General features: G+C 41.5%; 2 protein-coding genes across 2 annotated transcripts; one reads left to right on the plus strand and one right to left on the minus strand.

Annotated features, from left to right (window-relative positions):
• Nucleotides 1–3,772: 3,772 nt before the first annotated feature.
• Nucleotides 3,773–88,545, plus strand: CDK17 (cyclin dependent kinase 17; the record flags this gene model as incomplete). Its single annotated transcript, XM_084255093.1, has 17 exons — nt 3,773–3,927; nt 52,664–52,810; nt 58,785–58,949; nt 61,816–61,949; nt 62,788–62,913; nt 71,528–71,584; nt 72,642–72,756; nt 73,726–73,820; nt 73,983–74,045; nt 76,128–76,251; nt 80,700–80,820; nt 82,934–83,031; nt 83,530–83,635; nt 85,590–85,632; nt 86,642–86,732; nt 87,904–87,981; nt 88,508–88,545. The coding sequence occupies exons 2-17, from the start codon at nt 52,693–52,695 to the stop codon at nt 88,543–88,545; spliced, it is 1,572 nt and encodes a 523-aa protein (XP_084111219.1). The 5' UTR covers nt 3,773–3,927; nt 52,664–52,692.
• Nucleotides 88,546–95,422: 6,877 nt separating this feature from the next.
• Nucleotides 95,423–157,456, minus strand: ELK3 (ETS transcription factor ELK3; the record flags this gene model as incomplete). The annotated part of the gene is made up of 5 exons (XM_084254957.1): nt 157,126–157,456; nt 129,792–130,000; nt 111,216–111,995; nt 100,991–101,113; nt 95,423–95,521 (listed from the first exon to the last, which is right to left on the minus strand). Exons 2-5 carry the CDS (start codon nt 129,996–129,998, stop codon nt 95,423–95,425), a joined length of 1,209 nt encoding a protein of 402 aa, XP_084111083.1. The 5' UTR covers nt 129,999–130,000; nt 157,126–157,456.
• Nucleotides 157,457–245,047: the final 87,591 nt, after the last annotated feature.

The raw sequence follows: 245,047 nt of genomic DNA on the forward strand, positions 1-245,047 counted from the left end.
TTTATTTATACGAGCACTGGGTACAGTCAGAAGCGCGGGAGGGTGAGAGAATTCACCAGAGCCAGAGCGGGGAACAGAACAGGCGGACTGACGAAATACACTGCTGAGGGGAGCAGAGGGCGTGACAGGAGAAGTCTGTTGCACCATGTGGGACCCTCTCCAGCGGCCTGGGATTGAACTGGTGCTGCAGAGGCTGCAGGCAGCTTCACAGCCCAGCGCTCAACCGCTGTGCCACCAGGGGAGGCCGTGTAACTGGAATCTTATACCCCTTTGAATAGCAACTCCCCCTTTCTCAGCCATTTTTCCCTTCTCTCCCTCTCCCAAAGTCCCCAACAATCATCCTTCTACTATCTGCTTCTGAGTTTGACTATTTGGTACACTTTACAAAATTGGAATCATGAAGCATTATATTTTTTCCTTCAGTAACTGGCTTATTTTATGTAGTATAATGTTCATAAGATCCATTCATGATGTTGGGCCACGCCTTTCGTTTTTGTAGCTGAATAATATTCCATTATATGTACATAACACATTTTCTTTTGTGTGAACTTTCTTGATTCAGTAATTTGCTAAGTGACATAAAGGAAGAACCACGGATTCTAGTCTCTGCTATTCATCAGAACTTTTCTAACCTCACCACCCAAAATGTCCCCACTTCTCCCCTCATCTTCTGTATCATTTCTTCATTGTAATTCTCATAAGTTATTTTATGAATTCCTTAAGTGATTTACACATTTATCTAATGATTTCCTAGCATTAGAAAACAGTTCTACAAGGGTAGTACCTTGTCTGTCTTGTTTACCTCTCTATCTGAAGTGCATGAAACAGTGTCGGCATATCATGTGTGGTCAGTAAATATTTGTGATGGAAAGAATAAATAGATCAATAAAGTCATCATTTAAATGCTAACTGTGAAGTCTTTACTATGATAATAAGATGTAGGAAGAGGTAAAGTGCTCTTTAGCAGTTTTAGATGAGGCAATTAGAACAATCTTCGTATTTCCAATGGAGTAATTCCATCTAATGATGTGAAGGGGGAATTACCCAATATGAAACCCAGGATGCCGTTTTGTAAAGTCATTTCTATTATTATTTTATTATTTACCAAAGGGCCAAAAAAAAAAAAAAAGCTAACAAATTTTTAAAAAATAAGGCAAGTATGTGAAAAATACTTGGTATATAAGTAGGCCTTGTTTAAGTACCATTTTTCTCTAACTTTAAAAAAACCTCTGAACATGATGCTATGTTTTGCTATTTATAAAGTTCTTTGACTTGGACAGATCTAGAAAGCATCATTAACAGTGCTTTTTTAAAAAGCATGCTTGTTCTAAGGAAAGCTTGTGTTATATATGCACATTCTTATATGATAAGCAAGTGTTAAATATGCATAGAGCATAAATGTTGCTAATTTATGGATCCTGGTAATTTTGGAGGCAGGGAAGAAGTCTGAGTGAAATGTGTGATTGTTGGGTATTACAGTAGATACTTTGCCCAACAAAATTAGACAAAGAAGTTAGCAGGCCTTACTTAAGGGGGAAAAGGATTCACCCTGGAATCCAAGGGTGTCCCAAAATCCTTAGGATGCAATGTGATTTGAAATTGCATTGAAGATTGATTAAGTCTATTTCCGGATATTAAAATGGAAAAACATTTATCTCTCACTTCACGAGGTCTTTTATGTGGGTTAATTTTTTTTTTCTTCTTTAGGTTGCCTCCATCCGGTCCCCATTCTCTTTCCAATCTTCTCAATGTCTCCCTCTATGGGTTTATGTTCGTTTTCACTTTATGCTTTTATCTTTAGTGAAAAAAAAGTGGGTCAGTATTACTTCAGTTTGTCTTTACTTTCATTCTGCTGTTCATTCCTGAGCTAGCTTTTAGTCTCTGGGAAAGAAGAAAGTAAAAGCTTTTACAGAAACTGGGCCAATCTCTCGGCGGCCCCTTCTTCCAGGAAAACAAAATCTAATGACAATTACATTGTGCAACAGTAGTTCCTCTCTGTTCTTGTAGCACCTTGAGTTTCCCTTCTCACAAAGCTCAGATTTTATCACAATTGCTTCCCGAATATCTTTCATCCCAGCTAGACTCTTAGTCCTTTGAGGACCTAGCATATTGCCAAAAATAAATAAAAAAATTTGGTAGTTACAATGAAAAAATGCTGCCTGCATGAAATGACCTCTACACTGGCACTGGCACCCCATCCCCCGGCCCCATACACGACAAAGGAGTAAAATTGCAATGATCGATATGTTTACGGGTGTGTGTGTGTGTGGGGGGGGTCCTTGCAGATCAACTCTGTAGCAAACCAGTAGGGAGGGAACCGTGGCATTGAAATCTTAATCACATCAATACCTGGTTAACTGAAGCAAGATTTTTGTTTTCTTGGAGGTGGGCAGAGGATGAAGGCGGATTATTCAGACACATTTCTCCCTAGCCCTGGGCCGGGTCCCGCCTACCCTCACTCGCACGGGGTCTCCTCACCCCTCCCACCCCGCCGCGGTCGCTGCAGAAACCGGGCAGCAGCCCAGACCCAGGCCCCGCGCTCCCGGCTGGGGGTTTCCCCGGGATACCCCGCCCCGCCCTCTTGGCCCCGCCCCCGGGCTCCTGACCCCGCCCCCGGGCTCCTGGCCCCGCCCCCGGCCGCGGCCGCCGCCGGCAGGGGTCGCGCTGCCCCCGGCGAGCCGCTCCGGCAGGGGTGGGGGAAGCTCGCGCTGCCGGTCGCCTTTCTTCGCCGCCGCTGGTGGGAGCGTTTCAATAAAAGTCTTTTCTCTCGCTCCTCTCCTCCGGGCGCGGGCGGAGGCGTCCACGCAGCCGCCGGGTGAGGACGCGCCGCACACGCAGCGAGCAGCGCGGCCGCCGCGGTCCGGCCCCGGCGAAGACGCGCCCGCGCCCGGCGGCCCCTCGGCCCGCGCCGCCGCCTCAGCCGCCGCTCGCCGCCCGCCCTGAGGGGACCGGGCCGCCCGCCCGCGGCGGGAGCCATGTTGAGCGGGGCGCTCGGCGACGCGTGAGGGACGCGCGGCGCCCGGCGGGCCCCGACGAGGGCGGAAGGCGGCCGCGCGGCGAGGCCTGCGCCTGGGAGGCGCCTCGGCGCCCGGCCCGGACCTGCATCCGGTCGCGCGGGCGGCGGAGCCACTTTCCTCGCGCGCCCGCCTCGCCCGGCGCTGCCCCCGCGCTTGCTGGTGAGTTGGCGGCCGCGCGGGGCTTTCCCGGCCGCCGCGGGCTGAGGGGCCGGGCGGGCGCTCGGGAAGGGGCGCCCCGGCGGGCGGGCGGGCGGCTCCGGCCGGGCCGGGAAGTTGAGGGCGCGGGGTGCGCGGGGCGCCTCCGGGCTGAGGCGGGTGCGGGCGCCTGACGGGCGCCCGGGTCTCCGGGGCGAGCCGGTCCCCCCGAGGCCGAGGCGGAGGCGGAGGAGGAGGAGGGGAGAGGCGGAAAGTCCCCCGAGACACAAAGGTCCCCTCGGCGGGGGTGGAGCTGCCGGCGCGGGCGGCGCAGCCCCGAGGGGCGCGGGGCCGGGCGGGGGGCGCGGAGCGGCGGCCGCGGCGCTCCCCGCTGCCTGGAGACCGGGGTGCGCGCGGGCGGGGGCGCCGCGCCGGCGGGAGGAGCCCGCGCGTGGGGAGCCGCGGAGACAAAGATCGGGATCGGGGCAGCCTCCCGCGGGCGGGGCGCACCCCGGAGTGCTGGTCGGGCGCGGAGGTGGGGGGGTGTGGGAAACCCGGGGCCCGGGGTGGGGGGGGGGAGGCCGTGGGGGGCCGCCGGGGCCGTCGGCCCCGCCGCAGTGGCTTTTCTCTGCGTTTGTGCGCCCGGCGCTTTTTTCCTCCCCAACTCGGCTGGATAGCTCCAGAGTCCCTCCCCCCATCACCCCCTCACTGCCACATTGACTCTCCTACGGGCGCCCCCTCTTTCTCCCCCGACTTTTCACCCACTCCTTTGCGGGTGAGCAGCCTGGTGCCTGCAGCGCAGGGTACGTTGGCTGATGACAGGATGCTGGTGCCGGTTCTGACCCTGAACTGCCTTGAACTCCTCTCTCCTCCACCCACCCTTTCCTTTCTGGGATCTTGCAGTGTCACATGGCCGCTAACAATTAGCTTTTCTTCTGCAGAAATGGCAAAAGCATCTAGTGACACGCCGTCGTGCTGCGCCTTTTATATTCATTTATTCGCCCAAGGCACGTCGTGGGTTATGGCTGATTACCTCTGTGCTAGCCAGATTCATTTTCCAGATGCCAAAGTGGCTGATTTGGGTTTGGGTCTTGGCTGTTTGTCGCGCCGGCCAAGTGTGTTCCTGGCATGTTCCTTCTGTCACTTAGGAAATGCTGGACGTGCAGGCGGACAATGCTGTCCTCAAACTTTGCTGGTTCTCTCTCGAGGCTTTGTGCAAGGATTCCCTTTCCAAGGGCTTGTGTGAGTCAGAGGAACACATCGGAGTTACTGTGTTTGGGATTTAGTTTGCTGTCCACTGGGCAGAAGAAAATGAATGGGCTTTTAAGACTTCTGATGTCTGGAGTGAAGGAAAGAAGCCGCCCATGAAGCAAGGAATCAGGTTGAAGCAGATGTTAAGGGAAATAAAAATTGCTAGCGGTCATACTGGCTTTTTGTGTTTTTGTGAGACTGGATAGTTGACTTATTTAATTAAAGAGTGGGATGTTGTTTTGTTAATGAAGTCATTTCACTCTTTGTAATCCTGACCGCTTGCTGCCATACAATGGGTCAGAACAAAAGGAAAATGTGACTTTTAAGGTTTTTTTTTTTTTTTTTTTTGGTGGTTATGAGAAAGAATCATAGAGTAGAACAAGTGTTATCCTTTTATCTGGTAAACTATCTCTTAGGCCAGAAACACTAACAGTTTGAATACTGGGCTTCCAAGAAAGAAACTGAGTCTTTGAATTTAAGCTGTTTAAAAATAACTCTGCAAATATAACCTAACTAATTTTTCACAGCAAAAGTAAAAACCCATTGAAATGAATGGAAAGAAAATAAAAATAAAGCTGGTTTGATGTGGAATCGTTACTCTTGATAGCATTGTAACAGCCTTTTGCTGCTTGCTGTCATTAAAGTGTTAACATTAAAATTTGTGAAAGGGAGATCAGTTTAGGGACCAGTCTGAATTGTGGGACTCCTTAACCCTCATCACTTTTAACACATAGTTCAGATATCCTGGTGATATTTACAGGTCAATCATTAACAGTCTTTTACATAAACTATTTATTGAAAGGCCATACGGAGGCTACCCTGGTTCTTTTTCCTGCGTATTTGCTAATAATAATTAGATAATAAAAATTTAATTCTCATTGGGAGAAAAACCTACCGAAAGGTAACAAAGATTTCTGGTTGGTGGGATTTTGGCTGTATTTTTCAAATTTCACATTACTTTTACTCTCAGAGAAAAGTATATGAAGAATTTGTCTTACTTATCCTAATTAGTTACTAAACATTGCTTCTATAAAATGTATATTTTATTGCCATCCTTGGATTTGGGCCCAAATTTAGACTGTTTGTTATTTGAAATAAAGGTATGGTCACCATCTGGTGTTTGACACAGATAGTTTTGTATTCCAGCTGTCTTGTCCTGTGCAAACTTGTCATTGGCTTTACAGAAAATAGGAAAATTTTATTTGCTGTCTATCACAGAATAGCTGTGTTGACTAAGCAGATTTTAATGTAGTTTTCCGATACTGGCTCATTCCTACAGTGATGGTGGAAAGAGATGGCGTGTAAAGTAATTTACTCTGTCAAGGCTTTAACCCCTTATATTTAGCAATGTTTCCCTCCTTTCTCTTCATTGGGGAAATGGTATTAACTAAATTAAAAAAATATATCACTATATTTAGCTGCAAGTATTTTACTGTGAACAGTGGAAGCTGTAATAACATTCAAAAGTGAAGACTATGGTGTTCCTTAATATTTTTTTAAAAATCTGTGAATACAAAATTTTTGTCCTGATAGTTTCTTTGTTGTTGTCTAACAGTGCTGAATATTTATGAGACGTCATACATTATACTCGATTCTTTATTACTGTTCTGTAGTCTTTATAAAAACTACAGCATCATCTCAGTGGCATTCTTTTATATAGATTTTGTACTTTAATGGTGGATAATTACCTAGTGAATTTACTGTTGTGTTGTTTAAAAAAGGGGGGCATTGTAGGTTAAACCTGCCTTATAGAAATATTCTTTATTTTATCAATTTTTAAAAATTGCCTCTTTTAAATACCTGTAAAAGTTCTTTGAATTTTGAATGTGATTTTTGCTTAAACTTTTAAAAGAAAGTTATTTATAAGCATGTTTTATAAACTGATAGAGCATTTTGTGTCTTAAATGCAAAAGATAAATAGCAAATATATGGCATTTAAAAATATGATATGCTTTATTGAGTATTTGTGAGGTTAAATTAAAAAAACTGCCTACAGTAGAAAACCTAGACTAGCTCACAGCATTCATCCTGTAATGTCAGAAATTTCAACTGTAGATTATCTATCAGACAGGATTTTCCCACTCTTTTTTAAAATTTCTGAGGTATTTACAATATTAAGCCAATGTCATTAGCAGATTCTTTGTCATTATTTTGCTTCCAGGCTTTTAAGGTGGTACTTACTTTGATAGCTTCCAATATTCACCTGGAATGAGAAATTGCCAAGGGCGAGAAAAATGTATTGACGTTATCTCAGTGTAGTTTACCTTTCCTCTTTCTGTTGTCCAACTTGGAGAATCAATAGACATCTACCAGGAAATCTAATAGGTGGGGTACTTTTATAAATAATATTATATTCTACAGTTACATGTGATACTGATACTGTATTTGAGGAGGTGGATTTATAGATCCATGGCATATTGACTGGAATTAAAATTATCCTGCTCTCCAAAGTTTCCTTTTAAATATGATAGAAATTAACTTTAGCTAATTGCTGCTTTTGCGAGGCAGTGTGCTAAGTGTTACTTTATTACATCATCCTAAAAGCCCATCATGCAGGGATTGTGCCCATTTTTCAAATGAGGCTTTGGGACAAGTGTTTGTTACTAGGGTCCTGCCTCTAAAGTGGAGGTGAGATTCCAGTTATGGCATTCACACCACTGACATACTGTCTTCTTGGAGATGTGATGTTGAAGTGTGTGTTAAGTGTCTACTGTAGAGAGATCTAAATTTTTATTTTTGTTTATTAATAAATTTTGATTTAAATTCCATTGCATTAGTTTTGCAACGTTAAAAAGAACTATATAAAAATATAAGAAAGGACAAATTTATAGCTTGATGAAATGAATGAAAATCTGGGTATTTTAAAGACATTAAAACATTTGTATATTTTTGATTATGGGTTTGTCAGAATTCTTTTGCATAAAGTAAAATGAACATGGGTTCTGAATAGCAAAATAGTGTATACTTCACCTTGTGATATAAGTGTGTATTTACTTTTATTTTTACTTATAGCTTTGCCTGTTAATATGGATTTTATGTGTTAAAAATTACTTCAGCATATATGCCATAAAAGGGAAGTAGCCCAGATGCAAGCCTTGTAGGTTGCTTTAGTATTGGGTGAAAATTTTGCCCTAAGGTGGATAAATTTTACATCTGTATCTATACATAATAGTTTTTGGTTTTGGTATTGCTTGTTTTCAGTAAGTGTAAATTTCCATCTTGTATCTATTGATATGTGACTCTCTACCGCTGAAAAATGGACATAGACCATTACCAAATATAATTTTGGTAATTATTTTTTATACTGAAAATAGATCTTTATGATAAAAATTGCAAATTAGTATTATTAATATGTTTTATCTCATTCACATTTAAAGGACAGAAAATCTTATTGTCTTGATTTGAGGTAGTCCATTAAAGTGAAAAACAATGAAAGCTTTGCTTTCTTTTGTTGCCTCAAAGTTAATTTTTAAAATTAACTTTTTAGTGGCTTATTCTTATTTCCTTTTATGTGTTTGTTAGTGTAAATTCTTTCAAGAGTATTCTAAATTTTGTATGGATATTTGTATGCAGTGGGAAAGAGGCCCTAGAATGATTTTTATTTCACTATATTCTAACTCACTATGGTCTCCTCAAATTATATTTTCAGTCCTGCTATTCTTAAAATAGATGATTAATATTTGTTATTAATGTATGTTAATGTTCAATAATATAAACAAAGGTTGATCACAATTGATTTTAATATTTGTGGAAAAAAATCAAGCAATAACACTGAAGCGCTTGTGGCTTCAAATTTAGAGTCATTATCTTAAATTAGTTAATATGTTTTAAAGTAAATTTTGAAATATAAGATAATTCCAGTTTTAAATTGCTAATTACTAACTTGTACTGCTACTTTTGGTGGGAAAGGAAGGTTTTTGTTGATTTTAAAGTAAATTTTGTATTTCCTTAAGGGACTTCAGTCCCTTGAACCCATCTTACTGAATTATTTCTAAAAAATGATCCTTTATTTATGCCTTTATTATACCTAACAATTTTGATTTGTTTTTCATTTTCATTCAGGTGTGTAATCAATAACTACTTTTAAAGTTTTAATGTCCTGGCCATATGTTGGTCATTGTACATGTTATAAACATGGAATTTAATGTGGTGGTATTACAATGTGAAATAACAGAAACATTATTTATCTGGAATGTTTCATCCTCCACCCTCTTCTCATATTGTACATGTTCCCTGGGCAGTCTCATCTATATTTAGTACTTTGTTCTTATCACCTATATGCTCGTAATCGCCACATCTTTATTTCTAACCCAGACCTCTTTTTCTGAGTTCCTTTTTAGCTACCTTCCAGATATAGCTTCTTAGTACTCACTTAACCTGAACTGAACTCTTCCATTATCCTTACCTCCATCCCCAGTCACAGTGAATGCACTACTGTCAGTCCAGTTACTTAAACCAAAACTTTGGCAACTTCTTCTGTTTTTCTGTTATACACCCCACTCTTTAGTCCAGTCAGCCACACAAAATCCTATTAATTTTATTTCCTGAATATCTTTATTTTTTTTAATTTATTTATTTATACAAGAACTGGGGTACAGGCCAGATGTGCAGGAGGGTGAGAGGATTCACCAGAGACAGCGGGGAACAGAATAGGCAGATTGACCGAAGTACACTGCCTAGGGGAGCAGCGGGCGAGGCAGGAGAGGTCTGCTGCGCCCTATGGGTTTCTCCCCAGCTTCGAGCTGGTGCTGCAGAGGCTGCAGACAACTTCACAGTGCTGTGCTCAAACCGCTGCACCACTGGGGAGACCCCAACCCTGAATATCTTTAGATTTATCTTTTTTTGTGACACTTTTATATGGCAGAGTTTTGGAATGCTTCATCTGATTTACTTTTTCCAGTTTTGACCAATTTTGATTTAATAATCATTCTTAATATGTGTTACTTCCTTTCCTTTCCTGTTTTCCTTTCCATTCCCTTTCCTTCCCACCCATCCATGCATCCATGTTTAAAGTGCCTACGCTACTCTGTGCCAATACCGTAGTAGGTGCTGGAATATGAAGATGAGGAAACTGGTTTGTTGATACAGGGCTGAGACACTTGGAGAAAAAACCTCTCATTTTTGAGGACTAATGTCACTTCCTCTGAAGTCATTGATACATTCCAGGAGAATTACAGAGATTCTGCTATTTATGCCTACTATAATACTTAATATATTGTATTATAATTAATTATTTACAAATTTGTTCCTGTTTGGCTGACTTTGTGCTCCAGAGGGACAATACTTTTTAAATTTGGTATTTCCTCCAAATTACATATTGTTTAATTGAATGAATGAATGAAGTGATAGGGTTAGGAGAAACCACTCCCAGTTAGCAAATTAGATTCATATGGCCTTGAAAGATTAGAATTAATTTTGATATAGTAAAAAATAAAAAGCCATCAAAAGGATCAGAGCACAAGTAGACTGAGAGTAATCTGGAAGAAGTTTGTAGGCTAAGTTGGAGGGGCAAAATTTAGCATTATTTGGCCTTTTTAATACATGTGAGTTATATTAACATGTTAGTGAAATTCCTGGAGAGCAAAGGGATATAGCCTGCATATATCATTATTTTTTAGACAAGTTGGAAATATAAAGCTATAATATTCATATGTAAATAATATACCTGTTTGTAAATGTTCAAAAACACAGTGGTCAATATCAAGAGTAAAATTTAATTGATTAAATTTCATTCTTAGCAAAATCCAGATCTTCAGCTGTGTAGTACTAAACTTAAATGCTTTTATTGAATTACAGAATTGTGCTCAGGTGGAATGACGCATTTAATATCATTACTGTTACCCTGATAGTTTATGTATACAGTTGACCAGGAGCTTTATTTTCATTGGGATTACTGTAATTAAATAAAAATTGCTTTATGGTCTACTTTCTAGATTAAAGATATTTTATTGAGGTTTCTTAAACTGAGTTTTAATTATGCCTGTTTTATAGTAGATGCATTATATAAACTAGATTTATTTTAGAATCAGATTATGGCTTGATGATGTCTTGTGAAGATTATTTGAGATATGACATTTCATAATGAATTTTTGCAATATGTGAGATTCGGTGCCTTTTCATCTTTCTCAACGTATAATATGGTCTTGAATATAAAAAAAATTTACATCCATTAAATTTTCAAGATAATGATTTATTTATGTACATTTAATCACTTTCAGGAACAGTGGAGTCAGCATTGCATTTTGCTCTATTTTTTTTTTTTTTTGCCCATAAGTTTGTAAGCACATGTGTGTTCTCTAAATAGTCTTATTATTTACATTTTTTGGAAAAAAATCTGCAACTCTTATTTTTATTAATAAAGTTTAGAAGGCTCTATCTTTTCATAAAGACTACTTCTTAGTAACTGCTAAAACCTATTAGAAACAAATAAAAGTTACAGTAAAGTAGCAGGTTAAAAAAATCAATATACAGGGCCTCTCCGGTGGCGCAGTGGTTGAGCGCTGGGTTGAGCCTCTGCAGCGCCGGTTCGATCCCCGACTGCTCCCCAGCCACCAGAGGAGGGTCCCACATGGTGCGCAGACCTCTCCTGCCGCCCGCTGCTCCCCTCAGCAGTGTACCTCGGTCCTTCTGCCTGCTCTGCTCCCCGCTCTGACTCTGGTGAATTCTCTCACCCTCCCGCGCTTCTGACTGTACCCAATGCTTGTATAAATAAATAAAAAATAAATCTTTAAAAAAAAATCAATATACAGAAATCCCTTGCATTCCTATATACAAATAAAGAATGAGATGAAGAAATTAAGAAAACAGTTCTATTTATAATTGCATCAAAAGAATCAAATACCATACCATACAGTTAAAGGTGTGAAATATCTATATAATGAAAATTATAAGATGTTGTTAAAAGATATAGAACAAAACACAAAGAGATGGAAAAATATTCCATGTTCATGAATAGGAAAAATTAATATAATAAAAAAATCACCATCTTACAAAAAGCTATACAGATTCAGTGTAATCCTTACCAAATTCCAATGATTTTTTTTTTTTTAAAGATTTTTTTTTTTTTTTTTAATAAGCACTGGGTACAGTCAGAAGTGCGGGAGGGTGAGAGAATTCACCAGAGCCAGAGCAGGGAACAGAACAGGCAGACGGACAAAATACACTGCTGAGAGTAGCATCGGGCGTGGCAGGAGAGGTCTGTGCACCATGTGGGACCCTCTCCGGCAGCTGGGGATCGAACTGGCACTGCAGAGGCTGCGGGCAGTTTCACAGCCCAGTGCTCAACCGCTGCGCCACCAGGGGAGGCCCTCCAATGATATTTTTAAGGAAATAGAAAAAAATAATAAAATGTACATGGCACCATAAAAGATGCTGAATAGCTCAAGCAATTTTGAGGGGGAAAAAGAAAAATTCGGCATCATATTATCTGATTTTAATTTATTTACAAAGCAACAGTAATCAAAACAGTATGCTATTGGAACAAAAACGTGTACACAGATGAATGGAACGGAATTTGGGAGCCCAGAAATAAATTCACACATAAATCGACATCTAATACATGGCAAAAGACCTATGACTACATGTTGGAGAAAGTAAAGTCTCTTCAACAAATGGAGTTGGGAAAACTGGATAGCCACATTTAAAAGAATGAAATTGGATCATACTCTATAAGAAAAATAAATTAAAAATAGATCAAAGGCTTGAATATAAAACCTGTAGCTATAAAATACATAGAAGGAATCATAGGTGATATGTTCATTGTTAGATCCTTGTGCACTCAACCCCACAGAAAGGTAAGGGAATGAAAGCAAAAATAAAAAATTGGGACTAAATCAGATTAAAAAGCTCTTGCAATGCAAAAAGAAAAATATCGCTAAGAGAGTAAACACACAGCCTACTAAGTGAGGGAAGATATTTTCACATCATATAACCCATAAGGGGTTACTGTTTAAGGTAGAAAAAGAATTCATGCAATTTAACAACAACCAAAAAACCCTTAAATGACTGAATCAAAAAATGGGCAGAAGATCTGAATAGACACTTTTCCAAAGAGAGTGTACAGATGGCCAACAGACGTGAAAAATGTTCATCATCACTTCTTACTAGGGAAATGCTAATCAAAACCACAGTGAGATATTATCTTACACCTGTGAGAATGGCTTATCTCAAAAAGACTGCTAACAACAGGATGGTGGGAATGTAAAAGTAGTGCAACCATTCTGGAGAGTGGTGGACCTTCCTCGGAATACTAAAAATTTTACTTCACCCAGCAATCCCATTTCTGGGATATGAAATCATAAACTCAAAGAATTATATGTACCACAGTGTTCTTTACAAAGTTACTTAAAATAGCAAGGAATCTGTGAACATACACACAAAATGGAATACTATTCAACTCTAAAGGATGAATATTTTCCATTTGCAGCAAAGATGGAGGGAGTTAAGGGGATTATGCAAAACAAAATAAGTCAGAAGGAAAAAGACAAAATAGTGAATAATTTCACCTATATGGCAATATAAGGAAATAAAGTAGAGGATTGGGCAAAACAGAATAAAAATTAACCATGGATGAAAGGGGAATAGTGGATGGTGGTGGATTTTTTTTTACTTTTGTTTTTTTTTCTTAAAAAATGTAGAAATAGGTGTCTGTCTTTAAAACTGGTGTCTTTTATAAAACTTGAACTCTGCTTGTTAGTACATGAATAAAAGCTGAATAGGATAGACTTCATTTACCCTTTTTCTTGGTTGTACTATGTAAAGAATAGCTTCATGAAAAATTATGTACTTTGTGATAGATTTTATCCTATCCATCAATTCATGCTGTCTCCAAAGGTAGACTTGATAGTTATCCCAAAGAGTGGGGAATTACATTTAGCTAGGGGTATTAGATTTCTCAGAGTAGGTGATACTAAAGTTAATTAGCTTTACAAATAAATAGATAAGAGGGAAGGGGGAAGCACTTCCTATGATTGAACGCTATATGCAAAGGAGGTGTGAAAAGGATTTTGCATTCTTTTTAAAAAATTGTTATAGTCTACCAGTCTATTATTTCTGTGTAGTAGAGCCAAAGGTTGCTTGTAGAGACAGTGGCAGAGATAAAGTCCAAGAAGGAGATATATCAGCAAGAAGTTGAATTTTTTATCTACTGAATTATTCACCCTTTTTTTTAGGTGAGTATCATGTTTTCTACAGTGAAGCCATTGGGAAAGTTTTGTGATCAGGTACAAATGAGTTACTTGGAATGTTGAAGAGACAACCTTTTGTTATATGTTGATATTTCAGAAGTGGTCTCAAAAGTTTTGCTTCCCTGCTTTGGGATTGCTAAAAAGATCTACTTACATCATTTTTTTCTGGTTTGATTCTCCTCCAAGACATGAAAATTATTTCATCTGTACGGAGTACTTGGAAATGCTTATTTAATTTGCAAAGTCTGCCATTTTTATTCTGCAATGAAGAGATGTTTACATATGTTAGAAATTGGTTTCACCATTTTACTTGGGAAATAAGAGATAAAAATAGTACATTTGTAACATATAGAAATAATAGATCCTCTCATTTAGCTATGTCAATCAAGAATGCACATATTGTCTCTACAAAAGATTTCGTAGTTCTTTACACTGCCCCATACAGCAGTATCCATTTAATAATATTCAGTTATGTAGTTTCTGAAAATAGGCTAATTTTAGTAGCTGCAGTGCATTTTGGTACTTTAAATTCAACTAAATTTGGCTTTAAACTACTTGCATTTTACTAAGTCTTGCAAAGAATTTTTGGTACATAATTTAAGCTGGAACTGCCTTGTCTCATAGTAGCTAATCTTCATTAATGATTATCATCCTCTCCCCTCCCCTGCCTTACTGTTTAAACTTCTCAAACCCTTCCACTTTTGTGGCATTTTAAATTCTTCTTAAACATTAACTTTAATTTTTTTTTAAAGATTTATTTTTTATTTATACAAGTGCTGGGGTACAGGCCAGATACACGGGAGGGTGAGAGGATTCACCGGAGACAGAGCGGGAAACAGAACAGGCAGACTGACGAAACATACTGCTGAGGGGAGCAGCCGGCGAGACAGGAGAGGTCTACCCCACCATGTGGGATTCTCGCTGGCCAGCAGGGATGGAACCTGCTGCTGCAGAGGCTGTGGACAGCTTCACAGTGCGGTGCTCAACTGCCTGCACCACCAGGGAGCCCCTAACTTTAATTTTTTAAAACAAGTATGACTAAAAAAATCAAAGGTATGTAGAGATTACACAGAAGCCTTATTTCTGCCTTTGCCCTTTTTTGTTTTCCCTCCCACATCTTTTATAGGTAAACATTTCTTTTAGTATCCTGTTTATCCTTCTAGTGTTTCTTTTTGTAAATAGAAACATATAAATGTTTAATTCAAACATTTTTCAATATCTAGATAAAAGTCTGTCATTTGTATTCGCTGAATACTTCTTCCTTGTATAGATATGTAATAGTCATTTGGTCTCATGTGGACACTTGAGTTGTTTTATTTCTTTTACTGTTACAATGGCAAATGAATAACATACATTTTTGTACTTGAACAAGAAAATATATGATTTAGATTGTAAAAACAAGGCTAATAAATGCCTCTCTACACACATATATTTCCTTGCTCCGGCTCCTGAGAGGGCCTAGAAGAAATAACACTCCAGTTGCAGTGAGCACACTGTGCCCAGGTCTTGGTTTCTAATACCATTCTCCCCACAAATGGAGCCGGGGCAGATTCCATGAGTGGGATAGGAAATAAGTACAAGATGAACCTGAAGCATCTTAAGGGTCATTGGAAAGGAAAGAAGTACTCAGGCAAAGACAATGAAGGAGGTTTGTTAAAGGGACATAAGAACTAACTCAAATAGCTCCCAATGTCCATTACAAGAATAATTTGAGCCATAAAATAATATTGGGTTATAATTCCAATATAAAATGATATCCTTAGATTCATACTGATATAAATAGATGGGAAAGACTAGACAAATCTCTTTTGCAGAAGAATTCCAAGTAATTTAAGTAGATAGTCAGCCGAAGAAGTAACATGTCTCTGCCACTTAAGGAATAGAGAAGTGGGTAATTGACATAGGACATAAAAGGATAATTGACTTTGGAGAAACCTGAGAAACGCTCGCTCAGATATGTCACCTAGGTTTAATACCATTGATATTACACTTTATATTTTTACATACATGTTTTTAGGTATATTTTGATATGACATACTATAAGTATACTATAAATATAAATGTATAGTACTAATACTATAGACTGAATGTATGTGTCCCCCAAAATTCATATGTTGAATCCTAATCCCCAATGTGATATTCGGAGGTTGAACCTTTGAGGGTACTTAATCATGAGAGAGGAGCCCTCATGAATGGGATTAATTCCCTTATTGGAATCTTCACTGAGCCCCTAGCTCTTGTCACCCTATGAGGACATAGCAAAAATATGGCTAAAGGAAATGGGCTCTCACAAGACTCTGCAACTGAAGACACCTTGCTCTATAACTTCCCAGCCTACAGAACAGTGAGAAATACTGTCTAAGGTGTTCTGATACAGTGGCCTGAACAGACTGAGTTAATAGTCATAAATCATGTTTGGTAATGTGTGGTAAGGATGGCATTTCTCTTGTATGGTCTTCCCCAAAAACCATAAACCCAGTCTAATCATGAGAAAAACATCAAAAAATATTATTGAGGGATAGTCTACAAAATCTCTGAATATTTCTCAAAACTCTCAGGTCATAATAAAACAGGGGGAGCCTGAGAAATAATCACATCCAAGAGTAGCATAAGATGACATGGTAATTACAATGTGATATGCCAGGTGGAATCCTGGAACAGTAAAAGGATATTAGGTGAAAGCCAACAAAATCAAAAGAATGGATTTTAGTTAATTATGAATGTGTCAGTTTTGGTTTGTTAATTAATTGTGGCAAATGTACCAAACTGATATAAGATCTTAAGAGCACAACCTAGGTGTGTCTTTGCAATTTTTTTTCTGTATATCTAAAAATAATTATAAAGTAAAACAATAAAAAAAATACATCTTTCTGTAAGTTGTTACATGTAGCCAATTGCCATTTTGTGGAACTGCCTGAATCTATAAGAGGCTTGTTTTCTCACAGTCAGTTTGATACATCACACTAGTGTTAATTCAGACTATTGTATTTCTCAGCATGAATGAAGTTGGGTGTTTTTTCATGTGCCAAAGACATTTTACCTTTTTTCCCCCCTCTGTGAATTTTTATGTTATTTAATTTTTTATTAGGTTATTAGTTATTGGTTTTGGGGGTTCTCTGTGGAGAGATTAACCCTTTGTTTGTAATGGGTTGCAAATATATACATCTAGATCCTTTAGTTCTCATGCCAGAATTTACCTTGTGTGGTAAATAAGTTTATGTTTCTGGATTTTGACACATAGTTATAAAAGATTATAAGGGAATTCATTCATATTTTCTTTCTATACTTGTTTACTTTTTTTCATTTACATCTTAAAATGGGAATCCTTTCATTCCTCCCAGTCATCAGGGAGGCATTTTCAGTGCTTAACCTTTTCTTTCTAGTTTCTCCTTTGTCAGCATTCCTTTGGCCTTATTGGTGCATTAAATGATTTATAGTAAAATAGATGGCTTGCTTATACATTTACTTTTGGTGAATAAGAAGTGTCAGCCTTCTGAAAAACATACTCAGCATTTCATTGTGTCATTAATATTACAGTAATAATCTCCTTTAAAATTTCTTTTCACTCTTACACTGTAGTATACTTAGTGTGTTTTTCTTCAACTAATTATTAGTGTGTGGAGTATTCATATGTTAATTCAGTTTTCCCTATCTCATTTCTCCTAAGATTCCTGCTTATTAGATTATTAAGCCTGTTTGATGTACCTTCCATCTTCCTTAGAAATCCTCACTAGTTTTATGGTCTCTGATATTAGTAATCTCTTTATTATTTAGAAATTTAATTAGTGGGCAAGTTTGGGCTGTTTTAACTCATTAAGACACTGTACCATTAGTGTCCACAGATGCTGTCTAAGGTAGGGTAACGATTTCTTATAGACTTTTCCTGTTTTCTGCACACTTCTTGTTGCAAAACTGGTATTACTGAAGTGAATTTTACAGGCATTTGGAAAACTCTCCGGCAGGACTTTGAAATGTTAAGTTCTGCAAAATACTAAAATGACCTGGTGAGTTTAGGGAGAGTACCACCTATATTGAATCGGTAGGAAGAAGAGGGTGTGTGTGTATAAGGGGGTGAAAAAGACAGCTAAGTTGGAGTGTAGAGCTAAAGTTGGGATATGTATTGAGGATTTGGAATGTTTAAGAGGGTATTTCAATGTAAGAGCTTGGTTAGAATTAGTAAGGATCGTGATAAAACAGTTTACAATTAATAAGTATAGCAAAGCAAGGGTTTTGAAGGAAGAGTCTTGGAAAATGAATAATCATTTGCTGCTATTTAATGAAAAGTTTAATAGTCTGATGTTGGTTTATATGGGATTTTGGGGAAGTTCCTGAAATGAACAATGAAGTTATTTGCAACTCTTATCTGCTTGAGCAAGTGTTTCCTGGAATAGTAAAGTCATTTTATTGAAAATAGCTAAATAGTGAAGTTAATATAGACAGTAACCTCTGGTTGTAGAAGATGGTTTCAGTTTTCAGTGCCCACTAAGAATGACAGTAAACTTCAAAATGTATTTATAAAAAATTTCAATTATTATGTCCATCTGCAAGGACAATACTTTCTCTTGGTTAGGATTTGTTGAGAATTAAGTGTATGGGACACCCAAGTAGGCACTCGGATTTATGAACTTATGGTTCAAAAAAGAGAAAAGAATGAGAGATAGAAATTGGGAGTTATCATTTTGTGTTACTAAATCCTAATTTGAATTAGGATTGAATTTGCCTAAGAAGAAAGCGTAGAATGAAAAAATATATACTTGGGATTTAAGAATTCTAGTGCTTAGTGAGACTTAGAGTGTTTATATTTGAATAAACCTGCAAAAGGAGTGGCCAAGAGAGTGCAAGAAAACGAGGTCTTTGTTATGAGATCTCTGGAGATACACCTGAAAAGTCATGGGATCAGAACACACAGACTTCGCATGCCTAGTCGAATGACACCGATTGGCCATGGTAAATTTTCACTCAGCAGCTCTCCTGTGTATGTGCAAGATACAGAATATTCACAGAAATATTCAGTCTGTCATGACATGGTTTATGTAAGAATTTCATAGTTGGAAATTCTGTTGCAGGGTGGTTATTTGAAATTAACAATATTTTCTTAGAAATGACATTACCAAATTGTTCCTATATTACCTCACAAAAGTTACTTATTTTGACTGTGATGGAAGAAAGGAGTGTGTAGTCTGTAGTTTTATATACAGTACAAATATTTGATATTCATAATTTGGGAGTGTGTAGTGGAGGAAGTAACATTTGTTGAATGCTTACTGTGTGCCTGGTGCCGAGGTACAGTACAGACATTCTAATCTAAATCTCACATCCTTTCGATACAATCATTAATTTGGTTCTCTACAAAGGAGACTATGGTTGACTTTCCCAGTGTCATACTTCTTACACTCCACAATGACTATTGTATTTGGGACTTGAACCCGTGTTAGACTTACTTTCAGTTTCTGGTATACCAAGTTTGCTTCCTGTGTGCTGTAAACACATCATCAATCAGTGCCAAAGTTGTATGTAATTAACTTTTCACCACAGGTGTTAATTAGATGTAATAATATGTTACCTCTCAGCTTTTGAGGAGCAAGACTGAACAGGTAGTAATACTGAAGCAAAAGAAGAGAGGTTATAGGCCCATATAGTCAATCTTTGATTAACTAAAATCTTTAATTAACAAGAATTTTTAATTCCATTTATGGGAGATATTCAGGTGTCATAGCAGTATCTTGTTTGTCAGAATTCTGGTTAATTCAGGTATTACTGTGTCAGTGTTTTTCTGTATCACAGGATACATTTTATAATTTCATTTTATGTTAATATAATTTAATGCTTTAGTTTTCCTGTTATTGATATGCTAAGGTTTCCTAAATAAGTAGAATTAATAGAATAGAAAATCCTAGAAATTAAAATGAAAAAAATTCAAAACATGAAAGTTGTGGTATTGAAGTTTATTAGGCTACATTTTTTCTGATTCCTTTGAAATCTTATACCTGGCTGTTTATTTTTTAAAAATATTTATTCATGTAAGAGCTGGGGCACAGGCCAGAGGTGTGGGGGGGTGAGAAGATTCACAGAGACAGAATGGGGAACAGAACAGGCAGATTGACTGAAGTACACTGCTGAGGGGAGCAGCAGGCGACTCAGGAGAAGTCTGCTGCACCATGTGTGTAGCTCCCTGGCCAGGGATCGAACTCGTGCTGCAGTTGCTGTGGATAGCTTCATTGGTTGCGTCTTAACCCCTTCCGCCACCAGGGAGGCCCACACCTGGCTATTTAAATGCCCTAGACCCTTAGATCTTACAAAGTAAATTAAGTTCACTTGTTAATTGGCTCATTGTTTTGTCCTCTCCCTCTTAGGATTTGGTATGTGAGCAATTTCTTTTCACTTAGCAAATGATCTGATAGAGGACTATTTATTTTTCTTTCTTTTCCAAAACCACAAGGGGGCTTTTCTTTCTTTCTTTCTTTTTTTTTTTTTTTAAAGATTTATTTATTTTTGTACAAGAGCTGGGGTACAGGCCAGAGGCTCAGGAGGGTGAGAGGATTCACCAGAGACAGAGCAGAGAGCAGAGGAGGCAGAAGGACTGAAGACACTGCTGAGGGGAGCAGCGGGTGAGGCAGCAGAGGTTTGCCCTGCCATGTGGGCATCTCCCTGGCAGGCCGGGAATCGAACCCGCGCTGCAGAGGCTGCAGACAGCTTCACAGCATGGTGCTCAACCCGCTGTGCCACCGGGGAGGCCCCCAAGGGGCCTTTTCTGAATGTGATTATGAATCTAAAATTTTGAGGTCATCTGGTATATGATTCAGCCCTAGGATGACCCTTTTCCTTCCCCAAGAAAACTACCAAGAGATCAGAGGGCTGACATTTTTACATGTTACCAAGTCTTCCAGTGTTGCCAAGGAAAGTTGGCCACTATCCAGTCTTATGAAAATTTTAATGAAGTGTTAGTTTTTATTATTTTGTCATACATTACAAAATAACAAACTAACACATTCAGTTTGTCCAGTTTAGATTATCTTTTGGAAAGAAAGGCTAGAAAATTGTGTACACACTTTGTTCCTTGTTTTTTTTTTTTAAGATTTATTTTATATTTTATTTATATAAGCACTGGGTACAGCCAGAAGCGTGGGAGGGTGAGAGAATTCACCAGAGCCAGAGCGGGGAGCAGAGCAGGCAGAAGGACCGAAGTACACTGCTGAGGGGAGCAGCGGGCGGCAGGAGAGGTCTGCGCGCCATGTGGGACTCTCCTCTGGTGGCCGGGGAGCAGCCGGGGATGGAACCGGCGCTGCAGAGGCCGCGGGCAGCTTCACAACCCATCGCTCAACCGCTGCGCCACCGGGGAGGCCCTGTTCCTTGTTTTTTTAAACATGAAATACAAATTTATATTTACCTTATGCCAAATGTACTTAATGAAACCTACATGAATTTTTAGGAAGTCAGAGATTTTGTGAGATTTGTATTTCAGAAACAAAGAGGAGCTAATTGAAGATTCATTTTTACATTATCTGTGAACATGACCCTTTAAATATTTAAATGTGTAATTTTACTTAATTCTTCCTATTAAAATGTGCTACCTGGGCCTCCCCGGTGGCGCAGTGGTTGAGCGCTGGGTTGCAAAGCTGCCCGCAGCCTCTGTGGCGCCGGTTCGATCCCCGGCTGCTCCCCGGCCACCGGAGGAGGGTCCCACATGGCGCGCAGACCTCTCCTGCCGCCTGCTGCTCCCCTCAGCAGTGTACTTCGGTCCTTCTGCCTGCTCTGCTCCCTGCTCTGGCTCTGGTGAATTCTTTCACCCTCCCACACTTCTGACTGTACCCAGTGCATGTATAAACAAAACAAACAAACAAACAAATAAATAAATAAAACATACCTCTATTTAAAAAAAAAAAATGTGCTTCCTAAAATTCTTTTTAATATTCTAACTATTGGAGTCAGGAAGTGGATAGCTGAGGTTCACATGATATCTTTACATCAGTGGGGTCGTCATGTGTCACCATGATACAAAGTCTGATCTTTTCAGTTTTTAGGTTGATCTTCCTGTCCAGTTTGAGATGATGTATTGTAGAATCTTTTTATTACTTCAGGATAAACTATAGTATTTATTTAGAAATATATATATAGAGAGAAATAAAAAAAGAGAAATAATCTTACTTGATATAACTCTGTTTTATGGATGTGAGTGATAAGATGGTAGTAGGGAGGGACATACATTAAAAACATTTCTGTCCTTAAGGAGCTTAAAATTTTTTGAAACCTATGGGCCTCCCCAGTGGCGCAGCGGTTGAGCGCTGGGTTGTGAAGCTGCCCGCAGCCTCTGCAGCGCCGGTTCGATCCCCGGCTGCTCCCCGGCCACCGGAAGAGGGTCCCACATGGCGCGCAGACCTCTCCTGCCGCCCGCTGCTCCCATCAGCAGTGTACTTCGGTCCTTCTGCCTGTTCTGCTCCCTGCTCTGGTGAATTCTCTCACCCTCCCGCGCTTCTGACTGTACCCAGTGCATGTACAAACAAACAAACAAACAAATAAATAAATAAATATACATGCCTCTTTAAAAAAAAAAAAATTTTTTTTGAAACCTAGGAACTTCTCATTTTTGTAGCCCACTTAAAAATCAATTTAGACCAAATTTTAGATTTGAGGATTGCTAAAGAATGACTTTAGAGCAGAGAATTTTCAACCTTTTTGGTCTCAAAACCTCTTAAAATTAATAAATGTTTACTTTAAATAACAAATATTAGTAGTTAACTTAGATATTTTAAGATGAAAAATATCTTGAAAAAACTCATGGGGAGAAGGGTAGCATTGTTTTGTATATATGCAGATCTTATTAGGAGATTTTAACATCTGCTTTTGAATTTCATTCTGTTGCAATGTTCTGCGCAATGTAGTCTCCGGAAAACTCCACTGAACACTCATGAGACAAAAGTAAAAAAGATAATTAACCTATTAGTAGTAGTATAAAAATAGTTTTGACCTCAGGACCTCTCTTTAAAGATTTCTTAGGCCTCACTTGGAGAACCTGTGCTTTAAGCAAAATGAAATTTGATCATAATACTGCCCTTCATCTTGCTCTTTTTGATATCTTAGGGGCTATTTCTATTAAACTGTAGTAACTCACTGATTCCATTTAATCTCAGAAAAGTTCGCTAACATTTTTTATTTCCTCCTTTGTAAAGTGGGTAGTGCAATGCCAACTCGGGCTGTCATAGGAATCATATATGATAACGTTGTACAGAGTTGCTAATAAAATCTCACTGTTAATAAGAGTTAGCCAAAACCACTACGTGAGGTCTGTTTCAGTTTTGTTGCATATATATTTTGGACTGTTTGATTAAGTTTACAAAAGATCCCATACTCAACAAGATTTGGTCTCTCTGGTTTATAAATTACTCTAGAGAGTGACTTTAAAAAAAAAAAAAAAAACTATCCTAATTTCTTTTCTTCTATCGGGCACTAACTGGGCCTGGTTAGAGCTAGTTCTTCACAAGGAAAAGGGATTTTAAAACACAAGATACAAAGCATCCTTCCTTCTCTGAAAGTGGTCATAACCTTGTGCTTACACTCCTTAGAAACAAGTAGGAAGATGCTATATAAAATGTGATGTTTGGAAACTATGAGAGCATGATGTAGGGGTACCCAGTTCTGTGTAGGTGGAGAAGTAGAAAAGAAAAAAACATCTAGTTTTTGCCTTTTTTCTCAGCCACTTACTTTCATAACGCCTAGGAGGAAGAAAAATTATTAAGCATCCAGCCAGTTCATATTCATTTAAAGAAGCTGTATGCTAAAGCTTATTTTGGGTGATAGTATGTAATAGTTAAGGGATGGCCAAATAAAGTCTGTACTACTGGGATTCCAAGTGCCTCTACTGTTTACTAGCTGTGATCTTGGGGGGAGTTTTTAAGCTCTTCAGTGACTTAAGTTTCTTTAGATATGTAAAATGTGGATAATTTTAATAATTTTGTAGCATTGCTGTGATGGTTAAAAGTTAATGCGAGTAAAGTACTGAAACAGATTGGCACATAATGCTAGTAACTACCTATTACTTAAAAAAGGAAAAAGACATTTTCTTGATAATATTAACTCTGGTAGTCTCAGAGATCTTTAAAAATGAGTGCTGGAAAATTATGTAATGCAAAAGGTTAATTATGTTTTTTAATTTCTTTGTTGTTGTAATTTCAAGTACATTTTATTATTTTGACTTGCACAAAAAAGATTGATAGAAGACTCACTAGATCTTCTGGCAATTGAAGTGAATTTTACCTAAAGATGCATTAATGATTTCTTATATTATTTCCCCCCTTGAGTTTATTATAGATATTTTTACATTGTGCTGCTGTGAAAGTTTTAAGAGAAAACTTAAATCTCATGTTTGAGAGAAAAGTTGTCCATTGATAGTACTAGGTAGTATTTTCTGTATATTTCTAATCACTTTTGAAGGATATGGTTGCTAGCTTATAAGAACAAAACTTGAAGATGGTTCATACTTTAATGTTGAGTATGATTTATTTGAACAAATCTTTCAAGTTGTCCTTGGTAAATTAAAATTTCGGTCAAGACCAGCATTAGGTTTTATAGAAAACTATAAATATGATTGTTGAGTTGTCTTTTGAACAAGCAATGAAAATCATTAAATGCTTTCTACTTACAGAAAGAATGGAAAAATAATACAAGCCTCTCTCTGTCCTTTTGTGTTACTAAGGATGTCAGAGAGATGGTAATGCCATTGAAATGTGTATGCAGAAAGTAAATGTAGAGTAGGGCCCCAGGAAAAGCCCTTATTGGCGTGATATGCTTAAAAAAAGAGACTTATTCTGACTGCTTCTAAATTTCCAGATGAAAAGTCAAATCTGTGTGTTAGCAGAAAGGTCTTTTCTCCTTGTTGAAGGACCCACATTTTTGGGACAGATTGGAACCACAAAGGAGGGTCTGGTTTGGATGCCTTGAGAAGCAGTTTTATGCTCCAGGCACTACTTTTTTAAATGAAATTGAATGATGATTCCCCCCCCCCCATCATTTAGGTAAAATTAGAATGAACTATATTCTGAAATTCAGTAATAATGAATTCATACCCATTTTACTGTCTTTTACTAATGCATTCTGGAGAGCCATGGTGAGTGCCATTAGGTTTCTTTCCTATTGAATGTTTGCATGCCTAATGAGTTGGCTTTTAATCAGATTTTCAGCCTGCTATTATGAAAGCAATCATATAAATGAACATGTACTCATTTGTGTAGGAGTTCACTGTAAATCTTTTCTCAAAGCATGGTTAAAAGAGAAGTCTGCTTTCCCTAGCATATAATAAATATTTATTTTTCATTTCTTTATAAAATAATTAGCAAGTCTTAGCTCTCATCCAAATATTTCTAATAGAACCTGTAAGAATGTAATGAGGAAAATTGCTCATAATGGTATTTAACCTGAATTTTAAAAAATCATCACATTCATAGATATACACAGAATAGTTATAATGCTGACTGGTTCTTCCCTTTTTTCTGTTTAAGAATGTTGTTTAAAATTGCACAGAAATCTTATGGTTCATTAGCACTCCATTTATAAAGGAAAGTTCAAATTATTCATCTACATTACAGTTAAGAAATTTATTTGAAGTTTAAAGTATTTTGAATGACATAGATGCTTGCGTGCTTGCCTAGACTTCTATGTATGGCAATTATGAGGGCAAGTGAGGATATATTAGAAGCACTGATTAGTCTGTGGCCTTCATTCCCTTTGTAAGGCTACTGATTGATGGCCATGGCATGTTTGATACTAACTGGTGGCTAATAGGTTTTTCTTTAGTTTGACCTTTGATTCATTTCCTACCAGTTATATACCAGCTTTATTTATTATAGTGATCACATAATTTAATTACTGCCCAAATAAATTATTTCTCTGCAATGCATAAGATTTGATATATCAAGTCAAGTTTTTCGGGTTGCTGAAAAAAGTTTTATGAAATTAGATGTGTGGAAGGATAACTAAAAACCTTCAAAGGTATACAAATCTGTAAAAGTTTGGCATGCATTTCAGTTCACTTTTGAAGATTTAACTAGAAATTGTAGAGTCTTTGTTAGTGCGGGGTAATGAAATTGGCCAGGCTTTTATGCCATTGGGCTCTGTGGCTATCACCTGCCACCTTGATCTTGTTAAGGTAGAGGGCTCATGGGTGTGGAGCACCCATGGGTGTGGGCCTGACTATGGACACCTGAGCATGGGTGTATGCGCATGTGTAAGTGTACACACCTGCGCCTAGAGGTCAGGGATATATATATATATATATGGGGGGGGGCAGCATTACTCAGAGAATGGCTACCAGAGCGCGAGCAATGGCTACAGGAGGAAGAGAGACCACGAGAGAAGGCCAGAGAAAAGATCATATAGAGATTGGCAGGGGGCTCAACTTGCTGTCTCCCTACTGGCTTGTTTCCCCTGCTTAACATTTGTAGGGTAAGTGAGGATTGCTCAAGCTTTTTTACTGCTGGCCTCTGTGGCTATCACCTGCGGCCTTGAATGCTGGAGGCACTTGGGAGTATGGGCTCAGGGTACGCATGCCTGATGGTGAATATCTGGAGTCTGGTGGTGGGCACACCTGAGCTCAGAGACTGAGTTTATAAGGGCTGCATCACAGAGAATGGGGGGTGGCAGAACAGCTATAGAGGAAGAGACCACCACACTACTCCAAAGAGAGTCTGTAGGGCAAATAATTGTCAGATTTTTCTACCCTCCTGCCATTAGGAATTAATAATGGATTCCAGTGGTCCTGAATGTATGCCTGATGGCAGCACCTGGAGTAGGGTGTGGGCATGCGTAGGTGGATTCACCTGGGCTGAGCCTGCGCATATAAGGGCGGCATCACAGGAAAGCCAGGAGAACAAGCAAGAGAGCAGAACCGCTAGCTAGCCACCCGCCCCAACCCCGCCCCGCCCCGCCTGGGGGTCCAGGACTCCTCCTTCACCCGTCTGCATAGGGTGCATTCTGAGCATTCCTATCACTACAGAGCCCAAAGAAAGAGTAAAGATTTGCTGGGGGCTGGCCTACCAGACCCCCCAGAAATCCCCCACCTTGCCAGCCCGAGGGCTTGCCCCACAACAGTTGGCATACAAAGAGCATTAAAAGCCTGAAAAAGCCACTGAGAGCTCCAGGACTCTCCTTTACTGTTTACGCGGATCCATAGAGAACCCGCAGTGTCTTTCTGCCACAACACTGTTAAAACCTGATGATGCCAAGGGCTCCAGAATTCTTCAATTCGCTAGAACTGGTGGTGAACCTCGCCGGCCTGGGATGGTTGCAAAATGGCGTGTGATTTTATGTAAGAATCATGGCCATTGCCTAACAGCAAGAGATTGGTAAGCACATTTGAAGTTATAAGTTAAAATGCTAACGTATATAGGCATAATTTTTTTTCCCTTTTGTGTTTTCCCCAATTATTGATTTGATTAGTTGACTTGTTTTAAGCTAGTTGAGTCATCAATTTTTATTTTTTGTGAATATAACTTCTTCCTCAGACATTTTTCTTGCATTCTAACTTGAAAGAAAGTAGTAGGCTGAAGCATTTTTTCAAACTTTAAAGTGGATTTTATAGTCAAACTGGAATAAGGTGGTTTCATAGTATCACTTAAAGCAATCATAAAACTTTGTATTCACGCCATTTTCTTTAAGAGGACTTTGTAGGGCCTCCCTGGTGCTGGCCAGGGAGTTGACCCACATGGCACAGCAGACCTCTCCTGTCTCACCTGCTGCTCCCCTCAGCAGTGTGTATATATATTTTATATATATATATATGTGAGTGTGTGTGTATATGTATATATATACACATATATATGTATGGGATCCATTTGGCTCCCTGCTGTCTGTGGTGAATCCACTCACCCCCTTCACCATTGGCCTACACCCCAGTTCTTGTATGCATAAATAGAGGACTTTATAGTTTCCTAGGTTTTAGGATTCTTTACACTCCTTTCTAGCCGTGTTTGCTCCCCCCATCTAACTTTTTTAGAGCAAATATCATAGTGGCTTCCTTTTAAATTTTCTCTTCCAAGAAATCAGCTGATGCTACTAAGGTCATATAATTTATTGAGCCAGTATAATGATTTTGTATAAAGTGTCAAAACATTTTCTAGTGAATATTCGACTAAAATGTTGAACACTTCATTTATAGCCTACTTGGACAATTAAAAGAATGTTTTCTATTTATTTTACTTGTTATCTTGGGGAGCTGAAAATATTGTTTAGGGATTGGTAGCAACAGGACTGGCCTTCACTTGAATCTTAGGAGGCACTATGCCCAGAGAAGCCCCAAAGCTGTTATGCTGGCTGCCTATTCTGGAACGCTAACTAGCCAGCTGCAGAGCACATTGATCTGATCATAATTGCTTTCATCCCGGAGCAGAGCAAGTTAACACAATTTAAATCAAGAGCCACATTAGAAGATTCTGACCTCAGGATAACCTCTCATTTCCTACCTTTGAAAGAGGGAACAATTCAGTCACTTCCTAACTTTCAGCCACAGAATCGCATGGGAACATAGAGCCACATCTGGAGCTTATGACCTCTTGACTATATACCTTGTACAGATAGATTCAGATGAGGACCTTTTTAGTTTTTCTTTGGAGTAAAAGAAATAAGTCCTATTAACCTAGTGTTCTTTGTTGAATAGAGGAATAATTCTGCCCTTCTCATTTTTTTTTTCCTGAATCTTCTAGATTATTCCTATAGATGAAATAGGCCTGGTAATGCATTTGTAAACTCACCCTTTGTCTGACAAATCACATCAGTGTGTGAGAACTCTCTTGTCTGTGTTAGATAGCAGGTCAGTGTTTCTTGGTATATACATTTTTATTTTTTTAATATTATTTTTTTTTTACATTTTTTGTTTTTGCACAAAGTATGCATTTTCATCTTGGTCATGCATTTTTAAGCCACTGCTTTTATATGCCATTTGTGAATGTCCAGCATTATGGCTACTTATATTCCTGGTAGTGTAAAGCTAATTGATTTATATATAAGTATCTATTGTAATGATGGGTTTTAGCCTTAGCCAAATATTTCAGACAAGCATGAATTACTATGAACTGATTTTTTTTTGGGGGGGGGGTGAAGGGAGGTATGAATAAGTTTATAATTCCACTTATTTTTCAGAGATAATTTTACTTCATGTCTGTTTATCTTGCAATATACTAGATATAACTTATCAGATATATATAATGGTGTTAGATAGTGGCACTAGTTTATTGTACTTAGAACAAAGAAACTTTTTCATATAGGGATATTTATTTCCTCTTTCGTAGGTCATACTCTCCATAAAAGTAATGAAAAAAATGGTTTGTTGTGTAGCAAGGGTAACATATGTGTTCATATAATAAATGGGTGTAGCCTATTTCTGATGGAATTCTGATGGAATGTCTAACACTTGACAATACTGTTTTCAGAAGTTTGTTAATAATTTTAAATAGCTTCATTTAAAAATAACACTGTCTAGTCTATGAAGGCTAGATAGGAGTGAAGGTTTGATGAAGCTTTTTGTCCTTCCCTTTGTCTGAAATTTCTCCTCAGTATTCAAATATGACAAGGAATAGTTGAAAGTTATTCCTGTTTGTGAAATTGAGTCTGGAGTTTGTCTTTATAATTCTGCCCAAGGAAGAGTGTTTACTGATCTCCTACAGTTACTATTTATAGTATATTCTGCTTTGTGTAAACTAGTTTTAAAAATATATAGAAGAATATCAGATATGATGTCTGCATCAGTAAATCATTTGTTAAGCAAGTTTTGATGGGATAATTGAAATTTGTTGACTTTCAGGTAATTTGATATTGCTAACATTGTTTTTAAAGCGTGGATTGTCTTTTGAAAAAGATTATCAGAAATGTTTTGCCTTATTTCACTGAATATCTAATTCTACAAAAATTAAAAGGAAAGGCAGTGTTTCTTTCAGTCTGCACATGAATCAACTTTGTGTAGGTTAATGGAAAGAACCCATAGTTTGAAATTTGACTTTTGTCAAGAATTTACTTAGCTTATTAATGCCGATGAGTTAAATTTTGAGCTTTTGTTCTGAAGATTAAATGAGATGATGAGTGTGAAAATTGTAAATTCCGTAGGACCAGATACATGGTGGTGTTAACAATAAGTTGATAAAAGAATTATCTTCTTTGTAGCAATTAATACACAGCTGATCTTTGAGGAAAAAAGCAATTTTATTTTTATTTAGCATTGAATGATATGAGGACAATTTTAAAACTCTTTAGTTTTATGGATAAAGACTAAACATTTAAATATATAGGCAGTTAGAGGGTTATTTAGTAGGAAAAAATAGTAGGTATGGTGTCTGAAAAAGACTTAATCATAACTAAGGGATGCTTTTGAAAGTTCAGCACCTTCCTTATATACATTGCTCCATTTTACATTTGTGAGGAGTCCTGGAACATTCTATAATAGCTTATCCATAGAAGGGACTGAAGATAGGGTCATATTCCCAGCCCTCTTCCTAAAAGGGAGGAGTGATTTAATAATTTTTAAAGCAATTTATGAGTTCATTTATGAAACATAGAGGAACTTGTTTTCCCCATTTTTGAGGAGTAAAGTAGAAGACTAAGCAAAGGGAAGTGATTTCCTGTATCTACTATCTTGATAGTACTCACTGAGAGAAAGTTGTTGCAAAGGATACCATTAAGGCACAGAAAGAAAATAAGCTGAAAAGAAATGTTATAGCTTTTTTTAAAAAGCAAAAGCAACCAGATGATTTAACATATATATAATTGGAGTCCTTGATTGCTATGGTCTGTATGTTTATGCCCCCCAAATTTCGTGTGTTGAAGTCCTATTAACCATTGTGATGATATTAGGTAGAGCCTTTGGCCTTAAGATGCTTAGGTCATAAAGGTATAACCCTTATGTATGGGATCACACCCCAGCCCCACCTAGAAAGCTCCCTGGTGCCATCCACCATGTAAGCATATGAATAATCTGTAACCCAGAAGTTCTCATTTGACCATGCTGGCACTTGATCTCTGACTTCCAGCCTTTAGAATTGTGCAAAATAAATTTGTTTTTCATAAGCTACCTAGTTTAGAGTAATCCTAAAAGACATTGATAAAATGGATAGGAAAAGGGGAGACACAAACAGTATTTGAAGAAATAATCACTGCTTTTCACAACTGTTAAGATACTAGCTACAGTCCAGGAAGCTCAGTGAACCCAAAACTGGATAAATAACAAAATCACACTTAACCTAATTTCTCTGAAAAATAAATTTTTTTTTTAAAGATTTATTTATTTATACAAGCTCTGGGTACAGTCAGAAGCACAGGAGGGTGAGAGAATTCACCAGAGCCGGAGCGGGGAACAGAACAGGCAGAAGGACCGAAGTACACTGCTGAGGGGAGCAGCGGGCAGCAGGAGAGGTCTGCGCGCCATGTGGGGACCCTCGCCTGGTGGCAGGGGATTGAACCCATGCTGCAGCCCAGCGCTCAAACACTGTGCCACCACGGGAGGCCCTAATTTCTTTGAAATTTTTTCATTGCACCACTAAGCAAAAAAATAACTTATTAAGTAGGTAGGTACAAAAACTTAATAGTAGCAGTTGGTACAGATGTTGCTGTATTTCTTCAGCACATAATTTGGGATTGTAAAAATCACATATACAGAGAAAAATCTTAGAAATAGTTGGAGGGAAGATATTATTTACAGGAAAATAGTAAGAACTTGAAAGTCAACTTTTTAACAGACTATGGAAGGAAAAACTGCCAACAACTAAGTCTATACTAAATACAGTGAAAATATTCTTCAGAAATTGAAATGAAATAAAGATATTACATATACAGCTGAGAGAAGTCAGCTGAATGTCTGCACTATAGGAAATCTGATTTCTTCAGAGTAAAGAAAAAAATTCTCAGATGGAAGCAGGACATAATGAAGAGCACTGGAAAGATTAAATATAGTGGGTAAGACTATAGTCAATGCTGAAACCATTAGTCCAATGTAGTAGTGTTATATTGAAAAACAATATAACATGTAGAAGTAATTGTAAGATAGCAGAAACAGGCGGTAAACAGAGTAAAACTGTAAGAATTGCTCATTTTGGGGGATATGTTAAAAGTACTAATTTAAGATAGAAAATAAAGATGCATTTTTGTATCTTTTACAGTAACTACTGAAAATGACATGAAAAGATAAGTCAATAGAATGCAGGAAATAGAATAATAAAAATGTGATGCAAAAGGAGGAAAGTATAAGCAAGGACGGAACAAGGAGACATGGGAAACAAACAGAAAAATGACAGATTTGCATACAACTGTATTACTAATTAAATGCAAATTACTGAATGCTCTCACTAGAAGACATCAACTTGAATAAGGAAAATAAGTAAAACTCAACTATATGGTGCTTACAAAGCATAAACAGTGGTTCAGAGTGAAAACATGGAAAACAATATACCATGCAGATTACCAAGAGAAGGTGCTCTGTAACTATACTAATGAGACACAATGTTTTTAATCCAAGAAACATTGCTGGAGATAGAAAGGGATGATGTTAAAGGGTCATCAGTAACAAGATGTAACAGTTCTAATTTGTATGTGCCTAATTACATAACTTCAAAATACATAAAGCAAAAATTGACTTAAAGGAAAATCAAACAAGTCTGCAATTATAGTTGTAGATTAATAGACTTTTCACAGATCTCTCTCAGAATAAGCTGACAGAAGTCAGTAAAAAAAAAAGTTGGCATAGAAAATCCTGAAGCCTCCATCAAAAAGTTATTACAAACAATAAATGAAAAGGCAAAGTGGCAAGTTTACAATATCATGGATTTTTTTTATATAAACGGGCAAAGATAACAAAAAAATTTAAGAAAATAATTAGCATTTACAATAGCACCCACAAGAATTAAATACCTTGGAATCACCCTAACAAAGGAGGTAAAAGACCTAATACAATAAAGGAAAAGTACAAGATGTTACTAAAGGACTTAGATAGCAGCAACATGAAGAGATGGAAGGATATCTCAGGCTCATGGATGAGGCAGAATCAGTATAATCAAAATGACTATCCTGCCTAAAATGATAAACAAATTTCACACAGTCCCTATCAAATTCCAGCAATGTTTTTCAAACTGAAAAACAAAAAGTCTTGAATTGCAAGGGCAAACCTGGGGGAAAAGGAGAGAAATGGAATATCATCTTACCTAACTTCAAACTCAGTTATAAAGCAGCAGAATAAGGTACTCACACAGAAATACTTATGAGGGTCAGTGGAACAAAATCCAAAGCTTAGAAATAAATTCATGCTCATACAGGTACTTAATCTGTGGTAAAGCAGGCATTCCAATAAAATGGGGAAAAAGAGTCTCTTTAATAAATGGTGCTGGGAAAATTGAAAAGTTGCACACACAAAAATGAAGATGGATTGTTCATGAACACCATACACACGCAAAAAAAATTCTTTCTATTCCTGCTTTATTTCTTTTGTAGTGGAGGAGCTATTGATCCACTGTGTATAACTGGAATCTGTTAACTGTTAGACTATATATATATAGACTATATTGAGATTTTAGGAAGAAAAGTAATTATTTCTTTGGAATTTCTTTTTAATTGCTTAGGAGATGTAGTTTGTTTTTTTAATCTTTTAGAATTTGATAGGGATTTTCTTAGCATTTGACCTTTTCTTTGCTATTTGTGTTTTCGTGTTAAATTTTTTGAAAATCGATTATATTGGCTCTTTCTAATCTTGAATTTTTTGTTTATCTCCAAATGCCCCAAAACATTGTAAAAATTGTATGTATCTGACTCTCCTGTTTTTATAAGTATGCTAGAAATTTCTACATACCTAAAATTAGGCATGGCCATATGACTTGATTTAGCCAGTTAAATGTGAGTAAAAGTAATATATGGTTTTCCTAGACAGAGGCTTTAGGAATTAGTCTACACTTTGCTACACTCTTGATCCCCTTCCTGTGGTGGCTGCTACTGCATCCTCGGTCCTAGAAGACTTGGAGCAGAGACCCGTACAGTTCTCAATGTCTATATAGCTTGAAAGAATGAACCCTTAGTTGTGTTGTTGGTATTTGTTACTGTAGTATAATCTAGTCAGTCTTGACTTTTGTAATTAGTGTTAATATGATTTTTTTTTTTGTAGGGACAGCATTTATTGAATGTTGTACATCAGGTAAAAGCAGTTGCTTTCCCAGGGTATATTTGTCTTTTGAAGTTGGTCCTAAGTGGTTGTTATAATCAATAAATCAATAGTCAGTGCAAGTTATGAGGGGAATCTCCTGTACCAATTAGTTTGGTGTCTTATTTGGGGATAGTGTAGTGACAGTATTAGATAATGTTTGTGGGCGAGGGACAGCAGGTCAAGCCAAAAATGAAGTGATGTCTTCCAAAAGAGACCAGATTTCATATCTGTTAGCATTAAATACAGGCTATTTGTTTCCAGGGGAAAATTAAATTTTTCTGACGAAACTTAATGTTGGAAACTCATTAAGTGGGTTAGTAGCCTGAGATTACACAGCTACTAAGTGGCAGGACTCAAAAAAAGAAAGCCCTTTTGACTCTAGCCCTGTGTTCTTTTTATTATTAAAAGATTTATTCTCTTAAAATTTTTAATCTCCTTTAATTATGTTGCTTTGTTTTCCCCTAAACTTGGTTTTTTCACCAATTTTCACAAAATTGTGTTAAACACAGTTCTGACTCATGACACATTGTCCTCACTGTTCTGTGCATGATCTGCTTCTCTAGTATGATGTATTTACATCAATAAAATAATTAGTATTTGTGATGCTGACATCTAAAACAAAATCAGAAATACATCTTTCTGTATGTTCTCCCTGCCACCACCTAAATGGTATCATACTGAACTTTGTATCTCAGTCTTTAGTATTATATAAGTTATATATATTTTTTATTTTATTATTTTATATAAAATGTTTTTTAATAAGAAGAATATTCTAAATGTTTTCTGAAATTGCTTTTTTTTAAATTTTTTTTTTAACAGAGGCATGTTTTATTTATTTATTTGTTCGTTTGTTTGTTTATACATACACTGGGTACAGTCAGAAGTGCGGGAGGGCGAGAGAATTCACCAGAGCCAGAGCAGGGAGCAGAGCAGGCAGAAGGACCTAAGTACACTGCTGAGGGGAGCAGCGGGCGGCAGGAGAGATCTGTGCACCATGCGGGACCCTCCTCCGGTGGCCGGGGAGCAGCCGGGGATTGAACCAGCGCGGCAGAGGCCGCGGGCAGCTTCGCAACCCAGCGCTTAACCGCTGCGCCACCGGGGAAGCCCTGAAATTGCTTTTTTGGTTAAACACCATGCCAATATTCTTGTTACAAGGTTGTAGTTCTTTCATTTTTACCATTGTATTACCCTCCATGCTACAAATTTAGCATATTTTATCCATTTTCCTATATATAAGTTTTGGTTTGTTTCCAGTATTATGTTATTACAGATAGCTATGTTGCTATTAGCAATTTGTTCGTACAATTTACGATCTTCCTGTAGTTGTGCTTTAAGAAAGGCAGTACATAGATGTAAACCCACAATTAGAGCTCTCGTCACTTAACTGAAATAGAGAATGAGAATTTGAATTGCCACCTTTGGCTTTGAATTGTAGTGGAGGAACTAACAATTTTTTTAGAGTACTAATTTTTTACTAGCCACCAGAGATGATGATTGATTTTTAAGTGTATGAGATAATTGACAGAGCAAGCAAATCTTTTAAAAATAACTTTCAGTAAACTGGTTTTGCAATTTAATTTAAAACTTTTTTTTAAAGAAAATTTCATTTACTTACAGAACAGCTAGAAACTAATGAAATCTTAATATTTCATGAAATAATGAAATGAATGAAACTAATGAAATCTTGATAGTTTAGATATCATTTTGTTTCCAAATCTTTGCTGCTTTTTAAGTGGGCATTTTCCTTGTATGTAACCATTTGTATATCAAAATGAGGCCCTACCTCAAGTGGTTACAATTGCCCTCTTGGTTCTGCTTTGAGTAAGACCATTATTATCAAAAGAATCAGATGACATTTCTAATAGATGACTTTCTGAATTCACTGAAACTGAACAGCTGTTTCAAACAAATGCCTTTCTGTTGGGATTTATCATCTGCAGATCAACTGATGATTATTCATGATGAAAGTATCTACACTGATTTTTTTTTAAAAAGATTTATTTATTTATTTATTTATGCAAGCGCTGGGTACAGTCAGAAGCGCAGGAGGGTGAGAGAATTCACCAGAGCCAGAGCAGGGAGCAGAGCAGGCAGAAAGACCGAAGTACACTGCTGAGGGGAGCAGCGGGCGGCAGGAGAGGTCTGCGTGCCATGTGGGACCCTCCTCCGGTGGCCGGGGAGCAGCCAGGGATCGAACTGGCACTGCAGAGGCTGCAGGCAGCTTTGCAATCCAGCGCTTAACCACTGCAACACGGGGAGGCCCTACACTGATTTTTAAAAAAGATTTTAATCATAGTTTTAATTTTAACTTAACTGCCCAACAATATATGCAAAAATACATGTTTGAGAAAATTAAACATGTAATTGTAAGATAAAATTAATTAAATTAAAACAACTTAGATGGAAAATATTTTGAGGGCCAGAAGGATTTGGGGGTTTATTTTTATTAATGAATTTATTGAGGAATCCAATGTTAATAGCCAGTAAAAGACTTCTCAGAGATTGTTTTTTTTTTCCTAAGTTGTTACTGAATTTGGGGTAATTAGTAGGGATATTACATCATGTACTTGTAGGGGTTCCAATATAATGAACTATGTTTTGCTCTTTACAGTGAACAATCAGCAATGTAAACAATACTGAATTGGGGTCTCTAAGAATTTTAAGACCTGATTTCTACTTTCAGAAACTTGGCCAAGCCATAACCATGAAATGAATTGATTAGTACTAACACATTGTCTTTAATATTCCTTCATCTGTCACAATTGTGTGTCTATCCACTCTTTTTGGAACTGCTTCGATGACTTTACCTTTATTCATTTACCTTCATTCATTCCTCACATTTCTGACCTTTCCTTTTATCATACATGTTCTTCCTGGTATCAGTCCATTTTATAAATGTAACTCTCAGAGTCATACTCTTTGCCTTTTATTCTGAGTTCCAGGTTCATTAAAATTTGGTCTGGTAGGTACAGTGTTGATTTCATTTGCCTCCTAAACTTGTTCTTCCTGTGTACTCAACAACTGGTAACTGTAATAATATGATTGCTACTAATAACTGACCATAACCTTACTGAATAATTAATGTTCAGTTTGCCAAGAGAGGTTAATTGGAATTAGTTTGGGAAACTAACTTAACAATTCTCATAGTGTGGTCCCATGATCCTGAAACTCTTTCAGTGAGTTTATAAGATCAAAACTTAATTTTCATTATAGTAAAATACTATTTGCCCTTTTTCTTTACCGTGGACATTAGCTCTGATGCGTAAAACTGCTAGCTCCCATTTCAAATCATAGTAGTGACATTCTTCCCCTGCATGCATTTATAAGGAAAGAATCATTTTCACATAAGGTTTTTAGTGAAGCAGTGAAATGTATTAATTTTCTTAAACCTGACCCTGGAGGTGTACATGTCTTTCTTAATATTCAGTGTGATTAATAGGCAGCACAAAACATTTGTGCCATACATTAGGATGATGTATAGCTAACATTCATTTTTTAAAATGGATTTCCATGACATAGTTGAAGGCTGGAGGGGTTGCTGAAATAGAATACTTGATCAGAAAGCAGCCTGATTTGGGTCAAAACTGTTAGAGCTTTAGTTGTTTTGTTCACCATTGGTATCAAATGTTTTGGCTGTGGGAATCGGGACTTTTCCCTCTTTGGGGCTTGGGTTCTGAGCACCTGTGAGGCTCGAAAATCTTTGCAAGCTTTACAGCCAAGCCAGTAGTAAAATTCTTGTTTCATAGCCCAGTTGCTGGGATTTTAAGCAACTGGGACATTTTCTTTTCTCTTTAACTCTGGCTTCCCTTGCCTCTGGAGAAAGCCTTCACCTTCTGCCCTGACACCTTCCTGTAGTGGACATGGCATTGTCTGGTGAAGGCCCTGTGCCCTTGGGGACAAAGTTTTCTTAGCTCTACTGCCTAGCCCTAAGCATGTTGCAGCCCAATCTTGCCATTTCCCTGTCATAGCTCCCATGCTTGGAAAGGGTCCTTGGGAAAGTGCAGATTTACTTTTTGAGTGAGGCTGCTCAAGATTTTAATGCCTTGCCAGCCTCCATACACCCCTTAAAAGTTGTTAAAAGTTGGGCTAGTTTCACAGCAGGTTTACTCCTCCTTTCACCGTGACCCCAGCCATGTTTTCATTCCTGAAAAGATCTGTTTCCTTTAGTATTAGGTTCATTTATGTTACTTTGCATTTCAATTCTTCGAGTGTAAAAAAATTACAATTTTATAGTCTCTCTAGCTTTTTCTTATTTTTAAGGTGGAAATAGCAAGAGCCTTGTGAGTTCATACATCCTAACTGTAAGCCATTGTCCTAATACTTATTTTGTTGTGTTCAAAACAATTGCTAAAGGTTGACTGCTCACATTGAAATAATTTTGTCAGTGCTTTTAATAAAATTCTATTAAAATGAGGTATTGGCCATACTGAATACTTGATGAAAATGGATATTAATGCTTGCTGACAAAGTTGTTAAAAATTGTTCTATTTTGGTAAAATATATAACAAGTTTAACATTGTAACCTTTTTGTCAGCAATTGAGTTGCCATTAAATACATATAACTGCCTCCACACTCTATTTCCAGAACTTTTTTTTTGTTTTGTTTTGTTTTGTTTTGGCGCAGTGTCAGCTTACGTCCTTTGTCCATCTTTTAAATGAGTGCTTTTTATTGGTGAGTTATAGGATCCTGTTCTTTATATATTTTGGATATTAAGCACTTATCAAGTATATGACTTGCAAATATTTTCTCCAATTCTGAGGCTTGGCTTTTTTCTCTCAATATTGTGCCTAGATTCACAAAAGTTTTAAATTTGATTGATGTCAAATTTGTCTTTTTTTATGTTTCCTGTGTCTTTGATGTCATATTAAGAAATCATTGCCCAATTCAGCATCATTATTTCCTTCATATTTTCTTTCAGGAATTTTACATTTTTGCTTTTTTAGGCCTTTGATCTATTTGGATTTAAATTCTGTATATGGCACACGTTAAGGTTCTAACTTCATTTTTTCATGTGAATATATCTAAATTTTGCAGCACCATTTGTTAAGGAAAAAAATAAACCATGATCTTCTCCCTATTGAATGATCTTGGCACCCTTTGTAAAAATTGAGTTAATAAGTTATTCCATTGGCTGTCTATCCTTCTGTCAGTACCACAATGTTTTAATTATTGTAGCTCTATAGAAAGTTTTGAAATCAAAAAGTGTCAGCTCTCCAACTTTGATGTTCTGTTTTAAGATTATTTGGGCTATTAATACCCCTTGTAATTCTATGTAAATTTTAGGATGTGGTTTTCTATTTCTGTTAAAAAATGGCATTGTGATTAGGATTGGATTGTCTCTATACATCACTTTGGGTGATTTTGTCTTTTTTTTTTTAAAGATTATTTATACAAGCACTGGGTACAGTCAGCACGGAGGGTGAGAGGATTCACCAGAGCCAGAGGGGGGAACAGAACAGGCAGATTGACGAAACACACTGCTGAGAGGAGCAGCGGGCGTGGCAGGAGAGGTCTGCGCGCCATGTGGGACACTTGCCGGTGGCCGGTGATCGAACTGGCGCTGCAGAGGCTGTGGGCAGCTTCGCAGCCCAGTGCTCAATCGCTGCGCCACCAGGGGAGGCCCAATTTTGTCATTTTAATATTGTCTTCCAGTACATGAATACAGGATGCTTTGCCTTTATTAAATACTTTATAATTTCTTTCACCAACATTTTGTAGTTTTCACTGTGGAAATCTGTGCTTCCTTGATTAAAGTTATTTCCAAGTATTGTATTGTTTTTGTTACTGTTTATTTCTGTTCCCTGTGTTTGTTGCAAATGTATGAAAATACAGTTGATTTTTGTGTTTTGTAGTTTGCAACTTTGCTCAATTCATTTATTAACTCACGATTTTATTTAGAATTTTACATATCATTTGTGAAGACATAGTTTTACTTCTCATTTTCAAGTTATGGTACCTTTTTTTTATTTTTTATTTTTTTATTTTATTTATTTATTTTTTTTTTATAGAGGCATGCTTTATTTATTTGTTTGCTGGTTTGTTTGTTTTGTTTATACATGCACTGGGTACAGTCAGAAGCGCGGGAGGGTGAGAGAATTCACCAGAGCCAGAGCGGGGAGCAGAGCAGGCAGAAGGACCGAAGTACACTGCTGAGGGGAGCAGCGGGAGGCAGGAGAGGTCTGCGCACCATGTGGGACCCTCCTCCGGTGGCCGGGGAGCAGCCGGGGATCGAACCGGCGCCGCAGAGGCCGCGGGCAGCTTCCCAACCCAGCGCTCAACCGCTGCGCCACCGGGGAGGCCCTGGTACCTTTTTTTTTAAATCTGCTTGCCTAATTGCTCTGACTAGAACATTCGGTGCCATATTGACTAGAAGTGGTGAAAGTGGTTGGATATCTTTGTCTTGTTCCTGATCTTAGGGGGGAAATTTCATCATTGAATATGATGTTAGCTATGGATTTTTCATGTATGGCCTTAATCATGTTGAGAATTCTCATTTTCCTAGTTTATTGAGTGTTTTTATCATGAAAGGGCATTGGATTTTGTTAAATTCTTTTTCTGCATCATTAGAAATGTTCAATTGGCTTTTTTCCTTTATTCTGTTAATATAGTGTTATGTTGATCTTTAATGTTGAACTTCCCTTGTTTAATCCTTTTAGTATGCTGGTAAATTTGGTTTGTTAGTGTCTTGTTGAGAATTTAACATCTATAGTCAAAGATATCATATTGGCCTGTTTCTTCTAGGTCAGGTCTACTAGTAATGATAATCCTCAGCTTTTTTTATTTTTGGGAAATGTCTTAATTTCTTCTTCCTTTTTGAAGGATTATTTTATTGGATATAGAATTCTTGATTGACAGATTTTTTTCTATACCCAGTGTATCTGATGAAACCTTAGCTATCAATCTTATTGATGGTCCGTTGTGTATGTCAAATTCTTTCTCTTGCTGCTTTCAGTATTCTTTCTTTTGATACTGAATATGTCTAAATATGTGTATCACCATTGAAATCTCTGATTTTATACTTCTCGGGACTTCTTGAGATTCTTGGATGTGTATATTCATTTTTTTAAAATCAGATTTCAGGTCTCCAGCTATTATTTCTTCAAATGTATTTTTGCCTCACTTCTGAGGATCCTGTGATGTCTGTGTGGGTTCCCATAGTGGGGTCCTATAAGTTCCTTTTACCCCCTGTCAGAATACATAATTTTACTTTATTCAGATTCACTGCTTCTGTTTTTCTTCCTACATAAATCACCTGTTAAAACCTTGTAGTGAATATTTCATTTCAGGCTGTGCTTTTTAACGCTATCATTTCTGTTTGCTTCCTTATTATAGTTTCTGTGTCTTTTTTTTTTTTAAAGATTTATTTATTTATGCACACAAGAACTGGGGTACAGTCCAGATGTGGGAGGGTGAGAGGATTCACCAGAGACAGTGGGGGACAGAACAGGCAGATTGACTGAAATACACTGCTGAGGGGAGCAGCGGGCAAGTCAGGAGAGTTCTGCTGTGCCATGTGGGTTGCTTCCTGGCCTGCAGGGGGAATCGAACCTCATGCTGCAGTGGCTGCAGAGAGCTTCATAGGTTGCGTCTTAACCCCTTGCACCACCAGGGAGGTTCCTCTGTATCTTTTTTGATATGTTCATTTATTTTATACGTTGTGCTTGGTTTTCTTAACCCTTTGAGCATATATAGGATAGTTGAATTAACATTAATACCAATTCCAATTTCTGAACTTCTTCAGGAATGGTTTTCTGAACTTCTGTGTGCTTTGTAATTTTTGGTTGCAACCTGGCTATTGTGACTGTTATAGTGACAACAATGGAAACCAGATTCTCCTACTCTTCAGGTGTTTCTTGGTTGGTGAAGGCCACTGTCACCTATTTGTGATTTTTTCCAAATTATTTTTACAAATATGTATTAGTGGTTGTGTGTGGTTGTGAAATGTCTATTCCATTTATTTTTGCCATCAGTTAGTGACATGATGAAGATTTTTGTTAACATTTGCCTCAGACAACAACAATAATTCATTAGATTTCTCTTTAGATATTCAAATAGATACTGGTGCAGGAATATCCCCTTCAACCTCAGAGGGCTTAAAGAAAGGCAAGTGTCTGCATCTGGACCAGTCTCTCAAGAGATCTGCCAGAATGATCAAAATGTGCAGCCCCCAATTTTTTGAGGACAGGGCTCCCTGCTGTTTGTCCTGGCACCAACCAGCTACTGTAAGAATATGGTTTTTCTCTCTTTTCCTGGGACAGGACTGAGGAATGGGCAGTGTTAACTGGTTTACACAAATGGTTCTATCAAGGTTAGCAGTTTCTTTCAGCAGGCCCTCTCCTGGTTGTTAAGAGTAGCAAATCAGTTTTCAGAGTTCCTAGATAGTTGATTCTGGTTGTTTTTCTACTTCACTGGTTGTTTTCTGGTGGAGGGACCAACCCCTATAACTTCCTTGTATGATATTTTGCTTCAAATGTCATAATACTCTTACTGTCATCCTAATGTGGTGATTATGAATAGTAGAAAATCCTTGGTAGTTTTTTTTTTTTTTCTGGTTTTATGTTGAGCATTCATTCATACTGTTAAAGGAGAAGAATCAGTCTAAGATGTGAATGCTTAAAGGATTAACTTATTTAAGTGTTGTGTGAAAACAAAAACTACAATCATGTTTGAAATTTTAATTCAATGCTCTGTCACTGTTTTTGTGCAGTAACTGTTTAATGCAAATAAGATTTATGTCTAGTGAAAAATCTTAGTTTTAAGTGTAAAGTTAGTTCTCATTAAGTATCGTTAGCTTGAGTGTCCTAGAGAGAATTAGATATTTGTTATTTATTGTGGGAAAAATAATAGAAAGTTTATTTAAGGCCACTTAATGAGTTCACTTCATTTACAATAAGTTTAAGCATAGTCTTTGCAGAAAATATTACGATGAAATAAAGTTGTCTTTATTGTGAAATCATATTGTTGTGGAGAGAGGATGTCCTGAATGAACTCCACAAACACAGGTTTTGTGGACTCCACCCCCACTCCAGACCAAAAAGAGCCAAGACACCACGGACTACAAATGTCATGATGTCATCACCTCTGAAGAGAGGATTGCTAGGAACTGAGGGTGAAGTTAAGCAGCCAGGCTTGGTATATAACCAGAAATGTGGCCCTTGGGGGCCCCCTGGTTTTTTGCTGGATTCCAGCATACTATTGGGGTTCTAGCTCAATGGAACTGGTAGGATGCATTCACCAGTATTTCTCTCGCCCCCCTTACCTTCCTCCTCCCTCTTCCTCCCTCCCTCCCTGAGTTATTCATTTCTTCATTCCCCCCCCCCTTTTTGTAAAGAAACCCTTTATTAACTTTTTTTGTGGTGCCTGCAGTTGAGTCTCGTAAGTCGCTTTTAAGTGTGCAGGTGAGGACCCACAGTCAGGCACCCATTTCACATTGGGGTAGTCCTGTAACAGTTTGGCGCCCAACGTAGTTGACCACGTTACAATATTACTCTACTTAAGTTCAGGAAGATTAGCAACAGCAGGGTTATGTGGACTACTACTAGTGTGCATTTCAGTCTTGGATTTTAATCTAAATTTTAAAATGCTCAATTTTTTTGGTATGTAAATTTTGCTTCTGTACCTAAAGAAGACCATTTAGGCATTTTAAAAACTGTTCAGACTTTTTGTCATTTTTTTCTGTAATTATTAATAAAAATTGTTTTTGAGATATTTCAAAGACATAAAGCAGAAAATTGCCATTTTAAGTCCTTTAATATTAAATTTGGATTGTAAGAAGATTTGTGTACTAAGAACTTATTGGGAAGTGCTAAAAAGGCCACCACATGACAACATTTTTATAGGTAAAGACTCAGAGGCTCTGGGTTGGGAATATTCTTAGTGTTAAGACTATTGTCTTTAAATAGTAATGTATATATGTATGTTTTTCCCATTCCCAGGTTAAAAAATTAGTTGGCATTCCAGAATCTGTGCACAAAGGAAGACAAAGGAAGCATGCTCTTAGTGTGAAGTTTCTTTAATAGATTTAGTGTGCATAGAGAGATGAGAAGCAAGGATATTTTTTAATAAAACTGAAAATTATCCATCCTTTCGTGGAGAAATGCTTAAACAGAATTGGACCAAAGCAGGGCGACTGAGGCCTGAAAGTTTGCCACAAGTCTAAGGCACAAGGAAGGGGCTACGCAGATGCCACATCTGAATAGTAGCTGCCATTGTCAGCTTCCCCACGTGTCTCTTCCAAGTATCTCCACATGTCTCTTCTCCATATATCTCCTTCCAACAGTACCAGTGTACAAGTTCAGACCTCAGACACAAGAGAGGCAGATCTGTTTACCATCCATGTTATATAGCAGCTGCTCAGCTCTACCCCGAGTTTCCAGCTCTCCTTCTCAGGAAGACCAGCATATGGCATATTGGGACATGTAGTCCAAGGTGACTGCATTTAAGAGGGGCTGGGAAAATGGCACGCCTCTTGGAAAATGTAACTATAACATGCTCAATAGCCATGTGTGGCAATAGGCTACAGTTTGGGAGAGCTCAACACTGTATTATGACAGGCACTAACTCTCTTTGTATTTGGTTTACATTATAGAATGTTGTGTGAATTAATCTAATTTTTTGGCTAATTTTTTGGTTTTATCCTTTTGTGTCATCTAAAACAATAGACAGTTTGGTCAAAAAACTTTCAAAAATGATGTGTAAGATGAAGTGGTGGTGCCTGAATAGTTGGACAGACATTAGTGACATCTGATTATTACAATGAAAAGTTCACATTAAAATAAGCAAAGGGAAAGGGGTATATAAGGTAGAGTCCAGGAGAAACCAGGTATGAATTTTTAGTTATATTCTGTAGTGAAGTTGCATGAATTTTGTTTCATTCTTCCAGTCATATTTGTTAATTGGAGTAAAAATCTCAATGATAGTTAGACAAAGGTTTATATGAAAATAAAAGATCCAAGCTCAGGAAGCAGTCTAACAAATTTTACTCTGTGAGAACTGTTCCAGCAATCACAGGTTTGCATTCCATTTATATAGGTAGGAACAGTGAGTCATTTAACATTAAAAGTAATTAATTTTAGAGGGGGGTGGAGCTTCTGGTTCTGAGTTGTTTTGACGTAAAGATAATTTTGATTCTGTGACTATGCAGAGGAAGGCAATGCCGGCATTTAATCTCTTCTGTACTAAAGAATGCACTGTAGAGATGCAAAGTCTGGGTACCTGTTGTTTAAATCTTCATTATCAACTCCTTCCTTGTTAGTGGGGGTTAGTGAAAAACTGGCTTCCTCCACAGGTAGTAGATTTTTCCTACCTATTTCACAGATTTCAGTCTATTCAAATGGTTTTGCACCCTCCTTTGCTAGAGCCAGGAAAGGTCATTCCCAAAACATTTTTACAGTATGTTCACACCTTATATGACAACACTGTACAAGGTGTTGCCAACCATGAAAGCTTATGAGTCTTGGTATCTAAGGCTTTTATTGGGGTCAGTTATATAGGCATGGAAGCCATGCCTCTACATGACTGCCTTTAACTACTCAGCTTCCCTTATTTCTCCCCCTCCCCCCAGATACCAAACTAATATAAAGTGTCTCAAAGCCCTAATCATGCAAATTTATGTGTTAACTAAATTATCTGGTAGGGCTCAATGTCTCAGGGATACAAAGAAACTTAAAAGGCAGGATATTCCCAGAGCCTCAAGGGTTACTTCCAGCAGTCTATCACAAGCAGGTCCTTTCTTTGGAATCTAGTCTGAGTCCCCCAAACTTGCAGAGATATGTATTAACCACACAGAATGGTGCTGAAGCCAAAGGATGGTGTCTCTAGTGTAGATTCTTACAGAAATAGATGAAGTTGGCAATTATACGATTAACCTTAAATACCTATTGAATAAAAGCATGGATTACTGTTAATGTTAGGGTAGAGCTATGTAAGGACCGACTATGATAGAAGTTAGTGTTTGGGGTAACCCTATAGTTACAGGTTTCTTAATTCGAATCAACTCTTTATAGAGAGTTTACTGATTGCTTCCTATAAATTCACCTTACTCGATGAAAAACATTTCGCTCCTAATTCACATCTAAACCTCCCTTTTTGCTATGATGGAGCAATTTGTATCAGACTATGGCTTCTGTTGAGAATTACTTGAAAAGCGAGGGAGAAAACATAAACTTGTAGAGCTTCTCAGTCAGTCAATACTGGGGGTGTAAGTGAGGGGAGAAAAAGATTCAGAGAAAATGGAGATAAACATAACATTCTGTGCTAGTTTCCCTCTAGAGGCATTTTCTATCTAAGTTCTTTTGCATAAGGATAAAAAATGAGCAAAATGCTACTGAGGAAGCTGCGTAGAATTTTCAATAGTTTTTGTGGTGGTGGTGGTCTAGGTTTGCAATTGGAATTCACCATAAGTGGAACAAACCATAGGTAGGCCAGTCTTTATAGTATCTGAAACAATTTTCAAACCAGCCCAGTCCCTGATTTTAAGTGAGAGGATCTGCTCCTAGAAAGAAATTAAATTCTCTCTAGGTAAACATAGCATCATTAGAACCTGCTACATGTTTCCATTCAAGCATTCACATACAATATAGAACATTCACTAAAAGATTACTAGAACCAACAGAGAAAAATTAACAATAGATAAAGGATATACAGGTTACCATAAACTGGAGTTCGAAATCCAAAGTTCTAAAACCATAAACAACCTGTTCATGAAAATAGATAACAAGGTGGAAAATTTCTGTTGAGAACTGGATCTGTGGGAAAGAATCAAATAGAAATTATAGAACTGAAAAATTTAGTAACTAAAATTAATAACAATAGATGTGTTTAACTGTAGATTGGACACAGCTGAAGAGAGGATTAGTTAACTGTGGAAGATGATTTAGTAGAAAATATTCCTCAATACAGCTTTGTGTTTTTGGTGTTATAACCAAACTAAGCTTAAAGAACAGGAATTTATTTTTTATTCATTTATTTTATATATTTTTTACATCATTTTTCATTTTTTGCACAGTGTATGCATTTTCATCTTGGTTATAGTCCCCAAGCAATTCCCACCCCCCTTGTTTGGATCCTACTCCCTTCTCCCCCCACCCCCTGTAGTGTGTCTCTGGTTTATAGTTGCTTGTTGATTTTGATTTTTACTTTATTATAATTAGTATTTTTCCAGGTCCCTTATTTAGGTTTTCTAAATTCCTGCTATGAATGAGACCATCCGGTGTTTCTCTTTTCCTTTCTGGCTTATTTCACTGAGCATGATCCCTTCCAGCGCCATCCATGTTGCTGCATGAGTTTATCTTTTTTGAATGCTGAGTAATATTCCATTGTGTATCTGTACCGCATCTTCTTGATCCAGTCATCTATTTTTGGACATTTGGGTTGTTTCCATAGCTTAGCTATTGTAAATAGTGCTGCTATAAACATAGGGGTGCAGGTGCCCTTTTGAATTAATGTTTCCGTGTCCTTTGGGTAAATACTTAGGAGTAGAATTGCTGGATCATATGGAAGCTCCATCTTTAGCAGAATGAGGAATCTCCATGCAGCTCTCTATAGTGGTTGGACTACTTTGCCCTCCCACCAGCAGTGCAGGACAGTACCTTTTTCTCCACATCCTCACCAACATTTGTTGTTGCTAGTTTTTTTAATATGCGCCATTCTCACTGGCATAAGATGGTATCTCATTGTAGTTTTGATTTGCATTTCCCTGATTACAAGTGATATTGAGCATTTTTTCATATGCCTGTTGGCCATTTGCATTTCCTCTTCAGAGAAGTTTCTTTTTAGCTCTTCTGCCAATTTTTTGTCTGGATTATTTACTTTGTTTTTGTTGAGTCTCTTCAGCTCTTTGTAGATTTTTGTGATCAGTCCTTTATCATTAGTGTTGTGTGCAAAAATTTTCTCCCAATCGGTGGGGTCTCTCTTTGTTTTGGTTACTGTCTCTTTTGCTGTACAGAATCTCTTTAATTTGATGTAGTCCCAGCTGTTTATCTTTGCCTTCACTATCACTGCTTTGGTCATTTGTCTTTAAAGATGTTACTGAGGTGTATGTCATGTAGTGTTTCGCTTATATTTCCTTCTATATATTTTATGGTTTCAGGTCTTATATTTAGTTCTTTAATCCATTTTGAGTTGGTTTTTGTGCATGGTGTGAGGTAGTAGTCAAGCTTCATTCTTTTGCCTGTAGCGACCCAGTTTTCCCAGCACCATTTATTGAACAAACTTTCTTTGCTCCATTGCATATTCTTTGCTCCTTTGTCAAAGATTAGTTGACCATAAATCTGGGGGTTTATTTCTGGATTTTCTGTTGGGTTCCATTGGCCCGTGTTTCCTTGTTCCAATACCATGCAGTTTTGGTTATTATTGTAGTATAGCTTCAAATCTGGGCGTGTGATGCCTCCATTCCCTTCTTTTTTTTTTTTTTTCAGGAAAGCTTTGGCTATTTGGGGTTTCTGGTGGCTCCATAGGAATTTCATCAATGTTTGTTATATTTCTCTGAAGAATGTCATTGGAATTTTTATTCAAATAGCATTGAATCTGTAAATTGCTTTTGGTAGGAATGCCATTTTAATAATGTTAATTCTTCCAATCCATGAGCAGGGGATGTCTTTCCATTTCTTTGTGTCTTCTTCTATTTCTTTTAACTGCTTTGTAGTTTTCTTTGTATAGCTCCTTTACCTTTACGTCTTTTGTTAGGTTTATTCCCAAGTATTTGATTTTTTGTTTGTTTGTTTCAATAATAAAAGGGATGGTTTTCTTGATTTATTCTTCAGATTTATTGTTTGTGTATAGGAAGGCTGCTGATTTTTGTATGTTGATTTTGTACCCTGCTACTTTATTAAATTGATTGATTAATTTGATTAGTTTTTCTGTGGAGTTTTTTGGGTTCTCTGTATATTATCGTATCATCTGCAAATAGTGATAGTTTGACTTATTCCTTCCCTTTTTGGATTCTTTGTATGTCTTTCTTTTGTCTTATTGCTTTGGGTAGGACTTCCCGTATTATATTGAAAAGCAGTGGTGAGAGTGGACATCCTCGTCTTGTTCCAGATCTTAATAGAAATGCTTTCAACTTTTCACTATTGAGAACGATGTTGGCTATGGGCTTGTCATATTTGGCCTTTATGATGTTGAGGTATGTTCCTAGTATCCCGAGAACTTCAAGGGCCTTTATCATAAATGGGCGTTGTACTTTGTCAAAAGCTTTCTCAGCATCTTTTGATATTATGATATGGTTTTTATATTTCTTTTTATGTTGGATGACGTTGATTGATTTTCGGATGTTGAACCATCCTCATGTCCCTGGAATAACTTCTACTTGGTTGTGGTGAATTACCTTATGGATACATTGTTGGATTCTGTTAGCTAAAATTTTATTGAGGATTTTTGCATTGGTGTTCATTAGAGAGACTGACCTGTAGTTTTCTTTTTTTGTGTTGTCCTTGATTGATTTTGGTATTAGTGTAATGTTAGCTTCATAGAGTGTGTTTGTTATTATCCCTCCCTTCTCAATTTTTTGAAAGAATTTGTGAAGGATATGCACTAGTTCATTTCTGAATGTTTTGTAGAATTCATTTGTAAATCCATCTGGTCCTGGGCTTTTGTTTTGGAGGAGGGTTTTGATTACCATTTCAATTTCACTGCTTGTAATTGGGCTGTTTAGTTGTTCTATTTCTTCTTTATCTAGATTTGGATGATTGTAAAGTTGTCCATCTCTTCTAGATTGTTGAACTTATTTGCATATAACTGTTAATAGTAGTTTCTCATTATTCTTTTGATTTCTGCTGTGTCTGTTGTGATTTCTCATCTTTCAATTGTGGTCTTTTTTTTATGCTTTCTTCCGTTTTTTCCTATGAGTCTGGCTAGGGATTTGTCTATTTTATTTATTTTTTTGAAGAATCAACTTTTGTTTTCATTGATCTTTTGGATTTTTTTTTTTTTTAGTTTCTATTTCATTTATTTCTGCTTTGATTTTTATTATTTCCTTTCTTCTACTGGTTTTAGGGTTTTTGTTGGTTCTTTTCTAGTTCTTTGAGATGTGAGATTAGGTTGTTTCTTTGAATTCTTTCTTGTTTCTTGATGTGAGCCTCTATTGCTATATATTTTTCTCTTTTAACTGCTTTTGCTGCATCCCATACATTTAGGAAATTGGTGTCCTCATTGTTCAACTCAAAGTATTTTTTAATTTCTTCTTTGATCTCCTCATTAGTCCAGTGGTCTTCCAGTAGTGTGGGTTTCAATTTCCATGAGGTAGGAGGGTTCCTTGCCTTCTTTTTATGGTTTGTTTCTAGTTTGATGCCTTCATGGTCAGAGGACATGTTTGGTATAATTTCAATCTTAGTGTATCTGTTGGTGTTTGTCTTGTATCCCACTGTGTGATTGATCCTGGAGAATGATCTGTGTGCAGTTCAGAAAAATGTGTACTCATATTTTTTTCTGTGTAGTGTTCTATAGATGTCTGTTAAGCCCAAGAGGTCTAGATCCTTATTTAGAGCGTTAGTGTCCTTAATTTTTTTTTTTGTCTCGTTCATCTATCCATTGTTGATGGTGATGTGTTGAAGTGTACCACTACATATGTATTTTCTCTGATGTCTGTTTTCAGAGATGATAATAGTTTTCTGAGATTTTGTTGCTCCTTCATTTGGTGATTATATGTTAATGAGTGTTATGTCTTCTTGATGTCTTCAAGAGTTATGTCCCCTTGATTATAAGGTAGTGGCCGTCTGGGTCTCTTTTTACCTTTTTGAGTTTAAAATCTATTTTTTTTGATATAAGTATAGGTCTTCCTGCTTTCTTTTTTGGTCCATTTGCTTGTGGGATTGTTTTCCATCATTTTACGTTCAGTCTGTTATCTTTTATAGTTAAATGTGTTTCCTAGAGACAACAAAAGGTTGGGTTTTGTTTCTTAATCCAGCCTGCGACTCTGTCTTTTTATTGAGGAGTTTAGTCCTTTTACATTTAGAGTTAATATTGCTACGTTAGCATCTGTATTTGCCATTTTGTTTGTCTTTTCCATGGTTTTATATTTTGTCTTGTTTTGTTCTTATCTCTCTGTATGTTCTGGTTTTAGGACTCCTTGTATTTTTTGGAGTGGGGGTTTAGTCATAATGAAATTCTGGAGTTTCTGTTTGTCTGGGAAGGTCCTTATTCTTTCTTCATAGAGGAATGAAAGCTTTGTGGGGTAAAGTATTCTTGGTTGGCATTTGTTGTCTTAGAGTTCGCTGACTATATCCCTCCACTCTCTCCTTGCACATAGTGTTTCTTTGGAGAAGTCTGATGTCAGTCCGGTGGTTTTCCTTTGTATGTTATCTGTTTCTTCTCTCTTGTCAGCTTTATTAATTTTTCCTTGTCTTGGATTCTTGGAAGCTTTACTCTTATAAGTCTTGCTGTATTTTTCCTTTCATCATGGAAGTTTGGTGGTGGTCTTGCTTCTTGTATGTCTATTTTCAGCTCCTTATTCATGCTTAGGAAGTTCTCTTCGATTATCTCCTTGAATATTTTCTCTGTTCCTATGTCTCCTCTCCTTCTGGGATCCCTATAACTCATATTTCCTTTACTCATGGAGACAGATAGTTCCCAAAGTCTTTCTTCATGCTTTTTCCTTTGTACTTCTTTTTTCTTTTCTGTTTTGGTTCTTTTTATTTCTGTGTCTTTGAGAGTACTTATTTGTTTTTCCATTTCATCTATTCTGCTTTCATTGCTTTTCCCAGAGTTCTTCAGCTCCTCCATTAATCCTTTGGTCTCCTGCATTTCTTTCACTTCCCTGTTTAGGGACTCAATCTCATTCTTCCGATAGTTCATTATTTTCCCCTTATTTTGACTTCTTTCAGTTTTTTAATCATGGCAATTTTAAATTCTCTATCGGGAAGGCTCAAAAGTTCTTCCAAGTCACTGTTGTTGCATTCTGGTGGTTGATTTTCTTTTTGTGGTATATCCTTTCCCTGAGGTCTTGCTTGCTTGTAGTTTTTCTTCGCCCTGCTGGTTGTTTTCTTATTTGTCCTGTGTGTTGGGACACTGTGTCACTGGTACTGGCCAGCATCTCTTTGGTGAGCTCCTTCTGGGATGTCGGAAGCTCTGACTGTGGGAACAGTCAGAGGTCGGACATGAAGCTCTCTGGCTTAAAGATGGCATGTCTGGGAGGCACTCCCCTGTGCCCTTGGTATGCCCCAGCGGGGTCTGGATCCCCCTCTGGGCTCCATCTGGTGGCCTGTTGCAGGGCCTGGCTTTTGTGGGGGTTTCAGCTCACCTCTGACTGTGGGGACAGCCCTTTCTCAGTTCCACACAGTTTTGGTGAGGTCTGGAGGTGAAGCTCCCTGTCTTAAATATGGCATGCCTGGTTTTTGATTACTCAGTGAGGATCATTCACCTCAAGTGATGGGGAGGGGAGCACTTCAAGCTGGGTGCTGGGTCTGCCCCATAGAACAGGAATTTCAAAGAAAATTTCCATTGGAGCTATTTAATAAAGTTTCAAACACCATTCTTTTATTCTCTCTTCCCCTTCACCTGTCTGGCCCCACTCCCCTGGTCGAATCTAAAGGTATCATTAGGTGGTTTCAGTGTGATGATAGATGTTTTTAATGAAACTTACAGATCAAAATAGTGTTGATATTTTCACTATATTTTGTCTTTTTAAAGTTTTTTTTGGTTTTTTTTGGAAAATTTTCAATTCTTAATTCAGTTGTATAAAGTCTCAATCTTTCATTCTGTAGAATTTCTGCTTTTCTGATGGTATTATATAAGTATAGCATTAATCTGAAAGAGTGGATCTTTTAAAGGACGGGGTGAGATTTTGTGGTATTTGGAGGAAGTTGAGAATTCCTCATTCTTATTTTAAAGATTCCTAGTAAACCCAGGGCAACATTTTTCTTGAGTGGTAATTCATAGCTTTAATTTTGTATTCATTGTGTTCTGTTTTTTTTTCCCCTAGGATTTTTCAAGTCACATTCAATTGATAGGATGAAAAAATTTAAGAGAAGGTTATCCCTCACGCTTCGAGGAAGCCAGACCATTGATGAATCATTGTCTGAATTGGCTGAACAAATGACTATTGAAGAAAACAGCAGCAAGGATAACGGTAAATATTTGGGGGATGGGCAAGGGAGGACAAATGCTTCCTCCTTTTAATTACTTCATAAATAGAATATAAGTTTACTTTCCCGGTTAGTTTGGAATAACATCCTTTTGCTTATTTCACCATCTGATTTCCTAGTTACCAGGAAACAGAAGGCATAATAACTTTTGCTTGATTTCTTACTGGACTGTAACTCTTACTCCACAGTGTTACTCTACCTGCTCTCTAACCCTGAGGAATTCTGTCCCATTTATCTTTCCATTTTTTTATTGGTTCTTAAATAATACCACCTTTTATACTATTATTCTAGTTGTTAAGTAACTATTTTTAAATTAATATTTAAATATTTTTGTTATTCTTATAACCTAAGTTATAGTAAGTTTGAAATTCTTGTTTTCGGCTTCATAATTTTATAGCATGTGTACTGATTGACAACCATGTAGATGACAAAGTTTGTTACATAAGGGAATTTTACTTTTTTTTTTATACTTACAGCAATATCTATCAGTGGTACTGAAAGATAGTAGTTAGGGGTATAATGCGTAATACATTGGACACTATGTAAAGTAGCAGTTTTTCACTATGTAAAGTAGTAGTTCACAGACCCGTAATAGAAAAGAAAAAGTTTTTTTTATATTAGATGAATGCAAACTCCAGATGAAATAAACAAAGCTACATATTCAAAACTGAAATAGCCCTACGGATGTCATGATACTAAAGGAAGGGGCTAACTGGATGGCTGCAGGTGTATCATCATGTGCAGACTGTGTGAGAAACCTTCCTTGCCTCTGCCTAATTCTGCTGTTAGAGATTTGTATCCGTGGGTGAAAGCATGAATATTCCACCCTTTCCAACTGAATGCAAATGTCCTTCTTGTAAGAGGGAAAGGAATAATCGCAATTTAAAAGTCATGCATTGGAGTTTGGGATACATTAACATTTATATATTTATTACTTTCCTGGCTTTATGTAAGTAATTTTTTTACATAATTATGTTACTTGGGCTTTGGTTTCTTTATCTCTTTTCCTCAGAAGAGTCTTAGTTACCCAAGGTTGACTGATTTGTTGTGAAAGGGGAGAGAGGACATAGATAAGTTGAGTTAAAAATTTAAAGTGATTTAGATATAATTTACTTATTTTATTTAGGAGGGAAACATTTTTGCCTTTGCATCAGATCTCAAAGATGGTTTTAGAATGTCTTTTATTCCTTTAGCTAGGAGTAAAATCCTTAAAATTCTCTCTCTGACCCCCTTTGAATTCTGGGTATTATTTAAATCCTGTGTATTGGCTCTTGTGATCAGAGAGTCTTGCCAGCATATTTGCCAGTGATGTTCAGGAGTAAAATAATCACAGTATACATGTTGCTGAATGGTTTCTGGGACGCATTCTTAAGGGGTATTTGGCTACAAGACAAACCTCTTCTTGTGAGTCAAAGAAATGTACATATTTTTTTGAGAACTCATTAATAGATTAATTCATATTTTCTGGAATATTTTGGTGTTATTTCTTAAAAACATGTTTAATTTATAACAAATGGGTAAATGTTAAAAATATTTTTTAAGTTGTACATCATTTGCTTTATTAAAATTTCTCATTAATAGGCACTGAGGAAGAGAAAACAGGAGCTCTATTGAATAGTTTCTTTTTAACATGAGATACTTGAGAAATAATACTTGCATATGTCATAATTGATTGACATTGATTCCTCTTATGTTGTAAAGATTGCTGGTAACATAGACTATCTGATTTATAATCTGCTTTTCTTTATCCCTTATGTGTAATAGCACATAGATTTTACCAGTGGCTTTGGCAAAGGTTCGATATCTTTTGAATATCCATTAGTGCCTGGTAGCTGGTCTCAACACATTTTTTCTCTAATGAGTTTATCATAGAGCATAAAAGCTCTTAAAATAGGTGATACACAAAGTCTACATCTGAGTATCCGTTAATGAATGAGATGTGATAGATTAGACACTTTTAAAATTGCCTTCTCACATACACCGTTACCAGTTTTTAAATCAGGTGGTCTTTGTCTAACAGCCATATAGTGGCAATGTTAGTGTAAGAAGGATGAAGAATTTAGTTTATAATTTCTCTAAATAAATTCAACTTAGTTTCTGTAAAGTTGAACTTACGATACGACCCAGCAATTCTATTCCTAGGAATTTCCTTTAAAGAATAGAAACAAGTATGCAAACAAAGTTTCATACGCGAATGTTTATATTCACAGCACTGTTTACAATGGCTCAAAGGTGGAAGCAGCCCAAAAGTCCATTAACAGATGAGTGCATTAGTCAACTGTGGCATATTCCAAGAGTGGAGTATTACTCAACCATAAAAAGGAATGGACTACTATATACTACAATGTGAATGAACCTCAAAAACTGAAAAAAGCCTGACCCAAAGTTTTCATATTTTATAATTAATTAGGTCAATTCATAGAAACCAAAAGCAGGTATTCAGAAAAGAGGATGATGGGGAATGACTGCTTGATGGGCGCAGGGTCTTCTTTGGAAATGATGACAGTATTTTGGCACCAGAGAGAAGTGATGGTTGCCCATCATTGTAAGAGGACAAAATGCCACTGATTTATACACTTTAAAATGGTTAATTATGTTATGCACATTGTATCTCAATACAAATGCTTAGATTATCTGAGAAATATTTTTTCTTGTAGATTCTCTGTTTGATAAAATCTTAGTGCTATTTTAGGAATATCGCAGTTATAATATTTCAGGGTTTTGTCTTTAATGTAGTTATTATTTTTTGTAATAAGAAAATTTACTGGAATAATTAAATTTTATTTAATTTTATAATTAATTTTAAATATGAGGAAAAGGTAGATCATAACTATACTATAGAAAGTCCGGAATAGGGCCTCCCCTGGTGGCGCAGTGGTTGAGCGCTGGGCTGCGAAGCTGCCCGCAGCCTCTGCAGCGCCAGTTTGATCCCCGGCTGCCAGGCAAGGGTCCCACATGGTGCGGCAGACCTTTCCTGTCTTGCCCGCTGCACCCCTCAGCAGTGTTTTTCGGTCTATCTACCTGTTCTGTTCCCCGCTCTGGCTCTGGTGAATTCTCTCACCCTCCCGCACTTCTGACTGTACCCAGTGCTTGTATAAATAAATCTTTAAAAAAAAAAAAAAAGGAAAGAAAGACAGTCCGGAATAATGTTTTGTTACAGTACTTGTGACTTACAGGTAAATTTAATGAAGTTCTTTTGACATAACTGAAATTTTTTTAAAAAAAAAAAGAACCGTCTTCATGTTCCCAAGGAGTGTAATTAAACGAATTTAACAGGATGTTAATTCTCATGATAATCACAAAGGCAAAGATTGAAGTAGCCTAGTTTTCTAGATACTCTAAAATCTGCTGCACTGGGACATGTCTTTTAGAGTCAGTAAGCCTGATTTTATGGATATTGGCAGCCTTTGCCTTACTTGCAGTCCTCTTCTTTTCACCTGTGGATTTGATACATGGTTAGCAGGGAAGGTTAGTTTTTGACAATAGTGGGTGATACATGGAGTTGAAAGTAGTGCGGACTCCTACACATTGCACAAGGTCTATGAGAAGGTGAAATTGAAAGCAGACTTCATTGGGTGCATGTAGGGTGTGGGATAGGATCAAGCTAATATACCTGATTAACAGGGTTAGGAACAGGAATGAGTAAGGCTGTGGAATAGAGCAAGAAATTTCATGTTTCTGATCATAATAGTTTACTTAATCAGAAGGTCTAGATAAATAAGATGCCAAATAAATTTCCCAATGGAATCAAAATTGCCATGTTACGGTATTAAAAACCATTTGTAAACTTTATTTGGAACAAATTCATAACATAAGAAAGATCACTGCAGTTTTTCATATAGATTTCTACTATCTGAAAAAATTGCAACAAAATGTATATAACCTATAATTTACTATTTTAAGCATTTGAAGTATATGCTTTTAGTGTCATTGAATATGCTCACTTTGTAGTTGGAGCATCACCATCATTCATCACCAGAGCTTTTTCATCATTCTAAATTGAAACTTTACACCTATTAAACAATAACTCCTAATTCTCCCTTCTCTATAGCCCTTGGTAACCACCATTCGTTCCATTGCCCCAAGGAGGGTCCCTTTCAGGAAGTTTGTGTTTTAACAAGTCCTTGTGAAGATTCTGAAACATGCTAAACTTTAAGGACCACTTCTCTACCAAGTCAAGTTGCCATGTGTTGACTTTTGCAGTAGCTTTTCCCTCTGTCCAGAATCTCTTCTAATATACCACACAACCATCTTCCCATGACTGACTCCTTTTTGCATTTAAATCTGTTAAAAAATATCTCTGCACAGAAAATTTTTCCTCGGTACCCAATGTAAAATAGTTCATCATTACAGAAAATGAAATATTATAACTTAGAATTTTTCTTGTTTGTTCTAGCATGTGTCCCACAGTGTTTCTAACTATTTAATTTAAACATTTGTATAGGATACCCTCTCACCATTCATTATTAAATCACTGATTATTTTATAAGACTTAAAATCCCCAGGTCCTTGATTAGCTAACTATTGCCAAAGACCATATATGTTCAGCGTACTTTGGGCAGGTATTTTCCACTACTAGTTAGGTACTGCCCCCCTACCCCAATCTGCTGCAGATTAGATGATTTGGGCCTAATGTGAGCCTCAAGGACTCTTGCCCCATCTTTTCTCTTTCCTTTTAGGCTGTCATCATCACTAGAGGCGCAGGCTACTTGGCCTTCTTGGCTCATTTTTCCTAAGCCCATACATTGGTTGTCTTCTGTAGATCTGAGCAACCCACTCTTGCCAACTTTTTTTGGTGTCTGGTAAATCTTTATAGGTAGGAAAATACCCTCATTAGGAGGTATACTTTTGATTATCCTGCTACCAAAGAAGGTTTGGCTCCTTTTGAGAGGAGAAGATACTCAAAGATACCCAATTTCTTTTAAAATTCCTTGACTACTACCAATATAAAATATAATTTTATTTTTTAAATTTTTTTAAAAAGATTTATTTATTTATACATGCATGAGCTGAGGTATAGGCCAGAGGTGTAGGGGATGAGAGCATTCGCCAGATAGAGAGTGGGAAACAGAACAGGCATATTGACCCAAGTACACTGCTGAGGGGAGCAGCGGGCGAGTCAGGAGAGGTCTGCTGCGCCATGTGGGTTACTCCCTGGCCTGCCGGGGATCGAACTCATCCTGCAGAGGCTGCGATCAGCTTCATAAGCTGAGTCTTAACTCCTTGCACCACCAGGGAGGCCCTAAAATACAATTTTAATACAGAGGACTAATTATGTGTCACAGAAAACTTCATCATGTCCTTAACCTGCTCTTTAGAAGTAGAAAGGAATCATAGGATTCCCTGTAAACATTACAAAACAGGATTTTCTTCATGTATAATTAAATGCCTTTTAAGTATTTTTAAAATGTTTCTGCTTGGATATAGATCTAGGATTATTTTTAAAACTATGAAAAATTTGGGGCAATAGATTCTAAAAATTCTATATTGATCTATACTGAAGTTCTGTTACTTATTCACTGACATATCTTTTTGAATGTTTACCAAATCGGAATGTAAGTTTCTTCGGACCAGGACTATGTCTTTTATATTCTACAGCATGCCTAGTCAGCACAGTTAATAAATGTAAGAGTAGTAGGGAAAAAATCAGGATATATTAAAATAAGCAAATAGATCAAAAATCTATGGGGTATTTTGTGATAGTAACCAATTTTGATTATGTAAGAAGTGGATAATTAGTTTCTAGACCAACTTCAAATATTAAAATGTTTTCTGTAATTTTTCATAAATTATTTTAATCCAATACTTTGCAGAGATAGTCAAAGAAATGATATTAAATGATATTAAATGTAGATCTCTATTGTAACCTTTTGTTTTGTTTCCTATTTCATTTTCTCAACCCTTTTCATGTGCTCCTGGATCTTGGGCTGTTAATGGAATGATTTTTGGATACCACAGAGCCTATTGTGAAGAATGGCAGGCCTCCAACCTCTCACAGTATGCATTCCTTCCTCCATCAGTACACAGGGTCCTTCAAGAAGCCCCCATTACGGAGACCACACAGCGTTATTGGAGGAAGCCTTGGCTCCTTCATGGCAATGCCCAGAAATGGAAGCAGATTAGGTAATTTAATTGCCTACTTTTTAAAACACTGTCTGATTATAGGTCATGTACATAGCTAAGTTTTAGTTACAAACAGCTAAAGAAGCAGATCTTTATTACCCAGTTTTTCTTATAATTCAGTTGCGGAAAGATAGAAGATTTTAGAGAGGTAGTGCAGTAGTGCTGACACTACAGAATAGTAACATTTGAAAACCTATTCAGCAAGAAAAAAACAAAACCGTTAAGAGATGGATGCAAGATTTGAAGATGAATGGCAGGTTGAAATGGTGCTTAATGTAGGGTCATACCTTTCTAACTCCAGATTATTACCAGATGCAATAATCCGTATGTATGATTATCACCTGAGTTATGTCACTGTCCTTTTAAATATCTAGGAAAACTATATATCTGCAAGGTTCTGTTTATTTCTGGCCTTTTTGGATGATACCTAATTTATCATGTTTTTGATTTTTAAAATCAATTTACGTATATTTTGTGGTCTCATGACTATTCAGATCATTGGCGTATTTGTTGAGCACTTCGTTGTACCTTCTTAAAATCCACCTTCCACTGTAATTTGAATAATGCTTTTGCACCCAACATATTTTTGGCAATGAAATTATATTTACTGAAGTTTTTGAGAGTTTTATTTTGTCGCTTGCTTTATCTGCTTACTCTTGCCATGATATAGTATCTCCTTGTGTGTCGTGTTAACTTTGGGGGAGTATGAGTTTATCTACAATGGGAACTAACCCTTTACTATTACTTAGGCTTTTAGAGTTATTTATTTCTAATGTACATATATAGTCAAAATATTATATAACGGTGTGCGCATTTCTTTCCAGCTTTGTGTTCAGTGATAACTTATTGGTAACTTGAAGTTAGTCATTGGAGCAAGCTCCTTAACCCACAGAAATTGGAAAGTGCTCAGATCAGGGCTTGATTTATTATTGTTGACTGCCTGGACCAGAGATTTTAGCAAACTTTTTCTAAGGACAGATAATACTACTTCAAGTTTTGTAGGCCACATAAGATTTATGTTGCATATTCTTCTAAAAATAACCCCATAAGATATAAAAACTGTTTTAAACTCAGGGACCATGCAAAAACAAATCACATTTGCAGACTCTTGGTATAAATTTAGGAAGTGACGTTGAAAATGTTAATTCAGATTAAATTTAAGTATATCAGTTCTGTAGCTGTCATATTGTGAGTGACCAAAAATTGATCCATTTGAGAAGTAAATTTTGTTCTAGCCCTCAAAAACTGTTACCTAATTCAGCAAAGAAATTGTTCGCAACCATGATAAATAAGTGAAGCGTTGACAGAAACCTTCATTCATTGTTTCACTTTTGTCTTATTAGCAAAAATGGAAGAACCAACATTCATGTTGGAACTACCCATATTTGTTAAGGGCATGAGAAATGTCTTGGTTGAATCATATGGTACTCAAATATTTTAGAGGTTTATATGCTCCTTTGTAGTCATTATGGACTAGAGCAGATTTCTTTTAAGTGTGCCCTTTACTGAAGATGTTACACTTTGAGATTCTCATGCCTTTCTACGAGAAGCTTTTGCAACTCGGACACTTGAGGCATCACTTTTTTTTTTTTTTTTGGTGAGGCTTCATCTTTTATTCCAGTGTGGCAGCTAAATTCAAGTACATTCTTACCCAGATCAGCAGTCCCTCCCCAAAAAGTGATAGTAAATGTTTATATGTTTATCAGCTTTGGATTTTAGTTTTCTCTTTGTCTTTGTTTCCTGGGTATTGTGCATACATTCTTGCAACCTCAGCTATAGATTTTAAAGTATTGTATTTTCAGAGGTAGAAGGAGCGTCAGATTTTGCTAGAATTGGAAAGCTTAGTTAAACAGAAAGCATATCTTTGACATTTTTACAGTGTGACAGAAAATAATAGCCTCTGATAGATACTATCAGATTAAGAATCAATCACTAATACATTGACTTTTGCTGCCAAGTTAATTTTTTGTTCAAATGGTAGTATAAAATTTCTTCAGAAATCTCTAAGTGTGTTCTTAAATTACATATTGATCTATTAAAAAACCATTACAGTTTGTAACTGATTGAGTCTATTTATATTTCATATAACATTTCATTTGGGAGAAAGGTCCAATTATCTAGTGCAGTCTTTGATTTTTAGTTACTATTCAGATCATTGGTGTATTTGTTGAGCACTTTGTTGGATCTACTTATAACCCACCTTCCAGTGTAATTTGAGTAAGTTTTTGCGCCCAACATATTTTTGGCAATCATAAACTTGTTTTTGTAGTTCTAGTACAAAATAAATATTCAATGAATAACTTGAACTGTTTTATATTTAACACTGGACTGGGGTTGGGAGAAGCTGTCTTACCAGGTTTTTTTTGTAAAGCTTTTAAAAACAATATTCAAAGAATTAGCTTATTTGGTTATAGACCCAATAGCACATTATTTAGTGAAAGGAATACTAAACTAAATAGAAGGCAAAAACCCAGGTTTCTATTTTAGCTCTGCCTGTAAACTGTGTGACCATTGGAAATCATTTAATCTTTCAAGGTCTTAGTTCCCAGCTCTGGAAAAGGAGAGAAATGGCTAAATGATCCTCTAGTGTTATTTCCAGTCTGTAATTTATTGTTCAACTCTTGATAATTACTTGATTGTTATTTTCATAGTCTGAGAGTATAAAAAGATTTCTTACTAATCTTCTAAGACCACTTTATGTTTTGATCCATTAACTGCATACTTACAACACCCAGAATGTAAAAACCTTTTTATGCTATGACTTACGTGTTTGTTGGCTATCTACCTATTACCTGTAGTGATAAAAGATTGTGTGATGTAGCTGAGTGTAAGTAGGGTAAGATAGATGTTTCATTTTCTTATACAGATATTGTTCATGAAAATTTAAAAATGGGATCAGATGGTGAGAGTGACCAAGCTTCTGGGACATCATCTGATGAAGTCCAGTCACCTACTGGTGTTTGTCTTAGAAATCGTATACATAGACGGATATCAATGGAGGTAACCATTTAAATATGAATATTCTGTGTGTCTGTATTTGTGCATATAAATGCACACACATGTAAAACAGTGCCTTTTTGAAAATTTTCACAAAGGCATAAGATACTTGTAAGAAAGTTGTTTTCTTCGCATTATTGAAGAGAAGTCTTGTGAATATTTCCTCTTTTCCAATTATTTGCTATCCTAAGGCAAATATACATTATATTTAACATTCTGCAAAACACTATGTGGGTTCTCTGTAAGTGAAATGTGAATTTTCAAAAATTCTGGAAATCTAGAATGATAAATTAGCAAAATTTTCTTTTTAGAAAATAAGATTATTTTAAGATTCCTCTGGATACTTTATTTTGTGAAAAATATATACTTTATATTGTAAATATGGGAACACTTCCTTTATAGTTCATCATACCTACTTATCTCTATAACACATTCAAGTTATGTCTTCATGTAGAAGAATGAACTTGTTTGATTTTCTTTGTCAGTGTTATGCATAACATCAAGGACACAGGTTAATTGTGAATGTCATTTTAGTGTATTCTATAGAATCAAAATTTTCAGGAAAAAACAATATATTTTGAAACAAGAGAATTCCATGTCTAATTTAAGATGAAATGTTGGTCATTTATGAAAAACTGCATTTTATACTTTTGCTTACAGTATATATTTTGTGGGCCATATATATAATCAAAATAGGTAACATTGCAACTGCAAAACAATTTTACAGTTACTTATCACTAAGAAATAATAAAGAACATGAATCCAAAATTTAAATACCCTTGTTTTTCTTTGTGGTTACCTACAAATACCTTTTTTCCTTTCTCTCTCTCTCTTTTTAAAGGATTTAAATAAGCGGTTATCACTGCCTGCAGATATCAGAATACCTGATGGATATCTTGAGAAGTTGCAGATAAACAGTCCACCATTTGATCAACCAATGAGCCGAAGGTCACGTCGAGCTTCCTTGGTAAATATTTAGTCTCTTATACTACACCATCAGATGTTTGTTTGATTTTCTAAGTGTAAATATTTTATAATTTTAAATTTAATTTTTGAATAAATTTTATTGCTTTGGCTTTTGTATTTTGTTTTCCATTCTTAAGAGTTTAAAGATGGCTATTGGACTAGGTCTTAAGCTATTTTATATTTTATTTTGGTAAACTATTAATATTTTTATTGCCATCTAGTCCCTGCTAGCTGTATAGACTATATTATTATATGCTAGATATACAGGAAGTACATAAATGATAATTGTATTCTCTATGAATAGAAGATTTTTTGCAGTTTTTAATACACTCTTTTTTGTAAAGTTAATATGCCAATATTCAGATTACTAAAAGGAAATTTGAAAAATCCCAGAAATCTCATCATGCTTCCTTCCAGTTTCCTTTCTGTCCCCCTCCCCCCTTTTTTAAACTACTGTAAACATTATCCCTGACTCTAAAGTCAAGGATTACTTTTATCCATGTTTCCCATTGTTTTGATTATGTTATTAGTACATTTTAGGATCCAGACTTTTTTTAAATCCTTATTTATGTACACTACTTTAAAAATGCTTTTGATAGTTGTTATTTTTACTTGAACTTTTAAACTTTATAATTATGAATCTATGAATTGTCTGACTACATTTTTATACAAGTTTATATATGTGTTATACAATGTGTATTCCAGTATATTGGAAATACGTAATGTGTATTCTTTTTGTGGTTGGCTTCTTTGTTTTGTGTTTTATCTAGACAGTTCATGAATTTTTAGTTATTTGCTTTTATTTTCACCTGGTATTTCATCATATGAGTACACTATACTTTATTCAGTTTTCTATTAACAGACATTTACATTTGGATTGTTAGTTTTGGGCCATTATCAAATAGTGCTTCTATCACCATTCCTGTACATGGGTTTTGGTTAGCATATGTAAGTATGTTGGGTACATATTAGGAATGGAATTATTGGGTCAGACTGTATGTATATGTTCTGCTTGCCTAGATACTGTCCAAAGAATTTCCAAAGTAGTTATATAGTTCGCCCTATCAATGTGTGAAAATTTTCCTCAACAATTTTTTATATTGTCTGCTCCCCCCCCTTTTAAAACCTTCACTCTTCTGGTGAATATGTAATACTATCTCATTATGATTTTATTTTGTATTTTCCTGATGACTAAGTTAAACACCTTTTTTTTAATGTTTATGGATCTTTTGCAAAAGTTAACTGTTCAAGTCTGTTGTCTCTTTTCCAGTTTTTTGATCCTTTTTATATTGTTTTAGGAATTCTTTATGCATTTTATATAAAAGTCCTTTGTTAGTTGAATGTTACAGATGCCTTCTCTTAGCATGCAGCAAGTGACCCAGCAGTGGTTACTGAAAGAACAGCTTTCCCTGTTGCAGGGTCACCTTTGACATAAAGTCAGGTGATTGCATCTGTGAGGATTTCTTTTAGATGACTGTCATCATAGTTGAGGTATGAATAAAGTGCTGTGGGAAAACAAGAGAGACAGCAAACAAAATGTCTTTGTATAACACAGGTTTACAGAGGAGATACAGCTTGAGCTGGCTCTAGAAAGTTGGGTAGGAATTTGTCAGGGGCATTTTAAGGAGAGGAAACATCATGAACTAAAACCCATAGGTATGAATATGGGCAAAATTATAGCTAATGTGAGGGGAGGATGTGGAACAATATTAAATAGAGCAGATCCAAACTGTAGAAAGCTTTGGATATTAGGCTAAGGAGTTGGGACTTCATCCCATGTAATGGAAGGACCTCAGCGATACTTAAACAAGAACTCACATGATCCCATTTTTTTTTCATAGCAGTAGTTTCAGAAAAAGTACAAATGATAAAGTAAAAGGAGAGAAAGTGTAGCGGCAAGAAGATGAAGTAGGAGTTTATTCAAAATTAGGGGTGATATGGCAGTCATGTGGAAATGGAAAGTAGAACACAGATTCCAGGTACTATGTAGAGCTGAAATAGGCAGTACCTGGCACCCAGTTGAACACTGTATCAGAAGAAGGAGCAATTGATAATTCCTGTGTCAGTAGCAGTTGTTGTATAACCTTTTTTGTTTTGTTTTGTTTTGTTTAAAGATTTATTCATACAAGAACTGGGGTACAGGCCAGAGGTCCGGGGGTTGGGAAGATTCACCAGAGACAGAGTGGGGAACAGAACAGGCAGACTGATTGAAATACACTGCTGAGGGGAGCAGCGGGCAAGTCAAGAGAGGTCTGCTGCACCATGTGTGGTGCAACCTGGCCGGCCAGCTGGGGAATCAAACTGCACTACTGCAGTGGCTGGTGATAGCTTGATAGCACTGTCTTTAACCCCTGTGCCACCAGGGAGGCCCTGCATCACCTTGTTACCTATGTATCCTACAGCATTTTTATCCACCAAAAACCTTGTGTTCTACTTGCATATTTTAAGTATTTTAAAGAATAAAGCTTATGCTGTATATAATACGAACACATTATTTGACATTCACCATACATAGTAAGGTAAAAGTATAATGTCAACTTGATTTTGGTATAGGTGTAGATCATAGTTTTGTATCACTGCTTAAGACACTTTTATTCAAATACCTTTGTCACTTGATTACCTAGTTGAAAGTGTTCTTTGGCTATTAGTTTTTGTCAAAGATTTATACTTAGTTTTGGAGTTTATTAAATGTTCAGATTTGGGCTAATAGTTTGATTTTATCATCCGTAGTTCTTAAAGCTTTGTCATTTAAGAATTTTTTTCAATCTACATAAATTTAAGGAAAACAGTGCCCTCTAATCAATGTTTAAGTAACAGGTTTTTATTATAATTGAGTGTTCCTATCCACCTTATTTTTTAAATCTGAAGTGATTTATAGATTTCAAATTATGCTAAATGTGTTTGGTTTTCTCACCATGCGTTCATGTGCCTTTCTAAAGCATGGTTTCTTTGGAATGTACTAGAAAATTATTCTTCAGTAACCTACAATAATGGACAGGAAGGGGAAGGGGATTTATGAAAAAGAGATGGGAAAAGAAAAAGTCTTCACATGTGTGAATGCTCATTTTCCATAGATAATATAGTCTTTTTCTAAAATTTATTTTTCAAGATAAAATCTTAGCCTTTCTAAAAGTATAAAGCTTTGCTTTCATCAACAATAATACGTACATAGTAGAAGTAACCTAAGTCCCTTGAGTACAAACTAAGAAACAAGTCAGAAAATTCATCTCTTGTAGAGAAAAACATACAGTTGAGTTGATTGATTCTTAATGATCGTCAACCTCAAATAGATCCTCAGTATTGCTTTATTGACTTAACAGTCTTTCTCTTGTTAACTGTTACTCTCTCGCTATAAGCAGGTGATCTCTTTCTACATAATAAAGAAGAAGGAAACCATTACCAGAAACTCTCATTTTCTAAATAGCAAATGTGCATATCTACCTATACCATTTCTCATTCCTTTCTTCCCTTTTAACTTTGAAGAATTGTCCTTCTTCCTTTCCCATCTCCTCAGGAGGCATAGAATACTTGTTATCCCTATGCACGCATATGTATTCAGTTGATTTTTAATATAAAGAAACTAAGTAGTTTTAGATATACAGAAAAAGTCAAAAGATAGCATACAGAACTCCTATATACCACAAACCCAATTAACTTTATAAACACTTTGCATTACTTTAGTACATTTGTCACAACTAAGTAACCAACATTGGTACATTACTGTTTACCAAATCCTACACTTCATTCACATTTCCCCAATTTTTCACTGATGTCCTTTTTTTGTCCCATCCAGGACACCACATTGCATTTATCATCATATTTCATGTTAAGGATATTGATTAACAAATTGATGAAGTGCTATTTAGCATTCACTTATGGTTGATAAAAAGTAGAAATTAACATAAACATAAGATTTGTGGGAAAGCCTGTATGCCACTAGATAAGATCATTTGAGCATTGCTGGTCTTACAGTGTTGATGACACACCCACAGGAAGTTTTGTGGGATTAAGTGTAACTTCGGTAGACTGAAAATCTGTAAGTGAAAATTTGTCTTCATTAGATTGATATTATAGGTTCCACACATTATAAGAATTACTTTTGCCTAAACATTAACTGTTGAATTCCTTATTCATAGCTTTACCAATACAGATTATTTATAGTCCTTTCCTGTTTCTAAGAGGTGAGAAAATAAGTATCAAATCCTAATGTATCTCAGAAATACTAATACATTGTGGGTTATAGAAGTGAGGTTCAAAACCACCCACAACTTAATTTACCTTTGATGTATTATGTACATGGTCAAAGTCATATCATGATGAGGGTAACAATTTTTTTTTGTTGTTTTGTTGTTTTTTGTTTTTTTGATGGTCTTTTTTAAAATTTTAACATTTATCCTTTTTTTACATTTTTAAGACAATATTTGCTTCCTCCCACCCCATAGAATTGAGTCCCCGTAGAATTTCCTTCCCCAAGGCACACATGCACCATCACCACAGTCCCCTGTGCTCCTCCCTCCTTCTCACCCCTCACCTTCCTCCTCCCCTGCAGTATATCTCTGTTTTTTGTACTGTTATTTTTTTTTTTTTTACACTGATGTCTTATTTGGTTCCCCTGTATTCCTGTTATAAGTGAATCCATCTGATATTTTTCTTTTTCTTTCTGGCTTATATCACTGGGCATAATTCCTTCTAGCTCCATCCACGTTGCTGTGAATGGCTTGAGTTTATCTTTTTTGATTGCTGAATAATATTCCATTGTGTATATATAGAGGGTAACAATTTTTGTAAGACTAAATGACCAAGTAAAATAATTTCTCTCTTTTCTGTCCCCCATATATCTAAGGATAGAATAAATTTCTGTCAGTAACAACAGTACAGTAATTCTCACAAGTAGGGAAATGGATGTTTGGGGGAAAAAAAATCTTCATTTGTTGCCAGTGTTATTTACATACATATTCATTTTTAGAATGACATCTATAGACTTTTGTATATACACCATTGGTTTGGAAGCTTATTTAGAACTGCATTGCCACCATGTTACTAGAGCTTTACAATTATGCCATGGTTATATTGCCAGAGCCAAAGTAATTAAGAAGTTTTCCATAATACTCAATACCCCTTAAGTTATACTGAATTATATGGAAGGATATTATAAATTATAATTGATTTTGTATTTCAAAAGAAATTTTCATGTGCATATGCTCTACGAAACCATCTGAACAGGAATTTGCTTGAGGCTGCCAAGAAGCCAAGTATTTTCTTGGAGGATTGATGTATCAGAAATAAATACTTTTGTTTGGAAAGCAAAATTAAGGGCATTTTACTGTTACATTAAAATATAAAACTTATTTATTCCCTTAGCAATCATTTCTATCTTTACAAATTTTTAAAATATTCTAAAATAATCTAGGGTGGAAATCAGTCTAAATTGTGACTCCGTTGAAGGCGGAATCTTATCTGTCTTTTCACTATTTCTCCAGTACCTAGCATTGTGCTTGATAAATGTTGAATAGATGAGCTTTGTCCTCTGACCTCTGAATAATTTCTGGAGGACAGCATGTCAACAAACTAGTCATTATATCTATTGTTAATCTCGTCATGTTCAAATAAAAGTACAAGTAAATTTTCTAAAGTTTTTCAAGATGCAGCAAGTAATATCTGAATGCAATTATTAAATCTTTAAGGTTAGAAATTATTAAAATGGGTGGGGGGTACACTTTATTCTTTTAATTGGGTTTTGACAGACAACTAGCGTAACTGTACTTACTCTGTCTGAATTCTCTGCCTGCATAGGTGGAATTCAGCAATGTTGTTTATTTTGTAGATTAAATATTCAAATTTAACTTCATAATATAGTACAGTATTTAATTTCTTTTCTAAAAGCAGAGTTCTAGCATATTTTAGTGTTCGCTGAATTTCAGTCTCTGAAGGGTGACCCATTATATTAATTTTATATGTACCTCTTACAGTTTACTCCTTACTTTATATGATATAGTAATCTCTGTAATATCTTTATTTTTACCATCTTGAACTTCTAGGCCACTCAAACACTCTTTAAAGCAAACCTCAGCATTTTTGTCATAATCTCCATTGAACCAAGTATGACATTTTAAGGGTATGCTAGAATTTATTCACTTAAAAAAATTTCCCACCCCCTGATAAGAAAAAGTTCCTAGGTCACGGTCATATTTTTTCTGTGTGCCTGTGGTTGGTAACAGGTGGTGACATTTTTCCTTCAGGGATATGCATTGTTTATTGTTAATGGTTTACATTTATTTCCATTATAGTTTTTTTTCCCTTCATAAAAGCTATGACATAGACTTAAAATTCATTGCAAAAAGTATAGTTCTATACTTTGAATTTGAAGCACCTCAATTTTAGAGATTGGTAGAAGAAAATAATTTATTATATCCTAATTTGTGTGACGTTCACATTAGTCAATAAATGGAGTAAATTAAGATCATATAAAAAGGAACTATTAAAAAGATTACAGAAGCCTAAAGATTATTCAGAAACAGGCTCTCATGTACCAAACAGTGAGTTTTGTTTGCCATGTTTCCCATATAAATTTAAAAACTCCATTTGCATTTGGAAAGTATTGTCTGTTATAATTTTACTTTATTATTCTGCAGTTATTGTTAATAGAAAGCATGAATTTAACATACTGAATCATATTTGAACAATACATGGGTGGATGGTGTGTGATGGTTCCAAAACCATTTTTTTTTTTTGAGATTTTTCATATATTTATTTTGCATAGAACTGGGGTTCACACCAGAGGTGCGGGGTAGGGGGTGAGAGGATTCACCAGAGACAGTGGGGAGCAGAAAGGTAGAGCCGCTGAAATACACTGCAAAGAGCAGTGGGAGAAACAGGAGAGGTCTGCTCTGCCATGTGGGTTAGCTCCCTGACTCAGGCTATTGTGGTGGCCTTCAAGGTGGTAGTGCCGACACTTAATCCCTAAGCCACTAGGGAGGCACCCCACCAAAACCAAATTTTTTTAATTGAAATTTATTTGGAAAGCACTGTATACAGAAAAAAGGGTCATAACAAGCGCAAAGAGAAGCAGTTTTTCAGTCATTTCAGTAATACCGCCTGGTGACTACTTTTTATTAGTTTGCCAGAATTTATCAGTGTTCTGTTCATGTTCAAAATTACATGTGGACATGTAATTTTCCTCATGACTTTTAACATGCCATGATAATATATCATTGTATCAAAAAGATAAAAATTCCTTGAGGGGCCTCTGCTACTTTGGACCACTCAACTTTAGGCAGTTTGCCCTCTAGTGCAAAGTGGTAGTGAATGGTAAGTCAAATTGGCCGATGTAATTTTTATTTTATTCAACACTTCCAGAAAAATTGCATATTTGAACCTCCAGAATTCGACTAAATTACAATATTTAATGATACAGCATAGTTTATATAACTTTGAGCTGGGATTGGATATAAAAAATATTATTTATTTCCTGGTTATTTATTTATGGACATTTGTACAATTTTGAGAAATTAATCTGTCCTGCCTTTTCCACTATCTGCAAGGTACTAGAGAGCAATTTTAAAAAATTCTTTTTCTCCTTTTATGTTTGTTAACTTTTTCTATTTCTACTCAATCCCTAAATTTCCATATATATATTTTTTTGTTCCTAAACCTTTTATGTTTTTATTTTTGTTTTTTTTTTTGTTTTGATTTTAGTATTTAAATGTTAGGTTTCTTTTACATATTTGGGTATAATGCCATCTACTTCATTTATTGACTCCATACAAAATAGGCAGATAAGCTTGAGGTTTGAAAGCATTGGTTCTGTGAACACACTTTTAAAGCCTTTTTTTTTTTTTCCTTTGAGTGGGGGGGGTTAGCCAAGGAGGTTGAAACATATTATTTCTCCTGTGTTAGCCTTTTCCTGATCCAGTAATAGAGTGTGACTTTCAGTTGTCTTTATTATTTTTTTAATTAGAAAGCCTGAAACAAATTTTTTTTTTTTTTAAGATTTATTTATTTATTTATTTATTTATACAAGCACTAGGTACAGTCAGAAGCGCGGGAGGGTGAAAGAATTCACCAGAGCCAGAGCAGGGAACAGAACAGGCATACCGACGAAACACACTGCTGACGGGAGCAGCAGGCATGGCAGGAGAGGTCTGCGCGCCAAGTGGGACCCTCGCAGGTGGCCGGGAATCGAACTGGTGCTGCAGAGGCTGCGGGCAGCTTCACAGCCCAGCGCTAAACCGCTGCGCCACCAGGGGAGGCCCACAAATATTTTACTTTTTGCATGCTTCTTAGGAAACTTCAAAATTAGTGAAGAAAAATTATTTTGCAATTTTGTTAAAAAGAAAATCATGTAGTTATCCTTTATAAAATTTTTTATAATCTTAAAATGTACTTCATGTCTTACAGTCGGTATTTTCATGTCAGTTTTAATAGTGAACTTTGGTGTTTTTGACCCTGTAAGTGTTCCAACATTGGTTATATATATTTTGAAAACTTGACAGATACAATTTAGTTATAATCAAGATTTCTCAATTCCAAGATCATCTTTAAAGCAGAAGAGTTTCAGAAATTGAGGGAAAAAATACATTTTTAAGAATAGTAAATTTATAATTTTTTATTTTCAGTCAGAAATTGGGTTTGGGAAAATGGAAACCTACATCAAATTGGAAAAGCTTGGAGAGGTAAGTAAATTATTTCAAAAATTTCTCTTGTTTATTATCTGAACTCTTCTGTTAGTCCAGTTTTTGCAAACCTGGAAAAAATAATGTAAACACTATTGTTCAAAGGATTATATCTTTTTCAGAAAAGGCAACCAATGTTAGAAGGAAATTAAAGCCTTCAGTGAGTAAAATTAGCCCATCTAGTTTAGCCCTCTTAAACTTAAGAGGAAGTAATTTTTTTATAACCTGATAAAAATCCTTTAATCCTTTGTGCTTTAGCACAAAATATTGTGCTTTCTTGGTACTAACAAATAGACATTTGTTAGTAGCCTCCTACACTCTCCTATCTGCTCTCATGGGAAATTGCATGAGTTCAAACCTGTGAAAAATCAAAGTACTGTCTTTGATCAAGATACATCTTGTTAAAGGTGAAGGTAATATTTGGCTAATAAGGCCTTGGTCTTCTTGAACTTGCTAATGGTACTGGCTGATTTTGATGTTATCTTACTTTCCAAGGTGAGAAAGGGCAAAAAAAAAGTAATAGAATTAGTTAATAGTGAAGCCTTAAGAGAGTTTCAGGACTGTCCTAATACTAAAAGAAGTAATCTCCTGTATACAGTGTTATGTCATATTTTTTAAAGGATAGTTAATGTTCAGAAATTCTGAACTTTGGAAACAACGTTTTTATAATTTAATAAGGTTATTTTTAAAATTTTAGTTAATGTGTTAGTTTCCTTAATCTCCACATACTGTTGCAGATAAAAATATCTTTGATCCTAATACTCCAATGTTAATCTGATACAAAGTATAAAAAGTAAATTAACTATTCTTCCCTATGTTTACATATTTTTGAGGCACTCTGTAGGGTTGGTTATAAATTATAAGAGTCTGGAAGCTATGCATATGGAACTGAAAGTCCTCTTGGCAGTAGGAAAACCAAGACTAATCATTGTGACATTTTCTTTACAAAATGGAATTTAATATGTGCTGAGATATTCAGGTAGGACTTTATTGTATAGATGGTATAAATAGAGACTCATGTTAACCTTTGATGTATTTTTCAAAATATATTTTATAGGGTACATATGCGACAGTATATAAAGGAAGAAGTAAGTTGACAGAGAATTTGGTGGCATTAAAAGAGATCCGGTTGGAACATGAAGAAGGTGCACCATGCACAGCTATAAGAGAAGGTATAATTTGATCTTTGTGAGCAAAATACATTGTGAAATTAAAGTAGAGCACTTTAAAACTAAAGCTGCATAATACCAGCTAATTTTTTGCAAGTAAAAAAGACCTCAGATATAAAAATATTAATTACTGGAAGATATATTTAGACCTCACAAAAGCTAACATCTAAAGTCAAAGTATTCAACAGAAATGAATTATTTTAATGTATAGCTTATTATGAAGTCACTAGAAAAAATTGCCATGGCTAAATATTCCATACCAGAAATGTTACATGGGTGCGTGGAGGGAAAGCAAACTGTAAATGAGTATGTAATACATATGTTTGTATCATGATACCATTTAAAAAAAAAAATAGCTTATCCAGAAAAATCATTTGAATAATTGATCAGCAGTTAGAAAGAGAAAAAATTCTTGTGTGTTCCCTCTAGATTAACCCTGAAAGTCTCAATAGGCTTAACATTTGAGAGGGGAAAAAAGATGATGATGATGATGATATGGAGAGTATTTTTGTAATATTGGGGACAATTCAGAACCATATAAGAAAAAAAATAATTTTATTAAAATTTCAATTATAAATCTCCTTGGTGCATTCCTGTTTTAAACTTAAGATGATCGTGAGGGTCCTCCCTGGTGGCATAGGGGTTAATAAGTCAGTGCTATCACTGCTATCACAACTATGGCCCGAATTCCATTTTGGCCAGGATGCTAACCCACATAAGGTGCAGCAGACCTTTCTTAGTGTATTTCAGGAGATCCCCCTGTTCTTCTATCTCTGGTGAATCCTCTCACCACCGCCTCCCCAACACACCTCTGGTCCACACCCCAGTTCTTCTATGCATAAATAAATAAATCTTTTTAAAAAATTAAACTTAAGATAGTCTTAAACTTAATTAGTTCATATATTAAACTTTAGATTTTATAAAGAGTGGCTGCCACAGACTAAATAATTGATTTTCTTTTCGCTTTTGCAGTTTCACTATTAAAGGATCTAAAACATGCAAATATAGTAACCTTGCATGACATTGTTCACACAGATAAATCTTTGACCCTGGTCTTTGAGTATCTGGTAAGTATTTAATAAGAATTCAGTATTTAATAAAACAGTGAATTGGATTTTTTAAACAACAGTAGGGACATTATTATTTTGTTAAATACTATTTAAGTAAATCATCAATACCTTCTGAAAACTACATATATATTACTTTGTAAAGTGCTGTATGATTTTCAGGATAAAGACCTAAAGCAGTACATGGATGACTGTGGAAACATCATGAGTATGCACAATGTAAAGGTAAGTTTTAGTGTGTCGTTTTCAGTTGTTTCGTGAAAAATGGAATTTGACTTTTAGAATATAATGTAGTATATACAGATCTTGACTCCCATACATCTGAGAGTTATAAAGTTCAATCTTCAACTGAAAAAAAAAAAAGCCAAACACTAAGCATAGATGAACTGTCTTGCATTATATTTACCAGCCTCAAAACTATTCTATTTCAGAATTTTCTCTTCAACATTTTCAGTAGTTTATTGTACTCAATATATTTACTTTCAAAATCCAAATGATTAAAATAAATAGAAATGATAATGTATTCTGCAAAAGGCATCCTTTAAATGGCAAACTCACCTACTATATTTAAAATGGTACTTAATTATAAAACAGTAAGTTTCAAGGTACTAATCTACTGAATAGCACCAGGAACATACAAGTATTGCAAAATCTGGTTGGAAATACCAATCTATACTGTCAGAAGGGAAAGTAAGATAATTATATTTACTTATGTACATATCTAAACATACAAGTAATGACAGAAAAGTTTGGCATCTTAATCAGTGCTAGATGAAACTGCAAAATAAAGTAAAATCAAATAAAAATGTTTGATATAGTTGAGTTCTTGCAGTAGGTTTCTTTTACCTGAGTGTTGTGCACAAATTTAGCAAACATGTATTTATTTAAACTTAGTCAACAGTTTGTGAGAAACTGTTCTGGAAATAGGCTTGCCCAGCTGTGTGTTTGAGGCAGTTCAATTGTGTAGATAGTGACTTTAAATTTTTTGAAAATAGTAGGTTTGGTGGATACAAAGGAGAGCTAGTTTCTTTTACTAAATAAAGGAAGCTTTAGAACATACGGATAATAGATAACTAAGAATTGGAGAATAAGGCTTTAAATTTATTTCCAAATTTTGAGAATTATTTTCATCGTTTTTTACATTTTGTTATGAAGTTTGTGAATCTTGTTTTTCATATATTTGTTTGCAGTTTTTCTTTTTTTTGCTTTTGTATTAACAATAATTTGGAAGGAAGACAAAGATCTTAAATTTCAAAATTTGACAAAGATTTGAGTTTATTATCTTTTATGCCAGGGCTACATGCTTGGCTTAAATTATAAAGTATTTTATTGTTTGTTTGTTTGTTTAAATAGCCCTTATATTTTTCAGACATAAAAAAGTAACCAGGAGTATGTGAAAATAGTAATTTTAGAGTTTTCAAATCATAAATAATTGTAGAAACCCTGCTGCTTAGAATTTCTTCAGGCCTATTATTTACCAGCTGTCTTGGCTTACTCTCAATTTCTCGTCTACAGGTAAATTGAGAGTACACTCTTGAATCCTCTGACTTGAGGCTCTTTTTGTTAACCCCAAAGAATCAAAGACCTTCAGTGTTCATCCCTTTCCACCAAAATTCACAATAAAAGTCTACCAGTAGCCTTCTTTCAAAGAGTCATTCAGAGCACTATAGTGCTAATTGTCTTTTATGAATCATGGCAGATTTTGAAGGCTGAGTAGGAGGTGCTGTAAGTAAAGTACCCAAGAAGTGGGTGATAGAAGCTGGTTTAGGTTATTTTTAAAAAGCACTTTACCAGAGCTATGCAGTACCATTCTCTTTGACACCTCAGAATTTTAATAAAACCGCCAAATCTGATGACTTATTTTCAAGTCTGTGTTCCAGGTCAGTTTTTTTTTTTTTTTTTTTTTTTTGCTTTGCTTTGTTTTGTTTTTTTGAGGGTAGAGGAGATTGGAAGGGTGAATAAAGGGTGGTTATTTATTTTGCCAAAATTTCCTAATCGGGCTGTAATCCTTAGTAGATCTGTAAGTTTATGAGGAAATTTTAAGTCATTTTCTGTAACAAATGAATTATTACTAATAAGGTAAAGTTTAATTTTATTTTCAAAGGTACTTGTTAGGCTAGGAAAAAACAAGTAGATGCCTTAAGTGGAATAATAAATTAAAAAAATTCAGAAAACTATGTAAGGAAAAGACTTTGTACTTAAAAATGTCGTTTTGGTTGGTTTTGGTTTTTTTTTTAACTGTTCTAAGTCATTTGCTTATGCCAAAGTATAGCTCATCTGTAAGACTAATTTTTTTTGTTTCTGTAGCTATTTTTATACCAAATTCTGCGTGGATTAGCATATTGCCACAGAAGAAAGGTGTTGCACCGAGACTTGAAACCACAGAACCTCCTCATTAATGAAAAAGGGGAATTAAAATTAGCAGATTTTGGTAAGGAATGTGTGAGATATTTATAAATAGTTCTGGTGGTTAAATTTAAAAGAACAGTCCTTGACACTGATTACTTTTATGTGCATTTGGAAATTTTCTCTGTGGCCCTCAGAATGAGATACTGACAAAATTTTGGTGGGTGCATTATGTTAGTGAATACTGAATGGTACCAGTTCTCAGACGTGGTCCATAAATTGTTAAGGTTCTGAAACCTTCTTGGGGGATTACCAAAGGTATAATATATTATCAAAATTAAGCCAGATGTTACAGGCACACATTAAAGGTACTGCCTTTCGGTTCCAGACCAGCCTAGCCTAATAAAAGCAAACTTCACAATAAAGTGAGTCTCAAAATATTTGGTTTTCCAGTGCACATGAAAATGTTTATACATAATGTAGTCTGTTAAATACGCAATAACATTATGTCCAAAAGAATACATTCATACCTTAATTAAAAAATATTAATGAAGAATGCTCATCAGGTGAGCCTTCAGTGAGTTGTAATCTTTTTGCTGGTGGAGGTCACACAGTACTATCGAAGATCTCCATTTGTAGATATAATAATATGAAAAACTGTGAAGTACCAAAATGTGACACAGAGATGTGACATGAGCATGTGCTATTAGTGAAAATGTTGCCGATAGGCCTGTTCAACACAAAGTTAACTCAAATCCTTACAAAAAACACGATATACGAAGTGCAGTATGATGAGATATGTCTTTATTTGCCTTTTTCATTGTGTTAGTATTTGCAGCTGAGGTTGATGGTTGGTGATATTAACAAATACGGTGGGTTTGGGGATTTTTTGTTATTTTGGATTTTTTTTTTTCTATGTTAAAGAAATTGACAAGCATTTGGATTATATGTATAGCTCAGGGAACTGGTATTTCCGTATGATCTATATGTGATATTACAGAATCATGCCTGGATAAAAGATCCACTTAGAGTACAAGTTAGACCTATGAATTTTAATATAACAAAAGTACAAAAAGTTCATTGATACAATTTCAGTTCCCACATAACCTTTTAGAAGCTAAACATTTTCCAGTGCTAGTGCAGTATCTGGGAAGAAAATGTACTGTCGTCAGAAAAGACTACTGTAATGCTCCTTTTTCCATCTTTGTGTGAGATCTGATTCTCTTCAAATACTTTAATCAAAGTAATATACAAGATTGAATGCAAAAGCAGATGTGAGACTCCAGTTCTCTTCTATTAAAACAGAACTTTGGGGCCTCCCTGGTGGCGCAGCGGTTGAGCGCTGCATTGCGAGGCTGCCCGCAGCCTCTGCAGCGCCGGTTCAATCCCCGGCTGCTCCCCGGCCACCGGAGGAGGGTCCCACATGGCGCAGACCTCTCCTGCCGCCCACTGCTCCCCTCAGCAGTGTACTTTGGTCCTTCTGCCTGATCTGCTCCCCGCTCTGGCTCTGGTGAATTCTCTCACCCTCCCGCGCTTCTGACTGTACCCAGTGCTTGTATAAATAAATAAATAAATAAATAAATCTTTTAAAAAAAAAAACAGAACTTTGAAGATTTACAAAAATGTAAAACAAGGCCCATCTAGTTTTTATTTTGTTATTCGTGTCTTAATAATGAATGAGTGGTGTTTTTAATGAAAAAGTTGTAAATTTTTTCAGTGTTTCTTATATGGCAAATATTAATAAATATGATATATGGAAATACCGGTTCTTTGGGTCTTCAGTAATTTTTAAAAGTATAGGGATCCCAAGACTAAAGAATGTAGATGGCTGTACTGAATGGGGATTCCCTTTATATGCCCGGCGCCATGATTTTGTACTCATTTATGTGGTTGATAATTAAGTAGCTGTTCATATATCTCTCTTTAGCTAATCCCATTTTAAGGGATTAGAAAGTAAAATGAAATTAAATGTTTCTTCTTGCTTCCAGGTTCTTTTTTTTACATTGAAGAAACTTTTTGTAGTAACTTTGATTTTTTTAAAAAAATTCTACTTTGTGAGAATTTGAATACTTTAATGGAATGTAGTATTAAAGCCATGTAATTTTCCATAATTAGCATTTTATCATTTTTCAGAAGTGATTATAATAGTTTTACTTTTGGGGGAATTTCATTAAATTTGATAAATGAGTGTTTCAAGTATTACTCTGTTAGTAACCTTGAAAATTCACTGTTAAGTGGTAAGTCTGTTCTACAAATTTCTTCATTGACATATTGCCCATTTATTTGAAGGGTATTGAAATAGGTTGCTATTTGTGTTTCTTTCCTTTAAAAGGAAATGGATAGATCACATGTGTTTAAACAAGAAATTACAAATTATTTGCATATACTAACATAGATTATACAGTCTGTTCTTGAGCATAGCTTATGCTGCTCAAATTTCCTTATAATATTCATTCTCTCCCTCCCCGTCCTCTTTCCCCATCTCCTTTCTTTCCCTTTCTCTCTTTTTTAGAGAAGCCCTGCTTAGCAATTAGAAATGCAAAAAGAATGGCAAAGGCTATTAAAAACATATTTGGGGGGGATAGTACGAATGTTTAAAATTTTGCTTCTGACCTTTTACAAGGCATGCCAAGTAAATTTTACCTTCCCACAGGCAAACAAGAAATTTGAAGTATCCCATGAGATAATACAGTCGACATTGTCTATCTTTTAATTATTTATTTTGATTATTGATTACATAGTAGCATTCGTAGAACTAACTGCAAGAAAGGGAGGGCTATATAACTAAGTGATACTATAAGTCACATGGTAAGTTGTTTTTGATCCCTATGAAAATTCTTCCCTTTTTCCAATGGTCCATGAAATTTAAGTTTAGGAAGTACTAATATATTCAATAGATAGATGTTTTCATTAATAATTGAAAATTTCTTGTATAAAAAAACCATATCATGTTTAATTTGGCTTGGAAAAAAATTGTTCATTTCATTTCCATGTCAATATTGAAATTCTAGTTGTAAACCAGAAGCCTGTTAGAATAAGCATCCTAGTTTAGAATCCTGACAGGTGCATGAGAGTAAGTTGCTTTGATGCTATCAGTGTAGGTTAGGGTAAACAAAATTGCAGCCCTGTACTTTGCCCCCATCTAACTGACTACTAATGTCAGCAGAAAGGCTCAGAAAGTTGTCCCCAAAATTCACAGGAACATGATTCGTTGAGCTTACTTTACCAAGATAGGATAGTAGAGTAAAACGTCAAACAAAAGTGTCAATATTGCTCCAGTTATCCCTTCATTGTACTGAGGGATAATAAATGCTGCCTAATTACTTTAAATTTCTTTCATTTGAATGACTTATTTAATGAACTCTGAGTTAGTCTTTTGTGATATTTTTCTTGATATTTGAACAGGTATGTAAAGTTATATATAACAGAAATCACAGCTCAAAATAAAGTGTATGTTAAAAGTAAATTTATATTTTTTAGATATCTTTTAAAGTTTCCACTTCCTGGGCCTCCCCAGTGGCGCAGCAGTTGAGCGCTGGGTTGCGAAGCTGCCCGCAGCCTCTGCAGCACCCGTTCAATCCTCAGATGCTGGCAAGGGTCCCACATGGCACGCAGACCTCTCCTGCCGCCCACTGCCCCCCTCAGCAGTGTACTTCGGTCCTTCTGCCTGTTATGTTCTCCGCTCTAGCTCTGGAGATTTCTCTCACCCTCCCGCGCTTCTGACTGTACTCAGTGCTTGTATAAATAAATAAATTAAAAAAAAAAAGTTTCCACTTCTGGTGATCAGTATTTGGAGACTTAAAGATAGTGAAAACCTCTCACGCCAGTGGCTCAAGAGAAGCTGTGAACAGTCACCATTATACCTGGAGTATCGGTGAATTCCATGTTAAATTGGCAAAGGAATGGCATATGTTTTACACTCTTTACACTAATTAATAATATTTAAAAGTGGTGAGGTCTATCTTATTTTAAAAATTATCCATAGAAGCAATGTAATTTATTCCAAGGATTAAATTGGAAAACTTCTTTAAATGGATTTCTGCAAGGAAATGTCAGAATTCAGTAGGGTCATGTTTTTTTGATAAAAATCGGTATAGCAAATGAATATTATAGTCAGGTTAAAGGTGACAAAAGTCTCTAGTTATAAGTAATAATATTGTTTATCTCAGTGCCATTGGCCTAATTTGCATCAATTTAAGTTCAGCAAGGAAGTAAATTTGATGCTATGATTCAGGAACATAAGGAAAATACCAAGTTTAGAATTACCCAGACAACTCTAGAAGGTACATTCACATGCTTAAAAGCAAGCTCAGTCTTTGATTGTGGAATTATTATTTCACTTAATTACATGAGGACTTGCCTGATCCATCCAATACCATGTGCACTTAAAAAAATTCATAGACGAATTTTGATAATCCAGGAACCTACAGAGTAGCCATCTCAGACATCCTTGTGACTTGTGGCCATGGTGAAGATATGGAGTGGGATAAGTCTTTACAGCTGTTTCTTAATTGTTTTCTCTCTCCTTTGTAGGACTAGCCAGAGCCAAGTCAGTTCCCACAAAGACCTATTCAAATGAAGTTGTCACACTGTGGTACCGGCCTCCTGATGTGCTTCTTGGTTCCTCAGAATACTCGACACAGATTGACATGTGGTAAATATATGCAGATGTTAGTGCCATTTATAGTTTTGAAAGAATGTAGCCATTAACCCATGGCATACTGATAGATATTTGACTTTTAAGGAGATATGTTTTAAAGATCCATAGTATAAGCAATGATTAAGAGTTCTGGCACATGAGAAAGATCATCCAGGTTTGAATACTAGTTCTGCACATCTTAACTATATAATAACATTATTTGCCTGTGCTTCACTTTCCTCATTTAAGGAAATAGGAATAGTAACAACTGCTTTAAAAAACTGTTTTATGGCTAATGTTAAGACTAACTGAACTAGTTAGAGTATTTGGTGTAAGTGATGTAAAATAAAATTGTTTCTGTCATTCAGTATTTGCAAAAACCCACTTGCTTTAAATTTATCTCAAAATAATAAACTGTTGTAGCACTCTTCCTCACCCCTTTAATCACCACACTCCTTTATTCAAACCTTTACTCCTTTCCCATTCATTGCCTATAGAATAGGTACAGTTCTTTATACTTAATAATGTCCACAAAACATGTCTAGATTACTTTGTCATTACATTTTAGACTCACCCTCTATGTAAGTGCTGGCCATTTGTTGCTAAGTGAACTACTCACTGTATCTCAAAAATAACCTGGACTTTTCCCAGCTTTGCTCCTGTGTTCATACCAGGCCATCTCTCTGGAATGCGCATTCTGCTTCTCTAACAAGGACCTGTGCTTGGGAACCTTCAAGTTACGATTTTCATAAATTCTTCCTGGATGCAACCTAGTCTCTGGTGGCAGTTCTTTCCTCTGAACTGCAATTGCATTTATTGCCTCTGCTCCTCATGGAGTGATAAGTCCTATATTTCTGTCTGTTGTCAATGATTGAATAATTATAATTTTATGTAACATTTTTTCTATTTTTAAATTGTGGTTAAGTGTATCACAAAAATTTTTTTTAACTAATTTAAAATGTACAGTTCTCTATCATTAAATACATTTACATTGTGATACAACCATCACCACATCCATTTTCAGAACTTTTTTTGTCTTGCAGAACTGAAACTTCATACCCAGTGAACAATTCCCCGTTTCCTTCTCTTTTTATCCCCTCATAAGTACCATCCTGCTTTCTGTCTCTCTGAATTTGACATTTTTAAGGGCCTCATATGAATGAATTCGTACAGTATTTGTCCTTTTGTGAGTGGCTTATTTCATGTAGCATAAATATCTTCAAGGATCATCCACATGGTAACATATACCAGAATTTCTACATTTTTAAGGTCAAATCAGTATGAAGGTCGAATGAGTAATCATCGTATATTTGTGCTACATTTTGTTTATTCATCCATTGATAGACACTTGTGGCTTCAACCTTTTGGCTGTTGTGAATATTGCTTTTATGTACACTGGTCTACAAATATTTGAGACACTGCTTTCAGTTCTTCTGGGTATATACTTAGGAATGAAATTGCTGAATCATTGGATAATTTTATGTTGTTGGATTTGGTGGGGAGGGTTTTTTTTTTTCTTTTTTTTTTTTTCTTCTTGAGGAACCACTGTATTGCTTTCCATAGTGACTCCATCATTTTATTTCCTATGTAACGTTTTAATATGTAAAATTAAAGTGCATATACTGTTGCCAGAATTTAAGTTCTTTAATAGACAATGTCCTAAGCTGAATGCATATTCACACAGATCCAGAAGACATTATCCATTCATTGAGCCTCCATTAATCTCTCTCCCTTAGTCTCTCTCTCTCTCTCTTCACCCTCCACCTGCATATTCTCTCTCTGCTTTCATTAAAACATTTTGAATCACTTGTTTTGCCCTATCCCTGCTACTCACACATAGTATTAAATGATTATTAGCTATTATTTTATTCTTGCAGAAGAGAGCTAGACATTTTAAGTTGGAAAAAATGCATCAATATATAGCAATGTAGATCTTTAGACAAATAAGAAAAATGTTAACAAGTTTAGTTAGATCTGAAACTATCTCTGTAGGAGGTTTGCAGGGTAGTACAAAATTCTCCACAGGGGCAATTATAAGTAATAAAGGATTCTTACTATTTGTGCTTCATAATATGTAAATAGATTGCTCATTGTTTTTTTGTTTGTCTTTGTTTAATGATATTTAAAGGGGTGTTGGTTGCATTTTCTTTGAAATGGCTTCTGGAAGACCTCTGTTTCCAGGATCGACTGTGGAAGATGAACTACACTTAATTTTTCGACTGCTAGGTAATAGAAAAAATCTTTTCCAGGGATTTGTCACCTATAGTTGATTAACTGGATAAGACAGAATCTTTGAAAAAATACATTTTAAAAACTTTGATACTGAAACGAATGTTAATAGCTGTTACTGTAAGAATTATAATTAGCATAATTATAATCCCCTCCATAACTTCTCTTTTTCATTTACCAAGTTCTATCTTTACAATAAAGATTTTATGGAAGAATAGAGAAGAGAAATATTATTTGAAAATTGACTTTTGTCTTGTATTAGGAAGTATTTCTCTTTTACATGTCAACAAGACACCATCATTTTCATGTCTTCCTTCATTGAAAAGTCCAAAAAACGATCTATGTTTACTATTTCTATCATTTTGGTTTCAGTTTAAATAGTCAAATCATTTACTAAATGTAAATTGTTCTTTAAGATGCTTTCTTAGTACTGCCTATTTGTATATTTTTTCATATATAAAATTTATATTTATAAATACATTTTTTTAAATTTAGGAACTCCATCTCAGGAAACTTGGCCAGGTGTTTCTTCAAATGATGAGTTCAAGAACTACAACTTTCCAAAATATAAACCACAGCCTCTAATTAACCATGCACCCAGGTATTTTTTTTTCTTTAAGTGAAAGGGGGGAAAACCCAGCTATGTTTTCAAGTCTCTTGAGCATTAGCCACAGTTAAGGATTCAGGATCTTAATTGAATTTCTTCTTTCATATGTCAGACTAATTTTATAATTCCGTGACCAAGAATTAAAGTAAGCGATCCAATTGGTTTTGTTTTCTATGGGTTTATTCAGTATTTACTAAGAAAAAAACTGAGAAAATGTCTAAAGTAAATGCCTGATTCTGATACAAGATGATCTCTGAGTATTTTGGCCAGTGACATCGTTTGTATTTGAAGAATATAAACCTTCCCACCTCTTATATTCTGAATGTTGGCCTTTCAATTAGTTTTTTTTTTTTTTTAAAGATTTATTTATTTATGCATACAAGAGCTGGAGTACAGGCTAGAGGTGTGGGCGTGGTGAGAGGATTCACCAGAGACAGAGTGGGGAACAGAACAGGCAGATTGACTGAAATACACTGCTGAGGGGAGCAGTGGGTGAGTCAAGAGAGATCTGCTGTGCCATGTGGGTTTCTCCCTGGATGGCCAGGGGATTGAACTTGTGCTGCAGTAGCTGTGGATAGCTTCATAGGTTGCGTCATAATCCCTTGCGCCACCAGGGAGGCCCTCAATTAAAGTTTCTTTTTCAGATCTCCTTTACAAATGCATCCATGTTCCCCATTAAAATTTGAGTCAGAATATTTTTATTTATGGACTATGTTACATTTTCAGTAAGTAATGTAGAATAATTAATTTAATTTTTTCATTCTTCACTTAAAAAGAGAAAAAAGGACACCAAGATACCAGCTAAGTCCAATGTCTGTTTTAATGAGAAGCCTTTTTACATTGCTCACAACACAGCACATGCACTCTAGTTATATTTATTCTCAAGATAACAATATTGAAAAAATTCATATACCAGAATTACTTTTCAAATATGTATGGGAATTTATGGTCTTACTGTTACTATAACAACTAATAACATTTTAAGTATACTTAAGAGGAATAATATTATGTGCTAGACTTTGTGTGTGTGTTTCTTCCAAGTTGCACAAATCCTATTTTTGTCACTTACATTTTGCTTGCCTAGTATAATGTCTATTATAGGAGGTTGAAACTCTTAAAGTGGATTCTCTGACCTTAGATCTAGCTTCACTGTGTCCAAGGAACTGTGGATATTTGTCAGAAAGTCAAACTACAAAGGATTAGAAGAGTGTGGGAAAAAAAATCTAAGCTGCAACATAGACCACTAAGAATACTCGGAGAGGGGCGGGGGTGAGGGAACGACACTTATTTATAATTGTTTTTTTCAAGTGAAGGGGGGTGTCCAAAAGAACCTGTGATTTTTGATCAAGAGATTGTCCCATGAAAATAACCCCTAAACCCTCCACTCTCTGTTGTATTCAGTGCTTCACTGTAATTATTTTTATCAGCTGTATCATTGGTTTTGAGGCCCTTTTTAATTAAGTTTTATGAAGTTGTTGAGGCATATTTAAATTGAACTTTATGACTCCAGTACTGAATGCTCAGCAAACTACCCTGTAAAAATTCCATAAATGACTCATTTCTGCCTTTATCTTGAACTACAGTGATACAATTTTGGGCTCATTTGTGTCTTTTCACCTATGTAGGAAAATGTTTTTTTACAAGCTGCCCTGATTATAGAAGTTACTTGGTTTTGAGGCAGAATGGTGATTCTGTAGTTTCAATAATCTAATTTTTTCTTGAATATTGAAAATTTGAATTGAAACCCACTTATTTATGGTTTCTTCTTAAAGTGTCAAGATAAGTCTTTTTTAGGGATAAAACATTTGAGTATTTGAAAACTACAAGAGTAGCTATTTTAGAGCACTTGAATTTAGCAAATTAAAACACTTAGAAAACAGTTTTATCTGAAAACTTGCTATCAGCTAAAACAAAAGAGTAAAAGCCTCTTGGTTTTTGTTGTTTCTAGGTTAGACTCTGAAGGAATTGAGTTGATAACAAAATTTCTTCAGGTAAGTTGCATCTTGTTTTATGATTGTTATATGGGCAATTAACTTCTAAGCCTATTTCATCTGTAGAGTAGGATTAATACCTCCCTCAAATATTTATGACAATTAAATATTATTTATAGTATAGCAGTATTTAGCATGCTCAAGACACATGCTTAAGTAAAACAGATATATAGATATTATATTTTTTCTCAATGGGTCTGGGTCTCTTATATGACCTAGAATAGTCTGAAGTAGTCAGCTGCTGGCTTTGATCAGCTGTGTTAAGACCACGTTCTTTGTAATTCATGTTCTCTTATCTTCTCTTTTCTTTTCCTTATATGTACCACCTTACAGGCTGCTGCATCTTCAAATACCATTCATACCTTCATTCAAAGTAGGAAGAAGAGAGAGAATAAGGGTTATATCAGCTACATTAGTCCTCTTGTATCTGGAAAGCAAGGCTTTTCCAGAAACAACTGCAAGGTCTCTTCCTAAGTCTCCTTGACCAGAACATTCATTGTAAGAGAGACTGGGAATTGGGGAGCAGAATTGTCATAATTAGCATAAACTTAGAAGAGTTAAGACTCATGGTCAGAGTTGGAAGTGTGGATACCTTGAACAATCTAGATTATCTCATTAAGGGAAATGGGTATTGAATAGGTAATTTAATAATGTCTGCCTTAAAGGTATTGGTTCTATTTCCTGTGATTCTTTGGTGTTCATGAAGAAAAATAATGCCAAAAGTCAAATATTTTCATTTTTCATCACTTCATAAAATATAGGGGTCTGAATTTTAAGTTAAAATCTAGCTTTATCTTGGAAATTTAGAACTGAGGTACAAGAATTACTATAACCTTAATAGCACCTCAAATTAGAGCATATCATAGTACTCCATATTGTTCTTATAAAACACCGTCATTTTATTAAGTGATCAAGATAAAAGTAGCTCTAAATGCTTGCTAATTTGCACACCCTACTTTTACACTATTTATAGAAAAAGTTAATGAAGCAGTTCTTTGCTTTTTTACAGTATGAATCTAAGAAAAGGGTTTCAGCAGAAGAGGCTATGAAACATGTGTACTTCCGAAGTCTGGGACCAAGAATACATGCTTTACCTGAAAGTAAGAGATTCTAAAGTGTTTTCTCACCCCACTGCCATACCATTTTTTTGTTTTTTTCATTTATCCAAGGTTGGAGATTGGGGTTAATTACAGGGTTAGAAATTGTTACTGGTTTTTAAGCCTAAAATTTTGTTCTTTTTTTATAATTAGGTCAGAATTTCTTAAAGGAAGGTATCTGTTTTATTTATCTATGCTTTATTTCTCTTAACCCCAAGTACATTGCCATTTCTCTATTAGAAATCAACAGTGCTTAGACATGGTTAATTAATCTTACTGGATTTAAGTTAGAAAATGCCTTCTGATGATAGCGATTGTCATGAGACCCCCACCTCGATTGCTTTGATTCAGAGTTGTTAAAAATGGCTTTCAGGCAAAGAATAATGAAGCACAAGCCTGGATAAGATTGTTTTCTTGTGAAAGTAGATTTCCTTGTCAAGACATAAAAATTATTTTCCTCTACTGTGATCACTCTGATTTACTATCCCTATGACAGTGGTGAACATACTGTCATCACTAGAATACCTGATTTCTCAGGCCTGAGGTAACTGCTTGATTTTACTCATAACTTTTTAATCACCCTAATATTTTTTCTTAAAATGTAGTGAGGATGGTGGGAATTAGGAAAATAGTTGGGAAACTGACCTGCCAAAAGCTTTCATTATTTCATTCTCATTTATTAAGTAATATTCATTCACTGAGGTTTGCTAATTATAAGTAAGAATCCTTAAGAATTTAGAACTCTCTGCATTTATTTTAATGAAGCTCTTTGGCAGAGATTACAAATGAAAAAGGTGAATTGAGTGTTTTTAAAGATGATATTTACACTTAATTGTTAATATCAAGTTTCATAGTTTGAGGTAAGTGGTTATGTTAAACCTTTGTTTTTCTCTAAAAAGCTGTAGTTTGAGGACTTCATGACTTTGTGACAAGACCTAGAAAGAGAAGTGTTTATTCTCAGGAGCATAGTCTCGGAGGCTCATTTAAAGCAAAGATGGAAGCAGAGATTATTTTGCTTAGTTGCCTTCTCAAAACATTGGGGCAAAGGGGGAAATATTTTAACAGAGCTATAACTTTGAAAATATAATATAAATGAAAACATTTCATCTATAGTTGGGGTCTGTTTGCTTTAATCATGTTAGTTCTTCACCTGATTTTTGTGTCTGCATTTTAGGTGTATCAATATTCAGTTTGAAAGAGATTCAGTTGCAAAAGGACCCAGGTTTTCGAAACTCTTCTTATCCAGAGACAGGTGTGTTTGTCATAAACCATTTCACGTGTCGATCATGAAATTTTGTGTGAACCAAGTTTTTGGTTTAAAATTGATCAGTAAAATTATCGATGTAAAAACCAATGTACAGTGCATTCCACCACTGTGTATGTTTAGCATGGCACGTACTCACTTTTCTGTATGATGTGGGCAGCTCAGTAATCTTCAGAGAGAAATCTGACTCAGTCAAGTCAGGGATCCTGAAAGCGGCAGATGGCACAAAGACCTTTTACAAGTGGCCTGGCTTGATCACTGCACACACCATCCTTGGTACCTGAGGCAGAAGACACATCTTGTACTTCCCTAGTCATCAGGTTCATCACTCCGAAGCATAGAAGCTGTAGACTGACCCCATCAACAAAAGGGTCGTTTAAGACAGTGCTGATCACTCTTACCGTGGAATATTAGCTTTTGCTGGTGGGAACATTAGCTTCCTAGAGTCACCAAATACTGTATGTGGGATAAAACTGAACCTTGAAATGCCTCATAAGATGACTTTATATTTTAGGACATGGGAAGAACAGAAGACAGAGCATGCTCTTTTAAGTCTGATAACATGGTTTCAAGCCCAGCCCCCAGCCTTTCTTATCAATCAAGGACTCAGATCTGAAGGCAATTATATCTTTTGGTGGACTTGGAATCTCCGTTTGTCTACACTGTCCTCTTCACAGTGGAGTCTTTTTATTTCAGACCTACAGATTGTTTTTATATTTGTTGTCACAGTGTGACAATTTTTTTGTACAGTTGATTTTAAGGTCTTTTCTGCCATTAGAGCCAGTAGGTTACAGCTGTTGATGTAACTGTAGCTGCAATTTTTGTGCAGGACTGAGAAACACAGCGCATTATTTATTGCGGAATCATTGCTGCTAAATAACTACTGTCTGTTTATTTAACACAACAGTTGAATGCCTGAAGATGTTGCAGTGGCTTTATTATATGTGAATGCATCTGTTTCTCCTCTCAAATTGTTTTACTGCTGCATTGTTGTTTGTTTTTAAAATTAAACTGCAATGTTTCCTGGAATGTAAATTTAGCTTTGCTTAACAGTAAAAAAGTGAGCCATCTTGAACACTCTAAGTTACTGCTCTGTAATTTTTTATTGAACATTGGCAAGTAGAATAGCTACGAAACTGATAAGCACATTATGTTTAGGAAAGCATGGGATGCAGAAGTTGATTCAAGCAAGTGAATACCTGCTATTTGGAGAATCTCACATTATATACCAGTAAATTAAAGCACCAAAATTATTTATTTTTAACCTTTCCTCATTTTAGAAATATTTACTGTGTATTATTGAATATTTGTATACTAATGCACTTAACCTATTTTACATTGTGCTTTAATTTAGTTAAAACTAAATCATAAGTTCAAACATGAGAAGTTCTGTTTTCATTTGTTTCAAATGCCATTCTTTTCATAGAAAGAATGATCCTTCATTGGGAGCAATTTATTTCATTTGGGGGCTGTGTGTGTGTATATATATATGTTTTAATATTCACTTGGAATCAGCTGAAAGCTGTAATATGTCTTTGAAATGAGCCATGATAAATATAAATGAAAGAAATGAGAACTTAGATGACTGTTTTAAAACATTGTGTAGGTATTATCTGTTTACCAGAGACAATAAATATTACAGTTTTAATTATGCATCTATTGAACATCATAAACACATCTTGGTGTTAGTAACAGTGTTTTAAGCATTTGTGTTCACTTTTAAGGACTATTTGTTTAGTGCAGCTTACAAACTACAAATCTTAATTGGTATATTTTGAAATGGTCATGTAAAATTTTTGACTTATATATCATGGAAATAGTCATAACTTAATTTTTTTCCTGACATTCACTGTAAAACATTCAGGGGTCCTACCATTTCTGTTCAGGAAATCTTGTAGTTTATTGTTATTTAACAGTATTAAGTGAATTTTTGTATATTACATTTTAACTTTATTTGTGAATAGTGATTGTGGCATGTTTGGGGTGTTATTTTAATATTTCATGATACTGAAATTTTAATTTTTTAAAAAAATTTCTGGAAGAAACAAGATTCATGTGTAATGGTGAATATTGGACCACTACTGCTTTTCACATTTGTAAATTGGTTTTATGTTAAACCCTGTAGCCTAACAAACTGCTGTTATTTCTAACTTACAAACATGTATTAATATTGTACTTTGAAGGTTATAAATATTATGTGGAAATCCCTCCATTTTGTTTTGAAATTTATAATAACACAATCTTCATGTTGTTAAAATCTGGTTTTGTTGAGTCACAGTTCTTTCTTGGGGGAGAAGGCAAGCAGAATGAGATCATTTGTGGGGGGGCATAATTCTTATGAGACTTATTAGCACTGAGATTGTGCTAATAGTGATACTTATATTTATGCTGATCATTTCATAATCTGTAATTTTATAGGCTAACACTAAATTATAAAGCATCAGATCTTTCACTTCATGAGTCATGTATTTGATTTGATATAGTTATCAATAAGTTTGATTCCTGCATAAAAAAGGTAAAGTAATACCTCTAGTTGTAACATAAATTCTTCCTGGTAAGCCCTAGGGAATTTTCTCATTATTATTATTAAGGAGTTTGGTATTTTTTGATACTTGAGCACCATTAAGATTATGAAAGCTTTACAGTAAAGAGAACTGACACTTGGAAAATTTGGACCCTGAATACTTTTGATTCATCCTAGACTGAAATTTCTTCAAGGTAAGAGAGGATGTCTTCTTTGTTTTCTTCTGAGTGATGATGTTAATACATATTAAGTTTATCACTAGATACATAGATGTGGCTGTGTTCCATTTGGTGCTTTATCACCTAGCTTTTCAAAGACTACTTGTTACCATGCAAATAATCTACCTTTGGAATCAAGACAATTCATGTTTGCTTTTACTATTTTTCTTAAATTGTAGTAAAATATATATAACATAAAATTTACTATACAATTCAGTAGTATTACATTCATAGTGGTATACACCAGTTACCATATTTGTTTCCAGAATTTTTCATCACTCCAAATTGAAACTACCCATTAGGAAATAACCCCCTTAATTTTCTCTTAATCCTACCTCCTCTGGTTTAAATTCTAATATATTTTTTCTCTCTATGAAGTTGCCTATTCTAGACAATTCACATAAGTGGAATCATACCATATCTGTCCTTTTGTGTCTGGCTATTTCACCTGACATGTTTATAAGTTCATCCATATTATCGCATATATTAGAATGTCATTTCTTTTGGTGGCTGAATAATAATGTATTAATATACAGTATTTTATTTATCTCTTGATGGATAGGTATGTTCTTCCCAGCTTTTGGTTATTTAAATAATGCTGCCATGAACATTGGTATACATGTATCTATTTTAGCCCTTGTTCTCAATTATTTGGCTTTACATATGTGGGATTGGAATTTGGGTCATTTAATAATTCTTAACTTTTTGAGGAACCACCACATTGTTCCTCAGTGGCCAAACCATTTACTTTCCTAACAGTAATATATCAGAATGCCAGTTTTTCTTCATCAACACTTGGTTTGTTGTTGGTGGTGAGTTTTTTTTTTTTTACATTCACTCTAAAACATTAAGCATTTTACAAACATTCAGTTATGACTGTATTTTTGTATTCTAACAGTTGTGAAGTGATACCTCATTGTGGTTTTTGCACTTCCGTAATGATGTGTTGAGCATCTTTTTATGTGTTATTGGAGATTTGTATATCTGGTTTGGAGAAATGTCTATTCATTTCCTTTGCCCATTTTTAATTGGTCCTCCAACTTTGTTATTGCGTTGTAGAAGTGCTTTATGTATTCTAGATAGTAGACCCTTATGAAGCAAAATTTGCAATTGTTTTCTTCCATTCTGTGGGTTGTCTTTTACTTTCTTGATGGTGTCCTTTTGATGGACTTCACTAAAATTAAAAACTTGTCCAATTTATTTGTTACCCTTGCTCTTGCAGCTTATTTAAGAAACTATGTCAGATCCAAAGTCAGGAATATTTTCTCTTTTTGTGTCTTTTTCCCACTGAATAGTCTTGGCAATCTTGTTGAAAATCAGTTGACTATAGATTTGAGGATTTATTTGAGGACTCTGTTGGTCTGTATCTCTATCATCCTACCCAGTGCCACAGTGTTTTGATTACTTGTAACATTGTAGTTCTTCAATTTTGGTTGTGATTTTCAAGATTGTTTTGGCTATTCAGGGTTTCTTGATAGTTTATTTGAATTTTATGATGGGGGAAATGCCATTGGAATTGTGTTAGGAATTGTGCTGTGTCTGTAGATCACTTTGAGGAGTATTGTGATGTTAACAATATTAAGCCTTCTAATCATGAATCAGGATATTTTTGACTTCTTAATTTCGTTAATTTTCAGTGTACTAGTCTTGTGCTTTATTAAATTTTTTCTAGATATTTTTCTCAATGTTATTGTAATTGCTTTCTGGGTTGGATTTTTTTCTGGATAGTTTTACTTCCTTTCTAATTTGGATGCTTTTTATTCCTTTTTCCTAACTGCTCTGGTTAAAGCTTTCAGTGCTAAGTTGAATAGAAGTGGCAAGCAGCAAACAGAGGGCATCCTTTTATTGTTCCTCATCTTAAAGGAATAGCTTTCAGTCTTGCACCACTGAGTATGATTGTAGCTGCAGCTAAAAGAATAAATGGTAAGTTGGTTTTACCCTTCTTCCTTATCCTCCACCATGTTAGTACAGAGCAATTGATAGAACTTAACATTTGAAACATAAGGGAACCATTTCCCCCCACCATTCAGTCTCAACATTTGTTTCCTTAAATGTTTTAAAGCATTACGTCTGTATGTTGTATGTATGTATTCATAGCATGTTTTAAAGTGTGCCATATTTATGGCTCGGTGACAAGACTAATTTTCTAACTTGTACCCATATGGAAAAGTGAAATTTAGATCCTCTCAAGTAAATGGAAGTAAACCAACTCACTTGCCTCTTCACACCTTTTATCACAAAGTATTTATTGAACAAAAATAATATAACAGTAAAAATGATACATACATGAAAGTGAATGAAGATTTACAGGCATAGAAAAGATGTGTACAAAAAAGGACAACATTTAGGTTATCATTCTATAAAACTTTAGCCATAGCAGTTTAACACTGATCAAGAAGACATATAAAAAGGAAAAGTTATTTTATCTGTTTTTTGAATCTTACTTTCTGACTAAAACATTTGTTAAACGGCCACACACACAGAATGAGGCACAGCTATAAGTGTTATATATCAAAACCTCCAGTTCTTTTTATATGTTACAGTGAGTGTTGTGATCCAGCAAAAACTTCTTCCAATTTTTATGGATCTAAAATGTGTTTAATCCATAACAATTGGAGGAAGGGACTCCAGAAATCAAATTTATGGTCATTTGAATATTTCCAATCAGCAATTATATTTAAAAATAACATTTTTTGGTTGAGAATTTTGCACATTGATTCCAACTTTAGTTTTTCTGTAAGAATCTTGCATTTGGTGTGTGTTCTTATCTAATTTTTTGTTTTCATGTTCTACATCTGTTTTTTCCTAGTAACACACAGTTTTGGCTACTAGTTACTTGTATCTAGGCTTGGGGATACAGACCCTTACTGAGCACCAATTACTATTCACCTTCAGTGAGCTATGTGGCCTTGAGGCAACTCCATATTTGCTGTGCAGTTTCTCTTGGAAACAGTCATGGGTCATTGTCAAAGGTTCCTTCTAGCTCTAACATCATATGTTTGGTAGATACCAGTTCCCTGGGCAAGCTTTTTTATTCAGTGAAGAATTAGCCTACGAGAGGGTGACAGTAGTGTCTGGATTTGGAATCAGCCTCAATTACTTTATAGTAAAATAAGAATATTAGAGTGTTTGGATTTTTTCCCCCCCAGATAAGGGCATACAGTCCCATGCAGAGATGTACAATTCCAGTGGAAAATCTCAAAACTTGGTAAGTATTATAATTGAATTTTAGTTTTTTGAAAGCTCGAGAAATGTTTGTTTTTAGAAGCTTAGTTTCTTACTCCCTTATCTGTGACACTTATCACCTGGCCGGAATCAGTTATTCACATTTCAAATTGATTTCTGTTACTGATAGCTAAGGATACCCTAATCTTGACTTGGGCACTTTCGAGTTCTCTTATGGTACCACAGAATTTTTTTACTTAATGTACAGGATGATGCCTTGCAGTGGTGCCAGCTGATTTGTTGAAGAACAGGAAGTGTTTCTATTATCACTGCTCTAAACTACACTGCACAGAAGAATTTACTGCTGAGTGTTCCAAATTGTTACATAATCAGTTCACTTCCACACTGATTTAATATTTTATATTTTACCAGATTTGCTTCATTCTCATTATAAATTTAGTGATACGTCAAGCAGTATATCCTACCTTCCATTTTCCACAAGCAAGGCTATACCTATACATATGAGGAAACCTGGTATTACAAAATTGTTTCTTTGCTGTTTGTATACATCACCAATCTCTGAGCCTCTTCCATAGTATTCATTTTTTTAAATGTTAATTATAGTGCCAGAGGTTTAGAGAAACCCTAACTCATAATGATACAGTAAATGTGTGATTCTCAGAGAACAAGGGCTAATTTTTTGAAATAAGGATATGCTAAGTAGAGTGTATTCCAGGGGCATGGATAAATGTTACATAGCATTTTCCCATCTCAAGTTTTTATGTGGGAAATGTCTAAATGATTATAAAGAGCTAAAAGTCTAGCCTTTCAAAGTTCGTTGTTTTTTTTTTTAAATTACTTTAGAACATTTTCTTTTGAATGTTTATTGTCTAAATATAGTTTAGTTTCTTATAAAAACATTAGTTGGACATTACATTTGCTGAATTTCAGTTTCAAAAGAGGTTCTAAGGCAATTCTTATACAATTGAAAGCAAAAAAGAAAAATATGACTATGCTTTCATATTGCCTACTTGTGAAAAATAATGAAATTCTACTAGAGAGCTGTTTGATACTAATTTTTATCTTTCAAACACTTTCTCTTAATACTAAAAATATATAAATCATTTACATAAAACTAAATGCAAAGGAAGGCACAGCTGGTTATAGTGTATACAAGCACAATTCAGCATATGCAGAATTAAAGAGAAAAAGCTTCACAGCCTTATTAGTTACTGAAAACCATTAAGAAAATTTCTTCACTGTCAACAGTGTTCAACACATAAGAGCTAAAAGGATATAAAAAAAAACATTAAAATTCACGTAATGCAAAACAGATTTTCATATATACTTGAATATAAAAAAAGTTTTAAAAATGCTAACAAATCTAGACCATCCATGTTATGAAAAGTGCAAACCAAATTAATAGAGGGTTTCACAATGTCCTTCTTATGACATGGGAACTAGCCCATGGGGACAAATTTGTTTCTTCAGTTAATGAGTCTTTAATTTTGGCCAGATGTTATCAGGACTTCTGAGAGCTTGAAGAGAGCAGTACTGGAGAAGCAGCTCTGTCCAGACTGGGGATTGGCACTGGCATGTGACCATTAAGCAGTGTCGGGAACTGTAGGGAACAAAAATATAATTATTGTAAATGCATTGGGAAGACTAATAAAGACTATTTTTTACATTCCTACCCATAGTAGATACTTTTTTTTTTTAATCACCCCTATGATCAGTTGCAGTTATTTTATAGAATTGGAAGAGGACAATGAGATCAACAATTACATACATAGAGCAAACAGGATAGTGTCTCTATTTTATATGCCCAGACTATTGGTAAAAAAACAAGTACTTTATAGAAAAGGTTCCAAGCTATTAGAATGTTCACTTGCTTTAGTTTTTCATATTTTTTATAATTTAAATTTTGATAACCAGACAACTGTTTACATGTGATTCTAATCATTTGTAACATTATTTTGAAATTGGGCAGGAGGTTTACAGAGTACTGCAAAGACACTTCTCAGTAACTTAAAAATGAGACATCTTTGGGGGCTGAAAAAGTATTCTTTGTAATTAAAATTATAAGTAATATCAAACAAGAATAAAATTAATTTCTGTATTACTGGTAACTAAGATGTTAAATAGGGTAGATGCATATTCTTTGATATATTTTATATTACTCCCAAATGAACAGAAAAATAAAGACTACCTTTTAAAACATGATTGTTCACAACTAGATTTTCATTGTCTGGAATGAAATGTGTTAAAATGACTTTAACACTGAATACCAAACTACAGAGACTGTCACATGTTAGAAGTACAATAAATATTTGTAGAGCGAGTAAATATATTTGCAATTTTCATGTTATTTCAGTACCTGTTACTTGTCTAGTGTCTTACAGTTTATTAATGGCTGTCACTTCATTTGGTATCAAGAGCCTGTCAAGTTTGATTATCCCCCACTTTAATAAATGAGAAGAGTCCAAATAAGTCCTGATGGACTAAAGGTCATAGCTAATAAGCAGTAAATACAAGTTTTAAACTTTCTGACTAAAAGATAAAGAAAAAAGAAAAAGATATTATACTTCCTAAACCAAACAGCCCAACTTACTTTGGCAAGTATTTGTGCAGAGATGGTGAGTGAGTGCAGGCAGGGGGTATGAGTTCTCTGAATATGGAGCTAGAAGGGATAATGCTAAATGAAATAGGTGGATGGTGTCACTAGTAGGTGGAATATAGAATAAGACTCAGATAAAGATCAGTATTAAAAGCCAACCCTTGAAAGCTGACGCATCCAAAAGGAGGGAGCAGTAAGAACAAGGAAGGACTATGGGTGATTTGGTGGTGGGTGCACTATGGTGGCAACACCTGATGGTGATATCCAAATATCTCAACTAAACATTTAAAAATTATGTGGTAGTGGGTAAATTCTGCAGATCCTAGGCTTCAATTTCCTTGTTTTAAAATGAAACTATTGGAATGTTAATTAAGAAATCACAAAAAAATTACTTAGAATATCTGCCAAGAGTAGGCTTCAATATTGACTATGACTAGCTTCCAGCCCTCTTAGCGCTTAATCTTTGCTTTCTCCTAACTTTTACTGCCTACCTAGTCTTTAAACCCAACTAAAAAAACCTGCCTCCCCCGTGGCGCAGCGGGTTGAGCACAGCGCTGGGAAGCTGTCCGTAGCCTCTGCAGCGCTGGTTCGATTCCCAGCCAGCCAGGGAGATCCCCACATGGCGCGGCAGGCCTCGCCAGCTGCTCCCCTCAGCATGGGCCTCCCAGGTGGCTCAGTGGGTAGAGCGCCGTGCGGTGAAGCTGTCCGCTGCCTCTGCTGCGCGGGTTCTATTCCCCGGCCGGCCAGTTTGATTGCCGGCCAGGGAGATACCCACATGGCGCGCAGACACCCCCGCAACACCCGCTGCTGCTCCCCCCAGCAGTGTGGCGCGGCAGGCCTCTCCTGCCTCAGCCTGCTTGCTCCCCTTGGCTCCCCTTGGCATGGGCCATCCTGGTGATTCTTGGATGGCCAGGGAGTATACCCACATACTCTTCAAGATCCTTGGCTGCCTTTCCAACCTGGTCTCCTATCACCCAGTTCCTTCCTGAACAGACTATACTCATATCTGAATTATGTAGAGAGTGCTTTCAGTTGTCTGCTGAAATTCTGCCCTTTCTTCCTTCCTACCTCAGCTTAGAGGCCACTTCTTCCTTTGTCCGGTCCTCAGCTGGAAAGAGCTACTTGTGTTGTGTTCTTTAGCACTCTTCACACATCTGTTACTCACGTGTTGAATACAAGCCTTACAAATATTGCTGTTTGGACTAGATGTGTTGAATTAAAAATTACAGAAGACACCTGTACCTAAAGTTGATCAAAATCTGTTTTAAAAGCGGAACAGATTTCTAGACAAGATCAAAATGCAAAATTGTCCAGTGAACCTCTCACTTTGTTAATCAAGATTGTACATTTTTTTTAATATTTTATCTAATTCTTACATCATTTTTCATTTTTGTTATAGTCCCCATACAATTACACCCCCCCCTTATTTTGACCCTAATCCTTCCTCCCCCCCCCCAACCACAGTCTGTCTCTGGTCCATAGTTGCTTGTTGATTTTTACTTTGTATTAGTCTTTTTCCTGGTCCCTTATTTAGGTTTTCTACATTCCTGCTATGAGTGAGACCATCCAGTATTTTTTCAAGAGTAACTTAATGTCTTTGGTATCTCTTTATGGAAACATCTCTTACAAAGCATACCTCTTCCAAAAAGACTACTATCTGGACCTCCAGTTAGCACATGGTACTTACACAAAAAAAGCTACTATCTTCTCTTATTCCCTCAAATTCTTCAATATCTACTGTAATGATATATAATTATATCAGGATTCCCGTGAAAGGCTGTCAACTGTGACTAAGGCTTCTGATCTACTCTTCCAAGCACAACACAAAACTTGTAGCATCATTTAAACTTACTGCCCAAGTCTGTTTATTTCTTCCTCCAACACATTTTAAAAGGAAACAATGTTCATTAGCTTAAAAGGGACACTGTTGATAGTAATCTGAATTTAGAAAATCCATCATTTGAAATGTCTAATTTCAAAAATCATAAAGCATTATTCCTTTTACCATTTTCAGAATTGCTAATTGCAACTTTTACCTCATTCTACTCTTACCATAGGCAGAGCAATAATATTCTAAAGGGTACATTTGTTTCTTTATACTCTTTTTGTGATTGGAATTCACGAGACTAAAGCCATGCAACCTGTCAGTCATCCAAATACAGTTGTATTTTGAACAGCTCCAGGAGAGAGGTTCAGTTTGTAAAATTATAATTCTGAGCAAGTAGCCTTTAGACTGTAGTGAGCTCATCTGCAAAATTCTAAATGTAGATTATATACTAGTGGTCTGCAGCGGGTCCCAGCAGGAACAGCATTACTAAGAACGTGAAAGAATGTTATTACCAGACCCTGAGTCAAACTCTAAAGATAGAGCCCAGTAATCTGTATGTCCACATACCCTCCGGGTGACTCTGTTGCACACCTAGAGAACCACTGCTCAACAGTAGTGACTGAAAAGCATACTCCCAATCCCTAAAGCTCCTGTTAATCCTGATAATATGTAGAATCACTGGACATGAAGCATTATTACTGTTTGGGAATAATGGGCTGGGAAGGGTTAGTATCTAAGGCAAAGAACTTCCAGTCAGCTCTCTATGTCCTCCTTGGACGTCACCCTGCTCTAAACCAATCAGGTGGCAGAATTCCCAGTAACAAGAGGAAGTGAGAGGTGACTCATTATTCACAAGTATTGGCTGGGCTCTACAGAGGTCCTTAAATTCCAAGATTAGAGCAGTATTACAGTCCCTACTGCCATGGAGCTTACTGTGTGTGTGTGCACCATACAACTTTTCCTCTTTTACTTGGGAGCTCTAATACACTGTTGCAAACTGGAGACCCAAGAAATAGGGTATTTTAGCTCTCCACCAGAGGTCTACTAATCTGAAACTTTACTATTTTCTTTGCTTACTGTTTTTATGCTTTTTGTTAAAATGGCTAAGAATCAACACATTAACTTCTGCATAACCATACTCAATTTCTTGTGGTAGGAAGAGAGCCAGGGAAGAGAAACCTAATGATTCCAGGGGTATATCATGACATCCTACCTCAAAGCTACTAGGAAAGCAGAGAAGCCAGATTGTAATCAAAACCTCTTTAGCTCTACCCTTCTTAAAACAAGGCTGTAAATACCACAGCTCCTTGCACAGAATACTCAGGAAATGTTAACCACGACAAGCAAAATGACCAACTCAGAAAAGTGATCCTTTTAACACTCGCTTTCTTAGTCAGATCCTGATGAATTCTTAGTCATCCAGTCACTGAATCAGTCAGTGATAATTACTGGGCAGCACTTGTGCAGCATGCAGTGTGCTAGATGCCAGGGGCACACCAGAAAGCAAGATGCATGTATGGTCGCTGAGGACCCACAGTCCATGGGGGGATCGCCAGGTAAACAGGCAACTATAATACAACACGGTACGTGCTCGATTCAGCAAAAGAATTACAGGTGGGTGAGCCACACTGGGTGAGCGGCATGGGGTCCAGGATCGATGAGGCCAGATTTAAGAAGGAAGTTTAGCTACCTTTGCTTCATTTCTGTCCCTGGATCCTTTCTAACCTACACTCCCATATTCAAATAGTAACATCTTGTTGGTGAGTAACATTTGGGTCTCAGAGGAAATACTGATTTCCACATGATAGCAAGTGATGCTACTACAAGATTCTATCGTGAATGAATAATGTGCCCCCCTAGTATGTGTAGTTTTGCAAGATAAAGCAGCTAAGACTTCGTTTTTTAGCCAAATGCCTTGGATGCGCCTTTTAAATGACAAGATAGATAATTCCATATGATTTAACAAACAATGCTGATAATTTTCCTATTACAATATGGAGGGAATTTTCGCTTGTTTTTCTATTTCAAGTGATGTTGCTGTTGACTAATAAATTTCTATTTAAAGCCTTTTTATGATCTTTCATAAAATGAGAGTTTAGTTTTTCCATAATGTCCAGTTTCCAAATATCCAGAAATATCAAGAATTGTTTCATTTATGCATATCTGACCTGAGTGTGTTTCTGCCTCAATGAAAATGTTTGCTTTGAAGGCTGCCTTCTGCATCCCCACTAAATGAACTCCCTTTGTAAACTTTACATTTTAACCAAATGGTAGGATAGAATTCACCATTACCTTTGGCAGGGTTTATAGGGGACACAACCCTTAGAAGTTCAATCTTTAAAAGTTCATTTCCAGGACCTCCGTGCTGGTGCAGGGGTTAAAGCATCAGCACCCTCAATGTATCGCCAGACGTTGCAGCGTAAGTTCGATTCCCGGGCAGGGAGCTGACCCACATGGCACAGCAGACCTCTCATGTCTCGCCTGCTGCTCCCCTCAGCAGTGTATGTCAGTAGATCTGACTGTTCTGATCCCCACTCTGTCTCTGGTGAATCCTCTCACCCATTGCACCTCTGGCCTATACCCAGTTTTTGTATGCATAAATAAATCTTAAAACAATAAATAAAAGTTCATTTCCAAATACTTACCTGGAACAGCGTGTTGGGCCCTTGCAGCCTGGCAGGACTCAGTGGAGCAACTGGACTTAGGCTGCTCCAGAAATGTATGCTGGACAACAGTGGACTCGGGGTCAGAAGCAATCCATTTGGTGTCTGGGAAGGAAAGCAAAGAGACAGTTTGGCTGTAGATAGCACTTCCATGATTAGAGTGGCTGGGGGGATAGCCAAGAAACAAGTCCCACCAGCTTAGGAAATTCCGATGACTGTTTCTGCAAAGCTGCAGTTTAATTTTCTTCAATGTAATTGTATTAGTAATTTCATAAAGGGGGAAGGTATGGACAAATTATCTTCCTAAACATTCAAATGGAAAACTTCAGCAATTTTTATCCAGATGGCTTCTTTAATTGGCTCACCCTCCCACAATAAATTGATTTAGTGTTTAAGCCAAGCAGGATCCATGAAGGGCTTTATTTTCCCTGTTTATTTTCTTATTTTTCTATAGTGGATATTCATTATTCTATTCTTTCTCCTCTCTTGTCTCTCATCTCTCTCATCTCTCTCTCACACACACACTTTTTTAAAGGGCTACTAAAGCTTTACTTTCCCTATCAACAGCCCTTTAATACTTTAAGATCTGTTGAAATACCCTGTAGCAGTTTCTTTAAAGGTTCTCAACTGGGTTTTCCACATTTCACTCCGGATGTGGGGCTGATGAGGATTCATCTCCCTGGCAATGGTTTGGAGGAGGGGATAAAATCCTTTCTTGTCAGATTGGGTGTGAAGCCAAAACTCTGAGTTTCCCGGGAGAGTGCCAAGGACTGCATTTGCTTGCACACACACAGCAGGAGTCCTGGCCTGTCAGCCAGCCAGAGGGCAGAAGACGCAACCTGTCCCAGCTGGCAAATTTGCAGGCTCGGCTCTCACTGGAGGCAAACTCCCAGGGTGGTTTTGCACCTTTGGTCACTAGAAAGAGCCCCTCAGTGATTCTGTGATGTCAATAAAGGCACTTTATGTAAGAAGAACCACAGCAAAGGTGCCAGCATTGTAGATTGCATCATGCTGGATGCTAAACGTGTTTTTTTCTAGAATGGAGGCCTTAGTGGCTTCGTTAATTATAGAGATTATGTGGCTTTCACCTAAGTTGAAAGGTCTGTTCTGTTCAGTCGAGAGGAGACAAATACCCAGAGGTACTCAAAACTGAAGCTGATGAAAAATAAACCAATTTATACTAAATTACTCGAGTCTTTGGTTCCATAGCATTTCCTACATATTGAGTGATTTAGGAGGTTACCAGGATAAATACATGTTTTGAATAAGCTTCTCTCTTGTTCTAATCCAAGGCAGTTTAACAAATGTGCCAGGCCATCTGGCCTAATGGTTAAGACCTAACCATCCAGTATGCACCTTGCTCTGGGTTCCAACCTCAGAACCACTACTGACCAGCAAGGTAATCTCGAACAAGCAACTGGACCTCTCTATGCCTCAGTTTCCTAGTTGTAAAATGGGGATATACGAAGACCTACACTCCAGGAGTATCAGGAAGATTAAATACAATGATCTATGCAGAAATGTGTGCCTGGCTGAAAGCAAAAACTCAACAAATATTAAATGCTGTTATCATTAGTAATTACTAACATTAAGTACACGGAGGCTTACGAAATGCATGCCTTCTATTCAAAATTCCCTGTATATAGGAAAGAACTTAATGTTCTGAAACATCCATCTAGTCAGTTGGCACCTGACGGTTCCTTAGTTGTGTTCAGTTCAAGTCCACAAGCTCAGGTGAAAGAACTAATATTTGCATATCACGCTGGAGCCCAGTTCCAACCACTGTATCCACAGTAGCATTTAATGGCCAGTGTGTTCAGGGCTGCTTTTACCATCAACGAAGGTCTCAAAAGCTCTAGACAGTTCTAAACTATAATACATAGCTGTCTTTCTCCCATGGCCATAAATACACACCTATCCTTTATAATCCTCTAAGCCATTTATAAGTTATGGAATTTTCATAGTTTAAAGTTTGTTCACATGTTTGGATTTGAGATGTTTACACATTTGTGTCTGAGGGCAACAGGATGTACTCAGAATACAGTAGCCTCCTGTTTCTCATGTCTAATGTGTTTGAAATGTCTTCTGTAATATATGCAAATAAATATTGTGAAATGACTTCATCTGCTCCTTCCCCTCCCAGCGTTGTACTCCCTGGAGGTCGGTGGCCTTCAAGAAAAAACTAGGGTTGCTCTTTTAAGAAAGTTTCTTTAGAGCCTACCCTGGGCTATCTGTGGTACAGTGCGACCTTTCACAGCCTCTCCACGTGCTCCCTGAATCAGGCAGGGTGGGCTGAGCTGAGGGCCAGGGCTAAAGAAAGAAGTGACAAGTAAAATATGTGCATCCTCGTCTTTTCCCCCAGAGGATATCTCAGCAAATGGGCCATTCTGGATGGCATAGATGCCAATGCCATCAGCTGCTGGGGAAGCAGACGTACTAGGGCTCAAGGGCACTGGGTATTTATTGTCAAGAGGAAAGACCCTTGCATCTTGTTTCCATCCTCCCTGCTCAATTCTCCCACTTGCTACCGAGTCTCCTATAAAGCCACATCACAACTAAACGGGATAAGCTGGTTCCGACACGCCCTCTGACCTCTGGTACCTCTGCCTCCCTCTGCTCATCAAAATTCCTCCTCCTCAAGACTTTCCTGATCTCCCCTCAACCAGATGGCACTTTTCTTTTTTCTGAATCCTTGTAACACTTAGAACCACATTTTAAATTCACATTTAACATGTTCTGCTTTATATTATGGTAATTTGCATATTTTGATGATACCCCTCTCTGTAGCTGTAAGGTCTTGTCTTTATTCCATGAGTAGTACCCAGCTCCTGAATACCTGACGAGCTGAAGTGACAAGCAACTCCAGGTGCACCCCTTGCTGATCCCTTTTTACTTGGAATGGTCACAGGTTCAAACTTGAACTCAGCACCTTTCTTACCAAACCTGGTGTTTCTGATGAGTCCTCCCGCTCCGTCAGCACCACTCCCGCTGAGCCACACTGCATGCAGCTCTGTGACAATCCAGCACCCCAGTCACCCAGATGAAAATGCCTTTCCCTTGTCAGCCCCTCCAAACAGGGCTTGAGGAACCTTCCTTGAACTGATTCTAACCACTTCATTTCCATTCCTGATGCATGCAAGGCCACCTCACAGGTGGCACCCTACCACCTACGCCAGCCCACCTGCCTGTGTGCCTGCCCTCCCATCTCTTTGGTGCGCTTCCACCAAATCAATCCCTCTAAGATACTACATCCATTCAAAAATGCTCACAGTTTCTAGGGGAAGAAAGCACAACCTCCTTAGCCACAATTGTGGGTTTCCCTATAACCGGATTCGTATGCTCCCTACTTTCCCGATGTGAACCCTCCTGCTCTGCTTGCGGTGTCCAGAGCACCATGGAATTCCAAGCCACCGTTCATCAGCACTCATTCCAGAACTTTCCACAGTTCCCATCCATCTCCATAACTTGCACCACCCTTGACTCCCACACTTTTATCTCCAGCCCCAAACGCTCTTAGCTCCAGCTGCAGCTAGGTTATTTCCTCTTGAATGTCCTTCGGGCACCTCAAACTCACAGCCTTTCCCCATGAGCTCATTCTTCCTCCCGTGTGCCTCATACGCAACTTCTGGCTGACCCCAACCGCCTCCACACCCAGTTAGTCAGCAAGGCTTGTCGGTGCCATTCCCTACACCTCACACCCTCTGGCTCCATCCCACCATCCCAGCCTTAGATCCTCATTGTCTTTCACCTGGAATATGATGAGCGGATCCTGAGCCCACCTGCCCCTGCCCCGGTCTGCATCAGGAGGATTTCCAGACGGCAAGTGGACGAAGCCACTCGCGCCCCACCTCCCACCTCGCTCACTGTTGGACTTTACCTGCCGCTTTACTGCAACACTTCTTCCCTGAATATGCTGAGCTGTTTCACACCTCAATGCCTTGGCGCAGGCTAGTCCTCTGCCTATAAAGCCCTCTTCGCCCATCTGCCAGATATATCACTACTGAGCTGTCAGCCCTGGAGCCAGGTGTGAGCACGCCTGGGAAGCCCTGTCAACGCCCGCCCCCACGGGCAACAGTAGCACCTTCCTCCTCAGAATTTCTTTTGTACCTAAGTGTTTCCTGTGGACTGTACCTGGGACACTATCATAACCAACCGGCGCGATGAGCACCTATCGGGGACTATGTAATTCGTGTTTGTACCCCCAGTCCTGGGCTTGCACATGAGAGGTTCTCAGTTCATTTTGTTAACGCCAACTAAGTAATTTTATCCACTTTCTTAAGGTGCTCTCTGCACTGTGCATTTCACTGTTGCCACACATTACTCTGCGTGTGTGTGTGTGTGTGTGTGTGTGTCTGCCTAGCTGTCAAGGCTAAGTCCTAAAATCCTCAACGTAGGCACTTGTACTTCTCTCCTTTCTATGTTGCAAGTAATGTTCAGGAATTATTTTTTGATAAAGTCTCATAGGAATTTTGTTTCTTTTAACTTACAACTTCAGCAAATGTAATTTTCCCATCAAATCAAGTTCAATTCCTCAGCCAGTGTTCAGGATCCCCCCATACGTTCACGTGGCCCTCGAGACTAGCTCTCTTGCTTTTACCTACTGGACTATCTGTGAATCACCTGTGACCTTGATGGAGAGCATGGGCTGTCCATCCTGCTCGCCTGTGAACCCCCGGTGCCCTGCCAGCAGTCGGTGTTCAGCAAGTGCCTCCCAGATGAATGAATGAAGCAGTAACCACTCATTACTTGACGGCTAAAGACACTGCAAATACAAGGAGTATTTGCAGATTCATTTGCCGATGTGAGATACCGCCAAGTCATTCAGGATTTAGAAAACGAAGGCTAGAGAGTCAGATTGTCAATTTAGCAAGTCGTACCAACAAACATCTCTCTTTCTCCCATCTTAACCTCTCATGGATGCCAATCCTCTACAACAATGCCATCTGGGGATTTAAATATCCTCAAATAAAAGTTGACAGTGAATCTCTGGAAACACCGCAAGTGTCCTGAATTCAAATAAAAATGTATAATTCAAATAAAAATGCAAAAGAACGTCTGGAAAAGAATCATACAGAGATATCAGTTCTGCCTATGCTGACCTTAAGGGGGACAACGTGGAAAACTCCACGTGTCAGGCACAGGTATAAGGGCCTCCTGGCAAGCCTGTAGGTGGGCAAGGCAGGGGGTCAGGCAGGGGGCACGGCAGGTAACCAGCCTTCTGGCCCCCCACAAATATTTACACTCCCCCCCCCTTCTCATGTGGTCTCGCCTCTTCAATAGTCACTCATCCTCCTGGAGTCTCCAGTCTGAGTGACAATAGCCCTGCCCTCCAGGCCCAGGCGTCCACACCTCGGCACACACGCCTGCTCCCATGCTCCCAAGGGCCTTCTGCATCAACACGATCAAGGTCACAGGTGATAGCCACAGAGGCTATTGGTCAAAGAGTCTGATTAATTCATGGATGGGAGGTGGGGTTACAAGAAGCAGGAGGGGGGCAGAACCATGAAGACGGGGACAGAGAAGGGAAAGCAGGGAGAGAGCCCCAGAGTGGAACAACGAAGGGCACAACCCCACAGTGTGTTTATCCCCGAGAACCAAGTACTGGGAAAAGCAAGATTCAGCCCTGGAGTCCAACAAAGCCAGCCCAGTGGCATCTTCCATTGCAAAGAGCTGAAAGGACAGCCCCTCCCCCACAGGCCAGGCAGCTGCAGGCTGAGCTGGGAGAGTGTTAGAGTCGATGAAGGAAAAAATGTTTTCCTCTGTGGTAATGGCAGAAGACAGCAAGCCAAGAAGCTAGAACTGGGAAAGGATGCAGTGACCCCACCTGCTCCCTACCATATGCATCTCTTTCACCCCAAATTGCCATCTTAGGATTTTGGCTGCAAGTTGCTATACCCATCAGTATATGAAAGTAGGAGGTTTTAGCATTTCAGCCCCCAGCAGGCTGTCTCCACTCAATTGGTGTGAATCCAGGGCTGCTAACACAACCGCCCCGGGGCCTGCATGCTCAGACTGTGAGGCCTCGCCAGGCCCCAGAGCCTGCACCTATCTGGGGTCAGCATCTTAAGCATCACACGTGAGATTAACAGACCCTGACATAAACGAAGGGAAATGCAACGTGCCAGCCTCCGATTCTGAATTAACTTTATGTGGTTAAGAGATGAGGCGAGAGACTGAATGGACATGGCACATGGCACGAAGGGGGGCAGGTGATGCCAAGGTGCGGGAGATACAGAGAATCAGCCATTCCCGCTGGCACCATTCAAGCTCCCCTGGCGCCTGGCTGGAAACCAGGAGGGTTTCACATCCTGGCTCCTCCCCCGTCGTAATTTCTGCAGCCAGCACCATCAGAGACAACATCCTTGCTCTGCTGGCAACATCCAAGATGACCTCAGTGTCCGTGCTCCAACTGTATCCCTCCTTGGTACCCAGCTGGCTTCTGTTTTCTCATTTTTAGCTGGAGGCTCCTTGGGTGGAGCCTCACATCTGTCTACATCAGTAATCCTGGCTTCTTCAAATCTTATAGATAGGGGTGATCTCAACAGCACTTGGTCTAGGCCCCAGCGGATGTACCACCACGTTCTTTTTTTGGGGAGCAGAGGCTATGGTGTTGGGTGGCAGTGTGCCGTGATTTTTCACGTGCATCATGTTGTAGATTGAAACTCAGGCCTCCATGAGGTATTGTTTTTTTAATGAGGCCCCTAGGGGGGACTGTCACCACCTGACCACCATCGAGCCCTTAACCCCACCCTCCCCGCCATGCTTCTAGCTGAAAACTGGGAGTTATTCATAGAATCAATCAAAAAAACCAAAAAACAAAATGCTTGGCAATTGCCTTTTCAGGGTATCAAGTTATTAGAGTGCGCTTTTTGTCTCTTCTAAAGCTAACCATTAAGGAAGGTTTCTAGGAGGTCCCCATAGGTAACCAAATGTTTGTGTGCAAAAATCACATCCCACAAAGGAAAGCAGAGATTCTAGGGCAGAACATGCTACCATCAGAAGGAAACCCACGAGCTGCGGGAGTTAGACGGCACAGCTGTCTGTGGGAGAAAGGCCCTGAGCACCTTCAGGTGGAGAGAAGCCTCCAGAGTTGACCTGGCAGCTAACAAGCAAAGTGGCCCTCAGCAGGATGGCCGGCGGCTGAGAGAGCTGACGCTGGTTCTGACTAACCTTTGGAGGGAGAACCATGGGCTGGCGGGTTGGGTCCTGGAGCACCTGAAGCAGCTCCTGAGGGAGGGACTCTCTGAAAATAAATGCTACGTTGATGCCAGGCCTACCCCGGATGCTCAGCAGCAACTGGCTTGTAAAGATAAAATCACCTGTCTATGCTGTTGATGAGTCCTGCCCTTTCTCTGCTCTCTCTGATTTCTCCATTGCAGCTGCTCCCCCTCTGTCAGCTGCCCTCAGCAGCTCCCTCGCTCGGGGTGCAGGGCTCACACCTAGAAGCTAAGGGAATTTCACCTCTTAAGATTCCGCATCTCCCACAGCCCGCCAGTGACTCCTTAGCTCTGAACCGGATCACGCATTACCTACCTCATTCCTGCCGTACTTACTCGTACCTCCTGCCCGCCTCACCTTGACCGGAAGGCCCTCTCAGCTCTAGCCCCCACTCCCAAGCTTCAGTCTGGAGTCCAGCCCCGCCCTCTGCTGCCCTCCCTCTGGAAGCCCAGGTCCCATCTCTTCTGCTTCCTGAAACTCACTCACACAGCAAGGCCCTGCCCCCACAGCTTGGCCAATGGCCAGTCTCATCTGCCTGGGGCACAGGTTCTCTGTCAATCATCAGGCTTTCCCCTCCCTGGTTTCAGGCCCTTGGAGCAAGTTCTGTTTCTGGTCCTGAGCTTTGTATCCATTTGTTTGCTCCACCCTCTATTGCTATCTCATGTTGAGTCAGTCACACCATCCTCAGCCCCACTGGACGCTACCACCTGAGCTGATGGCCTCAGAGATGCCAACAGAGCTGGCACCTGTTCAGTGCCGCTGGCACAGGAGCAGAGAGAGAACAGAGACTGAAACCAGAGTCGGCCTGGCCTGGCTTTAGTCCTCTCTAGGCCACACAGTGTGAACTCACAGGAGGAATGCTCAGAATGTCCACCCAGGCCCCGATTCTGTCCCTGAGCCACTTCCTGCACAGTCCTTAGTCACTGCACAGGTCTGCCTGCCTAGAAAATGCCCATTGAAGAGCACACATGCCCCCTCTGACCATACCTGAGTGCCTGACCCTTCCTACCGTGGGGGCGTGTCCTCACCTGCCAGCCCACAAACTTGAAGGTATGAAATCCCTGGGCCACAGTCAATTCAGGAGACGCCACAGCCAAGAGCTGCTCTTAGCTGCTTTGCAGAGTCCATGGGCTGTTCTGCTCGTGGGTAACTAGGTGTGTTCCCAGCGGAATGCCAGGAGAGTTTTCTAAAGAGTGCGGATGCTGCAGGCAGACTAACTGGGTTCAGATTCACTTCTACCACCTGGGGTGAGTTACTTTACCTCTGGGCTTCATTAACCTCAGCTGGGAAAGTGGGACAATCGCAGCATCTACCTCACGGGCCTGCCACGCAAAGTAGCTGAAGCAAAGCACACGAGGTGCTCGTCAGGACCGGGCCTGGCAGGCAGGACGTGCTGCTGACAAGGATGACGCCGCACCTGTAGCAGCAATGAGTAAAGGTGCAGGGAGAGAGAGATCCCCCAACCAAAGGTGGCCGGCACTCGGCCGCCATTTCATCCTCACTGTGATGCATTTCACCAGCAGGAATCAGGCTGGGAAGCAAGTGCCACAGTCACCGCCTCCAAGCAGCGCAGCCGGGAGCTGAATCCAGGTCTGTGACCCCAAAGCCAACACAGCCAAGCGCGTCTGATTTTCCAGGGGAAGCAGGACAGGGCTGTCCAGCCTCTGCTCTGCCTTTGCCCTGCAAGTACCTACTGGACCAGAAAGAGCATCTGAATATGGCATTTAAAGGGAAGGGCGGGGCCTCCCAGGTGGCACAGCGGGTTGAGCGCAGTGCTGTGAGGCTGACCGCAGCCTCTGCAGCGCGGGTTCAATTCCAGGTCAGCCAGGGAGAGTCCCACATGGTGCAGCAGACCTCTCCTGCCTCACCCGCTGCTCCCCTCAGCAGTGTATTTCAGTCATTCTGCCTGTTCTGCTCCCTGCTCTGTTTCTGGTGAATATTCTCACCCTCCCAAGCTTTTGGCCTGTACCCCAGTTCTTGTATAAATAAATAAATCTTAAAATAAATAAATAAATGAAGGGAAGAGCAGCCTCTCATTGGCACTAGCATACCAAAGACTTTCTTGTCCTGTGAGTTTGCTCTTCTCCCGACCCCCTCACCCGGGACGTGGCCCTGGTTTTCCCCAGAGTTAACTGCTGGGAGTGAAGAATCTTTCTGTTTTGTGACTTATTAGATGTTTCTGTTACTGTTCTGTTACTGTCTTATCAGAGACTGTGGACAACACAGCCCCACACTGACACTACGGTGGCCGATCAGCTAACTATTTTCTGGTTAACAGAAAATAAATGGCTATTTATCAAGCTCCTCGCACACCCACCCCCACCCTCACCCCCGAGAGAGGATGCTGCCTTAAAAATTCCATGAAGATGGGCCTCCCTGATGGCACAAGGGTTTAAGACACAACCTGTGAAGCTGTCTGCAACCTCTGCAGCATGAGTTCGATCCCAGCCAGCCAGGGAGCTACCCACATGGCGCAGCAGACCTCTCTTGACTCTCCCCCTGCTCCCCTCAGCAGTGTACTTTGGTCAATCTGCCTGTTCTGTTCCCCACTCTGTCTCTGGTGAATCCCCTCACCCCCCACACCTCTGGCCTGTACCCCAGCTCTTGTGTGCATAAATGAGTAAATCTTTAAAAAAAAATTCCATGAAGCCCAATAAATGCCTTCGGGAATGCCATTCACCTGCACGACTTTCCCAAGGAAATTACGACCAGACCTGCTTTGCTGGCCAGTGTGCGTGGTCCATCACTTCAGGCCACTCGAAGCAACAGACCAAGCAAGCACCCCACAGCCTCCAAGACCCCGAGTCTTTTCTCTTGTGGGCACCTTGCTCTGGGCATGGAAAGTGATTTCTCTTCACAGTTACACATGACTTGGGCACACAGGCCCTAGGGTTATCTTTTAAAGGGCAGAAGCCAGTTGCTTGGCTGCTCCTCCCGTCCCCCGAGCCACGGAGTCTGGGTGCAGCCGGGTGACAGGGAGAGCTCTTACCTGTGCGGTGAAGAAGGCTGGGGTGAGGGATCCCGAGGGCAGGGCCGGGCTGTTGAGAGCGATGGAGCCGATGTCAGTGCTGGAGAGCACTAGAGGAGGTGCGGAGATTTCCAAGCCTTTGGGTTTTTTGGCCTTTGGGGGGAGAGATGGAGACCTGGTCTTGGAGCCCGACGAGAGGTTCAAAGGCTCCAGGGGATCCGAGTCACGGCAGGCGGCCTCCAAGAAGAGGCTTCTGTGTTCAGAAGGGAGGGGTGAGTTGGGGGACAGGGACGGGGACCGGGACGAGGAGGGCGAGGCAGAGGAAATGCTGGCAGCATTTGGCAGCATTAAAGAGGAGATCTTGGCTGAGACGGACGAGGCCAGGAAGGCCTCCGACGTGGAGGGCAGCGACACCACGGGCCTGCTGATGTGCTTGCTGGTTTTATTGGTCACAAACCTGATGACAGTCCTGACTTCTTCCACGGGGGGGCTCTCCTCCGGCGGCTCCTCCAGCTTCTCCGTCTTGATTGCCTTGAAGGGTTCTGGTGGGTTCTGCAGGGAATTGATGGTGAAGGACGAGTACAGGCCTGAATGGATGTATTCGTTGCGGCTGGTGCTTTTGAGGGCAGGCAAGCCGTGTCTGTGTGCCTCGCGGGCCTCGGGGGGCACCTTGCAGTCGCTGTCCTGCAGCAAAAGGCTCTCCCGGCTGATCTCCACGGAGTGAGGGTCCATTTTCAGTATCTCTGGGAAAGAGACAAACTTGTACACAAACTTCTGCCCAATCACCTTCTTGATGATGTTCTGTGAATACAAAAGGAGATTGGGAAAAGGTTGGCGGAGCAGGAAAACCATGGAAGAGGTTCGTTATCATTGGGAATTTGGCCAGCAGAAGCTTACACAGCTCAGCTAAGAAGCAGGGCCTCCCCGGTGGCACAGCGGTTGAGCGCTGGGCTGCGAAGCTGCCTGCAGCCTCTGCAGCGCCGGTTCGATCCCCGGCTACCGGTGCGCAGACCTCTCCTGCCGCCCACTGCTCCCCTCAGCAGTGTACTTTGTTCGTTCTGCTCCCAGCTCTGGCTCTGGTGAATTCTCTCACCCTCCCGCGCTTATGACTGTACTCAGTGCTTGTATAAATGAATAAATAAATTAAAAAAAAAAAAGAAGCAGCAGCAGCAGTGGAAAGAGGACAAGCTGGAGGCAAAAGAATTTCATTTGCTTTCCTGCCCTGCCAATTACTCGTGTGATTGATGGTCATTTTCAGTTTCCTCATCTACAAAGTAAGAATGATTATACCTAATAATATCAAAACAGTTGCCATTTCTTAAGCAGTTACTACATAGCTGCTGTTGTTAGTGCGTTATCTCCAATCCCCTGCCCAGCAACCCTAAGTGGAGGATATGACTCCCATTTCAAAACTTAGGAAAATAAGCTTAGAGCGCTTAACTCACACAACCACATGGCAGGCAAGTGGTAGAGGCAGCATTTTCTTAATCATAATACAGTATTGTCTTACCCACCTCTGGGACTTGTAAGAATTCAATGAAATAATAATGGGAACGCATTCTGTAAACTGGAGAGCATTATAGCAACGTTGCTATTATCACCAAACACCACGGTGTTTTCTTAAATCATGTAGCCATTTTTCCCTTTTTAATTTTCTGCCAAGAAAGCCACTGGAGGGAACGCAAACTGTCTGCTTGGCTATTTACAGCAGCCATACAATCTTTTAAGTGGCTAGTCCAACTTCTGACTCTTCAGTTTATGGCTCCAGTCCTCAAACATTAGGATGTAAATGAAAACCAATAATCACTGCATACATTTTCATACTCCTCTGGGAAAATGGCCCTTATAGTATAGACCTACCAGTTCTTGAGGTCTGTTATTAAATTGGGACATTGGCAAATTTCTATAAAATGCTTGCAAGGTGTGAGCTACTCGGGGGAAGCAAAAATGGTCTCCCTCAAGCACAAAGAACCAGCAGCACCATCCTGAGAAAAAAGACAGAATGATTCCTTACAAACTGTTCCTCCGAAAACCTGGATACCAATGAGGGTAAAAAAAAAAATTGGAGGCAGAAGAACTTTAGAAGTAGCTCCTATAGGGTGGCTTCTCTGAAGGGGGTGTTGTGCACAATCACCTCATTTGATCTCACACGTACCCTCCTGCAGGGTGGAAGGCATCATTCTTAAGTCATAAACAAGCTCAGATGGGGAGTGAGTCACCCAAGAACCACCAAGATCTACTTCTGAGGCTTAAGTCTTTTTACTTTTCTTTACCAACCTGGAAGGAGAGAATTAACCTCTTAGAGATGACCTTTGTTTCAGTTTTGACAGATACTTGACATGTAACATCAAGTTAGTTTCAGATGGACACACCATAAGCTACACGTTTATACTGTGGACTCTTTGCCAGAGTAAGTCTAGCTGCTATCTATCCCGACCATTACTACTGCATCTTTTCCTGATGATGAGCACTTTTAAGATGAATTCTCTGAGCAACTTTCAAATATAAAATAAAGATGAAATTATTGACGTTAATGTTCCCCTTGTGACCATAATTTGGTTTATAAATAGAAGCATATTATGTTTTTGCCTCCCTTCTTATTACACTAGGACATGCTGATTTACCCTTTTCCTCCTTAAACGAATCCTCAAATCCCAGAGGTGAATTTATCTAGCTTTTGGGAGGGAAAAGCTCATTTACCATGCCAAGGAGACTTTCAAGGAGGAATTCCTTGGGGCAAGCATCTAAGGGAGGGACACAAAGGTCCCCGTTCAACACAGGAAATCCCAATAACGCAATCCTGGCAAAACACGGCTCAGCTCCGGCATCCAGGAGGCTCCGACCTCGACATGTTGGATTCAAAGATAAACAGTTTAACAGCCCACAACCTGGAGCGCAGGGCTGCAATTTAACCCACTGAATTCTAATTACGCCATCTGACCTCATTCTCACACTCAACATCAGTAGAGCTGAAAGCCACTTGACAAACCTTCAGAAAATTTGGGGGCATCCTTAGTTCCACCAGGGCTTAATTGGCCGCATCTATGCCAGCAGCCCCACCAGGGCTGGGGTAACAGCACAGCTGGGAGAAAGCAGCTCCCAGCAGGGAAGGGGCCACGGGATCACCCACCCAGAGTCAGCACCTAGAAAAAGAAAGCTCGTTTGCCTGGTCTACTAAAATTCTATGGTATTTTCATTTCCCGCTCATATTTTCCTCCCCGGGGGACACTTTATTTCATCCTTAATCAGTCTGGACATTCAAGTAAACTGCATGAATTATCAGATCTTAAAATATCACAGAATTGAAAAGAGAAATTGGAGTGAATCATTTCTTCTGGCAGGTTTTAAAAACTTTTTTAAAGAAAAAGAACCAACATTTATTTTATAATGGGTATTCAGAACACAACGTCTGAGCAAGGAGGACAACAAGAAAGTCAACAAGAAATCTGGGCCTATTATATAAATTTAAAAGTCACTCATCAAAAAAAAAAAAAAAGGAGAGGAATCATTTTCAGATAGAGAGCTGGGCCTTGATGTGTTCAAAAGAATACAAAGAATGATACCTATGACCAGCAACTGGCAAAGGGATAAACAAAACATGACGTATTCTTATGATAGAATATTATACAGTCATAAAAAGGAATGATGTGGTGAGGCATGCTACAGCACAGATGTGCCTTGAAGGCAACATGCCAAGTACAAGAAGCCAGACACAAAAGGCCGCTAGGTGTATGACTGATTCTATTTCTATAAAATGTCCAGAATAGACAGTTCTAGAGAGACAACATAATCATTTCCTAGGGCTTGGGAGATGATGGGAAAATTAAGGGGTGACAGCTAAACAGTAATGGGTTTTTGGTGGGGTAATGAAAATGTTCTAAAATTTATTGAAGTGATGGAGACATCTCTCTGGAAACATAGTCAAAGCCACTGGACTGGATACCTCAAAATGGGGCAGGACTGTGGCAACTTGGGCAAAGGAACTTTCCTGACTCCCCAGTACCTCTAGTAAGGATCCTCTGAATCTCCCTCAGTTTCTCCACCCCAACAGGATGGAAAACACTGAACGAGCTGGTCATTCCCTTCAGTGCTGTCTCTTGCCCTAACAGGTTCCAGACTAGCTAATAAAAAATAGATGTCCATGGGTGTGTATACACATAGCCAACGCTGCCTTCCCATTCCATCAAGGAGGAAGAAGCGGCCAGTTAAACACTCCCATGTGGTAGATAAATTAGAAATACATCTATTACCTATTGGGATTTCTTTTTGAAATTACATACGGTGTTAAGTAATGAAGAGATGTGTGTGAAACTGAACTTTCCTTCTTGATTTTGATGTTATTAAGGATAATATTAAGTAAAATATTAATTCAAAGGCTTGTTGATTGAATGACTAACTGTAAAGAAAATTGACCCAGGAAGGAAGCCAGAAGCTCAACCCCCCTGAGACACAAGTTTCTGTGGTCGATCCTCAGACTGGCTAAAGCTCCATGGGAATGCGTCCCACATGTACACCCGCATGTGCTTGATTGCTGGCGTTTTGAAACTATAAAGTCCCAGACAGACACTGGGGGCCATGTGCAAACCCCTTCGGCCCACACCTCCTGGGAGCACTTACTGGCACTTTCACTTACCCATGTACCTGGCAGATAACTGCTGCTGCACTGGGCGCAGCCAAGCACCCCGATTTTGGCCTAAGGTCATGCATCAGGCATTCCTGAGCTCAGACTTCTGACCCCATCTTTCCTTTCTCTCCAGTGCTCCCCTCACCCCAGAATCCTTTATGGGTTCCCCATCATTTTGGTTCCCTTGATCCTGCACCATTTGAGGGTTGCCAGGAACAGCAGGATGCCTGTTCTGATTTTACTACTTTCCCATCTTGTTCTTAAAACTGAGAAATGTCAGCCAATCACCAGGCAAGCAGGAAAGGGTGTGTAGAAGATTCTTCCTTACCAACAGCCTCGTCTTACCCAGCACTGGCAGCAGGGCTGGTACAGAGGGCAGAGAGGAGGACCCTCACATGATACCGCCCGACCGTCCCAAGGACTGACAGACACGGGGTTCCAGGAGTGGCCAGGAACAGCCCGACTTCTCACAGGCCCCGTGCCTCAGTTTCCTCACCTATCAAATGGGGCTTGATCTACCACCCACCTTCAATGATGGGATTGAAGGGCATAAGCCATAGAAAGATTAGCAGAACCCCCTATACAGCCACGTGAGGCGCCCACAAGACTAGCATTAGTGTTATTATTATTTTTACACTCCTGTTTAAACCCAACCAAATGTGAAAACCACCTTCTCTCAGCTTCAATGATAACCGAATAGGCAGAATTAAGCCTCTTCAAAGGCTGTGCATATTCGCCTTGCTTTTTCCACAGCGCTGGGTGACGCGATGGCAGACAGAGTTACATCTGGTTTACATATCTCCGCCAGGCGGGAGAAACATGCTGTTTAACTTAGCTGTGTTCAGACAAGAAGTACATGCACAGCTCACAGTTTGTCATGCCTCACGTGGCCAGCACCTGACATCCAGTGTGAAGAGAACCCCACACACGCCTGCTAATTCAGGGGGACGGACAGGGCCGGCCCTGGGGGGAGCAGCTGTGAGCCCCCACAGAATCCCAGTGTCCTGCTGAGAAGCCATGCGGCCTGTCCAGCCAGACGAGTGCAGCAGACACTAAGCAGATACTGGTCTCCAGTGTTTTCTGACGCATTTCAGAGCAGGAAACGTGTTGCCCAGACATTAGGGAGCAGCCCGGCTCTGCAGAGTCTGCTCCAGCCCCCAGAGGAGGGCCTCACAGGCTGCTGGCCCTGGGGTGGAGGGTCTGGGGTGGACGTGCATCTTGCACCCCACTGAAAGGAAGCAGATGCGGGCACAGCCTTTCCTAGGGTCTGGACTGCGTACACACACAGCCACCTCACAAGATGGATACTGTGACCCCATTTTCGAGATGAAAAAATTGAGGCTCTTGGAGGACAGTGAAGTTCTGTTCAAGACAACCCTTGAACATTTCCCCATGTCTTTAAAGATGGGAGTGTCTCTATTAGCGAGAAAACATGGAAATATACACTACCTGAAAACAAGGGTGTATGGGCTGAATCTATTTGTTTAAATAAATAATTGTACATATTGATAGTAAACAAGGGGATAGTAAATACAGCGTCATCTCAAAAGACGTGTGATAAAACATCATGGCGGTAGGATCACCAGGGATGTGCAGTGTTTCTTTTGGGCCATCTGCATGTGCCCATTTAGAAAACACATCTCTGATGCAGAGTCCTTACTGGAGACTATTTTGCGTTAGAGAAGAGAAGCAGGCTCTGGAAAGCTGGCTAGGCCCGGATCGCACAGACTGTCACTGGGGGAGCTGAAGTCTGAACCCGATTCCATCTAGAGCCAAGGCCGAAGCCCTTTCGGTCCCGACACCACACCCGCTCCCACAAAGCAGCTGCTGTTGGCTCACAGGCTGCTGCTTGACTTAGTCGGCCCGGACCATGGGCTCTGCATTCCAGAGTAATGGCGGGTTGACGCGGCGAGCCTGGGACAGCCAGCCTCGCTCAGGAAGCACAGTTCTTGCTCAAGTATTTCTAGCTCCTCGCGAGGACCGTCGGTCTTGTCCGTAGCCTGTTTTTCAACTAGAAATAGAACTACTCTTGCCACCCACAGGATACAGAAGGCGCCGGCTTTGACTGGACACCCTCCTTGAGGCACCAGGTGGGGTGAGGGGTTGCACCAGCAGATTAGACATCACAAGCGCACCTCTCAGGGGTGAGCTCTAGGAGATGAGCCTGACAGGAAAGCAGAGGAAGCTAAGGTCCAAAGACACTGCCTGGCCATGGTCCCCCACTGAGGCCCGCGACTCCCCGGGTCCTAGGTGGGAGCAGAGTCACTCCCCTCAGGGCACAGGCACCAGCCTGGATGCGCCAGTGGAACCAGTGTGGGGTGAACCGACCTGAGTTCAAATCCCAGCTTCTCTACTGCCTTTGACCTTGGGAAAGATACTGAACCTCTGTCAACCTCAGTTGTTTTACCTCTAAAGACGAAAAATAGGGGCCTCCCTGGTGGCGCAAGGGGTTAAGCACTGCACTATGAAGAAATCCGCAGCCTCTGTAGCACGAGTTCGATCCCCAGCAGGCCAGGGAGCAACCCGCATGGCACGCAGACCTCTCCTGCCACCCGCTGCTCCCCTCAGCAGTGTACTTCATCATTCTGCCTGTTCTGTTCCCCGCTCTGTCTCTGGTGAATCCTCTCACCCCCCTGCATCTCTGGCCTGTACCCCAGCTCTTGTATGCATAAATAAATAAATCTTAAAAAAAAAGAAGAAAAGAAGACGATGACTAAAATATCTCCCAGGGCAGTTGTTTCTAACAGACCAGCGCAGGACAGTGCTCCATTCATTCGTGTCATCAAACTCAACCTCTCTCCCATGGAATTTCACTCAGCAGGTAATGACCTAAAGGTACCGCATCCTGGTTTTATCAGGCGTCTCTTCATGTCATTCTGCCTTCAGGGGATCTAAAACCCTTACCTCAGTTGACAGAGGGCTGACGCATTATCTCGTGAAGTTTCCTAACACTTTGGTATTTTCTTACCAATGAGGAACCTGAGGCTGTGGCTGAGCTCACAGGCCGGTAGGTAGCAGAGGCCAGTCTCCAGGCCACTGGCTTCCCCGCCAACGCCCTTTCGGGTTCCCGACCACAGTCTGACTCACTCTTTCCTGACACAACCTGACTGTCCTCCCTCCAAAGTTAGAACAAGCAAGTATTCACTGTAGGAGTCACACTCAAAGTTCCTTCTCGAGCAAACATTCTCTAACAAACATTCCCCATGCTTTCGCAGGGAAGGCTCCCTGCAGGAGCCGGGGGGCAGAAGAGAAAATGCTTGGACTCCTCAGCCCCTGCCCTCAAAGCAGCTCACTGAGGCCTGGGTAGGCAGGGGCGGCCCTGCCTCCTGACCCCGGGGGCACAGTCCTGGGGGCTGCTGGTAGCCGGCACTGCCTGGATCTGTAGTGGGCAGGCTCACCTCACACCACCAGTGCTGGAGCAGCTGTGAAGGGAACCCCCAGACCCATCCCCTGAGCTGCTTCTCATGGGGGCAGTCTCCCCTGGGTCACTGGGTTCAGTGATGTCCCCCCCTCCACACATTCACATCCACCCAGAACCTCAGAATGTGCCCTTCTTTGGAAATTGGGTCTTTTACATGTGATCAGTTAAGGATGTGGCAAGTCAGGGTGAACACGGGATTCAATGACTGGCCTCTCAGGAGAAGAGCGACCAGAGACACACGAGGAAGAAGGCCCGGTGGAGACAGACAGGCAGCAGCTGCCAGGAGAAAGACAAGGAATCTCCCCCCCGGAGCCTTCCAAGGGAACACGGCCGACACCATGATTTCAGGCTTCTGGCCTTCAGAACTTTGAGGATACTTTGTTCTGAGTCACCAAGCTTGTGGTCATTTGCCCCTGCAGCCCTAGGACACAGTCACCCCTTCTCTGTCGGGCGGGGTGCAGAGGATGGCCTTGCCTGGGGGCGCCCAGTCCATCTTCAGGCTCTGCCACTACTTGGGCACAGAGGTCAGGGGGCGGGGGGGGGGGGGGCAAAGGCTGGGTCGTCCTTTGTCCGAAGCTCAAAGCTGGCGCCTGCACGCTCACGTACACTCCCACTCACACCCCACTTCCAGCTTCTAAGAAGAATGCGCTGCCAATAAAGGGCTGCAGCTCTGCCTGGGAATTGGCCAGCACGGGGGAGGTTTCCTTGTGGTTTGGGTTGCGCTTCCTTTATTCTCTGGCACTGGGGAGCTGCAGCGTGTACGGGCTCTCCAAATTTGGCCAGGCTGAAAAGGGAGCACTCCCAGCCGCGGCGGCCGGCGTCACAGTGCCTGGCGGGCTCCCACCCAGAGGCTCAGCCTGGACACGAGGCTCTGGGCCGCTCTCCCAGCTCCCTCCGGACTGAACACTCAGGGTGTCTGCATTAGAGACCTCTGAGGTGTTGGCCAAACTCAGCGTGCTCCACTAGCATAAGCCTTCTTGCCCTGCTTGCCCTGCCAGATGGGGTGGCTGCTGACAGTGACCGCGGGTGTTGGGTGGCCACCCCCAGCAGGTGGCACAGGAGTCAGGAGCCGCAGGCAGTCAGGGAGCGCAAGACCTGCATTTGGCATCGAGTTCCTTGAAAATCAACATCCTCTCTCAAGAAGCAGGAGGGGTGGGTAGGTGGGGCAGGAAGGTTTCTTAGGTCCTTTCCAGCGCTGACATGGTGACACATGGTGACAAGATGACACTGCCTTCTGTGCATGGAGAAACATGCTTGCCTGTTTGCTCATCCGTCCTCCTCCATCCCACATCCGTTGGCACCACTGCCCCCAGGGGCCGCAGAGAAGCTGTGCAGGGTAAGGAGCAGCAGCACCCCTCAGTGAGGTGGGCACAGGATGGAGGAAGGAGAGGACACAGGAGAAGATCACCCAGCAAGGTGCCAGCTGGAGGTGTGAGGCAGAGACTGAGCTGGAGGGGCAGGCAGGAGGGAGTGCCCAGGGGACAAGGAGGCCTGAGGAGAGGCTGAGGAAGGCCGGCAGCTGGCAGATGGTGCAAGGAGGCAGTGGGGTGGCCAGATGGTGAAGTTCTGGAGTCTTTCCTGTAGGCCAAGGGGTGCCGAGCTCTGCACTGGCTTTCTTTGGGAAGCCTTATCTGGACACAGAAAGTGTGGGCTGTTCTGAGGCTGCCAGAACCACCCACCCCCTCACCTTTTCAGCTGACTCAGGGAATGCTGCTTGCATTTTCCATTGTTGTCACAAACAACAAAGTTGGGGGAGCTGATGCCGCCTTCTCTGCCTGCCTGGAGGGTATAATCAGTGACATCAGCAGCGTGTGATCTAGGTTTGGGCTCAGAGGGCTCCCCATGGTGTGCCCTGCCAAAATCACAGTCCTGGGCACAGGCTCCAGCCCTGGTCCCAGCTCTGCTGCTCACAGCTGCTTCTCTTGGACCTGTCATGAGCCTCTCTCAGGCTCAGTCTCCTCGCCTCTAAAATGGGCCCAATTCCGAGCAGGACAACAGGTGTTTCTCATGTAAGAAAAGTCGATAAACGTAAAAACATCCAGCTCAGTGCCTGGCTCAAGAGCAATGCTCCCTGCGCGTGAGTGTCCCCTCCCCAGGGTGGGAGCTGAGAGAACGGTTGTTGGTGCACAGGCAGGGGGTGGGGGGCAGGCCGAGCAGAGGAGCAGCTGGGCCGGTGGGTGGGTGGTGGGTGGTGGGTGGTGTGATGTGAATGCCGGGGTTTTGTCAGTTTGTCTACACAAACACTGAGTCCTGTGCAGCTAGCGACCCAGAAGCAGGAACACCACGCAGGCACAGTGGTGTGGGCTTGGACAACAGCCTAGCATCAGCGGATCTGGCCCGGCTGCCGGCGTGTTGGCAGCAAAGCACCCGGCACAGCAGCCTCATCAACAGCACTGAAGGTGCTCCCAAGACTCCGGATGTCTCTTAGCAACTGTCCTATTTGGGGGAACGCTGAGTGCCACAGGGAAGCTGGCATGGAAGCATTTGCAAGACAGACTGCACCCCCACCAACATGCAGGGTTCCTCCTGCAGCCGGCGCCCCCCCCCCCCGCCCCAGTGCCAGCTGCTCTCAGGGCACTGGGACCCAACTGACCCACAAGGTAACTGGATACCCCGTGGGTTTCCAGGCAGCTTCCAGCACCTTGCAAGAGATACCTGGGTTGTCCCCACAGCCCCCACCAGGCAGAGCCCAATTGCTGTCTGCTGTATCTCCAACCATCTGAGCAGCAGGCAAGACAAGAAGGGAAACAAGACACCCAAGAAGACACGCTGGGCCTTCAACACTCAGACCCAGGTGGGCACCTGCCACACATAAAACGCTCCTGAATGGAGTCCAGGCGCGAGGTGTCTTCGGTGGAATTCCGCAACCAAAAATGGTATTCTAGAAAGTTTCAGAATACAAAAGCTCATTGGACTTTTGTTCTTTCTCCACTCTGACAGACAATACATCATTTTATCTTTGCAAAATTTATTTTGGGGGAATTAAAGAATTCTGCCAGGCCCAGGTTTCTTGGCAGTGGCGTTAGAGCTCAGCTATGTATTATTAATACGAATTTTCCTGTTGTGATTGCACACCCAATTTAAAACGAATTATCCAATTATGTTAAGAAGGTGATGCAGTCTACTTCCAGGAATGTGTTGCCAATGACTCTGCCTTGACTGTTCTCCCCTAAAACCCTTCCAATTAAGTCAAGATTGTTTGGTGCATTGCAAGGATAAGCTGGGATGTTGCTGTGGAGACAGGAGGATTTTTCATCATATCGCCATTTCAATCTTCTGATGAGAAGGGAGCTGGCAGAGCATTCAGCCTCCCTCTGGGATGGCTGTTCATCGCCAACAACAACAAAGACAAAAGCTCTGTTGGATGGAAAAGGATGAGGGATTGTGTAAGCTTCCAGATCTCCTTCTGCAGCAACCTAGAGTTGTGGCTTCAGCTGCCTGAGAGCAGAAGACAGCTGCCCGGGTCTGCAAGCTGCGGACTCCCACATTTTCCTTCTCTACCCCAGGTAGTTCTGGAGAGGCACATGCAGGACTTGAGGCTGAAGGTGCAACGATGCCAACTCCAGCAGCAGGGAGAAATGAATTTGCGGAAACCAGCCAAAAGATCAGAAATGCCAAGAATAAGAGGAGACAAAGATTTTTCTGTCTCAAATGCAAATAGGATTGTGACACTCTTGCTTCTGCCCTTTCGCTCTCGTGGCCCTCACTGTAAAGTTCTCTCTCTTTTAACAGGATATTCTCCACATTCCAATTCCCACTCTCTCTTCCAACCTCATCTCTCCCTCACGCCCTAAGAAGTAGCCCATGCTTGAAAAAGGCAAAATTTTTTGATATCCAAGAGGCTAGGTGCATTATAAAAAGGCAGAGAAAAGTAAAGGTTGCTTGCACAGACACAAGCAGGCAGGAAGAGCTGCCCCTCCTAAGAGGGACGGGTTTCATAAAAGAGAGGCCTGTGTCGTCCCAGGTGAGCAGTCTCGGGAGAGCTGCTTTGCAAAGGGAGAAGGTGGGTGAAAAGAAACACCGTTGTAGTCAGAGGCAGGCAGGAGCGCGGCAAGGCAAACTCTTTCACGCCTCTCGGCCTTTGCACATGTTGTTCCCTTTCTTGGGGTCTCCTGTCCCAAGCTTTTCCAGGCTGGAGACCTCATTCTCATTCTACCTGACAGATCAGAGGTCTTGACCTCTCCAGCCTTCTTGACTAGAAGGGGCCAGCACCAGGCCGAGCTGAGCTCTATATGATGCACTGTGAACACTGGCTTGATGTCTGTCTCCGGAGCAGCTGCTGAGTCACTCCAGGAGGGGGGGGGGGGTGTTCTGAAAGTAATGGCGGGATGATGAAAGGAAAGGCGGAGGTGAAAGACGGGGGCCTGTCAACTGGAGACAGATCTGAAGCTAAAACCCACCGCAACTTATTCCAGAACCACATGCTCTGAATGCAGTGGTTCCTCAGCCCCTCAGACGTGGGCCTATAAGGTGTGTGGGCAGTTACAGGATCAGTTACAGGCATGTTCTGGGCCTAGACCCCTCCGTCTCTACCCCAAGATGAGAGATTTAAAAGGCAAATCTGTCTGACCCTGTTGAGGAATGGAACAGAGTTGTTAATAAATTCTCTGAAAGAGATCCTGAGCACATCACCTGATAGACATATTTCTGGGAGACTCAGTTTAAAACTTAGGGGGGAGGAGCCACAAATCCTACACCAAAATTCAGTTCACTAGAATCATAATGAGCAAACCCACCCGTAAGCTGGCTGGAGGGGCTGATGGTGAGAAGCCCAGGCATCGTGCCTGTGGGCTCTGGTCTGTGCCCCTCAGGGGCTCATGCACAAGTTCCCCCATCACCTGACCATCTCCAAGCCAAACAGAGGCCTCTGGTTCAGGCTCAGGGAATAACCAGGGCTGCCTCCAGGACTTGGGGTCACTCCTCTTTGGAATTGAATTGAGTCTTCCCAGTACCCTCATCAGAAGCTGCCAGTGTAGAAGGCAGGCCCTTGGCAGTGCTCAGCTGCAAACTGACCCTCCAGCCTCTGCTGATACACAGGCAGGGGCCATCCCCAGAAACACAGCGTGTGTGGCACAGTCATAGAAGCACAGTCATAGCAGACACTGCCAGCCTAGGGCGGGAGCTTTCAAGGTTGGTTTCCTCCTGTTTAAGTCACTTACTAAGAAGACTGTCTGCCCCTCTAGGTCAGGCACCTGCTGAATCCCTAAGGATGCCAAATCCCTCCAAAGCAGACTCTTCTTCATCTTTGTTTCCACCCTGGGGACCAGCTCGGTGCCGTCCCAAGCCGGGCGCACCGTGACATGCCTGTCGTATAATCCAGCTTCAAACCTCCGTGGGCTCCAGCTGCTGGTCACGTCATGAGGAGTGATTTGCCATTAGCATTTATGGACTCAAACCTTCCTCTCCGAAGCTCTCCCTTTGTGTGTAATTTTGAAACTCTAAATGAAAGCTGGGCAGAGTCTGAAATGTGTATACATGTTACAGGTGGAGGCATGTCCCCCCAGAAGAAACAATGAAGTCCTAATCCCTAGAATCTGTGGCTGTGACCTTATTTGACAACAGAGGTCAGTCATGTAAGAGGAGGTCATTAGGGTGGTTTCTAATCCAACAGCTCTGGCCTCCTTATACAGGGGGATCTGGGCACAGAGACACACAGAAAGAACACGAGGTGAAGACAGAGGCAAAGTGGGGAGCCACTACCCAGAACCAAGACACTAAGTGTCTGCTCTTTTAAGGGACCCACCTGGTTGTTGTTTGTTACAGCAGCCCTAGGAAACTAACACACTATGGTAACCAAAATTGGCAACGCTTTGTTTGTTTTTAAGTTTAGCATTTGTTTAATATGAACTTTCATTACAGAAGTGAGTGATTCGTATTTGGGTGGTGTCCACTTCCTTGTATTATCCACTTGTTCATTCGTTTAACATTTACTGAGCAGCTGGGAAGTGCCAGATCCTGGACAGGCCCCAGAGCAACAAAAGCGGGTAAACCAGAAGAGCAGGGTGAGGACAGTGTGGTGAGGAGACAGCTCTTTAAACAAGAGCACTGTTACGTCATGCACAGACAATGGAAATCATGAGCACTTACTGAAAGCCCTTACAGGTGCTTGACGTGTGCTGAGCACCTGTCTACAAGGTCTCTGATCCCTCCACACCCAACCGGGAAGGGTGCTGCTTTGACGCCCTCTTTCCAATGGGTGACTGAGACTCGGAGGTGGGGGACAGTCGGGGTCTAAGCCGGACGGTGCAGAAGGTAAAGCTCATGCTGGTCACTCGGGGTCACAGGGAAGATGGAGACTCACCCCATCTGTGCATCCTGACTCAAGGCCAGGAAGCATCATCGCTGAAGTATGAAAGCAGCTCAGGAATTCAATGCTCAGAAGAGTCTAATGATATTAAAATAGGTAAGTGGATAAAAGAAACTGTGGCCACCATCCTCAGTCTTTAAGAAGGACCACAAGGTGCTCCTGGGAAGGTCATGGGTGAAAAAAAAACTCCGATCCAGAGTGTGGCCACCCGTACTTCATGCTGTGCCTGTGCAGGAATGAGGGCTAAGTCCTAATTTTCTCTCTTCTGTCTGGATCTTTCAAATCATCACTAAGGAAAACAGCACCTGTGTTATGACTCTGGCTAATACTTCACAGCACCGATGTGTGTGGGCGCGGTTCTCAGCACTGCGTTACCTCAGGTAACCCCCAGCTAATGGCAGACACTGTACTGATACCCACTTTACAGAAAAGGAAGATGAGGCCAGGAGGAATTAGGCAAAGCAACCACAGTCTGGAGCTGGAGTCAAAGTCAGACAATCTAGCCTGTGGTCCAAGCTGTCAGCAGGCTATGGCAACGTGGGAGGCCCCATACCCGGCCGGATGATGCTTTTTTTTTTTTCTGAGGAACAATGAGTACAAGGCCCTGGCCCCACCTGACACCACTAGCCCCTGCTATTCTCCTTTGATGCCTTCTGCAAAGTTTTGCACACATTTTCTACTTTTTCTTCCCTCTGCCCATTTCTAATATTCTGGAATGAGCTAAAAATATAACATGTACCATAAAAATAATGAACTATTCATCACAAAGTATAAAATATAGTAGTTCCCTACTCATCTGCGGCTTTGCTGCCCTCAGTTTCAGCTGCCCATTGTCAAATTCTGGCAGTTTAAAAGTCTGATGGTTTGGTGGGGGGGGGGGGGAGAGAGAGAGAGAGGAGATGCACTAAATTTTTGTTACTTATATTGTTATAACAGCTCTATTGCATTATTATAATCATTCCCGGGGCCTAATTTATCATCAATTAAATGTTATCAGAGGCATGTCACGCAAACATTAATATACAGAAATCCTGTTCAAGGGAAGCGAGGGCCAGAAGAAGAGAGCGCACCTGTGTGACCGGCTCACTGCAGAGCCAAAGACCCCAGCTCTGCCAGGAAGACGCTCTTTCCCCCCGCAGAAGTTTGGCTTGGGGAATGGGGGAGGGTCAGCCTTGGACTCAGGGACCTGCATAAGGGTCTTGCCGTGAACTTGGGCTTTCCAATCTTTCCTCTTTCCTGTTATTTCCAAATAAATAAATTCATTTTGTCGTTGAAATAACTGCTCTGGTCTGAAGCCAACAGTCCGTATAAAACACAGCACATACAGTGTTTGGTCCTCTCCATGTTTCAGGCATCCTCTAGGGGTCTGAGAATATATCCCCAAATAAGTTTTGGGGGGCTATCCTACAGGAAAATTTGTAAATTTTTGCCACTTCTCTACCTCTTCTTCACTCCTTACCTCTCTCTTTTTTATAAAGACTTATTTATTTATGCATACAAGAACTGGACAGGCCAGAGGTGGGAGGAGCAGGTAAGAGGATTCACCAGAGACAGAGTAGGAAGCAGAACAGGTGGACTGACTGAGATATGCTGCTGAGGGGGAGCAGCGGGCGAGGCAGGAGAGGTCGGCTGTGCCATGTGGGTAGCTCCCTGGCCGGGGATCAAACTCGCGCTGCAGTGGTTGCAGTTAGCTTCATCGGTTGTCTTAACCCCTTACACCACCAGGGAGGCCCTATCCACTTCTCTTGCTCTCCCTCACCCCTCGCCTCTTCTTCCTTCTTCCTCCTCTTCTTTTTAAACATACTAGGCATCTAATGAGCTCACTTTCTTATCACTCGAGACTACTTCACAAGAAAGAGTCGAACGTGTGATGGCATTTACTCTCACATGCATACAGACTGTATACAGCGGGCACTGTGTACATGCACATTCAACTGTATGCATGGGGAGCACTGTCCTCTCCTGGTAGCCAAGCCTGCCTGACACTCCTGCCCTCACCAGCACCAGGTGGCAGCTCCAAGGCAGGTTCCCCCTGCCCCAATAGAACGTATAGAAGAAAACAGCAGCCAGCAGCTCCCACCGGCCACTGGCACCCAAAGACTCGTTCCTCCTAATGCGCAAGAATGTCTAAGGCTACAGTCACCCTGGTGCTGCTGGTTGCCTGCCTGAGACTCAGATGTTCAAGGTAAAGGAAATGAGTGACCAGGAAGACAGGGCGTGTGAGCAGACAATGTGGGCAGACGAGCCAGGCTTAGATCCTGGCTCTAAGGCTGCAGGGCCTGGGCAGGGTCCCATCAAAGGCTCCATGTCCTCGTGTGGAAGAACAAGGTGCCAGCGGGACTGTCTCCCGGGCTGCTGTGGCTTCAAGGCCAGGAAGGTAGGAAGTCGTCAGCACAGCGCCTCAAACATAGGAAGTAGTACTAAAGCCAGTTGGCTGAGGCTCTGCAATTGCTTCTCTAGAGATTTAAGAAATGTGCCCCAGGGGGATCAGGTGCAGTCCACACCGCGGGGGTTCTGCTCATCTTTTAAGGAATTATTTCCGTTTGTGCAAAGAGACACATCCGAACCGCAGTGCCCGGGACGTGTGAAGAGGTGAAACCAAGTCACAGACACTCAGGCAGGACTCCTTTTCTTTGATGACTTAAAACAATGGAAAAAAAAAATTTTTAATGTCAAAGCCGAGACTTTTAGGCATCCTGCCAGCAGGCAAAAATGACTGTTTTCTTTCAGAGGGCCCCAGTTTCCTTTGTGTAACTTAGAACCTGGGGGAAAATGCAAAACAATAAACCATCTGCGAGGCTTTCAGACAGTGCAATTTGCAAGAAGTGCTTTTCCATCTTAGTAGGACTCTGCATTAAGCCAGGATTAATTAATTGCCACATTAAAGGAAAGCACCTTTAACATTTCAATGACATAATCATATGCAATTACGATCATATAAAGGAACACTTTATAATTAATGATGTCTCCATTTCCTGAAATGTATAATCCTTCTGTCTAGAATTCCAAAGAGGCTGGCAGATAGAAGGCACTAAATATAGACTGGGAACTAATATTTAAATCAGTTTTTAATTCACCTTTCAATATGAACAGTAAATTCAGAACAAAAGCTTACCCTTACTAGGAATCCACGTCTTTGTGTCTATGAGGTTAAATCAATTTTCAGCAACAACACATTCAAACAGAGAGGGTCAACCATTACTAGCCTGAAATCATCACCCCTAAATAGCAATGATTCCTCCCTAGCAGGCACATTAACTACTGTTCCAGAAATGCATTAAAACTCACCCTAACTGTCCTGGCTTTGGCAGCTCTGTCCTGTTATCACTTAACAAAGCACTGACTCATCACTGTGACTTCAAAATGAAGATGGCTTTTTATTTAATTAGGGAAGTTTCCCACAAAGTTGCAAACCCCAGGCACCTGCCTGGTTCTAAATGCCTCCCGTATTCAGGCCCATTTAGTCTTCACAACTATCCTGAGGGAGCACTATTATGACTCACACTTTATAAAGGAGGAGTCGGAGGCACCGATTTGTTCAACAAGCTGCCCAAGCGGCCATCCTCCAGGGAAAGGCCCGTTTCTGAATGATGGGCACACCACAAAGATAACAGGCTTTGTAGATGTCACCGTTCATTGTCACACAAGACCCTGTGAGGAGGCCCTGGGGTACCCCTACCTCTGATTTCTGGATTTTTTTCCCTAAAGATTTTATTTTTATTTATTTATATATAGAAGAACTGGGGTGTAGGCCAGAGATGTGGGGGATAAGAGGATTCACCAGAGACAGGGTGGGGAACAGAACAGGCAGATTGACTGAAATACACTGCTGAGGGGAGCAGCGGGTGAGACAGGAGAGGCCTGCCGCACCATGTGGGTAGCTCCCTGATCAGGGATCGAAATCAGGCTGTTGTGCTGGGCCTTCATGGTGGTGATAGCACTGAGCTTTAACTCCTAGGCCACGAGAGAGGACCCCTAGTTTCTACTGTTAGCCAAGCTCTATAGCAACTACAGATGAAAATGTAGTAGGACAAAAATCTGACCCACAGTAGCACCCAAAGGACTTCCAGGAAAAAAAAAATCCCAAAAGCGCAGTTCCCCTCAACAACCACCACCTTACACTAATCACCTCTACTACATTTTCCAACTCGACCCATAGTGCACTACTAGCTCCTTTCCTCAAGGAAACAAGAAGGCTGAGGGGCCCCCTCCCCAAAACTGCCTCACAGAGGCTCAAAGGTTTACCTTGTCGTAATAGTATCGCAGGGCTCTGCTCAGCTTATCATAGTTCATGTTTGTTTTGTTTTTTCGGAGTCCCCACAGTTTGGCCACTTCTTCTGCTTTGAGGAGCTTGAATTCACCATCATTGGAGGTCCAGCAGATCAGGTGCTCATGTTTCTGGTCCAGCAGCAACTGCAACAGGAACTGCCACAGCGTGATTGCACTCTCCATACCTGGGGAGGAAGCGGCCAGTCAGAGCCTCAGAGCAGGTGCCAACCATGTGCGGGAAGGGCTTTGGGGTGTGCACCTCAGCTCCCTCTCCTCCCCCAGGGAACCTATAAAGTCGTTTTCACATCCACCCCAACAGGCCACTCTAGTCAGGTGCCTCATCAGCAGCCCCAATTCAGAAATAGAGGGAAGTCCCAGGATCTTTGCATTTGCCACACCCATCCCCACGGGGAGGGGGCTGCACTGGGAAGAATGTGGAAAAAAAAAATTAATAAATTAGTAAACTGCACACTTGTAGAATCAGTCTCCATTCAATTCACACTTGTGTCTGTTTCCACTCACTCATCAAATCCTTTGCTGGCCTGTCTCCTGTCCATCACTGACTGTGAAATGCTAGACCCCATGGTAAGCCCAGAGTCCAGGGCCCTGGGGCAATGAGATCAAGCAACACTGGTCAGTGTAATGACAGCATGCACTTAGAGAAGGGACTACATTGGCTTGCTCTTTGCATTCCCAGAACAATGCCAGCCCAGGAAACGCGTGAATATAGCTGGCACCCAACAGGTAGATGTTTGTGGAACGGAAAAAAATTAGTCTTGAACTGCCAGTTCAAGATCCCTTCACTTTCCAGGCATTCATCATGTTGTGGATGAAACCCCACTGCTGCAAGAGCAGAGATGAAAAAACCACTTTTTTCTTGCCATGAGAGGAAAACCTGAAATATTATCTTTTTCCTTTGACTCTGGTGTGGATTTGTAAGTGCTGTTCCTTCTGCCTAAAACGCTGTTGCCTAGCTCTGGAGCCTGAGGAACTCCTACTCATCCGTCATGGCCCATTCAAATGGACCTTCTCAAAGAAATTGTTCCCCATCTCCCCAGGCAGTTTCTCAACTTCAGATAATGGAGGACTTTCACAGCAAAGGCACTGATTCTAACAACAATGATCCATTTAGTTCATCAACAATTGTTAAATTAGGAAAGAGCTGTGATAACTGGATCTACAAAATGCCCTCGGTTTTGAGCTGTGCAAGAGGAGAGTGCAACCAGGCAAAACCAAAGTGTGGACAGCTGCCCCTGGCATGGAGAGAAGTTTTAAGTTTAAAGACAAGATGTGCAGAGGGAAACAGGGCCAGAAAGGACTAGTGGATCTTCCACTGGCGTGTCCTGAAGTTCTAAGGTACAGCCAGGGGGAGGCCAAGAGAGAGAAGTAAAAAAAACACTCAACTCCGGACACCTGGAAGTCAGAATAATTGCTTCCGGGAGAGTTATTTGTACCAATACTTTGATCAACTCCATCATCCTCCCATCCAGACCTCTTAAAGGAGCAGCTTTCAGATTCTGACAATTATTTTTTCTCCCTTCCCCTAAGGGCATGGATTTGAGAATACCTGGCCATCCAGTGAGTATTTATTTCCTTTCACAAGTCTAGCCAAAAGAACACATTTTATTGTTTCTCTGAGCAAAGTGCATTTCTCAGTGGAAGGAGAGCAGCTAGGAATGTTCTCTACATACCCTCCGAGCATTTTATTTACAGCCTCTTAAAAAAAGATACTCTTGACAGAAATCAATCTTCACCGCAATGGCCACTCAGTCTGCGAGACAGTAAATCACTGTATGGTTGGGCCCAAACCACGCGGCCTCTCAGCAGGGCCGTCAGCACTGCCGGGATACGCGCTGGCCTGGCCGCTGGCCCCTAATGCGAACCACCCCGCCGATCGCTGATCGCTTGAGGATGAGCCACAGACTCTTCCCATGTTGGCTCTAAGAGCTGCTAACAGTTGTCTCGAATTCTTTAGTGCTTTCTTGGCCAAACGCTTCAGGCAGTGAGTTTTAAAATATCTTAGAAACGCTAAGTGGCTACAGGGGAAGCTGCTCCGAAGGCAGGAGGGAGCCCCGTGGGTTTGAGGGCTGGTGGGAAGGGGCTGCTGGCTGGGCCTGGGGCTTGCTGGACACCTAGGAAAGTGGCCGCCCCCTCGCCCTGCCCTACCTGTTAGTGACATGAACCATCCCATTCCAGGGGGGACAGTGGAAATACTTGCATATGTTTTACATGACTCCTCCACCCCCCAGGAGCTGCTTGTGTGCCCTAGACCCTCTTTCCACGGGGTTGTGAGCCTGGGGACCGGGGCCTTGCTTTCCGGCCATAACTTACAAGGACTCAAGTGGTGGACTCGGTCAAACTTCTCAGTCCTTCACGCCTTGCCTCGTTCAAGTGCCCAGGCCGTGGTGCCCTGGAGGGGTAGAGGACCCACCACACGTGGGTCTGGCTGTGGGATCTGAGTTGGTCAAGGGGATGTTCAGTAAAGTGACAACCAGCTGACTCTGAGCCGAGTTCTCAGAGGCGCCACCTTTGCACTTTCCCTCCTGTGCTCTTGCAGGTCTTGACTCATGTTGTCAACCTGAGCTCACCTTGAAGCCCAGAGCCAAGTCCCAGGACCTGCAGGCTGAACAGCAGCCCTGCACCGACCAGGAGAAAAATGAGTGCCCATGCAAGCCGGGGGCTCCGGGACAGCTCACTCGGCACCGCTGCAGCAACCACAGAGCACGGGACGCCCAATGTCTCTGCTAAAAAATTTCTCGGCCTTCTCTCTTTACCGGGTGCCGGTATCGTTACAGGCTAGAGCTTCCATTTAGCATCGTGAGGTGTGTCCAGACATGAAGGGGCATGCTCCTAAATGTGGGGGGCGGGCTGACCGGGTGTTTACACAGAAGGCAAGGAGCGGGCCGAGCGGTGACCACGGCTGTGCTGGCCACGGTCGCGGGCCAAGGAGAGGCCAGAGCGCTAAGAGGAAAAGGCAAAAGAGCAAATGGTGGGAACAGGGAGGCCACCCCTACTCCCCACCCCCAATCAGGGACTCCCAGATTTCTGGAATAGAATCAAGGGAAGGCAAGGAGCTGGGGACTAGGTATTCACAGGGCTCCCCCAGTATCCCCCAACCCCCGACCCCCAATAAATGTCTCAGACACCAGCAGAGCTCAGCTGACAGCTGTGAACTGTGACCCTCCCCCTCCACTTCTCTCATAGGTGTCAGTCAGGTTACAACCAGGATGGAGGGTGACTCAAAGGGTTCACTGTGAATGACGTGGCTCCCCGGGAGGCCACAAGGCATCGAGCCACTCCTGACTGAAGCTGGCCGCGCTGGCCAGCCACCCCTCCACCGCAGCCGCTCCAGGTTTCGATGACTGCGCGCTCACACAGGCCCTGCTGCTGGGGACCCAGCCACGGTTACTCAGGACTGACTCGCTAAAGCTTTTTCCTGTAAGCTTATCAGACTAGAAAGAGCTGTTCACCCTCACGCCCAAGCCCCATCCCACACACACTTGGCAGTCATTCTGGGATAGATTGTGGGGTCCAAGGTGGCTCTGGACACTCCCACCCATCCTGGCCAGTGAAAAAAATGGGCGAGTCCATGGAGGGAGCGGGGCTAGGGGACATCCCCCGCCATCTCTGCTGGGGTCTCTCCATTTAAGGGTCTCACTGTTTCTTTGATTCTAGTTCCAACCTTAATTTATTTTAATTACGACGACATTAAAGTTTCATCTTTGACACACATTGTTTTCACATACAGTCATGCCTCATGTTCTAGCACACTTCTGTCTGCCTGAATTTTTGCCCCCTCTGGGTACAATGAAAAAAAAGAAAGATTCTAAAAAAGTGATGAGGAATCTGACTGCCCGACACCACCACCAAACATATCAGCAACCCCCCCAAATCAATCTCTCGCTCGCCAGAAAAAAATATTCAAGTGACTTTTTTTTTTTTGGTCTAAATGAATTCCTTCATGCCTAGAATCCCTAATAAGTCTTAACAGGCAGGTACAATAAAGTCCAATTTATCTGGCTGCCAGTAGAAGGAATGTGAGTGATTCAGACAATACACTCTGGCTCTTATTAAATAAAAAGTTCAAGAAAGTGTTGATACTTGAGATTTATGCTTCATACATTATTATGCAAACGGAGGCCTGCTTTAAGTTAAAAGGTTTCATCAGTCTAACCTCATTCCATAGACTTGCCACAACTCTGCTTAAAATATACAGACCATAGGGGAAAAAAGCTTATAAATCTTTTAAAAATATTTCCCAAATCAAATTCTTGCTAATCCAGAAAATGCTTCTCTGTCCTGTTCTTCTGTCCAGACCTGATTCGGCATGTATGAATTTTATTGGTCATTAAATGCCATATTTTGTGCACAAAGGTCACCTTTCTAGTTGAGGGTCAGTCCACGTGTAAAGACATTATGCTTTTGCAAGAAGAGGTGGCTGTGGGCCTTTGACGCCTTCCACCTCAGTCTTGTCCCCTGCAGGGCCAAGTGGCCTCTCGCTGGTCTCTCACCATTTCTACAGGAGCTGACCCAAGAGGACAGTCACAGAGGCCAGGGAGACCACTGCAGACCTCTCCAGAGAACACAGCTGCCTGCTCTTGGGACCCATTGCTTCCTTGCCTTTGCCAGGGAAAGCCTCGATCGCTCAGCACTGGCGCACAGTCAGCTCATGTAAGACAGTTTGTGAAATCTGACTAGTACACATACCTCCTTTGAAAGGAGGAGGGGAAAATGAATAGGTTCCTACTGCAGACTCATTATTTTTATTAAAATGTTTATATGATCCTCCTTTAAACAACAAAACTGGGTATAAGGTCCTCAAGTTGCATATTTCTTACATAATGAAAAAATAAAATGTACAAGCAAGATGCATTCCTTCTACTCTCCCCACACCCTCCACCCCCATGGAAATGAACCAATGACTTTTACATAACAGGTGAGTTATTGAAACTCCTCCAACGCTCAAAAAAGGTCATGGCAACAACCTCTCCAAAGTTGCTGGTTCGTTTGAGTCAGACGTATTTATACTACTGTCTCCCATCAAGACTCCATTCTCTCCCCACTTTTTTCAGTTTTGGTGGGCTTGGGGGTTGTCTGCTTTATGCCAAGATATAATGTGAACCAAAGTGATGAAGACCCCCATCCGCATAGACCTTGCACTCCAGGGTGAGAACATAGCCCACCTGTAACCCAGAGTGATGACTCAGTGGCTATGGGCTGGGGAACAAACAGGGCTGTAGAGAGACATGGTCAGTGCAGTCAAGGGAGGGGGTCTGGGGCCAGTGCAAGGGGAGGGGGCGAGGCTCTCATTAAGAAGGTAAGAGCTTGAGAAACTCTTTCATTAAAAAGTAATTTTCGGGCCTCCCCGGTGGCGCAGCGGTTGAGCGCTGGGTTGCGAAGCTGCCCGCAGCCTCTGCAGCACCGGTTCGATCCCTGGCTGCTCCCCGGCCACTGGAGGAGGGTCCCACATGGCGCGCAGACCTCTCCTGCCACCCGCTGCTCCCCTCAGCAGTGTACTTCGGTCCTTCTGCCTGCTCTGCTCCCCGCTCTGGCTCTGGTGAATTCTCTCACCCTCCTGCGCTTCTGACTGTACCCAGTGCTTGTATAATAAATAAATAAATCTGTAAAAAAAAAAAAAAAAGGCAATTTTCATGGGCTTCCCTGGTGGCGCAAGAGGTTAAGCACAGCACCATGAAGCAATCCGCAGCCACTACAGCACGAGTTCGATCCCCTGCAGGCCAGGGAGCAACCCACATGGCGCAGCAGACCTCTCCTGACTCACCCGCCGCTCCCCTCAGCAGTGTATTTCAGTCAGTCTGCCTGTTCTGTTCCCCACTCTGTCTCTGGTAGATCCTCTCACCCCCCCCACATCTCTGGCCTGTACCCCAGCTCTTGTATGCATAAATAAATAAATCTTTAAAAAAAAACTTAAAAAAATAAAATATTTCAAAAATAAATAAATAAAAAGTAATTTTCAAAATGGGTAAAATCACGACACTCCTACAGATATAAACATGAAACACGTTAAAGATTTTATTTTACTCATTAATCAAGGAGAAAACTAGGCAGACATTACAACACGTTCAAAAAAGAATCCATATAACAGAGGCATTTGCTGATGAGGAACACTGAGATGAGTGCAGGAGGGAGGCCACCCTGGGGTGGGAGCCAGGATGACAGAACTGAATTTGCATATCTATAGACAAGAATGATTTTACTATCAGTTATCTATAATTAACCGAGTTGTAAAATAGCTTCCATCATAAAATGAGAATCACATCACCGAGAGAGAGGTTTTCTCTGGAAACTGGAACACAATTATTTTCTGCCTTTCGCAGCAGGTGAGGCAAGAAACAGCTCTAGTTGGAAGGTGATACAGAGAGACGGAGCAGACTCGGGCACCGGACACCCTGGTTCAAATGCAAGCACAGTTCCACTCTGGCTGCGGGGCTTCGCTCACCTGCTTTCACCTTTCCATGCGCTGATGCCCTCCAAAGTAAAATGGGAAGAATGATAAAAATAAACTTCTCTCCCTTACAGAGCTGCTGTCAGGGTTAGCGACCATGAGTTAATAATCGTGCATTTGAACTCACCTGCTGCAGGTAAGTGCTAGTCAAATGCTTGCAATTATTTTTTAAGCACCAAGGAAAGCACTTCACAAAGCATGCTGGGTGGCTTCACCTGGCTGGCAGGTCTCATTTTGAGACGGCATCCACTCCGTTCTTTGCTCATTAAGCAGGAGCCCCAACATTGGCGATGAAAAGCGGGATGGGGGAACCACTAGCTATTGAGTGACTGGTTATAAGGTGACTTGGAATATGCTTATGTTTCTGCTTTTTCAACTACCGCCAAAAAAAGAAAGAACAAAATAGGTTTAAATTTTGGCAGAAAATTCAGATCCCAGAACAATATTCACTGACTCCAGTGTACGAGGCCCTGGTGAAAAATGCTCATCCTGCAGCCTCCCATCCAGCAAAGACCACCCTAGGGTGCTCACCCTTCCTTGGGCTCCTACACCCATCGACCCTGTGGCCCTGGAGCGGGGAGGCCAGGCAGGCAGGTGAGGGCTGCCGGGTCACCTGAGAGAAGAGCAGGCACTAAAAGGACAGCAGACTGACTACACAGCTCAGGCTGCTGGCCATGGAGCCCACGTGGGGACCCCCTGCCTGGTTGGGGCAGCAGCTGCGAGGTAGACAGACCCGGCAGGGGTGCCCCGAGAGTAAGGAGCCTGTCCACTGACCCAAAGAGGGAGACACACTTAGACTGACTCTGAGCAGTGACTTTCCACCCTGGCCCGCTGTTTGCAGCTCTTTTGTTCTCCACGCATGCACAGAACACCGGAAGTTCATTCACTTCTCGGGCTGGCGCCTGGAAAAAAAGGGTGCTCGAACCTGGCGCCCTCTGCACCATCCCAGCTTTCCTGCCTTGAATTCCCTCCCTCCGGTCAAGGGCACTAACTGCCTCTGGCCCCTGGGGGTCTAATAATCACCCTGCACCACAGAAGTGAAAGCTGCCTTTCACTTTCCCTGCCCACAGTGAGAAACAAGACCAACACCCAGGAAGGGGTGAGCAGTAACACACAGCAGCCTCCAGTACAGGGGAGCAGGACCCAGAAGCCTGAAGCTGCCCGATGCTCCCAAATGCAAGTCACTGGCACTTGTGCACACGTGCAAACATACTCAAGGAAGAGGTCCTTGGAGGACTTACAGTGCCAGCCATTTGTGCATTAATCTGGCCTTTCCAATTATAATTATTTCCTTATCTTTGTTTTCTCTGTACAAAATGGGTATTATTAAGCCTTTATATACACACCAAGCACCTTCCCTGCATTATCACACTGAATTCCCAGAACAGCCCTATGAGTGAAATGCAGTTAGTGTCCCCATTTTGTAGATGAGGAAACTAAGGCCCAGCTGGAGAAGTCTACTCAATGGGACCAGCATCGATCACTACACTCTGCTGCTCACCAGTCTGAGTATAGATATCAAGAGTATAGCGACTTGCATCTGTCACTGTCACCATATCCACATGTGATCAGTGAATTCTTCTCTTGACACCAGCTGCAGGAGAGGAAGCCACACAGCGCAGGACCATGATGACATGGAGCTACTGCAGGCTAGCTTTCAACGTTGCAGAAAATGCATAGAAACCTGGAATCTATTGACTTCATTGAAAAAGATGAATTAAATGTGACCACCAACTTCAGAGGGTAAATGTGGAAATTGGCATCTAATGAAGGATTGAAGATGAATTCTAATAAGTGGCAATACTTGCTTCACTTTGGAGGCGTGTTAAAAAGTTAGTATCATGAGTCTGCTGCAATGGGATTGAAAATCTTATTCCATTCCCATCAACAGACCTCTGTGAGGCTGGCTTCTCTCCCTGGAGTGCAATTAAAACAAAATATAGAAAGTTTATATACATTTCCCCTGCAGGGAGCATTGTTCTCTCCAAGCTAGATTAAAATGGTTAGTTAGGAAGAAGCCCATTTACCACTTTAAAAGTGAAATTGACAAACATGGTGTCTGTTAAATGTGTGCTTATGGATATATTCTCTGGGAAATCTCTATTTCACTTACAACTTCTGTGTCTGATTACAATGACTAAATGACAAAAAGTTACTAGGATTAATAATGATCGTCTACATTAATTGCTTTTACATGCATTTTCAATAAATATACTCTTTTGTACTTCTCCCACTATGTTTATTCTAACTATATTTATTAAATGTCATTTTAGCCCATTAATTCTATGATAAAAAAATCAGGGCTTGTACTTTGGTATCTTTGTTTTGTTTTTTATTTTTTACCTTATTTCCCTAGTAATTTGTTTTTATTATACTTCACAAAATTACTAGTTCACAATGTGTTGGAGGTTTTAAAAATGGGTCCTTTCACACCACTGGATTGAGAAACGTTTTTCTGGGACGTTGACTTGGTGAGCACAGCCCTTTGTTTCGCTCCTGATTATCATCTCCAACTCTTAGATGGGTGCCAGGTCACAGTAGGTGCCCAATAAACATTTGCCAAGCAAATGAAAGAACAAACTGAGGTGAACACATGGCACAGCCTCACCAGGCTGTAATCCTGCCTCCCACCACATGCATGGAACTTGCACTATTAGGCTGGTTGGAGAAGGTTTCCTTAAGCTGGGTCAAATCTGAGAAGGATGAGCAAGCAGGCAGGGCAGGCATGGGGAGAGCAATGGCAGAGACCAAAGCAAAACCAGCATGAGGACCTGGATGGAATGGACCTGCGCTTTTCCCAGAGGACAACTTGGCTCTGAAGAACAGAAAATCACCCAAGACCAGGGTTACTGTATTCCTTCAAGCTTCATCAAGCCTCCAGCAGCTGCCAGGCTGCCTGGTGGTGGGAAGGTGAGGTCTACTCCAGGGCAGCCAGTATCCTCTTGTCCCTGGAACCTGTACCCCCAAGACAGACTCACAGAGAAGCTAATGCCTCAGAGGCCATCATTTTGCAAGAGCCTGTGGACCCTAGTAAGTCTGCATTTTTAACAATAGGGATTTGGGGTATACAGACCGTTACTGCAAACTGTTTAAACTTCAAGCCCCATAAAATCTGCTCTGCCACTCAGAATGCCCCTTCCCTTGATGCCTCTTTACTCCCCTCTTAGTCTCCTTATTCTCCTCTTGGAGGAGGGCATTCTTTCTGTCTACCACAAGGTGGCACCAGACGTCCTATTGTGAGTTGAGGCTGCACAGACTATGCAAAACATGAGGTTTTTGCTTCCATTCTTAGAAGTCGAGATACCCACCTATTTGTTCTTTTTTCTATTGATGGCAACCCAACACTTCTCTCTGCATGTTCCTGGCTTCATTTTTAAAATTACACTGAGGAGGAAGTTAGGGGCAGAATGATCCTTGGTTTTCTCAAGTTTGTATATTGTGGGAACTTAAGAAAGTATCCACCTTAAAACAAACATTAGAAATGAGAGCCCAATGAAAGGAAAAAACCCTACATAAGAAATAAACAAAGTAGGTGCTCAGTAACTACATGTCTTTTTGCTTATTTTTGCATGGTTCAAGAGATGAGGATAATCTACATACTTCATCCTGAAAATTCTCTGAAACTTCTTTGTAGAACAGCATCTACTAATATGTATGTGCCATTATATTATTATGTCCAAGAGAAAGGACAGAAATCATGTTACCATAGAAAACAAACGCTGTGCTAAAGTCAAGGAATTGGGAAACAACACTTCATATTATTTGAGGTCTGTAATAAATCAACACAGAATAATGTTAAGGCATTAAAAGAACAACATTTGATAATTAACTGTTCAACCCCTACAAATTCCTAAGTCTTTTTAAAATTGTTTTTGGAAAGTGGAATTAAGATTAGTGATATTTATTCTCAAGAGATTTTAATTCTTGTTAACCATTGCATGTGAAAAATGCTAATCTGTGCTGTAGAGTTCAAGTCCCTCAAAATTCTTTATCTATTAACAAAGGTTTGTGTTCTCATTCACACTCTGAGTGTCTACAGATTATTCATTTTTCTAAAGAGCAAAGCACACAGGAAAAGAGACGGAAAGTAGGTATGGCTCAGCCTACTTGTTTATCCTTTAAAATTTGTAATGTTTTGTAACAATCCTTCCATGCCCAGGAGAAAGAAAGATTGGTGGGTAGGGGTAGGGAATCACCAATAACCACTCTAGCCACAACATATGTTTTTATTGTTTTTATTGCATGTGTGATCCAGCCCTCCCCCAATCCCTTCCTCCTAAAACCCCTATTGTCTCTGGATAAATGAGAAGTAATTCATTGGTGACTTTCACATGGGCGAGTTTCCTTCAGAAAAATAAGTGGATGGCTTCAGTGACCCTGGCTGGGAAAGTCTCTTTGGGTCGTTTGACTCCCTCCTCCATCCTACTTCCCACACCACCCTCCACTGCCAAGCCGGCCTTATCTCACCCCCATTTTCAAACCAGGCCCACACCTGGATGGAAAGGAGCTGATGATGCCCAGTGGGATGCCTCACACCAGTACTTCTTCCATCCCTGATTTGGCCAGTCCCCAAACTTCCTGGGACAGAGATGGTTCTTCCTGGGCTTGGAGAAGAAGCGGCGATCAATCGACAGGTAAGCAAATAATCAATTGGCTGGCCCAGAAGCACACACCTGCTTCTCTGTCTCTGAGAGAAACAAGTCAACTTAAATAAGATGGAGTGTGGAAAAGCTCAGTGTCCTGTATGCCTTAAGCTTCAACAGGGCTTCTGACCGGCCTCCTAGGAGGCCTTCAGCGGTTTCCACAAACAGACCTATTTATTATTAGTCTTTGTTTAATTGGTGTCACCCAGCAATTACAATGCAGCACCCGGCAAACCACAGACATCCAACAAAAAGGGGTATGGTATTGGCTCTCAATTTCTTTACCCATAAAGTAGAGCTTGATCTATCTGATCTCAGAGACTCTTCTCTTGGGGGCTAAATAGCCCAGACAGAATCAGTTTCTTTTCCTCTTTTCCTCCCCAGGAGAGAGATGAGCTGTTGACTCCTCTAGGCCTGCATCTCCCCACATGGCTCCTCAGGTAGCCCCACAAATCAAGGGTCCCATCTGTGGTCTCCAATATTCACATCTCCATTTAATCTCTTCTTTGAAAACATCAGACAAAATTTTATTGGGCAGTTAAAGGAACACAAGCCTGCTAGATCAAAGCAGCCAACTGGTCACCCAGCTATCCCAAGCAAGGCTGTTGTTCATTACAGGCCCTCGGTTAGCCACATCCACCTCCCTCGTATATCAACGTGCCCAGGAAATAGGCTGAGAAGTCAGGCGCTGCTGGGGAACCTCGTCAGGTAACCAACTGTATTACAAAAGCAGACCCCATCTTGAAAGATGAGTGGGGCTGCAAACATCAGAGGTTCTAAAACCGAGACAGTCCCCAAGTCCCCCCCACCTGCCACTCCCCCAGTCTCCGCGTAACTGATCCTCTGCTGACAGTGATTTTTTTCTTTAAACAGAGGGGTTGTTCCTTCCCAGACATTTCTGGGCTAGCACCCTAGCACTCGCTTTCTTTGTCATTGTTTTGTTGTCCGTGCTGTTTGCGCCGAGCTTGACTCTGGCTGGAAGCACGTCGCCCTTCAGTTCTCAGACTCAGTAACATGTGGCTTCCTCTCCTGCAGGTTGCAGGCAGGAAACTGGAAAATGGGCCAGGAAACCTGGCCTCCTACATCTGCCCCACTTTGTAATTGCAGCTCTGGTTTCATTGTGCCTGTGTGTCAGCTCTGGTTAACCCTCCCCGCGACCGCGAGCTCTGCTTGCGGAGAGAACACTGCTGTTCTGATTGCCCGAGAAAACACGTCCAGGCGTTTCCTCCTCCCCAGAGCGATGCACTCAATGAATTCAACGTGGAATAAATACTAAGCAGATAATCCCAGCAGCAGTCCCTTGGATCACAAGAGGACCAGAGAAATGATTCTTAGCCTCCAGGAAGTCCCCAGCGAAAATTCAAGACGATTCCATAATACCGTCCGCAGCATTAACATCATTACTTGTGGTCCAAGGATGCCTGGCGAGTTGTAGCGTGCTAGGCTTTGATAAATAACATAGGAAAATAAGCTATAGTCAGTATGATCACTATAATTTTTCTCGTAATGATATGGTTATGTTTCTTAACAGTGTCACCAACTATCAGCTTGAACTATATGAATCGGAATTTGTTTTATGGGTCAAAACCAGTCAAATACCAGCCATCTCATCTAGTTACCCTAAGGCATATCATATACACAAAGAACAGTCATGTGTGCTTATACACACACACACACACACACACACACACACGGGGAGACTTCTCCAGGCAGTAGTTTCTTCCTCTTGGCCTATGAGCCCCTTTTGAGAATCAAAAATTCTCCAGAGGATAAAAGATATATTCATACAAAATACACATAATGGGGCCTCCCTGGTGGCACAGGGGTTAAGTCTCAGGGCTATCAAGCTATCACCAGCCACTGAGGAAATGAGTTCGATCCCCGGCCAGGGAGATAACCCACATGGTGCAGCAGACCTCTCCTGTCTTGCCTGCTGCTCCCCTCAGCAGTGTATTTCAGTAGATCCACCTGTTCTGCTCCCCACTCTTTCTCTGGTGAATCCTCTCACCCCTTGCCCGCCCCCCCCTCCACCGCTGGCCTACACCCCAGCTTTTGCATGCATAAATAAAATAATTTTTTTAAAAAATACACATAACAGAGTTTGTAAAGCCATGGAGATAATTTGCAAATCCCCAGTAAAGAGTTGCATTCTAAAGGAAATATTAGCCCATATCTGCCTCTACCAAGAACAGAACATACATTAAAAAAAATTTTACCTTCTTTAAATAGGGGCTTTTTTTTAATGATAACATTGGATGAGCATTTACTATGTGCCAGGCATTATGCTGAGTGCTTTAGACACGCTGTCTAAATGTAATATTCATGAGAAAGTCGAGACACTATTGAAAAGGTGAAATAAGACACTCGTGGCCACAGAAGAAGTGTAGACACAGGACCTGGTAGCCAGGAGCACCTGGCTCCAAAGTCCATGTTCTCAACCACCATATACATTCCCCAGCAGCGGCTTCACTCCTTCCACACACGCTGCTAAGAGGAAAGTCTCAGAGGCCGATACAACATCCCCACCAGGAGTGAAATCAGGAAATGTCCTTGTTTGTTTCTGCCTCCGCTATAACCACTTGTTCCAAGTGGATAGACTCAAAGGTTTGAGTCCATCCCAGCACCATCACTTTTAAAGCAATTTCTCTTTTAAAAAGATCACATGTTGGTTTAACCATGCTGCAGGTTCATGCAACACTACGTGATCAATGACTGAGACAGGATGGGAGAAGCCGTACCTTCTAGAATTAGCTCCTCCTCAGCAGAAGAGATTCGTCCTTCACTCGCTGTGCATACACAGGACAGTGGGACGAGAGGATGAAAGTCAGAAATGAAAGGTCAGTGACCTAGCCCGAGAGGGGCGTTTCATGTAACCACGACTCTCGAGAAACCCGCACATATGAAGGGGGCAGATGGGAAACCCCAATCATCAAATGGCCTCGTAGTAGCTGGCATGACACCCAGCACCCAGGACCCAGCACGGGCTCAAAATTTGTCTTTTAAAACTATGAACCAGAGACACTTTTTGGGGGGTGGGGGCCTGGAGGGGAGGGATTGGGGTCAGAATGGGGCATGTGCAGTTGTATGGGGGAATATAAAAGTAAAATTTATTATTTAAAAAAAAAATTTGTCTTTTAAAATCAAACACCTCTGGGGAAGCCCTGTTTTGGATTCTAAGAAAGCAAGCCTTGTGATTTCATGGAGGCTCACAACATGCACAAAATGCTGTTTTGCAATCAGCAAAATTTACTTAAAATCCTACTAAAAAGCCTTTAAATGTGAGCTTCAATGTCATGGGTTCCCTCATTTCCAGTGGGTAATTTTTTCTCCCATGCCACCCTTGATCCTTCTATTCCATCTATGCTTTTGCATGGAAAATCTCTCACCCATATTTTTGTACTATTATTATGAATAAATTTAATCATTTGATCATTGGAAGGCAGCACACATCAGTTCACCCTGCAGGCCCAGCTAAAGCAGGGATGTCCACATGTCTGTTTCAACCCCTTTATCTGTAAAACAGGAAGAGGTTCAGCCTACTCTTGCCTACACGAGTTTGGTGAAATGAAAAGACTTTACAATGAAAAGTATTTTGAAACTAAAAATTCATAAGCGATTCTCTTGATCAATATGTTGTGTAAATGATCTCTAAAATAAGAGTGGGGTGATGCATTCAGTTTCAAATAAAGCCTTTACAGAGAGATGTTTAAAGAGCTGTGGTTGCCTTAACATCAGAAAATGTTTACTTGCTCTGGTACTTTGTGGAGAGAGTTCTATGAAACTCGAACATAAAGGGATGCTTACAAGACACTTCCACTAGGATGAAACCATAATCTTTCATAGAAACTGGAAAGGTTCTGCAAGCTAAATAACAAGTCAGGGAAGGCCAAAAGAATATACCCGGTGTCCTAAGAACATGTTTGCATGATATGAAATGATGGTGGTTTTTCCACATCCAGAAACTGAAACATTTCCTGCCAGAGCATCCTCCAAACCCTCCTATTGTGTTGAAACTGTAAAATCATTCTAAATCAGGACTTCCTCCTATTATGCTCAAGGGGCGTCTTTCTGGGAAGGGTAGAGCCAAGGCAAAAGGTAGGAATTCCTGCAGCACCACCCAGTGGAAACATCAGAAAAAAAAAAAAGCAAGATAAAATAGGTTTAATAAAAGAAAATTCATGTCTTAGCATCTCTTTTTTCCATCAATAGCAACTGGCAATGTGTTTGGCCTCACAAGCCGCCACCCACACCAGTGACAGTCAACACTGCGTCCGGCTGACTCTGCTGCACATGCACACACACTGCGCTGACACCAGGGCCAGGGAGATGGTGCAACCCCAGGGAGAAAGGCTCCAGCAAGGCAGGTGCAGGCTGTGACACCATCCCTTCCTCTCTGTAGCATCCCCAAGGGAGCCTGGGGACCCAGACAGCTGCACAGCTGTGCTCTGCAGCATTCTGAGCCTGGATGCTGAGCCTGGCAGGCAGTTCTGGACAGAAAGGTACCATCTGTGCACCATCCTAGCCCTGGGCCTGGCCACCTCCAACACCTGCACAGCAATTCTACTTCCTTGTAGCCCAGGGAAAGAGTGGGAGCTTCTTCCTGCCCTCATGACCCATCCCCCCAGCTTACCCCAGTTCCTTCCTGTGGGTACTGCTTCTGCTCCCCTGCCCCCAGAGCCACTGGGGGGGCCTCTTCACAGGTTGATTCTGCTGTTCTCGATTTCATTCACTGTCATCATCAAAACATGTCTCCCCCTTAATATCCTACCACACACACACATCCACAACTGCTTCTCACAGGTGCAGGCATTTGGACCACTGACCTCGGGAACGGGATGGAGCCACAGGAAGGCCCGACCCTGAGTCCAGCTTTCCTTCACAGAAAGCCCTGGCAGTGGTCTGCAAGAGGGAGAGAAACTGGAACTCCCATCATGGACAGAACTTAATAATAAAGCATCATTTCTTCAATCCTTTCTGGAAGGTTAAGTCACTAATGAAAATTGTCCCGGGTGTCAGCACTTCTGGGAAAGTTGTATTTCCCTCTTGCTGAAGTAAATCCACCTAACCATTTTACATGTCTTCCTAAAATAGCAGACTGAGACAGAAAGTGATACCAGTTAGCTGATCTTGACATTGTTTGGAAGCACAGGATGGGCGTCAAACTTTTATCATGTGTAGCCCATTTGAACTGCTGATATTTACAAATGGCTACTAATTTTATAATTTTTTTCTTTTCCTGTAATTTAACACCTGCCCAAAATGTGTTGATTCCTGGCAATGTCCAATGTTAGCTGGATAATAATGACATTAGTCTTTGGGTGTAATTATCTATTGCAAAAATGGGTATGAATTATGAGCATAGATGATCTTTTCTTAGATATTTCTGAGAAGCACAAAGAGCCACCTTCTAGGGTAAATCTCCTTACCTAAGTAAGGAACGGGACTCTGCCAGGTTCCCAACAACCTGTGGTCACCTGAGTTTCCCTGCTTTTCTTTGGTGCTCTTCTTAGCAAGTTTTTCATGGAGATTCTAGGCGTAAACACCTATACATAAATCTGGTATGATAATATATTCTCCTTGGAAGGGATCTATAAAGAAACAGTGACTCTGTAGTCGTCAAAATATCCTCACCTGCTCATGTGGTGGACATCTGTGGGAGGCTCGAGCTGAGCCGAGAGTCACAAAGTTAGGACCAGTTCCTTCTGGAACTTTGCTCTGTTCTGATGCCTGTGTTCCATGCACATTTTGGTCCATATTAAATCTAACTACACATGATGACTATGGTGCCAGATGCAGTGTATACTCAATTTCCATGACTTCTAATGAAGTCCTGTTGAACATGAAGCAAAAATAAAATGGCAAGTGAATGGTGTCTCATTTTTCACTGACAGGTCTACTTGAAATCAAGCCTCCTGACTTGTAGACAAATACGGTCAGTGGGACATATTCAAATATCTTCAGTGGAATACTCAAGTGGAACACTCTGGTTTCTAAGACAGCTGATGCAAAAATAGACAGTGAGTGACTTCAAAACCAAATTATCTTCTCCCTTGGCTTCCTATGAGAACACCTGTTTTTCATTACAGTGAACACCTATTTTTAATTTAACCCCCAAAATGCATGAAAGAAATGAACAACATTGAAACTGTCATCGAGTGAATGGAAAATTTAGTCTTCATGTCTCCTTCCACAGCCCCCCAACAGCCTCTGAAGAGGTTGGCTGCTGGTGGTGTTTGTATCAGACATCAGATACACACCCCAGAGTGTCCCCACGAGCCTTAGTTCCCATTCAGGAATCTGCCCTCCACGATGTTGACTTGGTTCCTTCTCAAATGTCACATGCAACTTGCTGTTCTACTTACTCGTCTAATAATTGCTCAATGTGACTAGATTCACTGTACACAGCTACAGCCAGGTCCTGCTTTTTAAATGCTCTCTGCCCCTTGCCAAAGAAAATCTCCCTTTCTCTATTTAAATCATCTGGGACAGGTAAGATCTTCTAGGTCGAGGTCTCAAAGTTTCTACTTTTCTAAAGACAAATTAGTGGTTCTTAATATTTAGGTTAAAAAAAAAAAAGCAAAGGATGTGGCAAAGGCTGGAGGAGGTTGCTGTTCTTGTGGTTCAGCTCTGATTTAAATCAAAGCAGGACAAGGTTCTCACTGGGAGCGGCAACTCTGAGCTTTGAGGATTCACTACATTCAGGTCATTTTCTTTGATTCAGAGCCTCTTCTAACAGCATATGCTTCTGTCATGAAAATAATTCACTTTGTTTTAAAGAAAGGTTTAACACTCTTCAAAACTGCTCTATTAATTCAAGCATCATAAATGGAGAATTAGGAGTGAGGCCACTGAAGTGACTATGGAAGTGAATTAAGGGAGGCAGGGAATGCCCAGTGGCTGAGTTAACTACCCAAGAGGGAATCAGCCCATCCACAGACATGTCTGCCCTTCGCTAGAAGCTCAGCTGGGGTGTGACCCTGATCTCGGCCTGGAGCTTAATCAGTTCCAATTCTGATTCAATGTCCCCGGAGCATCTGGAGCTGTTTGTTCTAAAATACATTAAAAGAAAAAAAAAAGCCATGTTCCCATCCAACACCCCCGGTCTACAATAACCAGTACCTAGGGCTTAGGAGAGGTGCAGGGACATCAGCAGAGTGACATCCCGAAGAAAGCTCATGAGTCCTGGAGTCCAGAGGATTTCAAATGCCTCCTGTAAATATCTGGGTTCCTTCTTCAAATGTTCATCATGGGGCTTACTGAAATGAGCAGTAATCACAGCTCTCTCCTTTCCTGAAAATCATATTAGTAAGCCCAGGTCCTCTCCTGAGATCTCACCATGAGACCCTGATTTTTGGGATAGAGAAGTTCTGCAAACACTGCCATATGCTCCCACCTCCTGCACAGAGCTGCAGTTCAAATCCTACATGAGAACAGTGACTCTGCAAAAGGAGCAAAAACTGGAGTCATAAATTGTCCTGGTCTCTTAGTTTCATGCATCCCTCTGGTAGTCTACATGACATGCGCGCGCAAGCGCACACGTGCGCGCACACACACACACACTCCTCACCCTCCAATGCTCATTTCTCATTTCAAATCAACACCAACAACAAAAGCTTGTATTTTAGCCTCTAAAGGTAAGCCTTCCATTTTTGGGCATTTGGGTTGTTTCCATAGCTTAGCTATTGTAAATAGTGCTGCTGTAAACATAGGGGTCCAGGTGCCCAAAAATAGATGACTGGATCAAGATGTGGTATATATACAGAATGGAATATTACTCAGCAATCAAAAAAGATAAACTCATGCAATTTGCAGCAACATGGATGGAACTGGAAGGGATCATGCTCAGTGAAATAAGACAGAAAAGAGAAAGAAAAATAGCGATGGTCTCACTCATAGCAGGAATTTCAAGGTAAGCCTTCCAAACTCCAATAAGGGAACACTGGGGATGTCACATTTCCAGTTTGCTGAGTATTAACCAGAGAAGTGACTTTAATTATTAGTGTTAGAAAATTGTTCTAACACCTCCATTTCCTGCTTAAAAGGGCATTTTAATCTTTCTGATAGGTAACATCCTTCTGAGGAGAGTGAGAACTTACAGGTGCAGATGGTATAGAAGAATGCCAGCAGTTAATTCCCTAGAGAGAATTCCTGCCATTACCCAGAAGTACATCTGCAGTGAATTCCAGAGCTTGTTCTGTTATTCTTGTTATGGTGGCAGTAATCTCTTTCCTGACAATTAAGTGTAGCAAGAAAAATCTGCTTACTCATACATACTGGTTAATCAAAGTTTAACGATCCACAAACTACTCCTTGGCAAAACCCAGGTGAAATTAACAGCAGCTCTTGCCCTCCTTCACCAAACACAAACTAGTTCAGTCATTCATCTTTTCATTATTACAAGGCAGCATCTTTTATTATTTTAAAACTCAATTAAAAATGTCCTTTATTAATTACAAAATTATGGACAAAAGCTATACACACCCACATTTTAAGGATTTCACTTACAATGTCAAATGCTTTTTTGTGTTTTATGGCATTTGACCCAAGGGAACTATGAAAACTTGAGCAGTTGAAGTCTTGAGAAAGGACTAATGATGGTTGCTATAGATTGGTTCGTTTGATTTTGGAAAGAGCTTCATATTGAGATTCTTTCATACTGTCCTATGAATTACCTGTTACTCAACCATTTTTAGTATAACACTGATAACAACAATAGGGCTAAAACTTTGTCCTCTGGGATACAAGCAAACCAACCTGATTTCTATATATTTATGGTTTTGCAAGTCTGGAGGACAAAAACTCTGTAAAAAGATAGACCCTCTAGAGAGGATCTTCTTGGCTATCTTTAATTTAACCAAGATGATTGCTTGTTATTAACAAGCAATTTACCGTGTAGGAAAGAGTTGGCTTTGTGCATAGAACAAAGTGCTTTATCGAGTCCAGTGGTGACTATATATATAGGTTTTTTCCCCCCTTCAAATAGTTTTAAATCCAGTTAGTGCCAGGCATTGTATAACGTGATGGGATAAATACGTGAATGAGAAAACCAGATGCAGGTCCAGAGGAAGCTTCCAGACTGAAGTGCACCACAGATGTGAAACACATCACAATATATACATGTGCAGGTACCCCTCACTATCTGAAACTAATGGATTCAAGGTTTTGGACAGAGACTTTGGATAATGAGGGCTATGGTGCTATTGAATCTCCTTGGTTCCTAAGTTTTGGCTAACAAATATTAATGAATGGACACCATCCCTACCTCTGAAGATGAATATCTGGAAAACTATTCGGTACCTGTGTTTGGATAGTAAGAATTTGGAGCGCAAGAATTCGGGTAATGGGAAAACCTGTGGCAAGAACGCTGAAGGCCTGGGAAGGATGAATGTGAGAGAGCCTTCCTTAGGCCACAGCTGGCTGAGCTGGGATCGAAGGATGACTACAACTTGGTTAGACAAAATGAGGCAAAAAAAAACAAGGGAGTGGAAAAGACAATTCCCAGGAGGAAAACCGGCAATTTGGAAAGACCCAGCGGTCAGAGGGCTCACTAAGCACTGGAGGAATTGGGGAAAGCCAGGTTGCAAGTCACATCAAGGACTTTGGTCTTTATCCTAAGCGAAGCCACTGGTTGATTTTAAGCAGAAGAATGACAAGGTGGGATATGAGTGGACAAAAGGGAACGTAAGATCCCTGAGCTATGGTGGACGTGGATGGGGAGCATTTTCAAAGACTAGCCAAAGAAACGAGTAGGAAAGTAACTTGAAGATCAAAATCCTATCTGGGACTGCTTAGCACCCACCCGGAGACTGTCACTGGTACCCCCCGAGAATAAGGTGGCTGTGGGTCATTAGACAAGATGGTGCTTGCACAAACATCACAAGAGGAGGAAAGGAGGCCTCCCTGGTGGCGCAAGGGGTTAAGACGCAACCTATGAAGCTATCTGCAGCCACTGCAGCACAAGTTCGATGCCCCACCAGGGAGATACCCACATGGCGCAGCAGACCTCTCCTGACTCGCCCGCTGCTCCCCTCAGCAGTGTATTTCAGTCAGTCTGCCTGTTCTGTTCCCCACTCTGTCTCTGGTGAATCCTCTCACCCCCCACACCTCTGTCCTGTACCCCAGTTCTTGTATGCATAAATAAATAAATCTCTTTTTAAAAAAAGGGGGGAGGGAAGGAAGCACACAGCTAATACTGACCATCTCTGAGTGTTCCTTATTCAATAAGGGGCCAAGACAGGATGGAAAGGGACATTTAAGAGGAACCACACAGTCACTTTTGCCATCACAAAACAGCAATTTGTTTAAACTTTCGTGTGTGTCTAAAAGTTGGCTGCTTGAAGGTGACAGTAAAAATTCACATTTTCACAACTATTAGAATTCAAATGCTTTATTTCAAAGTAGTATATCTGACTTAAAAGGCATTGTTCAGCTTCTCTACTCAATCACTTTATCATCCAGACAGAGAAACTGAGGCCCAGAAAGATTAAGGGATATCCTCTCAATGCAATCAGTTTAAAAAAAATGGACTTTTTTCTTGCAGCACTTTTGGTTAGCTTAAGTGATAGTAAATAACAGAGAAGTTTTTTTCTCATCATCAGGAGGAGATCCACATAGTCCAGTGATTTATTTTTAATCAAGCAGATTAAATTAAAATACTGTAGTATTTTATCAAACTGTTCTGGGGTTTAATAATCTACAAGGGAGAATCATAAAATTTCCATAATGGAGTTATATTCTCCACACAATAACATTTAGGATCAGTTTCATGTATGTAAATTATACCTCAAATTAAGGAACAAAAAGACACCCAGAGCCCTGGATTCTTTATCTAGTTGCTTGGAATAAAGAGCCTCTAACCTGATCAAACAGTCTGAGGCATCAGATAAATGAGTTTATGCCTACTCCATCAGTTCCACCTTTATACTCAGAAAATTAGGAATTGTGTTTAGATAGAGTAGCTTTAAAAATACTTATGAAACTAGTTGTTTAAAACTTTTTAGAGCATGTATGCGAATAAACTCACCTTAGTCCAATCTGAATTAGAATAAATTAGTATAACCATCATCTTAATTTCTTTAAAACACACAAATAAATCTCACAGTCAAGTTATAAAATAATACCGTTTAACTCTCAGAATAATTTAATAATACTCTTCAGGAAATGTAAATGAAAAATGTGCATATAAAGCAGTCACTGAGTTCATGCCTACTGGTAATTCAAACCAAAAATACAATCATTTGAAAGGACCTTAGTTCAAAGTTTATTTTAAAACTGCTGGCATATATGTAAGTTTCCAGTAATGGATGAAAGGTCATTTTTATTTTGGCTAAGGATGGGAATCATGGAGAGTTAGATTTCTGCATGAAATAGTTAAAAAAACTAAATGATAGACCACTTTTGAAGGACTTTAGGATTGCTGAAAAAAGGCCACAAAGGCCACACACACACACACACACTCTTCAGTGTACTGGGGCTGAATTTTCATAGTCTCACTGCCATGGTTTCAACCAAAAAGCTGAATGCTCACAGTTAAAACTGGCCATGGGCAACTGTAATCCTGAGCTAAAAATCTCCTTAAAACAGCAATTCAAAGTGTGGAAACTCCACTGGTAGGAAATACAACAGTAACAAATTAGAGTTATCAAAGTGAGTGAGAGGCACCTTCCACCCCCTTATAATTAGCTAGGTTCAGGGTATATTTTTGGTTTAACTTAGTTTCTCTTTTTTCATCACTTCACATTCTATTTTGATGTGTAGTGCCCTGGCTTCCTGTTACTACATCTCGATATTCTACTGCAAATTATGACTCATTCTTAAATCATACAGAAACTCATCAAAATCCCAAATTTCACAGCACATATGAATTCAGGCTTTCAAGACGGCAGCATTCTTAGAACATTACTTGGAGCCACAGAGACAAAAACACTGAACAAGTCCACGTAGAAATGATGTCAATCTATTGTTGAGTCAACACATTTATTAGATCAATAAATACAAGCTCTCTGTGTGGTCATTTTGATTTTAGTACTAGTTATTAAAATGTGTTACATGATAGGTTAAGTGAAAATAAGTTACAAAATAGAAAGCACAATGACATTCCAATCAAAAATTTAATGTGGATCTCCTCCTGATATATATATATATTATATATATATAATGTGTATATATATATATATATACACACACTGGCATGTTAAAAGTCTAAACTTACATATATCAAAACATTAACAATGGGATCATGGCAGATGTGTCATTTTTTTTCTTTGTGGTTTTCTGAATCTTCCTAAGGTGATTCACAACTATTTTTAATAACAGGGAAAAAAAAAATCTAACCTTTAGAAAATACTGTTATGCTAGTGTGATCTCGAGTATGTTATAAATCCATCTACAAAGGCTAAGAGGAATAATCGATAATGACATTTAAAAAAAAAAACTCTTGCCTGAAATAGACAGACAAATCTGACAGGAACTGAATCCTATATTCAAAAGACCATACCCACATCACTCCTGTGTGTGTGTGTGTGTGTGTGTGTGTGTGTGTATGTGTAGGCGTGGGCATGGGTGTGTATGTGTACAGAGGAGTGCATATTGCTACAAAAGGACCAGAAACCAGCTGTCTGCAGCCAGGGCACAGCCAACTGACCGAGAACCCATTTCTTTTAAAGTTTAATGAGGAACCCTAGGTCTGGGAAACAAGGCATAAATGGCTGAATCATTCCCTAGAAATGGAAAGGAGCAAAGCCATTAATTAGTAAGCAGTACCTTAATATTAGTGGGGGGTGGGGGAAGAGTCTACTCCAGAAAGTCACATTCTTGGACAATATTTTTACAAGTGTTTTGGGTTTGTCAATAGGTAATGTTTTGGAACATTTCACAGCACCATATTGGCTTCTGAATCAGAGAAAATATAATTGGGTAGCACAGAACACAGAAAATTCAATATTTGACAGCTAAGAAAGAAATCTTTTAATTTATGTACACTGCCTGGAAGTCCTTTAAAACCAATTTCAGGAAGAGATTTAAGTTCCAAAAAGTTATTACAAATATAAATTTCAATAGATGATCTCAGAATTACATTTACTGTTTATGAGCAATTTTGAATTATTGAACTTTTTAAATATGAAAAAGAGTTCTTCAGTAAATGTTTAGAAAACTTTAAAATTCAAATGGGGTGCTGGGGTGGGGGGGAGTGGAATCACTTCTCTCCCCCATATGGGCTGCAGTCATTCTGGTCTAAAAACCATTAGTACCAAGTAAGAGAGATTCAGAAATGGTTTAACTCAGCTCACAAAGGGGCCACCAGCACAAAGTCATCCACATCTCATTCTATTGCACACTGCTGACCAAAGAGAGAAAATCCATGCATATTGTGTTACATAGGGCAGAAAAGGACAGCTGATCACATGTATGCACCCTATTCTATTTGTTGAATGAACATATGAAAGAACTATCATCATCATCATTAATGTAAATAAGTTTCTCAAGCTGGGCACGAATGACATTCTGCCCTGAAGAATTCTCCATAGGGGTCTATCCTGTGCACTGTGGATTGCTGAGCAGCTTCCCCGGCCCCTTGGCCACTAGACACACCAGCGCCCCCTATAGCCATGACAACCAAAATGTCTGCAGTTCCCTGGGGGGCAAAATTAACTGCAGGCTGAGGGCTCTTGATCCAAATGAATCTTATGCATTCCAAATAGTAACTTACTGGAATGAGGAATTCTAATTATCTCCTTTTTATTTTGAAGGAGATGCCAACTGAGAGGAGACTATTTACAACCCCCATGCTCAAGGAACGCTCACACAGGATAAGGTCAGCTTCTTCGGAAAGCTTTTTCCCCCATATCTATTGTAAAGTTTGTTATCCTACTCACAGCTTTCAATGCAATAATTTATTGAGCACCTATCCTGTGCCAGGCACAGTATTAGGGACATCCTGTACTCCTGTCCACTGACTCACACCCTGGTGGGGTTGGCTGGGCTGTTTTTAGGACATGCTTTGCCACCATAAAAGAAATGCCACGACCTTAAAAACCCTCAAGAGAGCACCAAGGCCTCGTTAATACAGGAGCCCCACAGTTCCAGTTGGGTTCTTTAAAATTCTTTACCCTTTTTAGTAACTCTACACATTTCTAACATTTAAAAGTTGAAAAAGAAGGGGGGGGGGAATACCAGAAGACCTTGGATATATTTAGCATAGAAAGCCCATCAGGGGTTTCTGCGGGCTGGGTCATTACTGGAAGCTCTAAAAACACTTATGACAGTCTTCTTCTCTGGATGACCCACGTGTCCTCCCAAAACAATTGGTGATCTTACAATCCCCACAAATTGCAACTCATCACTGACCTTTCCCAAATAGATGTGTCACAGAGCTAGAAAGAGAGAGAGATCAGAGGGTTTTGTGTTTGGCAATATGGCAATAAGGGTCAGGAATCGATTTAAGGTCATCATAAACAGAAGCCTCGAACAGTCTTACCAACTCCTGTCTCCTGCTTCACTGCCTGACAGAGACTGAAGCACAGATAGGAGTTGGGTGTGTCTGAGCCTCTTGGGCAATAGAAACTTCACACACACACACACACACACACACACACACACAAAGACACACAATTGGGCAAGAAAAACCTGCAAGTCCGAAATCCAAAATGGCCCAAGTGACTTCAAAGTCTTCAAGCTGTGGCCCTGAAAAGGTTCCTAGGGAGGCTGCACCTCTAAGTAAATAAAGCCGTAACTGGTACCCCTCACCAGCCCAGCGCAGGGCTCCGGGGCTGACAGTGGCTGCACAAAACCCCTCCTGTGCAGGGCAGCGGAAACTCCTAATGAGATTAGTTGGTGTGTGTGCAGACATTACTTAGCAATGACTAAAGGGGCTCTCTCTTCCTGCAGCAGCCAGTGGAAAATTCAGGGAACTTTTTTCCCCCGTAGCAGCAGAATCCCTTTAACCCTCTCCCCAGCCAACTCCAAAAACAACTCAGCTCCCCCCAACCCCTCCTCCCCGGGCTGGGGTGCTGGGGGGCGTTAAAGACCCGCCCGGGGGCTTCCAGAACAGGCTGGTGGGAGCCGGTCGGCGGGGCAGGGGCGGGGGACCCCTCTAGCACTACAAAGGAGACTGTAAAAGGCACAAATACATAAACCTGAGAAGGAGCAAACCACAGTTTCTTTGTGAGCTCCTCCAGTGAGTCATTTTCAAGATGCTGTCTGCTGCCAGTTTCAAAGCGGAAGCGCATGGCAATTAGTCTTGCCGTTTCCAGACAAGCCAGAAACTCTCCCGACACTCATTTTTTTTTTCTTTTCTAAAAAGCCCCTTTTGCAGTTTCTGAAATAACATTTCTTGCTCCCACCCCCACCCCAGCCGAACTGCAGCTTGTCCTGAGGACGATTTGGGTCAGAAAGCGCCCCCAAACCGGGACCTCTTACTTTTCTTTTTGAACCCCCCCAACATTGCAATGTTCCCCCTCCCCAAAAAGTTACAGTAGCAGCACTGCAGGCCAGCAGCCCGGCCCCCCAGTGGAGAACCCCTGCCTGCAGAGCTGGGGGCGCCAGGACCGGTCCCTGCCCGGTGCCTCTCCCCAGCCCTGTCCACGGAGCTCGGCGGCTTTTAAAGGTCCGGCTGGGCGCGCGTCTGGGGCGAGGACCCGGGCGGGGGTCACCTGCCGAGCGCAGTGGGCGCAGCCCCCCGGCCGGTGACTTGGCCCGCTCGGCTCCCCGCCTCCCTCTCCATCCCTGCGCCCCTCCCAGAATCCGAGCACCGGCGCCCTCGGCCACCCCGAGGGGAGCCCCCACGGGCAGGTCAGCGGTGGTCCAGCAGCCAGGCACGCAGCTGCTCCCGCCGCGGGTCCTCCCGGGGACCCCAAGTCTCGCCGGCCCTCGCCCCCCAGCCCCCCGCAGCCTGCAACCGCCCCCCTCCTCTGGCTCTCCGACCAGCCCCGGGGCGGGGTGCCGCCGGCGCGGGGTCTCCGCCGCCCCCGAGGGCGCGCGGGCGCACGGCTCCGTCCGGCCCGGCTGGCGGGCGCGCGGGCGCGGGAGCATCCCGGCTGCGCCCCCTCCCCGCGGGCGGCCCCCACCCCTGCCCGCAGCGCACCCCGCGGCGCCCACCGCCCCACCCCCACCAAACCCAAGAAAAGAAAGAAAAACACCCAAAAACCAGCCCCCTCCAAACTTTGCAACTGTCCGAGCAACAGGCAGAAACCCAGCAACCTACCCAGATGTGGGGGAGCCTTCAAGAGCCTTCTTCGGGGGAATTTCTAGGAGGAACCGGGCGAAAGCCCCCGACTTTCCATGCTGACAGGCGTCTGCAGACGGTCTGTTGCTCTTGTAATGAGATCCTGATTTTTCCCCTTTTTTTTTCTTTCTCTCGCTCCTCTTTTTTTTTTTTTTTCCTCCTGTGTGTGTGAGAGCAGGAAGTTGGAGCAGTCAGGCCGAGCCGGCTCACTTCCTTTACTGCATTATTCCCCAGGCGGTGTGCAGTCTGTGTAAACAGGCTTTTCCGCCCCGCGCCGCGCGCCCCGGCCGCGGCTGTGCGCCGGGACTGGCCGCCGAGGCCCGCGCATACTCCGCCGCCCCGGGCCCCCGCGCACGCCCCGCACCGCCCGCGCGCCCCCGCGCCCGCTGCGCGCCCCGCTTCCTGCTCGGCCACCCCAGGGGAGGAGCCTCGGGACCCGCTGCGGCTCAGCCGGGCGGCCGCTCCCCTCCCGGGAGGGGAAGCGAGGGGGGCCCCTCGGCTCCAAACCCAGACCAGCCCCCCCCTAGCACCCCAGGCTGCGGCTGGAACGGGGATCCCTGCTCTCCCTCCACCCCAGCCTCTCCGGGGTCCCCGCGCTGGGGACCGCGCTGGCCACTGCGGTGGGATCAGGCCCTGCTGCTCAGCTGGCCTGGACGCAGAGGCCCGAAGTGGGGAGACCACTTTGGACTTGCTGTTTTGTATCAGTTGAGGGACAGCAGGAGTGGGGTTCAGGGGGTAGTTGCTCTGGGCGAAGAAGTTTTATGGTGGGAGGGCGTGAGGAGGATGAGATGGTGGATGTGCAAGAAGGGAGGCAGGGTTTCTGTCTGGGAATGGACACAGTTCCTGTCTGGGATTAAAAAAAAGAGAAAGCCAGCTCGAGTTGGGGGCCCACTTTGGGGAAAGGGATGAGCGCCATGCTGGAAGGCAGGATTCTCCAGCAAGAGACCTGGCTGGCCCTTCACGACCACAGGCACAATGACCATGCCTGCCTGCTAAGAGGGGCTGCTAAGGGAGGGAAACTGGCCGCTACCGTAGCGCCCAGGGGCTGAGGCTTGCTGGGGAGATTCAACCCCAGCTGCCCACCTTGGGGAACTCTTGGATTCCCCGCCTTTACCCCCAGAGCAGCCACGGTGGCTCAGACTTGAGCGTGCACTGGCATCCCGTGAGGGGGCTCCTTAAGACATTGGCCTCCTAATGCAGTAGGTCTGGGGTGGTTCTCGGGCCTGGCTCATGTTAGTATCACCTGGGGGGTATTTGCAAACTGGCCCTCCACTCATAACCCCAAGCCATGAAGTCAGGTTCCCTGGGGAAGGGCATGTGTGGCTCTCAGGAGGACAACATTCTGAGAATTCCTCCACTTTGTCTTTTATTTTTGCAATCTTGCTCAAAGAAATCTCTCACTATTATTAACTGTGGACTTCAAAAGGGCCGGCTGTGTTTCACTCCTGGTAGTGCTAGCCTGGCACCCCCAAGTGCCTGTCAGAGCCCCTAGGCCTAAGACATTTCAGTTCCTGCAGTATTTGCTTCCTGTCTGGTGTGGGTCCTTTCACTGAGAGGTGGGACTAACCCCACCAGATCTCTGTGGGAAAACTGGAGGTGTGAGAGGTGAGGGCCAGGTAGTGGGGTAGAGCAGGAGGAGAAGGTATGGGGAAGAGGGCTGTTGATCAGCCCCTGATTTTCCACAGCTAATTTTCCACTTTAAGGATTATCGTTTTAATCCCTAGTTAGCGCCTCCTGTCACTCAGCGGAGCTCACCGGGTGTCCCTGCTCCTCACAGGTTGGCTGCGGAGTGGGAGACTGTAAACTTATTTTGTTATCCTCAGGGAGAAAAAAAAAAATCTCACACACACATACAATTAAAAACACCTTGTTGCTTTATTTTTTAAGTTGGATACCCAAGCCAAACAAGTATCTTTTAAACCAGTAGCTTTCATGCTTTTTTTTTTTTTTTTGTGGTATATTTTCACAACAAATCTTGGTAGAATCCGAGTGATCAGAGAAAAGGTATACATGTTATCCTCAGGCAAATTTATTCTGAAGAAATGTCTCCTGTGAGGCATTGCCTGAAACGCTATGGACACCCAGTGTTTCCCACATGAAGAGCTCTTACATTTTCCCCAACTCTTCCTTTAAAGGAGTCCCTGTCCCTCAAGACACAGGGAATAACTTTTCCTTTTAGGTATCCAGAGTTTCTTCTTCTTTTTTTTTTTTTTTTTTTTTTTTTTGTATTATAGAAAACCGGCTGTCTCAGCTCAGGCTGCTAGAACAAATACCATAGATTGGGTGGTTTAAACAATAGGCAGTCATCATTTATTTCTCACCATTCTGGAAGCTGGGAAATCCAAAATTAAGTGGCACCAGATTTGGTTCTTGGAGAGGGTCCTCTTCTTGGCTTGTAGATGGCTCTCTCTGTGTCCCCACAGGCCTTTCCTCTGCACACATGCAGGTAGAGGGAGAGAGGAGGCAGTCTCTTGGGTAAGGGCACTAATGCCACCTGTGGAAGTCCACCCTCATGGCTCCATCTGAGTCGCCACCTCCTCTTACCTTCACGTTGGGGGTTACAGCTTGGACATGAATTGGGGTTCTTGCATTCTCTCTCTTGTGTTGTTAAAGAGGTCTTTCATGGGGGATGTTTTAGAAGCATTGATTTGTTCCACTATTTTTTACCTTCACACTGGCCACCCATAGACCAGAGGTTGGTCAACTTTAGCCCACAGGGCTGCTATCTATTTCTGTATGACTTTCAAGCGAAAAATGAACATTTTTTTTTTTTAATTTTGGTCAAGACACAAAACAAAATTGACCATCTTAACCATTTTAAGGGTAGAGTATAGTGGTGTATATTCACATTGTTGAGCAACAAATCTCTAGAACATCTTCATCTTATAAAACTGAAACTCTAGTTCCCATTCCCTCTTACCCCAGGTCCTGGCAAACAGCATTCTACTTTCTGTTTCTCTAAATAGACTGCATAAGATACCTCATAGAAATGGAATCATACTCTATCTATCTTCTTGTGACTAGCTTATATTATTTAGTATAATGTCTTCAAGATTTATACATGCCGCGAAAGGATTTATACATGTGACAGGATTTCCTTCCTTTTTAAAGCTAAATAATATTCCAGTGTATGTATATAGAACATTTTTTAAAACCATTCATCTGTTGACGGATATTTGGGCTATTTCCGCGTATTGGCTTTTGTGAATAAGAATTTACATTTTTAGGGCCTCCCTGGTGGCACAGGCGGTTGAGCACCGCATGGTGAAGCTGTCCACAGCCTCTGCAGTGCGGGTTCAATCCCCGCTGGCCTCAGAAATGTCACATGGTGAGCAGACCTCTCCTGACTCACCCGCTGCTCCCCTCAGCAGTGTATTTCGGTACATCTGCCGGTTCTGTTCCCCATCCTGTCTCTGGTGAATCCTCTCACCCTCCCGCGCATCTGGCCTGTACCCCAGTTCTTATATAAAAATAAATAAATCTTTATTTAAAAAAAGAATTTACATTTTCAAGTGGTTGAAGGCAAATCAAAGGGAGGCCGATAATTTGTGACATGTAAAAATGAAATTCAAAGTTCACTGAAATTCAAATTTCAGTGTCCATAAGTAAAGGTTTGTCAGAATGCAGCCTCACGCATACGTTTCTGTATTGTCTGATGCTGCTTTTGCACTACCGGGCATGGTTGAATTGTGACAGATTGTATAGTCTATAAAATTGAAAATATTTACTTTTGGACTCTCTACAGAAATCGTTTGTCAACCCTGGTATAGGGCATCTGAGACAAATGAGATCTGCCCTGTTTGGGGCTTTAAGTTTAACTATATTTTCTTGCTTGTTCTAGAGAAGGCTCTTCCTTGCCACCTTGAGTAAAAACCTAGCCTCTTTAGCAAACGTTTTGTCCGGGAACTTCATCTTCAAAGGAAAGCAAATCGTCACGCTTCATTTAATTCCTCTTATTTGGTCTTCTGATAAAGTGGAGAATGGCTGCTTCACACTGTCTCAGCCCGGGAGACTGCCTTTCAAGCCTTTCTCTGGTCTCTGGACAGACCTGACTCTTTGTTCCTGATGGTTCCCAGCTGGTTACACATCAGAAGCCCACATGACAGGACTTCACCCCCAAGATTCTGAGGCCGAGTCCAGGAATCTGTATTTCTCCAAAGTGCCTCCCGATGACCTCTCTCCTCAGGATACCCTTATAAATATCTTCTTCATCCTTTAATTGAGCTCAAAACCTCCCCTCCTCTGAGAAGTCTTCCAGGATCCACCAGATGAAGTCCTTGGCCCATTTCTCCAGTACCCCCAAAACATAGCGTTAGAACTTTACTGCTTATCCTTTTTTATGTGCTCATCATTCCTCCTCACATTCCATCCATAACATTAGCCTGCCTGAAAAAGTGCTATTTTTTAATCCATTATTTTGTAACCAAAGGAATGGTATGCAATGAAGTTTCCTAAATGGTACTACACGTGATGTTATACAGTATGTACTGACACATGTGAGCAATCACCAGGAAGGAGAAAATGGCTATTATTTGGGGAACATTAAAAGTGAGTGCAAGCTTCAGATTTTTGAATTTTAAAATTGATTTAAAATATACTATATTTTTCTCACATCCCAAAGCCACACCATACCACTAGAAAGCAAGGGAGATTAAACCACAGCGATGGGGTATCACAACTCTAAAAGTTGTGAGTCATTGCTATAACGTCCAGGATGAATACAATCGAGAAACTGTCCTGAACCAGCTGCTGGTCAGAATTACTTCCTACATAATAGGGATTAGTCCAGAAAGGTACAGATGGTCTTGGGCCTTCCCCCTTTCGGTGATCCTGGGTTCCTGCTTTGGATTTTAAACGGGTAGATCAAGAAAATAGGGCAGTTTCTCTCTTGTTTTGATCCTAGAGGGTGTTGGACAGGCTTTGTAGGAAACTGGTCTTTCTTTATCGGGCAATATCAGATGGTGTCAGGAGCCCAGGACATGTGCAATGGGCATGCTGTGTGTTTTGGGCAGAGGTGGGCAGGGGGTAGTTGAGAGGCTTAAGATCAAGTCATGAATGGTGGAAAAATCCAAGGGACTTGAGATTGAGTCTCAATTCTTGAGAATGCCTGAAACTCAAATGAGAACAGCAATTGGAGAGCAGCAAAGGGGCCCTTGACTGGGCCGTGACTGCTGGCAGGGAGATGGTAGAGTAGGCGTCTGCAGCGTGAGAAGCTCCCAGGAAGCAGCACACGATTCACCCCTTTCTCAAGGGTCTGTTTGCAGGAGTTGATGGGCTTTGTTTAGGGGGTGGAGCCAAGGGGGAGTGGTGATGTAGTGTCAGAATGAAATTGTTTCATGCAAAGCTTTGGGATATTCTAAACCCAGATATTCTAAACCCATACTCTCCCTACACTGGGGGCCCAGCACCAACAAGGGGAGAGGGCATTTTTCTCCTCAGTTGCATGGAAGCTGGTATTTGTTGAAGACTCGGGGAAGCCCCTGAACAAGGAAGTTGAAGAACAAAGGATGTGAGCAGACATATTCCCAAGACAGGGGTTCACCCTTTTTCCCCATGCTTCTGTCTGGAAGCATCTCCTGTAGGAAAAGGAAGGGGGAAGTTTTCTAAACTGGAACCCTTGTTTCAAGGGCTATCCCCTCCTGCCTCACCTGGAGCCTGCTTATCCTGGGAACATACCCACTCTGTCTCTACCCTGGGGAAAGGCCTGCAGTTTTCGGCTCAGCCTGGGTAGGTAATTTAACCTGGGGCTGAAATGTCAGCCCACCCACTGTGGCTTTTGATGGAGGGGTCATCCTCCCATTTAGCATTTATCACAAAGACCGCCATTTTGATCTCTGTCAGTCAGAATCCTCAGCTAGTTCTGAAACTGGTCTGGGAAGAGAGGTGTTATTTACAGGGCTGGGGATTTACCCAGCCCACTCAAATGAGACACCACTCTTGGAATTCTGAGAAATAACCAGAGCAGCCTGTGCTGGGGGAGTGGAGTAGATGTACAGTATTGCATAAGGGAAGAATAGTATAGCGGTCACACAAAGTCCAAAGTGGGACCTCCACAGTCACAGGCCCTTGTGTACCTACAGACTGATGAAGTTACAAATGTAACCCAAGATGGAGACACACCATTCTCTAGGCTGCTTTCAGGAACCATCCACTGGGTCTTGGCGCTAAAGCAAGTCAGCACCAAGTCATACAACTGAACTAGCCTTAAATTAGGCAACCTCTGTAGGCCCCATGGAAGGTTCTGAGGATAGAAGCAGGTGTGGCGTGAAATGAAGGGGAGAAGCATCTTCTCCCTGGAAAGTGGCCGTGAACATGCTTAAGAGGGGTAAGACTTGATAATATTACATTCACTCCTTTCATCCCCATGGCAATACACATTTCTTTAATAAATGTTGCAGATACTCCAGAAGCAAAAAGAATTAAAATTAGAAAATATGTCCAATGCCTCCCAGTCTAAAAGTTCCATCAGGGACCTCTCTGGTGGAGCAGGGGTTAAAGACAACATTTATCTATCAAGCTATAAGCAGCCACTGCAGTATGAGTTCAATGCCCGGCCAGGGAGCTACCCACATGGTGCAGCAGGCCTCTCCTGACTGGCCCGCTGCTCCCCTCAACAGTGTACTTCAGTGAGTCTGCCTGTTCTGTTCCCACTCTGTCTCTGGTGAATCCTCTCAACCCCCACACTTCTGGCCTGTACCCCAGTTCTTGTATGCATAAATAAATCTTAAAATGAATGAATGAATATGACATCTGATAGATGAACACAATTGATCCCTAGTGGGGTGAATCCTGCTTTATATTTGATAGAATTGAGAGTTGAGCTATTAAGCAGGTTATAAACTCAAGGTTATGCAGCTAATAAGGGATGGGATTGTGACTAAAATCCAGGTTTGGCACTGAAATCCACATGCTTTCTGCTATTCTTTGCTGTCTGACAAAAAGGACTACAAGAAGGAAGGAGAAAGAGCCCGGAAGGAAAGACAGGCACATTGCTGGGATTGCAAGCCTATGACTTGTCCTGTCCTCCTTGTTGGATTCAGCCCTTTCCCTCCCGAAAACTGTAAATTGAGACCATTGCACCAGCATCTCTAAGCCCTTGTCCTGCTTCACAGCGTTAGCTCACCTCCCACCACAGTCATTCATGCAGTTCAGCCTAGGAAGCCACGGTCCCAGAATCCGTTCAGCAGAAGGTTGGGACATTTCAATCTGCTTCTAGAATAGCTGATTGAAAATGTTAACTCCATTCCACAGCAGGATATGAAGTTCACACCGAAACCCAGTGTACACACAGAGGAAATCAAAATAGAATCATAAAACAATCATTTTTTACTTTTTTTTTTAACATTTACTATGTATGATCTATTCTGATATTTTCTATCCTGCTTTGTTTAGAAATCATTGTTTGCAGCCCACCAAAGTGATTTCTTGAAACATGACTGTTTGGAGATGCACAGATCAGAGAATTAAGGGGACAGAGAGTGGGCAGAAGCCAGATGAGGCTAAAGGAGGAGAGCTGGCATCATAGAAAAGGGAGAGTCTCTTGCTGTGTAATTATGAGTCATTGTCCTTCTAAACATCCTCCCACACTTTCACATTGTCTACCATGTCACCAAGCGCATTCCCACCTCTCACAATGTGCTCTTCCCCAAATGGAACGTAGAAAAGATACTTTTGAATGTTTTAGTTTTATTTGTCACAGGCCAACCAGTTTCACAAGGAGCTCTTACTATACACACAGCGGACTAGTGTTTTGACCACAGTGAAACAAGTGATATTTTAAGTGGGGGCTGGGGACACATGACAAGTTTCAGGTGTCACCAGGGGAAGGCTGGTGTCGCTGGTGGTCTACAGTATCAGTTCGTGATGGCCTGAGTTGGAGTTGACTGTTTCAGAAATGAATATCACCATTTGGCCTGGGACTTCACCCTATAAAGCCTCATATTTAGCTTTGATCTGATCACCAAATAATCTTATTGATGCACTTAGAGACAACTTGAAAAAATTACAGCCATTATGTGTTCATTAATGTCTTTAAATTTCCCGCTAATTCTCCAGCTACAACTGCTTTAAGTGTACCATGTAGTAATATTTCTGTAGGTCCTCAATTTATATTGTCACTAGCACAATAGTAACACACTGTGTTTTGTACACCAAACACATCAATTTGCTCAAAGTAGACAATGAAAATATACCACCACTGTTATAACAGCTTTTAAGCATTTGTTCAATTGTTAATCTACACAGAGCCTCACAAAATGGAGGTAGCTGGGGACTTTGTCAACTTGGAGAGGTTCCACCCCCAAGGAAGACCAGATTTTTGGTGACACAATTTTCTTGAAACATTTCCAAATGAAATCACTTACAGTGAAGAAAAATCCCTTTCCTAAAGTGACTGACTAAAGGACTTCTCAGGTAATCAGAAGCTGGAAAACATATAGGAATGTTTTACCTGAATGTTGGTGAAGGTGCAGTGAAAAAAGAGTCCTTGTACACTGTTAGGGGAATGTCTAGCCCAGCCTATGGGAAACAGTATGGAGGTTCCTCAAAATATTAAAAGTAGATCTACCATATGACCCAGCAATTCCACTCCTGGGTATTTCTCCAAAGAAAGCAAAACCACTAATTTGAAGGGAATAGCTGCACTCTTTTGTTCATTGCAGCACTACTGACAATAGCCAGGTATGAAAACAACCTAAGTGCCCAACAACAGAGCAGTGGGTTAAGACTATATGGTACACCGGAGGAGGGTCCCACATGGCGCGCAGACCTCTCCTGCCGCCCGCTGCTCCCCTCAGCGGTGTACTTCAGTCTTTCTGTCTGCTCTGCTCCCCGCTCTGGCTCTGGTGAATTCTCTCACCCTCCCGCGCTTCTGGCTGTGCCCAGTGCATGTATAAACAAAACAAACAAACCAGCAAACAAATGGATAAAGCATGCCTCTGTTGGAAAAAAAAAAAAAAAGAAAAAGAAAAGACTATATGGTACATATACACGATGGAATACTTCTCAGATACATATTTTAAAAAAGATGAAATCTTGCCATCGGGAGAACATGGATGGAACTGGAGGGGATAATGCTAAATGAGAGAAGTAGAAGGAAAAAAGACAAATTCCAAATAATTTTACTTATATGTGGAATATAGAGAAAGAAAACAAAGGAAATAACAAAACAAATCCGAGAAATATCACTGCAGAATTGAGGTTATTAGAAGGTGGTGAGAGGTGGAAACAAAAGCAGGAGAGAGTCCCACGGGCTAGGATAGAAGACTATGGGTGCCTTAGTGGTGAGTGTGGCAAGGTAACATACACCCGAGGAGGTGTAAACCCTAAATCACGTGTAGCATTGTAAACCAATGTTACCTCAAAAATAAAAAGAATGTGTTGCCTAGAGATCAACAATCAAAGCACCGTGAGGTGAATATCCCATCAGAGAGGATCCTTCTGGAAGCCAGAAAGCACCCAGTCCCCACAGACAGTGCCCCCTACTCTACATTCCCCTGGGTATGTTCCCCTGGGAACATTCCCCTGGGCAATGTAGTCAAAGATGGCCGATCTCTTTGTGCTTCATTCCTGGTCACGCCCTGTTCTGTCCAAACATTCTTTCTTCAGATATTAAGCTCCAGTCAAGTAGCTGTTCCAAGAGGCCTCAAAGACGTCTGTTTTTTCCCATCACATGTGGATTTAATTTGTTCGATTTAATTTTCCAAACGAAAGCTGACTTCCAAGCCCCAGGTTGAAACTCCCTGTAGGCTCCATGTACTGCGGATGTGACATAGTATGAAATAGACACTCGGCCTGACTTTGAGGATTGACCAGACTAAAATCGTAGGTTAAACCACAAAAATTTGTCCTAAATGGATACATTGGAGGCAGCATGGGTTAGTAAGGAGAATCACAGATTCAACAGTCTTGTTCCAGCCCTGTTGTGTGATTTTGGGGACAGATATTCAACCTCCTATCTTGAAAATGGTAAGCCTGAGGTGGCAGGTGGTTCATGAAGGTCTTGTCACTGGAACCCACTTGTTTGATGATTCATTGATTGAATCATTTGTTCATAAGATACAAATTAGCACCTCTTAAGTATCAGAGCCTATGTCCCAAATACAAGGCAAGATGAGTAAGACGTGATTTCTGCCTTCAAGGAACTTCGAATCTTTAGCCTCCAGCTATAAAAGTTAGAGATTCAAAATGTGATAATAATCAGAAAACTTTATTAGCATAAGGGTGGATCAACCATCTTAAATAAGGCTCCTCAATGGAGTCAGATGGATCTAAGTTTGAATTTGGTTCTGTGACCTTAGACAAGTTCCTTTAGCACTTCCAGAAAATGGGCACAATAAGATCTACTTTGAGAGGTTGGGAGGATTCAAGTTAATATACACAGAGTACCCTACACAGGGTTAGCAATCTTCATCTTTATCCTCAACATTCCTTCTCCATTCGAGCAGCCAGATTAGTCTTTCAAAGATGTAAATTGTGTCACATCACTTAGAATCCTCCCACGTGCCCACTCAAGACAGTTCCTGATTCCACATTGTGACTTACAGCTCAGCAAGACCTGAACCCTGGCTCCCTTGCTGCTCTGTCTCCGTCATCTTTACTCACAGCTTCCTTCAGTAGACAGAGACCTCCTCTTTGTTTTCTCGAATGGGATAAGTTTGTGTCCAAATGGAGGGAGTGTCAGGCATGTAATAGGTGCTTGGTAAATATATTTTGAATTATATTGTTTTTGCTGCCATTATCATTTGGTTGTTGGAATTTATTGGAGAAAAGACTTCACAGGTAATGTCTGAATCTTTTTTATTAAAGATTTTTTTATTTATGCATGTAAGAGCTGGGGTACAGGCCAGAGGTGTGGTGGGTGAGAGGATTCACCAGAGACAGAGTGGGGAACAGAACAGGCAGATTGACTGAAATACACTGCTGAGGGGAGCAGCAGGTGAATCAGAAGAGGTCTGCTGCACCATGTGGGTATCTCCCTGGCTGGGGATCGAACTCATGCTGCAGTGGCTGCAGATAGCTTCATAGGTTGTGTCTTAACCCCTTGCACCACCAGGGAGGCCCTAATGTCTGAATCTTGACCTACAGGGAGAAATTAGTTTCGTATCTGAAACATGGAGCTGAGGATGAATAAAAAACTCAGCAATGGGAAGAAGAAGGGTGTGCGCCCCAAGAAACCTTATAAAGCAATATAAGGAGTTCTGGATTTGGAGCTAAAAGGTCTGAATTCTAGGCCTAATTTTACCACACACTGCCTGTATTCCTTGAGTCCTCAGATCTTAGTTTCTTAGTATGTACAATTAAAATAGGCTGAATTAAATGGCCTTAGACGTTCCCTTGTCTCTGGAATTCTATGCCTTTAGCACAGACCCCTCTGGGGAAGCCTCAGACGCAGTGAGTGAGATGCCCCAGGAACGCTCCTGAGAAGGAACCATGGGTGAGCCCCTGTCCGTGCAGAACCATTCGTCCCTGCCACGGCCAGTCCCTCCCTCCCCACATCTCTTCCTGGAAGGGCCTGGCACATGTCAGCTGCTCACAAGATAGCAGCTAAATGAATGAAGGAAGGAAGGAAGATCTTATGGAATCACAGAGAGAGGAACTGACAGCTCAGTGACTCAGAAGGAAGGACCACTCAGTCACCGGGCCACTTCCTGTCTTGCCCAGTGTTTCTCAAGTCAAGTCTTCACAGGGTGGGAAGGTGACAAAGAGTATAAGTTCTATGGGTCCACACACAACAGGGCAACAGAGAGGAGGCCATCAGGGCTGAGGGAGGAGGCAGGGGAAGGAAAGGAAACAGTGTCTTAACCTGTGTGCAAGTCCTCTGCAGTGAACCCGAACACATAACTAAAAGATCGTCCTGTCTGATTCTTTTTTTTTCAGAGCAGTGAAATCGGTTTCTAGGATGTCAGCTTTAAAAAGGGGGTGGATCAGCTATCTCGTCCTGAGTAACAAACTACCACTTAGTTGGTTAAAGCATTTTATTTGCTCATACTTCTGTGGGTCAGCAATTTTGACTGGGTACAGAGGAGAGCTTCCTCTTCTGGTCTTGCCTACACTCTCTCATATGACTGTGCTCATCTGGGGATTTGACTGGGGTTGGATGGTTTCAAGATGTCCACACTCATGTGTCTGGCTGTCAGTGCTGGGTGCTGGCTGAGCCTCTTTCTCTGAAAATCTTTCATCCACAAGGAGGCTAGCTGAGGCCTGTTCCCAGGGACACAGCATCATTCCAAGAGAGTGGCAAGACCTCTGAAAGCTTATACTCAAATATAATGTCACTTGTACTGAGCTCTGTCACTCAAAGCAAGTCACAGGGCTAACCCCGATTCAAGGGAAGAGGAAAGAGATTCTACCACTTGACAGGAGAAAAGAACAAAATTACGGGCCTCCCCAGTGGCACAGCAGTTGAGCACTGGGTTGCAAAGCTGCCTGCAGCCTCTGCAGTGCCAGTTCGATCCCCGGCTCTGCCGCCCGCTGCTCCCCTCAGCAGTGTACTTCGGTCCTTCTGCCTGCTCTGCTCCCCGCTCTGGCTCTGGTGAATTCTCTCACCCTCCCGAACTTCTGACTGTACCCAGTGCTTGTATAAACAAACAAACAAACAAATAAATAAATAAATCTTTAAAAAAAATAAAAAAGAACAAAATTACATTGCAAAGGAGACAAGAAGGTAGGGATGGGACCAAAGGTGGCCATGTCTGCAATCTACTGCAGAGGCCTTGGGGCACTTATAGTTCTTTCATTGTCCAAATGAGAAGTCCCAGCCTCACACAGGTCAAGTGACTGGGTCAAGTTCAGAGAGTTTAGTAGCACACTGGGAAGCCAGGTCTTCCGCACCTCAGGCCAATATTTTCAAACTTTCAGGGGCCTTTTTCACTCTGTAGCTTTATCTTCTTTATCCAAACTTAAAGACAAATCCAGTCTTTGGAGCCACCCCACTTCTCAGCCTCCCTCCTTTGGATTAGCTGACCAGGAGGAGCACAGATTTAGGAACAGAACTCTGTTTCCAAGGCTGGCTGCTGCTGCTTTGGACTGATGACTCTCCTTAACAGGACAGGAGATTCCATTCCATCTTTTGGTCCCTTGGAAGCCTTCCAGCCTCCAAGGCCATAGCTAGATTTGACACTACAAGCTCGTTTCATTGGGTTCTGTTATAGTTGCTGAATAAAATAGCTGTGTATTGTGCTAGATTTTAATGTGATATGTTGGAAGGATGGTAAAGCAACATAACAGACACAATCTGATTGTCAACAATCGGTTCACCAGAACAGCTTCTGAAAGGGAAGGCTGGAGGAAATAATCTTTGTCATTTAATACTTATTGAACTTTAGCTATATCCAGCACTGGGCTCAGCATTTGTACATATTAGATCATTTAATTCTCATAACTGCCATCTGACATACATTTGCCATCCCCATTCCTCAAATGGTTCTTTCAAATGTCACCTTTGAGTGCATTTGTTGCATCTAAGCTCTTATTTCCAATCTTCAGACTTTACAACTCTATGTCATTTGAAAATACTTATTCAGTCATCCACCTTAACAGTCATTCTTTTAGGTAACAAGATCTGGTCTAGATGCAGGCAATAGGAAAATAAACAAGTCAGAAATTTTGCTTGTCCTCATGGGCCTTCCTGTCTAGTGGGATGAACAGGTATTGACTCAGGAGCGGCCAACAGGGCGGGCACTAGCAGGAGTGTGTTGGGGAGCCCTCTGTAAGCTGTCACTTGTCCTTCAGCTTCTGGGAGCTAATACTTGTCAGATTATAGTCTCCTATTTCTCTGACTTCTCTTTCGCCCATTCCTTTTTCCTCTGAATGCCCCTTAACTCTGACATTCACCCAGAATTTGTCTTCTTTCCTCTCTACCCATCAATCCTTCTTCAGTCAGAAGTGCTGGCTCCTCCCAGGGTTTGGATTTTGCCTCCCTCTCTGCTGGCTTGATCTGCTTCGCCTCAAGCCCTCCTAAGTCTACCTGGCTCCCACCTCTGCTGAGGATTCCCACATTTGCCCTCCAAATCCGTCACATTTCCAGCTCTCTACAGAGTGTAATCAGCGCATACAGAGTCACAAGTTGGTCATTCATACCTCCTTGCTGATAATTTTAATTCTGTCTTTTCTACCTGCAGGATCCCATTCATTGTCAGGGCACAGCTCTCGGCCAGCTCCTCCAGAAAGCCTGCCCCACCCTCTGAACATTCCTTGTCTTTCCTCTGGTTCAACCCTACTGTCATCTTATAGAATGCAACCAGTCTGGACTTAGGATGGCTGGAGCTGACAGTTTTTCGGTCTGACAATGGTGAGAGAATGATTGGCAATCACAAGAGGAAACAACTCATACTCTAGAGACTGTTTTTCACTTTCAGTACAGTATTCAATAAATTGCGTGAGATCTTCAGCACTTATTTCTAATACGGCCTTTGTGTTAGATGATTTATGCAACTGTAGACTAATGTAAGTGTTCCGAGCACGTTTAAGGAGGACCGGGCTAAATACAGATGGCCAGTAGGTTAGGAAGATCAAATGCATTTGCTTTTTTCTCCCTCTCTCCCTCCCCTACCCCTTCCTTTTTTGCATGAGAGGAAAAGGGCATGTGAATTGGCAGGGACAGTTACACTGTGAAGGGTCCTGCCCTCTCTGCTCTGGCACTTGCCATCAGCATCCCCACACACCAAGAAGAGGCCCAAAAGTTATTAGGGTACAGGTGATGACCACCTACCTCTGCATGCCCCAGCTCTGGTATCACCCCTCACACCCTCCCTGAGCATACCATTGGCTCTCTGGCAGCACCCCTCTGGTTTCAAGCAAATTTCCAAAAGCATTTTCAAGCAATAACTGGGGTACTTTTTAAAAAATAAAATAAAATTTTGCTGATTTACCATCGGATTGCAATACTGTATAAATGTTGGGGCACAGCCTACCCCTCTACAAGTGTATCCTCGCCCATCCACCACCAACATTCCAGGGCCATGTCCACGGTCAGACACTCCCCCCACCCTCTCCTCCCACCCCTCTAGTAACCACCATGTTATTTTTACAGCCTAAGAATTATTTTTGTTGTGATTTTCTAGTTTGTTTGCTTTGGTTACTTCTCATCCACATGTAGGAGAGATTATCTGGTAGATTCTTTCACTTTCTGAATTATTTTGCAGAGCACAATCACCTCAAATTCCATCCATGTTGCCACGAAAGACAAGACTTCATCTGCTTTAAATAGCTGAGTAGCAGCAACTTAGCATACATGCCACACCTGCCTCCTTCCGGCCATCCACAGGCTGCCTCTGGGTCTTGGCTGTTGTGAATAACTCTGCTGGGAACACAGGGTGGCACGTATATTTTCAAATAAGTGTTTTTGTGTTCTCAGATACACAGCAAGAGTGGTATTGCTGCATCACATGCTATTTCAATCTTTAGTTTATGAAGAAACCCCCCTACCATGTTCCATCGAGGCAGCAGCAATTGACACGCCCCCAACAGTAGGTGTGGATGAGGGATGCTTCTTCTCTACATCCTCGCCAACATTTGTTGTTTGCAGCCTTTCTGAACTAGGCCATCCCCACAGCAGTGAGGTGATATTACATGGTGGTTTTGGGCTGCCTTTTCCCAAGGATAGGTGAGCTTGAGCATCAAATGCAATTTCGACTCACTCCACTGACAACTTACAAGTATGGTAACCCCACCACAGCCGAGGAAGATGGCTGTCTCCTCTGCGAGCCAGCAGATCCTGAAGGCAGGGGCTAGGGCTTGTTCTCCACATGACCTGTGTTTTGCACAGTTTTAAATGCTCAATACTGCTTACTGAGCTGTTGAACTCAATCTGGATCTAGGAAACATTTTAATTGCCCAGTCAAAAGCAAGACTTCTTAATGAGATGACACTTCCAATAGCATTTCTATTAGGGTTAACTGAGTATTCTTGCCTCAGTTGCCAGATCATAGGGGAATAATCTCTCTTTTTTTTTTTATTTAAATCAGTACCTTGCAGGAGTAATATTTAATTAGGAATTATAATAACATAATAACATTTTCAATAGCCGAATATGTAGCAAACATATATGAACACACATAGTACAGATATGCAAATTCTGTATTAACATATAACATGATGCAAGGAGATAAACAGATATGAATAACATAATACATCAAGAATGGATTCAGAAAATTTTAAAACTAATAGGGAATAATCTCTTTGCAGACTAAACCCCTCCTATTTTGTCTTTTGTCCACTAATACCCTCCAGAAACAGTCATAGAATGAAAATGTTTGTGATTGAGACTCATTCCATTATCTTGACCAAGAGTTCATTCATTCACGTATTCATCACTCATTCATTCATAAGTTCATGTACTTATTTCACAGGCATTGACTCAGTAGCACCCAAAAGGACCTGGATCGACAAGAGGGCGGTGGGGAAGCAGCCACCCTCAGCATCCCCATGCACTAAGAAGAGGCCCGAAAGTAGTATTGTCTCATTAAGAAGTCTCACTTTTGGCTAGGGAATTAAAAATGTCTCCTAGATCCAGATTGAGTTCAACAGCTCAATCAACAGGGGAAGATAGGGAAATAACCTCGGATTAGGGGAATCCCCAAACAGGAGGGGGTTTTGTCTGCTAAGAGATTATTCTCCTGTCTTCTTTGTGCCAGGCATTATTCAAGGCAAAGACATTACCCTCGAGGAATTTAAACTCGATGGCAGGACAAGGATGATAAACAAGAAATAAATGAATAAGCAAGAAAAAACCTGCTTGATAAGTGCTACAAAAGGAATAGACAGGGCGATAAGATAGAATGAGAGTAGATAAAAGGAGCCAGCACAAAGAGGTCCAGCGGGTCCTCCCCAGGAGAAGATCAGGCAGGACCACAGCCCTGATGCAGAAAGAAACGAACATATTTGAGAAGCCTACGGAACTTAATATGCACAGCGTGGAACAAACATGGAACAAGATGACAGTGGAGAGGTAAGCAGGGGTCGGATCACGAGGAGCTCCTGCCAGCAAGGAAGGCCCCTTGATTTTATTAATGGGAGCCATCAATGGACTTTCTGCCGAGGAGAGACACAACCTGATTTATTTTGTAAAAACAGCTGTCTAGAAAGACAGACCAGCTATAAGATGACTACTGTGATCCAGGCAAGCTTACCCATGGCTAAAAGGGGAGCACTCACTGACTAGAAGAAGATGAATCCAGTACATTCTAAGCTCAATTCTGTCTGCTCTCACTACCATCCAGAGACATCACCCCACCCAGGCTGGTTTTCAGTGATGCCACCTTCGCCCTGTGCCCATGGGAACTTCTAGGAGAGGCACCCAGAGGTGGCCGGCAGCATAGTCCTCTCCTCTCTTCTCTCACTGTCTCCTCAGCCCTTTTTCTTCAGGTTCAAGCCCACAGCAAGGAGAGGCCTGCTTATGTGCCAGCCCTGCTGAGGTTTAGAGATCGTGGCAGGGCACAGGGATGCCTGAAAGGTGAGGTGGCTGCAGGATTTGGCAGTGGGGGCGACAGAGGTGCTGAGGTCCTTGTACGCACTGCTTAGCCGGAGCTCCCACCCCATCAGTCCCAACCATCACTGTTCTCTGTCTACCCCAAATGCTTCCTAAACGTGGCCCCAACTGCTCAAACACAGTTTGCTGTTTTCCCCCACCAAACAGAGGAGGATCTTAAATCACTGAAACCAAGTACAAGAGACCTAGACAACAGACAAAGGAAGCTAAGAGCTCCCTGTAGGCTCCCCTGCCTCTTTACCCGCAGCCACTCAACCGCCCTCCTCCAGGCCACCAGCCTCCTTCCTGCTGGGGACCTGACGCTCTCCCCTGCTTACCTAAGGCCTCCTTCGCTCTGCTCTAATATCACTTCCTTCTAGAGGCTGTCCCCGAGGGCTGCCTGCCAGTGTGTTAGGGGCCCTGATTAAATGCATTCAAAGCACTAGGGGCTTTTTCACAGACTCGTGGTACTTTTAATTACATACTTACCCAGCAGGGTGGAAATACATCCACTGCAGTTCAGGTTTTCTTTTTAAAAGGTAGCTTAATTTTTTTTTTAATTTTTATTTTTATAACTGGTCTCATCTGCTTCTACTTCTGCTGATGGTGAGAAAAAAGAAAAAGAAAAATCTTCAACTTGCCAATGAAAGGTAACAGCCTTTCCGCTTCACACAATCTGTTTCCCCCAAATAATCAGTTAATTCGAGGTTAGGACTTCCTATCAGGGTTGCTTCCTTCTTTCTCAAGCACTTTCCCTGCCTGCTGGTCCTCCCCAGCATGGGGTCTGGGGGCAGATGGGGCAGCAAGGGGCCCTCAGGGCTTTGGCAGGGTCCAGGTGTGCTGCCCTGGGCTGAGGAAACCAACCCCCCCCCCAAAATCTGGGTGCCAGCCTCTGAAGTCAGGGGACAGACCATGCTCCAGGAGAGTCTGGCAATCTCCTCAGCTCACTGCACATATGGCTCAGCCCTCGCTGGCCCAGGACCCCTCAGGACCACTGGGGCGATTGCTGCCTCTGGGCCTGCAATGTGGGGGTCAGCTCTACCTGCCAGATATTGGCTACAGGTCATGTCTTAGCGTGCTGTGGTGAGCTCATAAGCTGGCACTCTCAGCTGTCTTAGGATAGGTCTCAAGGAACTTCTATATCCTTTTCATGCCTCACACAGGCCAAGAGGAAGTGGGAGCCATTGCAGGCCCCTCTCTGCAGGAACCCATTGCCATTTTGACTCCACTGTGGCTGCCCCCTGGTTTATGGGTTACCCAGAAAGAGAATTTCTTCTGAGCTCCAAGAAGACAGCCCAGTCTCCTCTGACTAGTCCCCTTCAATCCCCTGGACAATTCCTATCCCTTCCCTGATGTTTGCTCTGGATGGAGGGTCCAGAAAGCCAAGATGCTCTTCTCACTCCCCTGCCTTTCTCTTCATCCTCTTCCTAGCAGAGAAGGGCTTTTTCTTATCCTTCCAGCTTGCCAGAAAAGACCCTGCAATTCTACCCCCTGCTCCCCGCCCCCAACCCCCCCCCATCACCAATGATCTCTGCAACTATGACTGATGCCACATGAAGCCCATAGTCCACGCTTGATTCTCTGCATGTAAAGGTAAGTTTTGGAAACTAACCCCCACTTCCTGTCCCCTCAACCTCCCATTCTCTTACGTACTCTTGGTCTTTCCCCCCAAAGCCTCCCTTTTAAGGTTATCATCGTGGATTTAAAAATCCAGTCTGACCTTCAAGGCTGAGCAGTGACTTAGCTGACACCCACCTTCTCCAAATTCATTTGTACATGGGCAGGAGCAGCATAGCTTCCAGGAAACAGAAGCACCTCAACTTCCTATTACAGTCATTTCTGTGATTCTTTGCCGAAGCTCTATCTCTCTATCTCTTTTGGTCAGCACTGTTTTCTTTGTGACTAACACACGTAGATGTGACTGACACATTTTGTCACATGATTTAAGTGAACGATTAATCTTTATAATAAGTGTCAAAATTGTCAGAGACTACAGAGATCCTTTAGTCTAATCCCTTTATTTTACGGGCTTATTGTTTAGTGTCACACAAATAATGGCAGGTGTGCATCTTGAAACTAGTTTTTCTACCCCATATTAACTTTCCAGTTCACCTGGCTGCCTCTGCATGGGAATTCATTTGTCTGTGCTGTGTCTCCTAGACCAAAATTATGTAATTCCTTAAATGGATTAAGACTTGGATGTAAGACTTTAAGAGCATAAAATGCATAGAACAATCAATAACATCAGCTTTGACATTGTCTTTGGCTTTGACTCAACTTTAATGGGCAGGGAAACAAAAGCAAAAATAAGCAAACAGACTACATCAAACTAAAAAGCTTCTGCACAGTGAAAGAAACTATCATTAAGGTGAAAAGATACCCTACCAAATGGGAGAAAAGTATTTGCATATCATAAACCTATTGGGGGCTAATGTCCATGATCTACAAAGAATTCATACAACTCAACAGAAGGAAAATAAATAGCCCAATTTAAAAAATGGGCAGAAGATCTATACAGACACTCTTCAAAGAAGAGCTACAGGTGGCCGACAGGCAAGTGAAAAAATGCTCATCATCAATTCCCATTACAAAATACAAATCAAAATCACAATGAGATATGATCTCATAGCTGTGAGAATGGCCCATATTAAAAAGACCAGAAAGAACTAGAGTGGCAAGGAGGTGGAGAAAAAGGAAACCTTGTGCACTGTTGGTGAGAATATAGACTGGTCCAGTCCGTGGAAAACAGTCTGGAGATTCCTCAAAATATTAAAATTAGATCTATTATATGATCCAGCAATTCTACTCCTAGGTATCCTCTTGAAAAATGCAAACCACTCATTCAAAAGGGAATGTGCACTCCTATGTTTGTTAGTACTGTTTACAAAGGCCAAGTTATGGAAACAACCTATGTGCCCAACAACAGAAGTGTGGTATAAGAAGATGTGCTATATCTACATGATGGAATACTATTCAGCTATAAAAAATGAATTATTGCCATTTGTAACAACATGGAAGTAAAGGGGATAATGCTATGTGAAATGAGTCAGAAGACAAATACTGTATGGTTTCACTTGTATGGAGAATATCGATAAACAAAATAGAGGAACTGACAAAATTTAACCAAAACAAGCTCCAGAAATATGACTGCAGAATTGAGGTTACTAGAGGGGTAGGGTGGGTGGAAGTGGGAACAAAGGGGAGAGAGGGCACAGTGGAGTATGGTAAAAGGCTATGAGTGCTTGGGTGTTGCGTGTAGCGTGATGACACACATCAGAGGAGGTGTGAGCCAATTCCCCTGAATTATATACAATGTTGTAAATCAAATTTACCTTCATAAAAAACTAACAGACAAAAAAGATGTGGCATAAACAAACAATGGAATACCACTCAGCTATAAAAAAATATGAATGCTTGACTTTTGTGGCAGCATGGAAGGAACTGGAAGGGATTATGCTAAGAGGAGTAAGTCAAAAGAGAAAGACAAATACTAGATAATTTCTCTCATAAGTGGAATAGAAATATGACCATGGAATTGAGGCTACCAACAGGGAGAAGGAAAAGAAACAAAGAGAAGGGGTCTCTGGACTGCAATGGAGTCATGTGTGTTCTGGTGGTAGGTGTGGTGTGGTAGCATATCTGAAGAGGTATGAACCTATACTTGTGAATCAGATATAGTTATTCAAACCAATGTTACCTCATGGAAAAAATGATGTAATTGCATAGAGAACATGTTGTCTTGATAGTTTGGTTTGTAGAGACAGACTCTCTTTCCCCATCTCATTTTCTTCATCTGGCACCTATAGGTATGTAGGTATAGTTTTATGAATGGAGATGGTTTCATTTTTATAATTACAAAAAGTTCTAATCACTTCAATATAAAACTATAAAGAAATCTTTACACCGTAGCCCTAGCATTTAACATAATACTGATGAGCACTGAATGCCTGTTGAATGAATATTCATGAAGAAAATAAAAATTATGTTTAATTTTGTTGCCCAGAAAAAAATGAGTATTCAGTGTATAGGCTCTCTATTTGTGTCCATATACATGTGCTAGTATTAGATATTTAGTTTTCTCTTACCAGATTCCTCATCAAAACATGTGAACAAAGACTGGTCCATTCAAGAAAGGTGTCTTGGGAAACTATATACTCATTTCAATGATGTTATTGATTCTAGTGCACTTTGGGAATTACCTTCCAAGATTCTTGCTAACTATTTTATTCTCAGTATGAATAAATTTTCATCCTTTGAAGGATTTCACCTGTAGCCAGACCATTACTTGAATAGAGGTGAAAAAGGTGGGTGTTACTATTTGGGATCAAAAAAAAAACAAGATGTGATGATAACATGAAATTGACTCTTACTGCATGACTCATAAATTGCTTTGAAGAGTAGTCCCCACAAGGAGTCCCCAATTTTTCTTGCATATCATATGAAAAGGTCTATATCTTCCCAGGGAACCACTTAGAAGGTGATGGTTTGCATATGAGTGTGAACATTCCTACTCAAAAGACAATGTTGCAAAAGACAATCATATTGGTTTACAGTAAAATTTTGTATGATATTGGACTTTCCTAGAAAACAATTTGTAACTCTAGGGAATTTACCTTGACAATCTGACTGTTTTGCTTCTATGTAGGAATCTCATATGATTTGGGTTTGAAGGGATCAAGGATTTTCTTCCCATCTGGTACAAGAGTTCTCCTGTAGTTACTTTGTTACTCTCCTCCTCATTATTTTCCTCTAATTCTCTAGTAGTTACAGTTCATAAAAGAAGTGAATCTCTCATACACTTCTGCATTTCCTAACATATGTGTTATCTAAGCAAAAATGCATCTTGTCTCTAGGAAGTGTACAGTTGAGTAGTCACAAATGTCTATAGGAGCCAGGTAGGTAACATAAATGAGTGAAGAGGACTGTCTGTAAGGAAAGAACAAAGCCAATCTAATGACACTATCAGCCTCAGTGTTACAAGGCAACTGGGGAAATTCAAAGAACATATCGTCATGAAAAGGAAGCTAACTTTTACCACAGAGGAATGTAAACTTATGAATAGTAGAACTTGGCAAGTGGGGGAGGAGTTGATGGTGGGGGTTCTTGCAGCAGAATGTCCCTCAAAGTCTCTAAGAGCCAACACCTTACCATGAGCTATCTTGAAAACTGACTGTCATTAAAATGTAACCCAATGCCTGGAAACTTATTCTACAAATGAATGAATATCTGAATAGATGAATACATTAATGAATGAGTGAATAAATGAAAGGATATGTGCAAAAATTGTTGCACATAATTTGTTAAATGAATGAGCTCTCCAGCAATTGTTTTCTGAAAATAGGAGTATCTCTTACCCGCAGCAGAGCATTCTGAATGCATCTTAACCAGCATTGCAAACTGATTTCAGAACTCAAGGTCACCCTCTCACTTGTACCTGGGCCTTTATATAACATGCTTCAATCCCGCACCTGGGCAACTGTCAGAGAAGCTTTCTGTCATGAGTAACCCATACAGAACACAAGCCACATTTTGCTTTACATACTTATATGAAGAATGGTCCTTGGCTGAATGTAATGGAAGTCATTTGTTCTGGAAAAAAAGTAATTCAGAAAAAAATAATAACTCCTCAAACACTAAAACAATTCACTCAGAACACTCTTCTGATGAGCAGTTAAAGATACTCGAGCTTCAGAGGTATTTTGGGGTGGGGGGGGCAGTAGGTGCTGTAATTCCCTGTAATGCATCACCAGGATGTCTGTCTCTTCACTGCAACCCTTTGACCCTGCCATGTGTGATTGGCCCCATCTGAAAAGTAATGGATGTTCCTTTTAGTGTCCAGAAGCCCCTATTAGAGTCAATTTGGAAGTGGTTCCCACAATTTCTAGCCAGAGTTGAAGGCATTTCAATCAATGGGAAAGTGGAGAGAAACTTCTTACACTTCTGAGCTTGCCCTTGAGAAGACCCTTTCCCGCAAGTCCCCAGTCAGGGAATTAGGAACATGTTCCTCTGTTCTTTGTCATCCAACTCTGTAGCTTGAGGCTAAGGGGGGGGGGGGCGGCATTTTGGCTTAATACCCAAGGACTAGAAATAGGGGGAGGGGACCTCCCCAAGGCTGCTCTATTTTTTTTTTCATCTTGGCCCCTTTCTTTCAGATTTAACCATGGAAATACTTGTCCCTGTTAGAACTGTGGTTTTCATAACTCAACCCTACAACCCTCAGAGCCGTGTGACCTCAGGGTGGGCAGCAGAGATTCTTGTGGCAGCCTCTTCTGAGCTCTGGTGGGTAGAGGAACAGCAGGAGGGAGGGCAGGGAAATTCCAGCCCTCACTAGAGTGTGGATGAGACTCTTCTCACGTCCCCTGTGAATGACTTTCTTCAGGCGCATCTCTGGTCAAATCTGGGGGGAGCTGAATGCAAGAAGCCCTTGCCTTGTTGTGGGAAGCAGTGATTTAGCCCCGTTCAGCTTTTGTTCAAAGCCTCTTAAAAGGGAACCGCCCTGTCCCACACGGGACTTCAGGGAAACTGTGCCCTCCCCAGAAATGACAAATGGAAAAGACAGAACAGACTCCAGCCAGGCCAGGATACAGTCTCTGGAAAGAGGTTGTTTTTGTCTCCAGTGCCATAGAAAACACATCCTCTTAACGTATTAAGTAGGGAAACAGCACAATCACACACGCTGGAGGTTACCAAGGTGAACAGAACCCAAAAATCTGCCAGCCCTGAAGTGCATGGAAGCATGGAAACCCAGAGAGGAAATCTAGCTCACTGTTGGTAAATTTTTTTGGATGCTGTTTATGTTTGAACTTTTCTCTGTTTTCCTGTAGAAGCTTCCGTACCCTCTTCCTGTGTCCCCACAAAAGGCCTGGACAATGCCGTCCCAGCACTGCTGTAGGACATGGGTAGGGCCCCACCTTCCTCCTTCCTGCAGGGATATCCTTTCCTATAGAAGAGGTAAGAATGTAAGGTTCATGTGAAAATGTTATTATATTCCTTATCTCAGTCATTTCGTGATTTGCTGTTTGGTGACAATAACTCAGCCTGGCCACATTCACAATAGAGGTGGCCCCAGTTCCTAGTTTTGGCTTATGCTGTTTTCTCAGCTGAAGAGGGCAAATGGCTGTTAAAAATGCTGCTTGTTTTCCAGGATCTTATCAAGAGTTCATGTCTGAGGCCAGAGAGAGAAGGGAGGGCTCCATTTTTTTTTTTCTCTCTCCTCATTGTTTCCAACTGAATTGGCAGGAAATGGGAGTCCTCTACCTGTCCCTCTTGGGAGCAACATGGATTCTATTCCATTTTTCAGATGTATCCGCTACCATCAGAAGTTGGGGGGACATTTCCGCTTACCCCAAAATGAATGTGTCCTGTAGGAACACAAATGACAGCTTTCAAAATTGGAAACGAAACAACTTTAGAGGGAGAGCTTTGGGATTGGCGATTGCTGTAAACCAACTCAGTCTTCAGTTTATTTTACCTTCTCTTTCAGCCCTTAGTAAAGTGCCTTTGGAGACTGTGGACCCTGATTCAACTCCACGTCGTCAATGAGGCCCTCAGAATTGAAGTCCTTCATACATGGCTTCACATCAATTAAGGCAGTTCACGTTAACAACTGCCTGAGAGCTTGTGTTAGAGATGGACAATGTAGAGTTCAGTCAGAAAGTAAGTCACTTGCTCAAGAATTTCATAGAGTGGCTGTGGTTGACCCAGTATTTTCCATTTAACCCAGTTTAGCCAGTTTGATTTGGGTAAGAATCAAGGCTCATCTAGAGGCTCCATTTCATATAAAATCAACCTCGGATGATTATATTTTGAGGGACTTGGTTGTTTTACTGCCTACAAATAACATTTAAACATAGGAATTAGATAAACCACAGGATTCCATAAACAGAAGGACCTTTACTTTCAACATCAACACTTCACCTTGTGGTTTAGACTAGGAACCTGGACAGTCACTAGACAGAATCACTAAACAATCCATTTTTAACTACCCTCAAGAGCACAAAAATCCGAAAAAGCAATTTGATGCCACTTTCTAACGGGATCTTGGTTTTCTCAGGCCACATCATTCTCAATCCAAGGCCCTGGCTTCTGACCCCTCATCCCACTGCCCCCCCCAGCTCCAGCTACTTAAGTGTCTTCTGCTAGGTGAGGATATTTACAAGCCAAGAGAAACTCTCCAGATTCCCTCTTCTTATGGGTCCTAAGGGGCTCACGGGGCTGCTGCTCTCCATTCCTGTGACTCTGCTTGATGAGAGCCATATACTTTGCCTGTGCTCACTGGGGAGTGCCCAATTGATATCTCAGATCCAGAAGTCCAATCTGCCAAGAGACACCCCAGATCGTATTTCCACCCAAGTGAGACAACCAACTTTAGGTGGTCCTCCAAAGAATTAGATCTGTGGGAGAAAATTTTTTAACATCCTTATATTGAATTGGCCAATGGTTTCCCCCAATCCCAATATTTCCTTTCTCTCCTTGGTGCTTTCCTCATGTCCCTACTCCCTTTGAAGCAGTTGGGCTCTCTGACTGCTGCAGAGAAAGGATGTTACAATGGAAAACAGCCGGGAAAGGACTCTTCCTGACTTTTGAGTTTCAAAAGCTTGGGCCATTAGGGAAATGGAAAAGACCCACAGAAAGTACAAAACATTTGGCAGAAATATCAAGAGTGAAAACAAAAATCCTCACCAGCCCCATCCCATAGCTTCTAGAATTGGGAAGAGCTAGAGGGGAAAGAGAAATTGGTGGGATCTGGGACATGAGAGCCAGATCTAAAGGGGCTATGGGTGCATGAGCAGAAACAGCATCCTCAGACCACCCACTGCCCACTCTCTTGACCTTATGCACCACCCATGCCCACAGGGGATTTCCTTGTTTGGCATCACAGAAGACTTCTCACTGGCTGTTTAGTAGGAACCACAATTCCCTGTGCCCCCAAACCTTGGGCTATGCTTTTACAGTTTGACTCACATCACTGATGAACACCACATACACTACCTCAGGACACTTTTAAACCCCCAATAAGGAGGGTAGGCCCATAAGTATCTAGCAAGATAGTGCTGTGCAAGGAAAGTCCCCTGTCTCTACAACTGAAACATAAGTGGAACTACCTCAAAATTCCCCCCCCAAAACAAAAACAGTGATTAAGCCCCACTTGCCCCCAAGCCTTCCAATTTGATGACTTTCTGTTCTAATAGGTGCCATAATGCTCTTCTGTGGTAAAGAACGTTGAACTGTTTCCCACAGAGCTGGGTTGGATTTGGGTCATATTTATGTAGGTGATTTTACTCAATGTTCCATTCCTAAGCCTTTGACCTTAACCTTGACATTGACCTTGATTGGGGGAACTGCCTGCTTTTCCAAGTTCTCATGACCTCATCATTAAACCCTGCCCTCCCCAGCTCCCAGGTCAGGGTTTGTAGCTGCCATCATCTCGCCAACCTCAATCAATGTTAGCCCCAATACCCCAGTCACCCTCCTCCTCGTGTGCACATAAATAAATCACACACCTAGAGGTTTCCTAGATTCTACGACCCTCAAATCCCCTCAAATAAGTTGCAGATACAAAATGTGTACCAAAGTACCAGAAGGTGGAGGAGTGAAGGTTTTATCTGATAAAACCAGGTTGGGCCAGTGGCTGGCCAGGCTCCCTTCTTGTCAGCATGGAGTCCTTTCTCTACTTTCTCCTCCCATGTGACTGGGGTGGTGAGGTCACCCTGAAGACAAGTCCACTCTCCTCACCAGAAAAATAGTAGCGGGACGGCTCCAGACCCTAGGAAAAATCCTTTCCTGTAGTCTAGAGATAAGATCCAGAGCTCTGAATATATCTGAAGGCTAATGCTAGTAGCTGAGGTTTTTGACTCGAGAAGAACAGATGCAGGGAACCTGAAAAATCTTTGGTGCTAAAGTTCCCTGATCACATCTACACTGAAAATATGAAAATGGAAATCAGAAAGCAGAAGTATCGCTTCTGGCTTATGTCACACACTTGGCTTATTCATTTTCATCTTTGCACTTACCCCCTGCACTTCCTTGCTTCCTGGAGGTGTTGTAAGGCTTAATCAATGCTTGCAAAGTGTTCTGCAGGTCTCAGAGGAACGTTGACACGCGTGCAAGAATGAGCACCACAACTGCCCCTACCTAGCCTGAGTGCGAACTAGATTTAAAGCTGTTTCAAAGGCAACCACAACCTCAGGAGAAGTGCGTCATGAAAGGGGGCTTTTCATGGTGAAATTATAAAACTCTTCAGAATTTTTTTAGAAAGGGAAAGAAGCAGACATAAAGGGATGATGAGCGAGCACAAAGCAGACTAGTTAGCAGGCACAAAGCAGGTGCTCCATCAAGGTGGCAGCTGGACTGATTTTTATGCAGGTTTCAGATCAAGTCTATGGAAAGATCTGTCCATGAACTTTGATTGTGGTGCCATTTCTGTGGATCGAATACTGGCTGAAATTAACACAGTGTTGGTTGGCACTGGAAGCGTTTTATCAAAATACAAAGATGTTTTTGTGGTAAATTATGGTAGCTAAGGGTTTACAGTTGGGGGAGGGGGAATGTTCTAGAACATTTCTTTTACCAATTGCCCCTAGCAATCATATCTACCTTTGGAATGTCAGTTGTCTGTCTGGCAGTTGACAGTCCTTCTTGAACCCAGGGATGAAGTTATTTCAACTCTTTGTGTCTCAGTTTCCTCATTTGTACAAAGAAAAAGAAAAAAGTAATGAACTACTGGATGGGCAACACTGGCATGTGGAAAGTCCTACTGCTTCTGGAGGGTTTGCTGTCATTGTTATGATCATCTTTGCCTTCACTATACTCTACCCTTGGAAACATCTTGAATAAGAAGTGATTGGAGGCCAAATGCACCCCATATTAGTCCCCATGGGAGGTCTAAGGACCAGGGAGGAGAAAATTGAGAAGAGGAAAAGATATCAGGTAGAAAGAGAGTGAATCTGTTATACATTTTCTTGGACAGGTTTTTCAGCTGGTCCCAGTTTTCCCCCGCCTTATTTCACCTTATCTGAAGCTATCATCAAAACAAGATTTGACCTGTAGAATCAGACTGTCTCCAAGCATCTTCCCTTCTTTAGTCCAGTATTTGGAAGTTACATTGGCTACAACAGCATCTTGTGGCTCTCTTAGTTGTCATGAGATTTTCTAAGCATATTTCACATAATGGAAAGGAGCTGGATAGCAGTGATGTTTGTCAGTTTCCAGCTCTCCTCCTGCTGGACATGTGATGGATTATACTTCTGTCCCCTTTGAGACATTGAATGGGGTCACATGGCTAGTTCTAAACAATGAGTTGTGATAGGCTCTGACGTCACTTCCAGGTTTAAGCATTTAAGCAATGCAAAATCCACCCATGCTCCCCTTCCCTCTGGATGGAAGTCAGCAACATCAGAGGTGGTGATGGTTCATCAGCCTACATCCCTCCATGATGATAAATGATAGCAGAACCACCACATTCTCACCCCTTCTACCCAGGTCCTAGTGGACAGGTAGCATGAGTGAGAAATAAATTCTATTGTTTAAAGCTATGGTGGGGAGAGGGGGTGTTTGTTTTTGCAGCATAACACAATCTCTTGTGACTGGCACAGGTATCTTTAGTATAAGAAGCTACTTGCATACTGAAGTGGTGAAATACAAGAGTGAAAGTCCATCCTGACTTTTCTCGGTGTCAATCTTGGTAAAATTCCTCTTGTGTTATGGATTCGTTCTATAGCCTGGTCTAGCATCCCAGTTCCTGGGCTTGGTCCTCAGCCTCTACTTTGGCTTTCTGTACCACAATTCAGTAAAGAAACTTCATTCTCAAGATAGACTGGACTCTTCATCATGAACCCCTGATAAGCCTTATTCCACCAACCCACCCCCCAGTACTCAAACAGTTTCTCTAACAATAACAGCCCTATTTTAAGTCCTATTCTTGAGTGTAATTGTTATTATCTTTCCATAGGGTAACTTTGGAACTGACTATGAAACTTTAGAACATGATCATTGTGTTCATTAGTGATCAAATACAGATCAACAAATAAAAGACATTAGCCCACACAAGGGCCAGTAATGACAACATGAGGTACTGAGGATTGTGATGTGCGTCAGAGATCCTTCCACCTCATGTGGGGATTTTTCACAGCCACAGTGTCACAGCCAGGACTTTATCCTGCAGCTGCACTATCACAACTGAATAAGGTTGCACATTTGAAATATTCACCATAAAGTATTTTTAATGGTGAGAAGTTGAGAATGCCTCAGTGGCCATGACACTGAAACTAAATTAATTATCACAGCAGCATAAACTGAAATGTTAGGCATGTGTTAAGGAGAAAGTGGAGTAATATGTATTGACATTGACAGATAAACATGAAATGGCTGCATGAAAAAGGAACTTGCGGGGCAATTGTGTGGTGTGATTTTCATATTGTTAAATATATTTTATATTACTAAAGTGTTTAGAAGGATAGCTACTAAGTCCATAGTAGTAGCTACATCAGTGGGGTCAGATTGCCTGGGGTGGAATGGGAAATGTTTACACTTGTTACTGTATTGCTGGACTTGTTACTGTATTACTGTATTTGCTGAGCATATACTATGTGCTGGGGATGCCATTAAGTTTATATGAGAATACTCAAAACATAGCACCATGAAGAAAGTATTTTTTTTAACCCTTAATCAATGAATGAGAAAACTGAGGGACAGAGAGGTCAAATATCACCCAGAGCTAATAAGCTTCAATATCAAAATTTGAACCCCGGTATCAATAGTTCAACTACATGATGTGTGCTCTCAATCACTGCACTACAGTTAAATCATAAAAATTTATTAAAGTCTGTTCTCCCTTCAAGACACAGTAGAAGTCTTACTTCCTTGATGCCACTCTGATCACATCAGGTTGTTGATTTATTCAACAAACATTTACTAAATACGTAGTATGGTGAATGGACCTGTTTGGGATATTGCTCTGTATACAAATCAAATGAATTGTAGTCCTCGCCATTCAAGAGCTTACAGTCTAGCAGGGGAAGATAAACCGCCCTCAAAAAAGTAGAACAGAAAGTGCCAAATATTTATATCAAAAAGGATGCTAAGTACCTTTACATAAACGAAAATACTTTCTCAGTTTTACAGAGCTGAAATCACTGGCTAGTTAGGCAGCACAGCTGGGATTTGAAGCCAAGCAATCTGTGCCCAAAATCTGCATCTTTAACCACTTTTTGTAACTACGCTTTGTGAGAAAAATATCCTCAGTGCCTCTAAGTGGAGTGAGTTGGGACAGAGAGTCTCAAGGGGCAAGAAAGCTGGTTAGGGGGCTGTTACAGTACCACTGCCCCAAAATCCCAAAGCACTTTGTCCAAAGTACTAATTTGATGCTTATTCTATTGTTAGCTTTTCAAAAGCACATTACTATTCTCTTCTCAAGTAGAAGGGAAATAGCCAAGAGTTTATAGTTTCTATAACCCATGTAACATATAAACACACACGCGTACACATGTCATGTCAAAGAGCTTTGAATTAGCAATAATAATTTCTAATAATATCTAATTCTCTGATTCCATAGTGAGTAGATCTTGATAACAATTCCATGCTTGGCACTTTCCAGTCTCATATTTTCCTACAGAGAGTCATTCCACTTCTGACATTCTGAGCAAGATAGAGCAAGTATTACATTTTCCAGAAGAGAAAATTGACTAGGTGAGGTTAAGAGAGCTGCCCAAAGTCGCAGAGCTCCAAAGCACTAACATCTGGGCTCAAAACTACACATTCAATCCCAAGTCTGGTGCTGTTTTTAAAGCTGAAGAAAATTCTGTGATCCTATGGCAGTGTTCTCTTAAAAGCACAATCAAACCTTCATTATTAAGCTCTGCTTCCAAGAAACTCAGTGTTTCAGAAATTGCATTCATCTCTTCAGCATCCAAAGGGTTGGAAACCTGCTCTTAAGATTGAATAACATCAGCACAGTTTATTGGTGCATCAGAGCTGGAGCGATCAGAGCTGAAGCTCAGACCTGGGGGGGCTTCCTCCTGCTGTTACCCACACTCTCATTTTAAGTTGCAGCTTCCTGTGCCTTCCATTTCAAGGTCACATTAATTGTACTGCCCTTGCATTCATCCATAAATACTTTGGTATGGATGGACTTGGGTATGAAGTCACACTCACTGACTCACCTCTATTTCAAAGAAACCAATGATGAATGACCTCACCCCCAGGTATATCAAAATACCGGAAATCATCTACAGTTCCTTCTAATTTTTACAAGAAACCCTCCTGCACATAATTACATGAGATGAGGTTTGTAAATGTGTTTACACAGTGCTAGGCATTCAATAGCCGGCCATTTCTGAGCACCAGCCAACCCCGGCTTTATTCAAGGTGTCAGGAGGAGAGCAATGAATAAAACTGGTAAGGCCCCTATCCTCAAGGAGCCCAGCCAGGGGAAAGAGCTTTCTCCCATCTGATGCTCCTTCTACTCATTTCAATTTAATTCAGTCATGGGTTGTGATTGGTGGTTATGAACCAGGCACCAAGACTGGTTCTGGAAGTTCAGATGAAAAAGATACGGACATAACCCTCAACAATCTCACCGTCCAATTGTGGAGAGAGGCTGAGAGAGGCAAGAGGAGAAAATACAATGGGAGGGAGGTGGTGAAACACACGATCGATGTGAGATCGAGGGCCCAGTATCAGGGCCAGGGAGAGGGTGATTCAGAGAAAAGTGGAGAAAGCTTCCTGAAGCAGGTGTCTGGAAGGCTCCCTGGTGGACAAGAGGGCGTTCTGGGTGGGAAACTGCAGAAGCAAAAAGCAGGAGCGAAACAGCAGGGGTTATTTGAGGCACTGCAGGCCACTGGGCATTGCTGGAGCTAATGCAACTGCAGAGATGAGGCCACAGACGTGAGCAGGCCACAGATCACAGAAGCCTCGGGTACGATGATCAGCGAGCTTGTCATTCTGTAAATGACAGCAGTCGGGGAAGTGTTTCACACAGGGCGACAACCCTGCATATCAGTGGTCTCTACACAATCACCGGTGTGCCTTTAAAACGCACAGATACACACGTTATTTCAGAGCATCTGCAAAGGTGTGTGGAGGAGAGGCTTTAAAAGTATGTGGCCCCAAGCAAATTATATAATTTGGAGAACGAGGAGAGGAAAAATTTCAGCGGCTCAAGGAGAGATTCTCGGCCCCTTTCCAGCCCCTGGGAAAAGTCCGATGCGGGGAAAAGCAGCCGGTCTGTTTTGTCTGCAGGCGTCTGAGGCGAGCCCTGCTCCTCCACAGAACAGGGCGATTCATGCAGAATGTAAAGATTAGCGGTGCCCATTTTCCAGGGGCTGCAGTGCCAACTCCAGTTGCAGTAAGAAGGTGACAGGAGCCTGGAGGCCCGGTTGTGCCAAGGTACACATTTCCAGTGGGCATGCCATTAAGGCATCTAGTAAAAAATCCTAATCGTGCTCGGAGGACTTTCATAGAGCTTGGCAGCCTGGATGTGGGTGTGGAATGCGCGGCTCCGAGGCCTGGCTGAGCCAAGGCTTCCAGGCATCCCGGAGGGTCTCAGGAGAGGGCGTGAAAGTCTGCACCGTGCACAAAGCCAAAATTCATTTAAGTCCACTTTGATACATATATATTTAACATGCCACATTAAACTTGGGAAAAGACTTGTGAATTGAAGTCATGAAAGAATAGCATCCCCACAGTGTGGAACGAAGTGGGAACCCCCTTCCCTGGCCTCCGACTGCCATTGGCTTTTTGACTTGCTTGTAGAAACTGGAGCCCTGGTCTTCGCCGTGGGCAGAGAAGCAAAACCAGGCTGAGAGTACGGCTAGGTAATAACTGGGAATTGTTATATTCCTTGGAATGGAAATGCTCAAATATTCTCTATTGTCTGTTGCTACAAAAATCTTACAAGTCTGCACTGCCCAGGGTAGCAGCTAGTTCCATTGTTCTTTAAACTTAAACTTGCATGGATCACATCTTAAGTGTGCAAAGGCCACGTGTGGCTAATGGCTACTCTATTGGACTGTGCAGATTGGAAACATTTCCATCATGGCAGAAAGTTCTATTGGACTATGCTGTCCCATATACCCGTTTCTCAGTGCTTTTTTTCCCTCAAACCATAGACTCTCGAGAGCTGCTTCATAGATGGATGCAATGGGAATAATAATGGCATTAATAATGATGCTGCTGGTTCACATTACTGAGTGCTCACTCTCCCCGGCACAGTGCTAAAATCATTCCATGTTTTCTTTTCCTCCTTGCTTATCTCCTCACCCCTCCAAGAGTTCAAGAGTGGAAGGACCATTGGCCTTTGTGTCAGGGGCGGCTGATGGTGCAGAGCCAAAGCCAGAGGGACTGAAGAGCACTTATCTGCTTGTCTTTGGCAAAAAAACTAAACTCTCAGAGGAGATGGGAATGAGGACAGAGATCAGAAAGTCATTTTTAGCAGAAATAAAGTCCCACTCCCTGGCAGCTGGGGTGCTCGAGGGCAATGGCTGTCCCTGCACCTAGGGAGGCTGGGCCCAGGCTTGGCCTCCTAGCCCTTGCAAAAACGTCTACACCTCCAGCATGACACAGAGCCTTGGCAGTCCTGTTTAAGGGGGACTACCAGCTGCGCCACCACTTGTCAATGTGGTGCCACTGTGCCAATCAGTAAAAGGCACCCTCTTCTTCATATAAAATTGTTGACCAGGCCTCCCCTGGTGGCTCAGTGGTTGGGCGCTGGGCTGCGAGGCTGCCCGCGGCCTCCACTGCGCTGGTTCGATTCCCAGCCGCTGGCGGGGGTCCCACATGGTGCTCAGGCCCCCCTGCCGCAAAGGCTGCTCCCCTCAGCAGTGTTTAAAAAAAAACAAACAAACAAACAAACAAACAAAAAAAAAAACAGTTGACCATTAAGTTAATATATTACTGATGTGGGCTAAGGTGTATACCCCTATTCTCCCACCATATTTACATTTTGAAGCCCTAACTCAAAATGCGACTGTATTTGGAGATAGGTTATTTTAAAAGGTGACTAAATTAAAATGAAGCCATTGGTGGGACCTAATGCAATTTGACTGATGTCCTTAGAAGAAAAGGAAATTTGGACATGCAATGAGATGGAACCCACAGGTGTGGAAAGACTGTGTGAAGCAGCAGTGAGAGGGTGACCCATTTGCAAGTCAAGGAGAAAGACCTCAGAGGAAACCAATCCTCTCAGCACTTTGATCTCGACTTCCAGCCTCCAGAACTGCAAGAAAATTAATTTCTGTTGTCGAAATCACCCCATCTGCTGAGCTTTGTAATGGCAGCCCCAGCAAACTGACATAATTCCTGTGCAGCCTGACTCGCCCGCCTGCTTGTCTTCCCAGAGTCCAGTATGCAAGCTCACACAGCCAGGCCCCCCTGCTCACATTCACCTGCACACCTAGCAGGTGCTTTTGGAAGAGGAGACCCTCTCAGGTTTGGAGGGAGGACACATAAGGATGGGCCTCCAAGGTCTGTGGGTGAAAAAAGAAACAACTGCTAGAATTAGGCGGGGCTAGCATGGCCCAGTGTGCCAGCACATGTCTGTGTGTGCATATGCATGTGCATGACTACTGAGTGTGTGCATGACTATGCATACTCAATGGTGCAGGACTCAGTCAAAATTGGGATCTCCAGGCCCACCCAGACCGCCATCATAAACCTTAGTACCCATTTCTGATGTGGAGGGAGTCCCTTTGGAGGAAACGCTATTGTGTCATGCGCAGTCCAGCCTGCACGTGAGCTTGGACAATGACAAAAACAGCAGCTTTTAAAAAGCTCGTTACCCTCTAAGTCATTATTAATAGGTGACAAGGATTACTCCTACCATCTGTGGTAAAGTCACGCTATTATAACCAACAGAAACATTCCCTAATGTTTCTGTCTAAAGTAATGTCTAAAAATTTCCTCAACTCTGTATGATATGTGGACTACTTGTTATTAACAATAAGTGCTAACTTGTGAAGCCAACAGTTCAGTTAGCATTGGAATTTAATGTCTCTTCCCACTGAAAAGTATTCCTGTGTGAGTAGAAGATTATATCTGCAGAGTGTTCTATAGTCAGATGGCTAAAGCTTGTGGCGGACTGCAGGAGCTCAGCTGGACATAGCAAGGAGCTGGGGCTGTTCTTGCTATTCTAACCCCCCTGTAGTGATTCTCCAAAACACCAGCAACTCATCCAGGCTGATGGACAGTATTATGGGTTAGCACTGCAGACAGAAGCATTTAAGGACACAATCCCTTATAGGTGTGTAGTGCTTCCAAGCCCACAAAGAAAATTCACACAAGTCAATTCGTATAGACTATTCAGGGGAATTTCTCTCAATTTAGGCTTGAAGAAACTGACTCTCAAAAAGGCAAATAGTTGTGGGGGTTTTGAGCCTGGATATTTAGAGTGACTCTGTATCTAGTGCTCCTTTTTACTATTCTATTGCTTCTTCTGGTCTGATACATGGACTCCTGAGAGGCTATCGTGTGCTTTCAAATGTGTCTTTACCAGTATATGCTTGAGCTTCTGGCAATGTAAACTCCATAAGGACAGGAATTCACCAAATGGTTAAGAACAAGGGCTCTGGACCCAGATCACTGGATTCAAATCTGAGCTCCTGGGCTAACAAGCTGTATGAGTTGGAGCAAGTATCTTAACCTCTCTGTGCTCTCATTTCCTCATTTAAAAACTTACATTAATATGTCAGATGTAATAATTTATATTACTAGTCCCCACTCTGCAGTCTCTTAGAAGCAAATTAATGAATATACATAAAACCTTTAACATAACACTTAACACAAGAAGGGCATAGAAGGTACTCAATAAATACAAACTATTATTATTATTATTATTTATGCCTGAGTTATTCAGCATGTCTATTAGTGCCTGTTACACAGTGCACCTTTCAAATGCTCATTGAAAAATTAAATAATTCCAAAAATAATATCACAGAGAAGGAATCCTTACAATACTTTTACTTTAAAAAGTAATTATCCTGTCCTGAGACAGTAACATCTAAACTTTTTACATTTCTGGGCAACTTTGAATACAAGGAGAAACTAATTTCAAATCATTGTAGTTTCTGAAAATAATTTAGTACCAGTGGCTGCCACAATTGGGTGGCATCCAATAGGCACTCCTTAAACATTTGTTGTTCATGTGAAAGACAATATTTTGTTTCTTTTTGGGACAGAAGATCAGTTTCGGGAGAATAATTTCTAGTGATTTGACCAAAGGAGCAGAGTGGGCTGGTCTCAACATGACAGATGCTGTGTGACTGTTTCTCCCTGCACGTCAGTCCTATACTAGCAGAGGTAAATATCCTGAGAATATAATTTCAAGAGATGTCTTTTTTCTCCTTTCTTAGATACAGGACCTCTACTTTTCTTCAGTCATTTGAGAATCAGGAGAGTGGTTATAGAGATGCTTTTTTTTTTTTTCCCCCAGGCAAGAGGCACGGTCTGGGCACGCAGTGTATCTGCACGACACCTATGTCAGCTTACCCAGAAAGTTCTTTGAACGGCAGTTTCATAAATCAGAGGAGATGGCTACTCAGGGCAGCCAGTGATCCTGGGTGCAAATTGTCACTTTAGTATGTTGCCAGGATGTGAGCAACTCTTCTGGCCTCAAGAAATATTACTGCTCAGAGAGTTTTTGTTTTGTGGAATGTTATTTCTCTCTTTGAATCAACTTTGCTTCTCTTTTCTTTTTAGACATGTTTGGCTGTTATGAATTCACTTAAAAAATTACATTCTCAGAGCAACTGGAGTTCCTCCTTCCAAGATAGACTGGGCTCTTCCCCTGGGAGTTCTCCCTGAGACAGGTTTGCAAAAAAGTGCTCGGGTTTTTTCAACGCACATGACTGTTCACAAGGCTCGATTGTTTGTCTTCAACTTGGAATTCATCTCCATTGAGCCAGGAACAAAATCAAGGCGACACAGGCTTTAAAATTCAGACAGGAAGTTCTGCCCTTTTGACCCGGGGAACCAAGAGGAAGGTGAGGAGGAAGATGATAAAGAAAAATACCAGGAGGAACGCTGATATCTGGCACTCTTCAATACCGCCCATATTTTCCCAACGCATTTGTTAAGGTAGAAGTGGTGTTTTTATTTTTTTTTTTAAGATTTATTTATTTATGCACACAAGAGCTGAGGTACAAGTCAGAGTTCTGGGGGGGTGAGAGGATTCACCAGAGACAGAGTGGGGAACAGAACAGGCAGATCGACTGATATACACTCAGCAGGCGAGACAAGAGAGACAGGAGAGGTCTGCTGCGCCATGTGGGTCACCTCCCTGGCCAGGGATCGAACATGTGCTGTAGTGGCTGCAGTCAGTTCATAGGTTATGTCATAACCCCTTGCGCCACCAGGGAGGCCCCAGAAGTGGTGTTTTTAAAGACTGTTGATAAACACTAAGTGAACCATGACATCCCCGGGTCCCATCTGGGAAGTCTCCTTGTCATAAAATCCTTTTTGCACAAATAGAACTAAGACAGGTAGTTCTAATAGAGAGAAGGGAAAGAAACTTTGAGAAGAATTGCATCCTGCAGTCTTTCCAATAGAGATGGACTTTCCACGCTGAGATCTTGCATTACTCACCTTTTTCTCCCCATCCACATTTCTACATCTTTCCCCTTCCTTCCTATTTGGTTACTGAAACCCCTTATCTGTTTCTGACTTGCTCTATCCTGCCCCCTCCCTACTGCGCTCTACCCCAGTCACCACCCTCTATTCAGTATTTCTTTATTTAAGCCACTTTTGTTACACTTCATTTTTACCATTAGTCCTCAATACAATTTTGAGAAATAGCATCTCCCCTTGTGTGAAGTATCAGAGACCTCTTTACAAATTGTGGGTGACTACATCCACCAGTTACACATCTACATAAAGTATTTCACTGATTCTGGGTCTATATTAGGCTAAAGTTAAACCCATCACCAGCATCCTCTAATTCCTCTCACTTCCATTATGCCATCTAGTCCTGCTCCTCATCTATCTGGACACCCCCAAAGTCTTATTTCGCCTTCATTTCAGATCAACCAAAGCTCACATTAACAAACTCGTCTCTCATCTCAAGAAGACAAAAAAGAGCTGAAGGGCCTCCCCAGTTGTCACAGCAGGTTGAGTGCAGTGCTGTGAAGCTGTCCACAGCCTCTGTAGTGCGGGTTCAATTCCCGGCCAGCCAGGGAGGTCTGCCCACATGGCACAGCAAACCTCTCCTGTCTTGCCTGCTGCTCCCCTCAGAAGTGTTTTCGGTCACCTGCTTGTTCTGCTCCCCACTCTGTCTCTGGTGAATCCCCTCACCCTCCCGCACATCTGACCTATACTTCAATTCTTGTATAAATAAATAAATTTAAAAAAACACACACAAAAAGATGTGAAACTATAAAAACTATATAGAAGAAACCATAGGTAAAATACTCCATGACATAAATTTCAGAAAAATCTTTGAGGACACATCTCCAGCAGCAAAGAAAATGAAGAACAGAAACAACTGGGACTACATCAAACTGAAAAACTTCTATAGAGTGAGACAGTAACCAAAATGAAGAGCCACCCTCCTGAATAAAGGAAAATATTTGCACACCATGCATCTGACATGGGACTGATATGGAAGGTCTAAAAAGAGCTCATAAAACTCAACAAAAACAAACAACCCAATCAAAAATGAGAAGAGCTAAATAGGCACGTCTCCAAAGAAGACATGCAGGCCTAACAGACATGAAAAAATGTTCATCATCACTTGTCATCAGGGAAATGCAAATCAAAACCACAATGAGATACCACCTCGCTCCAGTGACAATGGCCCATATCAAAAAAACTATAAACAAGAGTGCTGGCAAAAGCTGACCATAGACCTGAGGCATCCAGGAGGCAAAAGGGAGCAGGGAAGGATGAAAACAAAAGGAGGAGGGCCTCCCTGGTGGTGCAAGGGGTTAAGACGCAACCTATGAAGCTATCCACAGCCACTTGTAGCACGAGTTTGATTCCTGGCCAGGGAGCTACCCACATGGCTCAGCAGACCTCTCCTGACTCGCCTGCTGCTCCCCTCAGCAGTGTATTTCAGTCAGTCTGCCTGTTCTGCTCCCCACTCTGTCACTGGTGAATCCTCTCACCCCCTACACCTCTGGCCTGTACCCCAGCTCTTGTATGCATAAATAAATCTTTAAAGAAAAAAAAGAAAACAAGAGTGGCAAGGGCACAATGGACTAAGGCCACCAGAAGGGGAGGGAAGGGGGTGGGAGCAAAGGGGAGAGGGGCACCCCGTGGAGGATTACTGGGGTTTCGGTGGTGGGTGTAGTGAAATAACATAGATTATAGAGCTGTAAGCCTACACCCATAAGACATATACTATGTTGTAAGTCAGCATTAATTCAATATAAATATAACTTTAAAACCAGCCTACAAGGATTTGAAGAAACAACTCATAAAGCTGAAAGATATTGTGTAATAAGTTATCTTAGAAAATGTGAAAAACTGAAAATATGGAGAAAAAATAATCTAGAATAGTGTTTGTAGCAAATCTCCCCATCCCTGAAGACTAGTTCACATCCTATAAGTAAGTCAACATCCTACACAAGAAGTTCAAGACTCTTCACTGTCTGACCCAAACTTATTTTTCCAGCCCCATCTCGCAGCATATACTAGGTCCTCTGTCGTCACGCATTGGATAAAAAAATGCTTTGTCTTCATATGTTTTATTCCAAGATTGCAAGCACTAGTATTCATTGTCACTAGCATTCATTGCCCCAAATGGAAAACACTGGTTCCTGACCCAATTAAATGCTGAGGGACAGCTGTATTTGGCCCTCTGTATTTTTGCTCCAGGTTCACATGCCTGGGATAGAGAATTCAGTTGGCCCAAGTGAGAATCACACACCCACCCTAGAGGCCATGATGTTGGAATCTTGGGACTGGGTGCAGAGCAGAGCTTCACATGGAAGGTAGGAGGGTAGATCCTGAGAAATGATTACCAGGGAGAAGTCCGCTGCTCCCCACCAAAATGATCACCGTTCTTAGAAACATGTCAGTTGGGATATTGCAATTTTCTACAGAGATAGCTCCCTAAAAGCTCATTTGCAATTGTCACTTCTTGTTTCCATGGGTTCTACTAAAGTGAATCTTATCCACTCAAAACTATCACCTACTCAAAGACAGGCACACTCAGACATGATTTATGTCCTTCCTGCCTAGCATATCCCAGTACATCTTTTGTACATTTGTTTCTTATTTCCAAGCTCATGAATAAAACATATATCTACTTTACATTTGAAAAATGTGTGCTTTCACTTAACCCAAATTCCTTGTTTTCTGTAAACCCACATTTGGATTACTTTGTTGCGACTAACACTGTTCATTGTCTACTCAACAGCCACTCAGGGCTGCAATTCATCCAGTCCCAGCATGAATCACGATGGAAGACTCTTACTCTTTTGACCATGATTGGACTATCAGTGACATGTATCCAAATCTGGGTTATGAGAAATAAAAAGTCTACTGAGGACTTCTAGAGGATGCTCCTCCCTGGTGAGAGTTACATGGACAGAAGGGGGTTTTGTATTTTAACCTTCTTTGTTGAGGGAAATGCTGTCATGTAGGGATATGATCCCTAGATATGGCAGCCATCTTGCAACTATGAGGCAATAAATGTAGGGACCAGATACAGAAGACATCTGATTGGGCCCTTGATTTCATTGTTGAAGCACAGAAACCCAGCCTGAATTTCTTAAGTAAATAAGTGTCCACATGGCTTAAACCACTGCTTATTGGGCTTATTGTAACTTGCAATCTAATGCATTCCTACCTGGTAGGCCTATGACAGACAGCTACTTTTTGTTGCTTAATCTTTGGCTTTATCACACTAGATGCTTCTATTGTCCAGTAATAGGGGTTCTACTGAGCATTAGTTTGAAAGTAAATCTGAGTAAGAGCTAAAAAATTCTTCACTATATGTACATCTTATAAAGTGATAATTATGAATACATACTTGAAAGAATACTATGACTATCCGTACATATATCTCACATATATAAATATTTATTATCAAAATTTTTGTTTAACTTCATATATAATTTAATATTCTGATCATTATGATTTTAGAATTTCTATACAGAAGTGAGTTAAAAGTGACAATTAGATAGGAAGTGGGGCTGGGGTCTTGAAACTGCTTTTGCATTGGACTTTTGAGATTGAAAAGCATGCAATTATCCAAATCATGAAATGGAGGGACTAAGGCAATCCCAAGCACCCCCACCTGCACCTTGTCGCTCCTACAACTTGTACCTTTAAAACCAACTGCCTAAGGCTTTTAACTTCCCTCCTGAATATCAAAGTATCAGTTTTGAAGATTGGAAACTTGATGGCATAATCTGACTTTACACCTGCATTGTCACTAATGCTGTCTAAATCACTTTACCTTGCAACACTATAAGGATTATCACTGGCATTTAACATAAAAAGAGAGGCATACTCACAAGGTTTAAGTGACCAGTCCAGACACACCAACAGAACCAGATCTAGGTCCTTGGTCTCCTAAGCATTGCCCTTCTCACTGCATCGAGTTGTTCTCAGTTTAGGGGTGGGGTCTAGGATCTAGAACAGTGTAACTAACAAGGAATGTTTCTAGCCCATAAAAAAAGAGTCGTTTAAAAAGCATACCTTTTCCTACCAAAAAGAAGGAACAGAAAACCAGAAAATTGGGAGAAAAATGGGTCACTTAATTGCACAGTGGATCTGGAAGGTGACCACCCACTGAGTAGTCTACTCCATGTCATCACTGCATATTTTTCCCGAATATGAACCGCCTTCTGTCCCATATTTGCCTAAATGGTACTGACCCATCTTAATTAGAACAAGCGCACCAGGAGGGACTTGACATCTTTGATGGAAAGGAGAAGGCCCCACACGTCTCCCAGCACGGTGATTTGGAGGAGGGTATTTCCAGTCCCTCTTCCAGTCTCGTCTGCTATGAGAAGCTTTCTGTGTCCCTGAGAGGGGTAAGTGTGTCCTCAGGACAGGCTGGTGGCTCAAGTGAGTGGAGGGTTTCAAGTCTAAGACAGCCCTGGGTTTTCCTAGCCCAAAGGGGAAACCAAGCTCCAGAAAAGACTTGGAAAGTCAGAACAGGGCCAGGATGGGAGTGAAAGGGAAAGAAAGCAAAAGGAAAACTCATGTTGACAGACTGGCTGAAAAGGTTTATACATAAATGTGGAGACAAGGAGATTTTGACTTCTCAGCTCAGGACCAGGGTAATGATGTAATCAGCATAAGTGAGCCATAGAGGCCTGGCAAACATGCCAAGAATGTGGGCCAAAGGGGCCTGGGTTATTCCAGGTTGCCATGGTTTTTAGCCAAATGTAATAGAGCCAGGCAGGGAAAGCAGGCAGCCTTATGCCTCAAGGATGCCCACACGCACCCTGAGGACCAGAACAAAGGAGTCTTGTTCATTCCCTTACTCTGTGAGCCCCTGAGCAGAGCTAGCAGGAAAGTGGAGCATATGAAGGCATCAAATCTGGAATCAGACAAACTGGAGTTCAAATGTTGGCTTTACCATTTAGTTACTAGGTGGCTCTGGGAAAGTGGCTGACCCTCCTATAGGCTAATCAGAGCACATGACTGACAAGGCTGAGAGAATTAGGTAAGTTGTGGTTGAAAGATTCTTAGTATGGTGCCTGATACATAGTCATAGGACCTGGCATATTTTAATCTATTCTTTTTATAAGAAAATATATATATATATTGAGATAAACAGAATTGGATGAATGAATGAGAAGGGAGGAAAAAGTAAGCATGAGGTCTGGACCATCAGTGACTGAAAAGAAAGTGACAGAGAAGGAAGGTGGAGTTATCTTGAATACTTTCACCGTGGAGACTTTTGGTTTGTATTAGGTTAGGATCAGGTGACACATTCTGAACCCCTAAAATTACCACCTGAAAGAAAAAAATAACCCACTGTATCTCCCAGATTTAATAACGGTCACTTTATGCAGACACATGGAGATAATTTCTTTTTCTTTTCTTTTCTTTTTTAAAGATTTACTTATTTATGCATGCAAGGACTGGGGTACAGGCCAGAGGTCTGGGGGTTGAGAGGCTTCACCAGGGACAGAGTGGGGAGCAGAACAGACAGAGCTACTGAAATACACTGCTGAGGGCCCTGACAGGAGAGATCTGCTGTGCCATGTGGGTCACCTCTCTGGCCAAGGATAGAACTTGTGCTGCAGTGGCTGAGGATAGTTTCATAGTGCTGCGTCTTAACCCCTTGCGCCAGCAGGGAGGCCCCAGAGATAATTTCTTTTTCAAAAACATGTGTACAAATGCTTTTAAAATCTTGTTTAAAAACATTTATACAAAAGTTTTTTAAAATAAAAGTTACACAAAACATTTCTAACATTTGAAAATAACATTCCACAAAGGACTGTACTGCTTACTTACTAGAACCCTAGAACCTAGGGCAAGTTATTAAACTTCCTCACACCTTTCTGCCCTCATTAGTAATAAAATGAGGATAATAATAGTGGCGACTTCATACAACAGTAGTGAGAACACCTGAACATAGGTAAAGCAATTATCAAAGAAGGGCAGATGCTGTATCAGCCCCACCTTACTCTATGACAAAAGCCCTGCAGCAGCGTACCAACACCGCCAGCTCACCACGGTCCTGCCTTCTAGTAACAGCCACTTTTAATTTTTTGTGTGATTCTTCCACTTTCTTCCATGCACACAGCCATATGCATATTCATTTGTTTCTCCCCAAAGGGATCATTCTGCAATGTTTTCTTCTGATCTGCTTTTCCACCTAGCAACATATGGTGAAGAACTTTCCATTTGTCAGCCTGCAACAACTTCAGGAATCATCGTCATCCTCTGGGAATTTGGTCTGGGTCTCTGCAGGGTCAGTGTGGGTTTCAGCTGTTTCTTCTCATTTCCTGTGCCTTCTCACTCTCCCTGCCTCCCGGCCCCTCTGCTGGCCCCTCTGCTCCATGCTCACCTGCTGTTACCTTCCCGGCTCTCCAGACCTGTGGCACCCCCAGTGCAGGGCAGCGACCCCAGAGGGGGACTCCACAGGGCAGCTTGACTCCCTTTTATTGCTTCCCTCTGAAGGTTCCAAAACTAGCACCAACCAAGGAGCTGCGTGTGGGTAACAGCCTTGTCTTAAGGCTTAAAAATAAGATTTAAAGTATCGAGAGAAAAAAATACTTCAAATTTATTGTCAACTCTGTTTTAGTCCAAGTTGGGAAAAGGGGGGATTAAAGTCTTCATAGGAAATCCCAGCACTGGCATACTCCAGCTCCACTCCCCACTGCCTCCCCCACCCCCATTTCCAGACTGGAAAATAAGCTTTTGCCCAGTTCCCCTCCGATATGTGCGCACCGCTATCCGGGCAAACTGTGTACCCCTCGGGCAGAATTCAACCATCAGAGGAGGTTTGGCCAACAAAGCACTTAAAAGTTTCTTTTCAATGAGCTGTATTTTGCAAACCGGGAGATTTTACATACAAACCTCTGTGGAATGATGAAAAGCTTCTGGCAACCTGATTCTGCTTTCCTACATGGCAACAATTTGGGAACTGAGTATTTATTCTTGCTCCACATAGATGAACATGTGCCTACCAGGTGGCTTTGCGCCCCACTAGTTTCTATCCTATGATGCCGGTGGCATCACTGTCTGGCTCCTGTAGGAATCACAGTCCAAGTAGGGATCAGTATTTTATGCAATCAGCAACCCACCTCCCGGAACGTCTGGGTGAGAGTCTCCCTCCCCTCTCAGAAGGTTGCCGTCTTCTGGGTGAGTTCAATGTCCTATCCATATGCCACCCAAGCCCAATGCCAGCCGGGTGAAAGCAATTCACTCCGGGGTGGTATCCAAGGAGGAGGGTCCTGCGGGGGGAGAGGATACGCCTGAGGGAATCTGCAGACCAGGGTAAAAATACAGGACTGCTCTGGTTGGCAGCCGTCAAAGCCATTACTTGAAAGTGGAATAAAACACACGCAGGAAAACTGAGAGAGGCAAAGGCAAAGGTGAAGTTGCTGAAATCAAGGCTGGGAGGGACAGTGCGCCCAGCATGGGGTGGCCCATTCCTGGGACAGGGACCATCAGGTTCTTCTCATGTTACGTGCCGCTGGCAATGCTGTTGGAGCAGAAGCAGGTCCACACGGTTGGTTGTGTAGGGGTTCCCCCACCCTACTGTCCTTGGGCAGCCTCCCTGCGTGACTACATCCTGGGTGCTGGCATCACCTAGAAGGGTTTTCTGTCAGAACTCTTCAACTCTAATCTCGAGGCTTCGGGATGCTAACGTCGAGCCTTCGCTGTCCTGTTGAGGACTCAGTCCAAGGTTGCTAACCCTCTTTCCTCCACTTCCTTCCCACCCAGCCTGGATTCTTCTAGTTATCAGTGTCAGCTTCTGCATTCTGCTCCTTCACAACATTCTTTCCAATACCAGCCCCACAAACGGCCTCTTTCACCCAACCCCAACCCCGTCACCTACTCTGGGCCACGGAGAGCTCCCCCAGGGCCCGAGTTCCCCAAGCCCCTGACTGCTTCCTGTGCCCGGCCTCCCACTTGGCTGGACCCACATCCTTCTTATTTCTGTCCCTCTTCTCTTGGCAAGACTGTGCTTCTCTTCTTGAGGCCCTCTCTTCTCTATCTCCTCTCAGACTTTGTTCTTTCAAGAACCCTTTCTGTCTCCCATGTCTTCAGCTTCTCCCTCTCTCCTGAGTCCTGCTCAGCCCTCGACATAGCCACATTGTTCCCATCTTTGAAGAACAGTGGCCGGGACCTTAGGTGGAAATGACTACAAAATGATAACATTCAGGGTTCTAAGGAAGGAAGGAGAGAAATCAGCAAGATAAAAAGAACAAGCTGCAGGAAGGTGCATTTCTTCGTGCTCAAGGTTTTGGCAAGAAAAAGCCAATGGGAACGAAATCTGAGGGACAAAAGGTCTGGGCGAACAGGATGCCCTTTTCACATCATATACTAAATTGGTCATCAGACCCTTCTTAGATGTAGGGCTCTGCGGGGCTCATGGCCACGTTGCATCCAGTTCTCACTCAGACCAGTGACACAGGCCTGGGGAGAGGTGGGCTGCGCAGGCCAGGAGTGGGTCAGGAGCTCCAGGAGGTGCTAGAGCTGGATGGTGCCAGATATGCACCCCAAGAAAGAGGGGAGGGCCTCCCCGGTTGTGCAGTGGTTGAGCGCTGGGCTGCGAAGCTGCCCGCAGCCTCTGTAGTGCCGGTTCGATCCCCAGCCACCGGCGAGGGTCCCACATGGTGCGCAGACCTCTCCTGCCGCGCCTGCTGCTCCCCTCAGCAGTGTACTTCGTCAGTCTGCCTGTTCTGTTCCCCACTCTGGCTCTGGTGAATTCTTTCACCCTCCCGTGATTCTGACTGTACCCAGTGCTTGTATAAATAAATAAATAAATCTTTAAAAAAAAAAAAGAGGGGAAAGGAAATTTCTAGCAGCCAAAATCAGAAGGGTGAAACAGGGAGGTGCCAGTGCTGGTGATAAAGAGATCATTTACATGGAAAGATGCAGATGAAGTAAGTTTCCTTGGACCTGGGAGTGCCTGGGCCATGGGAGGCCACTGGAGGGAGAAAATGATGTCATCAGTAAAAGGTTTGTGTGACAACAGGGGCCTCCCTGGTGGTGCAAGGGCTTAAGATGTAGCACTATAAAGGTATCCACAGCCACTGCAGCATGAGTTTGATCCCCAGGCAGGGAGGTGACCCACATGGTGCAGCAGACCTCTCATGGCTCACCCGCTACTCCCCTCAGCAGTGTATTTCATCAGTCTGCCTGTTCTGCTCCCCACTCTCTCTCTCCGGTGAATCCTCTTACCCCCTGCATCTCTGGCCTGCACCCCAGCTCTTGTATGCATAAATAAATCTTTGAGAAAAAAAAAGTTTTGTGTGACAACAAAGGAAACAAAATAGTTCTCAGTCTTTAGATAAAAAGAGTGAATTCGGGGAGCCAGCCCTCTTGGGGATAGGTTGAAACAAAAGCGCAGTGTGAACAGCTAGGAAAGCATAGATTTTCTAAAAGGAATAATACCACCACCTAACCAAACAGAGGTCCCTCTTGAGTGAGCTCCAGAGGTGTGGCCAGGGGCTTTACTTCCAGGCCTTTACCCCTTACCTACCAGCTAAGTCATCTAGAATCTTCCACAGCCTCAATTTTCTTAATCATCATAACCCTATCATTCGGTTCCCTTGGATATATGGCAGCATCCCTTGTGAAAACACACAGCAAGATGCTTTGGGAATTACAAAGTCTTCTGCAAAACTAAGAGCCTCTGACAGTAGTGACACCTGGCGAAGGGACACCACCCAAGCATGGTACTCAACCACCAGGGCAAAACAGGGCTGGAATGAGCAGAGTGTGAGTAGAGATGATGCTAAGGGAAATGAAACTAAAGGAACAGCTTTTTAAAGATGCAGGTGGGAACTGCCATCTCCATTAATGGAATAAACCCAGGTCTTTCAAGTCAACCCTAGCAGGGGATTCTCCACTGGACTTTCCTTCTGGGTGACCTCAGAGAACCAGTGTTAGATTTTATAGCACCAAGAAAATTAGTAAACTATGGATATCTTACAAGATGAAGTCTCCATCTTGTGCAAGGAGAATGGATGAGTTCAGTAATCAGAAATCATCTAGCCATCTAGATGATTTGTATTAGATGAAAGAAGGAAGTGGGGGGAGCAAGGAAGGTGGCTTTGGATCCTGGCTGAGCTAAAGTGGAGGTCATAACTTTGATCTCAAAGGATGAAATTAAAGAGTAGGGAAATGCTCATCATAGTGAAGCGTGCTCAGTCCCTGCGGGGAATGCTGGGTAGTGAAGAATAAACCTCTATTGTGAGCAAATTTTCTTGCACCAATTCCTTGGGTATGTCAGAGATCCCTTGTGAAGGCAGCAAAATGCTAGAATCCAGATGACCTAGCTGGTAGATGACCTAGCTCGTGAAGGATCAGAAGGATGTCATACATCTTACACCTGGCGGGTAGGGGTGGAGGGGGCGGTCATTGTGTCCCTCAGGGGATATTTGGCAATGCCTGGAGACATTTTTTGATTTTCACAATTGGGGTGGGTTGAGGGTTAGGGATTGCTCTGGAAATTTAGTGGGTAAAGTCCAAGGAGACAGCTAAACATCCTAAATGCATAGGACAACTTCTTAGCATAAAGAATTCTCTGGCTCCACCTATCAATAGGTCAAGTTTGAGAAACCCTGGTTCTGGCCTGGTTGCATCTTTATTGTTCCTCCTACAGTATAAATAAGCCCTGAGAACCCAAGGGCGTTTGAGGAACTGTTCATGCTCTGAAGCAGCCACTGAGAGAAAGTCACTGGTGACCGAAATATGCTGGTTTAGGGTTGTTAATAATCTTTGACTGAAGCAGGGGTAATTCATTCAGAATGTGTTTATTGGTCACAGGGGACGCCATATTTGGTGGACAAGTTAACATTTTGGAGAAGGGAAATCAAGCCCTAAGTCACCTTGACAAACAAGAGAAGTCGTTTTCCAAAAGCAGAATGGGATCCTTATTGGGGAAAACTTGTGAAGCTCGTGGGTCATGGAAGTGACCTGGAGGCCACTGAGGACTAAAATTTAAACATGCCCTGGGGCCAGGACTTGGAGATGTAAAAGCTGAGACAGAGTTCTTCAGTGTTCCTCAGACCCATGGCCATTTGAGAGATGGAAAAGAGAGAGAGAGAAATATCCACAGAAACGTCACAGCAATCTCTGGAAAATTAAAAATGTGTTCTGAGAACAGGCAAAAGGAGTTTGGGTTTTTTAACGTGGAAAAGAGAAGAGGGAATGTGCCTGGGTTTGAACATAAGAGATTATCGCAGGGGAAAATGGCCAGCTGTTTTCTATCTCCATGGATGAGCAAATTATAGGAAATGGGCTGAGATTGCAGCACAATGGTGGTTATGAATACGAAAGCACTTCCTAATTGGACCCTGGAACAGACTTCAGAGGAAGGCAGTTCAATTCCCGTTACTCAAGTTTGCTAAAAATAGTCTAAATATTGACCTTGAGCACAGACAGAGGACTGTACGTAATAGCTTCTAGAGGCCCCCGGTTTTATCATTCTTTTTGCCACACTGCATGTCTTCACAAAACCCAGATAATCCCCTATGTGCAAAACACCCAGCTGGCTCACTGGATGGCCTATAAAAGTTTCCTAAACCGCCCATTTGATGGATTTTAATTGATTGGATTTTTAAATTGACTGGGGATTTTAGAGTCATTTTGACATTGCCTGTAATTTTATAACATTTGTTTTATTCCCTTGAGCCTGGACATGAGCCTTTAAATTATACTATGCCTGTGGGTCATCAGGTCTGTCTTATATCCATCGTAATGTCCAGTAACTTAGTTCTAGGAGCCACTGGGTTCTTTAACTCTGATATCCTTACACACTTTGCTGGAAACTGAACCGGTCATTCAGTCCACAGTATCACTGTATTTTTGTAAATTGTTTCTCAAGGAAGCTTTAACAATAGCAGTAGAAGTTGAGGTACAGCTGCTGTCTTGTGTCTCTCTGCTTAGAGCCATTTTATCCAGGTTCTCTTTCTGTGGACAAGGTGGTAATTACCTTCCCCACCAGGGTCACAGTCACCTCTGCTGGTAACAACTGGGGCTTGGAAAATGGACTTACTGAGAAATGAAAGGGGTTTAACCTTCAGGGGCCCTCATTTGGTTGGGCCTCTTCTAACACTCCAGAGACTTCCATCCAGGCTTGCAGGAGCCAATTCAGGGGACATGTGGCTGATTGCAGACGACAGGTCATCCTCTTGCCTTGGCTTTGGTGCTGGGGCTGCAGGCAGGGTGAACAGGATGCTCACCCCACATTCAAATCCACGCAGCCTCCAGCACCCACTTGGCCCTGGTAGATTCTCTGGAGCATTCCAGTGCTGTGTGATCCTAAGAAGAAAGGTCTGAATGAGATGCTGTGCTGCTCTCTGCTTAGAGGATATAGTGACCAGGCTTCATGGCCACCCAGGACTGGAGAGCACAGAGTGACAGGACCCAGCCAAGTCAGCCCAGCTGCTGTGGCAGCTGCTGTCAAAGATGTTGTCTGAACAAGAAACTGCAGAGGATGTTGCAGGAGGAACACTGCCAACAAAGGATCCCGAAACACAAAGAAATGTCCTCCACCACTGACACTAAGAAAAATAATAACCATGAAGAATCAAAGACAGGATTCTCTTTCAATTCTTTCTTTCCATTTACAGCACTGCTGTCTTGTGGAGAGGTGAAGAGCATGCAGTCAAAACTGTGGGCAAAAGTAGTATTAACAAGGTATCGCAAGTAAGTCATGAGTAGGATATTGTTATTTTAATGGGTTTCTGTGGGGTGTGTGGTACGTGTTAGTTTTTTGAATTTTGCCAATATTCATCTCATACCCTAATGCGTATTTCGTATTCTTTTCCGGAAGGAGGGGCTCCACAACTGGGTAGGCAGGAGAGCCATGCTCCTGTTTGCACACTCTCTGGTGAGAAGGGCACTGGTTGGCACAGGTAAAGAAACTGACAGTGTTTGCATGACACTTTCTGGGAAACGCCATCAATGAACCCCCCGAAGCAGGAACTTGGAGGTCCTTGGAGAACCAGGGATGTGCAGCTTGTGGTGTGTCAATGTGAATGTTAGTGAGCTCTGTGTTTCCTTCTGGCCCCTTGCAGTTATCTTTCTAACCGTCATGAGTGGGCACAGTTACTTCCTGTCTAACTGTAACTCAAAAACTTAGGGAAAAAATTTCTTTTACTTTTGGCCTTTCTGTCCTCAAAACTTTATTTGGACACATTCTAGTAGCACTGAGCTGTGGATTCCCTCCAGCATTGTCTGGGGAAAGCCACAATCCCTTTCTCCACATGCCCATTCACTTTTTCCTACTCCACAGAAAGAGGTGTTGGATGGAGTACAAGATTCCATTTCTAAACCAATTATGGTGACTAGGCTGAATATCTTGTGATTGTAATTAATTGTAATTAATATCATTGTAATTCATATCATTAATTTTATCAAATTTCCTTCCCTTGGAAAAGAACTTGGAGGGGGTGTAGGAGGAAGTGGGTATGGTCAAAGGTGGAGAGAAGGAGGAAGCCTACTTGTTGCAGAGGGTGGAGTGAGTTACACGCATGTGTGATTCCCACTACTATGACCCAGTGCAAACACAGAATCTCCCACTTGAACCTTCTTGAATACTTGAGTTCCCCATGTTCTAGTTTGCTGCCGTGTACCCAAGAAGAGCCTCCACAGAAAAGCCAGAGTTACTTTTTATAATCAGACCATATTGCTTTTTTACTTAAAATGCACCAATTTCCATTGCAATGAAAATAAAATCTGATTACACGTTGTGGCCTACAAGACCTCCGGTGAGGGAATGACGGCTTCTACGGTTGCCACAATGACCTCATCCTCTGTAACCCCCTCCCAGGCCTGCCGGTGCTTTAGCCACATCCTCTCCCTCTACCCCTTGCTCCCTTTCTACTTTCCTTCCTCCTGTTCTTCCTCTTCCTCTCTCTCTCTAACAACTCTACTGACATTTTTCGCATAGCATTCAAATCAGCTACGCAAAGTGTGATTGTTTTGTAATGTAATCATTGAAATGGTTTTCAGTATATTCATAGAATTGGGCAACCAACACCATAATTTTAGAATGTTTTTCTCACCCACAAAAGAAATTATACCTGTTAGCAATCACTTCTCACTTCCCATTTGCTCTCAGTCCTAGGCAACCACTAACCTAGTTTCTATCTTTATAGATTTGCCTATTCTGGACATTTTGTATAAACAGAACCTCACAGTCTGACTTCTCTCCCTTAACATGATATTTTTAAGGTTTTCTCATGTTGCAGTATATACCAGTGCTTTAATCCTTTTTATGGCCGTATAACATTCCATTGATTGGATATACGACATTTTGTTTATCTATTACCACCTGATGGGTATTTTGGTCATTACCACTTTTTGATTAAGAATAACATGGCATAAAAAAAAAAGAATAACATGGTATATATTTTTGTGTGTAGAAATAACTCTTCGGTTTTCTTGGTTCAACACCTCAGGGAAGAATTTCTGGATCATTTAAATACTTTGAGGAAGTGCCAGCCTCTTTTGCAAAGTGGCTGCACCTTTTACATTCTGCCAGGGTTCCAATTTCTCTACATCCAAGCCAACGCTGTCATTATCTGCTTTTTTGCTGATAGTCATCTCAGTGGATGTGAAAATACTGTGATTTTAATTTCTATGATGGCTAATAAGGTCATGCATCATTTCTTGTATCTAGTTGCCATTTTTATATCTTCTTTGGAGAAATGTTTATTCAGATCCATTTTTTAATTGGGCTGCTTATCTTTCTGTTATTCAGTTATAAAATTTATTTACTGTGGATACTAGACCTATCAAATATATGATTTGAAAGATATTTTCAGTCATTCTGGGAAATGTCATTTCTTATTTTCTTGATGGTGTCCATTGAAGCACAAAAGTTTTTAATTTTTATGAAATCCAGTTTATATATTTTTTTAAGATTTTTTATTTTATTTATACAAAAGCTGGGGTACAGGCCAGCGGCACAGGAGGGTGAGAGGCTTCACCAGAGACAGAGCAGGGTGCAGAACAAGCAGACAGACCAAAGCACTGCTGAGGGGAGTGGCGGGCTACACAGGAAAGGTCTGTCTCACCATGTGAGTATCTCCCTGGCCTCTGGGAATCAAACCCGCACTGCAGAGACTGCAGACAGCTTCACAGCACAACACTCAACAAGCTGCATCACCAGGGAGGCCCTATATTCTCTTTTGTTGCTTTTATTTTGGTGCTATATCTATAAAGCTTTTGCTTAATTAAGGCCATGGATATTGACTTCTATATATTTTTTGAGAGTTTAGAGTTTTGTCTCATACAATTAAGTCTATGTTTCCTTGAGTTAATTTTTAAAGATGGTATGAGATAGGGGTCTAATTGCATTCTTTTATATTGGATGTCCAGTTGCCCAGCTCCATTTGTTGAAAAGATTATTCCTTTGCAGTGAGTTGTCTTGACATCCTTAGTTACACTGTTTTCTATTCCTCAGACAAGCTGATCCCTGCTTTGGAGCCTTGCTCCATTAGTTTCCTTGATATGTAACACTCTTTCCCCGTTCTCACTGGCTGGCTCCTTCTCATGAAGCAGTTCTCTAGACAATTATCCCTAGACAATCCCTTGTCTGTTATTGCTATAAAGTCATCTTTGTTCTTCCATCGTCACCATGTAACCAGAAAAGGTAATAAGAAACTGGCACTCCGCTGATGAGGTGATCTAGTGCCTAATTTTGGCATCTCTGACAATGTCGTCACATTACTTTTTTGTTTTCTAAGTAGAACAAGTCTCCATTAGGAAGTTATTTTCCCAATAATTAACAAATGGGAAGAGGATGGTAAAATCAATGATAAGAAACTGATCTTCTGGTGCATAAGAAAGTTCAGACTTGGCTATTTCCCTTGTAACTTTGGTTCAAATTGCTTTAAGTTGCAGAGAAATACTACAGAGTTGGAGCTAGGACTGAAAGCACATTCCTGTTGTTTATCTTTGGGTAGGATTCTCGTTCCCATAATCTTGGGCCAGAAGTGAGGGATGCTTTCAAAACACCATCCCTGGTAAGAGGTATTATGAGCCTTTCTCCCTTTGTATTCAGAGGGGAAAGTTCAAAATCTCCACAAGTGCTCAGGTGAGAAGAAGAGAAAACAATCCTTGTAGACAATAACAGGCACCACTGCTTTGAAACTCCTGCTTGTAAACTCCATATTCCGGGGGTAGAACCCAACTTCATGAAGCTTGCAGGTGAAAGAGAAAGTTCTTTTAGAAAACAGCTGAGTTACAGTTACTGGGTAAGATTTTGTCAAGGGAAGTTAGAGAGGGGGGCAGTGGACTTAGATTTTACCTAATGTCTTTTTCAGCACTAACATCTGCTAGTGATTTCATCCAGACCTCCCTCTGCTTTCATCTAATGACCAAGGACATCAGGTAAACTGCGCTTGAGAAAGAGGAACTGACCCTAAATACACATTTGGAGTAAACCCACACCCCATCCACCCAGCCTCTCTCTATATTTTATTTTCTTCTTAGTGCTTAACACTGCCTGAACATATCTAATTTTGCAATAGAGTACAGATCCTTAAATACTTTTAATGAATAAATAGATTTTCAAATCAAAATAGTCCGGACATAGATAGATAATGAACTTAGAAATGAAAGAGTCATTTAACTGTATTGTGTGTGTGTTTGGGGGTAGGTGAGGCAAAAGTAAAGAGAGTTCCAGTGGATGAGAGAAAAGAGTGGGTAAGTCCCAGGACAGTCTGGTTGAACATCAGATTCTTAAAGCTGTTTATTGGCTTTGGTCTTGACAATATTTTTATATTTAACACCAAAAACACAGGAAGCTTAAGCAAGAATAAAAGAGACTATATCAAATATTAAATGGTTCTGTTCAGCAATGGAAATAATCAACAAAATGAAAAGACAAGTTATGAGAGAAAATATTGCAAACCATATATCCAGTATGGGGTTAATATCCAAAATAAATAATATACTCATATAACTCAGTAGCAAAAAAAAGAAATAACCCAATTTAAAAGCAGGCAAAAGACCAGAATAAACATTTTTCCAATGAAGACAAATGAATGGCCAACATCCCTATGAAAAGATGTCCACATCACTAATCATCGGAGAAATCTTAAATCAAGTCCATAAGATATCACCTCACGTCTCTTAAGATGGACATTTTTTTAAAAGCCAAAAGATAACAAGTATTGGGAAGGATGTGCTGAAAAGAGAGGCTCTGTACACTGGTAGAATGTAAATTGGTACAACCACTATGGAAAAAGGTATGCAGATTACTCAAAAAAGTAAGAATAGAATTTCCATATGATCCAGCAATCCCACTTCTTGGTATATCTCCAAAGTATATAAGATCACTATTTTGAGGAGATATTTACACTCCATAGCCATTGCAGCATTATTCACAATAGCCAAGATACGGAGAAATTGTGTCTGTTGAATTGATAAAGGAAACACGGGAGACTTTATATGCACACGTGTACATGCACACAATAGAATATTATTCAACCTCAAAAAAGGAAATCCTGTAATTTTCAACATTAGTGATTCTGGAGGACATCATGCTAAGTGAAATGAGTCAGACACATAGAGGCAAATACTGCATGATCTGACTTTTAGGTGGGATGTTAAAAAAAAAGTCAAACTCTTAATAGAGACTAGAATGATGTGTGGGAGGTGATAGTCAAAGAGCACAAATTTTCAGCTGTGACATGAATAAGCTATCGAGATCTAATGTATAAGATTGTGACTATGGTTAATAATAATAATATATATTTGAAATTTGTTGAGAATAGAGTTTTATGGTCTCACCATAAAACACACACACACACATATACACACACACGCACACACACACAGAAATGGTGACTATACGTGAGATGACAGATATGTTAGCTTGATTGTGGCGATTTCACATTGTATATGTATAGCAAGGCATCACATTACACATTATACATTCTAAATATTTATAATTTGTATTTGTCAATGAAACCGCAATAAACTAGGAAAAAAAAAGAAGTAGCCATTTGTTAACCATCATAGTTAAAACATATTGGAATCTAATCATCATTTGGGTTCCAAAATTAGCCAGTAAAAGTTAAAAGAGGAAGTAACTGTACAAATTACTTATTAATGGCAAAGAGATAAGTAGTAATTTTTACTATAAAGCTGGCAGACATCCCCTTCAGGATCGAAGCTAATATTACAAAGAATGGAGCAAATTGACATATTGTGTCCCATGATGGGATGCACTGAAGAGAAACAGCCTCCTTCTGTGGTATTCCCATCAAAAATGCACAGCCATAAGCTAATTATGAGGAAACCCCAGACCAAAAAAAACTGAGGCACATTTGGCAAAGTACGTAGTCAGTAAGTACTCTTTTTAAAAATGTCAAAAAAATAATTTAAAAAACTAAAAGTGTCAGGGTCTTGAAATAGAACCTGAGAAATACTTAACAGATTAAAGAGACAATAACTAAATGCTATTTGTGATCCCTGTCTGGATCCTGGACCAGCAAAATAAATTGTCTTTGCTATAAAGAAAATTATTGAGGTAATTGGTAGAATTAGAATAAGGATTGTAAATTAGAAAATAATGTATCAGTTTTCCACTTCCTGAGGTAATAATTTTACTATTATCATACTATAAGAGAATGTCCTCGTTCTTGGGATATACACACTGGAGTATGTAGTGGTAAAAAGGCATTTTCAATGGTTCAGAAAACACACAAACATAAAAAGAGAATGCCAAAACTAAGTAGATCAATGTTAACAATGAGGAATCTGGATGAAAACTGCATAGGTGTTCTTTGCATTCTTCTTGCAAAATTTCTCTAAGTTTGAAATCATTGCAAAACAAAAAGGTTCCAAACTGAACAAAATGCATAACTTACATCTCCCAAATCCCCCATAGTAATTTACACGTTGGTGCCTTCCATAGTAGATTGAAGAATTATAATTACTGGGGTTGCCCTGGTGACACAATGGGTTAAGTCTCAGCACTATGAAGCTATCCACAGTCACTGTAGCACTAGTTCGATCCCCAGCCAGGGAGGTGACCCATACGACACAGCAGACCTCTCCTGTCTTTCCCGCTGCTCCCCTCAGCAGTGTATTTCAGTCAATCTGCCTGTTCTATTCCCCACTCTGTCTCTGATGAATCCTCTCACCCCCCACACCTCTGACCTGTACCCCGGCTCTTATATGTATAAATAAATCTTATTTTAAAAGTATTATGATTACTTAGGCAAATGGATTGATTAGTTGGCAGAGTGCTTTGCTCATTCTCTTTTGAGTCTTATATTTTTAAAAACGGATACAATAAATTTTTTATTTATAAAGTTAGATTCTGGACAAAGATTGGCCAAAGAAAAACAAGGAAGCAAAAACTTGTCAACAGCTGACTGTAGGTTAGAAGTGAAAGTTCCCCAAATCTTCCTCTTGTGGACATTATTGCAACTGGTATAAAACTGAATCAGGGTCTAGAGGCTGCTGTGAATGGGAATAAAAATGCAACTGAGAATATGGAGCATCATGAGACCCTGAAATTCAATAATAAATTAATCTGGATTCTGGGTATGGCTCACACCAAGAATGAATATGTGCTATTTTGCATAGAAAGCTATACATTTGGTTAATTTTTCTTAAAATAGTCAGATTATATGAAAAAAAATTTAAAGGTTGTTAAATAATGCACTTTTTCCAAATACTTCCATTTGCCTTCATTTTTTTTTTCTAAATCAATACTGATAACAGTTTTAAATTGAGGTTCATCATATATATATACATATATACACACACATATATGTAAACCTGACCATCGAATTTCTATTTCCTTCTCATGTGAAGCTTGTAATTACTTATTATATAAATTTTTTATTGTGTAAAAGAAAAAGGATCAAGGAACTATTCTGGGCTGCCCAAGGCTGACCTTTGACAATGTCCACAAATGAACTGAGTGGTATAACTGGTTTCATTTCCAAGTCAAATTTGTAATGCTGCAATTCTAGCTTCCATTTCCATCGAGCTCTCAAACTGCCAGAGTTCTCCTGGCCTTGACTCACTAGGTGGTCTGGACCCCTCAGAAGCTCCTGCCCTTGCATCAAACTTTATCCTTCCGTTTAGACCCAAGCTCTTCATGAGACCAAAACTCCCAGAGCACCTGGAGAGGCAGCCATTCACTTTCCCTGAAGGCTGGTGGCAGTCATTCTTTTTCTGCAGGAAGTTGTGAATTCCTGTTGATTCTGTAGCAGCTGGGAGTTGGGGGTGGGGAAGAGACTGCCTGGCCTGCATTATTCTATCTGCTGAGCTCCTCACCACCAAGGCACAAAGACAGGCGTTCAGAGGACTTTTTTCTCAGGGGGCAGGAGAAAGAGTGATGACAAACAAGTTCTAAGAACACAATCCCACTATGGACATTTTGTTTTTAAGATTCCTAAGTGACAGTTTGGCTTTGAGTTCATGCTTTCAGAGAATAACTCCTTGGAGGAGGTTTTTAAAGTCATAGACTGTGACCCACCATAGACCGTAACCCAATGGAGTGGCTTGCAGCTATCAATTTTAAAATGTTATAGATTGTAGTAGAACAGACGACATCAAAGTGTATTTAACCATGGACTCTGGAACCAGACCTTGTTAAATCCAAACCTCCACTGTGTGACTAATTAACAGCTTTGAGACCTTAGGCTATTCGCTTAACTTCTCTGTGCCTCAGTTTCCTTATTTGAGTAATGAATGATATGTTCTTCACTCACAAGCATTAAGTTGAGACACGCAAAGTATTAAGTTGATATATGCAAAGCCCTTAAAACACTGCCTGGCAGGTGATTCTTCATAATGTTTTGCTATAATTAACAGAAAACACTGTTTTGTGACTATGAATCACAAAGTATATTTTTTATTGAGATTTTTGTATCTATTGGCTACAATAACTGCATAACAATCACAAAAGTCACCCTAGCACACACTATGAAGGCTTCACTTTTCCTGGGTTTGGGGGTTGCTGGGGTAGCTCTGCCATCTTCCTCACCTTGGGTCAGCAAGGGTTTGACTAATCTATGTTGGGCTCAGCTGGGCACTTTGCTTGGAGCAGTAGGTTCTGCCAAGCTTGGTTCCTCACTGCTGGCCCCAGGGCTACCCCACATGTGTTCAATTTGGGGGCCAGGCAGAAGGGGCAGCAGCTACCTGGAAGAAGTTCTCATCATAATGTTAAAGGCAGAAAAGAACCAGCCTAACCCCATAAACACTCTTGAATCCTCTACTTACCTGGTATCTGCTACATTCACTGGCTGGAAGCAAGGTGCAGGAAAGCTCACTCCCACAACCCTAGTTACCAAAGCCAGTCATGTTACAGAATGCAACATCAGTTAGAGAGGGAATGATAATCTGTTAAACTATTGAGCAGTAATCTATTCGTCATAGTCAAAAGAGTTTAAGAAGCATTGCACTGAAGCAGGGGTCAGAAAACTTCTGCCTGCCAGACAAATCTGACCCACTACCTGTTTGTTTTGTTTTTTTTCAAAAGTATTCTTGGAACAAAGCCCTGACCATTTATTTACACATGGCAGCTTTTGTGATACAACAACAGAGTTGAGTAGTTGCAACAGAGGCCATATGACTTTAAAGACAAAAATATTTATCATCTGGCCCTTTGCACCAAAAGTTTGCATGTCCCTATTCTTAGGAATGAAAAGTTTAGGAACTGATGAGAATGCACCATCAAATCAAATGCCATAATGAGCTCCTTCTATGTGCTAGGTACTTACAAGTGCTATTCAATGGCTATAGGACTGGATCCGGTGCCCAATTCTCATCACTGTAAGAAGTGAATGATTCTTGATTTGTAGCAATCACATATGAGAGGAAAGCCCCATCCTGCTCTGGCGCTTGGGTCTATGACAGAGCCTCATCACTGGAATTTACTTTGATTTTCTTATTCCTGTCTTGTAAGGAGTTCAATATTGTCAACTTTGATGAAAAGACCCATTACCTTTGGGATAATGATTCTCAGATTTTTCCAGAAATTTAAGCTTAAAGAAAATTAGGTAATCTTCCAAGTAAAGCAAGCTATTTGAAACTTTATTGAACCCAAACCCTCAGAAACTGAAATCTTAGGTAGAAACTCAAAACAATTTGTTGATTTAAGTGGAATTGCTGAGGCTCAGGACAGGTGGGGAGGGGTCAGGGCTCAGGGTGGTGCTTACTCAGAAAGTGCCGCCTCTCTACAACGAGTCCCCTCAGATACCCTAGGGCAAGTGCAAATTAGTTTCACCTTTGTGAATTTTCTAACATCCAGGGACAACTTTGTTGTACAAAAAAGATTGCTTTGGAGTTACCTTTTCTTGTAAGCCATGTTTGATTTGTTGGAGTAATGAATTAGAATCTTATAAATATTCTATGTCACCTTTACAAATCTTAATGTGCTCTTAATAGGGAAAACTATCAATTTTCTTTATGGCAGGCTTTGATTAAGCAATGATTCCACTTAGCTTTAATTAAATACCTTTAAATGTTTTAAGCTACATTTATACATTTATTTGATTTGTTTTTCAATGACAGTTAATACTTATAGCTCTTACTAAGTCCAGAAAATGTTCTAAGTAATTTACATCATTAACTCATTTAATTCCCGGAGCAATTCTAGCAAGCTCATGCTATTTCTTATTTCAAACACAAGAAAACTGGGATATAGAGAGTATGTCTCACATCATTATATATATAATCATACCTTAACAATTTTGTGAACCCATAAGTTATGACTCCAGAGTTCAGGCTTTGTTCTTATCTTCTATGTTAATTGCTAACTATGAATTAGCTGACTAAAAAGAAAAATCCTAACTTCTTCAGTCATTCTTGTAAAACTAACAAAATTAAGCTTACCACTATAATGTATCAGGCACAAACTTTTTTTTAATGCTCTTCTAAAAGTCGCTTAATATAGAAAATCATCCTCCGATATACCAAATTAATCTAACATTCCAAGTACTTAAAATATTGAACACACAGAGATGATTTCCAAACTTAACATTAAAAAATATAATACTATGCACTGGATGTATTTCATTATCTCTGTATTTCATTTTAAATCTTCCCTGGGCTGAAGCTATTTCACCACGGAGAGAACAATCCTGCTCTCCCAGGGTGTCCTGACTGTCAGGAAGGGAGTGAGCCATGGGACAAATGCTGCTGAATGTCTGAATAAGGACTGAAAACTAACCATTGAATTTGGCTAAGCAGAGGTCATGGTGACCTTGACAAGAGTAGTTTTGGTGTTTTTAAAGGGATAAAAGCATAAATTAAGATGGTTTGGAGAAAGACAAGCTAAAGAAGCAAATCTGCACTTATTGGGAACTGAAGAATGGCATGATAATTGGAGGGAGATGTGGGATAAAAGAAAATATTTTAAAATATGGAATATACTGTAAATAAGATTTGCCATAAAATAAATGCATGTTTCAGTGGAACAGGCTCAAAAGTACAGATTAAATTCATGTACATACTAGCACTGAGTCTGTGATTAAAAAAAAAGTAAAGGCCATAAAATGGGGGAAAGAAAGTCTCTTTAATAAATGGTGCTGGGAAAATTGGAAAGCCACACATAGAAGAATGAGGTTGAATTACTTGTTATTACCATACACAAAGATAAACTCCAAATGGATTAAACTTTTAGACATAAGCTATGCAACAATAAAATACTTAAAGAAAACATTGGTAATATGTGCCACGATATCAACAATAAAGATAATTTTGATGACTTGACCCCTATAGCAAGGGAATTAAAAACAAAAATAAACAATTGGAGTTACTTCAAGTGAAAATCTTCCATACAGAAAAAGAAAATATAAGATTATTAAACAGACACCCTGTTAAATGGGAGAAATATATATATACAATATATAGCCGATACTATCAAAGATATCCTTTTTAAAAACATATCATTAGGGGAAAGAGGCTGAAATTTTAATATCCCCATAGGAGAGCTAATTAAAAAGAATCAAACTGCATTTACTCATAAAAGAATTATTTAAAAAGTCTGGTTTTCTTCCTGATGCCAACTGCTTCTCAGAAGAATTGCTTCCCAGTGGGTCAATTCTCCATCCCTATCTCTATCGTATCAACACAGATGCTGCCTCAGTTCCCTTCACTTTCCTCTCTCAGTCAGAGGTTTCAATCTAATCCAGGTCTTCTCACCTCAGCGCTGCAGGCATTTGGAGTCATACCCTTGGTCGCCTCCCACTAAATGCCAGTAGCACATCACCTCCCCCTTCTCCACTCCAAGTTGTGACAACCAAAAATGTCTCCAGACATTGCTCAATGTCCCCTGAGGGCGAAATGTTCCTGGTTGAGGACATTGGCCTATTGGGACCCACAGGCCAGTGAAATTAGAGCTTCCTATGGACCCTCCCCTGGTAACCCTGACAATATAAATTAAGTCTCTGGTAGAACTGGATGGGATCTGACAACCTCAGAGGTGAGAAATTAGACACTTTCCCTTCTGTATAGAATGTGCGATTAGCTGGCTAATCCTGCATTAAAAAGAAAAAAAGAACTTGTCACATTTCCAGACTTCTCACCCATTGATGTGTAGATTCCCAGGAGATGGTAATTAGTTACCAACTACATGAAAAATACAATGCATAGAATTTTAGAATTGGAATATTCAAGGAGAGAAAAGGGGGGCGCAGTGTGAGAGAGAAAGGAAAAGACAACCCAAATGCAAAGTAGGAGTTAAACTTTGTACCTTTGCACTTTGTAGGAGTTCAATTAAGTACCACGTCTCAATGTAGGATAGCAAAATAAAGTCTGTATTAAAATCCAAATCATCTAACTCCCCCTTGCTTACAGGACAGCATTCAAATAAGTGAGCTTGGCAATCAAAACTCTAAATGATCTGTTATCAACAGCCTGTGACCTATTCCCACTGCTGACAAAAATGTTTCCCTCTGCTACATCTGGTCCACTCACTTTTACAAAGACGCCTTGCTAATTCCTACTTCTGGGCCTTTATACAGGTACCGGCCCCACCACCTCTCACACACTGAACTTTCAAGGCCCCACCAATCTCCACCTCATTCCCACGTTCACTCTGGCACACCCAGGAGAGCTGACTCACATGGAGCAGCATGGCTAGAGTCCAGAATCACAGCCAGCAGATGCACAGCAGTGACTGCAGTCCAGGCCCTGCTCTAAGCTTTCATCAATCTGAGTGTGAAGAGGATTTCCAGAGTGACCCACGGTGCCACCACAGCTACCGCCATGACATAGATGCGCACCTCCTGCAGCCAGCAGGTATCTACCATCCTGAGAGGGTCTTTGCATCCCTTCACTTCTGAGAGCAGAAATGCTACTAGAGAGCCCAGCCAGTGGAGGGAGGGGTGTAAAGAGAGGCCCATCTGAATCAGCTGAGGGGAATGGTGAGAGCAGGGTTGGGGCTTGAAGAACTGAACTCAAGTCACAGGGTGTGGGGGAGGGGTTTGTCAGCCAGTGGTGACCTTCAGAGGGGAAGAGGAAGCACATTTTTGCTGCTCCTCTCAAGGCTTCCTGAAGGTGGGGCCCCTATTCCTTCTGCACGTCAAGTTTTCCTCTGGGCACACACTTAGCCACCATGCTCACAGTCCTTCTTAGGAGTGAGATTTGGAGCAGGAGCACCAGACTCTGCTAGGGATGATGCCCCCAAATCCTTCTAGATGCTGAAAATGAGCCCTCAATGCATAACTGGAGACTGTGGCTTCACAATTACTTCATTTCCCTGACTTGGAACCAAACTCTCCGAGAGCTGACTCCAAACTTTGGCCCTCTGTGACCATCTCTGGAGTTTTTTGGCTTCAAAAGCAGGATTCCCTTCAAATCTAAAAATTGCTTTGAGGACAGAACTGTCTCTCCTTAGCTTCCTTTCCTCTCTCCATTTCCTGTTTCCTCTTCTCCCTGCCTGTCTGCTTGGTTATCAAGGAGCTGTAGCGCTGCTTTCAGGAATGTTCTCGGGCCAAGCTAGGGGGCTGAGTCTAAGGCCCTGGGCAGTGGGGGGTGTCCACAGCCAGGTCGCTGGCTGAGCATCATAACCCTGACCTTGAGGGTGATTCTTCTGGGGTGTTTCGGATGTAAGTCAACCTTGTCCAGTTCTCCTACTATGGAAAAATCAAGAATAAGAAACATTCCCCACAAGGCTGTGGAGGTGCAAGTAATTGGTATCTCTGGTAAAATTGATTTAAAAAAAAAAAAAGATTTACTTTTATACAAGAACTGGGGTACAGGCCAGAGATGTGGGGGGTGAGAGGACTCACCGGAGATAGAGTAGGCAGCAGAACAGGCAGACTGAAGAAATACACTGTTGAGGGGAGCAGTGGGCAAGACAAAAGAAGTCTGCTGCGCCATATGGGTATCTCCCTGGCCGGCCAGGAATCGAACAGGTGCTGCAGAGGTTGCAGACAGCTTCACAGTGCTGTGCTCAACCTGCTGCGCCATGGGGAGGCCCAAAATTAATGTTCTTTAATGGGCCCAGTTTACAGCCATTATATTACCTTCTCTCATAGCCTGTTCCCTTGCTCCCTTCCCCAGGCCTGATCAGGAAAACAGGATAGAGACTCTCCGACAAAGGAGATTTTGGGGTCAGGTAGTCCTATGCTTAACCCTCCACACCACTACTTGGGCTAGTGACTCGGTTTCCCACTATGTACAGTGGGGAACAGGACAGCTACACCGAGGCTTGCTGGGAGACCAGATGAAACAATATGTGCTTACAGAGAAGAACATTTTATTCATCAGTACCCCTATCAGGAGGGTAAAGATGTCTTTTTGAGAAAACACTTCCCTAAGTACTAGACATAGAAACCAAGATCTTTGGGGCCGGAGGTGAGCAGGGCACTCCCAGCAAGACAAAGGGAGGATTTTGTTTGCAACTCCAGAGAGGAAGTGGGGGGCCAGTAGAGGGCGGAAACCCTGCTCTCCAGAGTGACCCCTCCCCACGGCACAACCCTGTCCTCCACCAAACTCTTGAGTCAGGTTTATTGACTGCTAAGTAACAAAGAACACAGAGAAGGGGCTGACTCTGGCCTCTAGAGAGTTGTGGGATAACATTAAGATAGCCCTTTAGGGTTGAAGAGATGGAGGCAGAGACACAGGGACAGAAGACAAGGAGACCCTCTTGGATCACCAAAGGCCCTAACTCTCAAAACTAGATTTCCCAGGAGCAGGAGCCATCAGCTGGCAACCTGGTTAAGCAAGGAAAAATTGTAGCTGAGTGGTAGTATTCCTTATTGCAGGCTTTTCTGGGTCTTTCCTTATGAGCAGTCTTCTGATTTCCCAAATATGGGTCAGAACTTTCAGCTCAGAGCCCCTGCATGTATTCCCAGCAAGGAGTTTCACCCTAAAATAAAACTGCTTATTTGGATGTCTGGTCTCCTGCTAGACTGGGCACTGCACTGGGTGAAAACAACATTTTTTTAAGATTTATTTATTTATTTATACAAGCACTGGGTACAGTCAGAAGTGCGGGAGGGTGAGAGAATTCACCAGAGCCAGAGCGGGGAGCAGAGCAGGCAGACTGACAAAATACATTGCTGAGGGGAGCAGCGGGCGCAGCAGGAGAGGTCTGTCGTGCCATGTGGGACCCTCGCAGGCGGCCAGGGATCAAACCGGCACTGCAGAGGCTGCAGACAGTTTCACAGCCCAGCGCTCAAACACGGCGCCACCAGGGGAGACCCGAAAAACATTTTTTACATCACCGTGTTCCCCCCACCTGGCATAGCACCTTGGACATCAGAGATTCACACATAGGTGACCGGTGCCTGCTGATATAGTAGGAAAAGCAGACCTTGGTCCTGTAAAACCCAGGTTCAGATTCTGATTCTTAACCCTTATAAGCTGTGTGACTCAAGGCATGTTAATGAGCCTTTCTGAGCCTCACTCACCTCTGTAAACAGGCTATGAGGTGCAGGATCAGGATGAAAATGTAAGGGGAGGTTATGCGGGAAGAAGTGCCAGGCCACACTCTGCACCACAGATGCTGGTTTCTGAACTCACTTACCTTTGGCTCATCTCTTCCATCCAAGTATCCCCACCAAGTCAAAGCCTCACCCCCTATAAGCCTCCTACTTCATCTCTTCACGCTATTCTCTTGGAGTTATTAAGCTCTTCCCTCTGTCAGACGATGTTCAAAACCAGGAGTCAGCCAATGATAGCTTTATGGGCCACATCTACCCCAGTGCCTGTTTCTATCTGTACTATCTGCGATCTAAGAAAAATTTTAGCACTTTTATATGATGGGGGAAGAGGGATAAAAGGATATTTAAGACAATAATTTGAAAATTATTTTATATTCAAATTTCAGTGTCCAGAAGTAAGGTTTTGTCGGCACATGGCTACCCTCCATCTTTGCTATTGTCTAAGGCTGCTTTTGTATTACCACGGCAGAATTGAGTAGCTGGGACAGACAGCATGACTACAAAGCTGGAAACATTTATCCTCTGCTCATTTATAGAAAAAGGTTGTGAAGCCCTGTTCTAAGCAGTTCCATGGGTGGTGATCACTAAGTCCTGGGGATGGGTGATCCTATAATTGATAAGCATGAGGTGCAAAGAGGTTAAGTGACACAGGCAGGGGCAACAACTTGTAAGTAGGGCTGAGATCAAACCCCTATGAGCAGGCCACCCTGGTGGCACAAGGGGTTAAGCACCGCACTATGAAGCAATCCACAGCCTCTGCAGCACGAGTTCGATCCCTGGCCGGCCAGGAAGCTACCCACATGGTGCAGCAGGCCTCTCCTGACTTGCCGGCTGCTCCCCTCAGCAGTGTACTTTGGTCCATCTGCCTGTTCTGTTCCCCACTCTGTCTCAGGTGAATCCTCTCACCCCCCGCATCTCTGACCTTCCTGGTGGCGCAGCAGTTGAACGCTGGGTTGCGAAGCTGCCCGCAGCCTCTGCGGCACCAGTTCAATCCCCGGCTGCCAGGTGAGGGTCCCACCTGGTGCGCAGACCCCTCCTGCTGCCTGCTGCTCCCCTCAGCAGTGTACTTCAGTCCTGCCTGTTCTGCTCTCCGCTCTGGCTCTGGTGAATTCTCTCACCCTCCCGCGCTTCTGACTGTACCCAGTGCTTGTATAAATAAATAAATAAATTTTAAAAATAAATAAATAAATAAAGCACATATTAAAAAAAAAGAATTTGAACTCTGGAGCTCAACTTCCTGGGTTTGATTGCAGCCAGTCATTTATCTGTATGACCTTGGGCAAGTTACTTAACCTCCCTGTCTAATTTCCTCAGCCCTACAATGAAAGGAATAGTTGAATGTAGACTCTCCCTTTAGGGGTTGTTGTAAGGCTTGGAACGGAAACTTTTGTTTTATTAATTTGCCTTTGAGGCGAAGAGCAGCCCCTCATGTTGGCTGCGGTTGTGCCTGTCATTCATCCCAATAAGCAGCTGCCGTTCCCACTCTGTTCCAGGTGCTGTTCCAGGCAATCAGGGTACAAAGAGGAAGAAGGCAGAAAAACCAAACCCATGAGGAGCACACAGGGGCACAACAGGAGAGTGGGGCCATTCCCAGGAACAATGTCGAGGTGCGGTGATGGGCTATTGCAGGACACAGAGCCAGCCGCGGAAGTACCTCCTCTGCCCCCTCCCATGATCAGGCTCTCACCCTTCCTGAACACAGCAGGTTCTCTGCCCGGCTTGCCTTGGTCTTCTCTCCCCAGACACTGGTGCCTGAAAGGACCAACATGAGCCCAGCAGTAGCCCAGCACCGAGCCTGGAAGCCTGGACAGCACAGATCAGCCTGGGGAACAGGCCTCTGGGAGAATGTGGGCAGGAGGAAAACGTGGCCATTTCCACCCAGCACATCACAAAACCAATTCATAGGAAGGACCACTGATGCTAAAAACACCTATCAGGTTCCATCCTGGAAACTTAGAATTGTCTTGCTAATGTGCCTTTGAGGTACAGTTAGAATCCAAGGCAATTAAAAATTTTATCATATTAGGTGCCTGCATCTCCTGCTGCCTTTTTTTTTTTTACTACTGTTTATTGGTTTTGATGTATTTCTAAGTGTGTAGTTACATGTGCTTATGTAGCCATACCTAGAAAAAGCTTGGAAAGATACACCTGCAGTAGCTTTCAACTGGGGTGAGGTAGGGCAACTGGATAGCCGGTGAGAGAAAGGATGTTAGTCACCCTAACTTCCCCCCCAAGTTTTCATGCCTGCCCTTTCCTCTAGGGTAGAATGCCCAAGCACATGTGTATTTTAAAAGCTCCCCAAATAATCCTGGTATATGTCCCCATCATAAAGTCCCTGCTTAATTTATAGCCATTTAATTTCACATGTTACCAAATGTTAGCAGTAGTTATAGCTGAGGATAGGAGTTATAACTTTTTCCCCATTTTTTTTTTTCTTTTCTGGTGTTATTAAATCTCTTCCACTAATGTAATAGTTAAGTGTGTTGATTCTGGAACTAAACTACCTGACTTTAAACCCAATCATGGCAGGGTCAATATGCCTCAGTGATATCATCTGTAAGAGAAAAATAATAGTACCCATCAGATTGAGTTGTTGTGAGAAGTAAAGAGCTTAATACACAAAAAGTCCTTAAAACAGCACCTGGAACATGTGGTGCTTTTATAAAGTGATTTAAATAAAAAACATAAAGGAGAAAAAAGAAGCCATGAGCTTTGCGTGTTTTTGAACATTACAGAAGCTGAATGTCAAGGTCAAACTCTAGTCTCTCCAACTGTGAAATGGGAAAACAATTCTACCAGATCTTGGTGTGAAGAGCAAGTGGGAGGAAGCCAGGGCTCTGTGCACTTAAAGTGATATTAAATAGCAAGGAATGGTTGTTATTATAAGGAGCAGGATTCAGGCAGCACAAAGAAAAGACACACAGGCTGTGGGTCTCCGAGGCTGGGGCCACAGGAAGGAGGTGGCCGGGCTTCCCCTTCCGGCTCATTAGTTCAAGCCCAGAAACTCCACCCTGGCTGGCGAGAGAAGATTGGGCTTTATTGAAATACCCCAACCATTCTCTTTTTCTGTGCAATATTAAATAGTATAGGCACGTCTCTTTCTTTTCTCACCTTTTTTTTGCTTTTGGCACCTCTGTATCACTACTTATTAGCAAGTTACAGACAACCTAATACCTAATATTCGCTGCTGCCAGACAGTATTCTAGGACTACCTGTAATAACTCATTTATCTTCCAAGCAACTCTAGAAGATACTTTTTTTAATTATCTCCCTTTTAAAGAGGAGGAAACTGAGGCATAGAAAAGTAGAGCAACTTGCACAGTCTTTAAGTGGTAGATCTCAGAGTCAACCCCCTCTCCTCCAGCAGTCAGGCTGCGGTGTTCCTGCTCTTGGTCATGACTAGAATTCCTTCAAATGCGATCACAGGGCCTCCCTGGTGGTGCAGGGTTTAAAGTCTCAGTGCTCTCAAGCCATCGCCAGCCACTGTGGCATGAGTTCGATCCCCGGCCAGGGAGCTGACCCACAGGGCACAGCAGACCTCTCCTGTCTCACCCCACTGCTCCCCTCAGCAGTGTATTTCAGTAGATCCACCTGTTTTGCTCCCCACTCTGTCTCTGCTGAATCTTCTCATCTCCCACACCTCTGACATATACCCCAGCTCTTGTGTGCGTCAATAAATAAAAATAAATCTTTTAAAAAAAATTTGATGACAATCAAGACAATGAGGGGAGGACAGGCTCCAGGAAGCTCACCATGCAGCAGTCATCTGAGATCTCAAGGGACACCTGGGAGAGTTTTGTAGAGACTGGAATGAAGGGCCTATCTCTCGCGGCTGCCCTCAGCCCTGAGACTCTTTTTTTCTTCAGCAACCCTGGGGGTGCTGGAGAAAAGTACTGACAGTCTGAATCTGCAACCTGTTCCGCTCACCAAGAACCTCCAGAAGATCACATGTTGGTGGACAATTTTCAGACACAAATGGTAAAGCAGGATGTTGGTGTTCATAGAGGCGTACACTCAGCATCAGTTTCCACCCCAGGCTTCCGGCAATTGGTGAATACAACCAGGACCGTAAACACTTGGGTGTCCAGAAGCATGTTGTCCAGAAGCTCTGTTTCGGGAAGAGCACCAACCTTTGCTGCTGTGGGTGTGGCCCAGATCTGATTCAGGAGAGGTCCTCTGCTGTGACAGTTCCTGGAATCCATTCCTCCGGGATTTTGGACAACGTACGCTAGGAAGATGGCTTTTCCTCTCCCAGAACATGTTGTCACCCTTCAATCCTAAGTCTCAGATGGTTTGCAGATTTTCTGGGTGACCCTTTCCTGTGCTCTGGGGTCCCAGGTAGTGAGAGTTTCCTGCCTGAGGGCTGTAGACAGCATTTACATGGAAAGCTGCTTTTATCAGTCAGGACATGCTGGGTGGGAAGGAATAGAAAATAGCCCAAACCACATAAACAATAAAAGGGAGTTTATTGGCTCATGTGGCGGAACATCTCTGGATAGATTTCACTTGAGGATGAATATCTCGACTCAGCGATGTCACAAAAGATCTGCTCACTACCTTGTTTCTATGCTTTCCAGGATATAAAGTTCATCTTAGGCTGGTTCCCATGAAAGGAACAGGCGGGCTACTAGAAGCCTTAGGGAGCATGCCTCCTTGTTGATTCCTAGCAGAAGTTATAACAGCCCCAAATTATTAAATCAAAGTCTCAGGTCTCTGAATGGCTCATCTGAGGTTGGTGGGAGGGGCCAGGCTGCTCTCTGGGGTCCCTTAGGGCACTAATCCCATTCCTGAGAACTACCTGCTCAAGACATAATTCCTCCCAAATACCATCACAATGGGGATTTGGTTTCCAACGTTTGAGTCCAAACTTGCACAAGCCAGCTTCAAAAGTCATGAAGATCTCAATGAGGATGGATTCCCCAATATCTACCTTATAGGATTGTAAGTGGCCATGTAATTCAACAGCCAAAGAAGAACCTTCTAGAAAGAACAGAATCACAGAAAGCAAAGAGCACAGAATTCCTCTGAGCAAAACTAGGATGAATAAGAAGGGCCCAGGCAAGAAAACTTATGTCAATCCCCAGGACAGGGTCCCCAACATGGGGTCGTCACCATTGCCTGGAAGGGATCTACATGGCTGTGTCTTCGTTCCTTCCCTTTCCAAATAGGCAAGTTTATCACTTTATCCCATCCTTGCCCACTACTTTCTTTCAGTTCAGAGTTCAGTGGATAATGAGACCAATGAACAGTGAGATCACATATCACCCAGAAAAATCTAGATTTTTAACTGAATGCAGTTACTGTAAGGATTGTTGAGTTTTCTCTTTGGGGGGAGGGAATGTGTGTGTTATCTGTGCGGGAACAAGGGCTAGGTGGGTAAGGTTATTTGGTAACCAGAAGGATGGCCTGTGGCAGAATCTAAGTGTTAACCAAAACCATTTCCTCCTTTACTTGGAAATACAGCTGGACTGTATATATATATATTTTTTTTTTTGGACTGTATTCTTAACACCACTTGCATTTAGATGAAGGCTTGCATCTGAGTTCTGGCAAGTGCAATGAGTAGAAGATACACACTGCTTTCAGGCCTCATTCATTAAAAAACTCAGATGGCTTGTATTCCATTTTTTTCCCTCCATTCATTGGCTGGAAGAGGTCTTGGGTCTCTAGAGCACAGGGAAACTACAAGATGAAAGAAATCTGGGACTGTGAATCATCTGCGAAGGAGTTACATGGGATGAGAAATAACCATTTATTGGATTAAACAAATAATATACTACGGTTTCTTTGCTACAGAAACTATAATTGTCTTCATGCAACCTACCCTATAGATCTGTGATTGGGATTGAATGAATTAATATGAAGAATGTTGCCTGGTGCCTAATATATGAAAAATGGTGCTATATAAATTTTGGCTATAATTAATTGCTTGAAAAAAGTCAAAAATATGTCATGAACTATGGCTTGGCTGAAAGCAGCAGCAGCAAAGGAATCAGCATAAACAGGTAGTAATACTAACTTTAATTTGTTTTTTGTGTTTTTTTTTTTAATTTTCTAGAGGCATGTCTTATTTATTTATCTATTTGTTTGTTTGGTTGGTTGGTTTATACATGCACTGGGTACAGTCAGAAGCCGGGACGGTGAGAGAATTCACCAGAGCCAGAGCAGGGAGCAGAACAGGCAGAAGGACTGAAGTACACTGCTGAGGGGAGCAGCGGGCGGCAGGAGAGGTCTGCGCGCCATGTGGGACCCTCCTCCGGCGGCCGGGGAGCAGCCGGGGATCGAACCGGCGCCGCAGAGGCCGCAGGCAGCTTCGCAACCCAGCGCTCAACCGCTGGGCCACCAACCGCTCAACCGTTGCGAAGTAGGGCCACCTGGGAGGCCCTACTAACTTTAATTTGAAAGGTTTGGAGTCTGTAAAAGTCAGACCCTAATCCTGGGGCATACTTGGGTATTTATAACACCTAGTCGAATCCATCCCCTAAGCCAGCCTTAAATTCAATTCCTTTAGTGCCATGTAAGTTTGAAAGCCAAAATACTATTTACTTTAGAATCCCTTAAACAAACCCAGGACAATGTGTGTTATGCAAATATCCAGATAACTTTAAGAGCTTAGCTACACAGAACTAAAAGAAAGGTGGAGGTTTTCAACACAATAGCCTGCTACTGGAGCAGAAAATGGAGATCCATTTCTACCCAGCCAACAACATAGCTGCAGAACTAGCTGAGAGTGGTCTCCTATGGATAGAAGATTAAGGAAAGAAAAAAGCAGCAAAGCATGCCACAATTTCTTTAACCACATTCTAAAGGAAAAGTCAATTATTGACACATTTTGCTCACAATTTGAAACTTTTTTTTAAAGTAAATCTTGCTATTTTATATTAGAATTTGTAGTTTTATGATATTCTACGTTGCCTTTCACTCAGTTCGATAAATATTAAAGGTCTACTGTGTGCTTGATTTTTTTTTTAGGGTATTCATTCTGCAAAATATCACAATAATTATAGAATGTGCTGTTTTTAATATATAATGTGCTTACTAGTGTCCCAAGGAATGTGGTACCATGTGAATGAGAAGAAAGAGAATTATTTCAGAAGGTAATCATGAATGAAAAACAAAAACAATGCTAAAGTCCTGTGTTCTTATTAATCAATGACAGGGTTTGAGGTGGGAAAACATGAGTTGAATCATACAACTATTTGTGGATCTAAAATTATTTGAACAATCAGATCCCAAGATGTTGTAACCCTCTAAAAGAACAAGATTGTTGTCAACATCCAAAGTCTTCTGTAACTCGTTGGCCACATCTCCCAGTTCACCTCACCATCACCCCTGATCTGGTTTATTTGCCACCCTCTCAAGCTAGAATTTCAAGGTCACTGATGACCACCACTTTAGAATGTAATGACTTTCAATTATGCTTCCCTTCCCAACTCAAAGTTCTGGGTAATGGCCAGTCACTTCTTATATTCTCCTCCTGCTCAAGTTTCAAAAACATAAATAAACCCAGGCTTCCCAACAAAAATGAATGACAAAAGGCCATTAACTTTATCATATCAAGAACTCCTACTAATCAATAAGAAAATGCAAATATCCAAAAATAAGTCAAAACACAAATAGCAAATTCATGAAGTAATTAATATACTTAAACAATCAACATGTCTGGAGAACATATTAATATAATTTAAAATAACAAATATCATTTTTCTGTTTTTGAAAAGAAAAAATTTAGAGGAGGAAAACAGTACTATGAGGGACTTTCATCAATGCTGGGTGAAATACAAATGAGCCAAAATGTCTAAGGTCGCTGTGACTTTTATAAAGCAAATGATCTAAGTTGTGTATGTCTTTGACACAACATTTCTTCATTTAAGTATTTTTCTAGGAAATAATTATGGAAATGAGAAAATTTGAGTTAGAATGAGGGTCACTGTGGAATTGTTAATCAGTTTGAAAAATTGGGAATTAACTAAACATTCAGCAAGATAAGATCAGTTAAATAAATGACACGAAGTCATTTTATGGACTGTCCTGCAACCCCTCAAAATAATGTGTAGAAGTGTGTGTAGTGACAAGAAGGGTGTTGATGGTATATTATAAAGAGGGGGAGAGAGAAGAACAACAAGTATCAAAGTATCTGACTTGTGAGCATGTGCTTGTGGTTTTGTGTGTGTGTGTGTGTTTCTACCAGTATGTACAAATGTGTATCTATAATCATTTTCCTACTCATATTTAGAATGTCAGGTTCACTGACATTATCCTATTTGATCTTCACAACAACCATTTGAACTAGGTCCTATTTTCTTCTCTTTTGCTGTTGAATAAACAAAAACTTGAAGAGTTAGAAACTTACCCAAGATCACAAAGTGCATATAGGGCTGAGCTCAGATTATTTAACTCTGAAACCTACATGTGTTTCTATTAAGGACAATGTAGTGAGTTATCCATGATACTAAATGTATTCAAGATCAAGAATAGTATTTTATTTGACATTGGCCCCTTCCTGCCTTTTTGAGGCTAAAATATCATTCTTTAATGAAAAGCTGTAGATTGTAAAGGTAACTCTTTTGACCTCAGATTTTTGAATATTCTGTAAAGTAAGGGCATTTTATAAAATTGCCATATACTAACTACAATGACGGATCATCAGCAAGTTTTTAATAAAGGAAAACTCTGACACTGCTGCTGTTCGCCTCGTAGAAAACTATGTGGGAATGCTGGACACTCTGAGAAGTGCTGTCCTGCAGATTTCAACCTCCACTCACCGCCTGACCTGGCCCCCTTGAACAGAGTACAACTGCACCACTAAAAGCAGTGACTCTGGAAATAATATTTTAAATGTTGACTTTAAACACTATTAGAGGCGTTTCACGCAAAGACAAAAAGCAGAAAATAAATAAACCTTCATGTATTGTCTCCCAATTTACTAGTATGTAACCTCTCATTTCATCCATGTTCCCACCCACCTACCTCTCTCCCCAATGGATTATCTGAAGCAAATACCAGATCCCAATTTCAATCATAAATAAAAGCATAACCCTTGATACTGTGCAGAGAAGAGTTATAGGAAGTGGTAGTGGAGGTGGAAGTTGTGGGGGGCATATGGGAAGTCCAGAATGGAAGTAGGGATACAAGTTAGGCAGCTTAGAGTAGGACAGCTGAAGTGGGGGAAAAGGAGACATGCATACATGGGGTTATATTGTGACTGTAAAGGCCAATGGATGGTATGTAGGCCATGAGGCAAAGGAAGCAGTCAAGGATGGCTCTTAGGGTATGGGGAGCAATACTATCCATTCTTCAAAGGCTATTTCCTTTTCCTGGGTACATGGCAAGACTACACTTCCCAGACTCCCTGGCACTTAGGACAGCCATGTGACTGAGTTCAGGTTCACTGCATTTAGACAGAAATAGCGGCCACCACTTCCAGGCTTCAAATCCCCCACACACGCCACCATGTGAGTTCTCTCATCTGTTGACCAGGGACAGAGGATCCAGGACTCTGAGGTTGAGGTTGAGACCCTAGAAGAATGCTCCTCAAATTATCTGTACTGAAAATTTAAAAACTTTTTTAAATCCATCATGGTCTAGTACTTTTGTGAAATACAATAAATTGCTAGAAAAAATATATTTAAAAATGACAAAATATAAGTCCCATTCTGTTATTATTAGATTATTAAATTCAACAGATTTAAAATTAGTCTGTCAAATTGCTATAAAAGATCTTAAATACTCTCAGTTCTAACATTAAGATGGTTTTGTTGTGAACTGCTAGCAAAGAGTTCATTAATCAGCACTGTTCTGTGGACACATTTTGAGTAGCACCTATGCTGGAAGATGACAGAGCCACTAGGTAAATGGAGCCTGGGTTCCTGAATGACTGATGGAGCACAGGCATCCACCTTCTCCTGACATTCCCGTTTAGCCATCATTCATCTGACTGTATATAAGAAATAAGTCTTCATTGTATTAAGCTACTGAGACTCTGAAGTTGTGACAACAGTTACCATAAGCTAATACACAGGGTTTTGGTTTGAGCAATCTGGTAGATTCTAATAATAGAGATGGGAAGACCAGAGACGTAGACACGGATCTCTCTCCTTTTAAGACAAATGGACTGAAAGCATAATTTACCCTTCAAGCATAGCTTGAAAGCACACTTTCTCAACTTAGTATCTTGGTTTCCACCATGTTCGTTCTACTGAAACTACTATGCTTAGGGTTAAACACAGAGAGTGCCAACCACGTCCCAGTCCAAAAGTCACCTTTTCTGTAAACACTTCACTGACTCCCTCAGGAATGGTAGTTTTTCTGAAATCTGTGATTCCATGTCACCAATTTTATGTTAAATTCTATTATATAAGGGCAGGGATCATTTGTATAGAATAGATTCTACACAATAGGACAGTTACTTTTGTGCAAATGCCCCCAACCCCTATACCATTATGCTGTGTGGGTTCTTGAGGACAAGCACGACATTCCCTTTCTTTATATGACCACCACTCCACCTCACTGGGGTTGGTCCTAGATCCTTCTTAATAAGAAACTCTGCAGGGGGCCTCTCTGGTAGCACAGGGGTTAAAGACACTGTGTTATCAAGCTATCATCAGCCACTGCAGCATGAGTTCGATCCCCGGCCAGGGAGCTGACCCACATGGCACAGCAGACCTCTCCTGTCTCGCCCACTGCTCCCCTCAGCAGTGTATTTCTGTCGATCTGCCCTATCTGCTCCCCACTCTGTCTCTGGTGAATCTTCTCACTCCCTCACCTCTGGTCTGTACTCCAGCTCTTGTATGCATAAATAAATAAATCTTAAAAAAAAAAAAAGAATCTCTGCAGACAGACTGACCCACTCACCCACTTTCTCATCATGTAAATTAAATAAGGAAATCTCAACTAAAATTAGAGTTGAGACAGCCTACAGAAGGAGTGCTTATCACTGCTGTCATTTGCATGCACCCTTCACTGCATGCCCAAACAGGAAGTAGTATAACCTTGCACTCCCAACAGGAAGTCACTTGCTTTAATGTACTCAGGAAGGATCTTCTCTGCTCAGCAACAACCCCACCAATAAGAAGCACCACAGACCAGCCAATATGAAGTCACCCCCAGTCTGGATGCTGGCTGCTGTTCTCCTACGGACTCTCAGAACATCCCCTCCCAACTCCCCCTTTGGCTCCCTGCCTCCCACAGGTTGGCATTTCCAGGGTTGCAATTCATCTACTATTCCCCAATAAACCCATTTTGCTAGTAAAATAACCAGCTGTTTATTTTTTTGATCAGCATCACGAAGCACAACATACAGTAACCTACATACACATAAAGTTCTGTTGTAAGTTCTAGCCAGATTTCTTCAAGAACATCAGTGCTTGACAGCTGTCAGGAGAAGGATAATAATGATATCTCTGTTGCTCTTTTGCTTATTATGATGCTTTGTGAAAGGCATCATCCCAGTGAGGCGTGTAAAACAAGACCAGGTTCACTGACTTCAGGCACAGTCAGCAACCAAAGTGAAATTCCTTTTTTTTTTTTTTTCTTTTTAGGTACTGAGTCCTCAAAGCTGCTGTTCATTCACTCAACAAATATTTATTGAGCACCTAAAATGCACCGAGTATGCTGTGTTAGATGCTGAACCTTCAGCAGTGAACAAAATAGACACCATCCCTGCCTGTATTAAATTCCTGGGGTTCCCATAGTAAAGCACCACAATCTGGGTGGGTTATGCTAACAGAAATTAATTTCCTTACAGTTCCAGAGTCTAAGAGCCTGAAATCATGGTGTCAAAAGAATCAGGGACCTTCTGAAACCTGGAGGGGAGAATCCTTTGCCTTTTCCTAACTTCCAGTGCCATATGGGCAAGCTGGCTTTCCTTGAAATCACTGCCTTTGGCAACATATGACCTTTTTTTTTTTAAAGATTTATTTTTATTTATACAAGAGCTGGGGTACAGGCCAGAGTCACAGGAGGGTGAGAGAATTCACCAGACAGAGCAGGAGCAGGACAGGCAGACAGGGACCAAAGGCACTGCTGAGGGGAACAGCGGGCGAGACAGGAGAGGTCTGCCTCGCCATGTGGGATTCTCCCTGGCCAGCTGGGAATCAAACTGGTGCTGCAGAGACTGTGGACAGCTTCCCAGCATGGCACTCAACCCACTGCACCACAGGGGACGCCCAACATATGACCTTTTGCCGGTGTCTCTGTCTTGTGTCTTTTCTCTTTAGAAGGACATCAGTCTACTGGATTAGGGACTCACTCCACTCCAGTACAATTGTATCTTAATTATATTGACAATGAGCCTGTTTCCAGATAAAGTCACATTCTGATATCCTGGGAGTTAGAATTTTAACATATCTATTGGTGGGGGCGGTGTGTGGCACAATTCACCCCATAACACTGCTCTTATGATGTTTATAGCTTAGGAACAAGCCATATAGTACATGTATCAACCCACAATTCAATATGGAAATGCTATTTGTGGATAATGAGAACAATAAGAAATTGTAAGAGGAAAAACCAAACTAAGGTTGAAAGAGGTGGTCAGGAAAATTTTTGATGAAGGGACACTTCAGCTGAGGCCTAGAAGGGTTTTCAGACCTGGAGTACTCTTGGGCAGGGGAATGAAAAACAGGGATCCCAGAATGAGGAAAATTGATGAACAGCATTTCAAAGACCCTCCACAATGGGTGGATAAAGAAAATCTAAGAAGAAATAGAATTTCTTATTGTCACTTCAGTAATCTGACTGACCCCAGACAGTTGTGTGTGAGTAGGAAATTCAGCTGCTCGCTGAGTCTGCGAAAGAAGGAAGGTCTGCCTTATCATCAGATTCTCCTATTTGAGTAGTTGTTTTGTTTAGTCTTTTCAAGGACAATAGTGAGTGAGCCAAATTTCTTTTACTGTCTTCTCCCCTTGGGATCTGGCTGAGGCCACCCGGTGTTGTGTCTGACTAGGCAAATGTGACAGAATCACTTCCAGTTTGAAATGTTTGAGAAAAACATGGTACATTTATGAGATTTCTGGATTAGTAAAAATTGATTTGCGTGTACAATTTCAGTCAGTTGCTGCTGGAACCTTCATGAGCTTTCAGCACGTTGCTGTTTAGTGAGCAAGCCTCTCAAAGTATGTCTTTATACTTTCCACCCCAACCCCCCCGGGTCTCCAAAACCCCGCTATTCTAAGGGGAGTTAAGACTTCCTGAAGCAGTAGACAAAGAATTGAGTGTTAGCTCCTCGGCCAGGTTTGGATTACCTCTGACAGCAACTGGGTCACAGTACTGGGGTATATATTTTCAAAAGCTAGATGGGGAGAAAGGGTAGGTCTGTTGCCCCTGAAAAGGCTATGGGTGGCTGGGTGTGGTGGGAAGCCACCCTCCCTTTTTAGGGACAAAGTGTCCCACCCTACACCGGATGGTGGCATATCACAACTCAGCCTCCCAATCTCACCCACTGGCCTCTGTTTCCCATATCATCCGAGGTCAGCAAGACCCAAGCCAACAGAGGTGACTCCACAGCCTCACAGGAAGCTGAAGCTGTGAGAATAAGGATGTGCCGCCCGGTGCAATCCCTGTGGAGCTGTCTGTTCAGCGGGCCAGGGCTACTTCCAGGCCAGCATCCAGGTCCGCTGCTGAGGGCCAGGTGTTGTTGGAGTTGGCCCACTACCCCTCCTCCATCACATTTTCCAGGAAGGGGTGGGTAGGGACGGGTGGTAGGTGGGGACATTGTCAGCAGTGAATGTTGGTGTTTTTGAGTGAGCGCCAAAGCATTGTGTGTTTCGGGGGTCTGGCAGGCTGCCTCCACTGAGGGAGATAGGACAAGACCGCCACCCCAGTCTCTAGCAGATCAGTGTGAACGCTGCAGGCCAGGATGGACATGCATTTGAGCTCCATCTTGAAGGCCAAGCCTTTGCCTTTTGTTTCTTCTTCCATCTTCAAGGAAATGAAGCAAAAGGGCTGCAGGGTGGGCTTGATGAGGTGGAAGGAGGCCATTTATTACCGGTCTTGGAATCATTTCCAGGGGCTAGAACTCAACTCAGTTTTTTTTTTTCCCTAGTGTCCAGTCTAGGTCTTTCCAAAATGACCCGCTTCTAGCAAATTTTTTCAAGTGTAATTCTCAGACGAGTCTAGGGGGCATTAACAATGATGGCCCCATTTGCAGCCAGGGGAGTGTAATTGCGAGTGTGCAACTAAGGGGCACCTAGGGGCCCCAAACAGAATGCATTCTCTAAAATAGGATCCTGCCATCCACTATGCAGACTCAGTGTGATAGATCTTTCACTAATAAGTATACATAGAGAGGAAAGAGGATATTTTTCCCCAAGAAAATACCCCAAATTACCCATCCCCTTGTGAACAAATGCCCAGTCAAAGAGGGTCAGCCTGAAACAGAACAGCTGAGGCCTGAAAGCTTGTCACAAGTCTATGTAAAGAACCTTCTGGCAGGAAAGGGCGTCTGAAAGCAGGTCCCAAATCAAGATAATGGCTGCCATTCTCAGCTTCCCCAAGTGCCTCTCACCCACATCTCCTCCAAGTCCCCTTTCCCAAGTACCAGGATGCAAGTCCGGCCACAGGAACAAGGGAGAACTTCCTTGGAGCCCACCAGCCTGCCCAGGTTCAGAGGTGCACCTGGCTGCTCAGCTCTGCCCCCTAGCGCCCAGGCTGGTCCAAGGCTGCAGCATCTAAGTGGGGGCGAGGTATATGGTCACTCCCCTAACAAAATCAGGCCTGAGTTCCTAACAACTAATATTGTAAAATCATTGTGATTAGACTTCCTCACACAGTGCCCATGGGCCTAAGAATAACTCAGGTGTGGCCAAAAAAAAAAAAAAAAAAAAGCAGGCGAATGTAAAAATCCAGAATGACCAGCTTCTAGCAACTTTCTGGGATGTTTTCTACCAGAAAGAGGTCCTGCCAACACACAGCTCCCCTTAAGGAGCAGGGTAGCTGAGAGAGGGTGGAGCTCCGCCCTTCACATGCTTGCCATCTTGATCACAGCTTGCTTCCATTGGGAGGGTGTGGTGCCGCAGGCTGTTCCCATCTGGTGTAAGTTTACGGATAACTGCTATGACCAGCAGGGCAGCGACAAACAAAACCAGGGTAAAGGCTTGTGCTATCAGAAGCTGCACATTCATTGGAGAGGTGGAGCAGACTGATGGGGTAATGCAGACCCCAGAAGAGATCATCCATTCCCCTGAATCACAACACAGGCAAAGTCTGTCTATAATCCTAGCTAGGAACTTCAGAGACTCCCCTTCAGGGTTGCCAGATTTCGCAAATAAAAATTCAGGATCTCCCATTACCATCAAATTTCAAATGGTGAAGTTTTTAAGTTATAATTATGTCCCCAGTGTTGCATAGGATATACTTATGTTTAAAAGGATTTGTTCTGTAGTTGAAATTCAAATTTAATGGGGTACCCTCTATTTTCTGACAACTCGAACCCAGGTGCAGAATGCCTCCAGAAGCTTCTACTTTCTGCAGCAGGGGAAGGAAGCCCTCTGTACAAGCTGCTTCTCTATTTGACAATTAGCCTCAGACTCTTCTGGGGGCTGGTTGTCAGACTCCAGCAGTGTTTGCTTATGGGATGAATGACTTCATGTAGGAAACCTGAATGTCTGGTAATCACCAACCCAGCCAGAGGAACTCTTCGCATAGTGTTGTCGCTCTATAATAAAATTTCAAGTAGCTTCACCTCAGGCATAAGCTAATACCTTAGTGACCAAATGCTCACCCCGTCCAGCCCTTTCTACACTTTTGTCATATGTGTGCCCAATAGGGAGTTGGGGATGTCGCCCCTTTAGCCTCTGCATTGAAGCTGTGAGACGGTACCCCCTCCTTGTTCCCCAGGCCTCCATTTACAGTATTTCCCTGAACCTGTTTGCCTTAGCACTTAGTACATTCAGTGTTGTGCCAGCACCGCTTCTCTCCAGTTTTAAATGTTTTCATCATCCCCCACTCTCCCCCCCCAAAAAAACCCTACCTCTTAAGCAGTCTCTAGCAGCTCACTTTCAGTCTCTTCAGAAATGGAGGGCTTTCTTCCTGTCAGGCTGGAGTGAGGGGAATGAGGGAAATGGATGAGCAACTCTTAGGGGATCTCAACAGGACTGGCTTATGAGCCTAATTGCATACCTTTAATTAGTTTGCAAGATGCAAGGTTTCCCCATTACGGGGCTCTAGAAAGACAGGTGTGTGAAGGAAACACGTGCCTGGCTGGTGGAAGAGGTGTACTGTGGGGAGGGCTCTCCGGGGAGAATGGGCAGAAGCACTCAGGCAGGACTCAGGGAGGACAGGAATCAGAGGGCTTGCAAGGCTGTGTCGGGAAAGATGTGAACCTGCCCTCAGATGGCATTCATGGGGATTAAGGCAGGAGAAGGGGCACCAAAAATGTGCCCAAATGAGCTTGTGCTTCCTGGTTCAGAGAGAGCAATGAATCACCTTGGCGTGGGGCATGGGGTGTGGGGGGCGGGGGCAGGCCTGGTCTCCCCCTAGCCAGTAAATGCTTTTAGGTTTCCTGATTTGTAGATGGGGTTAGTTCCTTCTCACAAGAACCCTTGACTCTCTCCTCTGCAAAGGGACTGACCCTCCTTAGTGTATATAAAACCTGGCGCGACTGCATTTTTGGAGACAACTGTTACTTCCTGCAGTGACTTGCAGTAGTTTTATTACCCAACAGTTTCCTTTTACTACCAACAGGGGTCCCCAGCTCACCACAAAACCAGACACTTCCCAGCCTTGAACAGAGTTGCAAGGATTGTTCCCTTTGCTCAAGATTTGGGGGTCAGGTGTTGCGCTAACGCCCACTTTTTATCAAGGATGCAAGAAAAAGTACCAAGGAAGAGGAAGATCTACCTGAGACAGCTTGCACTGCCAGGTGGCTCTGGTTTAACAGCCATCCATTTAACAAACACCTATTGAATGCATGTTTGTACAAGGCCCTGGGCGAAAAGAATGCAAGTGGTAACAGCTGACCCTTAGGTATTGCATTCTATGTACCAAGCATTGTTCTGAGTGCCTGGCTTACATTAACTCATTGAATACAACAGTGATTATGTCCACAAAAAGGAGCTTGCTCAGGGCAGGGAGTGTCCACACAGTGGTTTATCCCGTGTCCAGGCCTTATCCACTACCTCAGCCATCAAGAGGAATTCAAGTCCCCTTCCACAAAAAAGTTGTTAGAAGTTGTAGTAACAATGGCAGAGGAATAGGGGAGCACAAATATCTCTTCCCTTCTGGGCATAGAGTCCTACCCACAGCTATGCTTACCCCACACACACATATCTCCACCACCCCCACACCCTGTCGGCCTTGAGGCATTTTGCTCAGGAGTGTGCGAAGATAGTTTTCATTTTTTTAAGATTTATTTATGCATACAAGAACTGGGGTGTAAGCAAGAGGTGCAGGGGGTGAGAGGATACACCAGAGAGAGTGGGGAGCAGAAAAGGCAGATGTACTAAAATACACTGCTGAGGGGAGCAGGGGGCAAGACAGGAGACGTCTGCTGTGCCATGTGGGTCAGCTCCCTGGCCAGCTGGGGATAGCCTCATAGCTCTGGCTTTAGCCCGTGTAACAACAGGGAGGCCCCGATGATACTGTATTCAAATGGGGCCAAACAAATCTTCTTACTCTGGACATCAGGCAGAAATGATTAAAGGTAAAAAAACAAACAAAACAAAACAAAACAAACCCTAGCACAAGCTACAAGGTTGATGTTCCACGAATAGAACTGGGAGAACCTCCTTGGCCCCATGTGGAGGGCAACAATTCAACTAGAGGATGAAGGATCTGCTGCCCAGATTTCACTAATTAGAAATGTTCTTTTCTAATAAAGATAATTTGATGAATGTATAACTTATACACTCTGATTTTATACCCTTGCAAGAGTGCTTTCCTACCAACAAATCCATAACTTGGAGAAGAGTCTTCCTGGTGTCCTCCAGTGGGAATCAGAAAATATAGTTACTGTTATTTCTCATTTATACTGTACTTAAGGGTGTGATCTCCACAGTCCATGGGACATTGTGCTTTCCTTTCAAATCTATTCTTGAAAGCCCCATCCTCTCTCCTTGTTTCCTAACTAGGATCAGGTTGTGGATGCTCTGTGTGTGTATGTGTGTGTATGTGTGTAATTGAAGTCTTTCAAGGAAGGATTGTTAGCATGTGACCAAGGGGTACCCAGTGACCCCCCAACTTTTCAATCTCTAAAACAGGGCCCTGCATCCACTGCATAAAGACAAAGGAAGCATGCTCTTAGCATCTCTAAGCATGCTCTTAGAGCTCTTAGTAAAAGATCTCTCTTTAATGGAATTGGTGTGCACAGAGAGAAGACAAAAAGGTATTCTGAATAAAACACCCCAAATTACCCATCCCTTCATGGGCAAATGCCCAGCTAAACAGGGTGAGGACTTTGAGGCCTGAGAGCCTGCCACAAGTCTAAGTCACCTTCTGGCCAGGAACCATAAGAAAGGGGTTCTGAAGGAGGCCTCAGAAAGCTGGGACAGAAGGAGATACCCCATGGAGATAACAGCTGCCACTGTCAGCCTTCCCAAATGTCTCTCGCTATGTGCCTCTCCATGTGTCTCCTTCCCAGCATATCAAGGGGGTAAGCTGGGCCGCAGGAACTAGATCTCTCTTCTCTTTAGCTCCTGCCTTCCCAGTTACATAGCTTAACCTGGCCACTCATTTCAGGCCCTCACTAAGTGGGGGTGGGGAACATGGTACCTCCCCTTTATATGGAGCTGCTGCTGTAACAAGGTTGAAGAGTCATGTGCAAATTAGCTTCTGTCACTTGGCTGGCACTAAGAATCCCAGTGCTTGAAAGAAGTGGGGTAATGAAGTTCTGATATTGCTTCCTTGGGACTCCTCAGGTGGGGTGATGAGATTAATTGATTGGTCTAGCAACCTTTCAAGATGAGTCCAAAGAGGTGCAAGAAGTGGAAATTCACCTTCAAATGCCCTTCACAGTGGGTGCACAGATGGTGAAGAGCAGAATCGTTAGGGAGAAAGCAAATCCCCTTCTCTAAATCATCTGCCAAGATGGAACAAAGAGGATTTGCCATTGCCTCCAGAGAACAGCCTTTGCTCTCATTTCAAGATCATCTAAGGAGTTGGCCACATGGCAAACTTGCTAGTATGAACTTAGTGGTTTCAGGGAGTATCCAGGCATTGTAACTAGGGTAGGGTTATGAGTGAGTAGAACTAGTAGAAGCAAAGTAGATGGAAATATTGGTTTAAAATACTAGATACGGGCACCCTCTAATCTGGGGTGACCTTCATGTAGCTGTGCAGGTCATACACTATAGAACTCTAGGGGGAACCACTGACCTGCAAATAGATACCATAGACCCCTGCAGATCTCAGTCCATACGATGCTCACAGCAGCCCTGTTCCTGACTTCTCGGTGACTGAGCCTCCCATTCAACTTTATTCTACCTACTCGATGCCACTCTCCTACTCTCCAAGCAGGAAGCACTATAGGACCAGTCACCCGCTGACCTGCACCCTTATTTCTGCAAGGCTTGGTAGTATATGTTTTCCCAGAATACCCATCTCAGGTATATAAAACTCTTAAACATAACAATGGAAATAGAGTAAAATCTCAAGAATTCAGGTCAACTTGGTGGGGAGTAGGAAGTAGGAAAGAAGACAATATAAATTAGTAAAAAAAAGTCTGAGCATACTTAATAGTGACGGGTAATATCTCTGTGCTTAAGTACATAGAGGGAATCAATTAGGTGTGTATTTGGGGGGAAAAAATCATCTAGGGGCCTCCCTGCTGGTGCAAGGGGTTAAGTGGCAACCTATGAAGCTGTCTGCAGCCACCGCAGCACGAGTTCAATCCCCGGCGAGGGAGATACCCACATGGCGCGGCAGACCTCTCCTGACTCACCTGCTGCTCCCCTCAGCAGTGTATTTCAATCTGCCTGTTCTGTTCCCCACTCTTTCTCTGGTGAATCCTCTCAGCCCCCACACCTCTGGCCTGTACCCCAGTTCTTATATGCATAAATAAATAAATAAATCTTTTTTTAAAAAAAGTCAGCAGTGAAGTATCTTCCAGTCTTTCTCCTTCTTTCTCTGTCATCTTCTTCTGTCATCATCTTATCTTCTCCTACTCTCCCTCTCCTCTTTCACTTATAAGTTCCCCAAAGATTAGATTGGATCTGACCAAAGAATCCATATCAGATTCTTCAGTCTGCAAAGTTTCTATGTCGTGCACAGCTTGACATTTCAGCCCATGACAGACGCCCTATATGACTGTGGTCCCAATAGGCTATACCATATAGGCCAGGCGGAGTGGGCGAGACCATCTATGTTTGTGTTATTACCCTCTATAATGTTTGCACAATGGCAAAATTACCTAACAGATGCATTTCTCAGACCTTATTCTGGTCTTTAAACAATGCAGAACTATGATTTAGTCACAGCTCTGGGGGTTAGGATAGGGAGGCTTTTAGGGAATGGTGTTATTCTTTTTTTTTTTTTTTTTAAGATTTATTTATTTATTTATTCAAGCACTGGGTACAGTCAGAAGCATGGGAGGGTGAGAGAATTCACCAGAGCCAGAGGGGAGAGCAGAGCAGGCAGACCGACAAAGCACACTGCTGAGGGGAGCAGCAGATGAGGCAGGAGAGGTCTGCGCGCCATGTGGGACCCTCGCCTGGCGGCTGGGGATCGAACTGGTGCAGCAGAGGCTGCGGGCAGATTCACAACCCAGCGCTCAACCGCTGTGCCACCGGGGAGGCCCAGGGAATGGTGTTATTCTACCACACCTTCTTATCCCTCTGATTTCTTTCCGCATACTGTATTTCCTATCTGCCTCTCAGTATTTCATCACATTTTATGCCATGTCCCACTCTATATGAATCCTGATGAGTCAGGCAGCATGAGGAATTAACTAGTACCAAGAAGTCCGTAGATTCAATGGCTGTTTTGGGGGCGTTGCTCCCACATTGTATCTACATTTTAACCAGATCTCTTAGGCCCCTAGAAGGAGTAATGATGGGTCTTTCAGGTTCTCAATGAGGAGACTGTCCTTCACAGCCCTATAGAAAGTGTTGTCTTGCCTGGAGATTCTGAACTTTTGGAAGAAAGACTTTGTAATTTGGTGATTAGTGGTTAGGCCCTTGGGCTCTGGATTCAAATCTTACCTGAGGTTAAATCTTTTTGCTGCCCTTTGTTACCTATGTGACCTTGGGCAAGTTGCTTAATCTCTCCAAATTAGTTAAAATGTAAGCTAAGATGCTAACAGAGACACTCCATAATATAGTGTCTCAAACAGCAGAAAATATTGGACGGTAGATTTCAGGGAGGCAGGTGGCTTTGTCCCATATGTTCATCCAGGGACCATCTATATTGCTGCTCTGTTCCCCCCAGCTTGCTGTCCCTGCTCTCCTAGTCAAAGCTGGCTCACGACTGCCCCATCCTCATCCTTGCATGGGCACAAGGGAAAGAAGATCCAGGTGGCAAGCAGCTTGCTTTTAAGGATGGAACCCTGAAATTGCAGGCAGAATTTCTACTTACACATATGGGTCAGAGAATTTAGTTGCTTGGCTCTGTCCGACTGAAAGGGAGACTGAGAAATGTTCACTATTTGAGGCAGTCAAGAGCTCCACCAAAATTCACAGCCTTCTATTACTTAAAGAAGAAGAAATGGAAATTAGAAAGCAATTAGTCTCTACAGAGTGTCTACATCCTGGTTTGCTCACCTACAAAATGAGAGAATATGTTTTGATGAAAAGGGATTAGAACTTTGTGTAGCACACAGTAAGTATTCAATAAATTTTTATTTCTATTATAATAATATAGGCTTCCTGCCCCCCAAGCTTCAGTCCTAATGTCACCTCGAACGTAAATGGAAACTACGGATGACCCAAGAATGTTGAGTGGACTGGCTAGTTAATGGCGCACAGAGGCTGGCCCACCAAACCTACTGAACAAAAGC

The sequence above is a fragment of the Talpa europaea genome (assembly GCF_964194135.1).
Source record: "Talpa europaea genome assembly, chromosome: 15".
Taxonomy (NCBI): domain Eukaryota; kingdom Metazoa; phylum Chordata; class Mammalia; order Eulipotyphla; family Talpidae; genus Talpa; species Talpa europaea.